Source organism: Aulostomus chinensis, chromosome 19 (genome assembly GCF_037954235.1).
Source record: "Aulostomus chinensis isolate RoL2024-O1b breed Wild chromosome 19, RoL_Achi_v1.0, whole genome shotgun sequence".
Taxonomy (NCBI): Eukaryota; Metazoa; Chordata; class Actinopteri; order Syngnathiformes; family Aulostomidae; genus Aulostomus; species Aulostomus chinensis.
In genome coordinates this window covers 14,441,588-14,729,945 of record NC_141338.1, presented here as the reverse complement: position 1 = coordinate 14,729,945, position 288,358 = coordinate 14,441,588, and the positions used below count along the sequence as shown (strand labels likewise).

The following is a 288,358-nucleotide window of genomic DNA, read 5'->3' as shown; positions in this document are numbered from 1 at the left end:
TGTCCACTTGTCATGTGAGGGAATGACTAATAGTGAGATCACACATTTGAACTCTTTTGGTTTCAATTTTCTCATCACGTGTGATTTACTGGGTAGATAAGGTTGACATCCTAAACAGAGTCTGATAAACAGACTGACAATGGACAATAGACCGTGTAACTATATGGGCATAGGCAGGACTCCCGTCAATCACGAGGCAGCCCCGCCCTAAATCATATCTTTTGTTCTACATAGGACGATAATGCATGCACAAGCTGTGATTGAGATCCGCTACTCTGTTAAGGTATAAATCAGAAGTAGGGTCATTTTTGCCATCTTTTGCCATCAGTGCAGTTGCCCCTTGCCATTAGAGAGAAAACCCCGGAGGTTCTGACTGTCCACATCTTCTACACAGTCTGAGAGTGAACCATAAATTCATGTAACTGTTTTTCAAAGCAAACACAAGGCGTAGGTGCTCTTGGATTCCTTTCAGCTGTGTATCTATATAAAGTGCCCACTCCGCTGCCTCCCAGTCCACCCAATAAAGTGTTAAACCCAGTAGAAGTCTGGAGTGGGATGTGAGCTGCCCCCGCATTTACTAAAAACAAATCTTAAGATACATCTGGGAGCAAATGCAGCCTGCAAATGTTTTGATTTACTACTGTAATTTCACTGCAGCTCCGGTGGTTTTACTGTAAACCACTCCTACACCGTCTGCAGATGTGGCACTGGGTTTAGTCTAGAGGAGTGTGTGTGTGTGTGTGTGTGTGTGTGTGTGTGTGTGTGTGTGTATTAGTCCACGCAACTGGTGCGGTTCCTCCTGTTAATTGGTTGTCTGTGCAGACATAATTAGTCCTGTCTGATAGAAGGCAGCCAGACTGGAGTATTTTCTTATGTCCTGGTTGCTGGATTGATTGATCCTCAAGTGCAACATCCCCCCTGGGGAACCTGCAGGGGCACAGATGCAGATGATGACTCAACATGATGGAGGAGGCATGTGTCAGTCCGCGGTGCTCACAAACCAGCAGAGGGGGAGTCGCAGTGACCAGGGCATCTTGGAAGGGGGAATTAGCAATGAGGGGAGGGCCAAAAAAAAACAAAACCATGTGTTGCTGTAGTACATTTTTAACAGTTTCACTGAAAAAGTGAAAACATTTTAGGTTAATTCATACAGCTTTTGTCCAAAAGTGCCTTCAAAATCTGCTGTCATTGTCCAATTGTCACTCACACACACACCGACGGCTGAGAGCTACACGGTGTTTACAGACACTTGGAGCTGGTAATGGGACCACCAGCCCCTCTGAGAGGCTGACCCACCTCCTCTATAGTCACAGCAGCTACACGACAAGCCAGAAGCTGTCAGTCACCGCAGTGATGGAGGATTCAGCTGCTGGGGAGCATGAATGTGCAACATGTCAAAGTAATTTCCAAAAAAAATGGATGTTTATTACCATTCACCTGATGATTTTTGCATGTTCCGCATTGTGGATGATTCCAACAGATGTGAAAGTCTTTGTTCTTTTGACCGCGTCCATCACCGTCGCCCAGCATCATCACATTACAACAAAAACAGCCATGCAGCTGAACCCTCACATTCTTCTCATTCCTCCACACAACAAGATGGATTTGATATTTCTAATAGTGACGACGTATAAACAGCCAGCACCAAAATGAGGCATTGTGGACCCTCTATTCCCTCTGTATTTATCTTTGAAAAACAAACGTGTTTTTCATCCAGCAGCTGCATTGTTCCTGCACACATGTTGTTGTGCCCAGTTTAGAGCGTTTGTGCTGGCCTTTAGGTGCAGGTGCACAATCAAGCCCAGCAAAGGAAATGGTGGGGAGGGGTTTGAAAGTGACACAAACAGGAAACATGCCTTGTGTTCCCTCTTGCTCAGCAGTGCAGGAGAATAGTCTATTCTAAATCCTCGCGCTCAAACACAATATGATTGCCATGCAGGGGCTTGCATAACAGGCACATGTGAAATATATTACCCTTTATAAATTTGAGCTCCTTCCTAGATCTCTCATTGATCAAATTTTTATCTCCAGCTTGACTTTTATGTGAGTGCAGACCAGAGATTAATGAGAGCTCTGGGAAAAATGCCATTGGAAGATCAGGACATGTGTCTGGAATATAAAAAAAAAGGGGGGGGGGGGCTGCAAAAAAAAAAACCAAGAACATGTTCCCTTTTTATTTTTTCAAGTATAGAATATCTGACTCAGTTTGAGTGGTCCAGGTCAGGAGAAGGAAAGTTGATCCCCCCCAGAAATGACAAATTCAGCTCATTTAAAAAACTGAATACGGTAAATGAAACTTTCTATGGAGAAACCAAGTAGTTATGTAAGACATGGATTGAGTTCTAATCCAGATGTAAGTTAACAGAGTGATTTAAAAAAAAGAAAGAAGGTTTTTTCAGTTTAAAGCCTGAAATAAGATCTGTGGGTCCTTCAAGCAGAAAATAAAATAAAATTTAAAAAAAATAGAATAAACAGCCCATTCCTGAATTTTAAAGGGTTAATGTGTCTTTAAAAACAGCAATAGCTAACAAGTGGTTAAGCTAGGCTACAAACATCATCACAGCAAAAGCAGAAGAAGAGAAGAGGTAGTTGCTGATGTTGCGGTAGTTCACATTAGCGTTGTACTTCTAACCCCCGCGTTTAAGCGTGAAAAATCCCTAGTGGTGTTCATGAATAGTATTCTGCTGGTAGAAATGTGAAAAATATCATAAACTTTCAGCAATGATTGAAAAATAATCCATCACTGCTGAATTTGAAGGAACCCATCAAGATGACAACTTCCTATTTGGCCTACAAAATAGGTCATCATGACGTCAGTCCACACTCCATAGATTCATGAGCCATAACCTGTCAGAGACGTAATCACAATTTTAAAGCAAACTGTGTTAGAAATGTTGATATTCCGGTCCCGTCGTTCACTCTTGAGTCGTTTGGCGAGCAGGTTTACAGGGAGCAGTCAGTGTTTTTCCTCATCTGAGGGATGTACTATACTGTGTGGGAACAGGTCCCAGCCCAGTACAGGAAAGACATTAGGAATAGTTGGGGGGGGGGGGGGGGGGCAAGGAGGAAAGGAAAAGAGAACTCTCTCGACTTTTCATTCTCAAAACAAAACCCCTCCCTCTGTCCCTTCCCCTCTCTCCCTCCCCTCCCTCAACAAGTGCAAAGCGTCCCTCCTCAACAATAAGTGCACAGCAGCGTAGCGCGACAACAAATAGTGCGTCACTAACGAGTCACGGCAAACATTCCTGCATGTCTGCATTTGGATGTTACCCAGCTCGATCCCACCACTCCATCCTGGACTGGACTGATGTGGGAGGGGTCCTGTGTGTGTGTGTGTGTGTGTGTGTGTGTGTGTGTGTGTGTGTGTGTGTGTGTGTGTGTGTGTGTGTGTGTGTGTGTGTGTGAGACTTGTTTGGCTTTAATTTTGTTGGAAATCAGTGTTTTGTTGCTTTGCAGACGTCTCCGTAATCTTTTGGAGAAACTGATACTTGAGACAATTTGTGGTTCAGGCAGTGGGAGGGATGAAATTGTAACAAACATTTAAGAAGTATTATTATGTTTACATATCATCCAAATTGGGGGGGGGGGGCATTACGCTCAGAAAAGTCTACAGTTGTCAAAAGAAATAAATCAGCCTTAATTCCATCCTGACTGCCAAGCATTACGGTTTTTATCCAACTTGATTTGAAAGTGTTTCGTAACATTGAAGAAGGCTTTCATGTAACAACATCCATTTGTGTGTTGAATCTGGGCCACAAACTGCTCTGCTGTAAACACTGCAGCCAAAAGGGAGGGAAGAGTTAGCTTGTTTTTAGAGTGAAGTGCCTCTTCAGCCTCTCTCGTGGGAGTGATTCATTCCTGGAGAGAGAGAGAGATAGAGAGAGAGAGAGAGAGAGAGAGAGAGAGAGCAGGGAAACCAAGTACTAGCTGCAGTTTCTACGAGGTATTTCCGAGCTGAAGCAAACTGGGGTTATGTAATAGTCAGATTTATTATTACTGGCTGTAATGACCTCAAGAAGCTAATAGACCAATAACAAATGAGAGGATAGTTTCCGTTGCTTACAGTCAATGTATGCCAGTAACGACATACAGTAGTAAGAAGTTAAAGATGATTCACTTAAAAATAAGATGCTTTTAGATGCTTCTTTGACGACTTCCATCTCCAACAGGAATAGAAGAGTGCAGAAATCACAAGACTGATGCAGGAATCACAAAAGCGGTGCGTTTGTGAAGATGATGTTGCAAAAACAAAATGCACAAATCTCATAATTTTCTATTAGCCACAGAGCTAATATTTATATATTAGAATATCTGTTATGATCCAAAGCCTGATGTAAAAATTCCGTAAGCTTTTGTTTGAGGGAACTCATGGCCACGCTACCTTCCATATTGGACTACAAAAATATACCATCGCTTTTCCAGACTCAGGAGCAGAAACAGGAAGTTTGACACTGAGACAACATTGTCATCCTCTTGACCACTGCTGAAGTGACTCTCTTGTGCAGCTTTAGAAGAACACAACAGTCCAAATCATTAGCGGCACAGCATATGAGCAGGAAGCGTGTCGACCCTAATGTGCAGAGAGAAACAAGGAAACGGTGAAGGGAGGTTGAGGAGATGGTCTCAAATTCACAGCTCAAGCATTTTATATTCCAGACTTCACTGGACTGAGGGGTTGTGTGTGTGTGTGTGTGTGTGTGTGTGTGTGTGTGTGTGTGTGTGTGTGTGTGTGTGTGTGTGTGTGTGTGTGTTTGTCTGTGTCTGTGTGTCTGTGTGTCTGTGTGTGTCTGTGTGTGTCGGGGGGAGGGAGGCGCCAGGTGAAGAGCTCTAACATCCAGAGAGAAGTCAGCCTTGGTTTCTCTCTGCTGTTTTGCTACTTTGAACAATTGTTTTTTCAAATGGAAACGTTACTGTATGTTTCTGTCCACTTCTCTTTTGAGGCAGAGCAGAGATTTACTGTGGGGGCCTTGGTTTGATGTTGTTACTCAAGGACTATCTTGAGTTAACACTTTAAAACCCACCAACCACTTGTTTAATATTTAGCCCTCACATTAAATAAAAGCACAAATAAATTCTTTGTGTGTTCGTGTCACTTTCACCAAAGACACGTCAGTCTCCCAAGAAGGTGTGGACTCTTCTCTGAATGATGGAGCTGTTTGTTTTTTTATCCAATTTCCATTAACCTTTCCTACTGCGATACAAAATACATTTAAGACTCAGCTTGTGACTCCCATCATTACTTGAGCTAGCAAACAAGCTCGTGTGGATTCCTACACGACACTTGAGGCTATTTTAGCTGCTGGTTCTGGTCGGCCTCTCGGTGTTGCTGAGTGCCAGCAGCTCCCTCTAATTTAAAACTGTTGGCAGCTGTAGTCGCCACCATGCCAAATGTTCAGTGACAAGTGGCAGAAGACAGTCGGCCGTCCAGCACATCAATGAAACAAGTTGTAAATTGTTCTCAGAGTTTTCTGAAACAGGGTGGAATGAGGTTTAGAGACTTTCTGCTGGCGTCTGGGTAAAAATAATCTCTATAAACAGACTCTACGTATGATTGGATCAAGCTCAGGACCTCAAGATTTCCGAGCTTCCCGCTTTGTAGTCCAAGAAGTAGAGTCCAAGAGTGAGTATTATCACATTTGATTCCATGCAGGTAAACAGAGCTGAGCTGAAATGTGTTCTCACAACCTTCCTGCATCACTTAGCTTTTTAGCCAATCAGAATTCATATTTCTAATAACTTCCGTCACAGTAAATCCAGTGATTCAGTATGAACTCCATTCTCGCTTCTCAATAAACGACAAATGGAAGGGGAAGTTACAGTTATGGGCCAGCTGCACCAGAGGCCTTGAGACGCTAATGGCTTCTGAGATAAGAAAGACAATGATGAGACACAGCTAACAATTAGCTTTTATGAAAGAATCTTACACACAAGCAATGTTTTGTTCTTTACTTGTTGATTTCTTTGTTCTTTTTTTTAAATGCAACATCCACAAAAGAAATTGCCTTGAATCAACTAATTTGAAGTCCTCCGTAGGCTGCAGGCTTCACTATAGCAACTGTCATCCCAGCATGCCAGAAGAGTGTCAACAATGGCCGATTCTCATCGAACTCGCTCAATCATCAGGTTGCAGTTTGACCCTCTGACCCCAGTTTGTGTCTGCAGCTCGTAATTAGTTCACATTACAAGCGATTCTTTCATATTCCTCAAACCATTACCATGCTCACTGTTGTTGTTGATGTTTAAAAAGACAAGATGACATACTTGTTGTACTAGTTGTTCTAGTTTAGCTGGGAGGGAAGGAACAGAATGGGTGGAACTCTTTGAATACATTAGATGTTCAGTCACAGATGCAAAAGGTCACCAAATAATCTATTTGTTTATGTATTTATTTGGACTGATTTAGCTGTCCAACATTTGATTTCGGTATTTCACATCACATCATTGTCTTCTTGTTATGTAACTGTGATTTTATATATTGGATTTAAAGAAAGAATTTTTTTTTAAACATCCTTGATGTCTAATTTAGGTTTATTCAGTGTTCCAAGGGATTTTCCACTCAGTGTGTCCATTCAAGCTTTGACTGAGCATTTTATCTGGGTGCTGTTTTTGTCCCACCACTGCCACACACGCGCACACGCACAAACACACACAACAAAACAGCCTTTGGCGAGCAAATCGTTCACTGGAAATCGTACCACCAGAGATAATCCGGTTAGATGTTGCGTGGGGAAAGACCCCAGACCGATTCCCTGTATCGGTCTGGGCTGTGATATTTAAAGCACTTCCTGTTTCTAAACTGACCAAAGTTTCAGGCTAGAAAGAAGTTGTGACAGCACGTTACCGTCCTGCGCATGTTGCTCATCACGTCAAAGAACTCATAAGTGCAACAAGTGAAAAGAAGCACGTCTGTTGTTTCTTTATCGGCACTTGTTGTTGTGACTACGACAGAAGCGGTGACTCAGACCGTGTTTGGCTTGGAAGTCTTTAACCATGTTAAATAATCTGCGGGGTCAAATGATCCGGTGGTGAGTCAGGCCAGCAGCTGTGGGCCGCCATTGTGTTTAAGGACTGACCTTTGTCACACTGATGGAGGGGAAGCAGAGGAACCAGAGCAAAACAGTCCTAGATGAAAGTGTCACATTGTGTCAACGGAGCAGCAGAGAACGAGGCGCAGAACGTGTGCTGGAGAATAAATACTGGATCCCCTGATCGATGGCAACTTTTCAGAACTTCGATTGTTATCAGCAACGAGACTTGGTTTAGCTTTCACTTTTTTTTTTTTACTTTTATTTCTTTATACATATCAAAATATAGTATACAACCTCAAATGTGCTGGAGAGGTGAAAAAAAAGACCTCTACGGCGCTCGATGGGGTCACTCTCCAAGAACCATAGATAAAAATGACAGAAAAGGAAGAGGGAGAGTAAACAACACCAACAACAGATGACAGGAAACTGGTGCATATGATGAAATACTCGTTTTACATGTTTTTATAATTGGGGAAATTTATTTTCAAATGAAACACATTTTTGGAGCTGCATAATAAAACCCACTCAAACCTTACTGACCGGTACTGCTCAGCCTACGACTTGAACTCTTTCGAGTCCCAAAATTTCATCGTGCGCCTCCAATTTTTTCTGTTCGTATACACAGAATCTGTTCATAGAGTTCACGTGAATACCTGCACACGTGCATGTATTTCTTTTTTATTTTTTTATGTATATGGCTCGTACACTTCTAATACTCCCTCTAGTATCTTGATACTGAACTGAATCAAAGATGCAATGAGTTTTTAAGCGGTTCTGGCAGACAGCCACAACTCTTGTCTGTTATATCGCTGACATGGGAAAAAAAGACAGCATTGAAAAACGAGACCTCCTGACTTGTGACTAAGCCTTCTTCCATTTCATCAACTTTCTTTCCATGTTGTAGAAAACAGAAGACAACCACAGGTCGTTTCCTCTCAGCCCTTCTCATCTGTCCCTCCTGTGCTTTCTCTTCCCGTCACTCCTCACTGGGAACACTGATCCTGCACATTTTGACCATCTTTGTTTTCTCAGAGTTGTCAGCATTTTATAGGTTACTGAGGAAGAGGAGGAGAAGGAGGAGGAGGAGGAGGAGTGGAGGGAAATGGAAGTTATTGTTTGGGTTAGAGACTAGGAATATTATTACATCCTGCATTGGTGCAATGCCATGGAAAACATTTGCGTTATTTTAAAGGTATTTTTTTTGGATATCAGCGTTGGGGCAGGAGAATTCTGTGTGTAATTAATAACAAGAGTTCAGCCAATCATTTGTTTTGTGCATCAGTTGGTCACTTCAACTGAGATGAGTCATCATTTGTATTCTTCTTCCACCTGAGGTCTGTTAACATGCATGTGCGCACACACACACACATGCACCACATACACACATAAACACGCATCATTTGGTGTTGAACTGTGCAAATACAAACAATTGTTTCTTTTTTTATATCTCCATGCTAAGCTATGTATTCTGAACTTCTCTCTCCAACTGTATATTTCCTTCTCTTCCTGCAGCAAATGACCAGTTGCAAGAAACTAGATTGAGACACCAATTTCGTTTTTTTTTATTTTTATGTTCCCAAATAAAGCAAAAATGATCCTGTAGTGTGGAAACATGTTGGATTTTGAGCACTGCAATTACATCAGTGCAATTTAGAACAAAAGAATCTTTAATTGTTTTTACTTTGATTGATATTGACATAACACTGGAAAAACAATAGCTAAACTCATAACAGTGGGGGGGCACGCTGGTGCAGTGGTCAGCACTGTCCCCTCACATCAAGAAGGTTCCTGGTTCCAGACCCGGCTCCACCACAGGATCTTTCTGTGTGGAGTCTCCATGTTCTCCTGTTCCTGTGTGGGTTCTCTCTGGTACTCCAGCTTCCTCCCACAGTCCAAAGACATCAAGAGGGGACGAGGCTGATTGATACTCTAAATTGACTGTAGGTGTGACTGTGAGTGTGAATGGTTGTCTGTCTCTGTGTGTTGGTCCTGTGATGGACTGGTGACCTGTCCAGGGTGAACCCTGCCTCTCACCTGAAGGCTGCTGGGATAGGCTCCAGCCCCCTACAACCCTTAACAGGATAAGAGGTAGAGAATGGATGGATGGATGGATGGATGGATGAATGGATGGATGGATAATAGTGGGTTTTGTCTGTGAATCTGTGTCAAACAAAGTTAATCTCCATCTTTGCAGTACCACACTATTAATTTAAGGTAATTTTAAACTAGCTTTCAATAAATACCAGGCCTTCCCATGTGTAAGAGCAGATTACGAAGCAATGGCTGTTGTTTGGTTTCACTTTCACTGTGTTTCCGAGAGGAAGGGGGAAACAGTTTTTGACTGCACCTATGTTATGACATGCTATGCTACACCGTGCTGATGTATGTCTGTAATTTGGTGAGAACAGAACTGCGTGAGTGTCAAATAAATGGATCTTGTGCACCGCAAAACCAATTGAAGTGGACTTTAATTCATCTGGCGCCTGGCATGTGCAAAAAGTAAGCGCGTCGAGTAGGTTTCCTGTCGAGAGGCACCTCAGTGGCTTAAAGTGTTGGCTTAGCCTCTCAATTAATTTTGATTCATTGTGCATCAGTTGCAGGGACCTGCAATAGTCGATGAGTCCCATCTGAAGGGGAAGCAGTGGCAAATGGCTGGTGTGTTAGCGTAGCAGTAGCTAACACTGGCTCCGTAAAACTTGATTTCCAGCTTGCCGACAGCTCATGCCGCCAAATGTGTCAATCACACAGGTTTTTTTCAACGACGTCGTTCCTACATTCACCAAATGTGTGCAGCTGCATCTTGACCGAATTGTTAAATCTGTCTTCACGTGTGTGGTCCTTCAGATTTTGAAGATTTAAAGCCATCGACCTCTGTAGGGATCATTTTATAGTGGAAAGAAACGAGAGCAGGAGATGGCTGTGAATACACAGAGCTCATCAATATCTGGATATTGGTGAACCATGTGAGGGTGAGGCAAGCAACTACACATGTGGGAAGCAAAGACAGGAAGTAAAAACTGAGAATGATACACTTGGGTAAGTGTAAGTTAAAAATAAAACACTCAAGTCCAAAACAGAAACAGCCAAAGTCCAGACAAGAACCAGGACAGCGTTCTTCCACTAAATTTGATGGATTCAGATAATTGTTGTCTCAGTTTATCATACATATCCTACAATGGAAAACAAGGCCTGGCTTAGAAAATACCAGAAATATTCTTTAATGTGTTTTTGGTCTGTTGTCAGTCAGACTTTTCCCATGCGTGTCTGAGATCCAGTGGGCTGAGAAGAGTCTGCGTTCTGGTAGTCAGACCTCATCTCCGCCGTATTCTTCCTGATCTGATATTGTCTTACATGTCAGACACAGACACTGTCTTTTGTCCTTGTCGTCAATATTTTCTCTTCTCTTCTTTCTTCCGTCTCTTATTATGTCTTCTCTCTCAACAAGTGAGCTAAATAAAGTGGCTGACGCAAAGTGACTCACAACTCTATCACATCCCTGTGCGTGTGGGTGTGCTTACTGGATTGCTTTCCTACACTTGTGTGGACCTTCATCGACATAAAACACTCTGTAGCCCTTCACCCTCACCTGGCTTGCCTCAAAATCTGGTAACAAGTTTTAACCCTCCAGTAGCTTTTTGGAAGATTGAGCTCCTACGGGAAACTAAGGTTGTTCCTTTCACGCACAGAATTCAACACGAGTGCCCAAACTCCTAACAAAGACTGGAAGGTGTCCTCAAGCAAAGGTTGCAGCTGGTAGCAGCATCACGTTGCATGTTTTAGAAGAGAAATATCAAATATCTGAAAAGTTCCCCAAAACACATAAAGAGGTGCCTCACACAGAACAAGGGTCTCTCTGTGTGTTTGCGTGTGTGTGTGTGTGTGTGTGTGTGTTTTATTGGAAACCATTTCTAGCCATAAACACTAACATTATCAGATCCTTAGCGATGTCCTGATGCAGGAAAACGTTTCCTGTTTTAGGTTAGAGTCAAAGTGTGAAGGGTGAGGTTAGGGCTTATTATTATTATTATTATTATTATTATTATTATTATTATTATTATTATTGTTATTATTATTATTATTATTGTTGTTGTTGTTGTTGTTGTTATTAAGTAGTAATTAGTTAGGGTTAGGATTAGGATTAGGATTAGGATTAGGGTTTGGGTTAAAATGTTCACATGAATGGAAGTCAATGGAATGTCCTACTAAGGATAGCTGCACAAACCTGTGTGTGTGTGGGGGGGGGGGGGGAGAGAAAGATAGACAGTGAGACAGACAGACAGCGAGACAGACAAACAGACAGACAGACAGACAGACAGACAGACAGACAGACTTAAACCACTTTCAGGACTTGTTAATTGGGGACAGCAAGTCTTGAAATTGGTTGCCAGTTCCGTGGTAAAACACAGATTTTTGGGTCAGTGGTGAGGGTCAGTGTTAGGAGAGTTCTGGTAAATACCCTAAAAGCCACTAGACTAAATATGCATGTGTGTTTGTTTGTGTCTATCTTCTGCATCTCTTTCCCTTTTTCAGTAACTCTGGCCTTTTCTTTTTTTGTCTCTTTTTTGTTCTTATGCAACAGCTCATAAATAGAAAATGGATGTGTCACTCAATTACTGTATTTATACTGGAAATGGACCGAAGGCGCGGGCCAAGGCCTGTACCCGAGCCCACACAGGGTTTTAATCCTTCTTCCATTAGAGAACTATTTTTTCCTCCAGTGACTCATTCATCTCTGCTGCACAAGTGGATAATGTGGTGGGATGCGTGTTCTTTTTTTAATAGTTTGTTGAGCAAAAAAAAAAAAAAAATCAATGAATCTGTATCAAACTCTTCATGGAAACTGGAGCCTTAGCGTGGCCAAATGGGCCAACTCAAGGAGGGAGGGAAGGCTGGGAAACAGGGAGTGGAAACAATCCATTATTTTTCCAAGGGAGCAGCAGATTTAGGTTTTTGTTGTCTGTTCTTTGCATGTTCATTTGAACACGCATCAATGTGTTAAGGGCACGGTAAGAAGCAAAAACCTGTTTGAGGCTCGTCCGTCCAGCTGTGTGATGTGTTTTTGTTGTTTTAGCTGCTGCTGGATCTTACAGTGGTCCCAATCCTCCATCTCTTCCTGGTCTACGCTGTTTGCTTTACCCTCGGTCCAGGTGGTTCCTGTGTTCCTGCCAACACGATCTCACAGAAATACTTCATATGTGCTGGTGGCAGGACGTCTGTTAAAATGACGTGTCAGCATCAAACAATCCCACTATGAAGTCAATTAGGCACAAAAGCTCTTGTTCAACAGCTCAGCGTTAAGGGAGGTGGTTTGTTGTTTGGAGAACTCATTGTAAGCTTCTTGAGATGAAATTCACTGATGGATAATGTTTTATGATGCGTCAAATGTTTGGTTGGGTTTAGGCACGAAACCAATTCAGGTTAAGGTCGGTTGCAGGGTTGGTTCTTGGTTCTGTGGGGGTCTGCTTGGGGCCCAGTTTATAACAAAGATATGCAAAAAACAACATGTGCATTGTGAGCAGTAAGAATGAACTAGTTCTGCTGAGAAACTTTGGCTCTGCAGCATTGTTGTGAAACCTGCCAGTTCACACCACCGCGACTGGACAAGGCAGTGTATCGTTTCCATGGTAACAGTCCCCTGCACTTCCACTCTAACCATAAGCTTTTCAGGGTTTATTTATAGGTCGATAGTTCACAGCGTCTTGCATATTGAGTTATTTGCTACAGCTTCAGTTCCGCAAGGCTGCAGGTGAAAACAAAAACAAAAAGAAGAGATGAGAATTTGGAGCCGTCCGTGGACGCAACACAGTTCCCCAAAGTTTATGCGTATTGACTCAGTGGACTTGACAAAGGAGCTCCGCCCTCGTTGTTAATTTCTCAGGTCTATTCCTAGAACAGGAACGTCATAAAGAGAAGCAGGAATACATAGCACTTCACCAGCTGAACAGCTGAGGATGAGTCTGATGAGTCTTGAGGTTCTAAAAGCAGCTTCTGCAAATGCCTCCATGACGCAGAACTTTTCAGACATACGGTACAACTTTTCCAGCTCCTCTTTCATGCAGGTGTGAACTGGCCTTTAGATTCTCCTGTTCAAGGCCAATAATACAAATTCAGTGGGTTCTCTGCTGTCATTTCTATGGGCTCATACCTAACTGGGGAGGGTGGCTCCAGCTTTAGGCCTCAGGCAATCGCCTGGTGTGCTTCTCCTGTTGCAATGCCCCTGGTTAGGAACATATTGTGGTTTGGGTTAAAGTTGTGAAACTTTGTGTTATAAACATGACTCTAAAAGTTGTCGACTGCAGCAAAGTCCAAAGTCGATACCAACCACCACACAAACCAACTTGTGTTTTAAGAAGGCAAACCACTGCGTGACGTTGCTGGTCTGGTGAATCTGTGTGCCCACTTCGGAAAAAAAATTCCAGTTGATTTACGTTGGCATTGTCTTCGCGATGCCATCACCGTGTAATGCGGTATTAAGAGGTCATGGTAAATGATTTCTGTGTGATCGGCCTGCTTTTACAGCTTTTGTTGCTCGTAGATCCTAACCCACGCATTTCACAGGAACCAGGAAAAAAAAAGTTGCAGCAACAGTTGTTCGTTTAAAAGAGAAAATCTAAATGATGGCAAACATTTTCACTGTCTTGCAAATTTATAAAAGTAAATTAAAATAAAACAAACTTGTCTGTCCATAGATACTCACCCAGAATGGTTTAAAGCTGAAATGTTACTCAAAACATCTTCCCTTGACAACGAGGATCATTTTATAGCCATTACAGCCTTTTTCTTTTCAACTCTTTGTTGAGGATACAGACGCACAGTTTATGGTATCATGAGTGATACACTCATATAAAGCATTTCTAGGAATGAGTGAATGAATGAGAACTCAGCAGGAACATTGTTGTAGCCTATTGTCTGCGAGTTCAGCTTTAAATGTGTTTCCAGCTTTAAAGGAGAAGACGTTAATCCTCTCAGTGTGGGATCCAGGCTCATTAAAACACACCAGCACTCTCGTCATGAGAGGACCCGTCACCGGCTGAACTGTGACCCATTTTGGGTGTGACCTCTCCATTTAAGAAACCAGGCTGCAGAGTCTATTATTCAACATCATGGGAACTAAATGTAAAATAAGGCACTCCTCTGGTGTGTGTGTGTGCGTGTGTGTGTGCGTGCGTGTGAGGTGAGCAGCGTGTGAATCAGTAGCTAAAGAAAAGTCCTTATGTGTTCTAGTAAAGTTTTTTAAGGGACTCAACTCTCTCAGGCTGCAGCTTTTCAACACAATTGTGTGCGTGTGTGCGTGTGCGGGTGTGTGTGTGCTGGGTTGGAGGGTGGAGGGGTTCAGGATACAGAAAAGGGTGTGTGTCCTGCTGTTTGAACAATCACACCCAAACTTCCACTTCACCTTCATCAGCCACTGGCTATTTCCCTTCTTTAACCTCTTGCTCCCATTTACTTCCTCTTCTCTCTCTCTCTCTCTCTCTCTCTCTCTCTCTCTCTCTCCCCCCCCTCTGGTTAATACACTTAACACTCACTTTTCCCTTCCATCCTTCATCATTTCATCTTCCGTATCTCTCTCTGCACTTCCATTTCTGTCTGTAAATGCAATCGAGCCGCTTTGTAAATGATGTTTTGACAACCCTCTAGAATCCTTTGACTGATTTTTGAAGGTTGCTGTGAGGACGAAGCTGACGCGTCCTGGTGTAGGTAAGAACGGGAGGATGCAGATGCGGAGGGAAACATCTCGCTCTTTAGCAGCTCCATGCTGAACTACAGTGTGTTCACTAGCTAACTGTGTCTGTTTGGTGCTGAGAGGCAGTCGAACAGTTATTTTCTCTGAAGCGGCCAAAATCAACATTAACACATTTATCAGGCCAGCTAGCAAAACAATATGCTGAAACTTGCTATAAAGCTTATTTGTGATAATAAAAAAGGCCTGCTGTTTACAAAGGCCGCTACAGTATTTGGACATGTTAGAATTTGCACCCCCTAGTGGTACTATGAAGCATTACCAGCACAAATAGAAACACAATAACTACTCCTGATCCTGACCTCCTCACAACTGAGCGAGTGTCAGCCTGCGTTCACGCGTCTCCTGGCACAACACAACCTCATCTCAGTCCATACATCTCTACATTTACTGTACCTTTGCAGGTTGGTGGATGGCTGGAGCCTTTTCCCACAACAGCCATCCAGCACAGACCAATACAAGATTTAGATGAGTAGTTTAATGCCCAGAAGTACTACTCTCTCAGGCCACTTTATTAGTCAAAGGCATTTCCAATAACAAAGTGTCTACTGCGTGTTCCTTGTGTGCTCAACCTCTACGGTCAATAATGAAATTAAGGCAGAATTTTTTTAAAGTAAAAAAAACAAGAATTGCACACATTTGAATAAACATGCCTCTCAATATATTTACAGCAGGGTCAACTGTTATAGTGTCTTCTGAGTTAATACTGGACATATTCCACCTACTCTCACTTGAAGCCAAACAAGAACAACCCCCTTGCCATTCAAGACTCTTTCTCTGAGCTGTATGTGCTATGACATCTCCCCCTTGTGTTCATGTGTGGTACTGGACCCTTGAGGAGTCGATCAGTGGGTGGAGCCCCTCCTCCTCCTCTTCCTCCTCCTCCTCCCCCTGGCTGTGTTCGGTAAATCCAGGTACACCACAAAACCTGCAAAGCCAGTAGAGACGATGTCAGTGGCGGTAATGACAAACCAGCGCTGCGCAGTAGAGAGAGCATGAATGACGCCATCAAGGTGGCAGTTGTTGCTCTGAAATGAATGCAGGTTCTACTTGAGGGGTTTTACTAACAATGGGAAGTTCAGTAGCTGATCTGCTTTTGCTACTGCTGATCACCACAGGGCAGGTATACGGAGGTAAGCTACTCACTTCCTAACTTTTGATGAAAAAGTCAAATTGAATATACATGCATTATTAGGAATGTTGCATTCCTGTAATAGATGGTTTAAAGTTGTGATAAGGGGGGGGGGGGGTTCTCCTGTAAAGGTGAATGAAAATAATGTGTATTTTTCATGCTGGATGGTGCAAATGTGTCATGATCACACTGAAGTTGTTGCTCTGAGGTAAATTCCATGTCTTTCATGTGATCAGAGACAGGAAATAATGATAAGGTTGTGCAATAGTAAATCCTTGTTCAAGCAACGTTTAAGTAAGTTTTGACAGCTTGCACTTTCATTGCCAATCTAACGCAGACGCGGAGAAACACTCGATTGCATTTTTATCGGATGCTTACAGCTTTTTGTGCAATATTTTACTCAGAAACATTTGCAGTTTCTTTATCCAGCCACATCACTCTTTATGTTATATTGCACTGCTAAACAGTGCCTGAAACAATTTCGAACATCAGAATAAAATTCATGCAGGACCAAAAAAAAAAAAAAAAAAAATCATCATCACTGTTTCACAAAGTTTCTTCTCCGTTACTGTAGACACACATGAAAGCCCTGGATTCACTGGAAGTGTGTCTGCAAGTGTGGGGAGATTATTAATAATCCAGTGTTCAATGGTATCATAGAAGCAGATTAGCAATAGACGGACAGACAGGAGTTATTCTGACTGTGAGCTTATAGGCTTTATGCAGAGTGGCATGCTGGGCCGGCCTGCTGACTGAGGACTTCTCTTTGTCTCCATAACACATAATAATAATAATAGTCTTAATGATACATCTTGTTTTTTGCTGGCACCACATTTCCAAACTTGTCTCAAAATATGTGAACAATATCAGACATTACAGTCAAGCAATAATGACAAATGATACCAATTGTAGTTGAAAAATTGACATAGAAAAACATAATAATACATAAAAAATGTTGGAGTCCTACAGAAATGTAAGCAAAATTTTAAAAAAAATTATTTGTTTATTTTGTGTTTTATTTGTATTCGTGTGGCCAAGAAAAGAACGCCAAAATAAAACCAAATAAGTCTCACTGCCATTATAGTTATTTACTGTATTTATCCAGTGGTTTTTGATTCAATGCCACACACACACACTCACACACACGCACACACACACACACACACACACACACTGACCTGTATTCACTGTGTCCACAAATAGACGGACATTTGTCAGAGTGCTTTAATATGGCTGCTTTTTTTTCCAGGTCAAATCGATGTTAATTCAAGACTGCTTTACCGTCTACATATGAAGTGGGAACACTGGCCACTCTGCTGAATAATACAGTTGCCTTCCATGTTAAAAGTATTTTAAATGTTGCAGTGCAGTACACAGTTAATATGTTTTTATTCATGTGTTTAATGCCAAGTTCAAACGAGCCTTATATCTGAGGAGGGTGACATGAGGGTAAATAATGACATGGTTTGGTTGATAGTTTTCATTTACACCTGTTCATGTCTACGTGCACCTCTGGTTCTCTGCTCCAGCCGCATGTGCTGCTGCTGCTGCTGCCCTCCGAGCGTCAACCCAGCTAATGACACAATTAATGCTTCCAGCGCTGGTCCACCCCTCAGAAACATCCGTACTGCTAAAAGTCCAATCTGCGTCATTTGGGTCAATGCTGAAGTTTAATTAGCATCAGAATTTTTTTGGATGACCCTCCCTAGAGTGCATTAGCTGCCATTAATTGAATTCGGATAGCAGGTATAAAGTGCAGAACAGACACCACATTGACATCCCAGTCGATACAGGAATGTGCCTGAGCTGGGTGAAGCTCAGTGCTCCCTGCTTTTAGACAGCTAACCAAGGATAAACAGATGGTAAAGTATGTCAGAATTCACAATTCAGTTTTACCTTACATATCATGTGAGACAGTGCTTTGTCAAGTCTGCAAGAGAAACTAGACCCTTTTGTTTAGAATAAACCAGAAAACCAAAATAAAAGTTCTTAAAGTAAGACTCTAAGACTATAAGGCAATAGAGTTTTATATACAATTCAAATGGATCTGAAGGGCTTTGCAGATTAAAAAAAAAACAACAATATAGGAAAAAAGCATGGAAAATGAGATGATGAGACTGAGATGAAAATCCAGTGAACTCAAAAAACTGAGCTCGATTTCTTGTTTGTGTTCTTCTGTACTGTTGCAGTCTCGTTCTACGGCGATGGCTTCATCCACCTGCGGACAACGGGGGCGTCCACTCAGATGCTGCTCCATGTACGATTTCGAACCTCCAGCCAGAACGGGCTGCTCTTCCTGGCTGTGGGGCACAGGGACTTCCTGCTGCTGGAGCTGATATCTGGGAGCCTGCAGGTGAGTAAACTTGCCAAAAGTGTTGAAGGGAAATCTGTCTAGAGGCTCTCTCATAAATATGCTTCATACCTTTAAAACATGAGGAAATATTTATCCCTTGGGCCATTTTAGCGCCTATGAATTGGATTTTACTATCCTGAGAGGAGCCAACGAGAAGACAGAATGCACTCGGTTTGGTGTCAGATTGCTTGCAAAGGAAAAAACAAAACAAAACAACCCCTCTGGCGCTGACTACATTTCCGAACAAGTTTCTTCATGACCGATGAGAGGTGACCTCTATAGTTTAATGAAGGCAAAGAGGCTGCTGTGTCTTGACTCTGGTTTGAATACATTTAGGTGTTTTCTTTTATAGAAATGAGAAAAGAACTCAGTTTTTCTAAAATCTTCCCACTCTTGCCTCTACTGCCCCCCCAGGTACGTCTGGACCTTGGCTCAGGTGAGAGTTCACTGCGCTCAGAAGAAGGAGTCTATTTTAATGACCTGGCATGGCACTCCGTGGAGGTCACCCACTATCGCCATAATGTCACCATGACTGTGGATCGAAACTCCCACACCAGCCTCCATACGCCAGGACCAGACCTGGAGCTCAGTGTAGATAGTGTTTTTGTTGGCGGGGCAGCAGGGTTGAACCATCCTTACCTTCTCAACATCTCTTCTGGGTTTAGAGGTTGCTTAGATGAAGCTGTTTTCAATGAACATAATCTGTTGTCCAACCTAAGGCCCTATTCTGGATACAAGAGTGTCTATGAGGTGTCTCTAGGTTGTAACCCACAGTTCTCTGCTACAGAAGAAGATTCTATCAGTTTTTTTAGCTCGAAATCCTTCATCTCTCTACCCACGTGGGAGGTGCCACAGGAGGGGGTGTTTGAATGTCAACTGCACCCCTCCATGAGAGAGTATGGTATAGTTCTGTACAGTTCCAGCAACCAGGGAGGTTTTGTTGCTATTGAGATCAGAGATGCTCATCTGGTGGCGATGGTTGTAAATGGAGAAGGGAAGAAGACTGAGTTGCACTCCATAACAAATCTCCATGCCAACTTCACCTGGTATCCCATCCAGCTGCACCTGCTAGCCTACAGCATCAAGCTGAAAGTGGGCCAGGAAGTGGTGAAGGCCAACCTGGGTCCGGGGATGAAGGGTATCCAGCTCAAAGGGCCACTCTTTCTGGGAGGGCTAGACGAGCAACTGCAGGCTGAGCTGAAGCAAGCCGGGCTTTTATCAGGTGTGACGCAGGGGTCATTTAAAGGTTGCCTCAGAGAGATTAGGGTAAACACTCAAAGAACTGGCCTCCCACATGTAGTCATCAGCAAAGACATTACCGTGGGCTGCAGGACAAGGCAAGCTCCAGATGCTGTGACCACCACCAGTCCAACATATCTTCCTGATATTACAACCACACAACAGATTAACAGCGATAGAAAAAACTCCAACTTCCTATTGCTGAGGAAGTTAGAAGTAGCAGAGGGAAGTCGGGCACCACTGGAGCCCAAACACATGAAGGTAGGACCAGTGTCTTCTCTTGATCTACAAGCTTTCAGTTGTAGTGTTCAGTCTCTGTCAGCAAATGTTTGCACTCTTCCAGGTTAACCTCGATTTACAAAAGTTGGGCATGAATCCATCCCAGTTCATGTTCCACATTGAGGAGCAGCCTGTTCACGGCCAACTTCGGCTTGACCTGAGCCCAGAGCCTGAAGGGAGGGCGATCACAACGGAAGTAGAGGAGAAGGACTGGACTTTCAGTATGCTGGATATATGGCAGGGCCGGGTGATGTACGTTCACAGTGGATCAGAGGAACAGCAGGACTTCTTCATGTTTTCCGTCTTCTCCAGCAATAAGAAGGAGCTTCCTGTGTTTCTGAAGATGAAACGTATGCATCGCTTTGATATCAGCATCAGTCCTGTTAATGACGCACCTGTGCTCAGTCTGCCGGAGGGACACTTCTTCACTCTGCTTGAGAAGTCTAAACGACAGGTAGGTCCCGCAGAGCGTCTGGAGGGTATGAGTTTAATTAGGCGTACGATCATACAAATGAATACTACTGCAATTTCTACAGCTGACGTCTGATATGCTGAGAGTGTCGGACCCTGACAGTAGCGCTGCAGACCTGGTGTTCAGCTCCCTTGGAAACCTCAACACGGAAGGCGGATACCTGGAGCACCAGGACTACCCCGGCAGGTCAGTGCGATGCTTGTGAGGGTTTAGAAGTGCTTTGCTTCTTACAACCACGGAGGGCTACTATACAAGTGGTGGTTTAAGGCTACTGTAAAAGACAGCCCATCAGATGTAGAGAATAATAGAATTAATACGAATCAGAGTAATTGTCATAATGATGCTGTTTATGTTTTGTGAGGTAGAAAATGCACTTTGTACATTTTGGATGTCTGATGATTCATTATTTCTTCATAATTGCAGTTAGGCGTGAGTGACATGAGAACAAAATAAAGAGGTACTTAGACAAGAGGCACTTCAGCAGCACAGTACAAGTTTGCTTTTGCTTCTTAGCCCAGTATTTAGTTGGAGTTTTGGCCCACCAAAGCAAAAATTTTGAGTATCCTAGATCTAGACAGAGACGGAATCAATGGAGCTGCCAAGGTCCAGGTTGACCTACAAAAGTACATTGTTGCAGCGGTCTACATAGGTTTGCACTGTCAGACAAAAGAGTTAAATGAACAGTCTTGTGTCTATGTTCCAGGGCCATTAACTTATTCTCCCTGTACGATCTGGAGGGAGGTAAGATCAGCTTTGTCCACACGGGGGTCCCCACCTCCAGGCTGGCACTCAGGGTCAGCGATGGGCAGAAGGTAAGCTTTTATTCAGGAATAGACTCAGAACAGAAAAAAGCTATTTTGGGAGGGGGCGTGTTTCAATACACCAACATGGAGGCAGTGCAATGGAAAAAAAATGGGAGTAATTTGTGTGTGGTTTATTACACAAACAGCAAGAAGGAAAGTGTCAGAGAACTAATGAAGTTATTTCCTAATAAACCCTTGAAAAATGTCAGTGGTGAAATTTATAACTACTTCTAATAGTATGTGTATAAGTATGTGCAGAATATGTGCATGTACACAATATACTGCATACAGTAGGTGTACACAGACAGAGATGTATAAGTTTTGTAATGTTCAAATTGAGGTATTAACATATAACCTGTGACTAATGGGGATAAAGCAAATGGAACTAAAATGCAAATTTACAAGATTCCTGCAGAAGCACACAGAGAGTACATGTGTTGTAGTGTCTGGGCTCTTCTGAATTGTTTTACTGCAACAGATATTTGTTCTTCTTTGTTCTTTCCTTCTCTGCAGTTTAGCAACACAGTGGTTTTGAGGATTAGGGCTGTAGAGCTCCAACACAAACTGGTCAATAACACTGGACTGGAGGTGAACCAAGGCGGTTCATCAGTCATCTCCACCGATCATCTCGCAGTACAAGTTAACGTGGTAGATCAGGCAGTAGAAATCCGCTACGACGTCATTGAGTCGCCACAATACGGCGAAATCCAACGGTTGCACTCAAGTGGCGAATGGAAACCAGTAACCTTCTTCTCGCAAAAACTTCTAGAAAAAGAACGTATCCGATATCTCAGCACTTACCAACGCCTTCAGACTCAGGGCAACATTACTGACCGGTTCAGATGTAAAGTCAGCATTGGTTCCCTGTCAACTGAGGAAGTTGTCGTCCCTGTTGTGGTACGCTGCATCCAATTCAAGGTCACGAGAAGCAAGATAGAAGTCAACAGTGTTCAGAAAGTAGTAATCACTCCAGAGGATCTCCATGTGATTACCAAGGGTGTCCAAGTCAATGATAGTGATCTCTACTTCAGGCTCCTTACAGTTCCTAAGAAAGGTAATCTCTTACTCATCGATAAAGTTCTGCAAAGAAACTCAACCTTCAGCCGGAAGAATATCACAGATGGATCGGTGAAGTACGAACTGCTTAACCGGCCTAACGATGACACCAGAGACACTTTCAGCTTCCAGGTGTTTACAGCACGCGTCAACTCCACAACTTACGACTTCAGAATCAACATCAAATCCGAGTTGACAGCCATCACGTTAGTAAACAAAGGCCTGTCAGTGGTGGAAGGCGGTAGTAAAGTCATTACCAAAGATATCCTGTTCACTCACACCTCATCTAACCGGCAGGTCCAGTACATCGTTACTGTGAGTCCAAAGTATGGTCAGATACGCAGGATCAACCTCTCCAACTCAACCTCCATCAACGACAACATTGTGACATTCACAAACCAGGATATCATGGAAGAACGGATCATGTACGTTCACGATGACAGCGAGAGCAAGCAAGATTCCTTTACTTTTCAAATTGTGGTTCATAAACCAAACAAACCCTCTAGCAAGAAGGAAGAGAGAAACTCAGCTGAACACACCTTGAATATCTCCATCCAGCTCCTCAACGATCAGAGACCAGTCAGGGTTGTAGATAAAGTTTTCCACGTGGCTCGTGATGGCCAGAGACTGGTGACTTTGAATGATCTTTGCTACCGAGATGATGACTCAGACTTTGAAGACGACTGGTTGGTGTACACACGGAGGGGGATTCCCATGGGAGAACTGGTGCTGGCCAGTGATACCAGTCATAAACTGTATGAGTTCACACAGCGGGACCTTCAGCAGGTGAGCACAGTCTTCAGTTTAGTTTAGTTCATTCTTAATAATTTTTTTTTTTTTTTCCTGATATGTCATCCTCTCCTCTCATTTCCTCTCAGAAAAAGGTGTTGTTTATCCACAGAGGAGTCAGTTTTGGGCGTTTTGTGCTCTTCGTGTCGGATGGGAAACACTATGTTTCAACACTGCTGGAGGTAATATCTCAAAGCTTGAGGTGTTGCGACGGTGCAAGAACCCTGCTGCTATAAAGAATTACTCTCTTTGTTTAACTGTGTGATGCAGGTGTTGGCCCAGGATCCTTACCTGCAGGTTGAGAATAACACTGGCCTCATGGTCCAGAGAGGTGGAATCACGACCCTGACCTCTGCTAACCTTAGCGTCTACAGCAACCTCGACATCCGAGAGCCTCAGGAAGTGACTTATGAAGTCTTCCGTCCACCCAAACATGGTTTCCTCTGCTTCAGTGATGGAAATCGTGACACTGTAACAGAAGCAGATGCCATCTCAGTGTTCACACAGCAAGATTTAGTAGCGGGGCGGCTGGTTTTTCGACATGATGGAAGCCAGGAGCTGTCAGATGGCTTCGATGTGACAGCCAGAGCAACGGAGAGGAGCACGGAGAGGCGATTGGGAAAAGCGAGGAGGGAGGTACACTTGGACATTGGAGTGCTGGTAAAAATCTTGCTGGAGAGTCACCAGAGGCCTCCGACAGTCATAAACAACCGTCCGGTGGTGGTGGCGGAGGGGCAGAATGTCTCTATTGGCAGGGACCTTTTAGAGGTAAATCTGTTGGGTCTGAAATCACCAGATAGGTCCTAGCATACCATGGATTATTGATTATCCCTGTGATTGTATTGTATTGTATTGTGAGCATACTTTGGCATCTTTATCTAGTCTTACTAAACCAGATAACCGCATGAGTCTGCTTCTGCAGGTGGTTCACGATGACAGCCAGCCCTCAGAGATCATTTTCACTGTCCGAAGTCCTCCGACCCTGGGCTTCATCCAGAGGGTACCCCCTGAGAAAAAGCATCCTAACTATTATGGAGAACAGCGCTATCTCAGCCAGGTACTGCAAACCTTACAACTGTCATCCCAACTTTATTTTTTTGAGGTATGAAATTGACAAAGTAAAGCAGTTTGGTGCTGTGCAGGTAGCATGTGTTCTATTTGATTTATTTTATTGTTATGCAGCTGAGACAAAGTCAGGGTTTGGCATGTATAACATAAATCATTACTTAAAGCATTTAATATAAAAGAAGCAGCTTTACTGTGTCAAATGAGTCACAGTTAAAGTTTTTCCTACTCCGTTCTGCTCTCCAGGGCCTCAGGAAGACAGTAACCTCCTTCACTCAGGAGGACCTGAACCAGGGACTGATCAGCTACCATCAGCAGGCTGCAGCAAGCACCAATGACTCCGTTCTGCTGGAGGCCACCAATGGGGTCACTAAGGTCGGACCTATCAGGCTGGAGATTGATATCATACCCACCCTGCTGCCCCTCCAGGTACGGACTGTTACTGGATCTCCAAAAGGAAGGAGAGAAATCGACAGTGAGGTGACACCGCTGAACCACCAACATTTGATCCTTCGGTACTTTCTTTGGTGCAGGTGTCTGACTTGACCTTGGATGAGGGGTCATCCCTGCCGCTGACCTCTGACATCATCAAGGTGGCCAATCATCACTTCTCAGGAATGAATTTCCTGTATCAGATCATCGGTCCTCCCAGGCACGGACATTTGGAGCACAGTCGTATCCCTGGGATGCCCATCACTGCTTTCACACACACTGAGGTTGGATACACACACACAAACACATTGTATTCTTGTTCTTTTCAAGGGGCTAATTAGATGAAGGACTACTCCCGTGTTTGGACATAATCGTATTAAGGTTAAATGATTGTTTTAATATTCATGATTTATGGGGCAAAAGCAAATGTGATTTAGAGGAAACACATCTGAAAATTCTCACCCTTGAACAGTTTCAGAAAATGTTTCAGGGAACTTTAATTATTTGAAAATCACACACAACATCACCCAGTAATAGAACTATTTCCCTCATGCACTCTCTCTCCTATTTTCAGTTGGAACGTGAGTACATCTCCTACATCCACGACGGCAGTGATACGCTGGCAGACAACTTCACCATCATGGCCAATCAGACAGAAATCAGGAAGCATAGTCCTCCCTGCACCGTACGCATCAATGTCACGCCTGTTAACGATGAGACTCCTGTTGTGACCGCCAACCAGGGTCTGAAGGTGTGTGGTCAAAACATCCACCCACAGAAGAACCCATACCAGCCCCGACGGTTATTTTCAGTTTAAGTTCACTGTCCTCCTCTGTCAGGTTTGGGTTGATTCGATGACAGAAATCTCTGTGGATGATCTCAGCGCTGAAGACTCAGACACTCCGCCTGAGGGGCTGGAGTTCATTGTCACACCACCCAGCAATGGCTACCTGGCTCTGAAGAGCGCCCCCTCCAGGCACATCCTGAACTTCACCCAGAATCACATACAAACCGGGCAGCTGGTATTTGTGCACAACGGTGAGACTCACACAGGAAAGACAGAAGCGTGCAAATTTTGCAAAATAATTGTGGAAAAAGGAGGGATCCTCTGTTTTCTTGATGCTGGTTCTCCTCTTTTGTAGGCGCATTGTCCGGTGGCTTTCACTTCCAGGTGAATGATGGTGTGAACTTTGCACCTCGGCAGATCTTCAGCACCACGGCTCACTCTTTGGTTCTCACCCTGCAGAGAAACCACCCCATGGAGGTCTACCCAGGTAGGACAACATCTCCTCCACAATCCCTCAAGTCCATAATTCCATCCATCCATCCATTATTCCTGTTAAGGTTTGCAGGGGGGGGGGGGGGGTGGAGCCTATCCCAGCAGCTACGAATGAGAGGCAGGGATCACCCTGGACGGGTCGCCAGTCCATCGCAGGGCCAACACATATAGACAGACAACTGTTCACACTACGGTCAATTTAGAGTATCAATCAGCCTCGTCCCCTCTTGATGTCTTTGGACTGTGGGAGGAAGCTGGAGAACCAGAGAGAACCCACACAGGAACAGGGAGAACACAGAGACTCACACAGAAAGACCCTGTGCCTGAGCCGGGACTCGAACTTGGAACCTTTTTGCTATGAGGCGACAGCGCTGACCACTGCACCACCGTGCCGCCCGAAGTCCATAATTATTTGACAATCATTTATTTTTTCACATCACACAGAATGATTGTATTATACGGGCTAATTCGGGCTAATTTTAATGTGCGCGGGTTAGGGTAACCCTAACCCTTTTCCCCTGTCTCACTGAGTCTTTCTGTATTTAAAGGATCAGTGACACCGATCTCTAAGCAGGAGCTTCAGGTGGTGACAAACGACATCAGCAACATCAAGAAAAACCACTCGGTGGTGTTTGCCGTGACGGCTCCTCCTGAGTTCGGCCGCCTGGTGCGACGTATGCCCGACAACTCTACACGTAACATTTCTACGTTTACACAGAACATGGTAGGAACACGTGTGTGTGTGTGTGTGTGTGTGTGTGTGTGTGTGTGTGTGTGTGTGGTAACAAGTGATACTGATGTCAGATTTGATTCTATCAGTCTTCAAATGCGGTTTCCTTCACTTTGTTCCTTCGTCAGGTGAATGCTGGAGTTGTCCTTTATGACCAGAACAAGCCGGAGTCAGTGGGATGGTCGGCTGCAGACTCTTTCTCTTTCACCGTGTCGTCTCCTCCTGCTTTTCTTCCTCCACACACCTTCACCATCCTCATCTCCTACCAGGCAAACGAACATCACGACAACCCTCAACATAGGACCCAACTCCTAAACAATGCAGGTACTGTGTGATTTCAATGTTGTTTGTTTTTTTGGGGGGTTGGACTCATTCCTTGGTTTGTGTCTGTCTCTCAGGAGCTGTAGTAGCAGAGGGGGGCCGGGTGACCATCGACAGATCCAAACTTGATGCCTCCAATCTCCTGGCTAAACTTCCTGAGCCTCATCGCAAAGACCACAGAATCCTTTACCGCGTGGTCTCTCCACCACGCCACGGGACGTTGTCAGTACGAGGACACAACCTCACCAGGTCCTTCTATCAGTGTTCTCATGCAGATTCAAGTCACAACTAGTGACACAATACTGAACCAAGATAGGGTTAGATTAAAGTTAAAGATATACTTTCTTATCTCTACTTAGGGATCTACCAGATTTCTCCCAGATCACCCTGAACAAGTTTGGCATCACTTACATCCACGATGACTCTGAGACAACGAGTGACAACTTCACTTTCCGGGCTTGGGTGGCTCCTTTGGACCATACCTCGTCGTCCTCCTTGTCTTCCTTACCTGCTTTATCCTTTGATTCCTCCTTCTCTCCTCTCTATTCTGCTTCGTCGTCCCCTCTTTCATCATTAGACACGGTATCTCACCGACATGTCAAGAACAGTCTGGCGGTGACGGAGATGTTTAATATCACAGTGACACCAGTCAACGACCAGCCACCACTGATCAGGAACAGAGCCCCGGGTATGAAGGTGGTAGTCGGAGAGAGAGTCGTCCTTGGGCCAGAGTGTCTTCAGGTGGGTCAGTGCTAGTCTATCAATCACCAGGTGACCAAACTATCATGAAGTTGTCTCCCATGCTTCCTTTTGATTATGTTAAATTTTTAGATTCCTAATCAGTATCAATCCACATAAGCAGGTTGAAGATCACGACACGCCTCCAGAGGAGCTGCACTACATGGTCATCAGCAGACCTAACAATGGCTACCTGACGCTGGGTGAGAGACCCGAACCAGTGACGTCTTTCACTCAGTACGACGTCAACCATGGCCGGCTGCACTTTATACAACAGGTGTGTGTGTGTGTGTGCGTGCGTGTGTATGTGTGTGTGTGTGTGTGTGTGTGTGTTTGATGGATATCGTTTAAGGAATGATGTAAAATGTATGCAATTTTGCCACAAGGGGTCACCAAAGACAGATATTTCTGATCCAAGTTGGGGGATTTAGAAATGTTTCTTTACATTCTCTCCAGAAGTTTGGATTACATTGACATGAAGATTAGCTCTGCAATTTATGTTTCTGCTGCGTGATATTGCAGTGGCGAAAAGGAGTTGTTTCGAATCTATCTTTATATCGTTCTGTTTAAGTTATTTTTTTTATAAATTTAAGTTATTTTCTCTGTCCTCCTCCCTGCTCCATCAGGGCGAGCCCTCAACGGGAGTTTTCTACTTCAATGTAACTGATGGTCATCACCGTCCACTCTACAAACTGTTCAGTCTGGAGGTGATAAAGCCATCCGTCTCCATGGTCAACAACACTGGTCTGTCATTCGTTCAAGGGAGGACAGCTGTTGTTCTATCAACCAATCAGCTGGCAGCTCAAACTAACAGCCGAAGTCAAGCCAACATCACCTACACGGTCACCACGCACCCTCGCCACGGACGCATCGCTATTAACGACCAGGAGGTCACGACCTTCTGCCATGAGGACCTTCAATCTGGTCGGGTTGTCTATCACATGACTGATCTCAGCGAATCAGAGGATAGCTTCCAGGTCTCAGCGTCAGCCTCGGCGCCCGGTGTTGATTATGGAAATGTAACTGCTCAGACAGTACTGGTAACGGTGCGGCCTCTGGTCTACCTGAGGGAGCCGGTCAGAGTCCCCAGCGGCATCGCTGTCAAACTGGGGAAAGCCATGATCGACGCATCCGAGCTGGCACGGATCAGCAGAGCCAACCCGGTCTTTGAGGTTCTGTCTCCACCCAAACATGGCAAACTGGTCAAGGTAAAGCTGTTAAAAGCATGTGACAAAGATTTCATATCATGTGACTTTCAACTCAAGTCTTGCCTGCTGTTAGCTGGTCAGTAACATATGGAAAAAATAAGAAAAACCTTTTGAAATAGATCAACGGAAATGAGAAGTGTGCGTTATTGACAGGTAAACACTTTCTGATCCTTCAGGAACAGATGCCACGGTCGTAAGGATCTCACTAAATATTGGAACAACTGACATAATTTTTCCGTTCGAAAAATACTGGAATTTCCTTGTAAAGAGCATACCTCACAACTTTACCCAGAGAGACATTAAACACTAAATTCCAGCCTGATATTAAGAGATTTTCCAAAGAAATGAAGATTTAAAACAGGTGAGATGCTGTTATTTACTAACTGACTCACTTTCTGTTAACGGCAAACGTGTGTCTGGTCGTAAACTCAGACTTGCTTCATCCAAGCCCCCCCCAGTGATGTCATGATATATTGAAACATTCTACATTAGCAAAAACACAGCAAACGGCAAAGCACAGCAAAGACAGAGAAGTTAAACCATTAGTGGTCTGATAAAACTCTCATGTTACATTAGCATTTATTATTGATGCTTAATAAAAGGTTAGACATGCTCAAATCAATCCACATGCAGAAGCAATCAGCCTGCTGGGTGCTTCTCAGACGAGGGAAGGGCCGTTCTGGTTAGGCCATAAACTTCAGATGACGTGACCAAAGTAGCGCCGGAGCACATAGATCCGGGCAGGAACGGCTTTATTTGAGGTCTAATATTTCAGAGTGTGCTTATGACTCTGATGAAGACACAATTAGACCGCTACATCAGTCTGATTGTCGCTCTCTCTCCCGCTGTGTGTGCACATGTGCAGATAACCTACGACCCAAACCGAGCGTCAGATGTCCTGAAGTCGTTTACGTTCCGGGACGTGGTCCAAGGACGGGTCGCCATCGAAGAGACTCTCAGTGACAACGACAGCCAACTCCCTAATAACAAATCAGTACTCACAACAGCTCTAGGCCACACCCCCGCCACCCCTCTCAACGATTCTTTTGTCTTCCTGGTGAAGGCCGGAAACGTCCAACCAGCAAAGGGCGAGCTTCACTTCACCATCTTACCCCACCACCAGATGCATCATGGTCCGAGCAGTTTAAACAAAGCAGAAGTTGCAAGTCGTGAGCACACTACAGCTCAAACCCACAACAAGACGACTGCCGGACCGGGAAGAGGCAGGGGACAAAGGGGTTCAATGGTGCAGAGTGGGGTGGAAGCAGGTTTGCACCCTCACATTTTGTTGCATAAGAACCACAACAGGACCCAACACAAGGTGAGGCCTCACAGCCGCTGGGGGAACCACACACGCAGCCATGGAGGGAGGTCAGGTAGCAGTGCGGAGGGAGGTGGCTGGGGTCACAATCACGCCACCCAGCCCCGTCCTCCCTCTGCACCAGAACATGGTCCAGCCATCCTCACTGACACCCACCCGGTTCACGTGGAGGTCCTCCCTCGCCCCGCCTCTGACCCTCTCCTCATTATCCTGCCTTTGCTTGCCTGTTTGTTCCTCATTGTCATCCTCATCGTTCTGATTCTGGTGTTCCGCCACCGCAAAGAGAAACAGGCTCGGATGCGTCTCTTTCAGGAGCTCGCCGCCATGCCATTAGCTACTGAGGGCAGCCCTTACCTGGGCCGGCCTGAGCGGAGCGTGGCTATGCCCTCTGTGGTGGTCACCCCGCTTGTCACTGCAAGCTGCCCCACCTCACCGAGGGTACCCTTGAGTCCCAGGAGGAGGAGTCTGGCCCCTGGGATGACCTTCTGGGGGCCGTTTGATGCTGATGACACAATCAGAGATGTAAATATTAGAGGAAGTGATGAAACTAGCAGTGATGCTCATCCAGCCGTCGCTGCAGGGTTCAAGACCTCCCGCAGATCCCGGTGCTCCACCCCATCTCTCAAAGGCAACCAGTACTGGGTTTGATGGAAGTCACTGAAAGACAGACTGTGCCTTAGAGGTGTATTGTTGTGTGAAGGGTGTAAATGTCATATGGAGTCCAGGGCACATCGATGAGGTCATCGTCAACACGCCGACAAATATATGCACATTCGTTACAGAAAATGCCTGATGGCCAATCATATTCACACAATTTTCTTGATGCTACTTGAACTGAACAGACAATTACACATTTAATGAGCTAAACACAATCTGTTACTACAACTTGAACAACCGTTTTAATTGTCCTTTCAAGGTATTTCTAATATTTATTTTAGTAGTGTAACATAGGCTAACCACCAAAGGTTCTTTCATGCAAAAATATAATTTTATAACAGGAGTGATTCTTCAAACAACTGGATTTAACTTCAATAGCAGTGAATAATTGAGGATTATATTTTGGAAGATGGAGGTATTTTTGGATTCAGCTGAGTTTTTAAATAGCTCGAATGTCAGTTAGTAATATCGGTAGTACTGTAAGAACCCTCACAAATATTAGCTGTACAGACTAAATATGATAATTGTTCAAAATGTACTGCAGTATTTCAGTCGGTAGATTTCCGTTTGTCATCCATGTGACTAAAAAGGTACTGTAAGCTTCCTTTTTTTCCCCTTGTCTGATTGATTGACAGCTCAAGGTCGTCCAGCGACCGTCATATAGTATTGAGATGCATAGCAAACATGTCAACACAGCCTCTGCGCTAACATCCTAACACACTTCCTCAGCTTTCAAATGTCTTCTGACGTATGTCACTTGAACCTTTTTAAGCCTGTATTTGTTTACCATACACTGTGAAAGATTTATTTTTAATAAAGATATTTCTTAAAGACTTTTGTAGCTTTTACCTGTAATCGACACCATCCGAGGAGATGCGGGTTCATGTGCTGTGACTCAAAGTTAGTGAGCAGCGTTTTTGTTAATCAACAACAGAGATGCATTTTTTAAAAGCTGAAACAGACATGTGTGACAGTTACATAAATTTCCTTTAGCTGTTATGCAACTTGCAAAGGTAGAACTCAGCTAGTGGAGCTATTCAATAGAAAAGACCCTGGGCCTCATTCATGAAATGATCCCCTGCACCACTTGGTTCTTATACACTATAGGACATTTTAACCCTCGGTTTAGTCTTACAGACTGGAAGCAAAGCCTGATGGCTGCCAGTATCTCCTTGATTGAAAGTTACAAGAGGAACAGAATAGATGTCAGGAGAAATTCCTGCATAATTTCTGTTCTTGAGGTCAACAATGAGGTCAATACGTGAAAGACTTTGCAGCATGCTGACATGATCATAAACAGGTTATCAAGTTAGGAACATCTAAAGTCTTTTCACTTACCAATATTATGTAAATGATTGGAATGACACTGCTGAACTGAGCAGACCAAAACCAGGCCATCCCGTCTGCGTCGTACCACCTCGTGGATACGAGGCAGCGTCCAAAGAGCAAGAGAGATGCGTGGTTTGTAAAACGAGGAAGAACATCTGTTTGAGGGGAAAGAATACATGTTCTGAGGACTATACATAAGCAATTAAATGATTATTAAACACATTAAATTAGAGGATGAAAACAATGTGGAGAAAGAGGCAGGTGTGAATAATAAAGGACCAGAGGCTGCAGTAACCTGACCTGCAGTCTGTGACTTGTGGTGTCAGATATCAGAGAACCAAATGCTGCACAGCAAACAAGTGATAAGATCTCCTCTGTGGGGAGAAGAGGATACACAAAACATGCAGATAATTGTTTGTTTAAATGAAAAAAAAGTGTTTTTTCCTACAAAAAGGCAAACGAAAGAATAAGTGGAAATAAGTTGACGTTCTCCTTTGCAGAGTGATATGGTGTTTTCTCGAAAACAAACTGTTAAAACAAACTTTTAACGCTATTTGTATTTCTAAATTTCAAGTTAAAGACTGTATAAAAACGACTGGCATAAAAAACGTGTAGTTAGTCATTTACTTCATTTAGATGAGAGTCCATTACGTTTGATCTCTTGCCGAGCTAAATGCTCATTAAGCTAATCACAAGCAGCCTGATCTGTCTGTATTTCACACGATGCCATCCGTGTCTCCACTGTAGCAACATTCTCAGTCTGCTAGCCCTCTGCTAGCTTCAATGTGGATGAATGATTTAACTGTGGTGCTCTAAAACAGCTCTATTTTACAGCCGAAACAATAAAAAAGACGGCTAACAGTAGCGGCCATTACCTAACCTTCTTCTATCACTTAACAGACCAGTAATTGTGATAGTGTTTTGTTTACAACCATCAAGTGTAATGTAACAGATGAGAGCTTTTAATATTCTGAAGTTGAAGAACATATAAATTAAAAAAAAAACAACACAAAACACATGTAGTGAAACTTTAAGTTATATTTATGAACAGTGAAGTTTGAACATAGCCATTACTGAAATACATCTTGTTTTTCTTACTGAAATCCTCTTCTATTGTGTTACATAAAGGGTTAAACAATGATATAACAGTGTATCACGTGTTTCTGAGCTCAACAATAACCCTGCCTCCTTTTATGATCTACACTGAGTAAACTCCCAGTAAAGGATGTGAAGATTTAGAAGAAACGGAAGAGATGAGAGAATGAAACTGGCAACGCTAAAAACTGCAAATCTGTCATTGTCATGCACTTAATTATCTCAATTAAATACGGACTCACAAGGAACTTTCAGCAATAGCAACATTTCCGACTTTGGCGCAGCTCAAGCTAACATGATCAGAGCTGATCTGACAACACCCAGTTTACACGATGTTTATCAAAACCCCACTACCCTCAGAAGAATAATATCTTATATTGTATATAGAAGGTCTAACACATTCAAAACTGTAATGAGGTGCTCTACCCTGAGCCTGACCTTTGACCTCACTGGACTGAAGGAAAGCAAAAAAAACAAACAACAACAACAACAAAAGATGTCTGCCTCAGGTTTAAAAAAAAAAAAGAAAAAAAGAAAAAGCTGTGGAGCTGCTTCTCATAAAAAGCAGCCAGTCAGTGAAAAACTAAAATCAGTCTCAGCCCAGTTCACTTTAGGTCACAAGAAACAGTACAGTAAAAAGATTTAAATGGGAATATAATATGAAAACATCTGAGCTGTGTGTCAGCGATGTGAAACAGGCAAATGGAGAAGATCGGGCTCTCCTTGTTTCTTTCTATATTCACAAAAAAATCGCATGCATGCCATGCCACATCGAGACAATACTGAGCAGGTCGTTCAAGTAAAAAGTGTAAGAACAAATGTAATTAAGTTCATTCATCCAGTCCGTCAATCATCAAAGCTTCCAGTTTAAATGTAAGGATCTCTGTGTTTCAGGAAGGGTTAACGAGTGAGGCGGTTCACATGAATTTGGAGACGAAATAAGGCCCCGTCATTTTAAGAGCAGCTGTTTTTAATATCGCTTGCAGTCTCACTGAGTTGCATGATTCGCCTGGAGTGTCAGCAAATTCCCTATTACTGCTACATTCATCTAACCACATAATCCAAGAAGCTGTCATTCCACAATCCAGCAGCCTATATATTTATTTACAGAGTGGTCATTTTCATCCTTGCGTCACGCCCAGGATCAATCCCATTACAGGTCTCAAAGGTTTTGTATGGATGATGATATCGACTCCATTACTGGCAGATGAGACCATCAACCATCCAGTCTACGGCCCACTTTAACTTTCTCCGTTATGTTCCTACTTCTCCGCCTCGTTTTCTACTGGTCGTCATCGTATCTCTGGAGCGCATCCTCTAGTTTGGCGGTGATCTTCTGGAAGAAGCCGATCTGCTGACGGAGGTGGTGCTGCATCTGTGAGCGGAAGTCTCGTACACGCGTGCGATGGAAATGCTGGATCTCCGCCAGCGTAGCGCAGGAGATGATGTTGCAGCGATCGTGGAGGTCACCTTCCTGCTTTGGACAGTCTTTCACCTTGGTCAGTGCACCTGGGTGAAGGTGGAGGCTAAAGGTTAGCAAGTCAATCTAAAGTCAGAAATCATATATAATCACATGAGCATTTATTATAAAAAATATTGAAAAAAATCCAACCTAACATCTTTGCTAAAGAAGGTCATGTTTACTTATTTTGGCTAAACGGGTAATATAGCATTACTGTACAGTATACACTGCAGATGTATGTAATTCATGCAATATCTGATATTTTAGCACACTTTAAATGATTTTTGGGGCGATATTTGCCACCCCACCCAGGTCCAGACAAGATAATAAAAACCTCTCCCCCAGAGATCTGCTGACCACAAGTTAGCTTTGCACAAGGAAAACTATTGGGTGGGAAGTGTTTGTGTACCCATCAAAAGTTATCAAATACTTTTCTCTAAAATAGTCCTTGTCTGCATGAATATAACTAGTGCTGAGCATAACCATTGGGATTATATGACGATTTAAAATTACAAGATGTAGTTCTAGAATTAGCCACATGGCCAAAACTACTTCCTTGCCAACGTCTAGAGCAGGAGTGGGCAGCCTTAAACGCTCAAGGAGCCATCTGGACCTGATGACCATTGGAAAGAAAAAGTCAGGAGCCACAAAACTGTGTTGAGATCTCAAAGATAATCATCAAGATAACCCCGCATATGTATGGTTTTTGTTACCGTTATGAAATCAATGAACCGCTACGGAGAAAACAAAATCAAAAACGTTTCATCAGAAACTTTTCTCTTCTTGGATTAATCCATGGTTGGGCTACCGGGGATCGAAAAGTTCAATAAACCGTGTGCTGGCGGGTGTTGCACATCTGCAAATGTAACGAGTATTTTGAGCTTCAAGAAATTGAAAATGTTTTATTTTGATGCTCCAAGATCACCATAATCTCCAAATTTAGATTTACCTTAATAAAACGGATGAATTAAAATACAATTATTTTAAATCAAATACTCATTTACTTTCAAAAACCACAGGGAGCCTCAGCAGAGGGTTGAAAGAGCCGCATGCGCCTCCGGAGCCACACGTTGCAGACCCCTGGTCTAGAGTGATTACTTCTAATCATGGCCGAATGTATAATGAGTATATTTACTTCAAGACAAACCAAGATAATGAACCTTATCTATTTTTAGCAGAATACAAATTGCCAGGGGAAGCGCGGTGGTGCAGTGGTCAGCACTGTGGCCTCACACCAAGAAGGTTCTGGGTTTGAGTCACGGCTCCATCACAGGATCTTTCTGTGTGAGTCTCCATGTTCTCCCTGTTCCTGTGTGGGTTCTCTCTGGTACTCCAGCTTCCTCCCACAGTCCAAAGACATCAAGAGGGGACGAGGCTGATTGATACTCTAAATTGACCGTAGTGTGAATGGTTGTCTGTCTCTATGTGTTGGCCCTGCGATGGACTGGTGACCTGTCCAGGGTAGAAAATGGATGGATGGATGGATGGATGGAAGGATGGATGGATGGATGGATGGATGGATGGATGGAATAGTCGGATCTACAGGAGTTGGAAGCTGATTGAGCACCCACCACTATTCACTGTGCTAAGCTAACTAGCAGTTGGTGTCTCTGGGTCTCAGCTCCCTAAACTCGGTTTCAGCAAGGCAAGAAGAGAATCTAACTCAAGGAACTTTGTGAAGTATTACTGTCTTTTTTATATCACTCACATGTCTTGTCAGTAAATATTTAGCTTGAGCTATGACTCTGTTACCTTTTAGCTTTTGAAGATTCAATACGTGAAATCCGACCCATGCAGACACATCTTTATGTTCAGATGTATTTGTCAGATTCTACGTTCTACTGTATGTTTGACTTCATTTATTCTAAAATTTGCTCAGTAAACCCTAACTTTTTTTTCTTTTCAGAAAGGCTCCAAATGAATCCTTAAATAAGCGTGCATTCAGCTTTGGAAGAAAAGCAGCTGGTCGTGGTAGCTGTCCATAAAGACAGGAGGAAATTAAAGACTTCACCGTTTCTTTCAAAACTGCAGCAATGATTGCCTAATTTTCCACGTTTCCTTAAGTTCCCCGGTGCTGAGTCATGACTCAGAATGTGTAGTGACTAAATCTTTGGTGGGGCAGACATGGAAAACAGAAGTGGAACTTGAGTGAAGTGCCTCCACAGGAGAAGTGGGAGAAACCAGGAGCTACAGGAGCTAGCTAGTAGCACTCATTACCTCTTTGACCCTGTTGACCTCATCTTGAAAAGGCAAAGACTGGATTTATTTATCTATCTTTCACACTCACCTTACCCATGCAGGTACACAAACAAACTCATGTGAATATGGACTTTGCTCTCCTCGCTCCCAAGGCGATTACTGAGCTGTAATCTCTGCTGTGTTCTGTGGGCTGGTGGGAAATGTCTGTAGCTGTCAGCGCACACACACACACACACACACCCTCCCACACACCCCTCCCCTCTCCTTCTTCTCTTCAACACACTCTACGACCAGGAGAAAGGAGGAAATGGGGAGAAGAAAAGAGGAGGAGGGGAAAACTAATCCTGAGACTGCTCCATTTTACATTCCTGCAGTCCCAGGGCAACACAGGACAAGAGGCCCAAGAATCTCTGCTCATTCAAATCAGATGTCGCCTTTAGACCTCACAGACACAACCAGAGACGTTGATGATGCTGTTATGATGACATCTAAGTCAGCAAAGTTAGTTCATTGCACAACAGAATTTTTTCCATGCAGTGTTTTTATATTGTGGTCATTACTGGAGAGATATTCAGCGTTCAGTGACATAAGAGGAAATGTCAACGTCATCGAAAACGTAAACTGTCGAGTCTGATTTTCTTTTGACAAATCAGATGTTACACAAACTGACGTCCATCTTTACTTCTTAGTTAGAAGTGAAAACTTTGTATTAAGTCCACACAGATTTTCTCAAAATCACACAGTCTGTAAATGGACCAAAGAGGTTACTCATGTTTGTCTCTGGTTATATTTTTGGCCATAGATTTAATCCACACACTATGGTCATATATATATATATACACACACAACACATATCTACTCTCATTTCTAGGGGTTAAAATAACTTTAAACTAAGATTAAATTAAGTTAAATGAGATTACTTTTTACATGTGACACAAATATGATTCACATTTTGGAAAAAGATGTTCTCTGGCTCTAAAAGGACCTTTTAAAGTTGGAGAAATCAGTTTATCCCATTAGCTCCCAAATTAGTTGCATTTTGCGGAAATGTATGATCCAGTGTTTTTGGAGCTTGACTCAGACAAGAGACCAAAAGTCTGGACATTCCACCCTCTGCTGCAGAGTTTGTCATCCTCTTGTCTTCATTTTTCTGTCTCATGTGGTAACATCTTTGTAGAAGATGGGCAGGAATGAGTCCCTAAACCCAGAAATGAGTTTGGATCGCGGAACGTCTGTTTCCCTCGTCTCAAAGTCACTGGGTTTTTGGTGAAAAGCATTGAAACAAGGTCTGTTGTTCACATTGTTAGCATAATTGCTAATAATTTTACTTGCACTTCAGAAAATCCAAAGAGTGGTGTTCACATTATCTTGCAATGCTAACAGTCACATTGGACTATAAAAATGTCAGCACACTGAGTGTGTCCTATTCTGAAGTACCTTTCATTTCTTTAATTCAGTTCATGAAAACCTTTCCTAGTCTTAAACTTTCATAGATTGTGGTTGATGGAACGTATTTCTCCACACATGTAAGCACAGACATCCCATGAGATGTGGCAAACCGAATTTCTAAAACCCTTTTTAAAATTGTTTCTCAAAATCTAAGAGGAACAGTGTAACTTTCAGTGAAGCAGACAAATGTTGGAGGTTTGAGCTCTTTGGGGGATACAAAACAATGTGTCATTTGTCTTTGAGAAAGTAGGTGAAAACCTGTCAGTGACAGAGACTGTTGGCATTCAGGCAGTGTTTCCATAGTTGGGAACTGTGATTGTATCTAGAGAACAGAGCTCAGCGGACTATAGAAACTGTGCCTCTAGGTTTGGCAGACGTCAGGAATTTGCGTGCCAGGAGCGACTCCCTCCTCCCAACCTGTAGGGAACTAACAAGCTAACTCCCCTGCAAGTCCTTTGTACATGTGTGTGTGTTTTTCTGTAGTACCCAGAGTAAAACAATGGACTGGACTGAGTTTCAGGTTTCGACCCACATTGACATTCAGTAAGTGAAGACACATGTTGGTTCGGAGACACTCAGAGTCTTTGTAGGATGTCTGCCTGCAAATTGTCAAAATTACAGTAATAGATGTTGCAAGCCTGCTGGCGTCGAGAAGCGCCGTTCCTTCTTTTATAAATTGAGCAACGTGAACTTGTGAGTCTCATAATCTAAGAGACATCACAGTCTGCAACATAGAAACGGAGAAACCTGTTGTTTCTATGGTTTGCCAAAGTGTCTAACCCAGAGTCCCCTTTGACCTCTGACCTGCTGGAGAGAGGTATGCTAGGTTCCTGCAAGCATGTTGCAAGTGTTTGTGGTAATAAATATAAGAATCACATTAAGATGATGAAGATAATTTGGCAGATCTTGCCATCATCTGGACAAATTTATTCATGCTGTTTGCCTGTAGTCTTGAATTCAGACCCAACAAAACAAACCCCTCACCTTTCTGCACATGGATGATGTCAGGAAAATTGGCCAAGTGTCCTCTGTAGAGGTCTAGCAGATCAGAAATGGGATCCAGGTCCTGGCGTGGCTGCTCAGCGAAATACTCTCCTATAACCTCGTAAGCCTCGCCTGTGTAGGCGATGGCCTTGTTCAGACCCCCTGAGTAGGCCTGCTGGTCCAGCTCGAATGCCTGACCCAGGAGTTTGAAGGACTGTCCCACTTTCTGGTACTCCTTCTTAAAACCTGCCATCTGTTTTCTGGCAAACTCGTTGATGGTGGTGTTCACGACTACAATGTTCTCATCCATCCTCTTGGTAAAGGTTTTGAAGCCTTCAATTTTGCTCTCGACTTCCTGAAGGTCCAGTGGGACAGCAGGAGGGCTGATGGGAGGACAGACAGATTCAGCAGTGAGACAAGATTATCGTCCTTCAGGTGACATTGAAGATTTTGCAGCTTTCAAGTATTACATCATCTTTACTGCAGATTGTGCACAAACATGCAAGGGCAGATTATTCGTCTGCTGGGTTTATCTCAATCTCGCTATCAGGCCCTCCCTATGAGGAAAGCCACATTGCAGTAGAGTGACACAAGGAAAATACACCAAAGCTCCTTGCTAAAGGACAAATTCTAGAACTGATTTTATAAGAGCGAATAAATTAATAGTAACACCCGAAACAAAGCGATATAATCCGTGTATTTGTGTATATTATCTTCAAAAATATTGATTGCAAAGTCTGGAATATTATACGAAGAGCTGGGCTTTATTGCTCTGGTACACCTCCTTCTCAGCCTGTCACAGCTTTTCCTCGTGATCCAAAAAAAGATAGTGACTTCATTCACCATAACGCCTTTAAAAATCTCCGGGAAAAGTGTGGCAAAGGCAAAAACCCAAACATAAATTCCCTCGTCTAATCTTTTCATGGCTTTCCATTAATTCAATTATTGCCTGAAACAAAAGCGAGCAATTTACACTTGGATGAGATTTTTTCTGTCCTCCAAATAAAATTCCGTCAATAAAAAACGCACTTTTGAATTTTAAGGAGTTTATGTGTCTGATATTAAATGTCAAAAAAAAAAAAGAAGAAGAAATCAACAAATATCATCAGGCCGAAATCAGAGGAAACGCAAAGATGGTTGTGGTGATACTGAAGTCCTGCGTCCGCAGTGTTCTGATTCAGCTTTGTACTTCCAGCGATTGCATTCATGCTCATAAAACCATAAAAGTAGTTTTCATTTGTGGAGATGAACTTGCTGAACAAAATGTCCCATAAACCTTGTTTATCAACGCTTATTTTGAGCAACAGTCCAAAATCCAGGGTAAAAATCCCATCAATTTTGGGTCAAGTGTACCAATGAGGATACTAACTTCCTGATAGGCCTCCCAAAAATATGTCATCTCTGTCGTACTCGACGGGCTTTGCTTAACACCAAACTCGCCCAAAACCTTTCCATTAACGACCTCCTACCTGATAGTGAGGAAGAAATTGGCCCCGACCAGCTCGTCCCTCTCTGCCTTCCTCTTGCCTTGTTTCCAGGCTTTCTCATCCGCTCCACATGTTAGGAAGTGTTGGAAGACATCGCAGCGCGCCAGCACAGGATGGCTGGTCATGTGGTTCATCCACCAGATCAGACCTTTCCTTCTCTTGGAGATGAAGTCCTCCTCGAAGCGGCCGGTGGCCTGCTTCTCCGGCAGATGTGGCACAGAGATGACAGGGAAACGTTCCACCAGCCGAGCATAAAGCCAGTCGAAGTGTTTGTACCTGTTGGGAACAAGGAAGAGGAATACGGGTAACATTTGGGAAGAGGGAAGGGTGGAGGAGAAAAAAAAAACAGGTTGGGATAAGAACTGGGCCAAGTGGAAATGCAAGGGAGTGCATGTTTGTTTGAAAAGGCAGATCTACTGACAAAGAATCAGTGAAAAGGGCCGAAGACTGAGCGAGGAGCGGGGAGATTCCAGAGGGCAAAAGGCCAGCATCAGCTCTGTTTTTACCATTTTGTGGGAACGTTGACAGCAAGAGAAGCCACAGAAACATTTATTTTGGGACTATGAGAGCCAGGTGACAAAGAAGGGAATCCGTTATGGAGACCGCAGACAGAGATGAAGAGAAGACAGAGGGGTGTTTGTACCTGCGGTTGACTTGAACATTGGTGTGCGTCGGGGTCAGGCCGTAGGACATGTAGCTCTTCATGCCTTTGAATTTAGTCTGCTTGGTGGGATCGTCAATGGTGCACGTGAACGGGTACGGGTCTTCCTGCCACTCGGGACCGTGCTTCCCCATCACCACGCAGATCCTGTCCCCATCCTTCACAAAAGCGGACGCCTCCCCCAGCAGGAAGGCCTCCCCTCCAGACTTGACGAAAGTGGAGAACCTGTTGAGGTTCCTCCCAACTGTGGCTGAGCTCTTCGCCTGTGGCTGCTGGGAGCTCCCGCGGCGCCCAGGTAGGGAGGTGGTGACAGGGTACAAGGGGGGTGCAGTGCCCATACCCTGGGGTGCATCTGTTGCCGGGGAGCTGTCATCCCAGTCATCATCCCAGTCGTCATCACTTCCCTGACTGGTGGGGAAGCTTCCTCCACCGCTAGTGAACCCTCTCTGAGACTGGGAGCCAGAGGAGGTGTGGGAGGTATGGGTGGGCGTCCCAGACTTGGGAGAGGAAAAGCCATTGTTGGGAGTGATGTGGTCCCTTATGATCTCCACATAGGAGGCTGGGAAGAGTCCAGCCTGTCCTTTGCTGTTCTCCCCCTCCAGCCAGCCCTCCAGCTCCTCCTCACTGAACAGAGTCACCACCTCATTCTCCGCAATGGAGATCTCTCCTGGGTTCTCAGAGTGGAAGTCGTACAGAACTCTGGCCTTCAACGCCATTGTGACAGTATTTGAACTACTTTCTCTGTTCCAACCTGGTTTTCACTGCAAAGCTGACTCAAATGAAGCGTTCATTCCCAACCTGGAAGATCTCTCTTAAACTTTAATGACATTTACAAACACGCAGCAGATCTACTTTTTAACTAATGTCTAATAAATAAAACAGGATCGAGCTCCATGCATTGAAAACCAGAACACACACTGTTGTGCCCGACACCCACCTCCACCACCTCTCTCTCTGTCCTCTTATCTGCTGGTTCAAATAACATTAGTTTCCATACAGAACTTAATCCGGAAAACACAGTGCAACCTGCATTAACATGATATATCCGAGAGCAGATTCCGATTGCCGCTGACAGATGACAGCCAGGATGGCGGTGGAGTTGCGTTATTCCTGCGGATAACTGAAGCGGTAAAAGTCCCCCTTTTTTTCTCCTCTTCTCGCCGAGATGCTTGTTCAGTTAAAGGCAGCAGTCCTAACACGTAGTGAGACGGGCTGACTAACGGAGGGTGGAGCCAGCAGCAAGTTTGGTCAAGTCACCGAATCAGACATGGAAAAAAAACACCACCACCCTGCATGTACTCGTACTAAAAGGAACATCTCAGGTTCCTGCGTCCTCGATCCTCCTCTGCGAACCCAACACACCACTCACTTTCATCCAACTTCATTAAATACATAAAACGATCATCTCTGGTGTTTATTACTGTCACCCCCGCCACACGGATCCATTTTGTTTGTGTATTTTTTTTCTCTAGATATCACGCGATTTACTCGCTGGCGTGTTTTACCCACACGGAGAAGAGCGTCTGTAACGGCGCAAGAGCCGTGCGAGGTACGGGCTTCTCTCTGCAGGCTGTCGCACCAAGAGTCGCTTAGCCGTGCGCGATTTCATGGCTCCACAGCTGGTTTGGACGTCATTCATGGTAAAGAATGCGTGTACGCACACGCACGGAGGACGGACTTGAGTAGAAGTAGGACATAACTTTGGGTTCGCAGTTCAACTTTAAACAAGATCGTGCGGAGAAAGAAAAACCCTGGCCTGGTAAAGTAAAACCCTAGTCGCCATCAGACAAGAACTACCGTTCTGTGCCGAGTAGTTTTGTGTCTTACAAAATACATAAAAAGCAACTTTTCCAGCACTGCTGCCTTAATTATTTTGTCACAACGTGTCCAAAGAATGATGGAGATACAAGATTGGTACTACTTTTTGTAAAACATGAAAATTAATACATTTTTAAGTTAGAATAGAATTATATAGTATAATTAAAATAATATAATCCTAGCCGCTAGAGGTCAGTATAGCATCACACTCTAAGACGAAAACACAATTCCTCTTCCTGTCCAGCTAGTGTTTTTTGAAGTGTTTGTGAGTGTGTGTGTGTGTGTTTTGATTTACAAGTCTTCTACTTCATGATGGTGAACACGTTTGAATGTAATACATTGTGTTTTTTGCTCATTGCAACATCTTCACTATCAATTTGAACGAAGTATTTAGGATAAGAAATTCACAAAGTTATCTTCTACTCCTCCTGGCGCATGTTGTAAAGCAACATCTCCTCCTCCCCCTCCCATTCTTCAGTGCTCCCACCTAGGAAAAGCAATGAAGAAGTTATTAGTCATGTAAATTTGCACTAAATATTAATATCGGTATTCATTAAAGTGAAACAAAACGAACAATTTGTTTTGACATTTCTTGTCATGGACAAGAGGGATGTGTGACTACTGTTAAAAGCAGGGAAAATGACTCATTATAATTCATTCCACGCTAAAATTTCCATAAAATCATTGTGATGTCATTCAACAAACACATGGGATTTACCCTCTTTTTTTTTTGTTTAAAAAAAAAAATATACACAGAAAACTTCATTGTAAGTCATCAAGCTTTTCCAGGCTGGGTCATGATTCATCTGTCTGGCAGAGGGAATTTTAGGGCCTGACACACTTCAGAAGACATGGCTGAATCAGTTCAATTAATTTTCCAAATACCGTTACTAAAATTGACAAGATGATTCACTTTTAAAAACCAACTGCTCACAAAATGGCATATAAATTTAAATTGATGTCATCAGCAGAGCATGACGGCGTTAAAATAATAAAGCTTCACCGAGTGATTCATGTCTGTGTGGCAGCAAACACTTGAGAGACCCTGAACATAAGCTAAGTGGTTCTTACGCACCCACAGCTCTGGATCTGTTCTCCTCTCTGCCTCAGGTTCCCATCATGTCTGAGGTGGGTCAGACCAGCTGGGTTGAACTCGTTATTCAGTCCAGTGGATTGCTCTCACACCTGTCGTTCCTATGGTAACGAGCTGACACTTGAACCTTGCCCCCGGGGTAGCAACGTCACCGGCTGAGTAGCAACAGCTGCACAGGCTCAGCAACCACCTGCAGGACCAGAACTGATGTGGAGTCCTCAGGTCACATGACCTGGAAACTATGGGGAAAAGGAAATTAGCGTTTTGTAGTATGTGTAAAAAGAAAATTTGATTTTTTTTAATGAAAAGAGATTAAAAAAATGAACACTAAAATAATTATTTAGAATATTACATGCAGTATAATAAAACAAGAAAGTGTGTCCTATATTTCCTGTCTGTTATCTGGTTCTGGTTTTATGTTCCTTTAATTTGCAAGCTATTAAAAAAAGAAAATACAGGTAGGTTTTTTTGTTGTTGTGTTTTTTTGCTCTACTGGTAAATGATATTAAAACTTCGCCCGAATATATAGATTTAAAATAACAGACGGTAAAAAAAATTAAATAGAATAGAAGCGTGTCCTGTGTTCCTCGTTCATACAATGTGGAGGCTATAGAAAAAGAATACGCTGCATTTTGCTGCATAAGAAATAAAATAGAGGTAAATGATGTACATTAAGTATAGGATGCATTAAATGAAATGAAAAGAAGTTGAACCATTATTTCTGGTCAATAACTAATCTCTTACTTAGGCTCCCTCGATCACATTACTTGGGAGCCGATGGACGAAAGAAAATGCTGCGTGTAGGAAATTTTCTTTTTTTTTTGGTCAACAGTATTTATATAAAATACGAGAAAAACTAAGATGAAACATAAGTCTTTGTCTTCTGTAACTGCTAAATGGTGAATTAATTCGTGGGGTCGCTCAGCTCTGTTACACATGATTCAAACAATAAGAAGAAGAAAATGTGGCGCAGTCGACCAAACTGCAATGAAACGCCCTTTGAAAACTCAAATTTGAAGCCGTTTGCGTCACCGCGTTCATTAGAAACAACGAAAGGTTTGTCAGAATAAATACTGAGCTTGCGTGGTGCAGTTTTCACCTGTGAACACGAGGCTTCCAGTAGAAAGCACAATCAAAATTCTTTTTTATGTAGATACAGATTTTATTTAACATTTTTGTGTACAAACAGGCTGCAAATGCCTTCCAAACATGTTCGCCCTCATACAGTATTCCTTTTTACAGTTCTACAAGCAGAACACTGAGTAAAGAACAGGAACAAGAGTCGAAAAATTGAGGACTACTAAAAAAACAAAAAAAAAAACAAAAAACAAAGTTATTGGTTAGCCAGCAAGTCTCACCTCAGCTTTTGAGGGTCAATAAAACAAAACCAGCATTTTCTCAAACTGAATGTGAGAGTGATGTCAGAGAAGGCGCAGCGGAGTGTCACTTTGAAAAAGTAGAAAAGTATTAACATGGAATTGTGACAATTAGTAGGGTCATAGACAGTAAACGAAGAGATACTTTTCATTTGCGAGAATTACGTTCCATCTTCCGCCTGTTCCACGGAACACGGGAACGTTTCCATTTCTTTTTCTCATGTACAGAACATAGCGATTATGGAGGGAACTGTCTTATGGAGGGTACATGCAGTTACACTGACAATTGACAGACCAAGAACAATGTGGACGACTCCTCTTCCTCTACCACAGAACTGACAGTTTGGGCTTTTCAAAGAGACTAGAGGGGCACCGGCCGGATCGATATCCCTAATGATCAAATATCAGTGGATGCCACAATAAATTAAACAGAAACCAAATTATTTTCTCTCTAGTATCATACATATTATACAACTTTTATGGAAAAGTAAGGGAAGTTTTTTTTTAGTAACTCATAGAACCTTCTAAACGGACCTATTATTCCATCTCAGGAAATCAGATTGCTGAACAATCACAGTGGCCAGTCTGTTGTACGACACAAAGAACGACCAGGATATGAGCTAATGATGTCCAGAAGCTTGCACACGGTGGTTCTGGGACAAAATAGAGACAAACCTGCCAAACAGACCACACAAGCCTTTGATATTACATTATAAATAAATAGATCTAGTCGAACTTCCTTCACCAAACTAGAACAAACATAAATAAATACCAAAAAAAAAAAGGCATGAAAGGAGCTAAAATTTTAAAGTTGAAATAAGGACATGGGCAAGAAAAAATGGTATTATTTTACACAGTTTGATTTACAGCATCTCAGTAGGATGAAGGTGGCAAGTCAAGAAAGGGCATGTACAGTTTATGAGCTAAGACCGTGCTTAAGTTTAAGGTCCTGTCTTAGTTTAGTTAAGAAGAGATGATGAAGATGTGTGGCTGTCTTCAGCAAAAGGCAACAGGAGACTGAACGTTTCCATTACAGAATACCACAGGCGCTAAACAAAAGCTGTGTTGAGGCACAATAGGGTCGAGTCGTGTAGGCAATCAGGACTTAGTTGTAAAAGGGTGATGGAGAAATGAATGAATGAACGAATGAGTGAGTGGAGTCTGTGCATTCTCTGTCTCACATCCTAATTTATAGATGTGTGCATGCTACAGTAGGCAAAAAATAGTGGTAGTAAACAAGTAACATAAAAAAAAAGTGTGACAGAAGGTAGTTTGCTGAATTAAATTCTGACAGTACTGTGATTTATTCTTTCATCGAAAGCCTAAAGTTGACACCAGGCAATGCAAATATCAATGAAGTTTGTTTTTTTTTCTTCTTCTTGCAAGCACTAAATAATGTGCAAATGTATTAATACATTTAATTCAAAGAAATGAAATGAAAGAGATTTCACCTGAACCTTACGAAAGATAAAAAGGAAATAATGTGTTATGAGTTTCACTTCCTGCGTCATTACCAGATATGACCAGACTCCCTCGCTACCTGGGCACATACGAGCATCAGCTTCCTCCCAAACACTCACGATGTTCCGCCTCATAACTTGGCCAAGAAAGGGACATATTATAATCATGTAATCTAGATCCTCAAACCTATATTTTACAAAAAAATAAAGACAGCAAGAAACAAACTTCCAAAAAAAACCCCAAAGAAATAAACATGCCTGCATGTTAAATCAGGGATGCAGAAATATGTCATTTTAAAGCTGACAAAGTAAAGAGTTTCTCACTAACTTGAGGCTACGTGGAACAAAGAATTACCAGGCCAAGTTGCCGTGTGCATTAAGGGAAAGGAAAACAACATATTCCTTCGTGAGAAGAAGCAAGGTTTTTTTTTGCTTGTTTTTTTGGAATGAACAGAAATGCTGAGTGCTCAGGTCACTTGAATACAGTAGATTTACCGTTGCACGTGTGCTCTCCTGCAGCCACGTAAATGGTGCAATAAGAACAATGTCATACGTGTGTGTCTGTGTGTCTGTGCTGTTTTATGACATTGCACAGTGTCTCCACCAGACAGGCGATGTGGGACAGACTGTTGAGGGGACATCCAGCAGCTATAAAGAGCTTGTGCCTTTTTCACAGCAGCATACAGTCTAAAACTGTTACTGTCTTAAAGCGATACTTCACTCACAAACTGTATTTTGCCTTCCAAGTTCTCAAAAATAAATGTTTTGAGCACATAAGATTTTTCATTACTCCATTGCAGCCATCCATCTGCTATATCTCTTATCCTGTTAAGGGTTGCGGGGGGGGGGGGTGGTGGAGCCTATCCAGCAACTTTCGAACGAGAGGCAGGGTTCACCCTGGACAGGTCACCAGTCTATCACAGGACCAACACATAGAGACAGACAACCATTCACACTCACAGTCACACCTACAGTCAATTTAGAGTATCAATCAGCCTCGTCCCCTCTTGATGTCTTTGGACTGTGGGAGGAAGCTGGAGTACCAGAGAGAACCCACACAGGAACAGGAGAACATGGAGACTCACACAGAAAGATCCTGTGCTGGAGCCGGGACTTGAACCTGGAACCTTCTTGCGGTGAGGCCACAGTGCTGACCACTGCACCACCGTGCAGCCTTCCTTACTTCATTGAATTTACAGTTATTTACATTATTTATTTTCCTCTTTTTCTGAGCTCAATTGCAATCATCATTTGCGATCCTAGCTGCTGTTAGGAGTCGGTCTCCATTAGCTTCATGTGAAATATATGTGGCTGGTTCTTTCTGCATTCTGGAGTCACAAAGAAGTGATGAAGGTGGAAAAAAAGCACATCTCCGTGAGCTCCAGATCTGTGAGTATTTGAAAGGCAAAAAACGTAGTAGTGATGTATCGCTTTAATATCTAAATGAATTTTGATAGGCTGGACAGAAAACATGAGTAGCTTCTATAAGATCAAGGCTAAATCCTGCTTATTTACTGCAAGACTTGAAGTCAAGGCTAACACCTACCACTTTTTTTTTCAACTGAACATAGAAAAACAAAATCCTTTTCTCCCCCAGTACCCCAAAATAAATTACAATAATAGTACTGTTAAACAAAAATGAAAAAAAAACCAAACAAACTATAAGATTATGTACATACTGTATCTGTCAATACAACCGTGTCTTTTTCTCCTACAAACAAACAATGCATTAATTTGGCAAAGATGTCCTATGTTACAAGAAGAACATTTTGTCAGCAAAGATATGAACAAAGACAATTCCTATGATAGAAAATATATTGCTTCCTGGATATTTAAGCCAAAGACTAACTTGAGACACAAACAACACAGATTGGCTTTTGTGGTCAAATTACAGTCTATTACTAATCGTCAGGTTCCTCTTCAAATGTTTTTGTTTTCATCCAGTCCTTCAAACCGTAGCACTTGTCTCCAACCTGGGTTTGTTTACGTTGTAAACACTTTATCATACAGGTGTTGGGTTCCTGTGGCTTTCATGATACAGAAAAGAAAAAAAATCCAGTCCCATGGCAGCTCTGGATAGTCATCAACTCCCACAGACAGCGCAAACGTGTCCTCTCATCTTCCAAAAAAACAAAAAAAACAAAACAAAACTATGTGCTGAAATGATGTAAGATACGGTTAAGTTTCCCCGTCGGGACGTGAAGTTTGAGATGGATTTCATAGGGGTTTGACTGATGATTGTCCAAAATAAGCACAAATAGAAATCAATGCCCAAACACAAACGGTACATGGAAATTCTGATTAGTTTGGTGTCCTAAATTCCATGAAACAAGAAATTTGTTCTCTTGTGGGCCGACTTTGACAACTAAGTCTAATAAAGAGCAGAGAAATGCAGATGACAGCATCACCGAAGGTGACAGGAATCACTAAATATCATGAGTGACACACAGTAGTGAGAGATATATATGAACCCGGAGGACCTTCCATCCTCTGAGCTTTAAAGGCCCAATGGCGCCCTCTTATGTTTGAGAGGGGGTGTGACAGGTGTCGCTAGAAACAATCCCTTCCAGCTGCAGGAGCTTAATGGAATCTAGCCAGTCAATTCAAAACATACTACTAGAGGCTCACTTTGAGCCAAGGTCCTTCTGTTTTTCAGTCCCTCGTGGTCTCAGAGATGATTTTCACTCTATACTTCAGTGGAGAACAGAATGCTCTGTCGTTTACTGTCTGGCGTGGGGATGGTCTCCAGCTGCAGGAAATACAGCAACACCTGGACCTGCAGGGAGAGAGAGTTATTCAACCTTGCACTGCATCATTTTTTCAGGGGGTCTTTGTAAATGAGTCTCACCTGTGCCATAACTTCCAAGGACCAGCTGTCCCCCATACTGATGGGCTGTGTGGGGTTAGCAGGGATCTTGCTGTCCTTCTCCGCTGGCCTCAGCAAGGTCGGGCCGAACACCGTCGCCAGGTTATGGAGGGACATCTTATTGATGCTCTCCTTCTCCGCCACCCTGGGAAGAGGACGAAGACTCACTTAATCAATTAGGACGAGACCGTATGAGGGCGATTTGTGGGAGGGAGACCTGTCAGTCCACTGTCAGACAGCATGGGGACATGTTGGTAGAGGTTGTGTTCAGTTCCTGAGTGACAATTATGAACTCGTGTGTGTTTTCAATAGTTCCTTACCTCTTCAGATGGTCCAGAAGGAAAAGGAATGTGACCAGGTTGGGTTCTGGTAGTGAGAGCAGTAAGTTCAACATGCAGCTCTCTTTGGCAACGCTGTCGGACAGGGCTGAACAAGAGAAGAACCCGTGTGTGAGCAGACACGTAGAGGATGCATCGTCTAGATACTTGAATAATATCCACCCATCCACTCACTGATGCCGCCTGCAAAGTTGGGGTAGAGCTCATCAGTGAACAGCGGTTCTGGCAGCTCTCTGAAGTACAGCTTCAAGGTCCCCGCGATGGCGTTGACGTCCATCTCGCTCATCATCACTGACACGTCTTTATTATCTGCAGGAGAGAGAGATGAGAATATCACAGAGGCAACAGGAAGTCTGCGAGGATGAAGCAGATGGCAAAGCATCAAACAGGAAGTAGCCATGCGTCTCATCTTAAGTTAGCCACGCCGCACAATAATGCCACACAAACAGTGCAACACACTACAGAAGTAAGAGCAATGTATTTCTGAGAAATACGGTCTGTTACTGACGGGGTTTCTCTGTACATTCATAACACATGAAGTATTAATGCCAGTGCAGTGTGCTGTCAAAGGCACGTGTCCTCAGTGGAACAAAGCTGGACCAACGTCACCGCTGTCGAGCCGAGGCGACAGCAGCAAACCTGTAGCATAGTCATTGCTGTTGAACTGATCGATATAAAATGAAAATATCCCACTGCTTCCCAACAACAGGGGGAGATATAACAGTTATCAGTATCATGATTTGCAGAAATTCAAACAATTTTAAAACAAACCTGCCAAACACTGCACGCTCAATTCAAACGCACGTTCGTCTATGAATTAGTCTGAAAGAGGTTAATCATGTCACACCAGGGAAAATGGATCAGCTTGAAGAACTCACAGACGAAGCCAGAGCTTTGATAATGATCACCTGACAGACTGAGAGAACAGATTTCCTCAGGTGGGAGGTCAATATTTATCCTTCTAAATTTGGAGTTAATCCATAGAAAATGAACCGAAGAGACAGAGATAAAGCATTTGACTTCAGTTGAATTACATGTACAATAACTGGATGAAACATGTTTTGGAGGCTGTACTCACTGGTATCGAAGGCGGTCTTCAGGGCCTGAATATCAGTGGCCACTCCTGAGACTCGGTAGATGCCCACCTCCTCCATCCCCCTCCTCTCTATCTCCTCTAGGCACTGCCGAACAATGTATGGCACCTTGGAGCGCTCTCGTCTGGGGAGTGAAGGACACAGAGAGGTGTTTTCAGTGACACTTGCAGGCAAATCTTTTTATACTTTTCACTTTGGAACATTTTCATCCTTTCATTTTCTTCCTCCTTTAACCAGAGAAATTCAGGCATTGAAGAACTGAATCAGAGCTGGCCACTATATCAATATTACATCGATATCATGGTATGAGGCATTTTTGTGCATTTTTATGTCATTTTCTCAACTTACTGGGGTGTTATAGCTTTGTTCGCCCTGCTTAGCCTTTATGTCCTCATTACTGACAAGCATTCATCAAAGTCTCATAGTGTTAAATTTTTTGAAAGCACTGATAATCGCCATATCAAAAATTTTGGTCAAAAACATTGTGATGTTTGGTTTTGTCAAGAGAGAGTCTGTAAATTGCTTCTCATAGAACAAGGAAATACATGCAAATCCCAATTTATCAATCCATCATTTGACCTCTTTTATAATGTTGGGACTATGAAATAAAAGCTATTAAAGTAAAATCTAAACCAGCTAAATCAGAGTCTTCTCCAGTCTTGATGTGCATTGACATGCCGGATGACTTCAAGAGAAGTATAGAGTCCTCAACACGTACACACACACACACACACACACACACACACACACACACACACACACACACACACACACACACACACACACACACACACACACACACACACTATGTGTATGAACACTTTAAATGAGCAGATGAACACTCTGTGACTCAGTGTCTCCAAACTCACTTGGTGACCGTGGAGATCTTGACTCCGAACACACCCATAGGTTTCCGCGAGGGCATTCTCTTCAGGCTGAACTCTCGGCTGGTGAACTTCATGGATAGTTTGACTTCAATCTGACACAGGAAAACAGGGCTTAATGTTAAGTCGGTATACAGAGCAGGAAGCTGGTCTCCCGAGCCTGGAGCCTGTGATATATTCTCACGGTGAAACCAGATGTAGAGACTGTTGAGACAAGTCAACATTCGCAGACCGAGAAAGGCAGAAAATGAAAAATGTAAGAAAAATAAAAAGTGTATGGATGTGATTCACGCACCCCGTTCATGGGAATGACTGTTCTCTGCCAGTCTTTGCCTTGAAGAGTCTGGGGGTCCAGCTGAGCCGCGGGAACAGAAAAGTAAAATATATTAGCTGACATTTTAATGTTCAGATTTCTAAAACAGTCGTTGAGATAGTCAAAGAATGAGTTATCATGACTCAGCAAGAGAATCTTTTTGAAATGTGACTTGTGCATTTTGACTTTTCAAGCTCAAACTTTAGTCTGGTTGTCAACAGAAGTAAAGGAGGGTTTTTTTTTTATTCATATTGGATGGATTGCTTATTATCTGTAATTTATGTTGAAAAAATAGATCAAAATCTAGATCCAAGTTGATCAACTCATGTTCAAAATAATTTCTTTAAATAACATTAGCAGTATTTTCTAATGTACCGATGTTGTCCTCTGCAGACATGTTTGAAAAGATAAAAAACATCCAGCTTTGAATGAATTTGTTTCTTATGAGATTCGGTACGAGCTCAAGTCCCTGTTAAAATCTATACAATAAAATTTTCTCCCTTATTGAAAAAAACTCCAGCATCTATTAATATGAAAATAATATTCACTTCACATGACCATTTGCCTCATAGAATATATATATATATATATATATATATATATATATATATATATACACAGTATATACACCCCGCTGCACATGTTTCAGCAAACATCCTCCAACATCCGAACACATAACAGCAAACAAATGCTTGTATGAGTAGGAGACCTTCAGGCGATACTTCACCCAACTAGAGTATTTTGTCTTTCGTGTACTCCAAAATCTGAAGCTCATGAATGTGCTTTTCCACTCCTGCACATCTCTGTGACTCAAGAATCCAGAGAGAGCCAGCCACGTATATTGAGCTTGATGCTAACGGTGGCCAACGGTGGTTAAAATTGTTGAAAGACAAGCTAAGGTAACTGAAGTGCATCACCTGATTTAATCCATGACTTCGTTATTCAGCTGTATGGTCAGCAATACACAAACCCTTTGATTTGAGCTAAAAACAAATTAACGCTAACTTTATTTAGTTAAAGCTTCTCACAGTAGCGCAGATCTAGACGTGTTTGACTTTAGCTCATACCAAAGCGTTTGTGGATAACTGAGCGTACAGCCAGATAAAAAGACGACGATGACGACGTATAGCCGATGATGCACTTGAGAATTTGTTAACTGAAACTTTTGGACAATTACTTTTTTTTCAGGCATCAGTCCTTGTTAGCTACTAGCTTAATATACGTAGTTGGTGCTTTCTGCATTCTGAGGTCACAAACCAGTGATGCAGCAGAGGAAAAAATACATCTTCCTGAACTCAAAACACATATTTGTGAGTACTTGAAAGGTAAAACACTTAACAATATTAGTTTTCTTCATGCACTCCTGTCCTACATATCTATTGTCTCATCATGGCGTCTGTTTAAAATGCATCAAAGGTGCAAATCTTCTGTCTCATCATAGAATGTTTTTTATTGGAACATCATAAACATTTATCATGTGTTTTAACGAGACTAACATCACAACCAAACATGCAGATTTAGATCTGACAGAGCCATGCCATCTGGGGCAATAAAAACTGGCTATACACACACGTCTAGTAAACACACACACACACACACACACACACACACACACACACACACACAGCACACCGTATAGTTTTTCGTTCTATGTTTAACTAGGCTACCCATATGTTAGCATCCATAGCTGAATCATGCTTCTCATAACTTTTACTCCTTCACTGCTGTTTGATTTTTGAGCTCTTTCTCCAGAATGAATTACGTTCCACTTCAAAACAGTGACGTCACAGCACGTACAAATGTTTTAACAGCTCCACTTATTTGGCCAACAAATACAATTTTATATTCTCCAGCATTAAGCGGCTGAAGTTTTAGACAGAATTGCGCTTCTTAACACACAATTTCCCTGTAAATCACAGATCCGTAGAACTATTAAAAGAAGAAGCCAGGCTATAAGTAAGGGCAGGGACGGTTTACAACACTGCATAAAACGATATTACCGCAAATAAGTGATTTATCCTTTACAGCTAAAAATACCCCACCAGCTTAAAGCCTCCAGTAAGATCTAAGAAGAGGGTGGCTGTTAAAGAAACAGCAGGGGGGGGGGAACAAATAAATCTAAGGAGCAAATGTTTAACTTTGCAAGTTTAAAAAAGGATTCAGGAAAAGAACAATAAATACTGTGTTTGCACCGCTAACTTTTAATGACAGATGCATTTGAGAGCAAATAAAGAGAGCCAAGCGCTATCAGCGCCAGTCAATGACATCTTTTTTGTGCTGAGCTGCTCTATTTTATATTTTAATTGTACTTTTGTGGGATGTAATTGCCTTTCTATTGTTATGCATCAGTCTTTGTGTAACTATTTACTGACTAAAATGGATTCATTTTCATATCCCTGCATTCGGAAGTAAGCATTTTACATAAAGCCTGGATTATAATTTACTGTTTTACAGATTTGGAGCAGCAGTAAACAGAGGAAGACACTGGTGTGAAGGCATGCTTGGGTAAAACAGCAAAACTGAGCAGTAATCTGGGGGATTAATCAGCCGCTGTAGTTTGTGCAGCATTTTCTCGCCTTGGATTTATGAAAATCCTGCTGAGTGACTTTCTCACCACTCTGGGCGGTTTTGTATTGAATGACATCATCGACCAAGACGTGATCATGTCACAGGATTATCTAGGGGACCACTAGATGGAGCCTGCCAACGTAAATCACACATCAAGTAAGACAGGGATTTATGCTGGGGAAGGGAAGCTGGCTGGTTTGTGTTTTGTTACTTGAAAATGAGCCTGAAAGAGACACTCTGGTATATTTATGTGTGTTCTCCTGGCTGTATCATCTTTCTCTCTCCGCCTGAATGAAAGTTGGCATTATCCTGCAGGTTGGCGTTGTCTTGGCAACCACATCACCTGCTTTCTAATTCCCCTATCAACCTTGGCTCAGTCAATCTCATGGCCGGGCCATCGTCTGCGTTTTTTATGCATTTCTACCGACAGAGCGCTTGATGTCATTTCCACCTGTGCAGAATTGCATTGCTGTAACTCAATAACTATCAAGGAGCCAGAACCGTGATGAATGTTTTAACCAGCTGAACCTGGCAGCTCTGTGATTGGACTGTGGAAATCAAAACCTTTTGTCACTCTGTTGGAAATGCTGTTCATTCTCTCGCTTCATTCTATAGCCAAACTGAGCGCAGGAGCATTTTATGACGCTTAAATTACCCTCACCGACATGTACCGAACAGCACTTTCTCTCGGTTTAACCAACCCATCCATTGCACATTAGGATAAATCATCTAATAAGCCAATTGCAACATCATTCTCCATTTAAGTCATTCATTGGGCAATTATATGGATTTCATGCTTTGTGCAGATAACTGCCTATCAGCAATGAGTCATGGAGGGTCTGCTGAAAGACGGTGACGTAATGTCATACCGGGATCTGTCCTTTCCCCATGATGCGGTCTGTGCTCTCTCCATCCTCTTTGTTCTGCTTAGTCTTGTTGTAACTCTTCTCGTAGCAGAGCAGCCTCAGGGTCTGAGAGCCCTCCAGCTCAATCTCAAACTCCTGAGGAAAAGGGAAAAAAAAAATCCATGTTTTAATCCATACATCCTGCCACAGCCGACCAACCTTCCCTATAATTATGTACGGTTCGCGCATCATTCAGGGGCTCACATTGTGTTGGTTCACTTAACATTTGGACAGATGTGAGTCATCACCAGCAGTTCCTCATTAGATGATATTATTTCCACTTCGCTGAGCAAAGTCCTCAGAGAGATTTCGGGTCCGTGTTGTTCTGCAGATGAGCCGACCTGCTCTCCTTCCCGTGTAGCGCTAACCTCTCACGTCCAGCTGTATCATTAATGTATACATGTTTCTGTCCGCAGGCCTGCTGGCGTTCATACGTGTATTTGTATATCCGCTGTATGTTTGCGGGGGCTGCAGATGCCATAGCTGACCTCTTTAACTCCTACCATCACAACTCAAAGGGGACCAGATACCTGTACATGGCAGGCAGCTGAAACCAAGGACATGCAGTTTTCCAATAAGGATGTTTATCTATAGAATGGTGTAAGAACAGTATAAAGCTCCTGTTATTGTGAAGAATGATAAATGTTGTATATTTCAGTTATTACAGATTTTTCAGAAAAAGTGTATCTTGCTCTCAAATTCTCACAAGCAGGCATTTTACTCTCACATTAAAATGTTTCTCTTCCTTCATCACTTCGTTTTGACCCAGAATGCAGAACGAGCCAGCAAAATAATATATTTAGCTCAAAGCTAATGGAGACCGTCGGCAAACAACAGCTACAGTAACAAAACAACAAAACAGCACAAAACCCTCCATTAACAAACTGTCCAGCGGATCTTTTTTTCTTGTATAATCCACATCTTCTTTATCAAGCTGTATATTCAGTAATCCACAAACATTTGAGCTAAAAACAGGCGAGCTGTAACCCTTCCTGTTGCTTGCGCCTTCACGGTAGCACTCGTTTATATTAGCATTGAACAAGAAGCTTTGAGAAAGCTGGATAAACAAAAAGATGTGGGTTAAACTGCACCCTGCCTATGGGAGTTCATACAGTCAATGATTTTTGTACAGTTTTGCTGTTGTTGGCTGTCAGTCACAATCATCTTATATGCAGATGGCTCTTTCTACATATTGGAGTAACAAGGAAGTAAGGCAAGAGGGAAAAACCACATTTGTTAGCTCAAGACACCTATTGTGACTATTTGAAAGGCAAAATACCAGAACACTAAATACTCTGTAGAATGTACAACATGAGCGTGTACTGAGCCTGTCTGTTACCTCGTTCCATTTGGGTTCAGTGGTGTATCGATACACTCTCGTCTTGGCTTTATTTGAGAAGAAGCCGAAAGAGTCCACCTCCAATGTGCAGTAGAGATCTGACAGACAAAGAAATTGTTGAAAGGACAGTCATAAATCGATGTAAAACAGTCTCGTTCTGCGGAAAGTGAAAATAAATGAAGTGTTTGTTCAGGAATTACTGCCTTCATTCTCATTTTACCATTACAACCTTGTCTATCAATCTCCATCAGTTTAGATTTCTATCTTGTGTAAAAACTTTGCGTTTCAGCAAACTCCGTGTGTTTTGTGGCTCGCATAGAGGGTGAAAATCAGTGACTCACTCAAGCTCTGTTTGAGGCCGGAGGCAGAGTGGACGATTACATTCAGGAACCCGTAGAGACCGGGGGTTTCATCCTCTGGAAAAACAGTCAGAGAGCAGAGAAAAAAACAAGACAGCGAGGAAGGATTAGACAAGCATGCCAATCTCTGTTTGTTTTGGAGCTGAACAAGACATGGAATGAAAAGGGATAAAAACAGTACTGCAGAGTACTGAACATTTGGATCAACCCCTCTTTTACTTTATATCCTCATCTTATGCACAATTATGAATCAAAATCAGGGGGTTTCTTTCCAGGAATGTTCCATGTTTGACTTTTAATGGTTTACAACAAATCTGCCACCCAAGAAATCATCTCCAGCAAGAAATCAAGGATGTATGAAAGTGTACCTAAACTTCTGCCATATGCACACGCGCACACACACACACACGCACACACACGCGCACGCACGCACGCACTTATGCACGCATACGCGCACAGACAGCCTCTGGTGCTTTGCAATGTGATTTTATTTTTAAAAAGCACAAAATGTACAAGTTTATTTTGGCTAACAGCACCTGTGTGAGTGCACCCATCTAAATGAACACTTGAAAAAAATCATTAGTTTACCTTCTTTATTGACACTAAGTGGAATGTGGTGGACGGTCTGCAGTTTGACACAAGAGCTGGTCAACATCTGAAGCTCCATGGAAGTTAAGGAGGATGTTTTAAAACCTTGAGAAAGAGACAAAAAATATTAGAGTGCTACCAAAAATCAATGATCAGACATTAGCATATGCATGTGATGAATAATTGCAGTTGCACATCTTCTATTTCCCTTCCAGAAAAGCTAAGTATCCAAAAGTAGAAATACATCATGGTTTGGTGAGGAGACCACTAGGATTCTTACATTTCTTCTGCTGTTCCTTGATTATCTCCTTCCACTCTGCCCGTTCATAGTCAGATGAAATCAGAAAACTGTAACTCTAAAACACACACACACAAAACACAGCAGTTATTTTAACAAATATGCATGCAGGCAGAGGCAGAACAGAAAAGTGGAACATAGCACTTGTTTCACATTGGTTCCATACTAAGGCTAAGTCTGAGACGGATCGAGGAGCATTAATCTTAAGGAAAATCAGTGAGGGGATATTGAGTCAGGAATGAGGAGAGAAAAGCTGTAAAGCGAGGGGAACACATGAGATAGGGAGACGACGAGGGGTGTACAGGGAGGGGCGGGGGGGTGACAAATAAGCATGGAGAGTGTTACCACCTTGCCACTCTTGTTGTAGACTCTGAGGGGCATGCTGGGAGATGTTAAGAGCAGCAGAGACTCCTGCTCAGACAGCTTCTTCCTGAGACGGTCTATGACTTTGGAGCCCTTGTTGGCCCTCTGAAAGCACAGCGGTGACAACATGATTTAAAAGCCTCCATGTGGGTTTGCGTATTTTCATGTGTTTCTTAATAGATGATGTATCCAGGCTACCTTCTCTCTCTGGATCTCACTGCGCAGGTGTGAGATCTTGACCTTCATGGCATCCAGCTCTTCATCTGGGACCTGGGGGATTGTAAGCGGTTCGGTCTCCTCGGGCCCCTGGAAGGTCATCTCAGTCAGCGGGATGTACCACTTACTGTCGTACTGCTGGTTTTTACTGCGGAAGAGAGGGATGGGTTGTTGAAAGGGGAGTGAAGAACAAGGGATGTGAAGGAGGTATAGAAGAGGGAGGTGACAGAGTGCCAGAGTTGTGTAATACAGAGTGAAAACAGACACTGCACTATTAGGTTAATTGGATCATGTTCTGCAGACGCAGTAGCATTTTTAGTGGGTTTAAAGAGAAAAAAAAGCATTTCATGGCCACAAGATATAACTTGTTCCATCAAGTTAGTTATTTTGGAGGTCATGCAATGTAAGCGGATCCTTTTCATTAACTTGAGGCCACAAAATATACCTTGTTCCCTCAAGCTACTTATTTTGAGACAGCAAGAAACAACTTGTTCCCTCAGATAAATAGCAATTTTAAAAAGATACTTCTTTAGAAATATGAAAATAAATAAATTGAAGGAACAAGTGATATCTTGTGGCCTCAAAATAACAATATTGAGGGAATATGTTTTATCTCACGGCCATGAATGCATTAAGTTGAGGGAACAACTCACATCCCGTGGTGTCCAAGTGCACTTTTTTTCTTTCCACGCTAACAAAAAAGCTTCTCTTTCTCTTTAGTAAATTTAAACATCATTTAAATGGTTCTTACCCTCCGATCTGTTTCTTCAGTTTGGCGCAGAGCAGCAGGTCGGTGAAGAGGAAGACGTGCCGCAGCTTCCTGGCTCCCTCCACCAACTCCACCATGAAACTGTCCTTCAACAGCTGGCGATTCTGTAAGACAACAACGCCGGGTCGTTCTAGTAGCTATAGATCTTTACAGCCTGCCAGAAAAGCTGTTGGTGTCTCTGGTTCTGCCTTTTTTTGGAGGGGGGGGGGGGGGGTAGGCAATGGAATGTATTTCACCAGTGAAGCTGGAAATTGTAACAAATACTGCAACGCACACTTCAACACTTGATGAGGAAAGAAGGAGAGGAGCAAGTATCAAGTTTATTTAACCTGCTTCCAGATAATCACACAAAGTGCAACTTGTAGTCACACAAAGGTTTAAATGCTGCCTCACATCCTGATGTCGGTTACATAACCTGAATCCCTGATAAATATTCTAGGAATGCTTCATGGCAATTTCCAGGTCACTGAGGAGTGAATGAGCTATATTTGCTGCTCTGGGGCTTCTTACTGATGTCAGACTGTATAATGAGGATGCAATACTGCCATTCGCCAAAAGGGGGCAGTGATGTAATTGTCAAAATAGACACCTTTACCAGCATGGGCAAAAACAAATGTCAAACCATAACTCCACGCTTTTAACTTGGTTTCACTTGTGCTATGAAACGCTTAAAGAGGAAGAATTAATTCCATCAAATTCTGTATCCAAACTCAAAAAGAGTAAAACATTACAATATCTTATTTTGATCATCTTTAGGCCGTAATGTTGGTTCTTTTGTTTGAACACGTCTGCTTGATTTATCATCTCAGTTACTCAGATCGGTTAATTCATCACTAATCATGATTGGATGAACGAGCTCTGTTTGTGTCAGAACATGTGCATCACTGCTCACCTTCTGGCAGAGACACATCTGCTCAGGCCACATCTGGAATCTCCCCAAACTCATCGTCCCTCGTAGCTAAATTAAACAAGACTGTGGTGTCAAATGTTTTTTGTTTTTTTTCACTGCTGTTGAGAAAATGTTCTAAATGGCATCGTGGGATGTGATGATATTCTGTTTTAATTGCAAATATATTTAGCGGAATCAAACCTTGGATGTGTACGTCCATCCATGTATCCATCCATTTTCTATTCAGCTTATCTGTTAAGGGTCGCAGGGGGCTGGAGCCTATTCCAGCTGACGTTGGGTGAGAGGCGGGGTTCACCCTGGATGGGTCACCAGTCTGTCGCAGGGCCATCAGGAGCAGTTAGGGGCTCAGTGTTTTGCTCATGGACATTTTGACATGTTTACCAGGGGAAGTGAGGATCAAACCAGCGACCCTGATGGTTGCTAGACAGCCACCCGACCTCTGAGCCAAGCCGCCCCTTGGATGTGTATGTGGGATTTTTAATATGAAACACTGACAAAAGATTTCATGTACAGACCCAGTACAGCCTTGAATGATGACATCATACTACACCCTCCCCTACCCTTCCATTATGAACACACTGTTACTCTCAGGAGAAGAACATAGTAAAGAGGAGCGGATGCAAATATGTGTGTGTGTGTGTGTGTGTGTGTGTGTGTGTGCGTGCGTGCGTGCGTGCGTGCGTGCTTGTAAAACCTGACTGGACGTCTGCTGTTAAAGAGGAACACTCAATGTCGCCCAGCATTCACCACCTACGTATGATGAAGAGGGCGACGAGAGGGTGACAAAGACGGAGAGAGAAATAAGAGCAGGGTGAAAGAGAGACGGCAAGACAGGCTGGGGAGTTTAGACGGGAACGTAAATGTCAAAGGAGAGAAGAAGACACACGTGTGCCAAACCTCGTGACGTAGATCTCACAAGGACACGTGGTTACTAAAGCATCTGCAAAAGAAGAATCTAATGGAAGACCGAGCCCCAGCGGTAGATGTAGTTATTAGTTTCCAGCTTCAAGATACTTATTAGCTGTTGCTACATTACTGTTTTTTTCCTTCCTACTCTGGTTTGTGCTGCTCAGCATCTCTCGTCATTTACACGCTCATCTCTCAGACTTGCAGGTATCTGGATCGCCTCTTGAGTGACACATCTATGATCATTCACATGTATTAGAATCCCTCAAGGATGTTTTCCAACTGGAATATACAACTAAGATCCAGTTGGCTGGTGCATCTGTCAGTTTAAATACTGTCAGTCTGTGTTGAGAATGTTTGCATTAGCAGGAGGGACATTTGTCACACTGCTGCTCATGATGTATGGAGTTGGGGACTGTCTGAGCTTTACATTAAGGAGTTTTCACGGATTGGAACAGGCAGATGATGTAATATATCTGTGGATTTGAGGCTCACGAGGAATCTAATATAGAACCAGTTATTACCATAAAGTAAGTTCTGTAAATAAAACCGATGCATAAGCAACTTTTCTTGGCCATGGTATCTTTTCTTCTGTCACTTATCAAGAGAGGAACATAAAAATGAGAGGACATCACCCGCTTCCAAGCACACTATTAATAAACCTTGAACGTTTGGTTTTTTGTCCCTTCCGCGATTTTACACTAGAGATTCTACTGTCAAGCCCGTCTTTTGTTTGCATTAACCTCTTCGAGCATTCTGCCGGTTACTTATTCAGTCTTTTTTTTCTCCACAGCTGACAATAAGAGAGGAGTGACAATTTTAGGGTGCTATTTTGACTCTGCAGCAGCTATTTTAATACAATATCTGTTGAGAATTCATGCGCCTTCAGCAAAAAGGGGTGGATAAAGTGGAATATAGATGAATGCTGTGTATTTTTTTTCTGCATTCACCCTTGTTTCTTTCTACACACACTGTTTGCAGCTGCTTATAGTTGGAGAATTACCTGAAGTAATTTCTGGCAGCAGAACACGTGCTAGTTAGCCTTCCTCACTGCTAGCAAGCTGCCACAGCTCTGTGCTTTCTTGGGTTTTTGTGATAATGGCCATCAGTTACATTCATTTCCTTATCAGCTTCAGTTAAAATCAACAGTTGCACGGCTCGTGTTAAATGTCACCCTCATCCAGAGAGACCGCCAAACCGTAATTTCGGACCTTCAAATCCTGGAGCACCACCGTGAAAATATACAGACCTTGGAAGTCAGAGTTCCATTTCTTTTGCTCCACTTTTTTACAAGTGCAACAGAAATCTACTTGCCCAAAGTCCATTTTGACATGCAATCCAAACACCTTTTCCCCTCTCCAGCGTGCTTGTGCAGCTGAGGAGGAAATGAGACGATTCACTTCTGAACTACTTTATCATCAGCTCCAGAAAAAATGACTTTTTTAAAAAAAATGAATGTGTTTTATCATTTTCCTGCACACAAAGCCAGTTAATGGATTTATAAACCTAACATGGCTCTTTACTTGCTCCAGGTGCACTTAATCCTTATTGTTGGACGCTTCCATCAGCTTCTGTGACCATCATGGACGACTACTGACCTGGTGATCAACATCAACAGATTAGATTAGAATTACCCCTTAACTACAGATTAAAATAAAAGGTCACCTTACTTGACTTGAAATGACCCACAAAGGAACTACACTGCCCATCATCCCTCAGTGTGACACCCCCCACTGATCTCATGATAAAGAGATGAGATAAAAGGAGGGATAACAGCTAGATTAGGGATTTACAGGCTTATAAAATTGTGTGAGTGAAAGGGAATCATGTGGAGGGATAAAGCAAGACTTGTACAAAAGCATCTATTTAACCTGCAAATTCAAGTCTAGAAATATTTAAAGGTATAAACATCCAGTTCTAGATTATTCAAGAAAGGTTTTATCTTTGGAAACAGACATGCATTCCAGTTCCAAGATTAATGAAAAAGTATTCATGATGCTGCTTTTTTCTTTGCTACTGTGGAAATATCCAACCAACTGTCCCGGGATGTCAGCTGACATCTTCAGAACATCTGACACTTCCAGTAGGAGAAATCCTCTCCTTCTCGCCGTGGCTGACTGGGACATGAGCAGCAGCGATGTAGAGAGAGCACGATGAGAGCGCAGATTAAATATTGACCATCTCCTGGAGAAGCCTCGCTGAGAGCGGGTACGCCAGTAATCGCACGAATTTACAAAATCCATGTTTATTTTTAGAGTACAGAACACGCTTAAAGGGGCATCTCGGCGCTTTCGTGTTTCCTGTTGTGTTTGTGCAAAGCAGTGCGAAAGAATCAGGCAAGATAAAAGTTGTGTGGATGTGTGTGTGCATTTCTGCTTGAAATACTGCACACACAAACTCACACACACACACACACACACACACACACACACACTACATCAGTAGCATATCTCTCCCAAAGGCAAACAAAGAAGAGCGAGGAGGAGAATTAAGATATAGGCGACACCATCATTTGCATTTTAATTAAGCAGCTACTGTTTGTTACCAGGAATCTCAACACCCCCCCACCCCCCCCGAAGCCGGGGCCTCTGGGGGCCACTTCGACTTCTGCATGCCTCTACTAAATAAACCACAGGTTTCCAGCTTATGCGTGTGTGTGGGTTTTGTGTGTGCCTGTGTATGAGCAAGTGGAAAGTTGCAATGCTCCCCTAATGCTCAGCAGCTCATAAACCCAGGAGCTGCAGGAAAACTTGAAATTTAAACTTTTCATCCATGTCAGGTAGCAGTGACGATACACGAACAGTTTTTGTTTGAAGAGCTACTACAAGGCTCCATGTACAGCCGACAAACAACCCCTCATCTCCAAAAACAGCCTGACTGATTACAATTCTATACAAAATACACACGGGTAAAATTGTGAAGCGTAAAGGGGGAGTTGTTAGCGCTGCCGTGGCCAAATTTTACTTTCATAGTTTCATCATCACTTCATGATGTGGACATGAAAAGTAACAAAACAAGAAGAAAAAAACATCCTCAACAAATTACAGCAAAACACAAAGCAGTGAGATGGAAATGAATAAATCTGAATGAATAAATATCGTCACTACAGCATTTTCCTGTCATTTATGGTCACAAGTGCCTCGAATCTTTTTTCTCAGAATGATGGAGATGATGAGCCATTCGTAAGCGTGTGTGTGTGTGTGTGTGTGTGTGTGTGTGTGTGTGTGTGTGATGGATTGTATTGGAGTAACACGCCATTGTAACAGGTTCACAGACAGACTTTGTTTTTTTTTCTCTGGAGTCCTGTCCTCCTCGCTGGATTCAAAACATCCATCTTCCATTTCTCTTCTTCTTCTTTTCTTTTTTGTTGTTTGATGTCTCATATATGTGGGGGGGGGGGGGGCTCAGCCATATCAAATAGTCTTTCTATAGTGAAGTGCAATATAATGAGGCCCATTGATTTCCATGTGCTGCTTTCATGTACCCATCATAAATATTTGATTACTGGTGTGGTGGTCTGGACAGACTGGGATGAAACTGGGGCCTGCAGGGATGGAGACGGGAAGTGTGTATATGTGTGTGCGCTGAAGGCAAACAAGAGCAGGATCAGCAAAGAGTGTTGGAGTGTATGTCTTTGCAAAGGGTGGAGTAATGACCCTCCATGTGTGTGTGTGTGTGTGTGTGTGTGTGTGTGTGTGCGTGTGTGTGTGTAGCCAGAGAGCCTTTTTATTCGCTGGCTCCCACCTTCCATTTATGAATAATTAACTGCCCGTCAGAGCGGACTGGTGGCTCGTTACAGGGGCATTATGTACGGCGGTGTCACACACGCTATCAATCAAGAGGCTTCCATTCATGTGCGTCAAAGTCATCTCCAGGGATGACAGAGACAGCGGGGGGCAGGTTGTGGGCGAGTATGTGTGTACATTTAGGGGGGGGATAGAGAAACGGTGATGGTGGTGGGGGCCCACAACTGAGACACAGAGCAACCAGCCAACCACGGTATGACCATATAAGGGTATGAGCTCTGCTTAAGGCTGCAGATTGGTGGCAACCGTACAGAGCCCTGTACAATCATTTCACAGTGGCTTGAAGGTTATTTAGAGGGTGGGGTCATGACATCATCACGCAGAGCACAGCGCACAACAGCTATCGAGAGCAAATCCCAGGACCTTTTGTGATTATAATCGGCTAAAATAAAAGAGATCAAGAGAGAACACGCGTCCATATGTCCTATTCATTTCCTGCTGTAATAAAAGTGAAACGGATATGACACAGATGCTGTTTGAGAGAAGCAATAAAATAAACAATAATTTACACCAGAACTTCACAATAAAAGGTAAATTCCTTACCTCTCCCTTTTTGACAGTCATCGATTGGCGCCGGGGTGTTGACTCCTCATTGATGCTGGACAGAAAGTTCTGGGAAATTCTCAAGGCGTCCTGTAGAAGCGTGTGGTCTGGGTGGCTTGTGGGTGTGTGTTTGAGTAAGTCCTAAGAGATAGATGCAGGAATATATGATATTATATTACAATTTCAAATGCAAATCCAGGCAGATGATTAACAAAGTCACAGACCATGAGCAGAATGAGCTATTAATCACTCAAGTAAGCGTGAATTCAAAAATCTAAATTTAACTCCAGACGGTCCAATTCTCAAATCAAACGCCTTTCTTCTTATCTTACGTGGCGCCGTCTGAGGTTCATTAGAGGTGATAAGCGGAAAGACAACTAATATCTGGGATTCTGCTCCAGCACTCAGTCTTACTTACATGAAGTACCAGCGTGCTACGTGTCACTCTGTCCACTGGTTTATACAGCAAAGCTATAAATGAGAGAAATCACAATTAGTTTTAGGATTGAATAATTATATTAGTGTAACTCTAGGTGTCTTTATTTAACAAATGGAGGTAGCTGACCCTCAAGAGAATTCTTGGCTGTCTGGTCCTTACAGTCCTTCGGGCTCCTGACCTTCAGGTTCTGTTAGGAGACACAAAGCAGTGTCAGTATAAAAATAAGTATAAAGGAAGTTTTGAGGCCTTTAGAGCCCAGTTCAGCCCAGTTCAGCCCAGTTCAGCGACACATACAAGGGTTATTATTCCTGCTCCAGCATTCAGGTCATCCACTTCCAAATTAATTATCCTTAGCTGCACCGCCCCCCCAACTTGCCGTGATGGGTCAGAGTCATGCATCATGACTGGGCCATTAACAAGCCTCAATTGTGACCCTCCCACCCCCCACCCGAAGTGCTAAGGGTCTCACTCTTCACCCATCATATTTTAAGGAAATTTAAAAGAGGAACTATGATGAAGTATATTGGTTGAAGTGTACAATTAGTGTGTTTGATACGTTTTCTTAATTTCTGCTTTGAATAATATTTCAACTTCATATTTTCTTCCTTTCCCCCCTCTGTTAATCATCATATTAGTATCATAAACCCGAGATGACCTCACCTGCAAATCCACTTCAATGACAAAAAAATGCATTTGTCATACAAATAAATGAAAATAAATTAATTCATATTTAAATGTACTATGATGAACAACTGTGATGATGCAGATTAAAACCTGCCACACGCTTTGAAAAATACAGACTCACATACAGAGCTATGAAACTGCTAATGCTAAAGAATGCTAATCAAGCAAGGGACTTTCTCTGCTTTTAAAATTCAAACAAGTTACCTGCTTATTTTATACTCAGAATCCATTTATTACACACGCAGAATAACAAAGGAAGTGTCTCTCAACAGTTTCCATGTGAGAAAGTGCGTAAACACCACATGTGCAGGATGAGGAGATCACTTTGTGCGCAGGAGTTCAAACAAACAATGTAGTACAAGGTTGGTGAGAATTCTTTCCTGTGATTAATGTTCAACTGGACATGAACTCTCACTTATTTTTTAATGTGATTCGGTGTTGCGCCACACATCGGAGGAACAAAGGAGCAAGTTCAGCAACTCAATTGGATAATTTGCTGGTATGCGGAGGTCAAGTGTGCGACTGGCCTGGTAAAATGATCCTATAACTCACACATCGACGCTAAACTGAACGAGTAACTAATGGTTTTTGGCAAGGAGTACTACAAAACCTACTGCGCTGATTGAGTATCAGAACGGCTGGGCTGTAAATCTGGAGTTGTACATGAACACAAATCTCATATGACGGCTTTGTTGGCCTTCTCTTGTTTTCCTTGAAGCACCAGAAAAGCCCCCCGGCTGTGTAGAATTGATGCAGTGATGATTAATGCCGCCCGTCTGTGCCACCACTCTGGGTGTCTATAACAGGAAGTGAGTCTTCGCAGTTTACTAATATGTCTATTAATAATAATAACACTTTCTCTGTGCAGCTCCAACATTGAGAAACAGATACACCATCTCATTTTGTATTTTTGGATATTCAAGTCTTGACTGGGTCTTGCCGTATATTTAGCATCGAGATTATTGCGGCAACTAACTCTGCTAAAACGAAAAGGGATGATCTCAACCTTCACTTCCCGGCCTTGCTGTACTTTTTTTGACATCTGACATCACCGTATTTTTTTCCCACATTGCAGTCGCCGTTTGGCATCTGCTCCTCTCCTCCTTCTTCTACCTACCTCAGAGATTTCAGCAAACTGCGTGTTAGCTTGGCAGCACTTCTCCGCTGTCTCTACAGCCAGCTCATAGTTGTCCACAAACGCTCTGTAAACTCCTAACTGGCTGGCCTGGTGGAGAGAGCGAGAAAAACAAAAACACGGAGAGGATGTGAAGTTCAGATGAGATATATTTAGATTGTCCAGCCGCTCAATCCCCCGCTGAAAAACACAAAACCATCTTTCAAGCATATCAAATTGTGACAATTTAAATGATATTGCAAGCGTGATATGATTCACTAGATGGAATTAAATTCTTTCGTCATTATTCAAGTTGATAGAAACATTTCTGGAAATGATAACAGTGGGATTTCTCCCTGGTCAGTACCAAACAAAGACGTAAGTCTGTGGAATGCTATGATATCACTGCAGTAGCACAATACTTGAGGAGTATTTTGACTCACATCTACCCAGTGTGGATCCTGCACTATGTCATATTGTGATTTAGATGAAATTATGATTAATTGTTGAGCCCAACAGTACATTAAACCAACTGTGCAACTCTGCAGACAGAAGTTTACATCTTGACTTGGAGAAATTATGAAAAAGCAGCAGTGAAATGTAAAATTCTAGAAATTTCAGGTGTGAGACACTGTGTACGACTGGCAGACATGTAACAACAACCACATGTAACCCCACGTTGCCATAGCAACCACTCAGACTGACTCAGTACGGTGCTGGGGAATTAATGATTGCTTTAACGGAGGCAATGAAAGCACGTTTAGGAAGCTGGATGGCCGAAGAAAACTCCAGCAAACGTTGCCTGCCAGTGACGTAATCCATCTGGTCGGCCGACAAAAGCACAATCAATTCTCCTGAACAAAAGCAAAGGATGAGAGAGTGCAGGGCAGACAAGCTCTGTATGCCTCACACACACACACACACACACACACACACACACACACACACACACACACACACACACACACAAAATAAATCAGCAGAAACTCTTATCTGATCCAGCGTGAATCCTGACCTTCAAAAGTCAAAGGGTATTTGTAACTTATTCGGCCAATATTGTGTCCGTTTGCCACGAAAGATGTTTGACTGGACAAGCAATGGGTGTAAGGATGTAAAAGCGCAAAAAAAAACCTGCACAACAATGACAAGTTCAGCAGGTCACAGTAAAATCAACTTACAGTTTTACTGCATTTGCTTGTGCAAGTCCAGTTTTTCGCTGCATTCTCTGATTGTAGCAGTTAACTCTACCAACTGAGCAAACCAAAAAGGCTCAAGACGTAGAAAAACACACCAGCTACAGCTGCATCAACTGTATGTATTGTAGAGTTTCATTATGGACCTCCAATAAACAGATTTCACTAACATTTGCAAAATTAAAAAAGAAAGATTGAAGTTGTGTTTTTAAAACTGGCTGGTAAAAAAATCCTGCACACCAGGAGGAAGAAACGTAAAAGAAGGCGAGGAGTAAAGCAATTTACACAATCCTGCAATCCCGTGTCCTGCCCTGGGCCACACAATCTGCACCACGGCAGAGGCCATTCAGAGCGTGACAGTTTCACTGCGGAGAGAAAAGAGAGGCTGAGAGTCTGCCAGCCACATCCACAATGAGGAGGAGGCTTACTGAGTGTACGGCTGCAGCTACGGTATCATGGCAGAAAAATGGCTTTGGGTTATGAAAGAATCTGCTTGGGAGTTTGGATTTCTCAGTTTGGGATTTGTCCCGCGTGCGCGTGTGTGTGTGTGTAAAATCCACAGCAGAAAACAACATTAAGAAAGCAACCTCATGACAGACTACGGCCATTATGGAAGAAAGCTGGATTGATCCGGTTGCTTTGTGCAGTAATTTCAACACACTGAGTCATTGATGACATAGTAATATGAACTTACTTCATGTGTGGGTGAAATAACAAAAATCTTAAAATCTTATTAACCCCCACGTGGTCTGAAAACATTGACTGAAGGTTGCAACGATGAAAAATAAAATATGGTCTCTCAACTATCAAAACATTAGCAGATTAATTTTCAGATTGGGATTTGATCAAATGGGGGGAGCATGACTCAGCGGTAGAGTGGCCGTCTAGCAACTGAAAGGTCGCTGGTTCGATCCTCACGTCCCCCGGTGACCATGTCCAAGTACCCTGAAGCAAGATACTGAACCCCTGATTGCTCTTGATGGCCCTGCGATGGACTGGTGAACCCTGCCTCTCACCCAATGTCAGCTGGAGCTCCAATTTCAATACTGATTTTGGAAAGAAATTTTATGTTGGCTGGAAATGTGGGAACATATCTAGAAGTCCGTGCACTAATAGGATACCACAAAATTTGGACAACAAGCCCTCAACGGGTCATCAATTCTTCTTCACCTCTCTAAAAAAGCAGCTCACACAGGAAAATCTGCAGTACTTCCTTCAACAAAACTCGTTCATAGTTAAAGAACTGATAAAATACCTTCAAAAGGGCAAAAAGAAGAAATGATTCGCAGCACTTTTGTGTTAGCCTGAATGTCATCAGTTAATGATTACTGGATATTTTAGGTAAGTGTTTACGTTCTGTTAACTATCCATTAACTACAAGCTAACTATGCAATACTAACAATTAACTAAGCATTAAGTAGCAGCTAACTGATCATTACTAACAGTTAATTCATCATTAAGTCCAGTTAAGTGAGCATTGCCAAGAGTTAACCAAGCATTAACTAACTGTATTACTGAGGCCTTATTGTAAAGTGTCAGCAGGTATACATAGCTGTTTATTCATCTCACAATCGGTATCTGAACATCTCTAATTAGGTGCCTGTCATCCCTGACCAAGTCAAAAGGAACTTGTTAGATTCTGTTGTAGTGGAATTTGACTGTTCGAAGGAGAACGTTCGTCTTGTCTGTCTTCATGAGGTTTCTGTCTCAGCAGTGACAAGAACTTCAGTCAGAGATAAAACACAAATCTTTGCAGTAGAGGGGTAATTCATCTTCCTATCGTCTGATATTCATTCACTGCAGTCAGGAAACAAACCCTTATACCGGGTGTAAGACGAAGAGTCTTGCTTGGATTGATCCTCCGTTTCTGCAGGGAAACATTCAAAGCCAGTTTATCAGTTTAATCGTCAAAGAACTTGTCTGTCTTCACAGGGTAAAACCTCCACTTTGCTGCAGAGTGTGAAGAGTGTATTACAGAGGAGCAGAGGTGACGGAGTGATTTAGCCCCATTTTCAACCTTCAAACACCTCTTTCTGACACTCGTGCTCATAACCTGTCACTGATGCTTTGCCTCTTCCTCTTTTCTCTCCATCTCTCGCCTTGTTCCGAGGTTTCATGATTCCCGAGCCTGTCTGCTCCCCACACAGATTTGAGAGCAACTGTGAGACAGCTCTATCAGAGTCACAGCAGCCTAAATCTACTCTCCACCCTAACTCATCTTCCATCCCCTCAATCCATCCCTGGTCTTTACCATCCCCCCCCCCCCCATACTCTCATCTCCCTCCACCCATCTAATGGGTTGTATGTAAGCTGAGCCCCTTCTCTTCACTTACAGTCTTAAGGGAGCAGAATGTGCCTCTAACCTGTCACAGAAACACCATGTACAAGACTGTGTACAGTATAAACAAGCGTGTGTACGTGTACATCTCAGAGTGGAGGACGATTGTGCAGGATGATAGAAAAGCACTGTCAGGCTGATGTCATGGTTGAGATCAGACAAAGAAAACAGATAAAGGTGCAGTCACACTTACACCAATCTTTGTAAATATGTACTGCATCACCCGGCTGGAGCCTGCAACACTGAGAACTTCAAGAATGTGCCTTTGGTTGACTTGCCTCCAGATGTGCATAGGTTGCAGAGCACGTTGTAAACAGCCACTTGGCCGTTCTGCAGGAAGGGCATGCTGTGCCTTTGCCTTTTCACTTTACATGGAACGTACTAAATCTGTAGCTGGTTGCATAATCAGCGCACGTCACTACCCTCTAACCATAATTTGCTGCGCCCACAAAATCATTCAATCAGAGCGCAGATGAACGGAATCATGGAAATGCTGATTGACAGTAGAAGAATTCAAAAGTATTGCCATCGGGAAAAAAGATTTATACATATATAGTATATATGCCAATTAGATGCCAAAAAAACAGTAATTATACACTAGTACAAAAATACACAGCAAGCACTTCAAGCGGTTACCGACTTTTTCCCAATCAAGGTCACCCCTTGATGTCATCGTACCCACTCAGATTCAGCGGCAAGTATATCTGTCTGTCTTTTTTTCCCACATAAAGGTCACATTGGCATTTCAGCAGAGGAAATGTATGAGGGCTCGGGGTTCATAAGGCCATGAAAATGTGGGAAAGTCACGCAATTTGAAAATAGCAATTTCCAAGCCAGGAAACCTTTTTAAACATTTAATACATCCACAGATGTCAAGACAAGTCCCGCAAACTTGCTTCACATATAATAATATGGTTCAGTTACAATCGACTGGGTAAAAATCTCTTTTGGTTAATATTGATACCTTAAAACATCTTAATATTACACCAAACCACATGACGGATCATAAATTTTATGCTGGTACATTTTAAAACTGACTTTTGTTTATATTTCATGTGTGAAGAAGTAGCAGAATGGTCGAGTCAGTGAGGAGTAAAAGAAACGAGTGAATGAGGTGGAAAAAGACAGGAAGGCATCGATGTCAAGTTTAACAGTACAAGTGAACAAGACGTGTTTGGAAACACGAAAAACCCCACCTACAATTACTGCTTCCACTCAAACTCACACATCTAATCAAACTTGCCGTTCTGTGGCTCCTGTTGTGGGTTGAATGCAGCAGCCTTGTGCGGTCGGCTTCAATCTACCATGACGTGTCTTCAGGCACAAACTGTGACAAAATTACACCTGAGCAGATGCTAGTGTGCCGGCATATTTGCATCTGAGAGTTCTCCTGCAGAAATAATTGCTTTAGCGGTGTGTCATTGCTTTGTTTGGTACAATGATATTTGACTGAACTACTGTAACAACAGCGCTCACACACGGTTAGCAGCTACTGTCTACGTACGTGCAGGGCACTATCATTGAACTGGAAGCTTATATTACAATTACTTGAGGAATTCTCTAAAATATAAGTGTGTGTGTGTGTGTGTGTGTGTGTGTGTGTGTGTGTGTGTGTGTGTGTGTGTGTGTGTGAGAGAGAGAGAGAGAGAGAAAGAGAGAGAGAGAGAAAGAGAGAGAGAGGCTCCTATTTATAGCAGCTTCTTCGAGACACAAAGCCCACAGAGCAGTGATGGCCTCAGCTGCCTGAGGCAGAAAGGCGGCATTGTGAAACACGGCTGCACCTCCCTGTGTGTGTGCGTGCATCTGTAAACACGTATGTGTGCTCGAGCATGAGAGTCTGAGGGTGAGAGACAGAGAGAGGGGGAGGGAGAGGGAGGGGGGGCATTGAGTGAAGAGCAGCATTTTTGGAGAGAATTAACAACTGATTCATTGTGGGTTAATTGACCCATTGTGAAAATAATTAAGGAGACCGTGTACATTTGGCCCCGACATCCTTGGCGGGAACTGCTGCGGGGGTGTGTGTGAGTGTGTGTGTGTGTGGGGGGGGTGAGCAGTTGCAGTTGTTAAGGGAAAAATCTATGAAAACAAATTCAAAATGATGAAGAGAATGATGACAACAAATCTATATTATGGAGTTCAGAGGGATTCTGCTTTTGAAAGCATCAAAATCCAAAATACAATATTACAGCGAGTAACAGCTTACAGTTGGCTACAGTGGTTCTGCTTACACGCAGGACAGGACTAAGAACCCCCCCCCCCCCTCTTAAAAACAGAAACAAATTTAAATTAAAAAACCTTTTCTTATGTTAAAAGAATAAATAATGTTTGAACAGTGAAAAAGTGCAGACCAGGCAGTAAAAACCAGCCCAAACTCCTGTACTTTTTTTTTTCTTTTTGCTCACCAGTTTCTGGAAAAGATCTCCAACTCTCTGGTGGTGGCTCCACTGTTGGACTCGGGGCAAAAGTCCATCATAGAACTCCTTGTGGATCTCATAGAGCTCAGGCACTTTGAAGAAGATGGTTTCAATCTGGGCCACAGTGAGGACAGGCTGGGATGTCGTAGCTGCAGCCTTCAAGGGCTTCATGGGCTGCGATGGATGGAAAAGAAGGCAGAAAAAAGTTTGATTTACTGACACAAAAATAGCGATTTCTACCTGTAAAGCACATGCAGGCTGAGACATCTTGTGACCCGAGTTTTCATTTCCAATTGAAACTGAACTTTTATCCAGCACCGAGTGGAGCATCTTCCTAGTATTGAAGTGAGTTCTGGTGCTGGCTGGACTGTAAGATCACTAAGAATAAAACATTAGCTCCACAACTGCTTATTAAAATGCAGAAAATGTGATTGTGTGAGAAATCTGACTGCTAAAGTCTGCAGTGTTCAGAGACGTCTGGTCTCAGGTTTCCTCCAGCATGGTGAAGCTGGGTGATTCCATCAAAACTCAATGAGCACCACCAACCTGATCCACCAGAATCAGAGGATTTATTTTTCTTTCTGGCCTGATAGCTTAAGTATATTTAATGTAATTGCATCCTGTTGTACAGGAGCCGTTTGAAATTGTGCATCTCTTGTATACCTGACTCAATATCATGGGAAAATACCATAGCGTCAATAGAGACACTGCATCAATCTTGGTTCGAGTTTTGTATCGCCATGTTAGACAGGTGGTTCTTCAAAAGGGGTTATGAAAGGTAGGTGTTTGTATGTGTGTGTGTGTGTGTGTGTGTGTGTGTGTGTGTGTGTGTGTGTGTGTGTGTGTGTGTGTGTGTGTGTGCTCTCACCAGAAGCAGTGCCTCCAGGTGACTTAGATATGTTTCCTCGCTGGCCAAAATCCCAGACAGGACCCACTTCCTCATCTCCAGACCTTTTTCCAAGTCACATTCCGTCTGTAAACAATCATGACATTTTTATAAATCAAGAGCAATAACATAAAAATAATGCTCAAAGATAAATCCACGAATGCCTGTCTTTCCTTTTTTTGTCTATCTGAAGTATTGAACGTTCAGTGTCAGCTGGTTAAAGGATCTGCGAGGAGGTTTAGAAAGTCAAACATCAACACATCTTTGAGAAATCCTCCCTGGTTGTATCCCCCGCAACCCACTAAGCCCCCCCAGTCCAGTTTAAGCTCACTGAGGAGTGCGAGCGTGAAAGAAAACAGAGAGAATCCCCGGGCTGTCTTGTTTAACCATGAACTCTGAAATAACTCAAACAGGCAGGGTATCCCTGGGGAGAAAGGTTGGTGTAAAAATATGTGTGTGTGTGTGTGTGTGTGAGAGAGAGAGAGAGAGAGAGAGAGAGAGAGAGAAAGAGAGAGAGAAAGAGAGAGAGAGAGAATGCAAAAGTGTTGAGTGTTCACACACTGGTTTGGGATGTGGATGCATCCTGTTCCTTCAGGCTTCGAGGAGGTGAAAAGAGAGAGGGAAAGAAAGAGGGAAGGTGAGAGAGGATGAAAACAATGACACGGAGAGCAGAACCAGACGGATGACAAAGAGAGGAGAAAGAGGATGGACAGAATTTGTCCATCCTCTAAACACTTATCAAGAACATCCAGTACCCACTGATGTTATAATATTTATTTACCCAGCAGCCATATGAGCTGCAGGTGTGAACAAGGAGACAGGAGGTCAAGACTCCATGGATGAGGATTGTAAAGTGATCAGGAGAAATGTAAAACCAGGGTTTGTTGCCGTGACTTCAGGTGAACCAGCCTGCCATACTGAAGTAACCTGCCTTCACGGACCACTGGGAAACAGTAAAATGTGTGTGTGTGTGTGTGTGTGCGTGCGTGCGTGTGTGTGTGTGTGTACTTGCGATTGCTAGTGTGTGTTGAAACAGAGATGCAGAAAATCCATCTAGTTGTCAGGATAAATTCCAGAAAGTCTTGTTTATATGAAAGACTCATTCTGAACTAACAAATTCTTAGTTTAAGGTAATTAAACTTTAAAGAAAGTTTTTGGGTAACACTTCACAATAAGGGTGAACTGAAGCGATACTTCACCTAAAAAGGTATCTGGAGCTCAGAAAGACATTTTTTTTCTCCTTCTGCATCACTTTTTATTGACTCCAGAATGAAGAAATATTAAACCACGTATATTTAGCCTGAAGCTACTGGAACCTGACAGCTAGTGACGGCAAAACTGTTGAAAAAATGTTTCATTTGCAAACTCTCAAGAGCTTCATCGGATATGATCCACATTATATTTATTCAGCTGTGTGCTCAGTAATCCACAAACACTTTGATTTGAGTTAAAAACCAACTATAACCCTTCCTGTTTGGTGCTCATTCACGGTAGCGCAGAGTGTGACCAGCTGGTGCATTCAGCTGAACCAACAAACGTGTTTTAGTTTGTTTGGTTTTAGCTCACATCAAAGTGTTTATGGATAATTAAGCCCACGACTTGGTAAACATGGCCTGCATTAGACCGGATAATGTGCTTGATAGTTTGTAAATGGGCAAGGGGTTTTTTTTTGTGGTAGTTTTGCTGCTGTTTGCCATCAGTCACCCATCCATCCATCACTCTATCCATTCATCCATTTTCTACCTCTTATCCTGTTAAGGGTTGCGGGGGGGTGGGGGGTGGGGGGTGGAGCCTATCCCAGTAGCCTTCAGGTGAGAGGCGGGGTTCACCCTGGACAGGTCACCAGTCCATCAGGGCCAACACATAGAGACAGACAACCATTCACACTCACAGTCACACCTACGGTCAATTTAGAGCAGTGGTCCGTATCCGGCCCGGTTTGGGGAACAATACCAGAGACAATACCAGAGACGCATTTTGATTGTTTTTCCCATGTATGTGTATTTGTATTTGATAATAAAATTGATAGCTGGCTATGAACTATTTTCATGATCAACTATTAAGGTGTGTTCACACCAAACGCGCCGCGAATTTTCACGTCGCTTTATTCGTGCGAATTTGATCGCTGGATCAACATGTTTATATTCACGTCATTCGTGAATAAAGCGACGCGAAAATTCGCATTGCCGTTTGGTGTGAATACACAGTCAGTTAGTAACTATTTCATACACGCATAGAACGTGACATTCTCTTCCACCCTTCTGCAGGCTGTGCCCCTATCATGCAACCCCCAGAGAAAAATCCTAGACCCGAACCCAGAGAGGGTTATTTAGTTGTGTGGCTTTCTGGAAAACAATGCATTTTTACGTTTAGGCGCCCCTGCGATCGTCACACTTTTTCTGTTACAAACTGACCCTGGCCCCCCATTAGAGAAGGGAAAAGTCATGTGTCCCTCACAGAAAAAAGTTTGGGGACCCCTGATTTAGAGTATCAATCAGCCTCGTCCTCTCTTGATGTCTTTGGACTGTGGGAGGAAGCTGGAGTACCAGAGAGAACCCACACAGGAACAGGGAGAACATGGAGACTCACACAGAAAGACCCCGTGCCAGGACTCAAACCCGGAACCTTCTTGCTGTGAGGCAACAGTGCTGACCACTGCACCACCGTGCCGCCCCGATCAGTCACCATTAGCTTCAAACTAAATAGATGTAGATTTCTCTTTCTGCATTCTGGAGTCACAAAAAGTGATGCAGGACACATGACAAATGCTTTTGAGTACTTGAAAAGACAAAATACACTTATCATGGGAACGTTACCTGTCTTTACAAACGTCAGTGACACAATGAAATGTGTGTGTTTCTCTAAATGAGTGTGTCTTGGTGCAGCAATGCCCAAAATCCATGTCAGGATAACCAAGAGGACAGTCTGTGAGTCCATGTGGATATGAAAGGTTCATTCGAAGCTAACAAATTCAGAGATTTAACCACTAATGAAAACATATTTGTGAATATTGCATTCCTTTCTTAGTCCCCTTAAATCTCAATTATGCATATGGTCCTTTAAATGAAAGGTAAAGGGATGGATTCTTATTGACATGTATTATGCATCACACAGACAGAGTTGTGCAGATACAGGTCCTGTACAACAACACCCTCACTCTAATCACCCATTACGTACAGACTCAACTAAAGTAGCGCAAAGCAGCTAAAACCCTTTCCTTGGAAACAACTTGCTCCTAAAAGTTTACTGCCTTATAGGGGCTTTACATCTGTTTGTCTATACTAAGGGAAAGTCTGAGGTGGCAATAAAGTCCCCTGAATGTTTGTGAATTCATGACAAATGAAGGTAAAGCCTTGCTGAACTACATTACCAGCATGACCTATGTGAAATTACCCTCACAGTCTTGTGTGCCCACTGGTAAAAGAACACGAGGCTCCATTTGAAGCAACAAGAACATTCAAGGAACATCAGAGGGAGGCAAACTCCAGCCATTGGGTTACTGAACTAACACAGGCGGGAGCCATAAAGTGTTTATTCATCGTTTCAGACCCCAGACACCTCCCCTAGGATACACCACATCTCCAGACATATCATCTTTTATTCATCGACCAGAGCAGCTAATGAGCCCATCTCTGGGTTCAGACTAAAGGGGTGTCTGGCTACATTTCTGGTCATCAAAAAACTCAAGAATAAAATATAAGGAATACACACACACACACACACACACACACACACACACACACACACACACACACACACACACACACACACACACACACCCAGATTGGGGTATATTTAGTTTTTTGTATCTATGTCTATCTTGTCCATTAAGCTAACATTTTACCTTTAAACCACCCATTTTCTTTCAGCTCACACCCCTCAGTGTTGGCTCTACCTAACATGATTTAGGAATTATTATTTGCTTGTGATGTGTTTATGCACTGATAGTGTTCATGGGAGATGCAGTGCAATCAATACATACAGTTTTTATTTGACAAGCGTGTAGCTCAGGAGACGCAGATAGACAGAGTAATAACATTTCTCTCCATCGCTGTCCCTCTTACAGGAGAGCAGTCAGCTCATATATACACTCAAGACACTCAAAAGTATAACACACGCCCTGTTCCACACTTTATTAACCCCTCTAAATTTTCATTTCTTGTAATCTGTTTAGGATCCTGCTCTGCCATTCCTCGCCGTGCCAGATGCCTAATAACATTGCTTCCTATCTCCATGTGCCTGTGTAATGGCGCTATCTCAGAACCATCATGCACTTGCTGAAATGCAGCATTTCTTCTGGTTAATTTAACGTTGCTGTTTGCCAGTGTATTCTGGGTAAGAACAGTGCAACGCTGTATCAAACTATGACTGTAATATTATTGCAGGAAAACAAGCCCTACAGGCAGTGAATGTTCCTGTAATCAGAGATACAATGTTCTTTAATTCCTTTTTTACCCCAAAACAGATGTGGACGCGAAACAACTGTAGACTATGGAGTCCCTGCACGGCCATAGAGAATTTTTACTTAAAATTTGCAAGGCCATGAAATCCATTTTGTTTACTCAGTTGGGTTATTTGAAGTCACAGGAACTAACTTGTTACTTCAATTTACTTATTTGAGGCCATGACATACAGTGTAATTTGTTTCCTCAATTTAGTTATTAACTTTTTTTTAATTTAAGGTTCCACATAGCATCAAAATGAATATTTTCATTATTTTCCCACTGAAAAAAATTGTCTCTCATTTGACACCTTAAGGCTCCATGGTAGTTCCTGTGAATGGGAACGAAGATTGCATAGGCAACAATTTGAAGAAAAACATGTCTCTGTGTCGTCACCAACCTCAGGAGCTCAGGGGCTGCCAGGTGTTGGGTTAACCAGAGAAATGGCTGAGAAACACTAGTGTTCATTCATTATCCGTCTCAAATACTGTCGGACCAACAAAGGAGCGAGACGAGGGTCAACACTGGTTCAGCATTTCTACGATGGTCTAAGCTGAGAGACCAAAAGGGGCTGAAAAGCCAAGCTGAGGTCACCACTGTTCTGCTGGACACTTAAGCTAACGTTGGCTAACTAACATTCGCAGTTGCTCAAGTTAGCAACTTTATCCTCTCACAGCTTCATGTTGTTATAGTCAGTGTATGACATCATCACCAAATGCATTGCAAAATCCAAAAGATAGACATGAATCATCTGTTTTAGCTGTGTCAACCTGGTAACCAATAGATGAGATTAGTGCAGCAAGTGATGGTGACACCTATTGACCAGGAGGAGTAAATGATGTCCATTACGCCTTCAACATTTATACTTTCAAGGGTTGACATTCACCACGAGTTCAGAGGATCGGTGTGTAATTCACAGTCTAGAAATGATCAGACATAAAAAAAACCCCACAGGTCTGAAGACAGATCCAATGTGATGGTAATTGTATGTGAACAGTTTAAAAAGAAGCCCCCAGGCAGAAATCTACCTTAAACAGCTTCTCTGATGATTGACACGCTTGTGGGTTTTGAAACATATTCAACAGCGTCTGTATATATTCATTCACTCATTAATACATCTTCAAGCGTACGGGCAGTTGCTGCCCCTTGCCTTGCTCAACAAATTACACACCCTCGATGACAAAATTTATATCATGTTCACCTTTGTGTGCACTCATGGAAAATATAAAACCTTTCAATGAGGATCTAGATCCACTGAAGTTGGCTCATTAAAGCGTCACTGCTAAATAGCAAAAATAAATTAACTTTGCTTCAAGTCATGGTCTTGGGTGCGTGATGTTAGACAAGACGAGGGGGCCAAGAATGTAAGGAGTGGGAATACAGTTGGAGCAGAGGAAAGAGTTGATGATTTAAGACAAATTCACAGGGTTTCCACTGACCAGCGCAATTAAATCAGGAGCTGCAAGGTTTGAATCCTGTCAAGGACCTTTACTGCATGCCACCCTTCGACTGTCAGCTGGGGTTTCATATGGTAAATGGATCAGCCTTGACTTTTAATGGTTTCTTCCTCGCCCCGAGCTACACCCCTCTGCAGGGCTCAGTGAAAAAAAGGCTGATAGTAATTGCAAAACCTACCAAACGACGCAGGATGAAGACATAACTTAGATGGGAGTAATAACTGAATTCAGCATGGTTTTCTGCACGGGGGGTAGGGGTAGGGGTAGGTGGGGCACTGGACTCTGCTGGCTGTCCAGTTGCTACCCTTCTTAATCAGCTGACTTCCTATCAGTGACCCTTCTCTTTTTCCTCTTAAGTGCAGGCAGGAGTCAGATTATGAGAAAGCATGTTGAAATTAAATCAGCAGTATTTCTGATGCTGATGACTCATCACAGTGACATCACAACCCCCCCCCCCCCCCCAGCACCCACAGAGCCAATCAGAGCTGATATGGACTCTGACTCATCAGATGTTTGAGGTTGGGGGGATGGAGAAGGGGCTGTCCAAGGGCAAATCAAGGATGACGGTAACTCCATTTTTATGACACTTACTGACAGCTCCTCTGGCTTATTTTGAATCTGTTGCTGTATAATTGTTGAATGGCTGCATAATATATTTACCTAACCATCCACAAATTTCTTCTGCTCAGTCAGCTCTGAGACCAAATAGAGAGTGTGTATGCTTAACTGCAGACACACACACACACACACGTACATGTATAAATGAAAACGAGAGTACCAAACTCATGGGTCAAAGGTTGGATGCAGTCAGGGGACTCATCATTTATTGGCAGATCCGAGCCATCAATCAGATTGACAAGCACTCGCTGGCCAGCTCAGACAGTCAGGAAAGGCTGGGGGGGGGGGGGGGGGGGTCGCTGATATTGCTTCATGACCACTGATGCGATTACTTCCTCCAAGGGCACACTGGAGAGCATCAGTAGTAGCCTATTACATTCTCCCATGATAGCCCCTCTCTATCCTAATGGACGCCATGGCTATTGCATGTTTGTCAACTGGCTACAAATCCTCGGGTGTTGTCGCCTGGCAGATTACTTTGAATAAGAAATTAATATAAAAATAAACATAAAAAGGACTCATTTGCAGCATCTGTGACCATTTGCATGTTTGCTGACTCTGCCTGCATGTGTGTACCCTCTCCACGTTAACCTCTAAAGACCACCAGACGCCATAGATGACCAGTTTTGTCCCAACAGACGAGACAGAGGGAGGGTAAGAGGATGAGGGAAGCGATGGGGGTGATGGAGGCGATAGGTAATTCTGCCTTTTGCCCTGGTTGAGTAAAGACTCTTAAGAGGGATGACTTTCTTCATCGGATGACTGCCTCCGAGGCTGAGTCAGGCGATATCGTCCTTTATCAATCCTTTCAATTGGCAGATTTAATTTCTCCTCAATATAAAGCTTTTTGATGAAGCTGGATTGCTGTAAGAATAGATTAGCCCACTTCCTGCTTTGTATTGAGGTCAAATGAAGTATTAGCCTTTATTGTAAGTGAAGTCCCGAGTCTCTAGAAGTGTGTAGTCATACGGTGTTAATCTTTATCTCACACCAGGACAGTTTTTCTACACAATGGCTGTTGCATCATTAGAAGGAAGAATGACTAAAAGGTGGATGCGGTGAATGATGACTGACCGACTTGGAGGATTCCAAAGATCCCGAGGAGAGCGTGTCACGACTGCTGCGGCTCTTGGAGCTGAGGTGCGGTGAAGATGATGGCGAGTCATCGATGTATGGAAGGATGTCATGGTGCCTTCGCTGCTCCTCTGCACGGTCTGCGTCATACCCATACGAAGGAGGAGTCCCAGTGTAATGGCCATCTGTGACAGAAGAGAACCTCAAGTTAATATTGTTTATATTCTTCTACGTTTTTGAGTTGGAAGCGGTAGCCAACTAGTCAGACAACCTATTGCAACATTTTGATTAAAAGTACAGATTGCTGCATCGCAGAGTTAGAAGGCAGGTCCCATTGTGGTAAATGGACTCAGTTTTATATAGCGCTTTTCTACCTTAGCGGCACTCAAAGCGCTTTACAGTTTCATCTCATTCACCCATTCTCTCACACACACACACACACACACACTGATAGTGAAGGCTGCCATGCAAGGCGCCAACCTACTCATCAGGAGCAATTAGGGCTTCACTATCTTGCTCAAGGACACTTCGATAAGGTCACCAGCGGTGAGGATCGAATCAGCGATGGCCACTCTAACTCTGAGCCACGCCGCCCATTGTGACAGCATCCAGCAAACCTACTGAAACGTATCTGGCAAGGACAGCAGAAGCTAATAATTCGTCAAGCTTTTTCACGTTATCCTTCACTCAACTTTGCCCGCTTTGACAGAGACTGTTGTTGGTGCCTATGAGGAGAAGTGTGTCATACTGATTACCACAGAGGATTCAAGTTAGGGGTTTGCTTTGGCCCCACCACTCCTTTGAAGAAACAGACCTTTCAATTCCCACCCTAACGGGAATCACATCCAGCTGGATCGTTGCCTGAGTTATTGGACCCAATTGCAATGGATCATCCGCAGTCGAAGAGCCTAGAACAATGCAAAAATGTGCCCAATCTTACCTATGATGAGGAGGCAGCGCTGGAGCGACCCCCCATGGGTCTATCCATGAGGCCCATCAACAACTGAAGGACATAACCTCTGAATTTTAAGATCTCTATTTCTTTTGTGTTCCAAAACTCAACATAATGCTTACTATGAAGCTTGTTGGGAGGGGTAGAGCAATTTGATCCTGCCAAACAGTCTCCCAACACTACATCTGCTGACTGGACTAGTAGGTCATGTTTTGCAGAGTTAATTTCCAACACTAATTAGGGAAGCTCCAGAAACTGGGACAAACAAAATGAGTTTCCCCTGCATCTTTGTTCGCATACACATAGAAAACCTCAAACTCTTGTAGGAGACACTTGAAAAGCCCGAACTGGGTCAAGGTTCAGATAACTTAAACACCAAGTGCAGCATCTCAAGGGACATTTTCATCAACCTGCCTCTCAATTGCCTCAATGGAGGGCAGCATCACTTTCTTTGTGGGAAAAGAAACCACCACTAAGTGTCTGAGATTATGCGTGCTGCCCTTTACAAAAAGAGGTGGGAGAGGAGAAACACAAAGAACAAGCAAAAAAAAAAAGGTCAGTGAGCTGGATGCAAAACAAGACACAATCTGAATGTCTTGTTTAAAAGCTCAGTGAGGTTTCACTGTAGCTCCAGTTGCCGCTTTGTATGGTCCTACTAAAACACTCAGGGTTAAAAGACTCATCTTTTCAGGGAATCTGGTGTGTAACAGCTGAAAGGGGAGACGTCATGCATCTGACTGTTACAGAAGACATTCTGCTCATCTCCTCCCACTCCTCTACATCCAACAAAGACCCACTTCTCAAACAGCTGGCCAGGCCTCTGCCGTACTGACTCAGACCAATAACACGAAAGCTGCTCTCAAAACACATTTATGTGACATCTTGAGGCAATTTCCTTTGCCTCTCTTGCGTTCCATTTCATTTAAAAATTTGAGAGTCGCTTTTTATCCAAAAGTGATGTACAAGTGAGGTATAATTCATGCATAGAAGATCACAATAAAAGCTATGTTTCCCTGCTTGCTCTAGCACGTACACATACATTCTCTCATGATGTCACATGACCAGGTATTTGGTGGTCGGCATCAGTACCATAAATGTAGCACCAGCTCACGTGAGCGCAGGCCATGTTTCAAGGCTAAATACATTCACATGAAGCGGTTGGCAGGACAATCACAGGAACGTAGCTTGGTTCTTGATGAAATCAGGCACTTATTCACCATGAACATTGGGGTGGCTCAGAGGTAGAGTGGTAGTCTAGTAAGCGAAGGGTCGCTGGTTTGAGCCTCGCTTTCCCTAGTGACCCTGTCAAAGTGTCCTTGAGCAAGATACTGAACCTGTTGAGTATGTGAGTGTGTGAACAGTGAGTGAGATGACATTGTAAAGCGCTTTGAGAAGCGGGAAAGTAAAAAAAACAAAACAAAACACTATATAAATACAGTCCATTTACCATGAAGCCAAGTTTAGATCACAATCCTGCGATATCAGCCAACGATAAGTGGTTCCAAGCCAGCTCGTTTTAGCTGCTGGCCCGGTTATCTCCTTCCACAACATCAACATCAGTCAAGGAGCCTCATTTAAGCTGCTTCAGTCTGTCTACTCCTGCTTCTTGAATGCTGTCTCGCAACCCACCTCTCCTAAATCCTCCCTTACATGGATTATCTGAACTGATAACATCCCCTCTGTTGTCATTGTTGCTGGTCACCCTGCCTTTGGCTTTGCATGTGTACTCTTGGAAGGGCAGCAAGATCTCAGAACAAAACCATATCTCCAGATTCAATTTACTGCAATAACGGCTGTGTCACTTACTGATTCTTAGTAGTTTTATTTGCAGCAGAAAACGGCTATACCCGAGTATCAGAAACACTCGCTCCAAAATAAAGCCTGTAGTCTCCGTAGTCTCAATGTGTTTCCATAAATTATCCTACAGAATTGTTGACCATTCCATATTTTGTTTTTGGCTATCATTCCCGCTAACCTTCATTCCATTCCATACCATAAAAAAACATCACATTTTCAGAATTTTGACATCAACTTGATAAGGGAATATCAGCTCTTGCAACAACCTTCATATGGTGTAGAGGTAAAATATAACGAAATGTAGAAGAGATTATTCTGATTTACTTATCTATCACAATGGTACTTAGAGTACTTTACGACGCTGCTTCTCATTCACACTCATTTACACAGTGATGTCATGCAAGGTGCCTGCCCACTGGGATCAATTCAAGGTTCAGGGTCTTGCTTAAGGACGCTTTGACCCGCAGAAAGGAGGAGTCGAGGATCAAACTACCCAGAGAGCAGTGGATGACCCTCTCAACCTCCTGAGCTACAACAGCCGCCCAAAAGAGATAGCAAGAACAATGCCAGTGTGTCCAGGGTCCATCTGACCTTCAGCCCACCCACAGCTTGCTCTGAGAACTCTCTGCAGCCTGTGGGTGGCTGCTGCCCACTGCGCCTGCTTCAACCAACGGCATCCTGCCAGGCACAAGCAACAGAGAAACTGTGTGTGTCTGTGTGCAAACAGCCTCTTCCCACAATGCCAAACCTTGCCGCAAACCAAACGGAGTGGTGAACTGCTCATTCTTCATTCAGTTTTTTTGTGTCATGCACTGCCGCTGCTGCAAATCCTGCATTTACACTCTGGTGCTCATAACTTCTAGTTACAGTCTTCTTCCCTCTTTTCTTGGTTAGATCTTCTTACAACGGGCAATGCAATGGTTAAAATCTGCTGCTGTATAATTCAGATTAAATTACAAATACATTTATTCGCCTTATGGCAGGGAGCGGCTAACTATGTCTGTTATAATGACTCATTACCTGATTTTATCCTTTCACAGTTTTGCAACAACTAAACCTTCCCTGTATACCTCAGAGGAGAACATGCCTACTTTCAGGACTGATTCACCACTTCTTTAAAAATACAGGCTGTGGATGGTAAAAACAAAATGAGTGAGCACCATATTTTTTTTTTTTAGCTGTTTCTCCGGAACATATTTTAATATTCCCATCACCAAGCTTTGGAAAAATGCTGTGACTAAAATCACACTACTGAGGGTTTGTGTGTTTGGGTGAGGAATCCCTTCAGTGCCGGCTCAAAACCTGAGAATTAAGCATCAAGACAACATTTTTATGCAGTAAAAAAAACAGCAACGACAACAACAACAACTGCTGGTTTCAGAGAGGCGCAGTCACAAATCTAAAACCGCAAACATGAATAATCATATTTAAATAAACTGAAGTGTCTCCAGAAAGAAAAATATCTCTAATAGCGAAACCTTTGACAAATCTGCCTTCCGCGAATAAAAAAATGACAATTGAACTTAAAAAAAAAAAAAAAATCAGGAAAAATATAAAGTGCAATCATTCTGGATATACATCAAATTTGTTTAGATGATGACGAGGGACATAATTCGGCTAATCAAAGTACCAGACAAGCTTAGTAATGCAGAGTATGTTTGTGTGTGTACAACCTGTACTTTCCAATGGAGGATGGAACAAGCTTACCAAGTCTGTTACTGGGTCACTGTAGCCTGTGGTGGTCAAACACTAGCATGTCCATGTCTGAGCTCATCTTGGCCCAGATGCTGCCTCTACAGTCGCCTCCAGTCAGTTGACTGTCTCTCATGCTCTTTTATCTGGACGCCCCTGCCTCTCTACACTCATCAAACCACCTCTTTATTTATTTTTCTCTGGCTCTTCTTTTTCTCCTTCTTGTGAACAAATCGCTTGTGTTTCCTCTCAACAGCTGGCCTCTTCATCCTCATGCGGCTCACAGATCTTCATCTTCCTGCTCGGCACAACCTCATATCCCCCCTCCTCTCGCTTCCAAAGCCACACACAACCCCTCAGGAAAGAGAATAAACTGGGAATATGATTGAAAAGACCCAAGCAAAGAAAACACACACACACACACACACACACACACACACGCGCACGCTTTGTTTTTTTGAAACACCCACCCCCAAAAAACAAAAATCCATCCACACATTGATTTCTTCCTGGAGCTATTGGCAAAATAAACCAACAAACCACAGAAACGAAACAGAAAAATGTACATGCACACCCACATTCTTCTTGTAAAAATGTTTACATGGAAACGGTGTTTGGGAGGGGAACAGGTCTTTTTCCTGCTGCAGGTGGAAAAATCCCACTAGGGAATAGCTGGTGCTCTGCTGCCATGGCAACATATAGGTCTTTCCAAAACAATATCCCAAGTAGGACCAGGGTATCAGGGTATCAGGGTATCAGGGTATCGTGTGATACTCATCTGCTGATGGGATGTCCTGTACAATAGAAGACTCGCACTTCAAATACTTTAAATGCTACTGTTAAAACATTATAACTGACACATGTTGACTAAAGAGCGTGTTATTGTGTGTGTGTGTGTGTGTGTGTGTGTGTGTGTGTGTGTGTGTGTGTATGTGCAGCTCTTTCCTAATCCTAAGAAGATTTGAGCATCTGAATACATTTAATAAATTTGGCTAGCACTGAACATCTAGTTAGATTCATAATCGTCTTTGTTTTGTTAGGAACCTTAATTTTGAGCTGTGCCTAACCTGTAACCTGTAACCTTTTTTATTTCATTGCTTCCTGTGTTGCCATATCATTCATTCATTAAATGATTAATGTTTTCAGAAATACACCCATTTACTTTCTTGCTGTGTGACGATCAATACCACTCTCATAGTATGAAGCGTTACCCTGGGGACGGTGAGCTTAGCTTAGCATATGGACTGGGGGAGGAGGTGAGCAGCTACCCTGGTTCTGGTTGGAATAAACCTGACATTTGGCTCTCACAGGAATTATCCAAGCCCTCATTTCTTTATATCATAACTCTTTATTAAGATACATTTTCCCCTCTCTTTTCAGCCATAATTAAAACGACAAATGTGTAACACAGCTAAAAAGGACTGTGCTAAATATCTATTAGCATCACTCATTCTCACGCATATAAGGCATTGAAGTAATGTTTTCATCATAAAGTGGATTTTTTGCATATACTCAAAATGTTTCTTGAGCTCAAGAAGATGTTTTTTTCCCTCTTTTATTACATCTCTGTGACTCCAGAATGCAGTTTGGGCAGTTTTGCTGTTATAATTTGCTGCAGCCTGTTGTTAGCCATTGGTGCTCATTAGCTTCAAGCTAAATATATGTTGCTAGCTCTTTGGCCTTTTGGAGTCAGACAGAACTGGGGTAGGATGGAAAGCATGTCTTAAGGAGCACGTTACGCATTTCTGAGTACTTCAAGGACAAAAAAACCCCACATTTTTTGGGGTGAAGTTTCCCTTTATATTATGAATTAAACTGAGCTAAAGAGAGCTGCCACCTCCAGACAGTGGAAACCCAATTGTTGACCAAAGGTCTCAAGCCTCGGTGTTGTGTTGGAGGAAAAAAAGGGGTGAAGGTAAACAGAAGAAGACACAAATCAATGTTAAGACAGAAATGATGGTGAAGACTAATAAGAAAGGAAATGATAAATAATAATGAGGAAAGAAACAAGAGCGACAGCCTGAGAGCCATGAAATTGGAGAGAGGGAGTGACTCTCAAAGGGGGCGTAAGCTCTCAATAGTGAGCGCTGCCTCTCCATCCCCCAATCAAGCTCTACACTCAGCATGGCTGCCATAAATCTGCACCGGCTGCTGAAGCCTTTATTGGACCCTGGGAGGAAACCTGTCCTGCCATCACAGCCAATCCAGCCCCACCTCTCTCTTTAACATGGGGAAATGCATTCACACGCTTACCTTAATGCCCCACCTGGCCTCATAGGATCCTAATGTTACACGACAACATTAAAGCTCTTTCTTCATGCTATTTGGTGATAGACAAGAATGTAATCAGAGATTGTATGGTGTTTTAATGGCTTCCTCCATCCTCCCCCCCGTAAAGCTGATATGTACAGTGTGCCAGTGGGGCTAAGCTTATTGAAGAGGCCAGGTCTGGATTCTGGAGATAAAAAAGATGTCTGGAATTTACCAGCTACAATACTGCTGCAATTCTCACTCCTGCCCCTGTAAAATGGTGTCATATTTATATATGTGTGTGTGTGTATATATATATATATATATATATATATATATATATATATATATATATATATATATATATGCGGTACCCTACAGTAAACTCTAATGGAGATGGAACGGAGGCGAGCGTGGATGTATGGAGGGGTATAAGTGGGAGAGATGACACCCCTCTCTCTGTATTCCTCTATCTCCTAAATATCCAATTTAAAGACAATCTAGCAGAGAAAAGAGGGGGCTGGTAGACGGGTGAAAGTGGAAAGCTGTGGAAATTAAAGTGAAGCCTCCGCTACAGCATCGCTGGGAGGGACAGACATCAAGATGTCAAATGAACTCGAACGCAGTGTTTCTATGGTAATCCCCCCACACAACTGCACAGGCACTTGGCAGCAGTTAATTTGATAAATGTCGGTATCTTGTCATTAAGGGCAGACGTAGTGGCATAAATTGCATGGGTGGCTCTATTCTTAAACTCCTGAGTATCTGCATCCTGGGGAGGAAAATCTCAGAGGGCCTGCTCTAGACAAAAGCCCTGTTTCCATTGCAGGGTGCTGGATCCTCTCTTTTGGTTTTCCATACAACCTAGTACAAAATAGTTTCAGATCACCTGCGTTGGGGTTTCAATCAACCTGAGATACTACAAGGTGATCCGCCAATACCGCAGAGTATCGATCAAAGAGGGGATGTTCAACTCAATAGGGATAAAGTTGCAATGTCAAATTTCCTTTAACAAACAATTTAATCATCATGGGTGATCATTTTAGAAGATGAATCAAAATATTTTCTGAAAACTTGAAGAAGGATGTGACTTTCGTGACTTGTCTTGACATCTTTTTTCCAAAGCGAGACAGATCTGCACTGAGAGATGCTAATTTGCAGGGGAAACAGTGGCAGAGACGATGACAGCAGCTGCTGAAGGGATAGCAGGCGTTTTTGGCTGGGGGGGGGGGGGGGGGCAAGATGGCTGTCCTCAGACACTGCTAGAAAGTTACTGTGCTAAACTGAACGGTAACAAGGGAAGGAAATGAGGATAAAAAAAACTAAACCAGCACAAGACACAGGTTGATATGAGCTGGAAAACAAAGGCTATAAATGTCCTCTCCCCCACCTACACTTGTGATGTCACTGCAGCTTTTTCAGCCAAAATCACAATAAAGACATTCTAAGACACATATTTGTCAGTTTCTGTAGTAGGACATCAGAAGGAGTAACATGATGAAACATGAACATGGTTCAGTTTATTAGCGCTGCATGTTAACTCATTAGCTTACACTTGCACCTGTAACTGCTGAAGCTCTCAATTTAGCAGCTACAACGGCTCCTTGCAAATCCACCACATGCACGACTGGCCTGTGATTTCAGCTGCATTCAAGAGTCAGATGGTCTCTCAGAGCTACGCAGGATCTTCCTGAAGAGCTCCTCGCGTCTGTGACGCTTCAACGTCATCAGAATCTGGCTTCCTCAGATTGAATTAACGTTACATGTCATGAATACTGATAGTGTTTGTCAGGGAGCTTATTGGTACTTCAACACTGATCCAATCATGTACCGGTACCAATCATGAAGGCTACGAATTCTAAGTAACAAGCAAAGAATACTACATAAAACACCCTGTATGCAGAAGCAATACGTCCCTGGAAACATCTTTTAATGTTATGAATTTATTTCAACGAGTCCTTAGAGAGGGACATGAGTGCCATTGAGGACCCCCCCCCCCCCCCACACACACACACACACACCCTTTGTAAAGACTACAGCCTCCCCATCTCCATTTTCATTTTTACTCTATTCATTATAAAAAAAAAATTCACTGATAAAACCCAAAAATTAAAGCCGCCTGATGACTATCTGCTGTTGAATTCCTTATTCCCAGAATTATTAACATTATTGCCATTGTGAAATCCAATCGTTCTTTCCCTTCTACCCGGAGGTAATCCCTTAGCCTCAGTGTCAATCATCTCTGAAAGCAAACCAAGAAGCAGCAGGCGCTTTCAGTTAGAAAGCTGAGACGATGAAGCCAGCGACACTGTTTCTTTAAAAACAAAAAAGTGCCCCCTGCGGTGATGTAATCATCCCTTTGTCTCTTGATGGAGGGATGAGAGTCAGAACTGGGATGAAAGGGGGAAAAAGGACAACAGAAGAGAGAGAGTGTAGCCTGCAATCATAGCGGAGGAAGAAGAGAAGGGAGCAGAGCAACCAGAATATTTGCCGCGCTTTGTTTACCGAGCAGTGCTCAGTGCTGCAGATGGTGTTATGAGCTGTTCTTACACATCTAATTTTTTTTTTTTATATATATATTTACTCACGGGAAGACATTTTACATGTCTTAAATAGCAGTTTTAACAAATTGTGAACACATGGTTCCACCTGCAGAATCGTCTCTGGCTGTTTTGCATTTCAGTTTGTCTGCAGCTGACAGGCAACAGCAAAGGTTAATCAAAGCAAACTGAAATGTTAAATTACTTAAATTTTGCAGGACACTGACATTTTACTACAATGAATACAGGGACAATCATGTTTCTTACCCTTTAATTGCGATTCATCTTCGAAAAAAGTCTTCTATAATTCTATAATGCCCTTAATTCTCATATCAATTATATTAATAGAACATTTCAATTTATAAAATTAGTGCTTGGACAGCAGAGAAGATATCTTTAAATCTTGCATCCGACTCATGTTTTGACACAAATTTCTACTTCTGCGTGTACAAAATGCAAGAAAATTTGTTTTTAAAACAATAAAAGGTCACACTTTATTTATACTTAGGATAACTTATTTGACTTGAAAGAACAAACACATTTTAGAGTTACGCTGCATTACACTCACTGAAAATGATCAAATCCAAAACCAGCTGCGAAAGCAAGCACTTGAAAAGTCGTCTGCTTGTTGGTAAATTATGGGGCAAAGTAGAGATAGATTACTGCTGCAGATTAGCATAGATTATTTCAGTTACGGTTGACAAGGGCAAGGAAAGGAGCATCGGGTCTTTAGAACATGGAAGTTCATCAGACAAAGTGCACCTTCAGTATACAAGATCCAGGGTGGGTTGGTGACCCCTGCTCTGGGGGTGTGAGATATTACTGGTGTTTTCTCGAGCCTCCTCCTGATGGTATTAAAGGGCTGCTGGGATATAAAGTGCTGCGTTTCTGCTGGAAATATACAAAGAGCGAAACAAGGAACAAAAGAGAAAATGATTTAGAGAGCAAAGCTGACAGGCTGGTGGTATATAGAGTACCTACAGCCAGAAACAAACAGACAGTGCCGTTATTATACAATATTTACACAGGCAATCACACAGACAGTCATAAGGTTTGTCAGACAGAATGACAAATAGTCGTGTTTGTGTGTGTTTGCCAACTTCCTTTGGGTTCCGTGTTTGCATCTGTTTCAGTATAAATCTTTCTCTCTCGTTCTCTCCTTCCTGCTGCAGCTTCCTTTGATCACATAAGACTTGGGAGAGCGTTCTCTTGTCTCAGTGGACACACACACACACACACACACACACACACACACACACACACACACACACACACACACAGCCAGACAAACCTTTGATTCCATAAGCGCTTGTCGTGTCTTCGCTGTCAACTGCTAAAGTCATTAGGAAAAAGACTCATTACCCTGAACCCTGAAGCATTATGGGGGGAAGTAAGCGTTCAAATTGCCTCGGAATCACACAGAGACTCTGATTAATAATACAGCATGCTAAATTACCAGCCCTCACTGCTCTGGAACATGGACGCCACTCATTAAACTGCAGTTTCAACAGGAAAAAGATGGTGAAAAGTGGACGCTTTGCTTTTACGGCAAGTTGGCAAATAGTGGAACAATTTTAGCATCAAGGGCACCTGGTTTTTCTCTTTGCATCTGATGAAACTAATTACAATAATAACACACTCTTATCTCCTCTTCACTCTGCTCCCACACTCACATTTAACATCCAAGTCTTCCAACAGGAATCTTTTGTTGTGCTTGTCTCTCTCATTCGCTTTCTACGTTGCTCTCTTTGCAGGAGCCAGCCTGCGATGGCACGGTGGCAGTAAATCTTAAGGGCAGAGCTCAGCTCTCTGACACTCTCTTTAATGCATCATGAGCACCGCAACGATTGCGTGTGTTGCTGTGTGGGCGGTTAGCTGCCTCATTAATTTATCTACAGTGAAGCTGGCACTTAAATCTCCACGGTGATCTGCGGAACACTCTGCGGCTCATCATAAGTAATGTGTGGGTTTTTAAAAATGTGCTCGGTAAAAAATAGAATGGATGTAAAGTGGCACAAACACTAATTACATGTTTGATCGTGATGGGGAACTTGTTGGCATCCATTTATCAATCAACAGGTTTGAAAATCCTCGTGTGTGGTCTGGATAGAGACATCAGAACACAGGCAGATAACAGTGGTTGCCAATACACGGCAATAAAAAAAAAGCCTTTTGTACAGTAAAATAAAATATTGTCCCACAATAGGTGTTAAGTGTTTCCAGGCGTCTGTTGCTGGAGGCACTCCAAGGACCAAAGGGGCAAAGGTCAGAGGTTTGAGGTCAACGCACTGGAGGATGGGGACAAAGGTCACATTGGTTTTGTGTTACTGTGTGCCTTCATGCTGTGAGGTTGTGTCCATGTATGCCTGGATGGGGGGCGGGGGGGGGGGGGTGAAATCCAATTACAGTAATACTACTTCAATCGATGAAACCAGACGCTATAAAATGCACCTCAGCACTTAACGGCTGCAAGCACACAAACTTCCCCTTGAAAATGTTTTCATACACTCAAATGGACCAACACAGTTTAAAAATCGCTACTAAATGAGTCTATGAACAGGTTTCATCCAGATGCTTCGTTTGCTGCCTTCAAGAGCAGTTTTGTTTGCTCATGTGTTTATAATATGGGATAATTATAAGATTTACTGTATAATGATATATCCTATTAAAGTGATACTTCATCCAGACAGTGTATTTTGCCTTTCGAGGGATCACAAATTGGTTTGTTGAGCTCAGGGATCTGTTTAGTACTTGTTTGTGACTCCAGAGTGCAGACAAAGCTAGCTCAATATGTTTAGAATATATTAAACTAACGGAGACTGATTGACAACAACAGCAAAAACTGTCAAAAATGACAGTTTACAAAACAATTAAGCGCAATGTCCAGCATAATCAGCGTTGTCTAAATCCAGCTGCTCACGAGTCCACAAAAACTTTGATTCTAGCTAAAAACAAACTATAACTCATGAGCAAGCAGGCCGGTTCAACTGGACGAGCTAGCTACACGTTCATTCCCATGCTAGCGCTAGTTTGTTTTAAGCTTAAATTTTGCTGTTTGTGGATAACTGAGTGTACGGCTGGATAAAGAAGAAGTAGATTTTATGGGGTGATGCTCGTGAGAGTTTGTAAACATTTTTTTTTTTTAAGTTTTGGTAATTTTTTTCACTCTAGCCGTTGTTAGCTGTCAGCTACTATTAGCTTCAAACTAAATACACGTAGCTGGCTCTTTCTACATTCAGAACTCACAAAGAAGTGATGCACGATGGATAAAAAACATCTTTTTGAGTCCAAGGTGTCTATTTGTGAATACCTGAAAGGCAAAATACCCTTTTTTTGGTGAGGTGTCATTTTGAAGTGGTATAAGCTGCAATTGTCTTGACAGCAAAGCAGAAGCAAAGCTATAGTTGATTTTGAGGTGGCAGTCACATACGGTGTAGAACAGTGTGTTTGCCTAAATGTCAAGCACACAACGAATGACTCATTCATCCATTTGTGAGGAGCAAACTACCACAGCACCCTTCTGTACGACGTGTTTCTCTCCAGCGCTACATTAAGCAATAAAGTCCTTGTCAAAGAAGTTATAAAGAAAGAGTGCAAATGGCTCATTCGTTCTTCCACACAAGCTGTTTGTTGAAACTACATCATTTTTATGTGTTTCAGTCAGGGGGATTGACAGTCAGCGTGTTCTTGACATTGCTCCAACACTAAGGAGCATCACATCTTCCCTTTACTAATCCCCAGCGACCTGTAAGGCAGGTTATACTGCCCTACTACAGCCGCCGCCGCTGAGCTCGTCTCTAAGAAACTAAATCAAAACCTCACACCCTCACCAGGCAGCACTTGGACATTTCTGCTGTATCGGAACTCTATGATAGCAAGTCTGATAGGAGCTGATGAATCAAATTTAAACGCTGGTTCAAGCAGGTCACTATTCAGGGCTCTTCCCCAGGATTATTGCCACTTCAAAGTTGGATTTCCAACGCTACTTTTCCTTATTAATACTTTCATACATGTAATATTGCACGGTAATGATGTGGGGAAAGTCACATAAAAGTGCTGACCCCTGAGTTATGAGCTTGGCAGAGAGGGTTTTTTTTTGGATGAATGCATTCAACGTACGGTGACAGTAAGAAAATACACTCAGCGATGACACACTGATGATGAGAGAACGACACCGGGGGACGTCTGTCCTTGCAGATCGTGATTATTATGACCAACTTCAGCTGCTACACTGGGTTTCTGATCTTTATTCTGAGGATTTATTTCTTATCTGTAGAAGCAACAACACAGTCCTACATGTTTATAAAATTCAGGATGCACCATATCTGATCATTTTTCCCCCCCCCCAGGTATCTGAAATTTTTCAACTGATCACATATAAAGAAGTTAACATTTTTCTTTATGTCCAAAACATTTGTAAAAGCTGATCGCTCACTTTATCGTAAACGCCAATGAGCAAAAATGAAGAAACTAAACTTTATTTGCTGGGCTAATCTTCAAATTGGCAATCGGACCAAAACTCATATATTTAAAAAAAAAAAAAAAAATCGCTAACATACGTAGATATCAATTGTGCTGCATTACCATTGTTCAAAAACAAGAGAGAAATGGCATAGAAAGATGTACAGCACAACTATGATCTGCTCGGAAATAATTGCAGTCAACACCTTATGGCAGGAAGGTCAGTGTTTTAAATGGATTCATCCAATCAGTGTGTATCGATGATGCTGTAGTGAAAATGATCTCACAATCAAGAGGGTGTCTTGTTTAAACTCTCCTTAGAAAAGCTGGCTGTTGTCCAGCTGGAGCCGGTGCAGCAGGTAAAGAGACCCACTCCACTCAGCTGATACCTCCTCCATACTCCATCCATCCATCCGTCCATCCATCCATTTTCTTCCGCTTATCCTGTTAAGGTCATGGGGGGCTGGAGCCTATCCCAGCAGCTTTTGGGTGAGGGGCAGGGTTCACCCTGGACAGGTCACCAGTCCATCACAGGACCAACACATAGAGACAGACAACTTCCTACATACTCGTATTTATATTTTCTGGGATTTAAATTTCATCAGGTGGATGTTACTGAAAGAAAAGAGGAGAATATGCTCTAGATGCAGCTTTAAAATGCAACAACATCAGAACAGGGACCCTGACTCCCTGTCCCCCTATCCTTCTGTCCTCTTGTCCAGCAGCAGCACTTATCACCGACAAACAGCAGAACCAGCACAAAGAGCACCAATCTGCCTAATCTCTGGTCAAACACAAGCCGCCGCATCATCGTCGCTCAGGGCAATAAACTGCTGCTTTATGTCGAAGCTGTTTTCAAGGGACACGAATTAGGAATTTGCTAAACAGACCATAGAGATTTGCCAAAGCTTGTCTCTAGGGGGACTGTTGCCTGGGTTACCGCAGCCAACAGGAAGAGCATTTCATCTCTGATTAGGTAACCTGTCAGGCTACAGAACAGACTTTTATTCATGCTACTTAGAGAATATAAGCAGATAAGATAACTATCCCAGGTGAATATCTAATAAAGTTATTTTTGCTTCAGATTAGCCGTCGACCTGAAAGACGATGATATTTATACATGAACTTTTCTCACTAAGCAGCTCCACCTTTGAAACAAAAGAGCTAAACTATCTCCCACCATAAGGTAGGCTGTCATTTTAACAGCCTTTTAGTGTATTTCTCACCCCATCTAGTTGCCATGGATTTTCTGTGGCTTATACAGTATATATATCTGTTCTTGGTCTAATCTTCTCCTCCTCCTCCTCCTCCTCACCCCTCTGTGCGCTGGCACTGGGCCAGTCTGACTGTCTGCCAGTTTGAAACGTTCCAGCATCAATTACCTGAACCCAGCAGCACTCACAGACTCCCATAATGGCTCTAAAAAATCTACACACACTCACACACACACACACACACACACACACACAGAGACACAATTACAACACACACGCCTCACTCCCACACAATGCTTGATCAAATACACACTCATATCTATCATAAATCCAGCCTCTCTCACTTTTGCATGTCGACACACATTTTCACAAAATGAGGACATAGAATAATTAGGAGGATGAAAGAGAGAGAGAGAGAGAGAGAGAGAGAGAGAGAGAGAGAGAGAGAGAGAGAGAGGAGTCGGTGCCTACGCAGACAGTCATTTTAATACTCTCTATTCTTCTGGCTGTCTGGCTGCTGTCTCGTGAAGGTGAGGGGGCTCAGCTCAGCCCAGTCTCCTCTGGGACTTTAAGTCATGAAGAGATTTGATTCTCCTCCAAGCTGGAACACATCACCATCCTAAAGAGCTGCTAAAGCTGTCAGAAAATACTGATACGTCTTCAAAAAATACTCAGCTAACAATACACAAACATTCATGAGGAATTCTACTGAGGATTCCACAGGATACATGTGGTGCTCAGACCAACAATGGCGAGCGGCCAAGCTAACCGCATGGCGTTCTACTCTCTTTACGGCTGCATTGTGATATGATAAACGGTGAATGAAGCAACCGCCTCCCCCTCTCCACCCCTACTCCCTCTCCTATATCCTCTCAGGTATTTATTGGATGCATTCATCCCGGGCTCCATCACCTTGGCAACAGGACCTAGCAGAGAGTGAGAGTGTGAGAGAGAGAGAGAGAGAGAGAGAGAGAGAGAGAGAGAGAGAGAGAGAGAGAGAGAGAGGGGGGAAGCTCGGGGTAGACCCGTGTGTGTTTGTGTGTGTGTATGTGTGTGTGTGTGTGTGTGTGTGTGTGTGTGTGTGTGTATGTGTGTGTGCTCTTTATCTGGTTCCTTCTGGAAACACACATCCAGGCCCACCGTCCTCCATTGCTCTGCTGCAAGGACACAACTCATAACAGCTAACACAGGCTAACAAGGGAGGCATATTAAAAAAATAAATGAGGCAAAGCAGAAGTAGCTCATTACTGCAACTGCATTTATGTGCAAAGTCAAGTATGAGGCTACTTCCACTGATAATATACTAAAATAGAGGAGTAAATGTAGTAAAAGCCTGGATACAAAAAGGCCACACACGCAAACGTGGAAAAAAAAATCACTCTCATCTATGTCAGCTAATCAAACCATCAGAAGCATCACTCAACATTTTCACAACACAGATAAATGATTATATCAGCATTTCATTTCTCCTGGTTACACATTTGAACTGTAGAGGCGCCATGGGAACACTTAGTTACATCACACAGCAAATGAGCTAAATAAATGCACTTAGCATTCCTATTTCAGTGAAAGGATGATGTGGAGCAGGAAAGGTAGACCCAGACCAACACCAGCCAGGTGCTGAACTGGTAGTGAGGGAACCCATGAAACAAAATCAGGAACAAACAGGTAACACACGCCGGTTTGTTCGCTGCACCGGCATGCCAGCAATGTTGCAAGCGCTCCTGCATGATCAGATGCGTCACAATGACAGATGTCGCTGGGCAATAAAACTGTGGCTGAAATCAATGGGATTTTCATTTTAATTAGAGATACGTAAATGTGATCAGGAATAACAGAATCAGGTGACACCACTGGCTTCAGTCACGATATCGGAATGATGGAAGGACAAGCATGAGGAACGTCTCCGATCCATAGATACAGATCAAATACTGTACATCAATTTCGTGTCCATCTCATTTAATACATTTGCGTGTCCTTTTTTTTGCTGTTGTTGCTATTTAATGAAGAAAACGTGCAGGTTGGTTACAACTGTCACACGATGTATACTAAATTAAAACGCTAACAACAACAATAATAGTGATAATGATAAAGAAAAATCTCTGGTGTCAGGATCAGAACTGGTGAATGTGTGTCTGATCAGATCAGTGATCAACTTTTAATTCGTCTGAATATTTTGAGTCAGACGTTATCATTAAACTTGGATAACATTAAAAAAAAGTTCCTTCATAAATTATGCCTAAATAAAATGAACCACATTTTTCAGTAAAATTTATAAGAACTCAACTCTGTGCACGACACCATCTTAGGGCAGGTGCCATGATGAAGTGACATCAGAGAACTTCTACATATATACAGGAAAACAAAATGTTGTGCTGCTGCCTTTAGCAAACATGGTCGACACTGTTGGACGTGTAGTAGTAGAAGAAGAAGAAGAAGAAGACTAAATCTGCCGTTGGAGAGCAAGAGAAGTCGTGACAGAGATGATGTTAAGTCATGAAGGTCTTGCAGTCACACTGACACACAATGGTTGTAGTACTCAGACAAAGCAGAAGGAAATCTACTGTTAGCATGATAAAACGCTCTAAAAATAGAAATCAGCCATTCAGGTTGGAGCTGAAGTGTATTGTGCGCCGCTTTAGAAGTCCAACTTCTCAACCTAAACTGAGACAGAAAAAGTGACAAGCAGAAACAGAGGGAGGATTGACAGAAAGTTAGCACGAGATGAGAAGTGATAGGAGCCTCTCGGAAGCATTAACTACTTAGAGGGAGACATGAGGGAGGCATGAATTACTCTTTCTTCCACAGCGCCTTGAGGGGAGAACGATATATATTCAATTGGGTTAAAAGAATTTGTCTAGAAAGGAAACACTCCAGTCCGTGCCTGGAGTGCACGCAAGATACAGATTGGAGGATTAATGCCTTTTCTGTGTTTCTCCGCTGGATGGTAATTGAGAGATTCAGCAGAGGAGCTTTTACTGAGCCTGATCAAGGCTACGAGCTGTCACTAGAAACTACAAACATGGCCACGAGGGCAGCTGACAGACACACGGAACTGTAAAAATGGCAGCTTAAAACATCATTCGTATATTCCACTCTCTCTCTCTCTACCAACTCCTTCTCTTTTTCTACCTTTTTAATCTTCTCTCTGCTCCACCTTTCATCGCTCCCCTCTTTCACTCAGGGAGGAGGAGGTTGCTAGCAGTAACATTAGCCTGCTTATGTAACAAGACACTACAGATAGGTGAGAGCAGGTTGTAGAGGCGCTCATATATGCATGCAGGGTGAACACCCACGGGTGTCATTTAACTATAGTGCATTATGAGAGCATTCAAGCATACAAGTACTTTTACATCTGCCATTTCTACCAGGAGGCTAATATTAGTGTGGCCTTACTTGACCTTCTGATGAAAACAATACAAGCAGACACTTTGTGCACGATGCTGCTTTGGTTCTGTGTGTTAGGAGGAAGCGGAGAGTTTAGAATAATAGAATTATGAAAAAAATATTGCATTTAAGTCTGTTTTAGCAGCATTGAACAGTTTATTACACGCTCAGGAATGAAACAGGCCAAGTGAGTTCAGCCGACATCATTAGACAAAGTGATGATGCACACGCGAATGATCTGATTCTTTTTTAAAAAGACTCTCAAGTGTAAACGAATGAATTTCAATCATCAGGTTCCCATGAGCATATTTTGAGGCTAATAAAGAAAAGTTTGAGGGAACCAGGAAATTCATAAAAACACCATTTTTTCTCCTCTTCACTCGCTTGAGGTGGTTTTAAATTAGCGGGTAATGGGCACCCTGTTTTTTTCTCCATAAGCTCTGATCGATTCATAAACTCAAATACTCCGCTACACGATTCTTTTATTTATACTTGAATAGGATATTAAGTTTCAACACTTTATTCAATACAACTTCCTCAGTGTGCTCACAACAAATCAACAATCGAACAAAATACAGGAACAAATAACGTCTGACCTCGGCTTGTGACCCATGACATGCATCCATGGATGTAAGATGTCACATGAAAAGGAGCAGTGAAGCACACATACGATCAGACCTCATCCCAAGTAGAAACAGCGTGTCAGGTACATGACTGAAAACAGTTATTTTTCAGTGGAACTGGTGCCTTTGTGTCTCTCTTTGAAATGTTCCCTAAATGATTACATTAAGTTAGAGCAGTGAGTGAAAATAGGTCTGAAATGTCATCAGACATCAAGAACGCTGTTCGAACCCGGGAGCCTGACTGAATGTCTGCTGACCAACCAAGGGAAATTAAGTAATGCTTGGAGCGTGAGACAGAAACCTCTAACAAGAAAAACAACTAATGCCCGAGTTGAAGTTAAATTACATACAACTGCAGTACATCAGGAGTATTTCAGGAGTGTGTGAACCCTGGTGGAAGCACATCATCTCCCTTGTACTCAGTCAGACAAAAAGCAGATTTCCCCATGGAGTGTAGGTGTCCTTAAACTCTATGAAATGACCTCCTTTAATGTGTGTGTGTGTGTGTGTGTGTATGTGTGTGTGTGTGTGTGTGTGTGTGTGTGTGTGTGTGTGTGTGTGTGTGGGTGGGTGGGTGGGTGGAAGGGTAAAGCAGGTGGGGGGTGGGGCCGCTTCTGTTGGAAATGGTGCAATGCATTGCTCGTTCTCTCGACCACCAGGCAGATGTGCAGAGAGCCGCAGCCCCACATGCTTATTACATACCAAGGGCGAAGGCAGGCAGGCGCACACGCAAGCGGGCGCACACACATGCACGCTAAGCTGACCTCATGTCGACTAGACTGCACAAGGACATATGAATGCTGGTTTGTGGAAGTGTATTTGCGTGCGACTGTATTCCACAAGCACACACCACAGCATGCACCCCCCAAAAAAAGATTTCAAGTGTCTCATCAAAACACACACACACACACACACACACACACACACACACACACACACACACACACGGAAACATTAAACTCCACATGACCCAAAAGGAAGACAGACAGAGGAGGAACTACAGCGGAAGAACAAAGTAGTCATCATCCCTGTGAGGCGTGTGTGTGTGTGAGTGTTTGTGTATGCGTGTGTGTGTGTGTGTGTGTGTGTGAGCGACACAATGAATCAGACCCGTTTAACCACTGTTTGTGTGTGTGTGTGTGTGTGTTTTCATGTGTGTGTGTGTGTGTTTTCATGTGCATGTGTTGTGTGGAAGAGCAAAGCAGTGGAGCAAACTGAACATTCTTAACTAAATCCCTGACGTCCCGCTGCTGTTGAATCCAAATAAACCAGAAAACGACTGATTCAACTTCAACACCAAAAAACAAAACAAAACACAGAACAACTTGGAAACACAAACCAGATTATTCATTCCAGGATTGTTTTATTCCACTGCTTTTATTTCTGACCTACTAAACTGGTGACTGAATATATTTCGTATATGTTCTCAGGAGGTGTCATCCAGATGCTGATATACAGTCATTCACATAAACACACATGGTTTACATTCATCTCTGGATGAATCAGGATGGGAGCCTGTTCACAATGTGAACCAGACCTGCTCCTGAGGTGATCTGGCACACAGTGTCGCCAACTATTTTTTCAATGGAAAGTAGCTTAAACCCGCTGGAAAAGACTCCAAATGTTACTAGCATTCCGCCAAATATCCTGGTGGCTTCCCTCCTCCTCTGTATTCACTTCTGCTGTCCGAGTTCCAAGTAAAAATGTTGTCATTTTTATATTTTCCTGTTTCATTGTCATGCAGGAGTAGGTGGAGTAGGAAATGTTAGCAGGGAGTCACTTCATTTGTCTCCCTTGTGTTTTCCTTTAATGTCAGTGTTTGTTTTTTGTTAGTTCCCTGCTTTTACTTAAAAATCTTTGCCCTCTTGTGTCCTGTTGTCTTATTTTCCCTCGTGTTTGTAGTGGAGGTCGATGCTTCAGGTTTTAGGGGATTGGTGCCGTCTAGTCTCCGAGGTCAGTAACAGTCCAGAACTGAGTCCCTAACAAGAACAGGAACACTGAGCTGAAAAGCAACAGGACTGTGAGAAGTGGGTTTCTTTGTCTCTCCACGACGGCTCTGATATTTCTGCTTGGATATGTACGACTCATTCTCATTAGCGGAACATCTTAAGGGAATTTCTTCAAATTTGGCACAAAAAGACCACTGGGACTGAAGACGGGGAACTGGGAAGATGTTGGTGGTCAGAGGTCAATTTGATACACGCACGGAGCCAGACGACTCTCTTTCTAGTTGATATGGATGGTGATGAAACTGCCTCACACGTGAGCGCATCATGTGAGCTACATTTTGTCCCCTTCAGGTCAATACTCATAACATTATGCTAGGTGGGAGAGCTGATGAACACACACATTTAGCATGTGTAGGCAAACATGTAACACGCTTGTGTAGCTGACACAAGCAGATGCATAGAGCTAAGCAAACAAGAAATGCAAACAAACACACCAACACCCGCACACACACACACACACACACACATATTTTCTGTGTATCAGCCGACAAGTAAAACATGTGTCTGATTCATCATTCGTTCGTTTTACTTTGCTGAATTCAGGATTAATTCTTAAAATCCTACTTTTAATCTTAATTTGGAAGTTGAGAAGTCTTATTCATCAAAACTTTTGTTCAACATTGACATTTTGGCCTTTCAGCTGCTGTCACAGCTCCCTCAGCTCATGGGTGCGGTTCCACAAACAGGCACAACCCGTCTGACAACAGCGACGCTGACAGCTTTTTAGACATAAAACACAAAGAGGCAATTTTTTTTTACATACAAATCCCTTTTTTCAGAATATTCTTCAAAACAATAGGCCTTCTCAAACGAGTCAGAATTTTCCAACTATACAAGTAGATAAGTCAAAAAAATTGATGTTTATTTCCAATTACCATTTGTTTAATTGTTTTTAGCCGACTCCCAGCTTCAGTCACGCAAGCAAAACAAGTCAGGACGCCTATCTGCAAACAGCAGAGTGCAGACGAGCAAAATAAATCATGAATCGGCTGAAAATAGAGCCATGGCCTCAAGAACAAAAATCAAATTAAAGCGTGAGACTCCCAGAGGTTCTCAAATCAACTCAGTACAGCCACAACTGCAGCTATTCCCTCGTGGGTGTTGTGTGCTCCACTAATCGGCCTGATGGAGCATCTGAATGATGGAGGGAGGAGGGTAGAATGTAGATCCCGGCACTCTGTCTGTATACGCTGGTTCTAGTATCAGTATCCCACACCCATCCTGGGTACTGAACTGTATTTCTACATTGTTCTTGATACCAGAAGATAACAAGCAACCGCTCGCATTAATACCAGGAGCAATGGATTACGCAAACAATTTGACAGAGGTATCAACCAGTTTCCTTAAATTCATAAAGAAATTAGATTAAAAGAAGCCGACGCATAAGAGGCGATACAGGTTTGGCCTTAAAATATGTGTTTAGGCTGATAGAGCATTGAATCATCAGAAGAAATGAATTTTAAGGAGGAAAGGAGGACGGAGGAGGATTTGCCCTTTAAAATCTATAAACCAACAGCAACAAGAAGGCATGCTGTTAACCTCTGCTGCAACAAATAAGATAAACCCTCACCAGACAGATACAATGAGTCACAAGATGTGCCCCCCCAACACACACACACACACACACACACACACACACACACACACACACACACAGAGTCAAAGAAGAACCATAAGTCCAGTATCATAAACAGTCCTGATGAAATTTTTGAGTTCTTTCTCAGTAGCTCGTCATAGTCTGGTTTCAGTTTTACAACATGGGGAGTCGTTTGTGTGTGTGTGTGTGTGTGTGTGTGTGTGTGTGTGTGTGTGTGTGTGTGTGTGTGTGTGTGTGTGTGTGTGTGTGGCTTCTTAATACTTGAATGTGGTGAATCAGCATTTCTTAACCATAATCAACCGTTTATTAATGCCAGTTATCGTAAACCGTGCTAACCTTCCATCTATATTTGCACTGTCTCATTCACTTAAAAGAAAACCATATGAAGATAACTAGGCACATTAGTTAACTGCTAACGAATGATTAAGTAAGCATTAACTACCTATTATCAATGTAACCTCACTGTAAAATGTTAATGTTGGCATTTTAAGGTCTGCGTGGGGATGACGCCACCATTACCATCAATGTGGACGAGGTCTACTGTGCAGAGACATAGGATATCTGACAAAGAGAGACACACATGAAGACTGATGACACACGCGTTATTCACCAGACACAACGTCACTAAATCAAATCGACTTCGGTGGCCTCCTCGTCATTAAAAAGGGCACGACAGACAGATGGCTGGAAAGGCCTACCCACTGTCTCTGATCCGTATGAATATTTCATGATGAGAAGCCTGAAAACAAAAGGTTTTCTACGCTTGCAGGTGTAAGTATTCATCCAGAAAACACTACTTAATGACTGGTTCTTTACTTGCATGTTTGAGTGTGTGTGTGTGTGTGTGTGTGTGTGTGTGTGTTCTGCTATGGTATTTACCTCCTATCAGCTAAGAAAAGTAACCTTCAAATAGCACTCCGAGACACCCGGCTCACTGACAATAAGCAGAAAAAGATAGCAGTTCGCTACCGTGGTGATAACCAGAGTCTGAGAGAGGAGGCGGTCTGACCCAAATCCAGCTCACACACACACACTCTCTCACACACACACACACACACACACACACACACACACACACACACACACACACACACACACACACACACACTCTCTCTCTCTCACACACACACACGGGGTGGAGAGGAGAGGAAGAGTCTGAATGGAAACAATTAACCCAAATTAGTTTTAGAAGTGTAAGGACATGCAATATTTATCCAGAGGTTTTGTGAGTCACTACTCCAGAGCAGGAACGCACGGTTGAACACATAATAAATCATTTCTTGAGAGCAGCTCCTCAGACAGGCACCCAGTTCCTGTTGTTTTTATGGTCTAAAAAGCCTTTGAAGATCTTCTGTCTGTGAATGAGAGCCGTTTTTTTTATCTGTGCGTTATTAAATCAACAACACGCAGTATTCCCGTGTGTAGGCAGACATCTTACAGGACATTATTTCATAATTCTGAATTAAATCTGAGTTATTACTCTAACTTTGTTTTCTAATCACTAAACTGTCATAACTGAGGTCCAGACTGACATGTGGTTCAGACATTAGAATATTATCAAAGTTTTCACAAAAAGAAAATATCTATGTGTTTGTCTTCTGTTAGCTCTGCCTAGGAGATGATGCTCTTCAGTGCCACTCGTCTGTCTGTCCGTCACTTGAACTACACAAAAAGTAGAAGGCTGATGTTTATGAAACTTGGTGAAGGGGCAGAGCCGATTTGACATTTTGGTACGGCTCCAATTACTGTTTCAACTTTAGCGAAAAATGTCATTAACATTTTCCAGAGTATGCGCAGATGTATTTTTGACACCTTTGGAGAAAAATCCAGCTTTTAGTCGAAAACTGGATTATTTTCTAATCTCCTGATATATTATCATACAAAATATGAAGCTACATTAGCTCTAGCAAGCTGAGGTGCAGTTTATATAAAAATAAGAGGTAACTGTGTTTACAGAGTTATACTTTAGTTTTAAGATTAATTTAATAAATGTGAAATATAATCTGGATATTCAGTCACCTCAAACTTTGCTGCAATTCTTCAGTATCAAATCCTCCATCTTTCCTCTATTTGGCAGGAAAAACTGAAATGTGAATTAAAAAAAAGTCTAATCAACACACAGGGCCAGTCTGAATGATGTCACGTTCTTCACCTGCACCGTCCTGAGTAAGGAACTTTTTTAGCATCGAACTGTGAACTCTTGGCAATGAGCCCGAAGCAACACCAAGTCAACCGGTGGTCAAGGACGGACAGAGAGAGACAAGAGGAGACAGAGGGAGAGAGAAGGAAACCATTATCCATTGAGAAGGGACACAAAGAGCAGCGGGGCCTCGCCACACTCGACTGAGAACAAATAATAGCTTTAAAAAAAAATGGGACAAGACCCTTGAGTGACCCACTTTTCACTACTAGTGGACCAGGGACATTCGGGCTGTCGACTGGAAACATCTGGATTGATCAGCAAGTCTCCCATAACTGTGGGAGGTTGTTGGGGGGGGGGGGGGGGATGGAGGAGCGTGGGAAAGCTGCATGTGCTTCAGATCATCTTCACCTCTCTGTATCTCCCTATCGCCCTCAGCTGTCCTTTCCCCTCTTCTACCTCGAATCTTTGCAGCCTCCGCCATCGTAAATGTTCTGCAGCTGCGACTAATGAAGATTTTCATGATGGAGAACTCATTTAAGTAACACGGTGGGAAATCAGCATTGTTGCTGATTCATTCGCCGTCTTAATTATTGCAGCACAAAAACAAAAGCCGGACAAACATGGCGTGCGTCTCACTCGTGGGGCACATTTCATCGTCAGGATCCAGAGATCATGTGTGCAAAGTTTTGTGCTGACTGGACAAAGCACCACCTAGTGGCCAAACGGAGCCTCAACAGGACATGAGGACACAATCTGACCTGAGTCTGTTGCAAGTAACGTAGCTTGGTTCAGAGCCACATTCATGTTTGGACTGCAAGCTCAGAGGATATTGCTTTCATGTTCGCATTTTCAGCATGATAACAAATCTTTAGTTGTTGTTTTTTTTAATCACAAGCGTTCATAGATTCTAAGTTTATTACAGATTGAACATGCTGCCGGAGAATTTTGAAAAAGTTGCATTTTGCTGCGAAGTGAATGAAGTAGGCGTGGCCAATGTTCAAACATTCAGGTCGATCCAGGGCGCGTGGCTGTTGAACGTGCCTCGTACAAACTGGGAGTTACAGAACAAAACATGCAAACATCGGCAGTGGACATCACGCAAACGTTTTGTTGAAAAACGTTGAAAAAATGTGATTTATTCGGTCAAACAAGAAAATGCGGTAGCAGCATTCTTTCTACTGGCCAGCAGGGGGCGACTTCAGTCGCTGCCAAATCCAGTCAGATTTTGTGAAGCTCCTTCTTACTTGCTACCGCAGTAGATGTTTTCCTAATGAGGTTAGGCTTTCGGTACTGTTCATTTTGTAAATAATAGCCAGCGCATTTCTCAGTCAAATCTGCCCCTCGCTCACCTCCAGCTCCACCACCTCGCCCAAATACGGTCGCGCTCGGTGGCAAAAAAGCAAAAACGAAAGTAGTTAAATTTGAGACCTGAACACAGGGGTCCACTAATCGACAGGTGACATCACACTCGCTACGTCGTACATAGGGTTAGGTTACAATGAGACTTTCAAACTGCACTTAAAATAGCACCTTCACCAAAAGATCCCCTCCAGTCACATCCAGGCTGGTTCAGCTGCACCTTCAGCACCAGCTTCATACATCTGCGCGCCCTGAGAGGAACCTACCAACATCTCCTGTGAAACAAATACAGTGTCGAGGGGTACATGATTAACGGGTGGGACGGAGTCAGCTCCCCTGCCCGATTCAGTCTCGAATTGAAGTCATCAATAACACAACATACAGGTCTCAGTAGCATATCAGGAGAGCTGTCACGCCATCTGTGGTCTTGAAATTCTCTTTTATCACACGCTCAGACTAAAAAAAACCACACATACACACAAGGATACACACATGCTCTCAATGTAGTAAAGGGTTGTCGACTCTTTGGTAACATTGCTGTCGTCTAAGGTCAGTTATTATCAGCTGCGTTTCAGTCTTTAAATCAAACATGGAGGACGGTTCTGTCAGTTTGGCTTTTGAATGTAAGGATTTATCAAAGTTACCGGTATTTCATTTAGCTTTGGACAATAAAGCCCTCTAGAACCTCTGATTTTGCCAGAATTGACAAATAAAACAGAATTTACAGAGACATGTTGAGATTAAGGCGGCACGGTGGTGCAGTGGTCAGCACTGTGGCCTCACAGCAAGAAGGTTCCAGGTTTGAGCCCCGGCTCCATCACAGGATCTTTCTGTGTGAGTCTGCATGTTCTCCCTGTTCCTGTGTGGGTTCTCTCTGGTACTCCAGCTTCCTCCCACAGTCCAAAGACATCAAGAGGGGACGAGGCTGATTGATACTCTAAATTGACCGTAGGTGTGACTGTGAGTGTGACTGTGAGTGTGAATGGTTGTCTGTCTCTATGTGTTGGTCCTGTGATGGACTGGTGACCTGTCCAGGGTGAACCTGCCTCTCACCTGAAGGCTACTGGGATAGGCTCCAGCCCCCCTGCAACCCTTAACAGGATAAGTGGAAGAAAATGGATGGATGGATGGATGGATGGATGTTCAGATTTAATTTCCAAGCGAGAATAAAAAGGTCCGCTAACGTGTGTGACTGAGAAGCAAATTAGTACCTGCATTATTCAGATGTTTTATTTTTAACAACCATATGGGACACGGGCTGCTTTCTGTTTTACAAAAGGCACTTGTCTTAAAATATGCTTGAACAGGCATTTTCCTTCAGCAAAATTAACTCTTCTAACAATGTGTACCATTCTGAAAATAGCACTTGTTCTCATGGCAGACGTTTCTTACGGCTGCAAGCGTTTTACAGCCCTTTCCTCATTACTCATCCAATGTGTTTATGTCGAATTCTGTTTGGCTCTCTTTGTCGGCTGATGTTCCACGCCTTCAAATTACACTGCAGGCATGAAAGCATACAAGTGTATGTATGTGATGTCCCACCCCTGTTGTCCCTCAGTCAAATGTTCCGCCTGAGATTCATGAATCAGCCTCACACAGACGAGAGGAGTGACTGTGACATCAGTGGCTAAATGTAGCCGCGCCACCTATTTCAAACTTAAACACATAAACACAAGCGTTTCTGCTGCTGCTCAGCCACATATGACCACCCCTATAAAAAAACAACCTCACTTACGCACAAAGTAAACACGTGCATTAAAGTCAAATTATATGAGTGAGGTCATCGTCGTTTTGTTTTGGGAACTGAGGTCTATTCTCCAGAATGTGGCCATCATGACAACTCACCACCTTGGTTTGATGGTGACCCAAATTATGCTTTTCCTTCCTTTTCCTGTTGTGTATTATGTTACAATGTCACAAATTCATTTGAAACACAGACAAGTTTTTGAATAATGAGGTAAACGTACATAAAAGTAAGTTTCAGGCTGCTCTGAATACATCACCAGTGATGCTTCTTCCCTTTGATCAGTTCAGGCTGTTCTCAGGATGACTTCTGAGTAATTATAACACCAACAACAACAAAAAATAAACAGTCTAATTTATATGAACGCATCTTTACACAGACCAAATAAAGTGCAACATGGCTGCTTGGTCAAAACAATCAAACTAGGCAGTGCTACACACTTCAAAATATATCCAGAAACCTACCGTACTGTTTGGTAGCAAATGAGACTGTTAGCATGAACTGGCATGTTGGAAATAACCAAAGCACTGCCCTGTTGTGTACTGTTCATTCACTTTTCATAAGAAATCCTTTTCGTGTTAAAAACATAAACAAAAACTTATCCCACAAGCTAATTCAGCTTCTATCGCGCTAGCCACAGGCCTGCTAGCGTTAGCCTTAGCTGCTACTGCGGACTTGGAATTGCAGCTACAGCTTCTATGTATATGTTTTGGTTTCGACCAGGTGCTTCCTAGGGTTATATATTAGCGAATACAGCTAACTAAAATCTACTTAGACAAGCCAACTAAACAAAATGATTGTTTGAAAGCTAACAAGCTAGCAAACCACCTCTATAAAACACATTAATACCTTTCAGCTCTTCAAGTCATTATTGCATTTTTCAGCTCATTGCTTTGTCTTTCACCTTCATTGCTTATTCCGCTCTTTCACCAAGAACACACTTATCAATTTCTGTTTTCCCTCTTCCTTCAGACCCTTTCCTGTTTCCCATTTAAAGTTGGTTAAAAATAAGCTGAAGCAGTGAGATGGCACTTTGTGCTTTACAGAGGGAAAAGGAGATAATGGCTTTTTACTGGCAGATAGCTGGTTTTCTCAGGAGGTCTGGCCTTGGGACAAAAATGGCAACAGAAAATGGCCCACAGTCAATGCAAATCTACGCACCCGAATAGGATAAAACCATTTTCCAGAACACGTTTCCTGTTTCATTCAATTTAACCTTGGATGCGTGAAAATATAAAGGCCGGTAAGCATGCATGATCGATTAATGTTTCAATCATGCTATTGTTAGAAATGCTGCACACACACATACACACACACACACACACGCACACACACTTTACTGATAGCACCTTGGTGGGCTGATGTATGTTGACACTCGCGTGTTTGTGTTCCACATCTCACCCTAAACAATGGGTATTAATCTGCTGCTAAAATCACTTCCACTCCTCCAAAGAGGAGTTCCACGACATTTTGTACCCTAGCTGCTGGGATTTTCTGCCATTTAGCCACAAGAGAATTAGAGAAGTCAGGCAGTGACGTGGGATGATAAGGCTGGGCTCATGGTTGTTGTTTATATTCATCCCAAAGGCAATGGGAGGGGTTGAGGTCAGGGCTCTGTGCAGGCCAGTCAAGGTACTCTGAAAGCAAATCCTCTTCCATCAAGCTCCACTTTGTGCTTGAGGGCTTTTTCATGTTGGAACAGAAAAATGCATTTCCCACACTGTTGACAAAACAGTGGGCACACAATTGTTTCACCCCACGATCCATTAAATCTACCAGCAAAAAAAAAAAAAAGGAAAAAGAAAAGGCCAAGATTAGACCTACAATGAAACCCAACAGAAACTGTAAAAACTAAAATAACCACCGGGTTTTCGACTCCAGCTGTCCTCAAATGCATCTGTGGGCTTCACTTTGACAACATAACATAACAAGTTTGAAAAAAATGTGATATTTTAATCAGAATCACTTTAGTTTTGTTTAAAATATTAAAACAAAGCAGCAGCAGAGACCAATTTTCTCATATAAGAGCCTTTAAACATCAGAATTCTCAGCTCCTCAACACATCCATGACTGATGCATCTGCAGTCGTGATAAAAATTATGTGAAAAATGGGCTGAACTTCCTGTACATCTGTAAAAATCAATAATGGTAACAGTATGGACACTTGGAAAAATAATACATATTATACTGATTCTATGTCGCTATTGAAAGAAATGCAACTGCTTTTGCTTGGTATTTCTCCTTTTCCTTATGATTTATAACCGTATAAATACGACCAAAATTTACAACTAGAAATGCCGCGTCACAGTTGTAAACCAGATAAAACAGTTTTACAGTACAATCTGTCATCCATCCATCATCTATACTGCTTATCCTGTACAGGGTCATGGGTGTGAGAGGCGGGTTCACCCTGGACAGCTCACCAGTCCGTCAGAGACGGACAAACGCTGACACTTGGTTTAGAACCTCAAATCACCTAACTTGCATGTTTTTAGCATGTGGCAGGAAAAGATCTCATGTAAACACAAGGAAAACACACAAACTACATAAAATGAATGCCATTGTGAAGTTAAGTATAATAACATTTCCTGCAATACAACCTTCATGGTCTCAAGGTTACAGTGACCTTGACCTTCCACCAACAAAACCATTTCAGATCATCCTTGAGTTTGCGATAGATATAAATTCCCTCAGGGCGTTCCTGACATATGGCGTTAACGATGACAGAGCGGATGATCATCCACAAAGCTGCATGGACAACTTGAAAACATCACACACTAAAGATACATGGACACCAGGAACACCTAACGTATCATCGATTTTTAGACTTTCATACTTGGGTTGGGGGGGAGGGAGCTGATTCACAAGAGCGAAAAACAGATTCATGGCAGAATAAGCTGCACTTGGCTTCATGTTTAAATCTTCCTCCTCAGCTGGAGAGAAATCACATAAGCCAACTAGGCTCTGATTGCCAACACAGCACATGAAAAATAAAACGCTACACTGCCCGCTAATTCACTTACATAAGAGCCTCAAGTGAGACATGAATCTAAAAGTGGAGTGACAGAGAGGAACACAATGAAGCATCCTGGGAGGAGACAGTAATGTTCATCTGCTGCACGCCTGTGTGCACTATAAAAGAGTCTTTTGTATTTCAGCTATGAAATTAACATGACATAAAAAAAGATATACACTGCAATTATTCGAATATGTACTCCATGCATTTGGAACATCCGTTTTCTCACAGTGTTCTCAGACGCCCTGTGAAGCTTTTCCCCACCAATCATCTTGCAGTTAGAGTCTTTAACACACAGAGAGACAGTGACAGGCAGCGGAGATTTAGTAACTATGATCAACACTGGAGCCGACGGGGAAGGGCTGTAATTCTCTTCCAGTATTTCTGGAAACACGCCACTTTAGTTCTAATCTAAAGCCGAGACAGGCTGTTTTGGACTTCCTCTTTACATATCCAAGGCAGACACATCACAATTGTTTCCAGTTAGAGTGCATGTGTTCTGAGTCTCACTGGGGAACTGAACAGATACACGTTCATTCTGTCTTTGGTAAACTCAATCCGTCTTCGGTGACTGACAGTCGATGCGTCTGTACTGCTTTTCTCTGACCGGCCAATTACCGGACCGACTGACTGACAGGCCCGGCGAGAGGACGAGTAAACATCCTACTGAAGGGCAAGAGATACTAATCAGAGCTAACAAGAGCCTTCCCCATCACTGGAGGCAGAGAGAGCTCTCTGCCTCCAGTGGCTTCACTGTCTTTGATGGGTCCGTCGAGGTGAGAACCAGCTGATCCTGAAGGAGTTCATAGTTGAGACTGATATAAAACATTACTGGAACAAATATGAAACATAACTGCACGTTGACCGAGAGGAACAACCAGCTCCATCAACATGAGTCAGAGTCTGGGCCATCACACACATAACCAGCCATCATGACGCTAACTAGCCACGGCTAATATTTGCACACGTGAGGTATTTGTCGTGTTTACACACACAAACAGAGAGGCAGGTAAATAGAATCATTGACTGGTAAATTGATTTCACTTTTATGTAGCGCCTTTGCATTTCATGATCTCAAAGCACTTGACACACATGGATGGTGCAGGACGCCACGCAAACACCAGCCTTTTCATCAGGAACAACTCGGGGTTCAGTATGTTGCTCAACAACACTTTGGCTTGGCCAACAGGAGAAACGAGGATCAAACCTCCTGGTGCCGGACAGCCACTCCACTTCTGAGCCGCTGCCTAACAACTATGCAGAATTTGACCTCTAGGTGGCTCTGGGGGTTAATTTCACGCAAGAGCATTCCAAACTATGTTAAAGTTGACATCAACATTCGGAAGATGTTGGTTTTTGGTCAAACAACAAAACAATTTCAAATTTGCATCCAACATCATCCTGAAATTAGACTTTGATTTTGAAACATGTAAAAAAGTAATGGCTTTAAGATTCATGAGTGTGCCGGCCAAGTATAAACTAGAAATACATCATTAGGGTTGTACGCCTCCATGATGTGTCCCTGTCACATGACCTTTTACCTCAACCACCAAAATCTTTGCAGTTCATCCACGAGTCCCAGTGAATGTTTGAGCCAAATATGATGAAATTCTCTTCAGGTCGTTGTAAGATATCACATTAATGGGAATGGGTCAGATTGCATTTACGTGTTAGATGACAGTGACCTTTGACCCCGAAAATCTTTTCAGTTCATCCACGAGTCCCAGTGGACGTTTGAACCAAATCTGAAGCGATTCTTCAAGACGTTCCTTAGATGTCACATGAAAGAGAATGGGAAAAATATCATGGAAATGTGAGGGGACAAGGATCTTGACCTTTGACCACCCAAATCTTTTACTTCATTCTTGAGTCTCGCTAGAGATTTTTGCCTAATCTGACGGGGGGGGGGGGGGGGGGATTAACCAGAATGGGATTGAGAGACGGACAAGAAGACATAACACCTCTGACCTACGGCTGTTGCCGTAGCGAAGACATAAAAGGTCTTCCTGTGTCAAGACGTTCACCTAAAGATTTCATGACATTCAGCCTTCCATCACATCTAAAAAAAAAAACAGATTTCCTTCGCTTTTCATTTTTCCGCTTCCTCCTGCGTATTTTATGAATTTCTTCTCTGCTGCAGCTCGTCTCCACTGCAGGGAACATCAGGGGAAAAATCTGTCATGTAAGTATAGACATTCTCCCTAACAGGTCCAGGGCAGATGTCTCCCTCCCTCAAGGCTTCACCCATCTTTTGCTGATGGATTTACAGAGGTCTTCTGATGGGTGCCCCCAGACTGGATTCAATTAAGTGATCAATAGAGTTATGAATATATTGGAGTGATGTTGCAGTAATAAAATTAAACCACTCTCCTCTCTCCTGGAGAGCAGACGCTGGGCACCGCGGGTCATCGCTGATCCCTCTCTGTGTTCAATACAAGGTCACTCTTGAGGTAACAATAGAAGAACGATGTCTGCAGCAAATTTACACACGTCAGGGAGCCGCGTCCCTCCGCGGCCAATCGAACAGAAGAGAAGACACAGCATTTCCAGCGAGGTGTGTTGTTTATCTTAACGGTGTATAAGTACCAGGGAGCGTAGCAACGTCTAATTTCATTGGGACTGAGCCAGGATCCCAGGAGAAGGCCCCAAGCAGAGGGAAGTCTACAGTCAGAGTTTCAGCTGTGAGCATTATGTATGTGTGTGTGTGTGTGTGTGTGTGTGTGTGTGTGTGTGTGTGTGTGTGTATTCTCTGGTGACACAATCTTCCTTGATAGACCTTGTCCCCTTGCCATCAAAGGGGCGCGGAGGACGGCATGTCAATCATTTGTCACAGCGCCGTGGCGACTCCTCATTCTTCTGTGGACGGATCCTTCATTTGTTCTCTGTGGCTACCAGATAAGTAAGAAATGAGAAAATATATATACTCCAACATCAAAGACTAAACTTGAGCATTCGCAACACTGATGGATTTATTTAGAAAATCTACAAAACCGACTCTGTTTTACAGTAGACTGTTTTTTGAGACAGATTGGAGTCATGTGACCACACCTACAGCCCAAGGGTGTTGTTTACTCCCTTCATCATCGGCTCCTACGTGACAACGGCACCAGAACAGTAGAGCGGTGCTACTGTCTATAATACAGCAGTGTCCCCGCTGATGTCATGGTATTTGAACGTTACACTGTAGTGGGAAAACCAGGCTGTGCACGATACGTCAGACAGGTATTACTGCTGGTGTGAGTCATGCAGCAGGACTCTGCTCTCGAGCTGCTCTGCTGGGGCTCAGCTCCTAGTCCTTCTTGCTCAGCAGTAGTAGATGTGGGATTCCTCAGACCCCACAGGAAGAGCCCTTAGTCTTGTCTGGAAACATGTTGTCATTACGACATTCCATTTGGACACCAATGACACTGATTTCTTGTTGATCTCAGTGCTACTTTGTATTTGAGGTTTCATTGTGTTATTATTTACGGTTGTGTTCATTTCTGCTTTCAAATCTGTTTTCCGAACCACAGGTGAAAACGCAGACCCAAAGACACCACTGGACAACTGCAGCAAGTGGAAAATCTGGTTTTGTGGCTTGAATTTTGCAATATGAGGCGACAAAACCGAAATTCTCAGGAATTCAGTTCATTGACCTTCAAGATGTCAGAGATTCTTCTCCAAATTCAAAGAGGAGAACAGCTAAACAAGTGGGTGTCTTGTCCTGTTGAAAATATATGATGCTAGCGAAGTAAGAGTTAAACACAATGAGGTCGAAACCTACTGCTGTATAGAACTAAATCAGGGGTCTGAAGTCAAAGTGTGGCTGGTCCGTGCAAGTGAAATCTTCTGTGGTGGTTCACAGGTCAACGCAAATATATATATATATACACATAAAAAACGCCAAAAAACCCACTTTGTCCTTCAACAACAGCTACTAGATCAGCCCGCCACTGACAAATTGATCAGTGGGAGGCGAATGGTGCAGCCTGGACCTGCAGTTCAACCATCAGGTAGAAGAGCTCCACTGCACTGCGCAAATGGGTTTCTAGTCCTGGCCAATGAGAGAAACCTCATCCATTCATCATTTGTACCTAGAACCGGGTATAACGGCGTATTACGAGTTCATCTACACCTGCTGCGGAACCGTTCTTGGAAATGGAAGGTGAACGAAGGTTGATGCTTGATGTCCTGTTTCTGCTGCAAGTTCGGACCGTGTATCAGTAGCTCAAGTCATTTATGTCTTGTTACTTACCGACAGTGCTATAGAGATCATGCAACTGCATGAAGTTACACTACTTGTACTTGAAAGTGGGTGTGCTCATAGGCTCCTGTGTTAATGAGAGTTAGGAGGAATATGTGTCAGGTTTTGGTTTTGCAACAGTGGCATCAATAATGGAGGACAGACATTAGAGAGGGATGGTGGGTGTGTACTCATTTTGGGTAAGTTTGTTCCTAAATATCCATATTTGCATTTTTGTGTATTCATGTGAGGGAGGCAGGGGAGGGAAACGAGGAGACGCTACTTAGAAATGTTAACTTGGAGGAAATGTCTCCGTTATAAAAATGGGTAAGTGTCAGCCAAGAAGCTGCTACAGTCTGAGGTTATATGTCTAATATCCTCAGGATTTATACTGTTAAGACAGTCCACACACACACACACACACACACACACACACACACACACACACACACACACACACACACACACACACAAACTGACGCTACTGTACATTCTCCTCACAGATGTTTAACATCGCCAAGCCCTGAGCGCGCTCTGCCTTTTCTAGGTCTATAAAGTGGGCCAAATGAGCAGCAGTGACAATGACACAGGAAGATCTGTAGAACTGGAGCACTCAGAGAGACGAAACAAGGAACTGACAAAGAAGGACAGAAAGAAGCAAAATGAAGAAGAGAGGGGGGAAAAGACAGTTTTGACCATGTGGATGCAACACAGGAAGCTCCAAATCCCACAACAAAGCAGCACATGCCGGACCACTTCATACTCCCACATTCATCAACGGCTCGCTTGGTTTTTGTTCTCAGAAATCCACCCAGAAGCTCCAGAAGCGATCTAAGTTTGGTTCACATGGTCTGAGTTTTCAAGTATCAATAGCAAAAGAATGGGGTTCAGCTTGAGTCAGCATCAACATCACCCCCCCCACACACACACACACACACACAACCCCCCCACCCCCTGTATGACCTGGTTATCAGGGGTATTTGCTTAAGCTTTCTGTTGAAGACTTAGAGGTAACCAGAACATTGCATAAGTGAGAGAAACACTGTGACATCAGGCAAGTTAAGCAGGTTAGTTACCTCCGCCTTACGGGGTTGATGATGTCATCGCCGTTTGTTTGTCCGCAGCAGGATTCAGCTAAAACGCCGGTTTTCATGAAGGTGCAGGGATGGGGGGAGTCCGGATTATTTCTTTACTTTCCAAAATCTCTCTGATAATAAGTAAAAGGTTTCAGAAATAAATCCAGACTTTTAATTTTTTTTTGTTTAGCTATGATAATAAAAAAGGCTGATCCTGGCCTTAGAAATAACAATGATCTTTATGTGTATGAAACCTTTCAAACAAATAAAACTGTAACTCAAAGTGCGGATAGAGAAAAACATTAGAAAAAAACATGTTAAAAGAACGTCAAAATCACATATGAGAATATCATAATGAGAATAAGAAACCAGAATGTGTATCCTAAGATGGAAAATATAATTAAATGGCAATAAAAAACATTAAAAAGAGTACAAATACTGCACATTTTGAGTTGTTTCATTTAACGCCAACCATTACTTGGTAGTACCGTCACAATCTGGTATCGGTACCTTTAGAAGTATTGTTGAGTGCCCAACGCCACTCCTGTGGGTGGGGGACTTTATCCTTGTAGTTTTTAACAGTGTTGAATTTCGGCATTTAAAAGTTAATATCAGTTCATTTTCAACTTGATTACCGTAAATTCCGGACGATAGAGCGCACCGTTATATAAGCCGCAGATGCTTATTTTAGGGAAAAAATCAACTTTGTACACGTATAAGCCGCACCGGTAAATAAGCCGCGGTGCACGGCGGAAACACCTCGGCCACCCGTTCTCGCGTGTTGACCCAGTCTTCCAGAGCGTTTTCAAGTTCGGGCCATCTGCTATTATGACCTCTGAAAGCTTTTGTCGTCTTTTTGCATTGGGTCAGTTCGTCATGTTGCCGCCTCCACCATCGATTCGTTTATGCCAAACTTACGTGCTGCAGCTCTATTTCCATCTTTAACCGCCAGATTGATTGCCTTTAACTTGAAAGCTGCATCATAAACGTTCCTTCTTCTGCTCTCCATCTTGAGGGTGAGTACAAATAACTGAAAATATCGTGTGATGCTCTTTTTACACTGCACCGCAGCATGGACTGGACGCTCCAAGTACAGCACTTAGAGAAATTACCATAACATTTGGCTAGGAATTTCCCGAAGTACGGTACTTGGAGCTACCATCAGGAACAACAGGGAATTACTGCCCGCTGCCGCTGCCCGCCACACCCCAGGGTGAAGGTAAAATCCTCGTATAAGACGCACCGGAGTATAAGCCGCGGGGCATGGAGCATCGAAAAAAAGTCGCGGCTTATAGTCCAGAATTTACGGTACTTGTTTTTTTTATAAATCTTTTTCTTGTTAAACTGCTAAAGTCAACGGTTTGAACTTGTCCCCTCTGTTTCGCTGATGGGGGAGCGGGCAGCGCGTAGGAGGAGAAGGAGGCCGTCAGAGGAGGTGAGGGCTGACAAAGGAGGGAGGGAGGCGGAGCGGGGAGGCGCCGTACCCTCGCCGACTACAGGCTTTTAAAGCACTTCCTGTCCAGCACAAGACGGCAGCATTTAATCATAGATCATCACTGATTTCCAGGTAGATTCCCACAAACCTGCATGGAGATGAGAGACGTAGCAGAACCGACCCTGAGCTGTGATGTGACTCTGAAGTACAGGGTTCCCTCCAACCTGAGCGCCAGTTGTCATGGTCAAATTGAGCTCAAAATCTGCCTTTTTGTTTCCTCTCTTTTTTACTTTAAATTGTGCAGTGAGCTCCGGGCTAAAAGCGCTGAGTGAAAGCAGCAGACAGACACACAAAAACGGTCAGTGGGAGGGGGTGGGGGGGTTTAGAGAAAGGGATATTAAGTGACATAAAAGAGATATCACAGAAGGAGGGTTGTGACCGAAGGGCAGTGAGAGAAGAGATGGAGGGGGAGACGCGAGGGAGGGAGATCGCAACGTGAAATCTGATCTCCCCCAGGAGCCCGCACTTATCCAGTGTCTCTGCAACTAGCAGCTCAACAAATAACGCACAATGAAGTCAGTCAGACTCATAGAAAGCATAATGAAACTTCTTTTGTCAGCGTCTCTCCGACCAGGAATTCTGTTCTCACTCATCATCTAAGAGGCCACCACCTCTCCTGACTCCATGTTGGCTCTGCTGGAGGGGTTTGCTCCCCTCGACTTCTCCTCCTCGGATGGTGTCTGCTCTCCAGATTTCACAGGAAATGTACGAAGCTCCATCATAATCATTTTCACAGACCCTCAGAAGTCAGTTGGACACACATCTGCGCCTCTGACAATGTCTCCTGTGTTCTTGCGTGCGCGCACAGAAAAAAAAAATAGAGAAGTGTTGACTCATCAGCTGAAAAGCGATTTAAAAAAAAACATTCTGGACAAATGCAGGGACTGAAATATCGTTCTCTTCAATCACTTTTTACAGCTGTTTTTCCAGCCTGGGTGTCTAAGGAAAAACAACCACTTTACACATCAGCTTACAGTGCAGCTTCTTTATTCTCCTCTCTCTCTCTCTCTCTCTCTCTCTCTCTCTCTCACAGACACACATGCACACACGCACATACACACACCCCGTCGGCTACCTCAAACACACCTCCACCTCCTATAGCCCCAGCAGCTCTTAACAACTGCCATTTATTGAACAAACCCCTCCAGCTGCCCAATGCAAACACACAACCCAGACACAGAGCCAGGGGTGAGAGAGAGAGAGAGAGGGAGAGAGAGCGAGAGAGAGCAAGAGAGAGAGCGAGAGAGAGAGAGAGAGAGAGAGAGAGAGAGAGCCAGGAGCCACAAACACAAGCAGGAGTGAAGTTGGATGAGGGACCTAATGACTTCTGTGTTTGTGTGTGTGTGTGTGTGTGTGTGTGTGTGTGTGTGTGTGTGTGTGTGTGTGTGTGTGTGTGTCAGAGAGAGAGAGAGAGAGAGAGAGAGAATGCTAAAAGGTGGCTAAATTCTCCCAACACTAAAATTAGACTCTCTCTCTTTTTCTTTTTTTTTTACTAGCAAAGACTCATTCACAAACTAGAAAGCACTCAGAAAGCGGATCCCGCCGCCAAGGAGCAAAAACACCGCTAATAGCAACTGTATCCTGCCAATAGCCTCCAAGTCCTCAGGAGTTCTTGGAATAGCCTATTACCCATATTTCCACCAGATTTCATCATAAATTCTCCATTTGTTTTTTGACATCAAAACTGCTAAACAAACATCAAAAAGGGATCCTGCCTTGGCTCCTGACCCATCCGTCAATAGTTTTTTTGGCGTAAAAGACACCATTCATTGGTGAGCTGCTCCAAACGCATATTATCCTCCTTTCATGTGTAGCCTAAATGAACTTACGTAACCTAGAGCAGGTCTGCCCACGCTCCTCTTTAAGAGATCTTTAAGAGATTTTGCATCACCCTGATCGAGGCTCTCTGCACACAGGATGTTGCAACATGTACAGGCTGACTGATGACTTGCTGAGAGATTAAAATTAAACATCCTCCTTAAAATCATTTAAAGGGAAAAAACAAAACAAAAAAAGGTCATCAGCACACTGTGGAACACCGCTTTGTCATCCGTGTGTTTTCGCAGTTGAGCATTCAAGTCTTGATTCTCCCACTTATGCTTTTCATATTTCATTTATAACCGCAGGATGAATCAGGGATTCCAACATTCTGGCCATGAAACTCATGACAACTATGCAGCACCTGTTATTTCAGTGAGTCACATGCGTATTTATTCAACCTCTGCTGCTAAAAGCTGGAGCCGCGCCACATTAATGTTTAACTCCAAATGCTGATCAGTGCTAGATACATGTAAGCAACAAGCCTGAAGAGAGAATAACCGCTTGTGAGCGTGTGTGAGAGCGTGTGTGTGACAGCGTGTGCGTTGTCTAACAGAGGGGAGGAGCCTCATCCTGTTGCTCTTCATCATCCGCAGTTAAAAAAAAGCTAATTAGCGCTGAAGTGCTTCCTCTCTCTCCTCCAGCTTCACTTTGAAAACCACTTCAGGCCTTTTTTTTTTTTTTGTCAAAGCAGGAACTTTTCTTCTGGATATTAAAACCACCTAAATATTTAACGAAGCAATGTGTCAACCATCAAGGTCAGGAAATTTTCATGCATCTGCAGCCGCATAAACTCCCCTCTGACAGCGGGGTGCATTCAGAGGCCAAGGAAGAGGGGGTTTTGCTGAGTGAAAGCAAGGTTTTCAAGGTCGTTCAAGAGCGCAGAACTGAACCCTCTGAGAGCCCAAATCCTGCAGCTGAGCTTAACTCCAGTTCACACTCATTTTCTGACGCTCTTTTTAAGTGTCTCTCTACACAAGACTGAATATTATGAGACAGAAACCCAGACATGAAGGCAGAGAGAAACAGCTGCAAGTAAAAAAAAAAAAAAAAAGTCTGCAGACATCGAGGGACTGGAGACACGGCGGTCTGAAGGAGGCCTGCTGCTGCTGACATTTGGCATCGATTGTGTTGTTTTATAGGCATTCGTCAGTTAAACCCCTATTGGACAATTACAGTGAGAGCCTGTACGCTCCTGTAAGGGGGAGGGGGGGGTTGCTACTTTGATCTCCCCCTCGACTAGAAGAGAACAGGAGGAAACAAAGGCGCGAGGGTGATGATGCACCTCTAATTGGCTCCGAGCAGACTCGATCGGAGAATAGATGGAGGGAGCATCCGGATGGAGAGGTGTAACGAAGAGGAGGGAAGAAATGAAGAGGGAACAGAGAGAGAGAAAACACGCACGCCATGCAACACCAGCAGTGTGAGGTAATCCCGTTTAAATATATAGGACATCATCTCCATTAGTGGTGTAATGAGTGTCCTCCAGTGTGTTACACCGGAATGAAAAGCCCCTCAAGGTAATCTGATTGTTAGCTTCTAATTCTCAGACTACAGAATCCAGATTAGAGCTTCAGCGTTGGCCTGACTTCGCCAGTTTCTGAAGCACTTCGGTCACTTCCAGCTTTCACCTCTACACGCGGGCTGTTCAGAACCAGTTATACTTATTTTATTTTGATAACCTCTGTCTTACCATGCAGGAAGAACAGTTACAAAGACAGACCAGCACACTGGAAAGTGTATACAGACACATTTGACCAACTGCAGGGCACTAAGACAGAACATAGCTCCACCAAGACAAACTCAACCAAACTCAGTGTAAAAAATAAAGATGTTTTTCACTACGTGAACTGGATCCGCCCCAAACTGTGATGGGTTCATTCTTGAGTCATGTTATACCCCTCCACCAATTTTAGTGAAATTCAGCTGCATAGTTTTTGCATAATCCTTCAAACAGCCACCAAATATATGACCTCAGCTGGTCACGTGATCACAGCGGTGGATGTACAAAATGGAGTAAAGTTCTTAGATGTTTGCAGCGATGTATTTGTGGAGGAAAATGAAACAGGAAAATCTCTAACATTTACAAACTACAGGAAGATATTCTGATTTGTTGCTACCTAATAAGGGTTGAGATATCCACATTTCCCATGATGCTTTGACCCCCTTAACAATCCCCCATCCTCATTATACAATTAAACTAGACTTGACGAAGCTCCCGAGCCACAGACGACATTACAACTGTTTTCACAAGCTTGTGTGGTTCAGCCTGCGGGTAGTAAATTAAAACAGTAAAGCTTGTTTAGTGCTGAGCACCAGTAAATCTGCAGAAATAAAACGTTACGCAGCTCATCGGAATATCAATTTTCATAACACCATTTTACCTCGTGGCCATAAATAAAGGCCTGTTCGTGTTTAATGACCCATGCATCTTACCTAGGATACACAGAAAACACACACACACAGACACACACACAAAGCACTTAGACTAGAAAGCCAAAGGCCTGTGGTGAGCAGTTAGCTCTGGACGCTAACTTGTGGCCAATCCAGATAACAAGCTCAGCAACTGTGACGACGCAGGCCAACATGGATGCTGTTCAAAAGGGCAGGCAGTTCCACATGGGGGGAAACAACTTACCAGAATTTATGTAAGGGATTTTCCGAGTTTTTTTTTTTTTTTTTTTTTAAATTTGTGGAGATGGTTGGTTACTAGAGGAAAGATTGGCTGGCTGCTTGGCATCGGAAATATAAAAGGCCGAAACACACAAAAAGAAGAAATAAACAGAAGCAGAGAAGAGTAATTACTGTTTGGATGGCTGGGAGTGTGTGTGTGTGTGTGTGTGTGTGTGTGTGTGTAGTGTGTGTGTGTGTGTGTGCGCGCGCCCGCGTGCGTGTCTGTCTGTCTGCAGAGTCCACTGACAATCGTTAATCACTGGAGCTTGCTTGTCTGATATTCTCTCTCAGTCTTAAGGACACTGGACACACACCGATCATTATAAACGTTTTTTTCCAAACACATCAAAAACACACACACACACACACACACACACACACACACACACACACACACACACACACACACACACACACACACACTGAGGTCTGTGGTTGAGTGCTGCATTGAAACTGGAGCCCAACAAAGCCAAGCCAGGCAATGGGGAGGTTCTGGAGCTGCTTCACCCTTCTGCATGCTGCCAACCCAACAACTGAGACTTTGTGTGTGTGTGTGTGTGTGTGTGTGTGTGTGTGCGTGCGTGCGTGCGTGCGCGCGCGCATGCAAGCTGGACAAGCATGTGATGCAGCACCAGACAAACAGGAACTAGGTCCTACCGAGGATTTAAAACCCAACAGTTAGAAAAAAGAAACAACAAAAAAACCCTGCTCAATATGCAACCAAAAGAAACATTTGAACACAATCTTCAGCACCACAAGGAAAAAAAAGTTATATCAAATTATGTGGGGTTTCTAAGTGTGTAGTGTGTGTGTGTGCGTGCGCAAGTTGTCTGCTTATGTGAATGTAGACACAGATCTATATGTACTGTACATATACAGATAACTCTTTTGAGGACACCTTTCTCCTTTTAATATTTATAATCATAACAAATATATTGATATTATAATATATATTATAATATTGATGCATATGAAACGGTCAATCTATGTGTGATGCATGGCTGCCAAACAAACCAAAGGATTATAAACAAATGCACTCTCCATTTTTTCTTTGTTTCCTTATAAAAAAAATTCTTGAAAAATGACATTTGACCTTGAATTTCAATAACCACATAAATGTGGGGAAAATCACAATCAAATATAAATCTCAAAATTAATCCACTGGCCTCCTAATATTTCGGTTGTTGTCCAGTCTACAGTTTACAGCGTAAGTCAGACTAATGACTGAATACACACATTCCTCCTGGAATTAGACCTCGGCCATGTGCATCAGTCACATTGCAGACAGGCAAACTCAGTTTTCAACCTTCGCTTTTTCTCGTAACACTCTTTGTCCTCCATGAGGGGAACAAAGAGGGAGCTATAGTCTGAACAGGTTGCACCAGCACAAGCGTGAGCTGAGCACCCAGCTGGTGAGGTAAGTAGAGCTCTCTCTCTCTCTCTCTCTCTCTCTCTCTCACACACACACACACACACACACACACACACACACACACACACTGGACTCTGATTTCCTAGGAAAGAACAGAGAGTTTATATCCTGACTTTAAGCAGACAAAGTACTCAGAAACACACTTGGAATCCAGGATAAATCTGCAAAGGTCACTCAGGGACACAAAGCTCTTCCCTCTCAAGCTTTCTTTCATACTTCATACTTCATACTTCATACGTGTTGTCCATTAAGGTTCATTTGGTCATATGCAGGTCAAATATGTACAGTGGGGCTCCTGTGAACGCTGGCGTTAGTCTGCAAGCACGACGAACCAAAATCTAGCTGATTTTCACTAAACATAATGGAGCGGTGTAGCATGGGAGTAGGAAGAACCCGTTCAATTCTGGGAGCAGATCCATTTAACACAGCCAGAAATTGCATTTCTGTTACATTAGATTTGGCTGAGACATGTCGTCGACACGCCTGTCTGTCAGCAAGGCACCTGAGCAGAAACGTGTTTCCGAGTCCCCTCGACCTCCAACAGCAAGTGAAGCAGGATAATTCCTGAAGTTCTTAGAACCTTCCAGATGAGCTGGATAAGTCAGGGTGCATTAAAAGTGTCTGATCTAGTATTGACTTGAGCCATGTATAAATTTGTTAATAAGAAAGATCTGTCACACTATTTAAGCAAGCAATCCACTTAGTAAAAAGTAAGTCATGCAAGCTGCAGCAGAACTCCCAAAAATAACAGTTTCATAAGGGGCGAAGCAACTGCAGCCTCAAGTGAGTAAGAAATATCAGGTTATGCTTTCAGACATTATTAGGTCCATTAGGAACATTATTTGTCATTTTGGTAAATGGAGAAACCCACAACTGTGTTCACAGGACAGCTGAAAGCAGATTGACAGGGTGCGGACAGTAAGACAACCAGCGAAGCTCCCTCAGGTCCGTCCTTGTTTAGCACACAAAGCTGCAGGTAGCCACTTGTTTACAGGCAGATTAGCCTTCAAATGAACGTCTGGGAACAGAATGGAGGTTTAATAGTGTTTTCTGTTCCTGCTAGTTTCATTACAGAAGTCTGACAAATGACGTCAGCCTTTATTCAATAGAGCAGGATCACTAAAGCTTAAAGAAATACACCTGGGGTTGTCTAATAGATTTGGAAGGGCACTGTGAGCAGGCCTGCTAACACTTTTAACATCTTGTTTTTATTAGCGTACGTTCTTGAGCCTGACAGAAACGCCACAGTTCATTCATTCCCTATAGAATCCTGGGAAATTTTGCTGGTTATTTGAGATGGACAGCATGCTAGCAAAAACAAGCTAACGGGCTACGAGCGAGCAAACAGGTTACTGCTAGTTCTGCGCTTGCCTCTGTCCTGCTGCATGTAAAAAAAAAAGACAAAATCACACACCTCCACATACATACATGGAATGTTTGGTGAGGAAAAACTCAATTTTGATTGTTCTATTAGTTTCATTTGAATAATTTGATTAAATTTCTGACCAGAAACAGAACTTTCGCTCCCTTTTGCTATTGATTTATCACATCCCACGAGGTTTGGGACATGCGACATATAAATGCTGCTGGTAAGAAAAGCTACAGCAGTGAAAATGAAGGAGAATCTGTGTCTGTATTTCAGTCTTACTTGAAAGAGATGAAAAATGAGGATGTGCAACTTGCGAGTCTTCAAACTCAATTTTGATGATCAAATGCGCCTTGCAACGCTGCTGCGTGCGCTGTTTGTTCAGTACACTTCAAAAATGAAAGGATGTCAGCTAAAGTTTTTGCCTCCAAGCGTGTTTTGCTACTTTAAGTGGCGTAGCTGTAGCTCGCCAGCCGTCTCCCACTGAGTGACACTACGGGAAGGTATCTTTTTTTAAACTTCTTTTTCACATCATCGTCACCTGCTCATCTCTGCTCTGCGCGCGCAGACCTTCCATCCTTGAAAATCCTCCTACACTAAATCAACTGAACGCACTGTGGAGCGCTGTCACAGAGAGGAAGCTGGCGACCCCGTCGCAACCTCCAACATACATGCACACCTACTGCTGAGGGTAAATCAGCCTTAAGGTATACGGGTAAACATCCAGCGTGTTTGTGTGTCTTTCTGTTACGCAACGGGAGAGTTCTTCCCATCTGTGCCTCACTGCAACCCCCACGCTGACCAATGAAGCGAGAAACGACAGCTCTGCCTTTCACTCTGCCTCTTCCTCACATCTCTGTCTCTCTCTCTCTCTCTCTCTCTCTCTCTATTGGATACCAGCCGCTCACTAATAATAAAAACGCTCTTCTTCCCTTCCTGTTGACAATAAAAACACAACACACCAGAGGCTGAAACAATGCAATATTCATCATCATCCTCTTCACTGTCTGCCCTCAGCTTACACCCCAAATAGAAAGCAGGACCGCTCTGCAGGGTGTCTAACCAGCGTTTTACTTCTCGTGCACAAAGTCCAGATTATCCCACTAAATGCATCGTTGTCTGCAACACATCCCCCCACCCTCCCATCTTCATCCCTGCTCTTCCGGCTCCTCTAACTCCCCACAGGGCTCATTGTTGTGGAAAAGATGTTAAAACAAAGAGAGCAGACAGTGCAGCGATAATCCGAAACATAGCAGCTGGGGAATTAGCTAGCCATTTGCTGGGGATGGCTGCTAACTCTTAATGGTTGTTTGAATGTTTTGATGGTGCAAATACTGTCAGAGATGCTTTTCCATACAGGATGTGACCACCACTTGTTTCCTGTCTCGGAAAAGAAAACAAAAAGAATCCATTCTAGCTGATCCCACCAGGGCCACCATCTCACTGCTTCCATGCTATGAATTATAAATGTGCAGGGACCCCGTCGTCCATCGCCGACATTCAGCCGATGAGGTGTATCCGGTTTCAGACAGTAACTCCAGCCAGAATGACGTCATCAGTACTGAACCACATTTTACAACATTAATGACGTTACGTAAAACTTTACAGTGCGTGTGCAGGTGGCAGCTCTCATCCATTAAAGAAAACGATTACCGCCTTCACCATTTCTCTTCATATGTTTTATCACTTTCACTTTCCACCCATCCATCCACCGCCCGTTCATCTCCCAGTTCATTCTGGCACCGGGATGGTCAGATGAAGCCAGCACCCTGTAGCCTGTCTGGTCCAGCAGGGCGCCAGAACCAAATCTGTCACAATACCACGGACGCCAAGAACCAGAGAGAGACGACAAGGAGGCTAACGGTTCATCTGCTGATTCATTTCACAATGAATCCATAACATACAGAAGCTTATTACATTCACCTGAGAGAGGAAACAAGAAGACATAAATATCTCACTAATTCAACAAACAAAGGAACTGGTTTTCTCTTTCTTGAAGTTTTTCAACAAGAAGACTTCAAGAAATTTTGAAAAATGTTATTCACGACCTCCCAGAGCTTGAAGTGACAGTTCTGATCGCTTCTTTTGTCCATCAGTCTGTCCAAAACTGAAATATTTTTCATTTATTGCCAAAAAAAACAAAAAAAAACAGGCAGCAAATCTTTACTTTTCAGTGTCTGGAGTAAGCAAATATTTGATATCTTAGCTTGAAAAAACAACTGGGACGATTCAACCATTTGTCAAAAGTGATGGAAATAACTTCCCTTCGATTATTTTCACAAGTAATCAATGAACTGTTACGTACGGAGGCGTGTTTAGATTCACCTGAGGAAAAAAAAAGAACGCCTAATTATTTTCTTTAATTCAGAAAAAATGGGCCAGAATTTCTTTTTTCCAATAAAAAAAAAAAATCTCATTTGTTTCTCAGGTAAAACGAAAAAACATCTGTAGTCTGTGAGACGTCAAGAAAATGGGACAAAGAGATGTGATGAAACCCCCTCGTTCACCCGGCCAACAGTTCAAAACTCAAACACTCATCGATTTCTTTCCTAAATGACGAAGAAAACCAGTAAATCTTTAATTTCCATGAGTCCGGGACCTGCTTATCATTGACCTTTGTGCTTGAAAAATTTTGATGATGTGTGTTTTGTTGTAGCTCTACAAGTAACACACCAAAATGTGCACAATTGCTGCTGACACCCTGGGTAAACAAACGTTTGAAGTGCTGCTGCAAACGCGTCTGTGGAAGACTACTAAAGTACAAGCTCTTGTTTAGTTGGCAGCCTTCTGAGCCAACTCCCTTAGATTTAGGCTACTCATCCATATCCTTTATACTTTTAAAAGAATTCTGCACTGAAAGTTGGCTTAAACTTTTGTTTTTGACCCGTTTCGGGGGGGGGGGGGCAGCTGACACCTGTGACAGGAATCCCGGATCCTCAGGAGCCTGAGACAGCCGGACCTGCAGCTTCCACCCAGACTGACCGCTTTTGTTGTTCACCCACCCGACTGACATTCCAGGAATGAGCAGAGGTGGATCTTTCATCCATCTCCCCACACACAAGGCCATCCAAAGGACACACAGCCCCACGTGTTTATACACACACATGCGCACGCACGCACACACACACACACACACGCTTAGAGGACGAGTCTAAAAATGCACACATTATCCAGGGCGATTAATAAATTACACTCATTCAGGCTTCCGTTCATTTTCCCTTCCTGAAAACCAGACCAGGCGTTCTCGCTTTCTGTTTCTTTGTGTTCCACCTGTTTTCACAATAAAGATGAGACACTCACCTAGGTGGTCACCATGGAAACTGTTGTCATGTGATGTTCTGCCGTGGGGCATGAGGTCATGATGAGCAGCAGGTGGCCAGATTTGACCAGTCTTGCGTACACTCACAATAGTGGCCTCAGACATGACCACATGGCCTCCCTGCTGCCGATGGTGACGCTTCTGGGATTGTGGGGTCGGAGGGCTGCTGCTGTCGAAGGAGTGCTGGGAATTCTGGGAGTTTTGGGAAGGCGATCGGCTTTTCTCTCTAAAGGGCCGGCGGAAGGCCGTGGTAGGGCTGGGTGACACGTGGCTGGACTGGCCTGAGGAGAAGTCCTCCTCGCTGGATGTCAGGTTCTCGTTGGAGCTGCAGTCTGGGGTGTAGCCACCACCTCCACCGACATCCTCAAAGCTCCCCGGTGAGTAGGAGCGGCGTGGCCAGGTCAGGAGGTGGTCATCGCCTCCCCCATGGTCTCTCATGGTGACTCCGCTGCCACCTCCACCACTGCCACCGCCTCTCCCATCTCCACCGCCACCTTCACCCATCATCACGCCACCAACATAGACGCTGGAGTATGCCTGGAAGTCTGAGGGCTGCCAAGGCGGTGGTGGAGGTTTGCTGCCGTTGGCCCTCCCTGAATGTCTCTGGTTGGGTTCTCCGTCTTCGTACTCTGCATCATAGCCGCAGGTGCTCTCTGTGGAGCGACCTCTATAGACCGGCCTGGCACGCAGCTCCCCTGCCACCGTTGCTAGGTTACCCGGGAGGGAATGCAGGGACCTCTTTCGCTCCATCTGCATGGCCTGGCTGCCCAGGGTGCTGATCTTGTCAGAGACGTCACGGTCGTTGACCCTCACCAGACCCCTGTCATGGTGGAATTCCATGTTGGTGTAGAAAGGTGGCGGTGGCAGTGGCTGTTGCTTCTCCTGGCCTTTAGCTACATCGCCCGCTGAGTGTGAGTTGGCGCGCTTGATCCTCTCAAAGTTGGACCTCAGAGCCGCCACGCCGAGTCCCATTCCCAGCTTGTCCTTGGGGTCAGAGGGCAGTTCTTTGTCCGGGGGAGGAAGAGTGGGCCTGCGAGGGGACACGGCGATGCCCCCTCTCTGCTTGGATGGCGAGAGGCCGTCTAGGTTGTCGCAGGACGTCGACTCAGCTTGCTGGGGGACCTCAAAGGCTGACTCCAGACCATCTCCGTGGGAGGCTGACTTCCTGGCTGGTGGTGGTCTTGGTTTGGACCTGCCGGTTCCATCTCCCAAAGGCTGGAAACGGCTCCTGTCCACACCAGCACCATACCCCCCGCCGCTGCCACATCCTCCTACTCCTACTCCTCCAGTCTCCTGCATGTGTGGCTGCTGAGACAGGGACTCTGCACCCTGAGGGGCTGCGGGGTCCACCCCCTCATTCAGCGGTGTTTTCCTGAAGCCCCACCGCTGCTTGTCGTAGCTCTTCCTCTCCTTGGCAAGCAGCGTCTGCAGATAGATCATGCGGAAGCGCTCCTTGTTCACCTCTTGCTCCAGGCGTCTGATGGACGCTTTACACTTTTCCAGTTCCTGCTCGATGCCCCCGACAGATCGCAGCTCCATCTTGGGGGGTTCCGACTCCGGAAATTGTGCCTTCCACGCCTCGATGAATCCCACCGGCTCCACCATATTGTGCCTGATGTATTTCTGCACCAACCCTGGTTCACACGCAGGGGGGATGATGCCGAGGGCGCACCGTTAGTCCCTCTCCGCTCCAAGTCTCGTTCTCACCAACAATGGGCACCTACACCTCGATACAGTTCTACAGACCTTTAGGTGACCCGCTCAAAAACTGCTGGCTCTTCTTCTTATAGGGCGCGCAGTGGCAACAATACATCTTATTCTGAACTAGACACAAGCGAGAAAAGAAAATGCCGTGTTGTTCCTCATACATCATTCCAAAAAATGTCACTTTTGGAGAAGAAATCTCAGCCTGGGTACGATGTCAGCATCTGGAAGGGGGTCTGGCTCCCATGGAGGCAGAGGAAAGTCTTCTAATCCCGCCTCGGGTCGGCTCACTGTCTGTGTGACCCGGTCCAGGCTCGGAGGTGAAAGCGAACCCGTTCATACGGCAACAATCTCAGGTGCTGCTGCTCCGGACCAGGCGTCTTTGTGCCAGCGAGGAGAACGAATCAGAAGCGACATCGAGAGTCGCTCAAAGACGCGATCGAGCGGTGAGATCCGGGTTACTGCTTCACTCCGTTAGCCCATTTTTTGACCTCCACGGCGCCGATGTGCTATTGTCATTTTGTGCTCTTTTCCAGATTTCTGCCGTGCGTCGGGCCGTGATGGTGCGGCTGTGTGCGCTCCCATCTCAGGTCAGTGAGACTGGAGGGCTGCGGGACTGGGCGGGGCCATAGTGACAGCCAGCCTGCTGGTTAAAGAGACAGAGCTGAGGCTACACGCTGGTTCAAATCTCTCTGTTCCATTATTTTATTATTGAAATGTCTTTAATGCAAGAGAAAATAAAGCTATTTTATAGATCTGTCATGCCTGGTCGGCTCTTGTCCTTGAACTCTTAGACTGTCTGTCTTAGACTTGACAACAACAAAAACAACACCAACACCACCATCAACAACAACAAAGCTTTCAGAGCGGACATATTCTTCCAACTGCCTCCAGATAAAAACCGTCTTACAGTTACTCACAGCGGTACCGGCTCGACCTGTTAGACAGGTGCTGTACAGCTTTAACACAACGCTGCCACCTATTGGAGAAATATTATAGCGCACCTAATTCAGTGTAGTGAGTCTGAGATGGGGGGGAGGGGGGGGGAGCAGCACAGTGGTGCAGTGGTCAGCACTGTGGCCTCACAGCAAGAAGGTTCCAGGTTCGAGTCCCGGCTCCAGCACAGGATCTTTCTGTGTGAGTCTCCATGTTCTCCCTGTTCCTGTGTGGGTTCTCTCTGGTACTCCAGCTTCCTCCCACAGTCCAAAGACATCAAGAGGGGACGAGGCTGATTGATACTCTAAATTGACTGTAGGTGTGACTGTGAGTGTGAATGGTTGTCTGTCTCTATGTGTTGGTCCTGTGATGGACTGGTGACCTGTCCAGGGTGAACCTGCCTCTCACCCGAAGGCTGCTGGGATAGACTCCAGCCCTTAACAGGATAAGCGGAAGAAAATGGATGGATGGAGTCTGAGATGGTGGGGTGGGAATTACGAAGTATAAATACTGCATTATAGTACTTGTATTTTTTTTCAGGTGTCTGTACTTGATGTAACGACTCCCTGTCCCATAAAAATGGAAGGGGAAACCGCTGTGTGTTGCCTCATGTCACACGAGTTAAACTCTTCCTCAGACGCTGCCTCATGAGCAGATTTAAAGGCATTAAATCACTGGTTTGCACCATAGAGTCGCTTCCTTCCCCTTTTATTGTTAGTCAGACTTTTGTCTATTCAGAGAACAAAACCTCCTGTTCATTAGCCTGGTAGTTTTAACTCCTATCCCAAGTTTCTACTCCTCACGTCTTGTTTCGTGTTTTTCAAAAAAGTTTGTTCCTTTGATTCTTAGTTCAGGAGCAACACCACAACACAGGAAGAGAAACAGACGAAGCCAGCCTGTATGACTCAGCCGCACTGCAGAGTTCTGTGCTTTAGATAAGAATAAATAGTTTTATTGAGAAGCTCGCACGCTGTATCAAATCTTAGTTGCATGCTGGACACTTTATTTTGAACATTGTTTTGTCATGTTCTATTTTCCTGTTATTTTCTTGAAGATGCACTGCTTCTACATTAGTGGTCATATATATAACTGTGTTCTATGTCATACTTCTGCTTCTCTCCATTTATCTGTGGAGAAACACTACCTTTTACTTTGTATTTTACATTCAAGAGCTTGGAACCTTTACAATTTTTTTTAGTGAATAGGTTGAGTCACTACTTCTATTTGTAGCGTTTATTTTCTTTTAACAAAACTATGAGTGAGTGAGTGTGTGTGTGTGTGTGTGTGAGTTTGACAGAGAGAGAGAGAGAGAGAGAGAGAGAGAGAGAGAGAGAGAGAGAGACCATCACAACTCTATTTTAGCACCACTGGCTCCCAGTTAAGTTTAAATACTATTTCACTACATTAAGTGGTTTTCTTTGCAACGTTAGGAACGAGGCATCAGACGAGACATTACGTGACACGTGTTTTACAATCAAGCCCCCCCCATCCCCAAAAAATGAAAGTACTAAAACATGCTAAAAGTAGCCCATTCAGGTCCCACTGATCAGGATATAAAAGACAAATGGCAATTAAAAAAACACCGGAATAAAGATGGTTTTATTAATAATTACTTTGAAGGCCGTCTCTGGATTTGTGCCACTGTTCATTTCAGACCTTGTAATTAACGGTTTTATTTACTTACTTCATCATCCTCACTTTTATTACTGTTGTATTCAATTTCATGTTTTTTCTCTCCTGCTGCTGCCTCCATTTCTCTCAGGATGCAGCGTAGTCTCCTTAAAACGTCTTTGAACCGTTTTTACCTTGTTTATTAAGTCTTATAATCACCTAATACCGCTAATGAGGAAAGAGCTGTTGAGTTTATTGCAGCTCAACCAGCGGTACATTTTGTTTCCAATCCTATAAAAAAAAGTTGCCGCGCAGAGGAAACTGAACTTCTATAAAATGTCACAGACACAGACGCAGGTCAAATACTAGTTTTTTTTTATTTACCTGAAACCACAACCTCTGTAATGCATGTACAATCATTAAATAATGATCGCCTTTTTACACATGGTTAATATATATTTCTCAACCAGGTTTCATGGGGGGGGGGGGGGGGGGGCTGCACAGGCCCTCCCTCACATTAGATCACAGTTTTACAGCAGTTGATAAAGATACATGATAATAATAATAATGATGCAGAGGCAATAAGAAGAGAACACTGTAGTATTGCAAGAATATCAGTAGAGAGTCCTTGTAAAGGAGAAATAAATCAAAGTTAATAGATCATTTCTTGGCCTAATGGTGGAAATTAAGTTTAAAAATTGAACTCAAGTAGCGCACAGTCAGGTTCAGTCATTTCTCCATGTCTAAAATTGTGCAAATTACTCAAACCATTACGATAAAAACAGTGATTTTAAATTATTTTTTTTTACCCCCATAGTCTACAATATATCCATCTTAAAACCGTCATGTTATTTGAGTATTATACATTAGAATCTATAAATACAAACTGCAAAGCCTACATACAGCCGGGACGCATGCATGATGTCTGTACACGGATGGAGAGCAGTCGACCCCTTTAGAAAGTCTCTCTAGCTACCATGGAAGTAGGAAACAAGTTGGTCATGCAGGAGGGGAATGTTGGTGGGGTGGGGGGTTGAACTTCCCTGCACACATAAATGGACTTGGGTCTTGTTGATTTAGCATTCACACACAGAGGTATCAGTGTGTTGTGTGTGTGTGTGTGTGTGTGTATGTGTGTGGTGCAAGCCCAGCCAAAACAGCTTTTCATGTAACCCTTGATGTATTTGGTCTGGAGTGTATCCGTGCTGGTCATGGAGGAGTCTGAATTTGTGTGTGCGCATGTGTGTAGGACATAGTGAGTGAACACACATGCACAAACACAAACGCTGGATTGGTGGCGGCTGCGGCGGCGGTGGGGTGACTCCAGCTTCTAATCCCACACTTAACATTTGCAAAGTTTATAAAAGCCAACCTAGAAGGGAGACAAAGGCTTCATTAGAACAGAAATTGATAAAACATTTAGTTTGTTTTTACATCATACTGTCAAATTCAGGTATTTATTTTGTGGTTATAAGCACACGTTGGCGGTGAAAGGAAGAGCACACAGTGACGCTCATGGCAGGTGCTCAAGGTTTCTATAACCTGTAATCACTGTTGTAGGCCCCTGAGGGAGATTTGGCATCTTCCTGCATATAACCTGGATGTTATTTCTCAGAATACGCCACAATTTAAAAAGGTACCAATTGTAAGAATTCGCCCTCTCCGCCTCATCTTGACGGCACTACTTGCTGGCTTCGTCGAAATGGGAACGTACGGAAGCTGAGAGGCCATCTTTGCAGTGACTTCAGTGCTGCCATCATGAATTCACAGCTTGAATTCCACATTAACTTGAGATGATGCTAGTTTAATTGTTAAGTTAATTTATCTCAAGAGGACTAAAGACTGTTTCCTCTAGTTCTCAGGAAAATGTTGATTTCTGTACATTTTCGCAGATTAATATTACGTTTAATATTTCAACTTGCACCTGTAGATGGTGTGTTTAAGTGAGGTTTGTTGATTTGGGGTTGACATATTTGTCAATACTGCACTCCGCTGTATCATTGCCTTTATTACTCAACTGTGTAATACACTCACATTCTGCTATTAACACCAATTTCCCCATGAAACACATCAATAGGTATCTCATCTTTCTGAAGTGAAGGGTAAGAGAATGGATGAGGAGGTGGCAGGATGGGGCAGTACCCTCATAAGCTTTTGGTAGCAGCTGATAGAATGGGAAGTGCAGTGACTCACTATCGCCCCCTGAGGTAGAAATTGGTGGCATTACAAGACAGCGCAGACCTTTGCTAGCAGACAAAGGAACTCTGCAAAGCAGCAAACAGCCCCTAAAAACGAACCTTTAGGCATGTGGTTTGATTTTTGTATTGTTTTGAATCTTGCAAACAGCACCTTTAATTGTGACGCATCCCCCAGGTTTGACTCTACTGTGGTGAAAAGTGTGAAAACAATCATGGATACTCACTCTAGCGACAGGGGAGCCAACGGAAGGCATTGAGGAAGAAAGCACACACAGCTGTTTAGGTGGAACACACAGTGTGAGCAAACCCAGGATTCTATTCCAAAAGCATGCTGGGGGGGGGGGGGGTTTCCATTCAGAATGATTAGTGCAAAAAACATGTATACACTCCAAGTATGATAGATGACACAACTAAAGCCTGTCAGATGAGCCGTGACCATCTTCTGTCCGCCACGTCGTGTCAAGAAAGCTGAAGCATTCATGTCTGAAATGATTTCTATTCAAGTATTGGATGCATACAGAAAAACACTGGATATGAATGTTACCTGCTGGCCTCCATTGGTGTTAAATAAAGACAGAAAACACTTTGATTCAAAGGGTTCATGTGTGTATTTTTCCTTTCAGTAAAAAAAAAAAAAAACCCAAAAAAACCAACAACAATTGGGGTGTTTATTTGCAATCCAAGTTCATTTGGAGTACTTTGTTTTATTAGTATTTTCTAGTAAGATTTTAATATTACTGTCCTTTGAATCAAACACCATGGAGATGGTAAATATACATCCCCCCGCCAAGTTCCGCCTCCAAAGCAACACAAATAAAGTTAATGTCAAAAAAAATCACACGCAAAATATGTCCTTAAAAGTTGTTTGATTTTGTTCTCTTTTTTTTCTGCACAAGCAAATAGGGGCACACCTCAGATGTTAAGCGTTAACAAGACTTGAGTGTAGAAAAGCATGTCGAGATGAGCGGGGTGGGGGTGGGGGGGGTGGGGTCTTTTTTTTTTTGTCATTATTGAGGTAGCTGTGCTCTGCCCAGTGCAGAAAAAACTGGCTTATTTCAAATCATTAACAGTTAAAACAAAACAAAAACCAAAACCATCCACGGAGTTAATTTATACTCTGACACGGGGGGCATAAACAATTAAATTAGAAATGAGAAAACACATACACTTCATGCTTGGTCACAGGACATGCAGATTTAGCTGAATTATCATTATTTGTTTTGTTGTCCAATTTTCTTTAATGTTTAATCACCCCCCCCTCCCCCAATCTTCTTCTGCCGCACGTTGCTTGTCCTCTGAAAAAAGTTTGGAGTTGATACTGAAGACACAGTGGTAAACATTAGAAAATAAATGGGTATGTCTAAGCCACGCTGGTCAAACCATTTACAAAGCCATAAAAAAAATTGCATAAAATAGTGTTCAATCTCTGTACAGACCAATGGGAGTCTTCAATTACTTTCATGAGGGGGGATGCTCAACAAAACAGTGTTGACTGTAGTGACATGAGACCAATGATTTTCCTTAAGTAATTTAAAAAGAGAAGCTTTTAAGACAATATTCACACAAAAAAAAGAAAAAATGGCAACAGTATAACTTTCTTTCAAACCAAGTCCACATCTATGGGAGTGACGTCTTCTCACACACATTTAAAGCCTCACCCCAACTCAAAATCTTTTCCATGTTAACATTATTTTTTTAATAGTATTTGTTATGCTTCAATCTATTGGTCCTTCTCATACACACACACACACACACACACACACACACGGAAGCCACACACAAGCACACTCACTAACTCTACAAACGTGCACGCACACTAGCTATGCACATGTAGGAAGGCAGAGAGGGAAGAGGGAGCGAAGAACAGGGAAGTGATGGTGGTGGTGGTGGGGGTGGGGGTGGGGGGGATGGGAAAAGTCGAGGTTGTGCTCAAGTCAGTCAGGACCAGAACATGTCGGCCATGTTAGTGTCGGTACTGTAGATCCAGAGGACCAAGGGGAGGGAAATGGCCACGAAGGGCCAGGAGATGCCCTCCATACATGCAGACAGGAAGCAGCCTTTGGAGCTGGCAGGCTTCTCCAGGTCTTTACCAGGCTCCAGGTAGTTCCTGGCTGCAAACTTGAGCAGCTCGTCCAGTAGGATTACTGGGAGCGAGATCTTGAGCACCATCAGCCACTGGGTCAGATTCAGAGGGGTGATCTGGAAGATGATCTGGAAGATAGGGGAGGGGGGGGGGAGAGAGAGAGAGAGAGAGAGAGAGAGAGAGAGAGAGAGAGAGAGAGAGAGAGAGAGAGAGAGAGAGAGACGCACGCAAAACTTAAATCACTGCTAACGCCACGGGGAAGATCGTTGCATCATCTCAATGTACGAGAATAAACTGCATCATGACAACAGTCGCTATAGTAACCTAAAGGACAGTTCTTACTGGAAGAGGCTCCACGTAGAGGATGAGGAAGTGGAGGGACATGGAGAGACAGATGGCTCCCAGCAGCCACACATTCTCCCAAGGAGGCATACGCAGCAGGGACTGGTTCTCTGACACGCTGATGATGCCCCCAAGACAAATGCACACATTTAGTCAAATCCATCCAGAGTAGAAAAAAACTTGCTTCGCACTCATTACACCAAACACAGCATCGATGAATGAAGCCTAACCATGTACAGACCATGTCTGTGAGTCATGTCTCTCGCGTGTGACCCCTCCCACACCAGCTTTGCTGGATACATACTGGTAAAGGGAAATAAATGCCTGTCTCTGTAGACAAGTGACCACAAATTTAACTTGGACTCAAACTTTGTCTCCTAGAACACAACAAAAACCTACCTGGTGTGTGAGAAGGACACAAGCTTTGGGAGTTTACTCTTTACTTCCTGCCTCATGTTCTGTCATCACCAACATTGTGTTTTCTTGGAGCCAAATTCATTATACAGTTATTCTCATTTGCATATTATTCCTTTTCATTCGATACAAGTACACATGTTGATGAGCTGCTGAGCACCACAGAAAATCATTATTTTACCATCACATCAGACCAGGAAATCTAACACAGCAGTGACATCAAACTGACCTGTTGAGGGCGTTGCACATCTCAATGGTGACCAGCACCGACAGGGCCATGGTCATAGGATAGGGAGACTCAAACACCTTACAGTCCAGACCCTGGTAGTCTGGATTCTCAAGACCGCACTGCAGGAAGTGGCTCTAAAAAAAAAATATACAAGGCAATTAACGTGGTCAGAGTGGTTTCAGTTAGGACATGGTATATATTTGAAAACACTTTAGCAGTTGCTAGCCATCAGTCACTGTTAGCTTCAAGCTAAATTTATGCGACTGGCTCTTTCTGCATTTAGGGGCGACAAAGAAGTGATGCAGGAAGGTAAATGTCTTCATTAACCAATCTATTTCTGAGTAGTTGAAACAACACTTTTAGGATGAAGTTTGACTTGAAGTTGCTGGAGTGACTAGACATGCTAGAGGTGGTCTGCCTGTAGTTCCTACCAGCTGGTAAAAGGTAATCCTGGGTCCATCTTCAGCAGCAACAAACCACCAAGCAGCAGCACCAACAGTAGCAGCACCAACATAACCTGCAGAAACAAGCCAGGAACATCACACACGGAAGCGCTAGAGGCACAACAACACATTCAACACCAATCTGGAAACATCTCTTACATCCAATGGCAAGATATCTGAAGAAGAGCCATCCTGAGATGAGGGGCTCGCGAGCATTGCGTGGAGGCTTGTTCATAATGTCCAGGTCTGGTGGGTTGAAGCCCAACGCGGTGGCAGGCAAACCATCGGTGACCAGGTTGACCCAGAGCAGCTGAACGGGGATGAGAGCTTCAGGGAAGCCCAGGGCTGCTGTCAGGAAGATGCTACACACACACACAAACACACACACACGATGAGAGCCAAAGAATATTCAGAGGGAAGGAAGAGCATGTTTGTGTAAATCAGCCAGCCTTACCAGACTACTTCGCCCACATTGGAGGAGATGAGGTATCTAATGAACTGTTTCATGTTGTTATAAATGGCTCGGCCTTCCTCCACCGCAGCCACAATGGTGGCAAAGTTGTCATCAGCCAGTACCATCTCAGAGGCCGTCTTAGCCACAGCTGTGCCTGAGCCCATGGCAATGCCAATTTCAGCCTTCTTTAGAGCAGGAGCATCATTTACTCCATCACCAGTCTAAGAGGTGGGCGAGAAAACAGCCAACACAGGAAATGAGGACTAACACTGACATGAACACTAACAAAAGACCAGAAATGGTTTTCTATAATAAAACGGATCATCCGTGGGGTGGAAACACATTTTCAAGAGAATTATGCTCAAAAGACAGTATTTTAGTAACTTCTTTCAGATGGCCAGATTTCCTGAAAATAACTTCTAGTTAAGTCCTCCAGGCTTCTCCTCTCACCATAGCAGTAATCTCATCGTAGGACTGCAGATATTCTACAATCTTGGATTTATGGGAGGGCTCAACTCGAGCGAAGCAGCGAGCTTTGACCACAGCTTCCCTTTGCGCAGCAGGTGACAGATCATCAAACTCACGGCCAGTATAAGCCATGCTGGACACGTCATCGTCCTCTCCAAAAATACCGATGCGCCTGCAGATAGCTACTGCCGTTCCTGGAGGGAAGCATGATATTTACAAGTTAGGACCTGCGGGAAAGAGAGTACTACACCTTGCAAATTTAGCAGGTCAATGAGTGAGGTGCACCACACTGGCCACGCAATACATCCTCCCTTAAAGCAGATTATAGTGGGGAAGAAATCATAAAGCGTGCCAGAGCAAACGACTCTACATACCCTTATTGTCTCCAGTGATCATAATTACTCTGATGCCTGCCAGACGGCAGAGCCTAATCGAGGCAGCCACCTCTGCTCTGGGAGGGTCCAGCATGCCCACGCAGCCCACAAATGTCAGATCAGTCTGGGTTGTAAAAACAGAATTATTTTCTTGTCGTCAACAATATTTCATTTCATTTCTATTGATCTGAACCACCAGCTGAAAAAAGCAAGAAAAGAAAGCATTTAATTTGTTTGAGCTTCCAGTGGTCACATGACTGACTTCCATCAGTCTCTCACCTCATACTCAATGAAGCGAGCCGAGTCCTCCAGCGCCAGCTCCTCCTTGTTCATGGGGTTGTCTCTGGTGGCCAGAGCAAGACAACGCAGGGTGTCCCTGCCAGTTCCATATTCACGGATCACTGACATTAGTTTGTCTTTGATGCCGGGGGTCAAGGGCACCTTGTTGCTGCCAACACGAATGTGAGTGCACCTGTCAATCACTCCCTCGGGGGCACCCTGAAATCAGAAGTGAAAACTTAGATGCAGACTGGCACGCAGAAGAGCAGAATGCAAAAGAGCTCAAATGAGTAGGGGTGGGGGGAAAAAACAAAGATTCACAGATGCATCACTTTTCTCTGTTGAATAACTGATACATGAATGCAGAAAGCATAACAACCAGTTAATTAAGATAATGTATTATTCTCAAGGGACTGCCACTTTATGTCCTCAGAAAACAAATCCAACAGTCAGTTGTCATCGACGTGTACACAAATGTCATCAAGACCATTGGTAGTCACAACCAATGTTAACATCTCGTTACTAAAATGCCTTTGACAAATAATGCTGAGCAAGCAGAACAATCGAGCCAGGGAAAACTGAATTGACTCGACTGTATTCATGTTATTGACCGAGGGAACACAAGATAGTACAGGATGACTGGATAATGCAAAACTTGGCACATAATGAGACACATCAATAATGAATTATTAATTGATGTCTGGCTCTCAACGGTGACTGAATCAGTCGTCTGAACCCATCAAATACTGTGAAAGTCAACCGACTTGGCAGAGCTCACACAGAATGCGTTGTTTTATGGGAGAGTCGCACGTTTTACTTCAGCGAACCACTCGAGACAATCGCCTTTGTCATTAGCTGCCCACGCCAAGACAAATGTTTTACTTTACCGAGGACAGGCTCCCTCCATGGAAATCATCGTGTGGGTAATTTACAGAGACTTAATCACATCTGCGACAGCAAAACAGCAGCAATAATAATATGTCTCACCTTTACAAACATCTTGCCAACAGAGGAACGGGCTTTGTTAGGGGTGCAGTACACAGACATGGACTTCCTGTCTCTGGAAAATTCCAGAGTGAACTCTTTCTTCATCAGCTGCTTGATCACCTAAATATGACAAACACACACGTGGTTAAAACTGTTTCACAAAGTTAGCCAGAGTGCTGTTTGGGTCGAGGGAGGTTCCATACAGAATTACAAGCGTTGGCTCTCTCAATCTTGGACAGGCCTTTCACGTCGGTATCGAACACATTCATCTTCTCCACCAGGCATGTGAGCGCCGTCTCGGTGGCCTCACCCACCTTCTCATACACACCCTTGGTCTGGACATAAAATCATACAACCGGTCAGTATTCATATGAAAAATTATCACACAGCATTTGCCATCACAGTTTGCCGGAAAGCAAGACTGCCTTCTGACCTCGTTATAGTCCAAAGAGGAATCATTACAGAGAGCACAGATAGAGGCCAGCTCCACCAGGGCGTCGTACTGGGAACATTTGACTTGCTTGCCATCATGGAACCTAAACGATACACAAGGTTAGCCAGAGCCCAGTAGCTGTGTCGAAGGCATTAAAAACAGGGTGAGAACATGTCAGCACCTACATGGTCTGGTCTAGCTTTTAAAGTGTGTTTAGCATTTTTATTTGATACTACTCAAGCTTAAAACACGGAATACTCACACTTCTCCATCTGGGGCGTATGTGGAGCCAGTAACAGTGAATTCCTTCAAGGAGCAGTGATCGCCCTCGGCTCGGTCAATGATAAACATCTAGAAAACATTGCAAAAGATCAACTGTTAGTGCCTCACACTCACAATACACCTATTCAACTACAGTACCCGCTCTGTCATAAATTTAAAGAGGACAATGCTGCACAGGAAGTAGCTGACAGCATCCAGCAGGTGGCAGCAGCACACCAGAATTCCCAGGACAGAAACCTTGGTATCATGAGTCAGATAGTGAGGTACAATATTGAAGTGCTGATCCCAAGCATACAATGAGCCCTCTGGTGGGAGGGTGGGGACGCCCATAAAAGTCATCTTACAGCAAAGCAGACAATATGTGAACACACCCTGGCAAAGTGATTCATTGTCAAGGTGGAGCTAGTTTGACCTTGAGACTGCTAGCAATGTCTGGGTTACTCACAATATACATCAGATTTTACATTTTGTTAAAAAGACTATCGACAGAAAGTAATTTAAACACAAAAGGCGAGCATATTTTCACTTTCCCCATCCAACTGTAAGAGGCTGCTCAATTTTCCAAATCAGCAACATATGGATTTCCATACCACAACTGTTTGGGGTAATACTCATTCAGTATTCATTCATATTACTTCTAAAGAACGTAGAATTTGCAGAGAATTGACAGCAACGTGAGAGAGATGAACGAGACATAAAATGTAAACAATTCAGTGCTGGAATAAAAGCCGTGGCATTCTAGAGTACCAGCGAAGACTGAAAAGAAACCAATGAGAAAACTGCACTCAGGGCAACAAATTCAAGTAGTGCTCTATTTGGAAAGGGGAGGCTGGGATGCTGCAGATGCGTCAGGCGCATGTTTCCCAACCCGACAGACACCATCAAACAGCCAGGAATAGCATCCTAATGGGCTCTAATATGAGGCGCTTCACAATTGTGCAGGATGAGCAAAGAAAAGAGAGAAAGACAGAATCTCTCAACACAAGGTCAGTTATGCAACTCTGGTTCTGCTGCAAGTGACTAACTACTGCATACTGATCAGCGCGCTGTCTGGCCAAGTTGGGGGGGGGGGGGGGGGCAACAGCGGAAGAAGATAAAGGACGGTGGAAAAGAAGGACAGAGAAGGATGGAGGAATTACCACACAGGTCTGAAAAGCTTGATGGGAGGTTGAGGAGGCAACATGCACATCCTACACATATACTTAAAACTAGATAAGAGGGTATTAGTACAACAACTGTTTCTTAAGAGTGGGGAAATACAGTAAAGGTCATTTTACATGGACTTTAATCCAAATACATTTATTTAAACACATTTAACACTGGTGAATATCAAATGTGTCTTAGTTAAGTCATTATTATGATTTATTTAAGTGCTGGAAATGAGACCAAAGCATTTTTGTTTTGGTTTATTATTGTCACCAAGGCAACCAAGCCACAGCGTTTCTCTGACCCGGTCCAAGTGGGTGGAGGGGTATGTGGAGTGGGGTGGAGGGTGGGGAGGACTGCCCAATTTTCTGTCACTTATCCAGACAGCAACCATAGTGTTGTCACATTAGGAAACATCACTGTAGGTTCTATCAGAAAAACCTGAATGTCTTCCTTTGCACAAACCCTAATTAATATCAACAGGATGGTTGAAAAGATTGGAACAGCTCTAGGAACAATTAGATAGCCATATATTACATGATCGACACGAAAAATGGATTTGATAAAAACTGAAGATTATAATCCTCATAAAGGGAGGCTATGTTACTGAGCAATTTCAGTATCTAAAAAACTTTCAGGGGAGAATGCAACACTCACTTGTGAGTGTTACTTCATCTCAGCCCGTGTATACCTGAACCCTCATTATCCCTTATTAGCCATTGCACGTCAGCAGTGCTCCATTAATCTCTAATGTCAGCAAAAGGCTGTCAGGCTAACTTTATTGCTCCGTGAAAAGTTTACACTTGAAAAGTTCTCAGATGTAAGGAAAGTAGCCAAGCCTCACTCGATCCATGTATGGTGATGGTTTTTCACATCCTATTTATTTTTGTTCTTTTCTTCCATTTGTCTTCTTTGAAATGATTAGCTGCCCTGCACTCAAGTCCATGTCACGATCAACTGTATTCCTGCCTCAGGAAACAGTAGACCACCAAACAGCCTCGATGACACCGTGTAGATTCACATTATATGTTTTATGTAACATAGCTTCTCTTATCTTACTGTAAAGGCACAAAATGAATACTAATGCCACTGTGATTCCATATTTGGCATCTACATTCCATGGACTCATCAAAGAGGGACATTGAGCACGTCATCAACTGCTCATTCATTATTCTTCGCTGGCAGGCATCTCACTGCTATTCTTTAGGAATGGAGTGATTTCAAGTTGCACACTGTCTTCATGCTGTTTTTACTTTGTTTGTCAACCTGACCTGAGCTGCAGTGACATGCATCCAACTAAAATAACTCCAGTTAGAATGGAAGTGTGGTCTTCATCACGAGTGATACGTTTTATAGAATAAATGATCATCTTGAAATCAAGTATTGTTAGAATAATTTGAACATAGTTCAAAATTAGAATAAGATTAATATAATGGAATCATTCGAATAACAAACTTAAAACATTCTTAAGTACACGATAAACATTGTGTTTTCTCCACAAGCTGCCCAGTGACATTAACAGTTACTATGAAACAAAAGTAAGAGATTAGAAAAACAATTGGAGGAAGAGATCTCCCCAACAATCTTCCAATAAAACATCAGATAGATTTTAACAATTTAACACAGGAAACAAGTTTTTTTTTAATCTTAACATGCCAAGTTTCAGTCTTATTACGTGGAAATGTCGATATTATTTCCATTCATCAGCGGTGATAAACTGCTTAATGTCAAATTCTATTTCTGAGCAGTGTCATTCATGCAAAGCCAGCAGGCCATGTTGGACCCCGGGGAACCCTCTTTCTACAGATATGAAATATCTTTTAAGTGCTGGTGTGTTGATATTAGAGGTGTGAATAAATATATGAAATCTACGACTTTTTACTTACCCTGCATACAGACATCTGATTGGTGGTCAGCGTGCCGGTCTTGTCAGAGCAGATGACCGATGTGCAGCCGAGGGTCTCCACCGAAGGTAAACTGCGGACAATGGCATTCTTCTTGGCCATGCGGCGTGTTCCTAACGCCAGGCAAGTAGTGATGACAGCGGGCAGACCTGGAGAGAAACACAACCACAGACTTAAAGCCAAGCTAATGAGGGGTTACACAGAATAATGGAGACAAACATTAGCAAACCACAGTTTTCCTTTCATATTATTTTACTCACATGACTGATATATTATCCTTGAATACTGAAATACAGAAGTATCAGTATTTCCTCTGTGGTCTGAATGATGAGGAGCAGCAGACCCCTTCAGAGACTCAAGGGGGTCAAGGTCTCCAGCTTACCTTCAGGAATGGCAGCCACCGCCAGAGCCACAGCGATCTTGAAGTAGTAGACAGCCCCCCGAATCCAGGAGCCTCCATGAACCGGGTCGTTGAAATGTCCGATATTGATGATCCACACAGCGATGCAGATCAGTGAAATAACCTTGAGGGGAACAATTGTGTGAATTTATACCTCATATCTTACGAAGACTAACTAACATAACATAACATAACTAACAAAGACAAATTTCACAGAAAAAAACCTAACAAGTTACTTTAGATAGCTGCTGTCCGAATTCATCCAGCTTCTGCTGCAGCGGTGTGCGCTCCTGCTCCGTTGAGGCCATCTCATCCCTGATTTTGCCGATCTCTGTGTTGCCTCCGGTGGCCACGACCACACCAACAGCTTTACCAGCTGCTATGTTAGTGCCCTGGAGAGGACAAGCAAAAAACACAAATTAATTATGTAGTAATTGGCTTCAGGGTGTTAGATGTGTCTGATCATCTTGACAGCACATCAATTTGGTTTCATGTGCCGTTATTGTATGCATTCTTCCACATGTGACACAGACATAGAATTTGATGTTTTCCTACAGCACTTTAAAATATAAAAATGGTTAACGAGGGACAGCTGGAGGAAAACAAAAGGACAAGAAATTTCTGCCATTACAGGCACAGCCAGTCACACTAAGGATGACTATTTTTTCGAAGTGTAAACCACAGGCAGTTTAAACTGGTCTTCTGAATGACTCACAGAGAAGAGCATGTTCTTCTTGTCCTGGTTGACAGCGCGTGGGTCAGGCACTGGGTCAGTGTGTTTGATCACAGACACAGACTCTCCTGCAGAAGACAAAACAATCAAAAAGAAAAAGAAAAAAATCAGAAGGAGCGATGCAATGAGAGCTTTCACACAGCGGAGCGAAGTGGTGATGCTTGGTTGACACTTTCGGCTGCTATGTGTGGAAAAGGCTCTGCAGCTGACTGAGCAGGCCTGACAATTACCAAACGCTGCACCGCCACTACATTTCAAGCCCCATATCTGATGATGCGCTTGCACTGTGTGTGTGTGTGTGTGTGTGTGTGTGTTTAATCAACTGTGCAAGGTCTGCACAGTTCTGATAGACTAAGGCAGGGAGCATTTGACAGGCAGTCTGGCCATGAATGGGGAAGACACGAGAGGAGAAAAATAGCTGAAACCCTAAAAATATCTCTCAGCATTTGCTACCAACTAAGGCAGTTGAGCAAGTCAAGAGATTTAAGGACTTGATTCACATAAACCTCTTCTCTCGTGCATTAAGCATCCCTCAATAGTCTCCCCTCCTGATATTTTCCATCTGTCTTGCTGTCCAATCATCCACCTGCAGATTCATCCATTTGCCTGTTCCCTTTCATCATTTCCACTTCTTTCTGGTTTTATTGGCCGAGCAGCCGTGACCACAGGGTATGATCAGGCTTCTCAGGGAGGTGGAGATTGTTTACAACTGCAGAAAAATGAGTCTACATGCAGCGGCTATACAGTGAAGTGCTTAATTCAGGTAAAAAAAAAAAAAAAAAAAAGTACATTGCTAAAGAGAGAAAACAGACGAGCTTTCACTAACAGAAGCTCTCCCAGACAAACAGCTCACGAGGAGTCAGAAATGCTGTTACCTGTAAGAATTGATTGGTCTACCCTCAGCGTGGTTGACTTGATGGAGGTCAGTCTGATGTCTGCAGGCACTTTATCGCCCACTGTGGGTGGAAACAACAAACAAAAGGAGACACGTAAGAACCATTTCAGAATTTAAAAGCATCTGAATGACACTGCCTACAGTAGAACACTGCATGCAATTGGATTACTTTAAAAGTATATAACACAACTGATAAATGAAGAAGATGAACTGAAGAGTACTTATAGAAAAAGGTTGGCACATACACACTTAGGTATTGGTTAAAAAATACAGCTTCCATGCTCCTTGGGAGAAGTAGACTAAATCAATTATGTACTTGAGAGCACATCATACTTTCAACTATTAATAATGCTTAATTCACAGGACATAAATAGATTGCCTTCTCATTCTTTCCAATAACAAGGCTTTAGCGATCCCTGTAAATCAAATGTAAATAAACATTGAATTCCAAAGTGTTTCCTCTGCAGAAAGTGGTTCGGTAACATTAAAGCAATGACATTTATTAGCTTTGACTCCTCCGCATTTATGGGCAGTTTGGGTCTGATGGGAAGATCTAATGTGCTGATAAAGAACCATTCAGCTCAGTAGTTTGTTTGGTGGACAGAAAAAAAGCCATTGCTTTCACGTGTTACAGCAGATCTAAAAGGGATAACGTGAGTTAACAATTAAATAATTACAATGGGGTGGGATTGGAAATACAAACATGCAATACATCATGTCTTGAAGAGAAGGTCAAACCATGATACAAATACAGGACCTTTAAGATCCCACTAATGCAAAATCTGTACTTTACAGTGCTGTTATGGTCACACAAACCCTGTCGCAGCCAGAACAGAATGATCTTTTAATTAAAGCATTATGGAAACTGCCACTATTTTGTACTAATGTGAAAAAATTTGTGACCCCAGAGCCTTGAGGGAAGCTCTTGCGGACAGTGGAAAGTGGTGACAGATGTAACCAACCCTTGGGCCTCTGAAGTGCCCTTCATAGTAGAGGGGAAGAGAAAAGGGAAGGAGGAGGAGGGCAGAAATGGGAAGGGGGATTAGAAGAGTCTTGCAAAACACACATCCAAAAATGGGAAAACTATTTTGATCAGTTGCAAACATGTGCTGCTGGATTTGAGAAAGAGGGGATGATTACAAAAAAAAACAACTTTTGGTTTTAAGCAAGGAAACCCGCTCTACGTCATCTGGATTGAAATAGAAACAGAGTGACGCACTCTTGTTCCGGTTCATTTATTCCCACCGTCCTCATGACTTTGTGTCATTTAAGCCATTACTCCCGAGGCTGCAGTGAAGCAATTCCAATGAATAAATAAAAAGCCAATAACACTATACCTTTATTTGAGTGTTACTGTAACATGTGGTAATAGGGAGTTCATGCAGAGTGATAATGCTCCCAGACTGTACCGGCTGCACTACCAAATTTGGTCCTCTGCTTGACTAGAGGCTGTCAAACCACTTCATCATCACCTGCCCGCCTTCAAACTAGATCTCCCTTAACAGACGAGGGACTGGGAAAAGATGACCAAAGATGAGGAAGGACAAAAAGTTCACTTCATGCTTGATTATTTAGCTACATTTACTTGGAACTCCCATATAAACAGAAAGAACTCTCCCTCATCTTGGATTGGTAAATACAGGACTAAAACAGAGAAGCTGATGGCCCGAGTGGTACAGTTTCACTGCACTAACTAGACGCACCAAAGAGTGCATAAGTCAATGTAGTGCCCCCTAAAATGACCTGTGTGTCAATCTGTGACACAGACAAGAGCACTCATAAACTATGGCTGGTTCATTGTCCAGTGCAGGATATGGAAATGAATCTGGATTGGTATGTGGATAGGCATCATTCCAAAGTCTGATCTGAGAACAACATCTGGATCAGCATCCAAAAACACAGCAGGCAGAGACTCTACAATGGTTAGCCTTCCAACTACAGAGACACTACCTACGTAGATGCGCTACATCTAAAAGTTGTACTTACAAAGGTAAATGTTAACATTTTTGGAGAACTTCGCTTGTGCAATGCAAAATAATGGTGGACAAATATGACACATATACAGTCATATCGCACAATACTGATACTAAGTAAATATTGGTTGATAATGAGAACTTGAGTATAAGACGCAACTATGAAAGTCTCTGACATGGCAGAACATGCTCTTTTAGCTGAACTTATTCTGGGAAACTGTGGACAGCCAAAAGGATGGGGGCCACTTCCCTCCCATGTGTACAAAGGGCTTTATCTGCCTTATCTGCTCCCAGAGTGAGGGACAAATGTCAGGCTATGTACACTTGAGTGAAACACTCCATTGGCTTGTAAAGTCATTTTGAGTTTCTCAAATCAGTTTTACATCATTTCCCAGATCAGCCTCCTTTTCTCCTTCTATCTCGACAATAATCCAAAACCCTACTCTGCAACTGAGTATCGGGAAAAATGAACTGCAGAAAATTGTTGCTCTAATATAGTATTTCAGACTGCGGTCAACTCACGATCACAACATAGACTAACACACTGTTACTCAGATAACAGTTATACAGCACCCAACTATGCATCATGGGGGGTCCAGTGAAACTTTTAGCGGTCCTACGAGGGTTATGTATATATAGTTGCTGTTTATTTTCTCGCCCTGTGAGTGACGCTTCCTTGTGTGCTAGCACGTAGGCTTACAGCTTACAGGGACCCTTCATGCGTTCCTCCAGCCCTCAAGGGGCTCTTCCACTCTCATGAATGGAAATATCACAAGACCAAACCTTAAAATACACCAACACACAACAGTGTGCATTCCATATACTTCAAATGTTCTTCAAACGGAGCAGTACCTTAAACAAATGAGCTGAGCGAAAAATAAAAAAGTGTGGAGAATGAAAGCGTGGAACAGACGGGCAGCAGGTGACGTGCACAGACAAATAACACTGCAGATGACAATAGGCAGACTGTCCTACACTCTTCACTCAAGAGAGCAAAAGAGGAAGGAGTGGCCATATGGAGCCCAAATTATTTATCTTGTTGTATCTGTACCATTTCAAAATGTTACATCCCGTCTTGCTGCCTCCTCCTCTGGAGCAGAACTTTAATGGTGGCCCCTGAATGACACTGCCCTCAGACAGTAACGGTCTTCGTGATTGCACTCTCCAATACTTCACTTGCTTATGTAGAAAGTACAACATGAAAATAGGTATGCAGTATAATGCAGTATAATATATACGTGGAGTAAATACTTCCATCATCCCATTAAAACAAATAATAGGCACAACTGCTAACACAGTGGATAAATAAGACTACAGAGGTTGTCACGGATATTAAATGTACCTCACTGAAGATAGAAGAGCACTAAGCTAGTCTTATTGATGCTCAAGTTGTGCATCTGCGGTGTGGCTCATTCATAGAGCACGGTAATTTTTGTACTTCACTAACCATAAAGTGGTGTTAATTTGTTGAGATTATCTTACCCAACAACTTGTGCAAGTCTCCTCATTTTTTTTTTATTGGCCACAGAGCTTATATTCTGCATAAATCAAAAACCCAACATAAAACCCTCACTGGCATTTGGGTCAAAGGGAGCCATGCCAACTTCCAGGTTAGCCTACAAAAATACCTCACCCATGTAGCACTATTGCAGGGCTGGTAAAGAACCATGCACTAGCTTTATCTAGGCAACTTGTACATCTACATAACATACATACCAGTGTGTAAATAAGCAGAAACAAAGAAGAAAAGGGGAAATGCTTTTTTATTATTAAAACCTGGGATTTTATGAGGGTCAAGGCGACTAAAGTATCTCATGGGTGATGGAGAATAACAAGGTAGCACAGAGATAAGACGACAGACGCCAAGGAACAAACAATCGTCACAGTCACCTCTGTAGAATGTTGCAAGTAAATACAACAAGAGGACTCACCGAGGATTCTAATGAAAACTTGCAATGCTCAAGAGACCAAACGATGCATGAATGATGACAGTGACTCATTAGAATGTGGGTGACATAAGCCAGAAACTGAAAAGTATAACCGAGGATAAACAAAAATGCTAGCACTTGAAGGATTATGTTTGGTCTGACAGGACTCTTCAGTCTGGCATTGCACTGTATAGTAGACCTTCACACAGCAATCCACTGCCTGGTTTGCTGGCTACATGGTCACATTTATTTATTTTCATATATATATACGTGTGTGTGTGTGTGTGTGTGTGTGTGTGTGTATATCCAGAAGGTTTGGGATGAGATGGACCGCAGAGTGAAGGCAAAAGGACCAACAAGAGCTCAGCATGGGAACTCTTTCAAGACTGTTGGAGAACCATTTCAGGTGACGACCTCATGAAGCTCATGCAGAGAAAGCCAAGGGTGAGCAAAGCAGTAATCAAAGCAAAGGGGATGCTATGTTGAAGAATCTAAAGTATAAAACAGGTGTTGAGTTGTTTCACACTTTTGTTTACTACATAATTCCATATGTGTTCATTCATAGTTTTGATGCATTCAGTGAGAATCTACAATGTAAATAGGCATGAAAATAAAGAAAAACTATTAATGAGAAGGTGAGTCCAAACTTTTGACTGGTAGTGTATGTAAACACACACCTCTATTTATCCATCCAAACACATATACACACACATACACACTGAAATCCAGGCAGCTGAAACAGCCACATACTTAATTATTATATTCAACATGTAATCTGTACATCATCCAAAAAAGCATTCAGGAGACTTGGGTAATGTTGGTCATTCTTATCTAACGTGCTCCAATTACAGCATGGGATCTAGCAGGTATAGAAAACACACTGACTCAAGTTGCATTAGTCCATGACTTATTTCCATATATTTCCATTTTGTCCCTGTTCTTCACATTTGTTTGTACTTAAACTGAAAGTACTTACATAATGTGGAATATTGGGTAGGATTAATAGAACTGGAAATTACAAAACAAAGTGACGTAGACAGCAACAAAATCTGATCACAGGTGGTAAGCCGGACAAATTTGGAGATTAGTGAGAGACAGGTGTTAACGGCAATGTGTCTCTCTGTCCCTCTTGCCATTTGATCACCAAAACAAAAAACCAAAACCAAAACAGACTTTAAATCAAGTGCAAATGATGTTTCACTGCAGCAACCTACAGTTTTGTAGCATCTACTGATTAAAAGAGGAAAATGTTTTCAACACCGCTTCATTTACGTTTGCACAGCTTTCTGTGTTCGTTTCACCGAGGGCGGGGTTACACTTGTTTGCAGCAGCCTACAGGAAGGGTTGCATTGGACGCAGTAAGCAAGGTCAAGTCAAAGACAAAGTTTTACTTTCAGTCAACAACTGGACATTCCATACTAATTGTGCAAAAGAAGCTTATGGTAACAAGAACAGGTACAACAGAAGTAATTGATGAAACCTGCTGTTCACATTTGAACAGCTTCACCTGTAGCAAATAGCTATAATTATGAAATTACAAAGTGAGAATTTCAGACAATATAAAAGAAAATCACAGCACTGTAGTTTTGGTGAAATATGAAATTGCTCTCTCTGTGCTGCAATAAAAAGCTTCTTTCTCCACAAGTGGTGGCAAAATCAAGGAATTATGGAGGTGCTGATCTTGGTTCTGTGTCACTGATGCTAGATGAATATTATGAGAATTAAGATCAATTCTAGCTAACTCATGTTCAATCATTTAAATAAAATACTTTATTACCTTATAGCACCGACAGATAAAACCCAGCCTGAACGAACACACACACACACACACACACACACAAAAAAAACCTTTTAGCTTCTGACAACATTATACACAAACACTAAAGAAATCTTTTTCCGTGCCACTGCTCCTCTGATCTTTACTTTGGAAAAAGAAATTAAGCCCTTTAAGGGAAGCTATTTAAACAAATGGAACAAATAAAAGAATGACCAGAAGTATAAAACAAGAAGATGCAAAAAAAAAACTGATCAGTAGGAAAACACTGAACAACCAAGGAGAAAGAAGAGTGAGCCAAAAGGCAACATGTGGCCATGTCCAACTTGAGGTTAGCCAAGAAAAGATGATGTTCTATTGCATAATGGTGTGTGTGTGTGAGTGAGAGAGACAGAAATTGTATAAAAAGTACATCCTACCACAATGTTATCCATTCATCTCTTACGGTCTCCACGGTAACACATATCCCACTGAACAGATTACATTTTGCAAGAGCTTGCATCTGATTTAAAAAGACACACCAGCTGTACACAGACATGCTGCGTGTCAGTAAGCGATCAGATGAAATACCTTGGAAATTGTGCTATATTAAAGCCAGCTAAGCTTACCCAAGGAGACAACAAAATCTATGGATGCTTACTCAATGATAGCGCTTTGGACAACATTTTTCTTTATGCAACATATTCTCGTACTAAACTTGTTAATATTTGCACACAAAAAAAAGTTCAAAGGTTCCAAAGAATGGTGAATTCAACTGTCTGAACAGATGTGACAAACAATTCTCTTGTCATTATAAATGACGAGCAAGCCAGAACATTGCAGGTGCTCTCTTAGGGCACGCCGTTAAGTTTTCATCTTACCTGCCACCTCCACAATGTCCCCAGGCACTATGTCCCTGGCTTTGATTCTCTGGACACTCTTCCTATCCTGGCGGTACACCTTCCCCATCTCTGGCTCATACTCCTTGAGGGCTTCAATAGCATTTTCTGCATTTCGTTCCTGAATGGTGGATAAATGATGGGTAAACAGCGAGCATTACACATGGAGATAATGAAAGGAAAGATGCAATAATGTATCTCTGACATAATATTATTAGACTTGTGGTACATTTATTCAAAAGAGACACAGGCGTACTTTAGCCTAATTATTACATAAGGTTCAAAGTTTAGGTTTGTGATGAATACACAATGATCCAGCAAATTCAGGTGCAGAATTACCTAATTGACACTGAACATGGTAGAAATTGAGAATGTCGTAGAATCTTTGTCTTTGTGTAAACAAACAAAAGACACAGGGATAGAACCTGCATACGTTTAGCATCATGAGATAGAACAACCACACCGTGCCTCCCGCAGTGTCTCTGAAATTCTCCCTTCTCTCCTCAGCTACACAGTTGCTTCCTAATCATTCTTCTCTCACGCCTTTGTATCAGCGCTGACTTTATCGTGTTTGACTGATAGCTCTTAGATTGGACAGTTTAACGGCAGCTCCCAGCTTGGCAGGCAGGCAGGCAAGCAACACTCAGTAAGACATGGCAAAACGAGACACACAACCCCGGACATTATGGTCTTTTGTATGGGATAGTGAAGGAAGGCGTGCAGCTGTTAAAACAGCGGCCACTAAACAGGACAATTTACATATCTAAAGTGTAAAAGAAAACATATGTTGCTTTGTGTTCAACACATAACATTATTTGTTTCTACAATTAACTGTGGTAGACGGTAGTAATGCACGAGTATCAATAGCTAATTCACTCCCTAAACAATAGCCTGATTAACCGCATTAAGTGATCAATCAGTCGGGGGTACAACAGCAACACAAGCTTCATCACTGAAATGAGGAGTTTGCTTCTCAAATCCAACTTTCTTCCATTCATGCAGTTGTCGAGCAAAACACATCCACCAATCGCTTAACTCTCCATTTACACAAGACTGTGGAGGCCTTTCAAAGAGAATTTAATTAACAAGATAATCCAGCTGAGCCCACAGCAAACTATCAAGTAAACTGCTCTTCTTGGGCCCTGTTCAGACCTGGCGGATACCATTGTAACTGAATGTCTTGAAGTAGAGGTGTGTGATATTGCTTCTACAAAATTTGGTAAAACTAAATAAACTTGGGTGAGTTAAATGGCCTGGAAAGCACAAAGTAGTACAACCAATCTGTACTGTTTTGATGTGTTTCTTCTCCACTAGTGAAGTACAGCAAGACATCTGGTCTTTGTAAATGTCAATGATGCAGGTGTTAATCTGCTTTACGAGACAAAAGTGACACCCAAATACAAGCGGCCTCTGAAGACAGGTAGTTCTTACACATTCACGGTTAGAGCAGCCTGACTGTGATTGGGTCAGAAGACACGTTAAGTCTGTGTCGGAACAGGACCTTCGAGTGATCCTTGAACCCTGGCCTCAGGGGAGAGATGATCTCAGTTGCAGATGTTATCAACAAACTATCATTCTGTCATTTTAGCGTTGCTCTTACATGAACTCAACAGGACACCAATACACCACAGCAACAAATAACATCAGATATCATGTACAGATGGAACTGATAAGGTCGCTTAAAAATGGTTTGATTCATTTGCTTGTCACAACTATCTTTAAAGCCAATAACCTCCATATTCATTGATGCAAAAACATAATTTAATGAAGCTATCTTGCTGTAAATCAAAACACCTATCTCATTGTTTCCATTATTCTTTCTCTACACTGTTGGAATGTTCCTCTTAATAGTATTACAATCAAAACTGCCAAGGACTGTTAGACCACATAGAAGGACAAAAGAATTTATCCACCTCTCCACTATGATCGACTCTACAGCAACGTGCTGTTTTGGGGTACATTCTGAATTTGAGTAGAGGAAGAGGGTGTCAATGAAAAGGGGTAATTGTTTTTTCTGTGTGTTCGAATGAGTGCCTTCATCCAGGACGGGTGCTGCCTTTGCTTCCTGCCTATAATTAAGGTGTACGATGCCAAATCAATACTGCCTCTCAAAGAAACTGACCCAATAAATCCTGAGGGAAGCCAGGACTTGTCACACACATAAACATAGAGGCATAAAAATATCTCATCACAAGCACTATTCTAAAAAGCTGCGTTTGTAATCTCCCTTAAAGACTAGATGTTGAACTGCTTAGTAAATTAAAAGATGAGAAGTCATGGATTGCATTAGCGGTCTCTTTCTGCAGGACTTTAATTGCCAATAGTAGTGTAACGTTTATCAAAATGAAGAAGAAGAAAAAAAGCCTCCTAGAACAAACTGCATTACTCCCCATCTTTTCAGCGTTTAAGCAAAACCACCTGCCATCATAATTTTTGAGGAGATTAAACAGACATCACGATACCTCTGATAGCAAAGTTATGACCTTAGCAAAGCTCACCTAATCCCCCACTGTTGAAAAGTTCCTTCCTTTTTCCTCTGTTTATAGTAAGTATTCTAAACAGTGCTTGAACTTAAATAGAGGTCAATAAAAGTGTGATGTACCTGGATAAGATACAATAGATACAAAACATGCTTTGGTTTTACTTTTTTCCCCACATACCTGCCAGACTCCTACAATGGCATTTGCTATGAGAATAAGTAGGATAACAAAAGGCTCCACGAAGGCTGTAACAGTTTCTTCTCCCTCCTCAAACCAGGCCAGCACCTACAAACAAGCAGAAACAAAAAAAAAGGACAGAGTTATTCATAAAATACACTTCAAATATCAATACTTGATTGTGAGACATTGTGAGCGGTGCAATCCTGACTTGGCCAACATTGGATGGTCCCACAATGATCAACCTACATATCAAATATATCCTGCGTGGATAACCACACCACGCAGGATATATTTAAACCTCTATGATCCTCAGGAGGGCAAGCAGTGACAGGTCCGACTAATTGTTCCTTTTCCCAGGAACCTGATATTCTAGACACTCAAGAACTGCACTACTACACACGATATGCCACTAAAATCCATCTAGGAATTGGATTCAATATAACTGTATTGATATAAACTCTACTTATTGGTCCGACTGTTTGGTTGCCTTGTCGATTCCTGATCAGTTGTTACGGTTGGACATATGACATCACCGTCCTACTAAGAGCAACTGTCAACTTTCTGTTGGAATTTCTCATCAACATCCCTCCCTCCCTCCATTTGATGATAACCTAGCATCACCCTCCCTTTTACATCCTCCATATGAAGTGACCAACATGTGGTAGAGAGTCAAATTGTCAATTTCAGGGTTTGAGATTAATTGCTCTCCAAGAATAGTTGAATTCAAACCATGACAACTATTTTCCTCAACAATTAAACCCTTTTATCCAAGGAAGAGCACAACGTAACTGTTAAGTGCAGTTCTGTGCGACGACACTAAATGAGGACCCGGCTTTTCTGATGGAGCCTTGTGTACCAGTTAGGAACTGGCATTTTCTCTGTGACTCACTAACTAGACCAAGATCATTTTCTTCCTTCATAAAATCAAGTCAGCTTCTGCCAGTATTGTAGAAACTGGGCCAAGTGTGTTAGAAAGTCATTTCAGCGAGGCTGGGAGGACAGGAACCACTTTCTCCTCCCTTAGATTCAGTGCCAGGAGTTAAGTATGTCAAGGCAAAAGCCAACAGCCCTCCATCCTCTACTACAACCTATTTAAACACAGATAATCAAACATCAAATTCAATTCAACATGGCCATCATGCTGTCACTAATGCTGTAACTGCCACTTCCTTAGTTCACTTAATAGAAGTATTGAAAACTAAAGCTGCAGCAATTCATTAATTACTGGACCACTGAACTCACCTGCAACTGCTTTGACAATGGTTTGATCAAAATAATTTGATACCAGCTTCTCAAATGTGAATATTTAGTGGGGTTTTTTTTCTCCAGTTTGCCATCTTTGCTTAAAATTCTTCTGCTACATTTCGAAAAAACTAAATATCTTCAGGTTGTGGACTGTTGGTCTGCTGGAAAAACAAGACATATGAGGATGCAATCTCAGGCTTTGGTAGACAGTGATTGACTTCTTTTTTTTAAACAATTTTTTAGATCAAAAAGCTTAATTGACGGATTAACTGATGATTATCATAACAGTTACCTGCAGCCCTACTAAAAAATACTTGTCAAATTGAAGTGTGGCTGCATGTGCCCGGGTGATTGAGGGTGCATGGTATGCTACTGCCAGTGATTTACAAGCTTAGCAACCATAGCTGGCTGTCATTGCAATGCCTTGGTGACTGATGATATTCTCAGGCCGAGGGCTGACGGCCAATCCTAGAGTAGAAACAGGGCCACAGGATAGTGAACCCAAGACTAGGTCACACATTAAACTCTCCTGGGGCTCGTCACTCACTGGTGTCAAGAACCCAAGCTGAGTTCTAAACATTGCGAGTGTGTAGCTGGCACATTAACACTTGGACAACATCATCATCCCAGAGACATGAGGACTTCTCAGGTGTCTGTTGCCTTGCAATCGTCAAATCCAAAGCACGCTGCTTATTTTAACAACATACCACATGATCTTCAAACATGTTAGCGAGATAAATCTCTGCTCCCTCATTAACACAGCCTTTTTTCTTTTTAAGAGGAGCTATTGACTACTGCTGTGTGAAACAATACAAGCTCAACGAAGCCACAAAGACTTGTGATTAGCTCCCACAGAAAAGGCATTTAAGTCCTGATATACTTGAATTACCTTAAGGCCGATTTATGAAAACACGTTCATCTGAATTATGTCACCAGACAACTTCCAGGCGCTTATCATCCCCACTTCGAACATGCATAGCCATGATGTGCACTGCACCAATCAAACTGAGAAGCACCACATATACTTAACAGGAAATGAAAGGGGCTAAAGATACTGGTAGAGACGAACACAATGTTCAACTGGAAAAATTCCAAGTGTTAAGTTCCCCTTGAATATGTGATCATGGTGGAAATAAGAGGGCTCTTGTATTTATAGTTACTGGTAATTAATCTATCCACTCTTCTTTTCGATCCAGCTCTTTACATTTGTTTTTTAATTTGTGCACAAAGAACAAACCCAAAAAAAACAGACAAACCGATTGATACACTGGAAATACAACTAAATCTCAAAATATTGCAAAAGATGTTGATGGAGATGGAAAGGTTGTTAAATCTTTAAAAGATAAATGTAAATGGACCAAAACTTTGTTATTAAGGCTTGTGATCATCATAGCTGTACATATCTACTATTAATTGTTCAAAATTTGAATTATTCGACTGTCTGCCAATCAGTTTTAATTCAAACCCACTGTCTAATTTCCTTCATTAGTGGGACTTTGAGGTTTGGCTGGCGCTCTTTTGGTTTCATCATCTCGCAGCAACGTCTTCTTCTACAGCAGTAGATGGGAGAATAGGTGCCACCTAGTGCTCATCTCAGTGAAGAAACTCCCTCATAATTCACATCGAAGTAGAGGATGGCAACAGTGTGTGAATTTGAATTTTTTCTGCACAATATCTGGAAATGTGGTTCAAACTTGCAATCTATTTTGAATGGAAACCTTTAAACAATGGCCATTGGGAGATGCGAGAGGAATGCAGCCCCTTGTACATGCATAACTCATTCAAAGGGTTTGACTTAAACAAATCTCAATAATGTAGTCAAAGTAAAGATGGTATCAGTTCATTTGGTTTTACCAACGCGCCAACTCCCTCTTTTCCATATTGGCTCAATGACCCTTGAGCAATTGGCCTGTACAAATAAAACATTCAAATGACACTTACAAAGGATATGCAGGCGGCGAGTAGAAGGATCCTCACGAGCAAATCTTCAAACTGTTCAACCACCAGTTCCCAAAGCGATTTACCTTAAAAATCACGTGACATTGAAAATAAATCACACCAAAAATGTCCCTTTAGTTGAGAAAAATAAGGGATTCCAAACAAATTTCAGTAATTTGTAACCAATTGTTTACTCACCCTCCTCAGCTGGCAGTTCTGGAGATCGTTTCAAACAGAAGGCAGAGAAATGAGATGGACACGAAATTGGGTCAACGTTCGTGAGCAATATACAATAATAGCATGCTGCTGCGGTGGAGGCAAAGTACACACATGGACGATAGTGTGACGTCAGCTAGTAGCGTCACAAAAGTGATGATTTCCAGTATTTCAACATTCAGACACCAGTGACGTCAACAACCTTCCTTTTTGTTCAGTCCGTCGTTACAAACCGGCAGCCATGGGCTCAACAATTACGTTACATGACACAGGGTACACTACTTTTAAAAAGAGCTCCTTACCGTTGGGTCCGTATCGTTCCCGTTGTTTCTTCACCTGCTCCAAACTCAAACCTGTGCTTTCGTTGACGTTAAAAAAGCTGTAAACTTCTTCGACCGTCTTCGTGTGTGCGTTGTCCATGGTGTTCGGCCAATGAGGACACCGCTTGGCTTCGCTGTGCTGGGTCCCAAACTCAACCTGTCACGGTTCTTTCCGGCTTTGGCGTCACCAAGGGCTTTAATATAAAACTACTTAAAAATAGAGAAACCCACGTCGTTGAGTGTAACAACCCTATTACCTAACGCAGAGGACCAAGCGGCGTGCAGGTGCCTGGCAAGACGTATTAGCGGCTCCTGAGCTAACGGATGGCTAATAGGCTAAAGCTAAGCTAACAAGCGGGCTCCTTCGGCTCTGCTTGGTTTCGCCGGCTGTGCTCTGGTGGCTTTCCCGAAAAACTCTAAACGAAAAATTCATATCAACATCACAGTATACAGTTTACGGTTTTAAATTTTCCCTCCTCATGTAAAAAAACGAAATATAGAATAACCAAATAGATGATTTACACATGTGGTTGAGTTGCAGTTCTGCCAGTGTATTATTGCGGAATCATCAGCGTCCTCTTCGGCACCAATCGCGTTAGTCCGCTGCAGCTCTCCTGTGCGTCGAATGCGGTGTTCAGTGTCCGCATGTGGAATCACCTCATTGGTCGGAGACACCGGAAGTCCTACTCGCTCTCACTCTCTCTCTCCACCGGTGCTTACGTATGTGAGTGTATGGTGTCATAACCGCGACGGAATTCTACATTACGTTGATCCTTTTATAAATTGTACACACTTTAGATACATTAAAAAATCTCATCTCCCAAAACAAATTTTGATACGTTTTTTTTAATGAAACTTGAAGTTACTGCAGAGATACTGCAGTCTCCATTTTGAGTACGCTACTGTGCAATGTAATGTAGTGCAAAATGTTGATTTAATACACTTTAAAAATCCACATCCACAAAGATAGTATTCGAATTTCACTTTTATACGTATTCATAAACGTAAAGATTTATAAATTTATTTATAAATGTTACAAAATAGTACATAAAATAATCCCAAATGTGTTATTATTTATTTATTTGTTTATTCCCTGTTGTTATCCCTGTTTGTAAATTCAGTGCCTTATTTTTCATATTACATTTTAGCTTATGAGCTCAGTGACTGGTGACTTGAGTTAATGGGCTGCATTTGACCTAAATTAATTATAAATTATTAGATTTTGCACCTCCTATTCACACAAAAGAACATGTTCTCTTATATCCCTAAAGAAACGCTACCAGCATGACAAAACTATACATATCCATATTATTATCTCCTGGCAGTGTTATAAGAGTTGTCAATGAAGAATCCCAAGACTGTCAGAGGAACAGTGTTAGAGACACAACCCAGCCAGCCTTATCATTTACTCTCAAGCATTTTATCAGAATGTCAGAAAGGGTTTATCTTTCAAAGTAGACCTATAAGTTGACTCTGAAATCACACCGGAACCAAATGACGTGTAGGTTTCTGTTTTTGTTTCACACAGCCGCATTACCTTGTTTGACAAGAAACTGATATTAAACTTATTTTAGTTGCTGCAGAGGCTCATTAATTGACTTTCATACTTAGCTTATGGGGAATTCGATGAATCATTTAAGCAGCTATAATCCCTGTGAGATGACTCCTATCTTCCTCAGCCTACAGTATCTGCTATCTGTTTGAGAAACAAGTTATTTTTAGAGTCTTTGATTAATGCATGCTGCCACTGTCAGACTCCTGTTCATTGACAAGGAAAGACTAAATCTGTGCTGCTACAGTGACAGCAGGGAGCAGCTGATACTGGGAAAGCCTAAGGGGGGGGGGGGGGGGACAACAACTTCATAACAGGATGAGATGACAATAAAGAAGCGCAATGAATAATATGCCTGCGTGGGTGAATGTTCACCTTACAATACTTTGAAGCGATAAAACTATTTCAAAAGGACTTTCGCCCTTAAGGAACATATACAATTTTCATGTTGTATATCATGGACTGTATCCAAACCAGAACTTTCCAGTTCCATTGAAATTGTTGCATAAATCGACTGCATAAACTATTTTTTGGTGACACGGGACTAACATCCTTAGGTATGCTTCATTAACTGGACGAGACTATAATACTGATAACAAAAATTTTACCTCTAAGATGTCTGGCAATTTTTCAGAACTGTTGCAGGTCTTAAAGTAGAGCTGCAGTGCCCTTTAGGTGATGACAGCAGCATGATCAAACCTCAGCAACGAAACCTTTGTGAATATTATCAACATGGATCAGTTTTTGAGAGCAAAGTTTTGTTCCATTAAATTTTCCATTAGTGCTGAACTAATTGCAGTGTCTAAAATAGGAGTGAGACGGGCAATTATCGCTGCTGTTCTAACTGAGAGTTGTGCGTGTGTTAAAATATTTGATGATCATTTAGGACTGTTGGAGCCTGGCTGTGTTTAATGTTTGTTTGTTTGTTTGTTTGCTTTTGCAAGGGCATTTAGTTTTTATTATTATTATTATAATTACTATTAGTATTTACAATATATTTTGTATCATTACTTTCCTTTTATGTTTTTGCTGCGACATTTTTATATCTATCATGCTGTTTTCTGTGAAAAAGGGAAAATGTTTGCTTTTTCTGAGAACTGCCTTGTCAATTAACTGTATGTAAATACCTTCTCATGCAATTAGTGAGTATGAAAAAAAATCTTGAAGTCCTCTCTTGCTGAAACGATTCAGTAAAATGTAGTATTGTTGACTGACGTCGAAACAGAGAAAATGTTCTTAAGTTATAGACAAACGCTTTATTTGCATCCACAACATTCATCATTTGCTCACTCGCAAATAAAGGCGCTTCATTGCATTTTCTTTTTTGAAAAATATGTGATGTTTGCTGTGTTCCATAACTTATATAATCAGCAGTGCGGTTTAACAGCTGTGGATTTCTCTGCTGACAATGAGGTTATTTTTTCAAATATATTAACTATTTATGTCATATGTGGAGGCAGTACAGAAACAAAACCTTGATCTAGTCTGATCAAGGTTGTTCTGCTGCTGAGTGTTACAGATGTGATTTGACACCTTCATTTGGTGGCTGCATCATTGTGTTTGAAGCCTGGAGAAATCCCTCTCTGCTGTTAGATTGGTGATGCTCATTTTCTCTGAGACGTCTCTGAGCGTGGACGATAATAACAGTGCTGGCTTTGTTGATGTGTGCTTCCAGGGGTGAGATTAAAGACGTAATTATCAAGTCACGTAAGGTTTTCTCTGAAAACAGAACAATGCCTGTTACCTTCTAAAAAAGAAAATTGATTATAATCTACAAAGTTGAGAGACTTTTTCATCATTTGATCCTCATAGGGCTTATTTGAGAAAAACATCAATTTACATATTTGTTAACTGAATAATATTCACACGTGCTTGTTATTTCTAGGTATAAGTGGTGTAAATAGCTGGCATGATCATTTCATTAAACATATTGAACCAGATTTTGTCATCCAGTTAGACATGACAAGCTGCATTTTGAGGACAAGGACCAACAGATCACGGTAGATCTTCACCTGCTGAATGAGAATTGGAATTGTGGTGACGTGGACTGTTTCACCACATCGTGCCTATGTTGTCAAAGGTTGCCTCTTGGCAACCAGAATCCCTTTCCCAGGGCTGAGTCAGACATAGACACCTCTATAGATATGCTAATTTGACTTTGTACACCCGTATGCATGACAACCACGCACTGTAATGAGGCAAGATAACATGGAGAGACTTATGTAGAATAGCATCCTGTCAGTGATTTATACAACAAACCTGACTTTTTCTTACAGTATGTATAGTGTTAATGCTACCAGTGAGTAGCGCAGTCATTTTTGATACATGCAGGCAGCCAAGATATTGGCAAATTCATTCTACCTCACTGAGACAGCTGAGAAATGTTTCACTAGAGCTGCCGTTGTAGTATACAGTAATCAATTTCCTTCAACAAAATTTACAAAGTCATACAAAGTTTCAAGTTATAACCTGAAATGAACAATTGATGCCATTAGATTTTTGACAATTTTTGACAGAAAGAGTCCAATATTTGTTTGCTTTTACTGCACTCTGGTGGACAAAAATATAACCAAAAATGGTCTTTTTCCTCTTACAATTTTGTAAATGGCTTTAATTCACTGTTAGTCTTCAAACATAAACACAGCAGATCTGTTTCTTCACTTGTATTTATTTATAATAATAAAAAATCAAACTGAACAATAAAGTGTGTGGAGATTTGGATTGATGGTGCATTTTCATTTAAATTATATAAAAAATACATTACACTTCAGCCTTTTTTAAACTAACTGGCATTTGATTATATTTTATTTTGTTATTCTCTATTTCACTTTTTTATTTTTAAATTAAACATCAGCGATAACAAAACAGTTAGGTAAATGTGTCAGTAGACCAAGTTAATGTTTCGGGTCATTAGTAAGGATTGGTTATTCAAATAAGACATATACCAACTGATAAATGAATACATAAGAAATAAATAATGGAGAAAAAGAAACATGCAAATACAATTCAGACCAAAAAGCGGGGGGCATGTAATTGTTTCTGTTTTTTTCAGACAACCGCTATGACGCAGAAAAGACGAGATTTGAAAAACCACGCGATATTTACTTTAGGGTCAGAGTCGACATTAGCCATATGTTAAGAGAGCTTGCCGGAGAGTTCGGTACATCTCCAGTTTGCGCATTACTTGTAATGTTTTCTGTGAAAAGTCATTCATTTTTTTGTTAAAATGCAGATGTTACGTAGTCGACAGAGTTAATATTTTCTCCACAGTCTTTTCATTTGTTTTTATCCTGATATTTCCTGTGCTGCTCCTCGTTAGCTTCGCGTTTAGCTGAGATGCTAGTTTGAATACTTGAGCGTCTGAAGTCTTTTCTACATTTCTGATTCGATATGTTAAAAAGCCGTTCGATACTAAGTGCCTTAGTAAGGAACAGCAGACTGACAGTAGGAAAGATCTGTAAGCCAACAGTACAAATGAGTTTGCATCTGTTCTCTTGCTAATATTCAACTTTTTTTTTTTTAGATTATGAAGCTTGCTGCAAAATATCCTTGTGTCATATAAAGGCTTACTAAACATTATGTAATGTTACTGGAGGCTCATGTAAGTGTAACAGGAAACATGTTCAATCATCCTCACAGGTGGCCCTCAGAAATACTCCTACACAATGAGTGAAAGATCCAATGAGGAGCAGACAGCCAAGAAAAGAGCCAACGAGGAGAACCAAGACTCCCCTGAGGCCACAAAGAGAGTTAAAACCGAGGGAGTTCACACTGAAGATGAAAGGAGGTATCCGAAAAAGAAAGTGGTCCTGCTCATAGCATACTCTGGAAAGGGATACTACGGCATGCAGGTAGGCTGTGATTCTAGCATTCCTATTTAGGTTCCAAGCTCTTACCACTAACTATACTCACCTGATGTTAATGTTTCCTGTGTTTTAGAGAAACATTGGAAACACTCAGTTCAGGACGATTGAGGAAGACCTTGTCACAGCTCTTGTTAAATCTGGCTGCATCCCTGAAAACCACAGCGACAACATGAAGAAGATGTCTTTTCAAAGATGTGCCAGAACAGATAAGGTAAGGGCTGGTAAAGGTCGTACATAAGTCATAATACTGGATTTATCTGCAGATCATTTGGAAGTGACAAGTAATCCAAAAATTTTGGTTGTTTCATCATCAGTAATGATGAGCAAAGAAAAAAAGGGAATGAAACGGGATCATCGGATGGAAATATGTAAGAAAACAACAACAAAAAAATCTCAAGATTAAAAACCTGAAACTATTTGGAAATAGAAAAAAAATCAATATCCAAGCCTAGAAAAATCTTTAGACCGGGTTTGCCTTTTCTTTCTTCTATATTGTCATGTTACCATCTCCCGAACTCTGCTGCCTAGCTATGAAGACTAGTCTAACCTGTATGCTGGTGTGTATTTGGGATCATTTAGGGCGTGTCTGCGGCAGGTCAGGTGGTGTCTCTAAAGCTGTGGCTGATCGAAGAAATCGTAAAGAAAATCAATGAGCATCTGCCACCGCAGATCAGAGTGCTGGGTGAGTCATTCAGTCAAATTCTTTTATATTTGATCCATTATTCAATAACTGTGTGTTAAAAACATAACGAGAGGACAAGGGGCATCTTGGTATTTGGTTATTCGTCTTTATCTTTGCGCCTGCAGGTCTTAAAAGGGTGACCGGTGGTTTCAACTCCAAAAACAGCTGTGACGCTCGTACCTACTCTTACATGCTTCCCTCAGTGGCCTTCTCTCATAAAGACTATGATACCACAGATATAGCGTCCTTTCGCCTGGATCCAGAGACGCTTCAAACGGTGAACCGTCTCTTTTCGCTCTATAAAGGCACCCATAATTTCCACAACTTCACCTCTCAGAAGAGTCACAATGACCCCAGCGCCCACCGCTACATCATTGAGATGTCCTGTGGCCAGCCTTTCATCCGCCGCAACACTGAGTTCTCAGTGATCACCATACGAGGGCAGAGCTTCATGCAGCACCAGATTCGCAAGATGATCGGTCTGGTGATAGCGGTTACTAAGGGATACGCCAAGGAAGATGTGATGGAGAGGAGCTGGGGACAAGAGAAGGTAGATGTGCCTAAAGTCCCAGGTCTCGGGTTGGTGCTGGAAAGGGTTCACTTTGACAGGTACAACAAACGCTTCGGAGGGGACGGGCTGCACGAGCGCCTGGAATGGGACGGCGAGGAGGAGGCCATCCAGGCCTTCAAGGAGGCGCACATCTACCCTACCATAGTTGAGACGGAGTGTCAGGAGGGTTCCATGGTCAGCTGGATGACCACACTCCACTGCCACTGCTTCGAAGGCACAGCCAACGAAAGACAAGCCCAGGAGGACCAGAAGCAGGTACCTGGGAGGTCGATATAATATCATTAAAATACTGACATTAAAAATCACATTTTTTATTTACTGTTGATAATTTTCTCTCTCAGGAAAATGCAGATGAAGGAGGTGACTCTGATTAGCCTGTTCAAAGAAGAGACTTGTGTTTTTCTTTAATTTCTCTTTCTTTTTTCTGAAGTTTGCCATTTTTGGGGTTTCTCCCAGTGCGAGTAAATTGTTTCTCATATCCAGATGTTACAATGCACATAACCAAATAATAAAATCCTCTTTTCATTATATCAGTGTCATATTGATTATTCACACACTAATTTCATTGTGGAAGTGTAGGAAAGGGGGAAAGTCACTGAAGCACACTGAGGGTTAATCACATTATTTAAGGTACAAACAAGAGGGACAAATGTTTAGATGTCGAGTCAGATTTCATACAAACCATTATCATTTTTTAATCTATGAAATTAAATCTAAGTTAAGTGCATCAATTTTTATTTTTGAGGCATGAACTCCAGTGGAACCCCTCGTAAGTGAAATATCCTGACTGGGGGAGGTCATCAGAACCTGCACTTGATTTGGTGTGTGTGACGTATGGGACATTCATACACTCATAGAAACAACAAAAGTAGTCATTAGCTTCTTTGGGCTAGACTCATGTTTTCTGCCTATTCAAATGCGTTCTAGAAATGACCTCTGGAGGGCAGCAGCAGACCTTCGCTGCGGTGAATCGGCGAACTTAATCGGAGAAGAAGAATGGGTCAACAGCGCATGCTCATAAACTATGGCGCCGGCCAAGAAACGCAACGTGAGCCTGGTGAAAACAACAGAACAAAGCGTTAAAACCGCTAAAATCGACCTGAACAGTAAAGTGGAAAAGATACTTGAGAGCAGAAAGCATGCTAATGACGTTTTTGATATCTTCGAGTTCGTTCAGGTAAATAAAGGCACCGTCATTCAGCTAACTAAAGCAAACGAGCTGTGCCTCTTCTAACTTCACCTTCATGTATCCCTCACGTATTTTCGCAGTCGGAGAAAGAGAAGGATGTTGTCAGTGCTGTCAGTGCGTGCAGCACTTTGTTCTGCACTCTATTGGAGAGAAAGGAGCTGTTTATAGGGAAACTGCCCGCTGAGGAGGAGACTTTGAGGGGTGAGTACATGTTACATCTCACCCTCGCAGCACTGATGTGCTTACTTTAAAAATGTACCCTGTCGCCATTAATTTAATAAACACAGATTACACCTCTCCCTGAGTAAGGAACCTTGCCTTCACGCTGTTTGTCATCCTCCCCGGTTCAGGTGAAACCAGTGCTGAGGAGAAGTATCACATGTTCATGCGACACCGGTACAACAACTGTGTTGAGATGCTGCTTGAAAACCTCAGCCATGAATGCTATGGAGCCCAGGTGAGCTGGCTGCAGACGTGAATGGAAAGAGGGTGTTGGAGCAGGTCCTGCAGTGTGGATGTGTTGTGTTTGGGAAATACAAGTGTATGCTGTGTGTGTGTACTTGTGATCATTTTGTGTTGCACAGATGAACAGAGAAGACTTGTTTGGAGTTTAGTATTTTCCTCCAAAAAACCTGGTTATTCTATAGGAACCAGCGATCAAACCAGGATCTTCTCAGTCACTCGATCACCTGCTCCACCTCCTGAGACACATGTGACTTGTGATAAACTATAACAAGTGAAACCATCATATTGTCGAAATAAAAATGTTATGACCCCAGTGAACATTTATTTTCTCAATGTTAAATTGTAATTATTTAAGATGTAACTACTAAAAGCATCAGAATAACTGTTGTTCATTTATCACCAACTCCTCTCTTTCTACTACGACTACATTTGAACCTACTAATACTTCTGCTTCTCCTGGGTTGCAGTTAGTCAGCAATGTGTTCACAAAACAGTGTGAAGTGGATTGTTTACATGCTGTCAAGTCAGGTGACTCGTAAGGAATCATGTGATAAGCTCTTTATTACTACGGCTCACCTTAAGTTCCACTGATGGTAATTAATGCGTATCTGCCATCTTTCTTGTGTTGTAATTTTGATCCTAGCAGCTATTAACCGTGACATAGAGAAAGTAAATGAAGTTGGCTGTTTTCAAAAGCAGCTGTCTGAATACAGGAGAGTGCCTTGTGCTGCCTGATGAAGTTCGCTGCAGGAGAAGGACAACACCCCCTGGAGGACTTGGACTGGAGCGAACACTACAACTTCCCCAGGAGACTCATCCAGGTAGGACCTCCGTGTCAGTGGAAGAAATAATATCATTTATCCGATCTGTTGTGGAACTAAAGACCTTCTGACATTTCTGGGTTACTTCTGATCAGGCAGTGGTGGAGAGACTGCTGTCCAAAACTACCGACAACTCCCTCCTGATCTCCAGGTACCAGGAGTTTCTGGAGAAGGAGGACGTTCGCTATTATGTCATGAGCTCCATCCGTGAGAACGTGGGCAGGGTCATGGACAAAAGCAAAGGGGTAGGAGGCTGTTACTGCCTGGTCATTGCTTTCATTGTCATCCCCTCCTACTTGATGGGCTGAATCATCATAATTTGTCTGGTTCGTCTCAGGCGGTGATGCCCGTCTATCAGAACAACGTTTTCACCCTCATGTCCAACATCAGTGTACCCAGTAAGGAGTCCGAGCTCTCGGACTTTCTGGTCAAACAGGAAGGTGAGACTTCCTTCATCATTTTGGCAGATCTTTTACACACGTAGTTAAATTTTCTGTCCCTAATAAAAAAGTTGTTTCCTCCCAGCTAAACACGAGGACTGGAAAGCTGCTAAACTGGGCGTAAGTAGAACCCGTTTAATAACGTCATCCCGTCAATGCTCCCATCGTTATTGTTTCTGAGCGAGACGGTCGTGTTCTCCTTCATCACAGGAACACAAGCGGGCCTTTGAGAGGATGTGGCTCGGGTTTCTCAAGTATAAGGTACCGTAAAATTGCACTAACATATGACCCCAGTCAGAGCTGTTCACAATTCTAGTCTTTAAAATGCATCTTGAGTGACCGCTTGTGATCCGAGCTCACTCCCCCCACTCTGAATGCACATGAAACCCCATTGTTTCATTTTGCAATGATTTCACCTGCGGTTTGTTTTGAGCGACGCACTCAGGTATACGACTCAAAATGTGCATAAAGGAAACACGGATTTAAGCTTGCCTTTAACTTTAGCTAGATTTTGATGGATTTCTTTGTTTTTTTTATCTGTGTTTACAGATATTTCAAAGCATGTATGGTAATAAAAGATGTCCTCGAAGGCAGGAAAAAGTCATGGAAATTTGTCAATAAAATGTCGAAAAAATTCCGTTTAAGGAAATATCTTGTTTTGGAAGAGCTGTGAGGTTATTTATTTATTTCAGTTAAAAGCTGAAGACGGAGCTGGGTCTGTTTCCTGGTGTGTTCCTGACAAACCAAACCAGCCAGAATATTTGATGCACTCCTAATGAATCTCTTAAAAATGATCAGGCTTAAGATGCAGCTCTCAGTCGCTTGACATTGCTGCTTAAACAGAGGACGTCAGCTGGTGAGGCGGCCCGTCAACGTGGCCCACATCGCCTCTGAAATTGGTCACAGTCATCAGATCTCAGTGTTCACACCTGTACTTGGAGTCATACGCCTGTGACCGCCTCATTCAGGACTCATCGTACCGCCAGGTCTGGCGCTGGTGTGCTGCCATGACTATGTCTCATTAATGTCTCCTCTCTCCTGTAGTTGCCAAGCAGTATGTATAAAAAGGTTTTGGTAATCCTCCACGACTCCATCTTACCCCACATGAGCAAACCCACACTGATGATCGACTTCTTGACTGCCGCCTATGGAGTTGGTGAGTTGGAGACGTGGTTCGGTTGCGACAGCAAACTGTTTGTCTTTTCAAATGAACCACGGAGGCATTTCCTACGTCTAGTCTCTGCGGTGTAAAACTGAAGGCGATGGTGTTCATGATGTTCTGTTTTTATTGACCAGGCGGGGCCATCAGCCTGTTGGCCCTCAATGGACTTTTTGTCCTCATACATCAACACAACCTGTAAGTATTATGTGCAACCTACACAACATTTTTATCATTGGATTCAAAAACAACAATATATGTAGAGAAAACATGAACGGAAAATTAGCCTGTCCTGAAGCTACTTGAAAGATCCCTTGTATATATATTATTTCCTAATTGCCACTCAGGGATAAATAAAGTTGTTTTTTTTAATCTGCTTTGTAGTTTAATGTTTTGTGTGTGTGTGTGTGTGTGTGTGTGTGTGTGTGTGTGTGTGTGTGTGTGTGTGTGTGTGTGTGTGTGTCAGAGATTACCCGGATTTCTACAAGAAGCTGTATAATCTTCTTGAGCCATCTATTTTCCATGTCAAGTACAGAGCACGGTTCTTCCACCTGGCTAACATCTTCCTCAGCTCCAGGTATGACCACTCCCAGTCTAGCCAGCCTCTCTCCACACAGTATCTAACATAGTTAAAACTAAAGTAATGCATTTATACGTGTGTGTGTGTGTGTGTGTGTGTGTGTGTGTGTGTCTCTCTCTCTCCTGCAGTCATTTACCTGTGTACCTTGTGGCAGCTTTTGCCAAACGTCTGGGTCGCCTGGCTCTCACTGCACCACCCACAGCTCTCCTCATCGTGCTTCCCTTCATCTACAACCTGATCCGCCGCCACCCATCCAGCCGAGTCCTCATCCACAAGCCCAGCACAGAAGATGGTTGGAGTTTCAAAGCAGTGGGCCGATATTCTGTTTCCTCTTTGGGAGTGTAAACATTTGTTTTTCTTCATAATGCCAGAGCCGTTAGAGGACCCGTATCTAATGGATGAAGATGATCCCGCTCATTGCCGTGCTGTGGAGAGCAGCCTGTGGGAAATCAAGGTGTGTTACACTGCCTTCTACTAAACTAGGACTTGTCTCAGTCAAATTTATTCCCCTTGTTGATCGCAAACCTGCTGCATAATCTAACTCTGCGGACACCGACACTGAGTTTAAGTTCACGTTCTCATGCTTCTCCGCAGACGCTGCAGAAGCATTTCCATCCAGATGTGGCCAAAGCTGCCATGCTGATCAACAGCCCCTTGAAACAAAAGGAGGATGACATCAGTGAGGTGCTGGAGATGACAACATATGAGGTGAACGTCTTAGCTTTCATGTGAACTTTTTGGATTGATCCAAAATTGGAACTGAAGCTTCCTTTAGGTTCTACGTGAAGCTGTTTTCAGGCCTGGTACACAGGTTTACTCCCCTGCATTAACCCGTGAAACTGGAGACGCACTGATGGGACATTCTGGGTTGCCACCAGTGTTAAAGACCAGGCCTGGCAGCTGCCCTCAACTGAGGTGCTCATCCTGACACTAAAACTCAACCACATCGCCCCACTGTCCAATTAAACAATTATTCATCTCGCAAGTGTTGCACACAATCCTGTTGATCAAAATATGTGGTCTTTCCATCACGGCATATAAAAGAGATGAAAAATTGTTTAAAAAATTGCTAATCCAATATGCCAAAGTGGTTAAAAACAATAGAAATCCATCTTAGACCATATTGGAGAAAAAAAGAAACATTGAATGATTTGGTTATTTGGTTATTGAATTTGCCTCTGGGATCAATAAAGTATCTATCAATCTGTCTCTCTATCTATCTGTCAAAAAGTGCTTCTATTACAGTGGCAACAAAAGATAGTATCCATGAAATCCATTTCCAAAGTCCCCCATGTTATTAATACAAAATATCTTTTACCAGCTGGATAACAACATGACTGTAGGATATTGATCAGATTATGGGCTTTACCTCTTGTTTTCTGCTAGGCTCGACATGTATCTAACTTAATCCTCATAGCAACGTGAGGAACAGCATTAATGCTTTATTCTGTCTCATTCCTAGGTGATGGAGAGAGACCTGAAGCAGAGCCAGCTCAAGAGCATCCCTCTAGAGTTTGAACCCGCCTCACAGTTGCTAAAAGTAGGACAAGATGTGATTGGACAGCACTTCTGCCTGGATTAGCGCCGTATTCACAGCGGGGTGGTAATGTCAGCGACCAGTTCATCTGTCCAGGTGCATCAGGACTGCTTTTCACATGGTACAAACCAGTTAGAACCAAATCACATTCATCATTAAGTCTGCCTGACTGTCGATGTCTTGAAAGTGAGTTTTATCCATCAGTAAAAACATTTTAACATTTTGCTCATGATGAATAAACCTCTTTTCTTCAATTAGTCATGCTTCTATTAGTTCAAGTCCCTTGAATTGCCAGTTTACTGTGTGGTTATGCATCACGACTGAAATGTCTTTTCATGATTAAAACCATATTTTTTATGCGTATGGTACGAAGGTGTTCTCTGAATGTATGTTCCCTCTATTTTCACTGTTCTACCTCTTTTTCTCTACTACATGTATAAAGTCCTGTAGAGCAGCCAATTTGCATTTTTGTGCATATAGTCAGTCTCCACCTGCCAAGAAGTACAAAAAAAACATCTCCCTGAATGTCAGGATGGGTGAATTAGACCTTAAATGGCACAGATAAACCAATTTGATGGCAGCCAATTTGTAATTTCATCGCAGGTGAAACACTCGTTGTAATAATGGCCGTGGTCCATCCTGGTGGGAGAGGACCGTAGTGTGTACTGGCTCAAAAAATGGAAATGGACCATATTTCGGTTCTCCAAATTAGGTCATACTTGTTTTTCCTCTGCTATTCAATAACAAAACAGATTACGGGGAAAGAGCCTTTATCCTGCTGTGTCAAAGAGAGTAGAAGCACAAGAAGAGGACGTTGTTGACAACAGCGCTGCCGCCATTTTGGTGTGAATACCTGAATGGAAACGGCGCAGAAGGAACGTCTGCAGAGTGACGGAAAAAATGGCCAAGAAGAATAAGAGGTTAAAAGTGGCATCAATTGTTTCTTGATGACTTTTGGAACATAATGTTTTTCGGTCCCAAGTGGTGCAGGACGCCCATGCCGCGATTTATCAACCAATGAGCTTTCACCTGTCGCTGTTACAGTCGTGTACATCCAGCCTTAGCTTGTAGCTTGCTGTTTGTTGCTACAGGTGTTCAGTGGCACTGCTTGTGTTTTATCTAACCTTTTAAAATCTAAAAAAAAATTAAAACTACACACATAGTATTATAGTTTAATGTTCTCAGGTGTCTGCTACATGCTAACACTTTGGCTAAAATAGGTTTAGGAGTCAAATTTGTCTGTAACGCCACCTTAAAGTATTTAATTCTTAGAAATCAAGTGGTATGAGCCTGCACTGCGGGCCTTAGCCTAAATACCTAAATATATAAAGGTAATATTTGGCCAACAAGTATCCTTTCATTTTCCTGATAAGGTGATTTTGCAATTCTCCTTCTCCATCTTCTCTTCATATTTCATCCTTATAAGTATGCCATATGGCCACCCAGCGGGCAGCCGTGTGTACAAGAACGCTGTGAGAGAAAATTCCGACTTGTGTTTCAAAAGAGCAAGTCATATCAGGGAGAAGCTGCTATCTCTGCTGAGATTTGCTATGCTATTGTTATGGAGGATTACAAGGAGAGAACATGCTGGCTCCTGAAGATGCTGAGATCCTGACGGTGGGATGCAGGAAAAACGGAGGCTCACAGTCAGGAGGATGAAAGGAAGTGAACAACCCCTTGGAAGGTAACAGTCTCTCTATGTTCATGAGAGTGTATTGCACTGTGTATTCAACATTTAAACTGTTGCAGTTTTTCACATACATGTAAATACTTCTACCTCTTGGACAATGTACAATCTGAAGCTTTACCTAGTTTTTCTTCAGTGGAGTCTTCAAAAAGTGCACAGAGCCAAATAAAATCATTCAGTTGTAAATAAAAAGGACGATTTTTCTTTTGTAATGGATCGGTGAATGATACAGCTATTACTTATATTCAATGTGTAATACTATGAAAACAAGGATTAGCTGTTTGATGTGAATCAAGCTGAGCAGAAAACATGTCACAGGAGTCGTGCGTGCAGCTGTGAATGAACTTTATAAGGGGAGATCACACACACTGAAATTAATCTTTGCAATAGCTTGATAGATGAATTAATTGGTATGAGACACCCCATTGAGGCTTGGAAAATAACTGCTCCCTGCTCTCACTTTGATAAATCTTCTAGAGATATGCCCTGGCAGCGTCTCTATAACTCCCATGGAGGACTTGGCAGGATGGGACAGTTCTGCATAAATCTACAGGACCCCTGAGCTTTTTTGTGTTGTTGCTGTTGTGTCTGTCCCGCTTCTCCACACTCCCCCTGCAAGCAAGCAGAAGCTGTCCGAGGTGAGTCAGCACAGACAAGCTGTTGGAGCATTTGGCGGCACATCTTAGAGAGTCAGGTGAAGAAACCTGTGGAAAAATTCCTGTTTTCTTCTATTGTGTTTAAAGATAACGTACCTAGATTACCACCTCATTTTTATATTTTGATGGGGGCTGGAAAAGTTATATTTTCAGTCTGTCCATGCATCTGTAGGCACCAATCTCATTAATGCAGTACCTCAGGAACACTTTGAACAATTTCAACAATTGCTAACCGTAATTACGACAAAATTTCACAAAAAATATCGAAAAGAATAAAACGATGACATTTTCTATTTAAAAGGTCAAAGGTCAACTTCCTGGGGGAAAAAAAAAAAAAGCATTTTCAGTGTCATCATTCCTCCATGTCCCTGAGATTGGTTGTTATTATCTGCCTTCTTTCCCAGTCTGGTTAATGCAAAATCTCAGGCAAGCGTTCAAATTTAACTTCTTTTTTTTTTTTTCAAATTTAGCACAAATGTCTGCTGGCACTTAAGGATGAACAGAAGATTTTGGAGGTTACACATGAAGGTTAAATTCCCAGTGGCACTCAAGCACAATGTGGCATTTCTAGGTTACTTATTTATGTTTTAAATGCTATTAGAGCCTTAACTGTATACAGTATCTTATCAGTTAATGCAAATTGCAACTGGACTGGTTGGGGAAGCCGTACCATTGAGGTGGTAACTAGTTACTATAACCACTTTGTTGTTGGTTCATTGCTTTTGTCACAAAGTTGAAAAAGTTACTTGAGAAGCAAAACAACAAAAAAAAGAACATGTATCTTTTCCTGCAGTTATTTTTTACACAAAATGGATTTTCAGGAGGTGAAAAAAAACTGCAACTGAAATATACTGTGGGAGTATTTAGATGAATCAAATCTCCTGAGATCCAAGCAACGTGAACCGTGTTGTTCTGTGTTCCAGCAGCTGTGCATAAGCTTTTCTTGGGAGTGTGTTTGCGTGCACGAGTTGTGTGCAAAGGTACGAAGCAGGACAACCTAGATTTGAATTTAGCATCAACTGATAATAGCACCATCACCACCACCACACACACACACACACACACACACACACACACACACACACACACCCTCCTCCTCCCTATATTGTGCTGCAGGGTTACAGTAATCCTCTCTTATGTAACTGAGTGGAGCTCAACCTCTCACCGAACACACTCACACACATCACCCAACACATGCATCTATCAATCACTCTACACTCCTACAAATACACACAGATGAACTGATGCAGAGGCAGCAAGGTTAAATTGGGGGTGTGTGACAGTGCAGTATATGGCTGATTTGGATGTCAGAGATTGAATATGTACCCAACTGACAGTTACAAGCAAGTTATGATCTTAATGAAAGAAGATGAAGGAATTTTACAGTAAGTGCCAAAGGCTCAGTAACGTGTGTGACTTGAATATGTAATCCTTGTTCTTTCATTGCAGCAATGTTTTTTTCTAAATGCAGTTACACATTGTTTGCACTAAAAATGGATTTGTTTCAGGTATTAATATCATAAAGCTCAACCTGTTTAGCTGTAATAACCACCTGCTGTTGCATGAAATGATGTTGCTCTTTGGTAGTGGTAAGCTTTTGTGCTGCTGGTTCAGATTGTTGTGTGTGTCAGAGAAAGAAATGAAGTTAAAAGCACAAACTAACAGAAAAAAAAAACATGTTAAAATGCAATGTAAAATTTGACAATGTCAAGGTTCTGCGTTCAGAAATTGAATTGAAGATACACGTTCCAATTATTAAACAGACACTGTACTCACTTGAAATATTTCATATCTGTTTGTTTTGCATTTTATTTTAAAAAGTAAAAGTGCTGCGAATTTTGACAAAAGAAAGTACACTCAAATATGGTTAGAGTTTAGTATTTGAACCTCTCGAACTGGTAGCATTATTAAGTACAGTGAGTAAGTAAGTTGTGTATTTGGGTGTAACAGACATTCCTAAACTTACTCCTAAATTTTCTCCAGTTTTTATTATGAAAGTTCCAATATCAACACAATATATTTAAACAGAAATATTATATAGTAATTTTGAAAGTAATTACAAATGTTTTAAAGATGTGTTTATTACGCATTATTATTGCATATTTTGTTTTTGTTTCAGTTGTGTAGGTGTGAGGACAGCTTTGCCAGCTTGTGTGTGTGTGTGTGTGTGTGTGTGTGTGTGTGTGTAGGTAATTTATAGTTGTGTGGGTTTTGCAGGTGATAATGCGGGATCACACGTCCAGCGTTAATGTGGAGGAGCTTCTGAGGCGGTCTCAGATGGAGTTGCAGTGGATCCAGAGACAGCTGGCCATGATAGCTGCCAGAAACACACACCATCACCACCTGCACACCAAGGGCAAGGTACTGTTGGCCTGCTGGGGCTCTACCCCTGACATTGCTGCTGCAGCTACAGCTCACGAAGGGGGAATTAGTCGGTATTGTTGGTACATTTGGCTCCACAAAAAACTCCTCTGTAACTAGACATGCAATTAAAATTAGGACTGATTGTTTTCAAAAATACCTAATTACTTCTTTGTTGTTTTAGCTGGTTGCTATGGCAATTGTGTTATTATAAAGAAAGATCAACATTGTGTTGTTATTCATGTTTTGATAGAAAAACATACTAGAGGTCTGGATGAGACAAAGTTGTTTTCCTTCGCCATTTTGGATTTTTGCACGTTCATATCCCATAAAATCTAGATTGACCGTTCATTCCCATTTAAATCACTTGTATTTGTGGTTGTTGAAATTTATTTGAATAAGAAAGAATGACCACAATATGTATAATTTCTCATCTTTCAAAAGAAAAAAACAGAACAACGCAATTGGGTACAAATATGAAAGATTGATGAATTGATACCGTGCATGTATTGTAACTGTCAGTATGTTAACCTCACAGTTTCTCAGTAACATTTAGAATGTTGCTCCTCAACAATATTCTTTCCAATAACCCTATCAGCTGAGTTCAAATTGACCTTTCCTGCTTTTGTCATTTGGAAAACCATGAAAAAGGTCAAAGCACCACAGTTAATGACCTCCCTTTAGAAAACAAGGAACATCTGCTCATCCAAATGTAAAAAAAAAACAAAACCCAAACCCTTCATTATAGGTTATTAGATTTCAGTTTTTGAGTAAGTTCTCATCCACCCTCATCTCTCACCTGTGTGAGTTTCTGTTGCTTTCTTACAACACAGAGATTGGGCTGTGTAGGGCCGTCAAATGCGATGTTCACCTTTGAACAAATCAAATGAATGTACAATTTGTTATAGAGAACTTTCAACTGTAGGGCAGTTAATTGCCTGCATCTAAACCCTTAAATGCTTTTGTTGTTTGCTTTTGGCACAAGTGAGAGTTACATTTGAATATTTTACTGCCGTTAGTCTCGCTTTGCCGTATTTCCTGCACTATCCTGTGCAAACAGAGTCCTGTAGCAATTTCAATATAGTGGTTTGTTTTCCAGCTCTGATGTGCATATACATGTCCTCCACTCTTAACATTTAACAAGGGAGGTAGTTTTATGTTTATGACCATAAATCCTCTCTTTGACCTCAAATGTGTCCAACAAATGTAAATGTCTGTTGCTGATTGTACACAAGTCATTGGAGCTTAGATATCAACTGGCACAGTTTCCCCCGATTTTAGAACTCTGAATTTAAAATATAGGGTAAACAAGTTAGTTTTATTTATTTATTCATCTAATGTCTGATAAGGCACAAAGGTCTTTTTTCATCTCAAAGTACAACCCCAGATCATTGTTTATTGTTTGCAAATATTTCGTGACAATCCTTCTACAAATATATCCAGAAGAGGACAGAATGCTTCTGTGTTTCAGTTTTACAGATCCAGGTTTATAGAGGGCGCAGGGCAGTTGACATTTTTAAAAGAGTCATCAGACATATTTCTGCCCAATTCCATCTGTTCCTGAACGCCAGTCTCTCAAGGCTCCGTGTCATGCCTGAAAACCAATTCTCACCGAGAGTAATGTGTCTACGGCAAGGATGGGAGCAGGCGGTGAGCAAGTGTTGCTAGGCAACAGAGTGGAACAGAGCGTACATTCTGCTTTCTCTTCTCACTCACGCACACTTAGTGTCTCTTTCCTTCTGTCCTCTCCTCCGTCCTGTCTCTCCTTCTCGGCGTTGCAGTCAAGAACGGCTAATGACAGAGTACATTCGAGTGCCTGCTGCTGATATAAACTCACTAAAACCACCATGCTGATTGAATTTGAGTCTTCTGGTCTGGGATTTATAAGAGGTGGAGGGAGCAAAAGGGACGCTTGTACAGAGGATCTGTCCAGGAAGTTGACAATCTGATTTGCTCCTGGAAAAAAAAAGACAAGCACTAATACCAAGAACATTTGTGAGAAGCCCTTTGGCTCAGTGAGACACAAAATAAGATATTTTATATACTGTGTATATATATGTGTGTGTGTGTGTGTGTTATAGATATGAACAGGAGCGATGCGGATCGCTGTCAGCTGCGACATCTCATCTAGTCTTTTTAGGAAGTAAGAAAAATACTGGAGGAAATACAAACATGCTCACCCACAGAATATTCATGCTTGTGATGTTTTTGGGCGTGCACATGTCTACATATGAGCTAGACAGAGAGTGAAATGGAGGGAGGGGGGATCTTTAAAGCAGAGGACGGTGGAGAGAGCGTTAACACATGCAGAGATGGCACCGAGGGAGTGTCTGTGTGTGAGAATGCCATGAAGCTGCTGACTTGTAGCCAGCTGTGGCTGCGTACAGACCCGGCAAGCTGTTAAAGCTGCAGATTGGAATCGCTCATTGCACACACAGACCTCCATCCACTGGCTTACATGTGTACACACACACACACACACACACACACACACACACACACACACACACACACACACATACACACACACGGACACACGGACGCGTCAACTCTGCCTTCACTGCCAGATTGTGATGTGACGGAAAGGGAAGAGAGTCATTTTGGGACAAAGGGGGCACTGCCTTAAAGGTAGGGACATTATCTGCATCAGCAAAACCATACTAGCATTGCTGCACCACTCCCCCCACCTCTTTAGATCCTGTTGATTTCTTTTAAATCTCAAAACACACAATTCATGCACTGGATGCTACTGTTGCTAATAGCAGGAGCAGGGATTGTGAGAAGGAAGGAATTATGTTAGGCTGCAGAAACAAAAATGTGTGATTCACATATGAGTTATGTGAGCAGCTCTGTTGATTAAAAAAATAATGGAATGTCTACGCTAATATCTGTTCATCCAACTGCACCAAGCAGCGAAGTTGCAGGTGTTTCACTCACACACCAGATGGCGATATCTATTTAGTCAAAGTAAGATTAACTCGGGGTACCCTGGTGGCTCAGTCAGCAGAGCACAGACACCTCTAACCACGATGCCCTTGGTTCAAATCCAGCCGGCTTCCCTTATAAATCCCGCTGTTCCCCTCCACTTTAAATCATCCAACAAAGGAGTGCTTAAGTGAGCCACTGAATGAATGCCTACGTAAAGTATATGTCTCGTGGCGAATAAAAATCAGTAGCTATTAATTACTGTAGAAGTGGAGGGCTGCAGCCAATGAAAAGTATGAAAAATGCTGCCATTACATAATTATATGCTGTAACATCTTAATAACTACCCGCATGATCTGCTTTGCTTTATAAACATGCCAACCCAGCTCATCAGTTTTAACCCGTAGATTCATTCACAGCATGAAATCTTTTCAACAGTGTAAAGTCAGCAATTTACAGAGGGAAGGTCCAGATATGTTTTTTTTCTTACTAGCGATTCACCGCAGTTCAACAGCTGATGTTGCTTTTTTTTTAATTTGTGATTTTCAGTATTTAATTTTCTCATTTCAGAGGGTTGTGTTGTATAAGAAACCGAAAAAAAATGTGTTTGTGTGTGTGTGTGTGTGTGAGAGAGAGAGAGAGAGAGAAAGAGAGAGACAGTGCTTTATGATTCAGCATCTTGCACCGAAATCCACAATCAAACATCAACCCAGGAGATTCACCCAGCATCTTGAAATGTGACCAGACTGTTAAACAAAATCAAGTTCATAAGTAGCTGCCCAGCTGTTCTTGTGGAAATTTTTTTTATCACGGCTGCAGAAATACTCAGAGTTGCTACTTAAGGCTTAATAACCATAGAGTTGAGAGGAGATGTTTCACACTGAGCTTGAAATCCACCTTCTATAAGAATTCAGTTTGCACATCGCTTTAATCAGTTTCATCTAAATCTTAATTTTAAGGTGAAGTAGTCGATATTTTCCTGTGACTAGTGATTTTAAAGCTTCAACTACACTATTCGTACTTCTTATGTATTACATATGGACAAAGACATGGGATCAATAAACTGCCTGGTGACACCAGAACCCAGCAACTCATGAAAACAAAATACGACAAGCAATTAGAAATTATTTTTATTTTTGTGAACTGGTCGAACTATGATAATTAGAAGAGGAGAGAGAAAAATGTTCCATTATACACACACAGAGTTCGATGCTGAAATTCTGAAGGTTGCTGCAGAGTCTCACCTGTGTTCTCCACTAATGGATGATGCCTGCACGCTCTCTGCTTATTCTAATTTTTGGCATCTCTTCCATCTGAGGGTCACTTACTGTGGTGAAGCTGTGCCAAGGTTGTGACCCTTGTTAGCCATTATCATGAAAATTGAAATAACAGGCCAGTTTGTGACAGCGTGCAGGTGAGTCGTCCAGAATGTTTCGCTGTACCTTTCACTGTGACCCTTTTAGACACCAACCCCCCAACACACGCGTTTTTGCACGTGCACACACTCACGTGCGTGCGCACACACACACACACACACACACACACACACACACACACACACGCACATACAGCAGGAGGTTGTCAGAGTGAACGAACACGTCATGTTGCCTAACTCTGGCGCAGCTGCTGTCAGGGCAGCTTTGGTGTATCCCTCCGTCAGTGTGATGTTTCCCCAGTGGATGGAACAGTCAGGGGCTCCCTCAGATGGGGCTGGTTGTAGTCATGCCCTCTGATGTCTGCATTCACCCGATTTGTCATCCTGACCGGATATGGGGATGAACTCATCATACCCCACGTAGACGAGCTGCTCATTAGAGCTGATGTGGAGGCTACACAGAGGAATGGCTTCCTCACTAGCGACTGCAGACTTTGCCCCAGTGTCAATCAGACCCTCTTATTCATTGTATTGTTTTTGTATTTTATATGGACTAACCTGTGGCCTTAATTAAAAAAAAAAAAAAAATTCAGTCTAAATTTCACTGCTTTATTTTATAGTCTGTATCTCAATAGTACATATATCTAGATGTAAGAATAAGTTTAAATTCTCACAGTGTATGTGCAATCGCTACAGTTACAGCAGTGGTCAGGAGGAATAATGCACAGCCTTGTGTGTATTATTACCCTGACACCAAAATTAACAACAAAACAAAAATTATATATTAAGGCCAGTAACAACTGGGCCACAAGCACATTATCTAGCCAATGTTCAATGTGCTAGCTAAAGTGAGCTAATGTTTTATATAGTGGCGTTACCGTGACTGATTGACTTAAAATGATACTTCAACCAAAAGTGTATTTTGTTTTACAAATACACATAAATAGTTGTTGTTTTTTTCAACCCTCCATCACTTCTTGGTGACCCCAGAATGCAGGAAGAGCCAGCTATGTACAATGAGCTTTAAGATAATGGCGCTGCATGGCATCAACAACAAACAGCAGCGAAACTGTTCAACAGTATCCATTTGTAAACTGTCCAGTTATATGCTCAGTAATGCACAACCACTAAAGCTAAAACAAACAAACTATGACCAGTCCGCCGTGATGCTAATGTGGACAAGTATGAGCGAGCTGGTTCAACTGACTATGCCAGCTGGTCACTCTGCACTGCCATGAATAAATATTCCGTATGATTTGCTTGAGAGTTTCTAAAAGATGTCTTTGTGGATATTTTTGTTGTTGTTTGTAGTTGGTGGCTATGGGGCGCCATTAGCTAAAAGCTAAGTGTTAATTGTTGGTTGTATAGACCTGTAAAAAAATGTTTTTCTAGTAAATAGTGGACTAAAACTGTTCTGTTATGCTTGGTTGGAGCTACTTTTGCATGTGTAGTATTCTGACCTTACTTGTAAATCACATCTTAAATGGATGGAGACTCTATATATGTATATGTCAATGCGCAGATGTCCATATGGCCTAATTTCTTGCTCTGAATAGCTTGAGTAAATGCGTTGTCTGTCTGTTGGCAGGACTAGCGCTGTATTAGCTGGCGAGTGTGTAGCTTGTCTGGTTGGCAGGTCTTCTGTGTTTAGCAGGTGGATCTGGCTGTCTGTCCATCTGCTTGGCAGGGCTCATCATGGTAGCTTTGGCAATCTGAGCAAACTGACAGGCCTGCAACTTTGTTTTTAGCATTTGTTTTATGAAAAATGGTAGTCTGAGTTGCAGTCAGGACATCTGGTTGTTGTTTATATGAGAAATCTTTTGTGTGGCCGACAAGATATCAAATGGTCTGCTAACATGTTAATTAGAATCATACAAACTGATGTTAGAACCATCTGTTGCTCTCAGGGGTTACTAGAGAAAAAAATTGCTCAGAGGGACATTTTAATTTCTTCCTTAATTTTGCTCCAAATGGAAAAGGGTAATTTTGAGTGAGAGCAGAGATAGAGGGGTGAAAAGAGAGCGGTTTTCTTTTGAGTGCGGCGATGATGCTTTATGATTGCGGTGATGTCGGAGTGGCTGACCTGGCTTCGTGGGCTTTGTTTTCAGCCGGCAAATGAGAAAACTACACTGCATTTGAGATTTCATGTTGTGGCAGAAAGAGTGGAGCATCAAATCCATATTTCACCTATGTTGTCTGACAGAAAACAATGTAATGTGTATCTTCATGTATGCCCATTTGGAAGGCGTCTAATTCAAGAAGGTGGAGATATTGTGTATTCCTCCTAAATCAGCTTCCCCTTAGCTCAGCCGCACTGCCACTCAGCTCCTCCACTATCTGCATCCTCTCTGGTGGCCTTAAAGCAACTGGAAAATGGGAAAAGTAGATTGGCAGCAAAGCAGCTCTTTTCAGAAACAGGTCAACTGCAAAGTCAGAAATGTGGCATTAAATTGTGCAAACTGATGTCTGGCATTAGCTAACTAAGAAATAAGAACTCAGCAGAAGCGTTCAGGCTGCCTAATACAGATATTCTGTACATTTCCATGGAGAATTCAGGCGTCAGAGGCTTCAGAACTGAAAATTGTGTTTCAAAGGCTATTTTGCCCCATCAAGAAAAAAAAAAAACACACACACACACACACACACACACACACACAGTTTGACAAATCCTGCTGAAGCTCAAAACCTGTTGCAGTCGCGGCTTCATTTTCAGGCTTGTTAATCCTTCTCCTTTGACTGACCTCGTGGGACGGAGCTAATGCCTGAGTACATCGCTGTAAGCACAGTAGCCCTAAGTCTGTCTCTCATAAATAATACGAACCGAGGGTTTGTTCCGCCATATTTATTATTTTAATATGGACAGGTCAGTCGGTCTGTTGTTCAGCCTGTCAGATGGACAACCAATTTTACAGACACAGACTGAGATGGTAAATACATCAGACTGTTCATGTAGCTGATAGGTTCCATGATTAGCGTTTAGGTTGCATAATATTGGATCATAATGTCTGTATCCAATATGGTGTATCATACAACTACTGAAGCCTATAGCCTACAGATACATACTGATGTGTGTAAATACCAGTTTCCAGTAACATTTTATTTACTCAAAAATGCACATAAACAAGCTGGATATGAAGGAGTAACAGTTTTCTTTATTTCAAAGGCCTTTGGAAAAGCCCACGGCTTCTTGTTGCTTCATCATCAACAAAAACGTGCAAAAATGAAGGAACTAATCTTGATGGGCGAGGCAGATATTATCTGCCATCAGGCCGAGACCGATACACAAGGCATTGGTGTGCATCACTAATCAATGTGTGAATCTGAAGCTAACAACCCTGATATTCCACGATTTGAGTTTAACACAAAACTGCATGTGCAAGGGGAAAGTCACCATCATGGAAAGTTACTTCCTCCTTTTTGGTGAAAGAAATTGTTTTAGTCTCTCAGAGCCGCCAGCATGGTTGTGTAGTATTCCTTGGGTAACATGGACCATGGATGAGCAACAGCTCATCAGTGCTTCTGTTGTCATTTTTTTTTATCAACTTCATAGGAGATTTGCCTGTTAGCATGGATATATAAATATACCTACAGTGGTTATATTCTACATGGTATAGAGCTAATGACAACAAACAAAATCTCTCATACGGGTAATTCTGTATTATATTTACACGTTTTGTCTTTCAGTCAAGGTATGAGGTTTCATCTCAACAAGGTCCAGGCCACTCTGCTCACAGTGCCAACCGATTTCAACTTCTAGAGGAGAGAAACCGAGCTCTGAGGCTTGAAGTAGCGACACTACGCCAAGAGAAACAGCAGTATAGGAAACTGGTAAACCCTAAGCACACTACATTTTGTTTCTTTGTCACACACACACACGCGCACACACACACTACGTGAAGACCTCACTGTCTTCCTCACACTCTCCGAGATGCAAATAGCAGAATATAATGTCAGTGCACAGGCAATGTGCTCATAAGTGTAGCTTTTTCTTCTGATATTAAAATTGTAATGGCAATTGTTGTTGCATGCCTATAGAGTCAGTGATTGCATGGCACGCTGTAGTCACTGCACCAGCTTTTCTTCTTCAAGGACATGGTTGTGCGACTAGCATGGTCAAATGCACAGATACTCCCTCTCTCTGCTTTGTCTTATTTATGCAGCTGTAAACATGTATAATGTAGCATAAAACAGACAAGACAGGGCATGTGCTTTACCTCGTGTATAGGAGTCTGGGTGTGTGTATCACTGTTTGTGCTATATGCTCATGCATGCATTTGTGAATTTAGTGAACTTGTCCTTTGGAGGCCTCTCCCAGGTGGTCTCAGATGGCAAGGCGTGTGAACCGTTGTCTTGGCAACACGCCCATTTGCAGGAGTGTGGACAGACTGGCAGAGGGGAACTGACAGAGCATAATGGCTGCTTCTGTTACAAGCCTCCGTGGCTTGAAATTAGGTTCAGTATAGTGGAGTGGGGCTTGCATCAGTCTGCATTTAACAGTTTATGGATGGTGTCTCATTTGGGCTGTGATTGAGAGCGCTGTCACCTACTCATCGACGTGGTGAAGGAGTGTATGGATCGAGTCATGCTTGCACAGACCACATGGCTAATTCGTCAGTCAGCAAGTCATGGATAACTGTAACATTACCAGCAATGTTTATTACCTCCTTGATAAGGCTCTATTATCCCCTCTATTTATGTTAGTTATTTGATCACATATCAGTAGTGTGAGATGTACTGTAGAGGTCTAATCCAAAATTAACTTGTGGTAAAGGAATATACACACATGGGCACATCAGCACTGGGTGCTGGGTCAAAGCAAGAGTTTGACTCTTTAGGAAAGAACTGCCGCAGCAAGCTGAAGACATTTCATTTATTTAAAAAGATCACACAACGTTTCAAATTCCTAATTGATCGACATTTGGAACCATGGTTCAGCAACATATATTTGAATTAACTCACGGTATTGCAGAATGGCATCTTTCCTGGCTTTTTGATGTAAGTGTACATTTTTGTGAGTGAAAGGGACATCATGGCTTGGATTAACTGTCCTCCATTGTGCCATACACGGTATCACCACTGGATGGTGCTAGAGAAACTTTCACATCACATATTCTTTTAAATTGACCAGATTTAGTTGTTTTTTTCTTTCTTTCTAATGGATAGCATGACTCCATTTGAAAGCAGTCTCTCATGGTAGCAAAATACGGATTAGGTGACTCACATCACTCCCAGCAGAGCCTCATACACCATTCAACATTTTCATTTGACTTTTAATATTGGACTCATGCCCATCAGGTGGTCATAAACACAACATTTAGTTCACTGATAACACGTTATCAATTTAAACTCCATTCTACAGTGTTCCACCCCACCATGTTTCCTGTTTTCCTTCGAGATATTAATCTAAAACCGAAGGGTCTCACAAAGCGGAGACTTGATTTTTATTTATTTTTTTTTACAAAGCAAATCAAATCTCGCAAGCAACAAGCTTTTCCTGTAAAGTCTCCTGAGTTTGTTGGTCAAGACATCGGGCATCAAATGTCATCACTGCTCCCAAAACTCCCTGCAGACAGGCCAACTCAAAGTTGTGCCAAACAAAGTTGTGCCAACTAATTATCTTTGGTTTAGATAATTTATCTTTTATAATTAGAAGGACTTGAGAGTAGAATTCCAAATAAGTTAATTGATTGGCAAAGAGTTTGCTATTTGGATTTGTAAACTCAAAATTGGAGGGTTTTACAAATATTAAAGATTTATTGCTCAAGTAAAGATAATTATTTGGCACAGCGGCTGGTGATTTCCTTGAAAATTTATAAATTTGTTTTGGCCTAAAAAATGAAGTCCAGTTAGTTCCTTTAAGTTATCGCTGCTTTTCATTTTTATATTATGCTGTCAATTAAAGAAATCAATATACCCTTCCACCCGTATAGGACTACTAGCTTTTCCTTTGAAAGGAAAAATAAGATTGTTATTTAGTAGTCCTGAGGAACAGACGCGTTATTATAATCAAAGGTAAATATATATTCCTCATTTATGTAAAAAAAATTGTATTTTAAAAACAACAAAGAGACGGCTTTTGCTGTTGAAGAAGTTGTGTTCCTGAGAGGAGCCTTTCTGTTGTAAAAGAAAGTACGAAAAGATGAGAGTTATTGTGTCGTATGTGAAAGAGGGTCCAGGGAGCCAGTTTATCATCTACGAAACAAAATATAGACCCCTTTTCCCAACCCCCTCTCATAAACCTTGTTTAAGACTTACTCATATGAAACTTTTATTTCCACACGACATGCCTCCATGGTGCAGTTTCAGTGAGCTTTCTTGTTGCTGTTTGGTATCTTTTGTCTTCATTTTAAGGATAAAGAATGATTGCTAATTCATTTCCAGAATCACTGCATTTTGATTCCTGTGTCTTTGCTTGTTCTTTGATTTCCTGAATTATTTTGTTATCTAAACGGTAAAAAAACAATACTGAGAAAGCTGACTGCTTTCTAGAAAGAAAAAAAAAAAAGCCTCTGACTGGTTGCTTAGGAACAATCAGTGATGGACAGTTGGGGAAAGGTACCCTAGGTGAGAGATGACCTTCTGTGTACTGTGTAGCTGCTGCTAAAAGGCCACAGCTGTCTCCCTGGATACCATCCCTATGGCAACGATTGTGTACTGCTAGCAGCTGGCCTACTGAGATGATAGTCCTCATGATGATGTAGGCTGTTCCCAGTGCGAAGAAAGAATAACGTCTGATCAATAATCACTAATAGCTGTGTTGTCTCTCTCCGTTGACCCAGTAATCTCTGTTTTAACTCCCTCTAATCACAGATGCTCAGACAAAACAGGGTTAATAACAGTTCACTGTAATGTAACACGATTTAGCTGCAACAATACTACCACCCACAGGATATTCAGAAAATTCACATTGTTTTGACTCACGAGGCTGTGTTAACAAATCATGTTAGACAGGCTGCGTTTTAGGCTGAGGATTCTTTTCTTTCCTTAATTTATTGCAGGCAGTTGTTTCAAGTTGTTTCTATTTAACTCGATTATTCTCCCCTCAGTCCTGCCAAGCTGTAGAATGCTAAAGGAAAGAACAATAATCTTTAGAAGAAATGTTATGAATGTCTTTTTTATTGTTAAGCTCAAAAAAGCCATATTGAACCTCTTGCTATATATAATGTGAACAAAGCTGTGAAACAAATGCCCTGTAAATGCATGGTGTCACTCGTCGCCCTATCAGTAAACCTCTCTCATTCTTTTTCAAAATATTTCTCTCAGTTTCCTTTTCACCCTTCATGTCTCTTCACTCAGTCTCCCATATATTATTCCAAGCCCTTTACCTCTCGTCACTGTCTATTTGTTCTCCCCTCCATCTCCATTTTTCTCCCCCCCCCCCCTCGTACTTCCTGTCCCAACCTCCTCCGCTCCCACACCCAGACAGAGAGGGGTCGACTGAGGCCGCGGTCTGGTCTGCCTGTGGAGCTTCATGCCTGCAATAACCTAAGCAGATCTGATGTATATCAGAGAGGGCCATGCCATCCGGAAATCAAATTTCCGACATTTTCTGGATGTTCATTCCAGATAGAAATTCTCAAATGAGTTATACTCTGTTCCTGGTAGGGAATGATCATACTTCAATACCAGCGTAATTTAAGTTTAGTCAAGTTATTACCCAGGAAACAAATAAAGCCACAGCCTTGCTCAGAAGCTGTTATTTTAAAAAAAAAGACTTCATCTGTGTTGGAAGGAGACTATTTCCATACAATTACATGCACACTGACTTTTGCCCTGATGAATTTGAACAAGCCAATGCTCAGGATGCATTTGTATTTAAAGATGTCAACATGGAGAATTTCTATAAAGCTTGCATCTCATAGCCTACACTCCAAAACTATTGAGGGCAACATACTGTCAGAGAGATATCATATCCACCTCCATAAGAAAAAAATAAACGCTAACTTCCTCATGAACTGGTAGGGGAGGCTTTCAGTTAGCTAGCTGAGTTCCATTCAAATCCTCATGGCCACATGCTTTGATTGGAGACTGGAAGAATCTGTTTGCAGATGAAAGTGGATGGAAATTGATTGTGGATAAAAGCAGCAAAAATAATGCCCTATAGGGTGCCAAAGATAATGGCCCTCTTCTATGCATGGCTGTAGAGCAGAAGCTGGGGAGGTGAGTGGGGCTACAGGCTAAGCTAAAAGTATAAACTACTGTTCCTTTCCGTCCCTCTCACAAACATACACTCTCTTTCCAAAGAGACAGATGAATTAAGAGATGAGTTTCATCTGACTGAAACATGGCTCAACTGCAGTGTTCCCAATCTTGGAGCTAGCTGCCCGCTAACTGCACCAAGCAGACACTGGCAACGGATGCTGGGAGATGGCAAATGCACAAAACTGCAATCTTAGAAGACACTCCGGCCCAAGCATCAGCTATATATCATAGTCCATTTGGTTTGAATTTGCATTCCTCAAAAATGAGGGAAAAAAATAAATGTTTTTGCTTCAGAAGGAAATGTGCTAAAAATATGACTATTCAAAAAAATAAAAAAAAAATAGGGCCCTCCTGGATTAAACACACGTTTCCTTAACTAGATTAAATCCTTCAGCACCCAGCAGTTGCATACCCACACTCATACTAACAAATGTCTCCACACGCACGAGCCCCCCACACATAAGCCGATGTCAATATGATATAATTAGTCATTGTGACAAGGCGGCGTAGGCAGTGTGATTGCAAGTGTGCTCTGTGTTGTAGTAAATGGCTACAAGCTGTAAAACTGTGAGGATTAACATTGGAACAGTAAGAAACAGAAATATTTAGCCACATGGAGGGATTCACTTGATGTATCACTGTCAGTAGTATAACACGCCCTCTTCACTGGAACAACTCTGGCATGTCATTGCAGGGTAAAGACAGGTAATTAATAACATAAGTTAATGGCCCTGTTCCATTTAGGTGTCCATACCGGCTCGCAGGAGTAGCTGGGATGTTCTAAACACAGCAGGAATCATTATTTTTATCAATATCGCCTGTGTTTACTCTGCAATGACGTGCCAAAATGGCTGCTTCTTTCTTTTTAAAATCAAAAGTCAGATCAGAAGAAAGTAAAGATAATTCGATAAGATAATAAAATGGCAAAAAAAAATAATTAAAGACTAAATCTAGGAAACTGCAATAAGGCAATGAAGATGGAAATTACAAAGAGCTTATAACAGTATTATTAATTTTGCATATACAGATGTATTGTCAGGAAAATGACCTACTGACAACTGCATAGATATCTGTGGTCTCTAGAGTTAAAATTGAAGGTTCTCAGATGATGGATCCTCATGCCTCTAGTGCCACCTCCAGGCCAGAGTTCCCAGTTCAGCCTATCACAGATTCCAGTCAAGAAACCTTACTTAATGATTTAACTGATCTCCAGACTTTTCCTCGTACCATTCATCAGACACCAGGCAGACAGGGACAGTAGTAGTTGTCATGATATATGCATACAAATGGAGCAAGCAGGCGTGATGGGCTGCTGGAACAGGAAGACGTGTATTGACAATCATGACAGCAATAGTGAAAGGTCAGGCACACGTCTCACTTTATTTTACTCCTCAGTGTAACTAATAGAAATATAAATGCAACTACCACTAAGTACAGGAAAGAACCCTGCGATATATATGCCCCTGTGAGGATTTAATGTTCACTTTTTTATTGAATCTCTTTAAAACAGATGTTTTATTAGGGTTGATATAATACCTGAATATAATTAGCTCTAAGGTAAAGCAAAGAATCTCTCTAAAGACCTCATTGGATCACACTTGTGTGACAATGTAAAAGCAACGAGTAATACACAAATACTGGGCCTCATTTAAGAAATGCTCTCATGCACAAATTAGTTCTCCCACTTTTTTTTAACCCTCAATTTAGCCTTACAGACAGGGAGAGAACTGATAGCTTTTGGAATCTTAAAACTTCCATACTTTAGCATATAAGGAAGCTTTGTGTGTAACAACACTTCATGAATCGGACCTGTTCTCCCTATATTTTCCCCCATTCTCCAATCTGACGCCCGGCCGTTGCACAGTGACTGATATGAAAACCTACCAGCTGAAGCTATATCCTCCTAATTAAAACCACAAACATCAGCTGTGTTTATGTAAGTAATAAAGCAAACGTGGCATCAATCAAGACTGTGTTCAATTAGTGTCATGGTTGGGGACTTGAATTAAGGAGCAGTGCCGGTCCCTCCAGCAGCTGCGGGAAGGTCCAGTCCTCCAATAAACCATTCTTATTTGTATCTCTGACTCCTAGATGTCTGTTATATATATAGCCACTAACACCTCACGTCTGAACAGCAGTTTACTGATGTAGCTGATGGTTGTAGCAGTGGAGCTGGCTGATTAATTCAACAGAGTGAATTTCCGCAGCTCGCTGCACAGGCGTGAGGGGGAGAGAGGGAGACATTGAGCAGAGGAAAAGAGAGAGAGAGAGAAAGCGGAAGAGTAAAGGAGAAAATGATGGAGGAAGGGTGTTAAGGAGGAGGGTCTTCGGGGGTGGGGAGAGAGTGCGAGGAAAGGGAGAGTGTGTGGAGGGGGCGGAGGAAAGAGGGAAAGAAGGAGAGAGAGAGAGAGATACACACAGGCCCCGGCGCTGGTACTGATGCTGCTGCTGCAGCCGTTTGACAATTCCCCACCCAGAGAGGAGGGAAGAAGGGAGGAGAACAGAGGAAGGAGGAAGAAGCAGTGAGCGGCAGCACCTCAGTCAAGATGCGCCCGTGTTAGCCAACACACACGGTAAATATCCATCCTTTTCTCCTCATTCTATGTCTTCTTTTCTTGCTGTGTTTCTCTGTTTCTGCATCATTGCTTCAAGTGTGTGTTTGATGGAGCTCTGTGGAGTCCTATATATAGTGCACCGGGGTTAGCCTAGCCATGCAGCTGGGGAAAACCTGCCTGTGCAGCTGCTGGAGGAGAAGAGACAGACAGCCACAGAAAGACAGAAATTCAGAGGATTTAACATTGTGTGTGTGTGTGTGTGTGTGTGTGTGTGTGTGTGTGTGTGTGTGTGTGTGTGTGTGTGTGTGTTGTGGCTTCTGTGTTTCTTGACTGAAGCAGAGCCACCTGTTTGGGGATGTGTGTGTATGTGTGTGTGTGTGTGTGTGTGTGTGTGTGTGTGTGTGTGTGTGTGTGTGTGTGTGAGTGAGAGTGTGTGAGAGTGTGAGAGAGAGAGAGAGAAGGGCTGGGGGTGGGGTTACGGTGTGGGGAGGTTTAATGTGGCAAGGAAAGGTTAGTATGTGCATGAGAGAGTAGTAGGACGCTTCTGCCTTTTGACCAAATGATGGTCATTTTCATTTATGCGTGCAGAGATCATTTGTAAAATAGCATATGGACACATGTTCACATGAGGGCTTAGACACACCGGGGGAAAGACAAACATGTGGTGCTTTGTCAAACAAATTGATTTAGTGTGTGCTTTGACATTATGTGGCTCTGGTAACTTGAGCTTTTCCTGGTTCCTGCCTGCTGAGGGGTTGCCAGGTGTTGATGAATATTAACCCACTGGTGCCTGACAGGCTCTTCATCGTGTGTTTTCCATCATGTGGGAAAATCTCTCGAAAATGTGTATCTGTGTATAGCATTGGGCATTATGTTCACACTCACAGTGGCCACTTTATTAGGCACGCTTGTAGTAAAGCTGATGCAGTGTCGTACATCACTGGTAATAGGCCCTATCTTTAGGATTTGCTGTTGTCGACTTGCTGTGAATTGTTTGTGTTATGCTGAAAGCTATTATATTCCTACGTAATATCAGAAAGTAAATATTCACCTCAAACATCTACAACACAATTTCCCTTGTTTGCACAAGCTAAACCCAACATTACTTGATCAGTAAGAAGCCATCCTCCATTGCTGAAGCCATGTTCTTTACTGCTTTTGCCTTATTTTAAATTAAAATTTGGCCTCTTGTCAGGCAGATGTTTTTCATAGTTGTACACCAGGTATTTTGAACCAAAAGCCTGTAAAACCTCAGGAGAGCTGAGAATTTTGTATCAGTGAATGTATTTGTTTTTGTTGTTTTTTAAAGTTTCGGTGCTGTGAAAGCAAGTAAAAGTTTGTGGGTGGCAGGGCTTCTCTGTTAAACATTTTAGGCCTTGACATGTCTTCAAATGTCATCAACTTTAATTCCAACATGGAACAAACACAATGCAGCCTGGTCATGTCATGAAACCACATGGTTACATCGTCTTCCTCCCAAATTAAGAAAACAAAAATGACAATAAGAACTCAAAAAGCAAATGCAGAGGAACAACATAATAAAAAGTTCTTGAAATAATAACAACAATGGCAAATAAACCCAGGGTATACACTGAAAGAAACAATTAACACAATGAATCAAGAAAGGTACAAAGCTAAAAAACTGTTGGGTTTTTTTACACAGGGTTTTTTACGGAATATGTGTACACCACCCAATTTGAGGGGACTGGTTTGTTGAGATCATTTTTTATTTCTTCCTTTTACATAAATATTTTACTTTCCCTCACTTATTATACTATCTATCTATACTACCATTATACTTATATTAATTATCTCTGTTTTACTTTTCCTGGTTTCACATATAAATTCCTTAATTTTTTTCCAGTTGGAAAATAAATGGACGTAACCAGACCGACAGTTCAGAACCAATAGAGAGAAGTGACGTGCTACTGAGGCAGAAACAGGTTTGAACCAGAGTTAATTTTCTTCCCGTCTGTAAAATGCAATTTTACAGTCAGAATGTTTGGAAGATATGTGGTGAAAAATGGGCCAATATTTACCTCAGTGACTCTGGGGCAAAGGAATTGGGCACAATCCATACTAGCAGGCCTCTCTTGAGAATGAGACCCCGTGATTTCTTTATAAATAAAAGTTAAATTAAAAATATATATAAAAAAAAAAAAATCCAGTTGTCTCATTAGACTGAGAAGACTCAGAACTGGCGGCTCGTCTATGAAAAGGGCGGGGCTGTGTTGATACCTGCCTGACCCCCATCGGTGGGCTTTTCTAGTTTCTGAATCATTTCTGTTGTTGCTTTGTGATAAGTGGACAAATATGGTGTTCTCTCATTCAGAAAAGCTACTTTAAAAGGATTTTTTTAAACTTTCTGCAAAGTTTTACATCACCATTTTTTTAACCTTATTTCCAAACTCTCCTACTCATTGCTCTGCCCCTGTACCCCCCCGGGGAGCATCATGGACAGCCACGTGCTTGTGTTATTGTCTGCTGTACCTTTTCACCTAATGATGAGGAGCTTGACCAGGGGGATGTAGTGAGTGGGAGGCTCATGCTGTTCCACAGCAGACTGTGTCTGTGTGGCTGCCCTATACTATAGACCCCTTTATCTAGTGCCTATGGTTTGAGGGGGCGGGGCCACGATGTTGTCACAGAATATTAAAACTATCTAAAATACAGATATTTATCTCTTCTGATACTTTCACAAGGTGACCTAAGAGAAAAAAAATACTATAATACCAGCAAATGTTAAGCAAACTGTGGGTATGTTGCAAATAGGAAATGTGTACTAGCTGTGTCTGCATCTTCTCCTTTGGAACAAATGTAATAGGTTCTTGTACACAGGCCTGCCAGAAGGTTGTGGTACAGGCAGCATTGCACATGGCTGCAACAGTTGAAGAAAATCAGCAGGAAAAAAATGACAAATCTTGGGGATTTTCCTTCTTTTTCTTCAGTTGTAATTCTTAAGTACCAGTCAGTTTAGGCCATTTTTGCCGTATGTCCTGGGGAGAAAGACAGAGTTTGGGAATATGATGACCATAAGATGATCATGGTGATGTGATGTGAATTTAAGATTTTCCACATCTGAGCTGATTTGAGAAAGCTGTTTTCCTCTCAGTGTTTTTGCACATTTCACCTTTTATTTGGTGGGAAAATCACAAAAACTACCTCGTGAGTTTAAAACCCTTTTCCCATTTCTCCATTTGTATCAAGCCTTCCTTATGCATCACTTCAAACTCAGCATCAAAATACGCTAATGGAAGCCTGACCGCACAAAAGTTACCTTGCTTTATAGCTAGATGATCTTAGAAATGTGAACTAATAACAGCTCTTGTCAACAAAAATATGATAATGCTAGCCCTTTGTTTGCATTGTGAATAAATGGGCCACTTCTTGCATATAGGACCTTTAACTTTGTCATAAAAGTCAGTGATTCATATATAACTTGTCCTGCAGACACCTTGGCATGATGAACATTCTGATTTGTTATGGAAAAGAAAACAAATGAAAAACCTCACCAGCATTTATCCTCTTTTGAATGTTTTCATGGTCATGAAATTTAAGCGTTTGGGCGTGACAAATGGGGATACTTGAACTTGTTCCTCTTGGCAAAAGCAAAAGCGATTGCTGCACTGCTTACTGGATGTGGGTGAGTTATATGTTTCATACGTGTGTTAGAGTAACAGTTCAGATGCCTGTGCTGTGCATATGCCTGAATACGCGGCTGTGTGGGTGGGTGAGAGGCCAAACGAGAAACATGGCAGAGAAACGAGAAAGAATGGCTGCACACACGGCTCCTGACGCTGATGTCTCCGTTTGCAGTATTTTTGCTTTGTATGAGCAGTGTCACTTTGTCATTTTACAAAGTCTCTCTTAATACTGCTGCTCCTCTACCAGTCCTCCCTGTTTCTTCTTCATCTCCACGCTGGTTGACTGTGCCAGCAGTTGGATGCCAGAAGGAGGCAAGATAGATAGATAGAGGAAATGAAACTTGTGTTTCCAGTCTCATGGCTGATTTCTTTGCTTCCCTCTTGAGATCATCAGCGAGTCTGGCAGCCAAAAGACGGACCCCTTGACAAATCAAAATGTTCCTGAGGATGCAATAATCCCTGAGCAGACTCATAGGGGTGTGGTGCCACATACATGAATTTATATGTGTGTACACAAATTGATACTGGTGGAGCTGAGTGAGCACGTTTGCTTCAGATTACACGCCATCATGCACACTACTCGCTGTAGTATTAACAGTCTGTACATCCATGCATGCTCACTCTCACTATGCATCTCTGCTGCACATCCATGTGCTCCACGTGAATATCCGATACACCAACTTTTCATTCATCTGCAGGGTATGAAGGCAAATAAGTAAGACGGCTTTTGTTTGCACTATTCGGCCTCACATTCAGGCAACTCGAAGGCATCGGACATGTTGAATGTGATAGTTCATTGCTACTTTTTTTTTTTAGCATCCCGACACTCCATACCTGAAAGAGCACAGTTTCTATAGCAACACTATCATCCCCTCGCCTCAACCCTACCTCACGCATGTATGTGTGCAACATGTGGAGCTACCAAGTGTGAGCGAATGCCTGAATATGAGCGAGAGCTGTATTGATTGCCAGCATACACGCCGTAAGTGTCGATGTCATTTAGCCGGCGGGGGGAGCAGAGAGAGAAACAATAAAGGAACATTTCCTCCTCACATTTCCTGGCAGCGTTTCAAGATACACAGAAGTTATATTAAAGGAAAGACGGAGCACTGCGGAGGGGGAGAGCAACGGGAGGAGAGGGTGGGGCAAAGATGGAAAGTGAAAGACGAGGAGTGTCGGCTGTGATTGAGGTCTAAATACAAACACGGTTTAATAAAAAACTAACATCAGCTCTGCTTAATAAGTCCCGTCATTCAGGTGATGTACTTGCCTCTTCAAATTATTTTCCATCTCATGAATTAGAGGGGTTTAGAGGCACTCATTACCCGAGCCATTTCACATCCGAGCACCAATGAGTTTGCTCTGGTAAATATTAGATAATATGTAATGTTTTATATAGGACAAATGCATTTTTTACATATTGAGTAGAGAGCAGATGGCTTTCTTCTTCATCTGCCATCTCATCATCTTACTGAGTATCAATTATGAGCAGGCGTCTGTTGGACGATGTCCCTAAAAGCCTCTATGACCCTGAAGTTATACGATCTTGTTTATAGTCTTGGCATAACATAGCAGCTCAAAGTGTCCTCCCACAAACTTGTCTTGGCCTATTTGGTTTTGTATCGCTACATAATCTCACCATGGCTCTGCCGAGCTAGATGAAGCCTTCAGCACAGAAACATGCTGATAGAAGGCCTGTTAATTCCACATCACTAATTGCCTCCCACTGTTGGCTGTAATTTCTAGGTTGTCTTCTCCTCTTTCTTTTCTCCTTTTTGTCCTTCTCTCGGCTCCTTTCTCTCGTTATCACACTTTTCCCTCGTAGTCTGTTCCTCTTGATTACGTTCTATTACCTGTCTTGTACTTCCGTCTTCTGTCCATCAGCCCTTTCATTATTCTTCCTTTTCGTTCCCCGGTGTTTTCTGTCTGGGAGGGCTTGAATGATTAAACATAGACTGGACTGAGCACCGAGGGCAATGATGGAAGGAGGGGAGGGGAGGGGAGGGGTACATAGTGTCAGACAGACCAGCCTGTTTCTCAGACAGATGACATGACAGGACTTGTTCTCCTGTAACTGTCACCTATTGCTCTGTGCCACTGAGTCTTGCTCACTTGAGTCATTTGCAGCTGTGCTGCAGTGTTACTGAAAGGTTTCTATCACTGAGTTTCAAGCATAAAGGGGATGCAGGATATATAAACGGATGTGTTGTTGTGCGCAGTGAAACTACATCTGGGAGAAGCTTTTTCTGTACCCAAACAGAAAACTAGGCTATTCTCTCTGAGTAGCAATTTTTCTTTTTTCAATTCGGGGGTCATGTGAGGAGAAAAGTACATGAGAAATTAAACTCATTTCATGCAAAGGCTAAATATATTCTCTAGTGTAATGTCAGTGTTTGTCTGTCCACGAGAGAACCACTCAGCAGCTTGTGTTCAGTCAGTCGTCCTCCATTGAGATGTCTGGCTAAACCAGTTATCATTCCGCTGTAATAGAGTTTGTATTTCTGTGAACCAGTAGAGACAGAGGGCAGCATTGCATCATACTCCGAAAACCACACCCACAGGAGGGGAAAACAATCAGCGCAACGATATGCAACCAAGAGCTGAAATGCTGAATGCCACAAAATAACGCTCTAAAGCTTAGATTTCACTATGTCATCAGATCATTATGGTTAGTAGCTCTTAAGCTAAATAAAGTGGGTTAATATAGCAATTTTGCATCTTAATAACAACAGGCTTCAGAATGTCAGTGTATTGAGTGTCAGACTGCCACAGTATCACAGTAATGTCCTGCCAGTGCTTCCCATCAACATATGTATCCACCAGTTTTCTGTCAGTCTCAGGTTTTGCAGTGCAGCAGCTTTTAAAAACTTATTTCTAGGTTTTTTTGTTTTTGTTTTTTAGAGTGTTGAAAGTTCAGTCCACCACACAGCAGCTTTTAGGCATTCTCCATTTCTTAGCTAGCACACAGACTTGACTTCAAGAGATCACCATGCAATAAAAAGTCAATGGAGAGCTTAATTGTGCTCTGTCTCAATCATAATTATGGCGTTAAGCCCAGGATTCGACCACTCTGCCGTTGAGAAATAACATTTAGGGCAAACTCGTACATCTTTAAAACGATTCACCAAAAGAACCATATGGCATGAATAAATATCTATTTAGTTTTTTAAGAAAAAAATGTGAAAATTGCTTCACAATAGACACATTTTACACTCACACAGGCAGGATAGTAGCAAACATCAATAAGATTGAACTAGGGCACTAAGCGTGTGCATACCATCACCGAGCTGACCTCAGCTAAACCCAGTATTGAAAAAAATGATATATTTTTTTGCAGTACAGTATATAAATGTTCCCTCCTAAAACTGAATAGGCCTCATAGTTGTACGATCCTGCAGACACACACAGACAAACAGCACTGAAAACATTACCTCCTTGGCAGCAGAAGGTAATAACAAAACTAATATCATCAACAGGGCAACCCTGAGAAAACAGAGGCAACATAGGTGTGTGTGATGCTCAGAGATAAACAGTTTGGGGGCACATGCTCCATCTCTCTTTATAAGCTGGGCTCTGGATTCATTTTCTAGTGCCGGAACTGAAGATTAAAATGATATAAGCATTCATAAACTGCACTAGCAGACAGTGGAAAGGGCCAAACACTGGAGTATTGTGATCCCTGTGCTTTGTGTTTGTGAGGAGATGGTTTGCAGCACTTAGAAGCAACTGCTGATGAGTTTAAAATGCATGTTTGCACTATTTACTCTGACAGAATCGGCTTGTTTTGTCCTTGTATGGCCCCTATACCTGATACCCATAGAGGTGCTTTTCCACATATAGTGTAATCTGCCATAGAAACCAGTGAAGAAAGGCTCTTGTGATTCTAACACACTGTACATTTTAGCAACTGTGCAATGGGGTCAGATGTAAATTATTTAGCACTTGAGCGGTATGTTTTGCTGCAGATTGGGGTCACGTGAGTGTGCATTGGTGGGTAGTGTCTATTCATACAGAAGGAGGTTTATGGATTTATATGCAGTCTTGTGCGTGTGTGTGTGTGTGTGTGTGTGTGCGCGCACTTGTGTATTCTGAGCATGAAGGTCCATCCAAGCATTATGTGAGCATGAAGGTCCATCCAAGCACATGTAATCCCTAACCAGCTCTTGGGCTCCTCATTAACATTACACTGATCTTCCTCAGAACTTACTTCCCAGCCCTCTGGTATTGGCTGTGTGGCTCCAGGGAACAATAGGTCCTGTTCACATCAAAAGTGTTATGTCATCAATGTGACTGGAAGCTTTGCTGCCCACGTCATGGCAGCCCTGTTTCACTCCAGCCGCTTGCTCCCGCAGTATGTACACACAGCACACACAGACTTCACTGTGCACACTCCTGTGCCCTAATATTCCTTGTGGGGCATGGTATTCTCAAGGGAGGCCGATATTTTCCCTGCAGGGTCCAAATACAGTACAGCTGCAACCTCCACGCATCACATGTAGAACACAGACTAAGTTGATATGCACACATGGGTTTTCTCTCTCTGTCTCTCCCCCTCTCTGTCTCTCTGTCTCTCCCTCTCTCTGTCTGTCTGTCTGTCTCTCTCTCTCTCTCTCTCTTGCCCTGTTCAGAGCTGTCTCAGATTGAATCTAGATCCCAGATTGCAGCTCACATCTGGCATCATGGTGTGAGTTAAATGAATACATTTCTTTTAACTGTAGGAAACAGTGACGTCTGCCGCTGCTACTGCTGCTGCCGACATTAAAGGCGTCTTAACTCTGTGATTTCGGGCTGTCCCAGATGAGCAATGACAATTAGACGCCTTCAGTCCATCTTTGATCGTCTTCAATCCACGACCGTCAAAAATAGATGTCTTGAATTGTAATATGAGACACGTCTGCTGATTTTGGTGGTAAAGCAAGACAATGTGATGTGACAGTTACTCCAGCAGAGTGTAACGTGATATGTGGAATGCTCTCATCATACATTCAGAGGCAGATTGCTATCAGTCAGAAATGTTGCCACGGACACAAGCTTCAAATTCCGTGAAGTCAGAGAGATTTACCAGGAAGATGAGCTCAATGAGTTTTGTGTGAGCTCATTCAGTAGGGCCTTGAATGTTCAGTTATACGGCAGCTTTAAATAACAATGATTAAAAAAGATCTTAAAAAAAAAAACAATCACATGGTCACAATGAGATGTGCACAAGCAGAAACTGTGGAGGAGATGAAGCTGAGCCGGGATGAGTAACAGGAGAAGCGACAGAGGAGTGAGGTAAATGAGGATGTGTGTTACGTGGTGGAGACGTTAATCTCTCCTGACGGCAGTGCCGGCCTCTCCCTGCCACTCCTCTGGCTTCTCTCCTCCATAAAACTCTGGATTGTCCCCTGCTCTACAAGAGGCAGAGCCAGTAGACTTCTCACACACACACACACACACACACGCACACACACACACACACACACAACAGGATGTAGAGAAACCAGGGCATTTAAGCAAAGCACAGCTGTTTTTTTTGTTGTGGTTTTTTTCATAATCTGGGAGAGAAAGGTGTGCAAAAAAATGTCATGTCCCAAAGGCGCCACAGATTTTAATATTCAAGTCAACCCCAAATCTTTGCTGTAGCTCACTACCTTTTGGGTTCATATAAAAATGTTCTCTGCAACTTTGACCTGTTTTGAGGTCTTGTGGGCTTGAGACATGTGACTGCATCTTTCATGTTCTTATCTCATTCAGGGGTGGTGCCTCAAATTATTAGAGTTTGATACATTGTGAGGACTCAGTTTTCAATCATTAGAGAGAGAGAGAGACAGACAGGCAGACAGACAGACAGAGTTTGTGTGTGTGCGTGTGTGTGTTTATTTCATGAAATAATGGTTGCCACATGAATGATTTTTAGGGATTTGGAATCTTGGGGATTTAGATGAGAGGTCTGGAACAGAGTGGGCACACAAAAGCTTAAAGCTAATATATGCTAGTTATACAACTCATTCATGCTTGCACACACACACACACACACACACACACACACACACACACACACACACACACACACACACACACAAACACAAACACTCACTCCAAGTCACGCTTCACTATATCGGCATTACCCATCGCCATCTGCGTCCACTGCCTCCAATTCGCCTCAAATGTCTTGAGGCTGTGACAAACTTACGTGTGTGTTCACATATAAATATAAATAAGTGCACGCACATGCACGCACTGCCATCAAACCTGGATTAGCTGCTCATTTATATTTTATGGATGAGGCACCTGTAGAGGCGTATTAGTGGCATAGGTCAGAGGAAGAGCATTATTGATGAATATCAAATGATTACATCATAGAAGCAGCTTCTGTCTTCACTGATTGACAGTATTAACTTATTCCTTATGCCAAGCATTAAAAAGAGGATTTTTCCAATTAAATCATGCATCAGGACAGGATAAATCCATGGTTTTTAATGTATGGCTACTAGATGGCAAATCAGGGGTTCAGGCGTCATACCATTGAAAATGATTGAACCAAAAAAACCCAAACTGGATGCACAAGAAAGGAACGAGTGTCTGGCTCAAGATCCTAGCAGGACTACAGTCCCTCATTTCTCTGATGAGACACCCTTCAGAGGACAAACATTTGATCTTTTTTGCTCCGGTGAACACCTTCCTAATGCTACACAAAAAAATCTGCACAATGTGGCTCAATTTCAAAACCCAGCCAAGGGGATGCCAAGTGCCAGTATGTACGAGAAACTTAAATTAGCGCCAACCTTGAGTGTATCTTCTTCTGAATGCATTATCTTGATAACTGGCTGATAATCTTGACTCATCTTGTCATTTTGCATTTTGTTCCTTTTATCCAACCATTTTCTTCCAGTTTTGGCTTTTAAGAGCAATTCTCCACCCAGTGATCCCTTGGTTTCTTTCCATTTGGTTCATGAAATGTGCCGTAGGTGGGCGATCCTTCACTGTCAGTGCTAGCGACTCAACTTCTAGTCTACATTTGCACTCGACCATATTTTAGAGGGCGATATGGCCACATTTACAGATATATAACTAATTCTGAAATGCAACAAATCTCGTTACAATGACAATTAGCCCAGACATGGATGTTAGAGCCGTTAGTGCCATAACTGAGCCATAAATGTCCCAGATTAGGCCCAGAAGTGCTGTCAGGGATTGTTTAAAATGAGATGAGTGATTAGAGATTAGAGATTATTGCTTCTGTGAGAGTCTCACAGAAAAACACATTTCAGATATCTGATATGTTAACAACTCATTCAAATAGTGAATGTTTTCTTCCTCTAAATATGGCTTGGAAAAACATGCAAAAAAGATTTTGCTATCAGAATATCGTTTCTTTCTCTGGTTCTCTACATCGAATCCTCAGAATCATCTGAAATTCCTGTGTATAAGACTACATACTGTAGTCATCCAACACATTCATCTCCTAACTTATATTACAATACCAGCCTCATGATTGTAATACAGCACTTCCAGGTATATTGTGTTATGTGATGCAGGACTGAAGAGTATTTTTATGCCGCTGTATCAGTGCCTATCTCCAGTACCTGGAGCCTCTCCCAGCTGACATTGGGTGAGAGGTGGGGTTCACCCTGGATGGGTCCCCAGTCCATTGCAGGGCCATCAGGAGGAATTAGGGGTTCAGGATCTGTCTCAAGGGTACTTGGACATGGTCACTGGGGAAGTGAGGATTGAACCAGCAACTCTTCGGTTGCTAGATGGCCACACTACCTCTGAGCATGCATGCCAGTCCTTTTTTTTTAATAAAATAATTTAATGAAGAAACCTTTTTAAATGGCCGTTTCATAATGTCGCAAAAAGGTTGCCCTGTAAACTGTTTGAATTTAAGCTATAAGCCCAGGCATTTTTATGTCCAGTTGTCCAGCGCAGTCAGTGGTTCAGTGGAGCTGTCCATGGTCCTGACTGCTCCAGACGTTAGACAGGACCTGACGTTGAAATGGTTATTAGTGGTGGGACACACAAGCTGTGGCTCCAACTCCATTTGCTCCCACTACACCCACCCAAGTGCAGTACAAACACACACACACACACGCACACACACACACGCACACACACACACACACACACGCACGCACGCACGCACGCACGCACGCACGCACGCACACACACACACACACACACTCTTTTTGGGTACTAAGATAGACTTGCAACCATTTCCTGGAGACTTACCCTAACTGCAACTCTATGACCCTAACTTTAACCACAGACGCACCCACACATGCTCACAAATACAAAAACGTACCCCACAAAATAGCACACAATGGCGTTGTTTTTTTTTATTATACTGCAGTATTTCACCATGGTTTTAATAGTACGATTCAGTTGGGTATAGAGTGCCCTTTGTTCAGTTTTTAACAGTCTGACTGTAAAAAAAAATTTACATCGGAGAAAAGAGGGATCATGATGCTTTATTTCTGGGTAAACAGTGTGTCCACAAAAATAAATCAGCCTCATATGATCTCACTAAAATGTCACACCCAATATTATCAATCACTAAGAAGAGATACACAAGAAACGTGGTGCATCCTCATGTGTCTGTGTCACCTCACCAGTGTTCCCACTGTCTTCTCAATCATTCCTAAGTGGAACAAAGTATTTCCACTGTGACATCTGATTAATGACACTCCTCCTGGGGTTCAGAGGTGAGCGCCAGCAATTCACGAGCATCTCATTCAGAGCGAGCAGCACACATCGAAGAAATATCTGCATGATTTCACACTCCATCTGTTCTTCATTACAACTGCAGCAGCTGCTTATTCTTAATCAAATATTGTATTCCAGACTGTTACATTTACACGAGGAGGCAAAATGTGTATTTCCAAATTAAGCTAATCTGAGATCCTATTTGCAACAGGCCACTTTTAAATGTGACAATTAATTCCCATTCGTCACAGTTTTACTCTCAAGTTCCACAATTGAAGCGAATTAATGTTTTCTTACATCACTATAAAATCCAGCTTGTCAAGATTTAATTCTTTGCTGCCAACTACGCCTACGATTCAGCAAACCTACATGTGCTCTGTAATGAAGAGAGGGAATTATTATACCATTCTGCTCATTCATATTTAACCCAAGATCAGTAGCCTATGACTTCATGTAGATTCATACAAATTATGGAAATCATTTTTGAGCAGTTGCAATGTAATTCTGCATCATTAGGTCAAATTAACCTAGTTGGAAGTTCTAGATATATAAATAAATAAGTTTAGATGACAGAAAACATGACACAGCTTTTTACAGAGTCTGTGACGCATGATAACCAGAAGCCCTGCCTAAATCTGATATGTCGTAATTCCATTATTTGTGGTACAACGGCGCAGCCCCCAGTGATTGCATTAAGAAATCTGGGTTACACAAATATGGTTTCATCATGGCCTGATCACAGTTTCCTTTCTTTAACAAGTTATGAAGGTTTTTGCAAATCAAGTGTTGCTCCCCGTTTTAAGAACAGAATTTAAAGTGATACTTACAGCAAAAAGTGCTGTGTCCCTCTGGAGTACTCACAGTTAGGCGTTTTGATCGCAGACATTTCCCCCTGCAGTACTTCATGGTATCAGAAAACACTAGCTATATATTGTTATCTTGGAGTTAACAGAGATTGACGACTAACAACAGCAAAACCGTCCAAAATATCTGCTTATGAACGCAGTATAATCCAAGGCGTCTTCGTCCACGAACAAGTGTGAACTCGATGTGCTGTTCAAGCTCATTTATGCGCACTCCTGCAAAAACAGAAGCACCCCACTTTGTGTGGTTTTAACTCAAGTAAATTTGTGTGTGTGTGTGCAGTCCTGAGCATAAAGAACGCATAGAATCCAACAAAGATAAATGCCATAATGAATGAGCATTGACAGCTGCATCGCAGCGTGTACCAGGACCTGCAGAAACAAACACAAACATTGATAGCGTAGCAAATTCTTCAAAACAGTTGAAATGATAGAGTTAAATTTATGACGATCATTGCGCAATAAGAATAAATTTGCAGTGTATTGCAATCGAAATCTGGATTTTTGGATGAGCCTATTGAAACCGTGATAAAATAAATTGCTTCATGACAAAATAAATTTATGTTAAAAGATATTTTAATTGGAAGAATTTTATTTAGAAATCCAACAACTGAGATGTTTGGCCTGTTTGTGATTTAAGCAATAAAAAAAAGCATCTGTCATATATATATGAGTGTGAACAGCCAGCAGCCCTACAATGGCTACACTATGTGGAACAAAGTGTTTAAGAATGTTGTAGGCCGCGCATTAGGAGGGACCCACATCCTCTTTTACACACTCATCTGCAGATGGATTCCATGATGGAGGAGTTCATCTCTCCAACAGGAACGCATATAGGAACGTCTGCTATTTTAAACATCAGGTCACTGTGTCATTTTCAACTCCCATGATTCACTGTGATACTGTGGTCGATATGTTGTATAGGGGTAGGACAGTAACAGTTCAGTTATACGTTACAATTCCAGCGCCAACAATACAAAAAAAATTTAACACAATTTCTTTTGGATATTCTCTCAAAAATGAAGGGCTGCAATGGTCAACTGATTAGTTAGTGGACTTACAGGACTGAATTCACCAACTTTTTGGATTCATCATTGCAGTCTTTTTTCAAGCAGCAAAACAAAACGAAAAAAAAAAAAAATCAAACATTTTCTGGCTCCAGACTTAAATATCAACATTTAGAACCCATCACATTGGGCTCTGGGGAAAGTATGTAACACATTTTTGTGTGTTTTCTTTTTTTGTTGTTTAGACAGTATGACTAATCGTGAAAATATACGGCATAATTTATGATAGAAGTAATTGTAGTAAAAGTTGCAGACTTATGAAATTGGCATTCATATGGATGGAAACTCGACTGTTTCTCGAGGAATGAATCAGGTCAACTGAATACAGTTATATATGTATGTGCTAGGCTGCTCAGTCACTTGGATGAGGGGCGAAACGCCTTCCAGACACATAACTTTCCAGTTGACCTGATACATTCCTTGAGATACCTATGACCTGGACCAAAGAGAATATGCACAGACAAACCCGACTGTTGTGACTAAAGTCCATGTAGTTGTGGGACATCACCGCCAAAGAAATAATCAACACAGTGATGAGGTTAGATAATTGCTGGACCTAAATTTTTGGGAAACCCTATGATTGTCAGGTTATTGATTTGTTCATTAAGAAAAACAATTTTGCACACATGTCGCACATATGGATCTGCAGTTGACTTTTTATGAACTCAGCGAGAGGCTGGCTGCGCTGAACGCAGCAGATTTAGGGCCAGAAGCTAAATTAGTGGGTTGGTGCTGGAGCAATCATCACTGTGGTGATGGAAGGGAAAGTCTCTGTGTGTGTGTGTGTGTGTGTGTGTGTGTGTGTGTGTGTGTGTGTGTGTGTGTGTGTGTGTGTGAGAGAGAGAGACAGAGACAGAGACAGAGACAGAGACAGAGATGGAGAGAAAAGACAGAAGAGGAAAGAAGAAGGAAGTTGTCAAAATGAATTAGTCATTTGCAGTTTTGAGGTCTCCCCCCCCCCCCCCCGGCCAGTCCACTCTCTCTCTCTCTGCACTCACATATGGATCTCAAATTTCACAACCACGCACACAGACTCACACATATAGGTACGCACGCACATGCCACACTACATCTCAAACCAGAGTCCACACAGATGTCCTTGGAGGACTTTTAATTCCCTGGTAAAGTGTTTATTTCCCTTAAGAACAGATGTAATTATCATACCCGTTTCATCTCGAAACCAGATTTTTCTGTTTATTTGTGCATATTGACGCTTTAAACAGGCATAGAAATGTATGTGTGTGTGTGTGTCTCCTTTGCTTTGCAGTACGGCGTTGTGTTTACAAGTTGCAATGAAGTGTTAATCAGAGTTGTGAATGTGTGATTCAATGAAGAAGAAGAGGCAGAAGAAGAGGCAGAGGTCCATAAAAGAATCATTCTGCTCGCTCCGTCTCCTCATCTTTGTCTGCTAACTTTCATCCATATAACTTCATCTTTACACCATCCTGCGACTGTCCACCTCAAGGCCATGTCCTGGGGTGTGAGCACGAGGACCATTGCAGCTGGCACCTCATGATGTGTCATATCTCCCTAATTAAATGCAGGGGAACAAGACCATTTGTGTCTGCTACTGAGGAGCGAGGTGTGGTTCGGCGCGCTGCACTCAAGTCTGCAGCGATGTGATGTGGAGACGACATTACACAATAAAGAGCAGCGAGTGAACCCGCACAGCACTCTATGTGTCTTCCTGTCCTTGTCGCTTCTTTCTCTGTGTCTCGGTTTGTTTGCGTCCTCCACTGACAGCCATGGCTGAGATGGATGAACCTGGCTGGCCCCTCACTCCCTCTCCTTCTCTCTTGGGTTCATTGAGTTCAGGAATTTGCGCTCTGACTTTCTTGGTGCAGAAGCTGGGAAACGTAGTTTATATTCTTGTTTATATTTCCTGCATATACTGTCGGGAAGAGGTTAGAAATTTACAGACATTATTCACTCAAACCTCATAGAATTTTCCGGAATCCGTAATTCTGTTTAATATATGGATAATGCCCCCTGGTGTTCACACAAAGAGATGTATTTTTCAGTGTTCAAACAGTCATGAAACCCTGGAAAGTCCTGGAAATTTGGGTTGCAAATGCCTGAATATTCAAGCATATTTAGGCTAGTTGAGTCCCCTTCTGGTCGATATTGAATGTTTTGTATCAAACTACATAGCTTGTCATTAGTTTTAGTTAAATGTACTTACTTGGTTAACTTTCCAAGAATTTCACGCTCTCATAGTTTTCCTGACAGGTGTGGAAAGTTCATGGAAGAATGTTTGTTAATTTCGCTTTATGAATCCATCTAACTGGCCTTGGATGAGAGGTTTATTTTGTCTGATTTTCACCACGTACTCATACCTACAGAGATAGATGCTGAGACAGCAATAGCCTGTTCCCTACTGTCTCTCTGAATCCATGGCAAAATGTACTTTTCAGAACTTGAGGTAAGACTTTGAAAAAGTACAAGTACTGATTTAACTTCTTTACTCACAGAATAAAAGGAAAAAAAACTCCAGTTTTTTTAAAAAATGTGTTAAAAGTAGTTAAGTAAAAAGTAGCCTTCTGATTTCTAAAGGCTTTTTTTTGTGCAAAGCTAACCTTCCATCATACTACCATGAGAGGCCCTTTTCACAGCAAATATACATGTAATTACAGGGTAAATGAAGGTGTAATTAAGGTTCCATTCAGGTTGGCCAGGGTCCTGGTGCTGTGCTGTTGGTGCACTGGAATGGTTGTGACACACTAGAAGCTCATTTTTAAAATGAAAATGTCACAGACAGAATTGTTTGCTAGTTAGATTATTTATCAGTAGCACAGAAATCTAAATTTCCTTGTAGTTTTCATGTCAACTTTTTCGTATTTGGAGGCTCCTCCTGCTGCAGAATTGTATTCGTTTAAAGGTCAATAAACCAAAAGGGATGAGAGAATCAGAGGTGGGAGCCAGTTTCCCCAGCATGAAGTGGTATTATGTGTCAGGATATGAGCGGTCACGGTGGAGCTCTGATAGGAGGAGAGCTTTGCCCTAGTTTGAGTCCTGCGTAATTATGTAATGCTTGAGTACCTGCAGCACCAGCGGCATGACGACTTCTGAATATGAATCTTGGCAGCGGAGAGTGCAGACAGAAACTACCTCTAACTTAATTTCATCTCCGTCACCGTCTGTATCCCATCCTTTCTACTCCTCAGCTGTTTATTTTAAATTTTTCTCACTCAAAGACTTACACATTTCCCAATCCTCCTCCCATGTTCTCCATCCCTCCTCCCCTTCCTTTTTATCATGCCACATACCAAACGGTGAGTGACAGTGTGCAGCTGTGGGTTTTATCATCAAGACAGCATCTTGGAGAAAAGCTTAGCCACACGCGCAAGCGCACACACACACACACACATGCATTCGCATTCAAACGGAGGGGATTGGCACTAACCTGAGTCTTTCATCTGTCGCTTATATAATAGTTTAAAGATAAGGTTACACTGTGTGGCTAGCAAACATGATGCAGGCATTAAAGGCTTTGTGACAAGGAAGATGCGTTGTCTTACCTTGAGAGGCGGTTGGTTTTGCAAGATTATGACATCTCAAGATCTCGAGAAAGACCGCGTTGTCAGACTTTAAGTTCTGTGTTTGTTTTCGAACCACAGTGGGTGGGACAACAGGTCTTTAGTTGTCCAAAAATGTCATGAGTGAAACTCAATGGTTTACGTAGTTACGAACCAGATAGTTCATAATTTAGAAAAGGAGACCCAGACCTGGCCAGAGCTAAGAAATGCTAGCCCCTAAGTGACACAGACCTTATTTCAAAATTGCTTGCTATTGTTAATTTTAATAAGATGCTTATTAATATTTTTTTTTTAATGTTTTTTCAGGGTTGCCAATCCCCTCAGTGTTTAGCATAGACGTTGCTGTAGCGTGAGTGACTTTAGAATTGGAAAGAATTTCTTCTTCTGGGGAGTAGCAAAGAACAGCTCTGAAGGCTTTTCTCTGGCAACCTTTTTTTTCTTCTCGTTGATCTGATTGGTTGAAGTTGATAGACAATAATAAACGGATTGTTTTCCATTCATCTGTCAAATATCAACCCTTTTTTAAACAGTTTCCATAGGTGACTTCTTATTTTCAGGTGGCTCTGTGAGACAAGCCATCAGTCATAATACGTCACAGCACAGTTTCTAAACCAACTGAAGTATTTTTTTTCTGTTTGTGTCCTTTAGAAAGCAAAGCTCCATGCCGCTTTGCAGGAGAAAAATCGCCTGAACCTTGAACTGGTCAGCCATCACCTGAAGGCATCAAAGTATGACCAGGTGGGCCCTGTGCAGTGTACAAAGATGTATGACAGGAGCACACACACGTTCACTGGTCAACTGGATGGAAATGAGTGTTAAAAGCTACTCTGCTCTGAGATGAGTGCTTAACTTCACATGCATCATCTCTTGTAATTGCGATCTATGAAACATCTCTACAGATCAAAACAGCTGCAGTTCTTATCATCATATGTTATACTGTATGCTGTCACATGTTGCTCCTTCACATACGTGTGGTATTACTTCATGTCATGTCTGGTGTTGTTAGAGTTTAATCTCCAATGTGATGTCAAAGGTTCATCTGGTACATGCATGCTGTTGCTCAGTCTCTAGTATACACACATGCATGCATGAACACACACTCACGCACACACACACACACACACACACACACACACACACACACACACACACTGGCCCAGACAAAGAGTGTAACCGTCTGTGATGGGCTGCGATTAGTTACTCTGGCACTAATAGTGACTTTCACAGAGGGGTCAGATTTGACACGTGTCCAGGGACTCAGCTTGGAGTACAAAAAGATGCCATCTGTGCGAGGTGGGCACTCAGATGAGAAGAAAGCAGGGCCCCATTCCCGCCAGACATACAGTATGAATGAGCATGTAAGGGGCAATCACAGCAAATACACAGGCAGAATGTATTGGACTGTGTACAGAGACAGACAGAGAGAGAGAGGATGAGGTATGAAGAGAGAAGTGGCAGAAGCTGGAAGAGAGAATGAAAATAGAGCGATAACAATACATTGTTTTGTCAGAGCTCAACTCATAGCTGTAAATTTAAGATGAACATGTGTTATAAATCTTTCCAAAACACTCCTTTATTATTGTGGAAGTAGTACATTTAAGGGACATTATACTTTTTAAATAGTCCCCCTGAAAAAATAATTATTCTTATGCAGCTGGTCCCCTGTGATCGAGTTCAAATTGGACTTGGGAGCATCTGAGTCCAGCTACAGAAATTCCTCTGTATGAATCAACTCATTTTCTTTGCGGCCATCGAGTTTTTTGCAGGTTGAGTACGCAATGTTATCTTTTGTAAGCTCATGTGTTTTGCTAATTAACGGGATGATTGGTGCACGGCTGAGGGACGGTTCCGCTCGATCCTGTGAGGCCACCTTTACAGGAACCGGCTTAGCTTAAGGCCTCTGACTGATGAAGAAACCAGATGCATAACGCTCATGTCAGCAGCTCTGTCTCATCTAGGCTAAATGGAAATGTGCTGATGAATTTCTCCTTTGACTGTGAACTCTCAATCAGCCCCCCAGCCAAAAATGAACGCTGCCTATATTCCTAAATGTAAAAAGTAGGTCTTCTGCAAGGACGGAAGTGAAATTAAAGCTCATTTTGCTGAGTTTTTTTTTTTTCCTCCTCTGCAGCAGCATGTGTGCTAATTTATTCATGGTCTTTTATGTCCATGTCTTTATTCTCATATAGGTGCGGTCAGACTATGCCCAGCTGAAACAGACCTTTGCTGTCGTGAGCCAGGAGAGAGACGTGGCCCTGCAGCAGAGGAGACATCTTCAAGGCAGAGTGGAGAACCTGGAAGAGGTTCTTAAGGTGGGTTTTCCTCCCATGAACCCCCAAACATTCCTGTCACATCAGGATTCCTTTCATGTTAGATGGCATTTCTTCACTTTTTCCCTCCATAAAAAGATTTGATGCTCTTGACAACTTAAATTCCCTGTCCTGCTTTCAAGTGTTGTGGAGGGTTTACTGGTTTGGCAAAGTGGAACCAGCTTACCAGTGTTGTGGTAGACCTTGTTGCAGGTTCCACAATGCTTAGCAGAGACGCTATCAAGTCTTTTCACGCAAGTCTCGAGTCAAGTCTCCAGTTTTTGGTATCAAGTCCAAGTCAACCCTTAAGTCCCTCACCTCCAACCCAACTTCCTCAAATGCAGTGTGTCTATGCTTCCACTTATGTCGTTCTCTCAGTTTAATCTTGGCCAGGCATGGCAGGAGGTAACATCATTCAGCTCGTCAGATAGTTCCTTTAATTTAATACCAAGTCTCAAGTCTCGTGTTTGTGCCACTTCGGGGCACCTCCAGTCCTCAACGATCCCTAGTTTTAACAACAAAACTCTTGGACTAGCATTTTTTTAGATACCCCCACAAAATAAATCTCTCCTCTCTACCAGCAATTTTCTCATACAAGAGATGCGATTGTCCCCTTTGTTGCTCATTATATTGGAATGCATGTATCGGAAGCTAAATTGATCTCAGAAATGGATTGAGTAAATGGAAGATCCTTTCTTCTTCTTGACTTGTGCTTTTTCAGTGGAGGCAACCACAAATTCAAACAAACTTTGTGAATGTTTGTGACTCAGCTCTTCATATATGTGATCAGACAAAATATTTGCAGTTGAAACATTTCCCATCTCCCACGTGTTTGTTTTCTAAGAGGACTTTTGGAAGGAAAGTGAGGTGGAGCGCGAGGTGAAGTGTCACTGGTTTCATGGAGAGGCTTTTTCACAGAGTTGCAGTCAGCCAATATTCATCAGAAGCAGACTCACTGCGCCGTGAGAGCCACTCTCATTACAAATTCCAGCCTCCCTGCATCTTCTATTGATTGCCTGTTTGTCAGGTTATTTGAGACGGCCGTCTACCAAAAAACAGACTTGCTCCAAAATATAGCAAAGAAAGCCTTGTCGCTTTTTCATTTTGCATTGATTATGAAGACAAATTTTGAGATGTTTTGAGTGGAGCAAGCACAACACTAATGAAAGAAAAAAAATCCCAAACTGTTGATTTCTTTTCAAAAGGCTCTCTAGCCACAGACAGTGAGATGCAACTGGGACAGTTAGGGTTTTATACAATAATGCAACAAAAGGTTTATTGTCACATATTGTATGGGTGGATCGAGACATCAGTCAGCATGATTTCATCTTATCCTTGGTGTTTCTGTCACACCAGGAAGTAAACAGAGCAATCGAGACGATTGGAAAACAGCTCTTAAACACAACAAACTGTTGCAGCTGTTACTGAAGAGCCATCTAACCAGGCGGCTCCATTTTTGTCAAGTGTTTCTCTCTCAACTGTCTACTGGTCATTCCAACCGACTGACTCCATGTCAGTCAAACACTGGCTCGCCCCTTCAGTTGCTGAAACAAAAGAGGACTGTTTCCAAAAAAAAAACATTATTGTTTAGGGGAGCAAATGTGAAAAGTGTAAATACTGTCAGAAGGCTAGACTAGTTGCATCTCCACGTCCTAGTTAGCACTGAGAGCACTAAACACCACCTAAGAAAAAAAACACCACTTATATCTATATCCTGCTAATGACCTAGAACACTCTTTAGGATCCAGGATCTGCGAATTTGGTCCAGAACCCCTCCAAAAGTAGTCAGTCATTCCTTAACTTTACAAAGGAATTTCATCAAAATTCATCCATTACTTTTTTGAGATATCCTGTGCACACACTTTAGGGGTGCATTCCGGGTCCAAGGTAATGTAACGAGTTGAATGGGTTCTTCCTCGGCCCGTGCTGCACAACTCCAGCGTGTTAATCTGATCACCAGCTCCCAAGCAAGTCTTTGGTTGGTGCCTACCATTGAAGTTGTTATGTCACCACCCACAACTTAAGAAGTTAAAATGGGGACCTGCACGGAAAAACATGCATTGATGTCAATTTCAAGTCATGGACTTTGTGACTAAAACATGACTCGTGTCTCCTGCTATGCACACATTTGAGCTTTAAGTAGTCCTTATAGAATAGCGCACACCACAAACAGCCCCCTTTCCTCTCTCTCTGCTTGCCTTGATGGTTTAGTGATAGAAAAGCTCGGCAGTACTCTCAAGGCGAGGACTGTTGCTAAAAAAAGCATCGGAAGCTGAATCGGTGAACAAAACACCTGGCCCTGCCCAGGACTGTTTTTGAACGAGCCCTCCCTGAATATCCAAGGGTTAAAAAGAATAGAGTTTTCTCTCAGGCTCTAGTGACAGCCCTTCAGCCAGCCCAGTCCTCTGCAGCTTAGAGCTTCTCCATGATTATGCAAAGCAGTGGCTGCTTGCTCAGGACACCTCAAAGCCACTACGGGAGGTAAAGAGGCTTTTCTTTTCTTTTTTTTTTTTCCAAGGCAGAGAGAACACAGAGAGAAAAATGATGAATGTCAGAAGCTTTCTAAGCTGTCTTTTCTTCTTAAGCTGGCAGAAACATCTTATGGCCTTAACTCTTTTTCTGCTAGATGTGGCAGCTGGTCTAGAGTCTGTGGTTAGATACTGTATAGTCATGACTCGGCTAATTTGGGTAAGGCTAGATTTGGGCTCAGCGTGGATGACCAAGCGTTACATTTGTATCTGAGTCAGTTTGGAGCATAGAGTAGGCTGGATCTGTGATTTATTACTCATGTGTAGCCACTTATTCTGCATTACACCAAAATGATGTGACTTAAAAAAAAAAAAAGGTCTGAGCATTTGTTAAAGCAATACTTCATCCAAAAAGTGCATCTTGCCTTTCAAGTCCTCCCAAATAGTTGTCTCAGCTGCACCATAGAGTACAATGGACTTCTTCTTTACCCAGCGCTAAAGAATGCTAAGAAAACCACTTTGATTGAGCTAAAAACAAACCAACTATAATAGGGTTTGTTAAATGGCGTATAAGAGTTTGTTGGGTTTTGATTACTAAGCATTACTGAGGCTTGATAAAGAAGCTCTTGATTATACTGGATGATGTGCTTGAGAGCCAGGAAACACAAACACAGAAACAACATTTTTTTCTATCTTGGGTACCCTGGAAGCCAAATGTGGTTCTTCACTTCTAACTGAAGTGATACTTCACCCAAATAGTATTTTCTTTGCCTTGTAATTATTCACAAATAGTGTCCCTTACTCCTGTGTGATTCCAGAATGAGCTAGCCATGTATATGTAGCTTGTGCTCATGGCTGATGGCTAACAACAGCTACAGCAACAAAACAATGGCAAAACAGAACAAAATTGTCTGTTTGAAACTCTCAGGTACATCACCTGATATTATCAATATCTTCTTTTTCTACATATACGCTAAGTCATCCACAATTGGATGTTTTTGGACAGTCATACTCTTGTTAGCTGTCAGTCGCCGCTAGGTTTAAGCTAAATATATGTAGCTAGCGCTTTCTGCATTCTGGAGTCACAAAGAAGGGATGCAAAGTGGTCAAAATGTCTTTGTGACCTCGGGGCACGTATTTCTGTCCACTTAAAAATCAAAATACACCTTTTGGGTGAAGTATCACTTTGAGTTGGATTTCAAGATTATTGCCCGTTTTTGTGAAAAATATGTTTTTTTACTTTAAGTGTGATATTTGACTTAAAGTTTATGCAACTTATAAAGTTATTCATTTGGCTTCGTTTTGACCATCTTGTTCAATGAAAATATGTGTATTTTTCCCAGCATCATAATGCAGTTGCTTGCAGCTAATTGCCATTCAGTTGGATTGGGTTCAGGTCTTCAAAGGATCGAAATGATAGCCAGACCACTGTAGAATACACCTTCCTTTCAGAGCTATATTCTAGTTAAGAGGTCCCTACGGGAGCACGTACCTATGCCAGAGCCACTGCTGCCAAAACCATTGTTGAAAAAAATCTTTTTTTTTTGTACTATGGTGAATTGATCTGCCTCACAATATAATGAGTTCTTCCTTGGTCCATGCTACACCCCTCCACCCGGTTTGGTGAAAGTCAGCCCCATTGTTTTTACTTAATCCTACTAACAGACGGAGAAACTACCCTCACCGATCACAATACCTCTTTGGCGGACATAACAATCCTGCAGACCTCTAGCCATATAAGGCAAGACTGCACTAATTTGCTTGCGATACTGTCAAAAGTAACATCCACATGTCTTTTGTCTTTTTCTCCACAGCATATGCATGAACCGAGAGGGCTGAAGCAGCAGCTGCAGCTAGAGCATGAGCACGCCTTGTTGGCCCTTCACACCAAGCAGACGGAGATCAATCAACTGCAAAAGGTATGAACATGTGATTAAAAAAAAATTCAGCATTTAACAGTTATTTTTCAGACATTTCTCATAGAACCTTCCTGGTTTTTATTGATTTTTTGATGGGAACAACGTTTCCATGCCAATACTCAAAGTTCAGTTATGGACTTGCTGCTTATGCTGAAAGGCTGGCTATTATATCAGAACATAAAAAGACAGAAATCAGCAGATTCCATTAGAAATGCAGTTTCAACACCTTTTGTACTGTTTGATAGTAAGATCAAGAGCTGGATGCTGAAAATGTCATCTTATCTAGTTTGTTGATAAATTTATACACCTCAGAAACACCCTTCAGTCTACAGACAGTTACCCTTGTTGTTTTTTTCCAATGTTGTCATCTGTGACATCTTTTAAGATTGGGATACTTACTCTGCCGAGAAAGTACAGTAGTTTTAAACTTCAAATATCACAAGAGATGCTTCAACGGAGGTTGTTCACATGTCTGGGATGTTAAATCATCTGCCAAGCCTGGCCTGGATATGGATGCTGAATCTGTTTGTGTGTTTTAAAAGAATGTTGATTATACACTCAGATATCCCAATGAAGCTTTACATTTTATCTTCTGGTGGCTGTTACTGAAAGCCCAAAAAGCCCTTTCAAAATTGTATTTAATGACTGAACTATAAGTGTTCTTGATCAGACAGCTCAGGCTTTGATATGGTTATAAAAGAGCGGAAGAGTGACTCATTTGTCCCCACATATTGTTCTGTTGTTGCATTGGTTCAAAGATAGCTGTTAAGAGGCAAACACACAAATAAACAGAGGGATTTTTAGTATTCAAACCTCAGCTTTCTCTTCTGCTGCTAGCGCTACAATATGTCGACACCACTGTTATTGGTCATTAGAGCAGTGCCATCAGAGGCAGCCACCAGTGCTGTGATCAACCAGTGAGCTCTGCTAGGGTATGGGGGTTGACAGCATGTCAGGCGCGTGCTGTCTTTTCTAGCTCATGAACCGTGATCACAGTGTCAGCTGTCACTGTGTGTTTCTCTGTGTTCCTCTGGCAGGCTCGGGTTCAAGCTGACCAAGACCATGAGCAAGCGGTACACCTGTTAGAGGTACACGAACACAAGCAAACACAGACAGCAGGGCTTTTAATGTACAGCAAGTGTAGTACGAGGCAAATATGGGAACAAATTATATTCCTGACTGACTGCCTGAGCAATTTATTGGCCTGCAATAACTAATTTATCGGCTATTTGGGGGGCAGTAGAAACATAAAAACAAACTTATCACTGATATTTCATATGTTTAGCAGAAAAATCCTGTGTAAAGTTATTAGGGATGGGCACAGTTAATTGAGATGTGGTGTAATCACATTATGTTGGAGCAGTGGCATATCTTTCCATCAGGGTTGATGTTTAATGAGCTGTAGAGGACTGAAGGGACGAAAATACCCCGATCCCTCCTGGCTGCTGTTGCTAATGTAAATGTGAAGAAGTGCAGGCAAAGTTTGATGCGGGACTACACATGTCGAACAAATGACCCAGTTCATTGTAAACACAGCAAAACGGTATACAAGTGCAACACGAAAAAAACCCAAACGACGTACCGCTTGAACAACGCACACCCACCCCACCCATCGATGCTCCTGATCTGAACCTAGCATCACCTCAGTATTAGCAAAGAGGAGCTGCAGTGCTAAACAGGCAGAGAAAATGCAAATTTATTGAGACAGATATGCTGTTCGTAAATATTGTTGAGAGCAAAGGTGTATGAGATCTATGGCATTTAGCATATAGCATTCCATCACGATTCACCATTACCAGACTCCTTGAGACTCACTGTGAATAATGGAGTAAGGAGCAGTTAAAAAAGGTGAGAAGGTGGCGCTAACCACAGACAGCTGGAGAGTTTTGACAGCTGAGAGCTACCTCACCGCCACCTGGGACTACACAACACAATATATATGATAGAATATAGAGCAGAAACCTCCAGCTAGAGTAATCTGACTTTGAAGTATCACAAACTGGATGTTAACATACTTTAGCTTGTAGCAGGTAGCATTTATTTTTAGACCAATAATAAAACTTTAAAAACATTTCCAGCTCAACTCCAGCTTGTTTTGCAGGGCTCATTGTGTCTTCTCAACTATCTTTGCCCTCTTTTTCTTTCTCACATTTGATCATGCAAGTTTTTCTGTTTTAAGAAGAATCCTTGCATCATGATTGAATTTTGTGTGTGTGTGTGTGTGTGTGTGTGTGTGTGAGTTCCCTTATTCAGTGGAATTAAAAAAAACTGTTTAAATCTCTCAGTATAACTCTCTGACATTTTGTGAAAATTTGAAAATCCTTCAGTGTGCATCAGAGCATTACAATCCCCAAAACAAAGTTAGTATGCGAGACTAGCAGTACTTTGCTTAGAGCAGCTGTCAATCATGAAATCACACCCTCTTTTTATATCATGGAATAACACGTTAAACCAAATCCATCCATCCATTCTCTTCTGCTTATCCTGTTAAGGGTCGTGGGGGGGGGGGGGGGGCTGGAGCCTATCCCAGCAGTCCTCGGGCGAGAGGCGGGGTTCACTCTGGACAGGTCACCAGTCCATCACAGGACCAACACATAGAGACAGACAACCATTCACACTCACAGTCACACCTACGGTCAATTTAGAGTATCAATCAGCCTCGTCCCCTCTTGATGTCTTTGGACTGTGGGAGGAAGCTGGAGTACCAGAGAGAACCCACACAGGAACAGGGAGAACATGGAGACTCACACAGAAAGATCCTGTGCTGGAGCCGGGACTCGAACCTGGAACCTTCTTGCTGTGAGACCACAGTGCTGACCACTGCACCACTGTGCAGCCTAAAAACAAATTTATAAGAGAAAATAACAAACATCAGACTGATATGATGACCTGTAACGACAGTGTTTGATGAGTACTTTTAGTGTGGCCAATTGGGGTGGGACATGTACTGGGTAGGACCCATACAGGAACCAGCCACTAGGAGGCAATCACAATCTGTTGCTGTCCCTTTTGCAGACTTGTCATTATTTATAATATCTGAAACAGGTGGCATTAAATTTGAGCGCTATGAAGTCACCCCAATGCCATCTGGTATTTTCTTAAAATATAGTAACAAATTAGGTAGCTATTTTGACAACAGCATCATAATTACATCTAAAAAATTAACAATAGTACTGGTATATTTAAAACAAAAGATTCCTTGGCTTTTGTGTTTGTTTCATTCTGACCTATTCCTGAAGGTGTCTAAGCGTTTTTCGTAAAATATCACCCCAACATTCTGCTCCCAGGCCGACCTTCAGTGCTTCTACATGTGCGTGTAATCAAATTACTGACCTGCTGTGTTTCATCATCGTCTTTAGCATACTGGTCGCTGGCTCATCTCCTGGAAATTATTTTCTCATTTCAGTCTAAATCCTTTTGTCATGACAATGGGGTGTTAGACTTGTATGAGTGCAGTTCAAGTCAGGTCATGTTATTATCCATCCCAGGCACTTTAATACGATTTTACTGAGCAAGTAGCCTCAGAAAAACATTACGAGTTCAGAAAGAGGAATGGAAACTCTGCTGGCAAAGAGTTATTTCTCTTCATTCAAATGCACTCATACACACACACACACACACACACACACACGTACACGCGCACACACACTTACACACACAATGCACACTTCACCACTAACAACAACAAAAACCCAAGTCTGTCAGTGAGAACACTGCTGGTTCAGTCTCCAGCTTGGTTTGACATCTGCTTAGACACAACTAGCTATGTCTGCAGGTGGGAGGCCAGATTGGGGTGCCTGTTTGAGTCGCCCCCCTATGCTGTGTACCTACGGCGAATCCCCTCGCCGACACGTCATAGCGAGAATGGTAAAAAAACAAAACAAAACAAAGACATTTAAAAAAAAACAATTGTCACCCATTGTTTTGCCCCCCCCAACCCCACCCCTTTCTGAATACAAAAGTATTCATCAGTGTTATGTGTTTTTTCCTTTAATTTTTCTTCTTTCTTTACTTTTTGTTTCCCCCCTTTTTTGTCTGAGCAGAATAATACGGACAGAATGTTTCAGGTATTTATTTTCCTCTGTGATTTGTTTCATCTCCTCTCCTTTGCTGTATTTCTTTCTCCAAACTCACCCTACATCCCTCATGCCTCTCTGATAGCATGTCTATGATGTGATGTGTTTAATGTCTATAGGTCATTCTAAGCCTCTTATCGTTCTGCTCTGTTCAGGGTTTGTTATCAAATCATGTTACATATCAGCGGCGATGCAGCCGACTCCACACGTTTATATGCTTTGATTAGACTGCTGTAGTTTCAGTACAATATGCTGCTATAAGCTCGACAGTGACTCTTCAGGGATTCTTTAATAATTGCTGCTGTGTTCGATCAGAATTAGCAGATAAAAGAACTGCTGCTCTTCAAAGGGCTTGTATCAGTAAAGTTACATGTGATCCAAGTACATCTTACTTATTGTAGTATGTTTCCTCCCTTTTGCTTCGCCCTCTATTTCCTGCTCTTGGCCATTGACGACCTCTCTGTACTTTCTGTTCTCTATCAAAGGTCAAGATTTGTGACCTGGAGCAGAAATGCAGGTCACAGAGTGAACACTTTCACCAGCCATCCAGAGAGCTGCTGAATTTCTGTTTACAATCAGATCCAGTGGAAATCCTTCAAATTAATCCCAACTCCAAAGCTGAGATCCTGTTTTCACCAGAGAGGAAAATCCCACAAGTAGTCATTGGATTTGAGACCCAGCCAGAGATAGGTAAGTCAGTCGTGTCAGCTCACACCCAATTAATTTTTAGTTTTGAAGACAAGCTGAAAGGTTCTGAGTTTCTAACTGTTGTATCCTCTCCAAAGCTCACATGCCATTTATTTACTACATTGTTTCCTCAAGATGACAAAGAAGAGAAAACAGGGCCGATATGGTTGAGATATAAAACAAAAATCTAATCATACTAATGACGTGCCAATAATTGTATGCATCCCTGCTAATAGCATTGTAAGGAGTTTGATTGGATCGCTGAGAAGGGGGCGTATCCAGGCTTGGATGGTACACCTTGGTGGGATAGCATTGTTCCTCAGGGAGAGAGATGAAGCCCATCTTGTGCTCCATATAGCTGCTGAAGCAGTTTGCTGTAAAATACCTTGATCACACAACCTGCAGCTGTCACAAATCCAACTTTCCTCAGAATTAATAAATTCAACGCAAATAAGTCCATCACCTGGTATAATGGGAATAAAAAGGGTATCGTGAACTGCTACAGGCACACCGTTGTGTCTCACTGTTTCTGCTAGCTGGCTAAGAATGACTCTCAGGTCACAGACATAAATCTGATAGCAGAAGACTGTCAGGATACTGGATGAAATTGATTGGTACATGCTGATGGAAGCACACATCATATTTTGCTTTATGAAGAAAAAGAAATTGGATTTTGATTGATTTTTTTTGAGAGCCTGATTTGGGGTGGTTTTTTTTGTTGTTGTTGTTTTTTTACATATTGAAGTGATGAACAATGTGACAAGAAATCTCAACTAAAAGGTTTAAAAAGGTATTTCAAATTTCGGCTGGACCTTTTCTATTTCTCGTTATCAATTTGATTATAAAAAGCCATTTGAATTATGGTTGTTGATGGTTTATTAATGATGATTTTATATTTTTAATTCAGCAGAAGAAACTGGTCCTGAGATTGTGAGGGTTAGATGACTGGGTTATTATCTATTTATTTAAAAAATACATGCAATCTAAACACTCTGGAGAAAATCATGCTCCGAATTACATGCAATCAAAAAGTCTATGAACAGAATAAAATGAGGATAATCAAATCCTCAGACAGCTCACATAACAGCTGGATCAGCTCGCTCATGACCGGGGATGAACACCATTAATGCTTATTCATGATCGATGTCGACTCCTAATTGATTACAGGCCTGACGTATGATGTGAATGTGCTTTAACACATTAGTATTCTAACAACACGTAGCACATCCTGCAGAGCCAGCAGACACGGACGTATCAGCGATGTAGATTTATACAGTCTGGCACAGCCCTAAGGTCTTTGAAGTTCTGGAAACCCTGTTTTATCTTTGGCTTTACTTGAAACAGAGGGGGACGCGATGGTTTAGTGGGAAGGCATAATGTTATTCAGACATGAGCCACAAGAACCCAGTGATACACTGAATCCATATTGTTGATTAATTCAGCGAGGAATTCAACCATTTCCCACTGTAGTTTTGTGTTTCCTTCTGTTTTTTTTAAACCCCTAGGACGTCGATGGTATTCAAGCACAAATGCACTGCAGACACATGTTGACAGGGTGGAGTAGCCTTTGCCATGAGCAGTGTTTGCTGCACACTCGCTTGAACAGGAGATCAATAGCTGTGCAATGAGAGGCAAATGGTTGCAGAAAGAATGACAGTTGCTCTTTAATTGTTATGGAAATCAATTTCTCCCAGGCAATGATAGCACGGCAAGCACACCACTGCTGATCTCCCAGTTCTTACCCTGCCCGTCGCAGACTGGAGACAGAGAGAGACCAGAACTGCTTTCTGTCAAATCCAGCACCGTGAAAACGGCCCGCCCCAGCAGCCCTCGACAGCCGACCCCATCAGAGGTGACAACCACTCCCCACACGTCATCACATTAGAGGTCATACGGTTGATCACATCATCAGGAGAGTTATAAGTATTTGCTGCTGTCACTCTGTAGATGGAGGATGAGGCAAGCCCATCACCCAGGTCCAAGCCTCGCTACACAGGCCAGGTCCGCCTTTGCACTGCCCGATACAGGTGAGGAAGCGTAGCCTCAGGAGCCCAGCTTCTGCATTTGGCATGAATGAAGGAAGCTGCATAGTGTATATCAAAAATGGATCTTTCTTCCCGTAGTTATAATCCTTACGATGGACCAAACGAACATCCTGAAGCAGAGCTTCCCCTTGTGGCTGGAAAGTATTTGTACGTGTATGGCAACATGGATGATGATGGCTTCTACGAAGGTGAGACATAAACAATAATTGGCCTTGAGGCTGAGATGACATGGATATAGCATGACCCTGAGAGCAACAGTATTTGACCTTAAAATAAAAGTAAATAAATGTGATGATACATTGGCTTGTAACCCAGAGACAGCGCTGCTTTTATTCAAACTCATACTTTAACATCTGTTCTTGCACAAAGGTTTCAATGTCTGAAATGCACAAGCGACTCGTCATCTTCCTCTAAACACAAATAAATGTTATTTCTGCCCAAAACTCACATGATATTTTTCAACAGTGATTTAAAGGCACTCTGGCTGCCCAATCATCTCATCCCTCATATGAAATCATCACACCACTCTTCTGTCTGTTTCCCTTCAAATTAACCTTTCCTCCTTTTAGAAAATATGCAGAACCCTTGCAGCTCAGAAAGCATCAGTGTAGAAGAATGAATCTGTGTTTGATCTGATTGATTCATATATCCGGATTAACTCAAGGGCTGAATTATAGGGTTTCACTTTTCCTAGTTTTTGATATCGCCGTCGTTCAGCTCCAAAGTATTTAGAACACAAGCCACAGTCCAAAACATTTTAAACATTCAAGAACCTGCGCCAGCTTGGTAGAGGAAGTGCCTGCCATCCTAGACCAAATGCTAAGAATGTGTTTGATCACATTCTATTGGTGTTGTTTCGTACTCTGAAGCAAACGTTGTCTAGATATGCAGCCTTGTATATGTACAATGAAATGTCTTACCCATCCTTCTACGTGACAATACAAAATGAGTCTTGTCAGTTTAGTTGAATGACAGTTTCAGCATCTCTCAACCTAAAGATATCATTTTCCTGTTAATTTTCATCTCTTCCTTTGTTATGCCAGTCTGTTACCATGACTTGCTGAACTGCTCCCACCCTCTTGGATATCAGAAGTTTTTTTGGAATAATTTACTTGTGTTTTTGGTGCAGTTTATTGTGTCATCATTGACGTTTATTTGTCAAATGCTGCTATTAACACTGACTAATATGTTGGTTGTCAGTGATTTTTAATTGAAATCAGGATTCAGGTGATTACATTCGTCTACCCCTGTTAACCGCAACTCTGTTCACCCAAAAAAAAAAATCCTTGACATTTTTTACAAGTGACTGGAGTGACTTTCTGTCTAATCTCTTTTTGAATAATAATGATGGATCCTTCGTCAGACCCGTCGCAACCTTAATCCTACAAGCTAGCAATTCTGCAGGCAGCAGACGCACTAGTACCCAGCTGTGGTGACTCATTAGCTGTGGGCGGTGAGATTGCATGGCTTTGAGGAGAATTCATGTGTTTACCATGAAGGAGGGAGACTCAGGCTTCAGACCAAGCTGTTGTCAAGATGGGACCTTGGTCCCTCTTAGCTTGATGACTAATCCAGCTGGGCTAAGCTTAATCAGCACACACACACACACACACACACACACACACACACACACACACACACACACACACACACACACACACACACATATGCAGACACACAGATGGCTTTAAGGGCCTCTGTAGAGAAAGGGATTTAGGGGCAAGATGATAGGTTTTTTTTTTCAAAACAAACTTTTCCCTTTGAGAAAAAAATACAGTGAACATCTACAATTTTTTGCTCAAGGGGGTTCCTTGAAATGTTTAAAGCAGTCAACGGAAGTTCAAGTTCCTGAAATGTTGAAAAAGAGGTGTTGGGGTTTACTGGAGAGAGTTTCCACTGTAGCATCCTGGTACCAGTGGCAAATATTAGATCTTCACGAATAGCACATTCTGTATGTTTATATATCTCCCACCTCTCATTCTGTGACTCATTCAGCCCACAAGGAAAATAACTCTCATGGGTGATTATGGAGAATTTCCTCCTTTCTTTGTTTTGTAAGGATCCATTAGTGATGGCTAATTTTAACACTTGCAGTAAGCATCACAGTGGGACGGCATCCTACGGAGACAGGTGCTGTAGGGGAGTAGATTCAGGTGGAAAACCTTTTGTTCATAGATCTGATGAATCAGGCTCTCTTCGTCCTTTTGTGTCCCAGGGGAGCTGCTGGATGGCCAGCGAGGACTTGTCCCCTCCAATTTTGTGGAGTTTGTCCAGGACAAGGAAAAACTGGCAATTCAGGCTGGAGAGGGAGGAGAAGACCTGGGCTCACTAGACCACAACCCTCTAGCCGTGATGGCAGTAGATGGAGGTGCTGCCCAGGATGGCCTCCTGGGCTCATCCAACGCCTTGGTTCCCTGTAGCAATGGGACAGTAGGGCCCCTGGACCCTGAGGACCTGGCTGAAGATGTTGTGCCTTATCCTCGAAAGATCACCTTGATCAAGCAGCTGGCACGGAGCGTCATTGTGGCCTGGGAGCCTCCGCTAGTGCCTTTGGGCTGGGGGAACATCTCTGGCTACAATGTGTTAGTAGACGGCGAGCTTCGTGCCAGTATACAGTATGGTGGCCGCACCAAATGTTTGCTAGAGAAGCTGGACCTGGACGGCTGCGTTCACCGCGTGTCGGTGCAGTGTGTCACTGACAGGGGCTTGTCAGATGAGCTGCGCTGCACTTTGCTGGTGGGAGCTAACGTAGTGGTGGCACCGTGTGGTTTACGAGTGGATGACATCCAGCGAGACACAGCCGAGCTTTCATGGCTGCCTAGCAACAGTAACTATGGTCACACTGTGTTCTTGGATGGAGTAGAGCACGCAGTGATAAAACCAGGAAGGTATAGACTACGCTTCTTCAACCTAAAGCCACTGACGGTGTACAAAGTGACGGTGGTTGCACAGCCGCACCAGGTACCATGGCAACTACCGCTGGAGCAGAGAGAGAGGAAAGAGTCGGGCGTGGAGTTCTGCACTCAGGCGGCAGGTCAGTACAGCTCATACTGTACATCTCATACCTATAGATACAATATTAATAATATATGTGTGGCTTCATAGCAGAGGATGGATTTGTCAATATTATTATCAGTGTTTAGAAATGCTTGTACTTAAAACTACAGACTGCTTCTACTCTGTATATTTCTGTCTATTGTCATAAAATCTTTTATGTATCTACTGTAATCAGCTTTGAGGTCATAGTACTGTGCAGTAGAGGAGTATAGTCCAGCTTTGCCTTACTCTGCCATTGTTGTGTATTGTATCTTGTCTAGGTCCAACACCATATTGCAGAACAGGTCAGAATGAAACATCAGTCCTGCAATGGGTTTCCCCCATTATTTTCACCACTAAATGATCTTCCTCTATTTGGGCACAAAATTTTTGTAAAACAGATGTAGTCATGAGCATAAGAATGATCGTCACATATTGTTCACTGTGAGCAATCACCTCAAGGATCTGGACAAAATGGCATTTTGTTATGTTGCTCCGATTGAAACATGGTGTTTTTTGTTTGTTTTTTTTTGTTTTTTTAAATCTGCATATATCAGTATCCATTTGTCTACTCAAATTGAAACACTCTTAATTTGTAACCTTATGCAATTTTGCCCAAGTCTTTCTTCATCACTAATTAGTGCACAATCAAACACCTCAGGCTATGATCAGTTATAATTCTGGTGAGTCATTTCCTCAGCCTATAGTGTAGCCAGGAATAACCAACGCTATATAAAGCAGTGCCCCTCCACTGCTCACTGAAATGACCATTTTGTATCAGTGTGCATTTGTTCTGCTTGAATGCAGTTGTGCATGTTTTATCCAGTGATCCAGGAGAGTGGAAGACAAAAAGGGGCTGTTAGTTAGTCTGTCTGGATTGTGTCCTGCATGCAAAAACAACACTTTTTTTCCCCTCTTGGGTGCACTAGAGGCCCCTATTGTTTCATTTTGTCTTAAAATCATCTCCTTAAAGTGATACTTCACACAAAATGTGTTTTTGCCTGTCGGTTACTCTCATATAAATGTCTTTAGTTCATTACCTCTTTATGATTGCAGAATGTAGAAACAATGCCATGTATATTTAGCTTGAGCTAATTGCTAACTAATGGTGACTGATGGCTACCAACAGCCTTAACAGCAAAACAACAGCAAAACTTCCCTTAAATGTATGTTTACACACTCTAAAGCACATCACCCACTACAATCCCCATCTACTTTATCCACTTGTATGCTTGGTGATCCATAAACGGACATTTTTGAGCAGTTTTGCTGCTGTAGTCGTCGTTAGCTACTCTTAACTCCTAGCTAGATATACGCGACTGGCTCCGTCTGCATTCTGGAGTGACAAAGAAGCAAGGCAGGAGGGAACAAATGTCTTTGTGGACTCAAGGCAATTATTTGTTCATACTTAAAAGTCAGAACACCCATTTTGTGTTAGGTATTGGTTTAAGAGTAGTATGAGGTTATGTTACATGGAAGAATATACAAAGAAATGCAATGTAAGTGTGTTAAATTAGCACTATCACTTCTAGTGTCATCATGCCTATACGTTATAAACACAGTGCACATCTTGTCAACATCTACCTCACAAGTATATACCCATAAATAGTATCTCTACAGAATATTTGAATTTAAACATGCAGTACAAATTATAAATGTTCACTGCTCCCTGATTCCCACCACCACTTCACCCCTCCCTCTTCGATGTGCGGGCATTTCTCTGCATGGTTGTGTGTGCCTGCATTAGATGGATGCTTCACTCCCTTTCCTTTGTCAGTGATATTACAACAATAAATTATTAGACTGTGCTGTTTAGTCTTACACCTGTTTTCTTACCACCCAGGTCCTCCCCTTCCTCCCCAAGATGTACAGGTGCTCTGCGGGCAGGGTCCAGGGGTCCTTCAGGTCCGCTGGAAGCCTCCTATCCTCTCTCCCACAGGCACATCCAATGGAGCAAATGTCATTGGCTACGCGGTGTGCACTAAAGGGCAGAGGGTGAGTAAACAACTGTGTGAGTGAATCATTATTTTATCTCACTCTAGCAAGGAGTCTCTCCACGGATAAAGCTGTCATGATAATCATAATAAGAAGGAAATCAAGTGCTTGTGCAGCATCAAGCGGAGTAGAGTTTATAGAGAATGCACAGCTGATCCATATTTAAAGGTCTATTAACTCTGTATGAATGGTTTGATCATACACCACAGATGGGATGCCTCTGTCATTATGTTATCAGAGTCCTCAGTGCACACATCAGTGCCACCTATTTGTGATTCAGTAGTGGTGCAAGTCTCTGCGTGTGGGGATTGTGAATGCCTTGGAAAGGTTTCTCACACCCTCTGGTGACTGTAAAAGTAAATCAACACACTATTTGAAAAAGTAAATCAACACTGAACCACACAGGGCAGAAAACGCCCTCCATGCTGCTGTCTGTAGACTGAATCTTACCATTCACCAGCTGCAGAGCCAAATACCATCAACCCTTCCACTGTCTTGATTGTGGAAATATAAATGACAACTCCTGTCTGTCTGTCGGGGTTTATCTCACCCAAGTCTGATAGGTTTCAGTGTTGGAGTGAGAGAAGTAATGGTGGAATAAACCTTTAAATGATTTGAACAGAAATTACAAACAGGGTAATGTACTCCCTTGATGGCACTTGTTTGGCAGTCATCCAGTTCTGTCATGAAGGTTCTAGAAAGGCAGGTTTATAGCTCGGGTTCTGAACCAGCAGCCTACAGGTCTGCAGACACATAGTAATGGAATTTGTAGCAGATCTTAACAAGTTAATTCTTCATATTTGACACTCCAAATCAAAAGGGGGCAGCATTAAACATGAAAATGGATGTACTCTCCCGTTATAAGAAACAAGGAAATGCTAATTTATGGTAATATGTGCAGCCAAAATGAGTTTCTTCTGTAATTCCTCCGCCGCTTCCTCACAAAGCTACGTCATGGAACCCACCACAGCTTGTGGATCATTCTAATTTCCCTGCTGCGTCTGGATGAAATGCTTTGGAAAGTGATTCCATGAGTAAAAATGCAGCTCCCATGCGCCTACAGTGCCTATCTAGAGAGACATCAGAGTAGAGAGTTAAATCTTTGAAGCTACAGCGTCTCACTGTCGCTTCTGGAGGAACAACATGGTACTACAAGTCAAGATATACAACCTCTAGCTTATTGAGGACAAATCCATCCCCTCACAAACTGTACCTTTAATCTTTTTTATTTTGACTTTTTAAATCTAGATAGCTGAGGTGCTGTTCCCAATGGCAGACTATGTTACCATAGAGCTGACGAGGATTCAGTGCCTGGAGGCCCGGGAAGTCATTGTCAGGACGCTGTCTGCACAGGGAGAATCCCAAGACTCCCAAGTCGCCGTCATTCCAAATAACCTGCTCGTGCCTCTACCTCCACTTCCCCTGCCACCGCCAATGCACCCACATGCAGGCCCTCACCCACCTCACCCTCATGCTCAACCTCACCTTCAATCTCCTCATGTCCCTCATGCCACACCCCAGCTCCCTGCTCCCCCCCAAGCACACGGACAACCCCTACCGCCCCATCCCCACCCTCCACACCCACAACCCCATCCCAGACTTCCTCACCCAGGCGGACCCCAGCAACCCCAGGTTAGACCCCCACATCCTCACCCCCAGGCCCTACATCTCCAGCCTCATCAAGGTCCCAGGCCCCAGCACCAACTGCCTCTGCTACCCCACCCTCAACCCCACCCTATACCTCAGAGACCAGTAAGTGCCAGAGACCTGGATGCCAAAGAGCAGGCGGCCCACCACGGGGCAGCTATTCCTCCTGGCCAGCCGGGCTGGGACCCAACACGTTCCCCCTCCGCTCAGCCCCCTTTACCCATGCAGGGCCATACTCTTGAAGCCCCTCCCTCTGCCAATCCACGTTCGCCCTCCCCCCAGAGAATTCTTCCACAGCCCAGGGGCACACTCATCCCAGACACTGTGGCCAAAGCCATCGCCCGGGAAGCAGCGCAGAGGGTGGCAGCGGAGAGCGGCAAGGTCTGACGTGAAGAACACTGTAAAGATTGTATTCAGGCTGACATGGAAACCCGGCATCATCCCTCTGTCTGTGTCACTGGTTTTCAGGGAGACAGGAGGCATGCCAGGTATGGAGAGCAGTGTCAAACATTTCACCAGCATCACTCTGATGAGGAAGAGGAAGATGAGGAAGGGTTTGCACGCAGCCGCCGGAGAGGACCGTCAGTTGATGAGTTCCTCAGAGGCTCTGAACTGGGGAGGCCGGTAAGAACAAGTTGAAGGGTGATAAAGCTTCTTAACAACATCAGTCTGAATGTCTCCAGTGCAGAAAAAAACTTCTTACACATTTGGGGTGTGTGTGTGTATGTGTGTGTCCATGCATGTCTGGCTGGTTGCATGTACACACTACTGTTATGTGTGTATGTGTGTGTGTTTGTGCGCGCGTATGTGTGTGTTCATGTGCGTATGTTTGTTCATCCATGTATGTTTGATGTGTGCATGTACGTATGTGGACTTAAACAACTGCGTCTGTGTGTTTGTGTGTGTGACTGCCAAAAGCCTCACTATAGTCACAATGAAGATTATCACAGCGAAAGCAGCCGGGGCTCTGACCTGTCTGACATCATGGAAGAGGATGAGGAGGAGCTGTACTCTGAGATGCAGCTGGAAGAGGGACGCCGACGCAACTCGCACAACACACCCAAGGTGCAGTTCTTTGCGCTTATTATAAACCCAAGAGTCTTTAGAGCCCAAATTTATGATTATGTAGTGAACTGCACAGGCACAGATACTTCAGCTGAGACTGCTGCCTTGACTTGTATTTGCTTTGTGTTGTCAGTTTAATTCAAATAGAAAGAAAATGAGGGGAAAAAAAAATTGGTTTGAATGTTTTGGCTCGATTCTGAGGAAAACGTGGATCAAAATGGATTTAACCCCATGGTCCCACTCATGGACTCAAACACAGAAGACTCTCAGTAACAGAAATCCAGAACTGCTCCAGCTCAAAGCCCATTGCACAAATGTATGAACGGCTTTTACAACTTCCCCACTCCATAGAGCTCAACAGTGAGGTGCTAGAAGTGGAAACCCCAGTCATATTCTCCACAGAGGAGTTTGTTATTATGTTGAGTGAGCATGTTGTGAAGTGGTGCTCTCTAGAAATCTCAAGTCTTTAGGATATTAGGATATCAAGCTTGCGTTCTCAGTGTGAATTACTACATTCCCCACGATTCTAGGGTGTATCAGCGTCGTCTTGGATTACTAATGTTTACTGGATTCATCACTGTTGGCCTTTTGTTGTTCCTGCGATTGTTTGAGAAGAACCTTGCTGCAGAAACATGACTTCCCTTTCCGATGAGTAACATTGAATATTTTTAGCTAATATATGCATTGATGTGTAGATATGTAGTTGGTTGGTCATGAAATTTTGTGTTATTAAATGTTGGGTCAGGCCTGCTATATGGGGTGAGACGTTTTTAAACTCTTAGGATAATGACATACAAAGTCTTGCACTTGTCCTCTTTCCCTTGCTTTTCTGTTATTTCTATCATTTTATGGTCATGATTTTTCTTTATTCTTTACAAGATTTATTTAAATGTCACTGGAAAAAATTCATGGGAAATTAACTCCGGAACGTGCTGAGCTCTGCACAACTATAAACACCCACGAGCTTTAGGTTTGTGCTTCTTTGAGTCAGTATGTGTGAACTGGGCGTGAACCAGCACCATAGAGGCTGGGTTCATTTCCCTACAGCGAGATCTACCGGGTTAGAGAGTTGTGGCACCACGGAGAGAAACAGACTGTATGTATTGGCAACATGGCTGAAGCAGGGAGGAAGAAAATGTGTCTGAATGTTTCAGCACCTTGGAGAGAGACTCAGGGTGCGAACAGTTAAGCAGCATGAAAGAAGACAACCCGCTGTGTTGTAACATAGAGCGGGCTTATTTATTTCACACGTTATTAGTATTGCTTAATTTTGGAGCAGTAGCATTTCTTGTGGGCTTGTGTGTGTGTGTTTGAGTGTGTGTCTATGTGTCTGTGTTTCAGTGTGCCTGCCTGCGAGTGCTGCATGAGTTTGTTTACATACAATTTGTATGTTGATGTACGTTTTTCTTTCACATACAGTTGGCGAGTATGCTTTATTGTCTGTGAGCAGAATGTGAATATTTAATGTATGTGAATTTTTTGTTTGTTTGTGTGTGTGTGTATGTTTATTTGCATTTCAGACAAACACTCCTGCTGGAGGCCGTCATGACCGGGAGACTGGGAGAAGAATCCATCATGGCGGCTCGCAGCCTCAGAGACGACCTCTAATGGTCCCTTCCATTGGTCAGTATGGGACAGGCAGCTTGAGAGAAAGCAAACGAAGGAAGGACGTTTTGTTTCTTAAAGGTTCTTTATATGACATTGGGAACCTAATTATAGCAGCAGACAACAATTTTCTATATGAAGATATGGTGGAGTTTGGCCCCCTCTGGTGTCAAATGAGATAATTGGAGCAGTCCAAATCTGTTTTTAAACTATGAGCTCAGATTCATAATCCACACACCGAGTGAATGGATTTGAAATCTGTGCCCAGGGTGTTGCTATCTGTGCCCCCAGTTTTGACATCTGTGGTCACAGATCTGCTAATTACACAGAAAACTACGATTTGAAATGTCTGATAGAAAACACAATAACAAATTAATTCTACACTTAGACTGACGTAAATCAGAATTATTTGGCGGGTGCGGTCACCATCCTTGTCTGAAGAAAGTAGTCCTTATATTGGACGTGTATGAACATTGTCGCTGACAGCAAATCCAAACGCGCACTTTTCAAAAATGTGGGCACAGATTACAATGACCTCTGCACAGCCAGCAAAGCTCCATGCATACTTTACAAATCCAGGTGTACTGATAATGAAGTGCAATAAACAGAGCACAGGGACTTATGCCTCTCTTTCATTTTTGTGGGGCAACAGCAAGGGAGCTACGTAGTGGACTCATGGTTCGCAGAGAATGAGATCACTCTCCCTGTATGTTGTCATGTGAGGTTATTGTTCTTACTATTGACAATTGGCCTGGAATATCCCCAAACATTCACATAAAACCTTCAAATGTTAGCTTCGCAAAGCACATTGTACTGGATGTTTCAGGGGCTAATCTTAGCATGCTAATAATCACATTAGATGGATTCTGGCTAATTAACAGAAAAAACAAAACAAACTTAGTTCCAGTTAGTGTTGTGTTTTACTTGACGATGCACTTAAGAGTTTAACTTACATTTTTTTTGCACATTTTTGCTGTTGTTAGCTTCAAGCTGCATTTATGTGGCTGGCTCTTTCTACACTCCTCAGTCACAGAGAGTGAGGTGGGAGGGGTGCTCAAGACACCTATTTTTGAGTACTTAAAAGACAAAGTACGCTGTTTGGCATACAGTAAGTATCACTTTAAGTTTTTGTAGGAAGATGAAAAACTTAGATGGCAAGAGGAAAAAAAAAAAAAAAAGCATCCACCACTGAAAACTCTCTTCAGATCTCTTCTGACATGCTGATAGCTGTTATATATAGAACCTTTAATCCTGGTCTTGTCTGTGGCGTAGCACAGAAGTGTTGCTGTGTTAAACCTGTCATGAGCGTCTCCTGATCATATCTGTCTATTAGCCATGATCATACCCAAGAACATATGTGAGCAAAAAAGAAAATGCTTTACCTTCATGCTTCCGTGTCAGTCCATGACAGTTTTGGCAATAAGGTTTGCATGTGTATTTGTCATTACATTTGTCTTAATACATAATAAGAAGCTGAATGTGGTTGCATTGATCTTTAGGTAACCTATCGGATGGGGTACGTTGAGCTATGCGTTGTAACCCTCCCCACCCTCTGATTGGTGTTTCCTGTAGAGGTAACCTCTGAGAATAACAGTGAGGGAAATCTCTCCCCCGTCACCGAGGATGTTTACTATGGCAGAGTAGCTCGGCACAGGACGTGGTCATCCCGCAGGCACAGGGGCGGCACCAGGTCTCCCCATGGTATGTGCTGCTGCCTGCGGTCCTGTTCTCACCACAACAGCACGGCAACAACAACCAAAAAAAAAAAAAAAAGCCACAAGCAACCGGCAACTGGCGAGAAGTAGCTGTTGACCACTTGCAACTGCCTGTTTCCCTGTCTTAAATAAGAATAGTTGCTTCCAGTTGAACAGCATGACTGCACTGCACTGACACCGTGGACCCACTGGACAGCCGTACTGTACCTGCCTGGGCTCCAGGATGATCCTATCCACAGATGCAGATGATAAATGATTGACTGCTCGGAGAATGCTTCACTCACTGCACTGAAATCCAGATGCCTGCTAAAACCCTCCCCCTTTGTTACACAACCACACCTACAACACGTACGGACACATTTGTGCATGGCATTTTAAGTTTCTTTGGACATTTGATGAATCTGACGGAAAACATCTACTAGGAATCGATGAATATAACATCTTTTTTTTTAAAATGTATCGCTAACTGGTGCATTTTCTCTCAAATGTGTTTCCTCAACAACTCTGCAGTCCTCTTGCGGCTACAAGGGTTTTGAAAGTACTGATTTTATACATAGATTTTCATGAAGCGGTGTATGTTTAGTCGCACCTTCATCTTTTGTGTACCATGCATGCCAGAGTTGTGTGTGTTTCCCTGATGTTGTGTCACGTCGTCCATGTCCCACATTCTGTCTCCGCCATGGTGTGTCTTGCTCTGCATACTCCTCTCACAGCACAACGGAAAGATTTAAGAGAAATACACACAGTGTGTTTGTGAATGTCAGTGCCCCAGTAAAAGATTTAAAGAGGTGATTGATCACTGATGACTTCCTGCATGCAGACGAGCATAAAATATAGCAATAATAGGAAATCAGATCATTCAGATGCAGAATTTCCTCTCACTGATGTTTTTTTTGGAGCATGGCTGAGATGCATCACTGTATCCACAAGCAGACCTGCTTACATTTGAATTGGTTTATATGTATTTGTATGTCCACAAATGATTTTTAAGATTTATTTCAGATTTTTCGTTCCCAGTTCTGAAATCTCTGGTTTACTGTGTCACATGATACGAGGTGATGTGATTCTTTCTTCTTTTTTTGTGTGTGTGTGTGTTTAAGATGGCTACAGGGATCGCCGTTCTCCCACCTACTACGATGAGTCAGAGCCAGAGGAGTCCTTCCGGATATTTGTGGCCCTCTTTGACTACGACCCTCTGTCCATGTCCCCCAACCCAGATGCCGCTGATGAGGAGCTGCCCTTTAAAGAGGGCCAAATTATAAGGGTGTGTGTTCACCTTAACTTTCAGATAATCAAGTATCAACTCTCTTATGATCCTCCAACTGGCCTGTAGTAAAAGTCTTCTTTTGGAAAAAATTTAATTTCTTTATGTCCAATACAGGGCTATAATGGAAGGTACACGCAGTTTATGTATTTTAAAATTAATGAAATAACATTTACTCACCTCTTTATGACTCTTTACACACTTTTCATAGTAATTATAGTAGAAATATGAGGGTTTTCCCATCCCATCATTGATTTTTTTTAGTGAATCTTCAAAATAAAATCAGAGCACATCGCTGTTTTGGGAGCAGTGGTGCCAGGTCCTGCTTCCCCTGAGCTCGCTCTGAGCTTTTACCCTCCAGTGACATCATCTGTACTTAATCTCAGATCTGAATACGTAAATGTTGAAGACTGACCATTGCTTTGTAAAATGTTGATCGTACAAAAAAAACAAGGCATTCAGGCGCACCTCAGAAGAGAGCTCCACTGGAATGGCCATGAATTTTATTGTTTTTTTTCGCATTTAGCTTTGTTAAATATATAAACATTTTATATATATATATATATATATATATATATATATTTTTTTTTTTTATGGATACAAAACGCACACAAGGACTGTCCAGCTTACCTGTGGCTGAAGACCATGTTGGAAGATCATCCGATGCACTTTGATATTAAGTCAAAAATCCTTTATTGAAACAGGGAGAAACACCCAACTGTCATTTCCAGAGGTGTTTGTTTTACATTCTTGAATACTTTCATTTGAACTGGAGCTCTAAACGTTGACTCTCTTGTGAACCAGGTGTACGGTGACAAAGACACTGATGGGTTTTACAGAGGAGAAGTGAGAGGCAGGATGGGGCTGATCCCATGTAACATGGTGTCAGAGATACGAGCCGAGGACGAGGAGACCATGGACCAACTCATCAAACAGGGCTTCCTGCCGCTCAGCACTCCTGTTGACAGAATAGGTGAGACACACAGGCTTACTCAAGCTCATAAACAAGTAAAATATAGTTTTGATTTGACAAAAATGCATTTTTGTGAACTTATTTATTCTCATTGTGTGAGTTTGCATGTGCTGGAATGGTATGTAGACGTCTTCTTGTGTTGTGGAGAAAAGATGATAAATTAACTGGCATTAAGATTAAATGTTAGAATACTGCAAAAATACCCAATTTTGTCGCTTCCAGAGCAGAACAGGAGAGGACTCCGTCGAGATCAGGCCTCCAGGAGGATGGTTGCGCTGTATGACTACGACCCCCGAGAGAGCTCGCCCAATGTTGATGTTGAGGTAACGAGCAGGACGCACTGATGAACGCATGCAGACAACAATACAGATAATAAATTCAATAATAAATTTGACAGACTGACATAAACGTTATAAACTTAAGAACGACTGAGCAGGAGCTGTCTTAAGTTATATTTCTCTCTAACGCACCTCTCACACACTCTGCTGTGCAGAAATCTTTTTCAAATCACAGTGAAATATAAAAATTGCAAGAGCAGCCAACATAAAGAATAACCAACTTAATACAAGTGTAAGTCTTAAAGGAAGTAAGCGAATCTTTATTGACCGTACAGAACCAAAACCAAAGGAGAGCCTCCATATTTCAGAATTGATGAACCTAACGAAACAAAAAGGGAAAAAGGTTATTCTGCATCTTCTTTTTGAACTCTGCATTGACTGACTAATCAATAGGATGAGGCAGAATGTTCTTTTCATCCCACACATCTGTTACACCTGTCTTCTGGTAGGCTGAGCTGACCTTCTGTGCCGGTGACATCATTGCTGTGTTTGGCGATATTGATGAAGACGGGTTTTACTACGTGAGTTCTGCATATCCATGTTTCGAATAATTTCTGAGTTATTTTATACCTTTTAGATGAGCCAGGTTAACTGTTTCTTTCTTTCTGTCTTTCTTGTGGTCCTGAATTGCTTGATTTGTGATTTAAAAAAAAAACTGTAGAAATTACAAAACGTGTGAGCTCCTCTCCTCTGCTCTTCTCTCCTAGGGTGAGATCAATGGCCACCGCGGTCTGGTTCCCTCTAATTTCCTGGAAGAAGTGCCTGATGACGTGGAGGTGTATCTGACTGATACCCCGTCCCACTACCCCCAGGAAGAGCCTGCCAGCCGGCCCCCTGTCAACTCTGCTGCCACTGTCTCAGAGGGCAAACGGGTACATCATCATCGCCGCTCTCAGCGCTAGACCCTGTGTTCATCCATCCTCCGTCCTCGCTCTCTCTCTCTCTCTCTCTCTCTCTCTCCCCCCCCCGTTTTCTTGCTTCCTCCACTTTGCCGTCTGTGTGCTGTTCATTGTGTGTGTTTGTCCATGTGGTGACCGTGGTGACTTTATACAAACTAACAACCCTCCCCCCTCCTCACCTTGTGGAAAAGGGGGACAAAAATCCAGTGTAACACCTTTCTGAGTCTCAGAGAAAGGAAGAAGCAAAGCCTGGACAAAGGGAGGATAAACTGTGGGGGGGGCTTTGCTGCGGGGGATTTATGCATGTAGCACTGGTTAAGGAGGACTTGAAAAAGGCTCGACTCATTCCTGACACAAGATAATTTGGTACCTCTTTGCACTGAAACACAAAAATCTAATTGTGGTTATTGTGTATAATGATAATAGTAATGACAAGTGCTTTATTAACACGTGAGAATTGCTACCCAGTGACACTGAAATACATGAATTGAGATCTTTAAAGAAAAGAGAAAAGCATGCCTTTTTCAAAATTGATACCTTTTCTAACTTTCTTGGCTCGACTGCTGTATTTGCTTAAAGAGGCTTTGTTTCTTTATGTATATTGCACACACATCAAATCTATTTTTCAGCTGTGTTGAACAGTGGATATGCCATGTTTGCTCTGAGCTCGAGAGACAAAACTAACTGCAGCACTGAGACATCCATACTGTATTGTTACAATGGAACAATAAAAAGACAAAAATTGGATATTAAAAACATTCTTTTGGCGCTCTGTGTTCATGTGTGTTGGTGTTGTTGTTGTTGTTGTTGTTTGTTGTGGCCGTTTTCAGTTTTCATAGTGGTGTGGGTTTTTTCCGACGGTGATCTTTGACGCTGCCACGTCTGATTTCTTTTTTTTTGTTTTTCCTCACCCGCTTGGCAAAACAAAACAAAACAAACAGAAGAAGATTGTTCATTTCACACCATAAATGGCTCTGTCTGCCTTGTACAGTAAGTCAGCAACTTGAGATACCAAACTGGAGGTTCTAATGCACACAGCTTTGGTCACAGCAAAAGCTTCTGAGGCCACATGGTGAGACACTTAAAGTTTTAAGGCTTATAAATACATTTATTTATTTATATTCATGAATAAAGTTTTTCTGTTGCTTTGCTTCAGTGGGACAGATCACATCAGTAAAAGCTCTCAGTTCTACAGGTGCACTTTTTTCACGTTTACTGAACAAAATCTAAAAAAAGTTCATGTCCTTTGATATTATTTGCGTGACGTGGAGGGAATAACATCAACAAGATGTTCACTTTAAATCAGAAACACCACAAATACTATCACCTAACCGTGTGTCCAGCTAACGCATTAGACGAAAAGCCTGGTATCTACAGTTGCGTCCATGGGTGTCGTACTTGATATGATTGTACTTCATGTTCCCTCATGGCCTACTGATGGTGGACGTCTCCGGCTGTGTGGTGTGCTTCTTCCTCAATGTTTCTTCTGCATATGTACAATGCTTTGTTTGTGTGTGTGTGTGTGTGTGTGTGTGTGTGTGTGTGTGTGTGTAAATATAATTAAACTTAAGAGCTAGTACGCACAAACTCAGCCAAATGTAATGTTAAAAAAATGCAGTTTTTGGCGGCGGCCACCGGATCTGAGTTCTTCCTTGAACAATGATTCAACCCTCCACCAAATTTGATGAAATTTAGCTTTCTTCTTTTTTTTTATTTATTTATTTTTTTGCATAAAACAGACAAACTCCACTGGAAACATCACCTCCTCAACTGAGACAATAACAGGCATTACCAACTACAACATGGTAGAAACACTTCAGTTTATTCTCAGAAGTCTTCACGTGGAAAAAATTAGTATGTAGCATTTCATCAGGTAGTAATAAAATGCTGCTTTGCATAAACATGCTTCTGCATTCAAGGATAAAATGTGAACTGGAAACAGTTCTGAGTTTAGCTGTTCTCTTCACAGCTCTGTTTATCTTACACTTAGCTGCACTAATTGAATTGATTATAAAACCTGTTTGAAGAGCGCTTGTTTTTGCCAAGGCTGCACAACTTTCTTCCAGTAAGCTCTTCTTTTATTCTTGGAAAGTGTTTAATCTGCATAAGGATGCAAATTATACTTGACACTTGTGGGCTTCAGCATTCGGCGATGTGAAGAAAGCTGGTCTACTATCAACACTTTGTAGAAGATAAAAAGTGAGCCGCTTCATGCTAATGTGAGATTCCATGCCAACTAAACATCCAAACAAATTACACTAATACACTAGAGGGCACTGGAGAGTGCAAACCTCAGCCAAACCCAGTGTGAAAAAATTACAGGTTTTTGTTGTTTTGGGTTTTTTTTGCCGTGTTTAAAGGATCATCCACAAAATTGTAGCGAGTTTTCCTTGGCCCATGCTACATCCCTCCACAAAGTTTGATGAATATCCGCTTCATAATTTTGACATAATCCTGCTGATAAGAAAACAAAAGGAATAACTTTCTTGCTGGACATAATTAGAAACAATTTGCACCACTTTACAGGAGATTCATCTGTCAAAGTAGCTGCAGCTGCATAGGAGCTGCCATTCAGACGTAGACACGTGCTCAGGCTTTCCTAGGTTTGTTGTGGCAGCGAGGCGAGGCCTAGCATGCTGTGTGAAAGCTTTGCTTTCGTTTATAATACGCTGCCCCATGCCTCCACACCTCCCCACGCCTCTCTCCCCAGGTCACCACAGAAACCACCAACATGGTCGAGGACAGCGCCACACCCGCACGAGCTCCGTCCCCGATCGTTCGTCCTCTCCTCCCGGGAACCATGAGACCCCTCAGTCCGACAAGGGGCCCCACTCTTCCTCTGGACCCCCGGGATCCTCAAGATCTGGCCAACAAGAAGAAGAAAGGACTACTTTCCAAGGGGAAGAAATTACTGAAGAGACTCTCCCCTGCAAAATAAAAAGAAGCAGCATTCATGTACAATAGGCGCTGGGCTCTGTAAATTGCATCCATACAATCACCAACACGTGACAGAGGAGGTGTGAGGACTGCATGAGCCGATATCAATATTCAAATCTACAGTTATGTACAGTGCAGTGCCAGAATCACAAGAGAAGTCACCTGCAGACACAAAAACATATTACTGTGATGTATTTTAAATCAAGCAATGATTAAAGAAGAACTAGGATTTTCATGACATTTTACTCTTCCTCCATCATTCGATACTTCAAGTGATACTTCACCTTTTAAGTGTATTTTACCTTTCAAGGAATGACAAATGGGTGTCTTGAGCACACAAACATATATTTTTCCTTCCTGTATTTACTTTTTTGCGACTCCATATTGTAGAAGGAGCCAGCCACGTTTATTGAAGCATGGCCACGTGCTCAGTAGCCCACAAATACTTAGCCATTTGAGCTAAATACAAAATGTAACTCTCCAGTTCAGCGCTTGCTCACGGTAGCCACGGTAGCCACAGTAGCCACGGTAGCGCTGAGCACAACCAGCTAGGACATTCAGTTGACTTGGGTTCGTTTGTTTGAGCTCAAATCACAGTGGATTTTTGGACTGGATGATGCTCCAGCGACACTTTATGGACAGTTTTGCTTGTTTTTGATGTGGCTGTTGTTAGCATCAGTAGCTGTTAGCTTCATCCTGCCCTCTGCACTCTGGAGTCACAAAGAAGTGATGCAAGAGGGAAAAGCTTTTTTGTGATCTCAAAACGCCAACTTGTGAGCACTTAAAAGCAAAAATACCCTTATTTTTAAGTTAAGTATCGCTTTAACTGGTACATTAATTTCAAGCAGGGTAGCTGTGAAAACAAAGCATCTGGTAACAGGCTTTTCTCAGCCGATTTTTTTTTTTAGCGGAGATGTGATGTCACAACTGAAATCTCACACTGTTATTGAGGCATTCTCTGAAGTAATGCTGGCTGCTAACACAAAAGGCTTTATTCCGTGCAATATCATACAGAGGAGGTAGCATCGGTGCGGTTCAGCAGCGAGGGGTGTTTCTGTGATAAAAGGAATAAAGAAAGAACTGGCAACAGGGCATTAATGCAACCAGAGCATCAGACGGCGAGCTCACTTGTTTCAGTGGCCTTGAAAACAACACGGCATTCCTCGTTTGATCACAAGGTTGATTTAACACCAGGGTTTTTGTTCGTAAATCCAATCAGAGCAGAAATGTTTGTTGTCCGCTGTCACACTGTCATGAAAGGCCTAGTTAAAGTTTTGTGTCTGTCTTCCTATTGCACAAAGATGGGGTGTTGTGTCTGACGGTGGGTAAGAAATACCTGTTCGGTGTGCTTGTGTGCGTGTTCGAGGCAGCATGTGATGCATTCATGTTTTGCACCTTTCTTCTTCACTGTTTTTTGTTTGTTTGTTGTTGTTTTCTGAAGGAGAGGCCATGTAATTATCGGTCTTGTGATCTAGTGATGTGCCGCTACTTCCATCGCACTGATTGGTTGTCTCATCACCTTTATACGGAGGGCCGCTTTGTTCTCTGGTACCGTGGTTTCTACTTAAAGTCTACTTTTACCACAGTACATTTACCGTGTGCTTTAAATGTACTGTAAACAAGGACTACATCATGTGGCACAGCGTAACTACTGTACTCTTAGATATCATACTGGGTCTTTACTGAAACAGTTTCTAAATCACTCAGTTTTTCCCATTCTAAGTTTAATTAAGTAATTTTTTAAATGTGATTAGTTCAAATGAGTGACTATCAATTCCTCTGGAACCACGAGTTCAATTGGAACTTAAAAAAAAAATGCAGTAGCGGAAACAACCAGGTCAACTGGATAAGCTGACAAATAAATTATAGAATTAGAAATCCAACAGCAACAAAAAAAAACAAACAATTAAAAAAAAAATTCTGTCCAGCCAAGGAGTGGCCATAGAGAGAGAAAAATAAAAAGTTGGGGTCTTAAGATGGAAGTTGTTGCCCTAATTAACGAATCTGTGGCCATGACATTCAACTTGCTCCTACTATTTGATTATGGTATATAGATAATTCTTGTTCCAACAATTTGATCAATCAGTTCTGAGGTGTTCCTTTATCAATACACTGTGGCCACAAAATAACTTTCTTTTTCTTGGATTCAAAGTTTGTGAATGAGTCGTAGCTGGTGGCCAATAAATATGCTTTTCCATATCTCTTGGGTTTGAGAAATAATTACCAAGTGATTATTTTCTCATTCCTGCTATTTAGAAATATTCCATGTTTCCATTCCAGTACCTGCTAAGCGCCCATCCTGCTAAACTGTACCCACGCGCCTCAGCCCGCCTCGTGTTTGACGGCAGTTTTTTGTCTGCAGTTTGACATTTATTGTACTATATTATATAAATCGTGGGGTTTTCATTTTGGAAGAAGAAGATGAATTTCTAACTGGAAACGCCCAGGTGCCCCACTGAGGTTTTGTGCGCCGTGGCGGTGACTTGAGCTGAAGGAGTCAGCGGGATAATTGGCTTCAACGTTTGACCACAGATTTCTCTGTTATCTTCTTCATGTTTATTCTATCATGTTTGTTGTCCTTTTTCTGTCAATTTGCACTGGAAAGATGAATAAGATTATGGGGTGAACTGTATATTTGACATAAAAGAAACAGGGTTCCACTCCTTGCTATTTAATATTATTATTATTGCTGATTAAATTAAACCAATGACAGGAGCGTGTTTGCCAAAATGGAACATAAGAAAAATTCATCTGGCAAACAGATTTACATGGAATTTATTTGTTCCAAAGCTGTAACTTTATAATTTAGGAAATAATTTGGTATCCTAACACCAAATCATTCATTTGTGAATGAGTGTCGTGTCTCGAAACGCTGTAGCTCTTTTGTACTTTGATCCATTTGTAGATAATTTATAAATGTTTCTACTTGATTTTACGACAGCCTTTTTTTTAGTGCACTGAGATTTCCTCTCCCTGTAAAAAACAAGCATAAAAAAGACGATTGCAAGCATTCTCCATAGTGTCCTTTGAAATCAGATGTATCAGTCCACCGTATGTGCTATCTTTGTGAATCAAAGTTGACAAAAAACAAACAAAAAAACAAAAAAGAGAAATTATTGGACAGTATTTATGGTGATTAATGATGTGTGGGTGTGCATGTGAAAAAAAACAAACAACTTTTATAACCAAATTAAATTTGATATTTTCAGAAAACTGATTGTTTACATTCATTTGTGCATGTTATCTGTGTTGGGTTGTGCAGATATAATGCTTATGATGATGTTTATGTGGGTGGGGACTCCCCGTAGCTAACAAGTTAGCTACCTGAGTTAGCTTAACCTGAGGGAACGCGGGCTGGAGCTGGTCATGTTCATGTACCGTAGCCCAGAATGGACAAAACAAACACTTTCTCATTTTTGTATTTCCATTTTGAAGTAACGGCTCAAATTTAGCAATGCAAATACACCAACGAAGAAGAAAGAAGGGGGGGAGTTGCCGGTGCTATTATGTATCGTGAGAAGTTTGAGAACCCGTATTTTGACAAATGAAGCATCATGGCAATAATTTATGAGGTGATAACGATATACAACATTAAACATCTGCGTGACCTGGAAACGCTGATGGGGGAGGGGCATTTTCAGAATTGCCTGCTTCTTCCAGGCAGGAAATTCATTGTTCAGCCCACGAAACCTCCTCCTACATGCTCATAAATGGGAGAAAACTTGGTTGCAATCTACAAATTCACTGCTAGATGTCACTAAATCCAACACACAGGTACATGAAGAGAATATGGGAGACGTAGACTTGTTTCGTCTGGCTACCGCAGGAAATATTACACTTTTTCCGACTCAGGAAACACACCAAAGAGTTTAGCAAACAATGCTGAAATCTCAAGAGCAGCTTCACCTCTGTCTTCTTTGAATCACAGTTCTTTGGCATCATCATGACAAGAGCTGATGACTTCATTCACTGGGTCTGCTGGCGGAGGCGGTAACTAAATTACGGATCATATTTTCATTTCTTAACTGAGCCGACGGATCCTGCGAGTTATCTTTCATTATCACAGTCTGACTCAAGAAAAAAAAAAAAATTCTGTTGTATGTGAAAGTATAGCTTTCAACTTCACCATGACAAAAATGGAGCTGCACATTGTAATCAACTGCATGTTTGTGCAGAGGAATCCGCTTCAGCAAAGGCCGTGATGCCTTATTACCACTAAATACTTCCCTTCTGAGAAAGATAAGTCATGACAAACGCACTAAAAATGTCAAGAGTTGGCAGTAAAATAAACATCACAATAAAAGTTATTTCTTAGCATTTTATTCAACAAGGGATGATTTATTACATGACTGAGTTCACGACCCCACGGATCATTTAATAAACCAAATTTCAGACACACAATTGATTTTCTCTTTACAAGGTCAATGTCAATGCAACAAAGACAACAGCAACGAGATCTGAATCCGAACACAATGCCCGAGGTGTTTGCTGAACCCTGGTGGCTCGCTCTCAGCTGCACAGTTTCAGTGAGGAGAATTAAACTGGTATTTGCAGTGGAGTATTAATATTTGGTTACGTAATGTATGCAAAAATATCTTTATGCTTTTTAGCTCAGAAGCAGTGTTTGTGACGGAGCCTCACGTTTGAGATGAAGGCAACAATCAAAGAAACATTAGATGAACTGGCCCTTTAAATGTGAGTTAAAGCTACAGCTCACCCCAAATTGTGGATTCACACTCAGCCATGTACTGTAAGTTGTGAAGTATTTCTGAAGTATTGTGCGTACAAAGAAGACTACAATTACAAAGGGACGACGCGTGTAAATCTGTCTCCATTAACTTCCAGTAATAAATATGTAGCTAAAATTTTCTGACTTCTAGTTTTACTCCAAAGAGAAAACTAACTCTTCATGGATTGAAAACATCTGACAGTGAGTGTTTGATGGGCAAATCATGACCATCTGCTGCATACAACTCTTCTTACATGGCAAAATAAAGTTTCATTCAATAATGTAATAATGCATCAGCGAGAATGGCATGAAAGGAGTTTTCTTAGGTTATATCTTTTAAAACAATATTGCTCTCAGTTTTGTGTATTTTGGATTTTTGCAGATTTTATGAGTCTCAAAGACAAGTAGAGGTTTTTTTTTTTCACTGAAGGAGCTCTCCATTGACAGGGGCATGAAACTGCTTTTGATATTCTTTCAAATTAAATGCATAACAGATGATGATATATTTATTCAAGTTGCTTTCTGCTTCTCAAGTCACTCAGGCGTCTGCTGCTGTTACCCTGCCTTCCATAGGAGGGCAGCAGTGACCTTCAGTCGGGCAGCTTGAGGACTGTGAGGGAGCTCGTGCAGTAGGAGAGGTCTCCATGATGTATTCAGGTGTCTCATTAAAACGTGCAGGGTAATAATATTCATCCTTTTTAGATGTTGAACCAAACAGGACAAAGATTGAGGAGGATGTGAAAAAGCTACAGGCTGCAGCACAGATTCTGTTCTCCACGAGTGAGAAAGAGTAAGTAAATCAGTGCATCTTTGCTTTGTTGCTGCTTTCACCACATTTCCCCTCCTCTCTTCCTCCTCTCGTTCTCCTCTCCTGCCCTTACTCTCCTCCCTCTCCTCTGTATTGAGCTGTAAGACCCTGACGTCCCCAGAGGGCCGATGGATGTTTAAAATTCTTGCCAGTTGTAACCTCTCTATCACTCACATGCTTGCCACGCCACAAGAGGGGGGCATAAGGAGAAATCCATCTTCTACTGGCCTTTCTGAATATTTCATAAAACCTCAGAGTGCTAGTTAAACACTCATCCTCCGCTGGAGCCTGCCGTGCCCCCATATCACAGCAGGGATCTCCCAGGTAAAATATTCTAATTTGACTTCGATATGCCTGAGAGACCTTTTGTCACCCGGCAAGTTGGAGATTTCTTTTGAAGTCTCTGAGCTCCAACACTTTTTTAAAGCTTGACTAATTTCACACAGTAAGTGTGTGTGTGTGTGTGTGTGTGTGTGTGTGTATGTGTGTGTGTGTGTGTATGTGTGTGTGTGTGTGTATGTGTGTGCGTAAGAAGGGTTTGGGGGCAATGCTGTGCACATGTCTGACTCTGGGGTGCTTAATTGGTGGAGCTGATGTTTGTTATTATGAGGTCTTCCACAGCCATAAAGATCTGACTTGCTTTGCATATTTTAATGGCTGTTTGCTTTATATATATATATTATTTATTATTTATTTATTATTTCATATATATTTTTAAAAACACACACACACACGTTAATGTTTCACACGCCATTTTGTTTACTGGATGTTACTGTGTCACTTTGATCCAGATGTTTCAAGTATATTTGCTCCCCATTTTATAATATTTCATGCCAGTCTGGGATTTTTATAACTCGTATTTATAACTTGATCAAAGTGCTTGTAACACAGTTATTTAATTAACATACGTTGAGTCCTCCAGCACGGGATCTTTCTGAGTGGAGTCTCCATGTTCTCCCTGTTCCTGTGTGGGTTCTCTCTGGTACTCCAGCTTCCTCCCACAGTCCAAAGACATCAAGAGGGGACGAGCCTGATTGATTCTCTAAATTGACTGTAGGTGTGACTGTGAGTGTGAATGGTTGTCTGTCTCTATGTGTTGGTCCTGTGATGGACTGGTGACCTGTCCAGGGTGAACCCTGCCTCTCGCCTGAAGGCTGCTGGGATAGGCTCCAGCACCCCCACCCCCCCACAACACTTAACAGGATAAGAGGTAGAAAATGGATGGATGAATGGAATAAGATAAGCTAAATATAACCCTAGTTATAAAGTTTATAGAAATATTAAAACAATACGTTGTCAGTTCTATAATATCCATCTACAAACTTCAAATCACCAGTTTCACAGGCTCACTTGGTCAAGCTAACATTGGGCTGTGGTGAGACGATTGATACAAAAGTTCCTGAAGCAAAACACTCCTGAAAGAAAACAAACAGAAAATAGATTATTGAAACTCACCCCAAATATTCAATTTTAGCATTGATTTCTTTTTGTCTTTATTTGGTCAGGAACACTTACTGTAGGTTCCCTGTCATTAATTGTCTTCTTTTTGCCAAACAAATCTGAACTTATTTGATCCATCGCCCCCCGAGGGTCAGCAGCCTCCAGGCACTTTACCAGCTCTTCTACATAATAATCCAGGCTTCTACATCTTAGCATATAGAAGATGACAGTTATGAACTTCACTCCACCTGTGAGGAGACATTCTGGCCTGCGGCTGTGTATGCTAACTTTCATTTAATTCCGTTTTCAGTTCAGGTCAGAAAAAAAAACCCCCCTCTCCACTCTTCCACTGGTGTGTGCATCCATCCGCTCCAACGTTAATGTATTTCCCAACAGGGGGTTGGAGGCAACCCTCTCACATGTCCATCATGCGCTCTGAGACAGCCCATTGGTGGGAGGATTCACCACCTGGCTCATAACTCTTCTGTGGCATCCCGCAGGCCTGGAGAAGTGATGTTTGTGGCGGACACGCTGCAGAGGAGCAGCCATTGGTCATCGAAGCGAGAGCGTGAGCTGACGTCAGCTGGACGACATTCATCTCAGGATGCCCCGTGGCTGGCCGGAGAGCAAAGTGTTATTACACGGGTGTGGAGCCAGCCCAGTTCTCCCGGGGGGCCGAGTACAGGAGCCCCCATTTATCAGGATACGGTCTACCATCACCCGAGCATCCTTGCGATAACACTGAGCTTCATGATTGTTTTTATTGGTATTGACTTTATGATTCTTAATCAAATCACAGATATATATGACATGATGTCCTTAAAATATCTATCAGTCACATGTGTTCGTTGTGTTTTTGTTCTGGTGGAGTCTCTGTTAGCTGTTGAGTCTGATCTCACTCTCGCCACTGGAGTATTCAATTTCACCTTCGTATGAGTATTGATATCCATCCATCCATCCGTCCATCCATCCATCCATCCGTCCATCCATCCATCCGTCCATCATCAGGGCCTTGTAGTTGTGGAATTTGTGTTTTGGACTCTCTAATTCGTAGTATTGAATGTTCAGTTGTGTGTTTCTAGTTAGTTCCTCTTTTATTTTTAAATATACTTATGTTTATTCCTCTGTTACTTCCTGTCTTTGTTTGTTTGTCTTTAAAGTGACCCAGCTGCATCTGCTCACTTCGTTAGTCTTCATCAGTTGTCTTCCCCCACCTGTTTCTTTTTGTGTTGATTGTGTTTCAGTTCAGTTCCTCGTGTCCGTCTTCCTCTCGTCTATCCACTTATCTAGTTTGTTTAGTTTGCTTTGTCCAGTTTGTATTGTTTGTCAGGGAAAGGAAAACAATCAAATAATGCGATGTAAACACAAACAGTTCCCAAATCCCATTCACTCTTCCCCTTTAAAGCCAGAAATCAATTTGCAAAGAGCATAATATAAAAAATAAAAACCAAAACAAAAGAAGAAGTGGGCTCAAAAGATTTCCTTTCTCTCTTCACCACAACCTGATGCCGCACCGCGAAGCCCTGGGGACCCCAGAGGGCTGACAGCCCCCTGCAGTTTTCTAATTTGCCTGGAAAATCTAATAAAATTGGAGTTTTGCCGTCTCTGCCTTATGCTTGACACCAGCAGGACCACCCCTGTGTCATCTCTACTGCCTCTGACTAGCAGCAGCAGGTTTCATATAGACAGCAGAGATCTGGAGACGCTCCCAGAGTTAATAGTGGTTGGCCTCTGCCACTGTCAGCTTTAATCATCAAATGCAGCCAGAAACACAAACAGCCCACTAATACAAGGCACGTTAATAGTGCAGCACTGTAAACACGCAACGGTGAAATCAGGTTCCTCCACCGAGATCGACGCTCCAATTGTTCGTCAAAGTTTTATTGGCATTTAGAGACTCTGGACCGTTCCTCCAAGGCACATATTTATTTTAATCAGCCTCCGCTGTCAAAGGAAGAACTGTTTATTCACCAATGATGCCTGCATGCATAATGCCGCCTGCCACCTTGGCTCTTGGCACCTCGCAATAAAACAGGCCCTGAAGCAGTGGGCACAGAGGCTTTAGTTGGCAGACAGGCTGTGTCAGTAAAGCAGATTTGTTTTAGAGAGCAGGTATTTAGGAGGATGTCTGAGAGGAGAGAAGTGGAGACAAGTCCGACTCATCAGCCCACTCGGTGTCCTCTGCAGTAAATCAGTGACAACGCTGTGTCCAATGTCTTCATGTGGAACTCGTGGACGGATGCCACCATGTCTGATACCCCCCCGGCACACACAGCTCACCGTGGTTGAGGGCCACGATGCCGAGCTATTTAAGTTTGAGCGCTGGAGCTCATTATGATGAACCTATAGAACTGTCGGTCAAGGCAGATGAGACGAGAGATACAAAAACCCAGAGTATGAAGAGATAAATGGGTCCAGCAGACCTTCAGCAGACCCATGATGGAGACACATGAAGGAAAATCTAGAATTATCAGCCAACAGCGTCATACTTAATGATAATAGAAGTGAAGTGTTTTTCCTCCCTTTTTCCTGGTAAAACCAACTCACTCAGGTACAGAAGTAAGACAAAAGTATTGTGTTCAGTTGAAGGGGAACCTAAAAAAAACACAAATATAACAGGAAAAAATAATAAAATTGAATATATAGAGGCCGGCGCGGTGCTGCAGTGGTCAGCGCTGTAGCCTCACAGCAAGAAGGTCCGAGCCCCGGCTCCATCACAGGATCTTTCTGTGTGAGTCTCCATGTTCTCCCTGTTCCTGTGTGGGTTCTCTCTGGTACTCCAGCTTCCTCCCACAGTCCAAAGACATCAAGAGAGGACGAGGCTGATTGATACTCTAAATTGACCGTAGGTGTGACTGTGAGTGTGAATGGTTGTCTGTCTCTATGTGTTGGTCCTGTGATGGACTGGTGACCTGTGCTCCAGCACTGTATATGAAGTTACCAATTTGCATCCCTTAGGACAAAAACTGAAACAATTTTCACTTAAATAATTATCAAAATACTTTGTACCTCTACTTCTACTCCTTCCAATGAAAGAACAGAACATGCTCGTCACTTTAAAGGGAAAAAAAATCTATGTTAAAGGTGTGATAACCACACTACTTTACCGTTTTTGTTCTCAGAACCGGACACCTTATTAGATTTATTTTACAGAATTCATTTGTAAGTCTTGTTTTTGTCTGTTTTTATTTGTGTGTTTTTCATGATCAATACTCAAAGAGAAAGAAGAGAATCAATATTTTTTTTTTACTTTGTACTTTTCAGAACATTTTGGAGCCACTTTCACTTGAGTAAAAAGCTTAAATTGCTTTTTCTTCTTTCATAACAGTATCCTTTACACATCAGTGGCTGCACTTCTATTTGGTGGTGTTTACTGCTGCAACCTCTGGATAAAGTACAGATACCTGAAAAAAACACGTAAATACAGTAACAATATGAACATTGTTACTCCCTGTCACTGCTAAAAGTGAACTGAAGTAATTTCATGTTCAAAATTTGATGGAAAATCTTTGTTAGAACCAACAAAACAGGGAAAAAACAAAGCTCTTACCTTTTCCATTGCTCAGAGAGGTATTATAGTAATGACAATAATAATAATAATAATGACCGTTATGATGTCTCCCTCTATATGAATTCAACCTTTAGCCTCCTGTTCTTCTCATAATGTGTTAAATCAACATTAAACTGACTGGAGGGGAAACCACTGATCCCTTTGACCTCATGTGCATTTAATTTGCCTGCAGCTCTTCCTCCACCGGCGATTACCCACGTAGCTCCAGTTAATCTGACAGACGGCACATGTCCACTGATTCCTGTCATGGGAATAACTGAGCCTGTTGCTGTCCTACTGTGCCAGCTAGAGCCGTGCCACCGGAGGCGAAACACCCCTCTCGTCATTTACAGAGCCAAACATCCCACGTGCAACAAGACCAGGCGTGGATGAGAGAGTAAAGTCAGGGTGGGAGAGGGTCTCTACTTGGACATGTGATGATTGGTTTCCAGCGTTTTCTCTCATCCGAGTGCAGACAGACACTAAAGCCCACCTGGAGCGAGCAAATTCACTGACACGATGCTCAACTTTGCCCTGATGGTTGCACTTGCTCTTCTTGCAACTCTCACACAAGGTAAGATGAATCATTTTTTCTCTAATGATGGAAAGTTTTATATATAACCTAAAGCAGCTCAATATAAATGAAGAGAGGTCCATTAAAAGACAAGCTATAGATGATAAAATGATGACGTAGGGATTATGAAATCCCTATGTGCCTAAGAAATGATTTTGGAGGCTTTTCTGGTGACAATCTCATACCCTCTGTTCATTTTAGTCGTCCTTCCCTTCAAATGAAATCTGGATGCTACATCTGTGGGATTAAAGAGGCCCGAGGTTGCATAGCTGCTTCTCTGCTTGTTTTAAGATAACCTGCGTTTGGGGACTATGCAGTCACAGCAAGCCAACTGTCTCTCTGTGATACCAAGAATTCCTCTCTCGCAGATTGCCTGACTTTGTATCTGTGCAAGATACATGTGTGTGTGTGTGTGTGTGTGTGTGTGTGTGTGTGTGTGTGTGTGTGGGAGAGCTGTTCAGGACTCAGTTGTGCTATTAAGGCGTTTCTAAGTGATGGAGATCAGCCTCTGATATCTCCTCTGCTACAGATGCATGAATACAGCAGCTGTCTCATTGTCGCATGTGTGTGTGTGTGCGCGCGTGTGTGCGTGCGTGTGTGAGGTTAAACCTTCAATTAACCATTTTTATTTTTTGATATGTCATTTTTCTTGCAACGTCGCAGGTTAAAGGACACGAGAGGGTGAAATTTGAAATAAACAAATACTATGTTGTCATCCAGGTCAGAGCCTGAGGACAATTCAGTAAAAGTAAAAAAAAAAAAGAAAAAAGAAATTACTTTTTTTATCTGTTTGATTTTGCTCGACATGTTTTTTATCACCACTTGAAATCATATAAAATGCAATAAAACCAAAAACAGAGGGGTGAATTCATTATATTCCTGCTCGATTCCTGTTGTAGTGATCAAAGACTCTGGTGAAATACAGGTAACGATGGTAGAGAGGGTAAGATTGAAATATGCTGTGATAGATACGTCAAATCAAAGAACAGACTCTTCCATAAGGGGCGGTGAAGTATTATATATATAGAAATACATCAAAATAAATTCATATTTTTCAAGTAAAAATATTAATTATATATAACAGGGCCAGGTGGCATCCATTTTTTCAATGGTCAAAAGTGGTTATCATATACTGTCGTGTAACGTGTGTGAGCACACCCTCTCTGCACGTCAAATAATCCATGAGGTTTTTAAGCCTTAATTTAAAGGTTGGAGTTAGTTTTTCCCGCCACATAAGCGATATAAACCTTCACAACCAGAGAAGCGAAGGCGATCACATTTTCATTTTGCCGACACGTTTGTCAGTCGTGTTCGTCTCTCAGATTCTTTCTCCATCATTAATGGTCAGACATCGGCTAGACTTGAGCTCATTTGTTTTGTTTTGTCTTTATTCTGTTATTTATTTTCACCCACAGCATGAAGGCATGTAATTAGACAGGGTTTATGTGAGGATATGCTTTATTATGATGGATTTACCACCCTCAGCCAGTACAGCCTGCTCTATTATGTGTGGGGCGCTCTTTAAATAATCAACAGATGTCCTATTTTGTTCAATGAGAATAAAAATAACAAAAAAATTGTCTCTCTTGTGTTTCCTGGAGAGGAACGCTGATGATGAAATGAACAGAGATCACACGCGTCTGTCATAGAATTATTCTCCAACCTCTCGTTAAATCCAAACTGCTCTCACTTACAATTTACACAGACCGAATTACCAAAACCCTGTTGAAGGGTTTAATACACATATGTGGGGCTGAAAAGTTGATTTTTTTTCAGAAGGTGTGATTTATTGTTGTTATGATTGGTAATTTATTATTTCTAGGTTTGCAAGAGAATTTGATATCACAAGTTGTTTATAGATGATGATTAAAATTGTAAGGAGGGGGCAGGACAAGATGAGCTTTTGCTTCCTTCCGCCCCTTCTTGAATTAGCTGTTCGTACCTGGACATGGACGAGGTGATGTACTTGTGTGCAGAGACTTTTTTTTAAAGAATTGTATTGTATTATTATATGTTTGATTGTTGGAGATACATAAAGATCAAATCAAAATCAAAATCAAATCAAATAATAATTCATGATGATTAGGATTATTAATTGTCATTTGAAAAATTGCACCAAGGATGTTGAGCTCCCATTTCGTTGTGTGCTCCATCGTCGTCTTCCGCTTATTCCTTACTAGTAAGGGTCGCGGGGGGGCTGGAGCCTATCCCAGCATCTAGGGGCGAGAGGCGGGGTTCACCCTGGACAGGTCACCAGTCCATCGCAGGACCAACACATAGAGACAGACAACCATTCACACTCACAGTCACACCTACAGTCAATTTAGAGTATCAATCAGCCTCGTCCTCTCTTGATGTCTTTGGACTGTGGGAGGAAGCTGGAGTACCAGAGAGAACCCACACAGGAACAGGGAGAACATGGAGACTCACACAGAAAGATCCTGTGATGGAGCCGGGGCTCGAACCCGGAACCTTCTTGCTGTGAGGAGACAGTGCTGACCACTGCACCACCGTGCAGCTCGTTGTATGCTGTACAATCAAAATAAAGGCTTTTGATCGATTGACTTGATTTGATGGTGATGATGGTTACAAGCCAATAGTCGTCGAAGAGTCTGACCTAGATCATCACAAAAAAAATCAAATTATCTGATGATTGGCTTGAGGCCTAAACTGACCGAGGGCGCCCCAGTGAACAGATTTTAAAACGTCTGCTCAGAGATAAACAACGCAGCATTTATAACAGACCCTCATCGGTCAATGGTAGCATCACTGTTATTCAAACAGTCAGTCAAAAAAGTCGGGTTCTGATTGAGATGAGACGGGGTAAGATAATATAATATAATATAAAATAAGATAAGATAAATTAAGATAACACGAGGTGAGATTAATAAAATTTGTTAAAATAAAAGAAAACGAAGTGAGATTAAATGAGATAAGATAAGAAAAGATAAGATAAGATAATACCAGGTGAGATGAGAAGAGGTAAGATAAGATGAATGAGATCAGTTAAGATAGATACTACTCAGTGAGTCTTACTAATTCTTTACTGATCCATAAGACGAAGAAATCTAAAGTGTTACGGCAGCCAAAGGATAACCCAAAACTAACAGAAAGTAATAAATGGCAAATGAGAACATGCAACATAAAAGCAATACAGAAGTGAAGAAATACTAAAAATTATATAAAAAACATTAAAAATTTGATAGGTGACTGGATGTTTTTGGATTTCTAACTTCTATTTGGCCTTAAAAGTTGAAAAAAAACAAACAAACCCTCGAATAAATGATGCAAACCAGCACCAGAACTAGCATCAACGTGATCCATATTCATGAGACATATTTTGAAAATCAGAAACAGACGAGATTTGTAAAACTCTTGGAGGGAAAGGGATTCATCTTCACCCTTGTTTGGCTTTAGTTTTGTGATTCGAACGAGGTAGAAGCGGTCTAAATAACACCATTTTGGAGCACTTCAACCTGGAGGGTGGCAACTTACCAAGTGTCTTTGGCAGAAGGAGGTGGGAGCTGTCACATGCAGCCTCCTGGTGGGACAAGCAGGAAGTTGCAGGAGTCTTTGTACCACTCTGATGCTGCATTTTCTATTCCCTTTATCACATCACACGCTGGAGAAGTAGGGGAGCACAGAAGGGTTGCTTCTACTTTCTGAGGAAGGACTAAACTACAACATAGTGCAGCTACAGTAGTGACCATATGACATTTCTATGGACATTCTCGCTCTAGAAGGCCAACCCCCCCCCCCCCCCCACACACACACACACACACTCAGCTCATTTAATTTCCTGTCTCAAATTCTCTTAGATGTATGTGACCTCCATATTTCCTGTCTCTCACTTTTCTGCTTCTCTTTGCCTTTCTTTGCTCTCTCAGCGAGAGGAAATGTCACCTCAGCCTTTGCTTTGTTTCTTCCGATCCCTTTTTCAAACCCTTCAGTTCTTCTGCCTTCCTCCTCTTTAAGTTCTGCATTACAAGAATTGACCACAGATATAAACAAAAAGTACTCAAATTTTGGGGTCATACTTACATAAAATAAAATATCCAATCATCACCTGGAAAACAATCAAAGAAGTCTCCTTTGTAATGACACCTGCTGCAGTTTAATACTCCAGCAAGTAGGTCGACCCGTAGCAACGCCTTAGCAACCCAGACACGATCTAGTCCCTGTCTGTCAGCCTGATTAACTTATCCCATGTTTTTCTAGAGACTGTTTAATTTCCCAGTTTGAGATTCAAATGAAGACAAACTAGTTGACTTTGGTTGTGTGGAACAAAACCAAGGAGAATGATTAATTTCTATGTGTGTGATTCATCCAAGTGTCAGAATTTAGGAGCGTTTGTTTTGTTCATTGAGCTGCGATCAACAGCGGGATCATAAATAGTGATGAGGGCGTTCTTCTTTGGATCAAGGCTGCTGTTATGCTGATGTGAGCAAGATTTGACACCTGAAATTAAACGGTGAGTCTTCAATATTTCTTAGACTAACCTCTTTGTACATTTCCTCCCCTAGTTGCTGAGAGCCAGCCTGTAGTTGAAGACACTGGGATGCCCTCCAACCCCTCTCCTGTTTATCCCACGGTCAACTTTCAAGTCCTCAATGTGGGCCATGTATTTTTGAGGCAGCAAAGTCTGGAACCACCCGGGAACTCCAGCCTGAAGGCTCAGACCCAGACGTTCCTCATCACTGATCCAGGCGCTGGACTCCTTCAGCCAGCTGTCAACGCTTCATATGGCCCCCTCACTGTGGATGCTCCCATTCCACCAGACATGCTAATGAATGAGCGTAGGATCCTGCCGGTCATTTTAGTCCGCCAGGTTCGTTCCTCATCCCCTGCTGTCAAGATCCTCTTCCACATGCCTGCAGAAAGCAGCGGAGCCAAGACAAAAGACGGAACTCACTGTGTGACGGCTTACGCTTTCTGGGAGACGAGGGAGGTTCGTGGGGCGTGCTTGGTGAGTCCAGGTGGATTCTGTGTGGCGCAGCTGAAGCCAGAATCAGCCTGGTTCAGCTCAGCCAGCAGGTCGGGGAGCTCAAGTAGAGAAGCTGGAAGAGCCGAAGGAATTAAAGGGCTTCAAGGGAACCTTGTGGAGGTGTACTTCCAGAGTCGAAGGGATCAGATGGGTCAGTGTACGCCGCAGGATAGTCTGCAACGAGTAGGAGTGGGAAGAGGAGGGGGTCGCGAGGGTTCAGGGACGCCCATGAGGAGGATAGGAAGTGTCTATCTGCTCAGAACTCCACCAGGTAACCCCACCTTCTTTCGGCTGAGGCTGGGAGGTGCTGTTGTGGTCCAGACCTCATCCAAGCCCCTGAAGACGAAAGACGTGGCAACCTTCTACGTCTTCCTGGCTAGTACATCCACCCTGGAGAGTTTCACACTCAGGTAAGGGAGCTTAAGTAAAATTTACATCATCCAACAGGTGCACAATAAAGACAAAAAATGTTGAATCCAGTCAATATAAATCATTTCAGCACCGAGGCCTAATAATATAATAATAATATCCCATGTTAGAAAAAGTCTTATTTCAAAGTTTCTTAATGTGAGAGTTGACCAGGAGTTTTTGAGAGGAGAATTAAAATGTTTGAATGTGAAGGAAGTCAATTCTCAAAGCAATCAAGTGCTTCTGTATTCATGTCGAAATTCTTGACTTCCGCCATAATTTTAAATCCTTCTGGCATTCCAAACATGCCAGTATTGTTTCCTAGAGGTTGGAGCCGTTGTAAACGCATTTAGGCAACTATTTTGTATGCAGCGTTGAAGCCTGGTGCCCGCGTCTGACCTTTCAGTTGGAATCAACGTGTTACATTGAGTCAAAATGCCATGTAAGAGAGCCAAGCAGCATCTTATATTTGAATTAAGCAAAAGGGCAATGAGCTTTAAATCATGGAAGACTATTTCTAACAGTAAAATAAATGAAAAAAATAACTGAAATCAAATCAAATCAAATCAAATCAAATGAAGCAAAATAATTTAATATTCCAGTGGTAAGTCCGAATTTTGAGATAAGATGTCCAAATTATGGTGTGAACAGTCAGTATTATGAGATAAGAATCATAAAATTATGGTATGAAAAGTCATAGGTTTGTGATAAAAAGTTGTAATTATGTGAGAACTGTCAAAAAGAAGAACTCATCAAACTGATGACATTAAAATGTTACAATTATAAGATACAAAAGTCCTAATTACCAAAGTCATGATTGTGGTATAAAAGTAATAATTATGAGATAAACATCATCATAAAGAGCGTGAAAAGTCATAATTTTAAGACAAAATGCATAACACCATGATATAAAAGGTCACAATTATTATCCAAACGTCAAAATGATCCCCACGGGGATATTTTCATCATCACTGCAATTTATCATAAATTTTTGTCTTCATGTTTTTCTTTTTACGGCAGAAATTTGCTTCCATACAAAGTCTTATTGCCAGAAAATATATCATTTATTCAGCGACGCCGCTGGGTTGGCAGAAGGTGATTTGGGATGAGCTGAAGTGTCACTGAAACATGTGATGCAGAAAAGAAAGCAAGTTAATTCATCACGATGTACGATACATTTGAGCATCTTCGGGAAAGATAAGCTCCATGCATTTAAATGGTTACTTAAGGCTGTGGAATACTGATGGTGCTCGCCATTGAGGCCACTCAGTAAAATGCTTGAGCAGCAGCAGGACTTGTGTTGCCTGCCACTTTCACTGGCTTCATAAATTACTGACATGTTATATCCTGTCTACTTCAACTTCTCAGTTAGTGAGTGGGGGAGTTATGGAGAGCACTCTTCCATAAGCAGGGAAATAATTGGCAAATGATTCACTGGTTTTCATATCTCAACATCCCACTAACATTTGAGCAAGGTTCCCCGGGTATTTGACTTCATAAATAATGCATCTATTTCATGGAGCAGGAAAAACAAATAACCACCAGCATCTTCCTGACTCCTTTGGGAGAGTGGGGGTGGGGTGATGGGGAGGGGGGAGTTAATATAAACTCAGCCCTGTCATGCTGAAACACACGCTTCAATCTGATGTGAAACTTTTCCACATGCTGGTTCCTGATACACATCGCTGAGCGGAGTCAAATCATTTTTATCAGAACGCTTCAGATCAGTAGCGAGTGTTAGAATACGCCAGAGAGCTTCACATTTCCAGTCTTTGCTCAGCTTAATGGTTTTTGTTCGAAATGCAAGACAAATTTCTTCCTCCATAATCCCGTGATTTAGTGATATCATGCTCCAAACATACTGACATAATCTGCAGCCGGATGCAGGCAAAATGCAGAGAAACGTTAAGATATGTGTATTAATCCATAGGACACATAGTGGCTGTATCAATGCTCATCACAGATATCAGGCTGACTGAAAACACACACACACACACACACACACACACACACACACACACAGACCCAGTGACCTGAATGCAGCTCCGCTCCATTGCTGAAATTACGTGAATACGATTTGGTAGAGAGAGAGAGAGAGAGAGAGAGAGAGAGAGAGAGAGAGAGAGAGAGAGTGAGACAGACAGACAGACAGACACACACACACACACACACACACACACACACACACACACACACATACACAGGCTGACCTCCTCACATCTGCTCTTGTTTTGGACTATTTTGGAGGGATTTATCGCCTCTTCACCTGAAATTCAAACTCAGATTTACTGACTGTGTTGCTGAGGTTCTGTGTGACCTGCTGCCACGTCCGGAATGAGATTGGACGACAGGCTCAGTCCAAGTTAGGGCGATGCTCCGAGGAGCTTGGCAGAGTGAATGATTCCTCCTGGGAGAAATCCCTGCTCTACTTCGCTCTTTGGCCCAAGATTGAGTCCACTCCAGGAGGGTTAGGCTAGATAATCTGTGGCCTTGATTGAAAATGAATCAAGAGGTTAACCCTTTTGGGTAGAGATGATTTGTGCTGACTGTCAGGATTAACTACATCTCTGTGTGTGAGAGTTGAATGTGTGTGTGTGTGTGTCTTTTTTTAAGAGCTATCATACCCACTTGTTAAGCATGCAAGCAGCCTGTAAACACAACATTCATTATTAAAAATATCTATTTTCAAATTTGTCCTCAAGTGGAATACCAAACGCTTCATTTGATTGAATTGTTGAATGTTTGCTTTGCATGCACATTAGAAGAAATCCTCCTCCTCATCGTCATCAGACGACATACAGTATGAGAGAGACAATTCTAAATACCACATCTGTGTGGATTCATCCAGGCCAACTGGGTTTATACCTCTCGCTCTCATCCCAGTGGCTTCTTCAGTTCTGACGTTAAAACACCACAACAGCCCGTTTACAGACCCAAACTCCCCTTTCTTTAGCCTGAATAATCCAACAAGGCACCAGCACGGTTGGAGCTCTCGTGCCTGGAACAGTTTTAAACTGGAGAGGAAACCTGAGAGCACATGCAGGCGCTGTCGAACAGATCTCCACCAAGTTTTAGCAATTTGCTCTACCCCTCTCTTTCAAACTGACAGGGCTCTTTTTTACAAAATGGCAGAGAAGCAAAACTAAGATTTAGACTGAGTCTGGTAAAACAGTGGTGAAAAGTTGCTTGGTGTACAGGTCAATACCCATCCTCATCCCCACCTGCAGTCATGAACTTTGCTTAATGGAGAGAAGTGGCCGATGTTACTGTTCCCTGCAGGGGGGCTCATGTCTGCCTGTGGGGGAGAAATCCAGGATGATCCGTGAATCAAGAGACTGCTCTGACTCCAGCAGGCAGCTAGAAAATGGTGGTGGAGGTTTATTTCTCATATGTTCAATGAGTAGAAAAAAAATGTAGAAAAATAAACACTCAACACATTCGAAACATATTGACTTGGAAAAGAAGTCAAGAGCTGTCGCTTCTGATCACACAACCTCTTAAATGAAAGAAAGAACCTGAGAAAATAGCACTTTCCCCCCCTAATACTTTCCTACTCAGGTTGTACACCCCTGAGCATGATGGAGTGTGTGGCTGTTTGTAGCGTGAAAGGGAGGCGAAACCTGATGATATCTGGATTTTGCATGAAAGAGCAGACTGATGCTGGACTGTGGAGCAAATATCACTTCCTGTAACCACTAGGTGGTGCTATGACTATGACCTAAATTCAACTTGTTGTCTCAGGTTGGGACTCTCATACCTGTGAAGTTTGCAAAAGATTTGATCATGCGGTGTCCAGTTGGAATAGTTTTCTGTTCTGTGGTTAAATGGCAAATAAGCCGCCTTGTCACGATTACGGCATTTAACGAAACTCACAGTCTTTATGGTAACACAACACCAGGTTCTTGATGCCGCCGTTTCTACTTCCACCAGGTGGCAATGTGACTAATCTGCACCAGAAACATAATGTATTCAAATGTAATGCACATGAGTTTGAGAAAATCTCTCTTGTGTTTTTGTTTTTTTTTTTTAAATGAAAATGAAATGACCTCCATGTAAATAGGAGTGGCTCAGCTGTGACATTCGATATGTTTTACATGGTATTTACAGCGCGATCTGTTCGATACAGTCTTTTCGATGACGATGTAACGTGAAGGCTACTATACATCGATCCACTGACACCACTTGATTGTTTGCATACTGCATTCGGCCTGCGCTGACCTTGACCCTGATGCTGATTGATCCGTCTGGTTGCTGCTGTGTACTTTCCTGTTTACTACTCATGAAGACATGCATCTGAACCCTTATGATGAATATGAAAACAGTAAGTGTTTTTGCTGCGAGGTAAATAGAGATTGTTTTCTGTGTTGCACTATTACCGAACAACAAACCCAAGAATTAAATCTACAAATGTCTGTGTATTCTCTTAAGTAAAGGGATTATGATCTAAATCTGTTTTTACAGAAAGTTGGAAAAGCTGCTCCCAAAAATCAGTAGTTTCTGTCGATACATTTTCATTATATCTTCCTGTTCCCATCATTGTTGTTGTTTTTTTGGGAAATTATCCTTCATTACCGTCTTAGATGATATTTCCAGCATGTCACCAAAGTTGAGTGACAATCGCTGTTTGAAAACCCTAAAGCAAGATCCTTTTGAGGTTCTGGAAATTATTCTCAGGATGAACACAGGGATGAAAATCTGCAGCAGTTGAGTGGTACTCGTGTTCTGAATCTCCTCTCTATGAATCCTTGCCACCAGGAAATTGGCCTGTTCTGGAAACAAACTGGGCTCCCACCCTGTAGCGGGGTGTCTGTGTTAGCACAGATTAGCAAATCTTTGCATTTTAAATGTGGATCAGCAGCATTTCATATCCCTCAAATCACTTTTCAGCTCTATGATCCGTCCCAGTGGTACGTGTTGAAGCGAATGGACAGAAGGACCCAACTGTGCTAGTTTAGCTTGGACCTCACAACAGTCAGTTTATATTACTTATGATAAGCACGCCTTGTGTCATGTGTGTCGTGTGTGTGTGTGTGTGTGTCATGTGTGTGTGTGTGTGTGTGTGTATGTGTGTGTGTGTGTGTGTGTGTGTGTGTGTGTGTGTGTGTGTGTGTCAGACATCTGATTAAGCGATTCCCAGTAGTCCTGGGGCTAATGGGAATTAAACGCGCTTGCTAATTGTCAGTCTGCTGTGAGGCAGCGACTCATCTCGGTCTGTTGCTGACTCACCTCATTAGCCAAAACTTGATCGGCTAAACATGCAATGAATAAATAAATAAATAAATAAAAATGTATGGGGAGCAACATGCAAATACAGTGACAGTATTCACACACACACACACACACACACACACACACACACACAACACCAGCTTGTGTTAATGAGAGCCTTGTATCTGTGTGTAGAGTGACAGTGAAGACGGGCCTGTTGTTCAGCGCGGTGCGGCCCAGTGACTCGGCGCTGTGGGACGTGGAGGTGGAGCCAGGCAGAGGGGGGTCTCCCAGCGTCGTCTCTGTCACCTGCCAGAGGAAGGTCGCTGTCACAGCAAAGAGGTCAGTCCCCATGCAAAGATTCCCGTCCTGTCCCTTGAACCTGTACTCTGACATCATTTTGTGGGGTCCTGCATCAGGACTGAATCGAGGGCTTTGTGCATTTTTAGGATTATACATTTAAAATGCCCAGCTAATTGTGTTGTTGCCCACGTCTGGGGGCTTCCACATTTGTGCACCAGATGTGGTGACAGTTTAGTTGAAATCTTACCTACTGCAACTCAGCACCACAATATATGGTGCTGTAAATCTTTCACCTCCACAATCTCATCATTATGATATCGACAGAAAGAAAGGATATAGAGAAAAGGGAGGATAGACAAAACAAGGATGCATCCCCCTTCTAACATTTAAACAGCAGCTAGCTTGCTGAAGTGCTTCCAGACATATTTGCTATGTGGTTGGATATTCATTTTGCACCACAGTCCCATTCGTGTATCCTGATGCTGGAGGCACACACCAGCAACCACCTCTGCCCAGCAACCTCCCGCCCACACAGGCACACCACCCACCCACCACTGGCCGTCCGACCCACTTATCCGTAATCATCCATAATCACGGCTACGTTATCCAGGCTTAAGCGCTTGCACGTTCAGAGGAGGAGATTAGGAGGGAGAGATATTCCAAGTTGTGTCCCATGTACTGAGCTCCCATCAGGACAAACACACACACACACACACACACACACACACACACACACACACACACATACATACACATATACTCTCCCACCACTGTGCTTTGAAGTGATACGTCGGAGGGTTTAAAGTCCCCCCTAATAGATGGATTTCCAGGAAATAGGGGCATTAACCCCTTCTATGTTTCCCTGTCTGTCTCTCACGCACACTCTCGCTGTATTCTCAGTGTGAATAATTTCAGCGAATCTGCCTGAGTCCATTTGATTCAAGCGAATACAAGACCAGGAGCAGGGATTTTAATCAGAACTAGTTGTGAATGAATGAATCTGGAATGCAAATTGTAATTTTGGGTAGTTTTAAACCCCAGACAATACATTATCTTTGCACAAGTACTCCGTGTGTTGTAGATTTTGAGCAGAAAGCTCGGTACTGGTCTGATAAAATCAAAAACCTCAAGGCTGGTTTGATAATATCTGCCTTAGTTTACGTGTTTTCATGATTCCTCAGCAGAAATGCTCTATACGGCCTCAATAGTTTGTCGGGTCTATTTCACTACGTTGCCGCTGAAATTACCTGGCAAATGTTTTTCTTCATGAATCTTCCACCTGGTATCTCTGCTCGTATAGAGTCCGACCCCGGAGGTGGGAGGCAGACATTCCTCACCTGAATTGTTTTCAGGAGCCAAACTAAAAAAGTCAGATGGATACATTTTTTCCCTCGGCATCATATACAGATGCTCGGCTCTGGGATTGTTTTGCTTCTTTTTTTCATGTGCCTTTCCATCAGTCAGCATGATCACCTCATAATGCCCTCTTTCAGTGCTTTTATGATACAGTGCTCTTTGCTGCATGTTGATTAGTCCTTGACCCCCCCCCCCCTTTTTTATACCAGAGGTTTCTACTCATGTTTTTAAAGCGTATGTATTTGTTTTTGCCTTTGTTGCTGGCGAGTGTACAATGTCTGACCTTTTCAAATGAGTTCCAGCTATGTAGAGGCTTGTTATTTGGCTTTCAACCTGTTCTTATAAAAAAAAAGAAGTGAAATGCCCAACTCTTCTTAATATTGCATTACATGGCAACGACACAGCATCTGTTCCAATATGGAGCTTTTGTTGCCAGTAACATGGAAGCAATGGAAAGTCCTTTCACGCCAGACACAGGAAATTTCAAGTTAAAAAAACATTTTTACACCTCAGCACCTCAATGTGGGGTGAAAGGAAAATGCCAACTTCATGTTTATTTCAATTGTTGTCCATCCTCCCCAGCGCCAGAGAAGACGATAGACCCCCTTTCCTCCTCTGTGCTGGATTTGGGAGCTGAGAGCCACAGAGACCTGCTGACTGCTAGTTAGCTTAGCACAATGAATGGTTGTGGTTGGGCAAGTTAGCATACATGGCAAAAGTCATTAAATATACTGTTTGGCAAACCTAACTGCATTAATATAAAAAGATCTAGATTTGTGTTTGACACCTACATATATACAGTAACTTAATGATTATTTCATATCAAGATTATCACCAAAAATTTGTCACAGTTATCAATTTTACCACCTTTACCATGAAACCAGTAACCGTTACATCTCTAGAGACAATTGTGTTATGAAACAATTTAACATTACAGGACACTGTTACTTTGAGAGTCAGACGCTGTACGTAGTTGTAACTACTTTCTTTACAGAAGCACTGGGTGTATTGATTTCATTTTCATGGGGGAAAAGACAAACTGTTTGCTGACAACTAGAGACAAGAGCCCCTGCTGCTACTAATCATGGCCGACTCTGTAGGAGAGGATGAGGATGATTACCTCTGGACAAGCCAAGATCCTGAACCTGATCTATTTGAGTAGAATTCATCGCGCTAAGCTAACTAGCAGTCAGCCAGTTCTGGGTTTCACCTCCCTAATGCAGCTCAGACGACAGAGGAGTTATCTATCTATCTTGTCTCGCTCTAGGGGGAGGATGGCAAATATATCCCCAAAAGTTTCTTTCACAGGTCATGGTCATTTCACATATTCTCACCCTGTTTGCTTTATGTAGAGTTTCGCTTCACTTTACAAGTGGCCCTACTCTGTTCCATTCCCGCTGCATTTTCCCTTTGATCTATTCCTGCTGGCAAGTACGCGGACACACACACTCACACACGTGCGCGCGCGCACACACACACACACACACACACACACACACACACTCCACCATCACACAACATCACATGCAAGTTTTAACTTTGACCATCCTCTGGCCAGAATCATTCGCCGAGGTCGCTGCCAGCTCGCATAATTCCCCTTCCATGTTTGCACCTTCTTCTAAGGAGTGTATTGTGGGCATAAACTTTAAACAAAGTTTGTTTTGCACGCATTTCAGGAGCAGTCTTCACTGTTTATCCTTCATTTCCATGACAATGACTGTATTTTCAGCATGTCTGAGGGTGATAATGATGATGATGATGACTAAGGAAATACATAAATGAAATTTAAAAAAAAAATGGGTGTGTATTTTACTTACTGAAATTTGGACCTGGTGATGTTGCTGGAGGAAGAGTCATGAACACAGTTGCTGTAATCTGCCGTGTGAAGAAAGCTGAATGTTCGTGTTGCCATCAGTTTAGCAGAAACATGTTTTGATAAAGGATCATCAGCATAAAGTTCATTACATTTTTCAAACTGATATATTTTCAATACTTAATTTTCTTCATATTTACCTCATTTACATAAGGAACCCCACACAAATCCACCCAACATTCACTGTCTAAGAAAAGTCAAACCCAAATTTCACTGCAATCCATCAAAAAGCTGTCAAAATGTTTCACTGAAACGCAAAAACGTTGGCACAGGGAAGAAGTCCTGAGATCAGCAAGGTCACTAAGACTCATCCTCCATCAATGTCTGTTCCCATCACTGTCTGTACAACATTTCATTCATCAGTTCATCTTGTATTTGCTGAGATGTTGCTTTTACAGGCAGAATATTCAGCAGCACCTCTAGTAATTCAGCTGATTTATTGAGAGTGACAAGAACTAATTCCCACAGTATCAGTCTTTTACAGTGATGTTAGTGAAGATGTTAGCATCCTCACGGTCACCAACGTGACTGTCCAAGAGTTCTTTATCATGCTCAAACCTGAATTGTTGGAGGGCAGAGACTAATGAACAAGTAGCTTTATTGCTACACAATTAAACGCTTGACTGATATCCCATTTCATTCAGTGCAATTATTGGTTTTCCAACAACATATTGTATGGAGCCACAGTTTTTTTTTTCCATTTATAAGTTTGATTGAACACGAAGCTCTTGGTCCAAAATAATGCAACCAGGCTCTGTGCTTCAGTAGAGTGAGTTGAACAAAATATTTCATAATATTTCTTTGTGAGACTTGACACACAAACCAAGCACGCTGTATGATGCCGCTTTATCACCAAACAGGGGTCTTCTGGAAGTTTTACAACTGGACTTTGTGCCGAAAGACGTCACAGAGCAGGTTGAGAGTCAGACGATCTCTTGGCGACTGGAGTTGCCGGGGAACATCAAGGATGCGGGTGTAATGAAGATCTACACCACTCAGAGAGACTACGTGGGGCTGGCACCTCTGGTCATGGTAAGGCACAACCGATCCTGTTACATCCCCCATGTGGGCGGCCCTGAAGGTCACTGTGATCGCACAAAAAAACCCCAAAAACCCAACATATTTGTCCATAACTCAAGAATTCACGTAGTGACTTCGACCCAATTTTACACAAATATCTAATAGCACAAAATGATGAAGTGATGACATTTTATATCCTGAAGGTCAACTTTAGTCTGCAGAAACATTCGCTGGCAATTATTCAGCGGCATCTCAGTAAAACCTTGATGGAATAATAAATTGCAAGAAAGAAGCGGACGTATTTTAAAAAAAATTATAAACATGTAAATTGCAACTGGACTGGTTGACAGAGGCAAAGAATGACAAGAATGTATCCATGATCATTTTAGTCTGCGGCGTTGTTACTTGACGGATATGTATTCAGTTCTTTGCTATGTGTGCGACTGTGGGCTTGGTTAGCATGATCTCTCGCTTCTATTAAAAGCATTTACAGAACAACTTCACCTCAAATTCTTTTACATTATCACCTCTTACACACAAGCCTGCGGCGGCGGCGGCAGCGCAACCACACCAGGCCTGCGAGGAACAACAGAAGGTCTTGCTGAAGGACAATTGGACAGAAGGACAACTGGCTCTACCTCCTGAGTCACAGCTGCTCCCATACTAGCGCAATCAGTCTTGATCAAGTTGGCAGATGACAGTTTAATACAATAAACTCGCTGATGTCCTTGAACAAGATGGGAATTCATAATATAATGAATATGTGGGTTGTTTTGCAGTTTTATATTTACTCCCCTTCTGCAGTGCATAGTGGTCTTTAAAAACTTTTTCGGAACAACCACCAGAAATTAAAAGGTAGATCCATGATGGACAGTCGGCTATTTGGTGGTGCAAATGTGAACATCCATTGCATCCATTTTCTGCCGCTTATCCTGTAAAGGGTTGCGGGGGCTGGAGCCTATCCCAGCAGCTTTCAGGCGAGAGGCGGGGTTCACCCTGGACAGGTCACCAGTCCATCACAGGACCAACACATAGAGACAGACAACCATTCACACTCACAGTCACACCTACGGTCAATTTAGAGAATCAATCAGCCTCGTCCCCTCTTGATGTCTTTGGACTGTGGGAGGAAGCTGGAGTACCAGAGAGAACCCACACAGGAACAGGGAGAACATGGAGACTCACACAGAAAGATCCTGTGATGGAGCCAGGGCTCGGACCCTGGAACCTTCTTGCTGTGAGGAGGCAGTGCTGACCATTGCACCAGCAAATGTGAATAGAAATGACAACAAATTTTGGGGGTGAAAAATCAATGCTCTGAAACACGGAGGGCCAAGGTCCTGCAGACTGCTGCTGTCACACGGAGACATAAATAATCCAATCGAATAGGAACATCTTTGATTAGTTGGTAATTATCTGCAGTTAAATAAGTGGTGGGATGAAATAACTCTCTGCTTCCTCCGCGTCCAAAGACGAGTTCTTTATTTTAAAGAACAACAAGAAGAAAGCAGGAGGGGAATTAATTGGTTTGCTTTACACGTCAATAGATTTCACTAGAATGTGTTCAGTTATGACCATGATTGTTGAAAGAAAGTGAAGGAAATGCATTGTGGGTAGGTTGTTACCTGTTGATTTTCTGTATTCTTTTTTTCCCCTCTCGCCATATAAGTGTAGAATTTTCCTTGCATATCACCATATAAAAGATTCGCAGTGGGAATGAATGAATGAAAACACACTGCAGAGGATAAAAGGAAATGCTTTCCATGAAAAAAAAAAGAAGACAGAAACAAATAAGAGCTGAAACACTTGAGCTGAACTTGATCACAGCAAGTCAGATTACTGTCTAGCCTGCAGGAACATGAAGATCTCTCAGCATGGCGCTACCGACACCACACGGTGCTGATATTGCTTTCTGATTTTGTGCTACCCCAGATCCAATGGCTTATGTTTGGGTCAGTATCACAGTCTGAACTAGAGCATGTCCTTTTGAAATTGCGGTCAGCAGCTGTCAAGCCGACAGTTCAGATTGTGAAGCTGCCAGGGAACATCTGCCAAGCGCCGCCTGATGCTTTAGTTTTACAAGCATCAGGAGGAGAAAAAAAAACCCCACTGATCACCCCATAGCTTCTTACACGCCCACTACCAAGTACCTTTAATAGATTAAAAAGACGTTATCAGAGATCTTATGAACTGGAAAGCAGTTGTAAATCTGTGCTGAAGGAGGAGCTAAAGTATAAAAATAAAGCCACATCAGGCTTGATGACAACTTAAAGGATGTTAAAAGAGATAAGCTGCTGTTAAGCATTGCGATAGATGTCAAGTACAAGGTGGGAAAATGGGATGGAAGATTAGAAAAGGAATCAGGGACCTTAGTTTGAACTATCTAGCCTTTGAGATGGCCAAAATTGTAAGGTACTGGCAAACCTCCGGTGACAATGCGGCCTGGATTGAGGTGGAGAAAGAGATATGCTCGCCTTTCCAGCCCATAAAGGTGCTGTCTCAAAAAAGGTCGAACATCACGAATCCAACACTTTTGCACTCAAAGGTTTTATGGACCAGAGCGCATATAATGTTAAAAGTTACGCACACCCTACAGACATACTATTCTCTGTGGTATAACCTTGATGTCTCTACTGGAGGGAAATCAGTCTATTGGGAACAATGGCACTCAAAATGTTTAAACATGACTGGTGACCTTTCCAACCAGCTAAAGATGATTTGGCAGAGGGACCTTGGTGGGGAGATTGAAGATGAAAGATAGGCATTAATTGTGGCTGACTGTGGAAAATATGTTGGAGAAGCAAGAGGTAAACTTACGCAAGACAATGTTTTGCATAGATACGATTATACACCATCTCGACTGTACGCAATTAAACTTTTGAGTGATGATTTGTGTTGGAAATGCAAAAAAGAAACTGGAACTTCCTTCCGCTGTATGTGGGATTGTGTTTTGATCAGGCCTTTCTGGACTCAGATCTTGAACATTTTGAGTAATTGGTTCAGATCAGAAGTCTTCTTGAACCCGTAGATTTGCTTGCTGAGGGACAGATCCCGGCTGCCCACCGCGACCAAGAATGATTCCTCTGTTGTCTCGGTGGGTACGTCGACGGCACGCAGAGTGATCTTGAGACACTGGAAGGCACCAGAGGCTCCACCGGTGAGGGAGCGGATATATGCAATGACTGAGACGGCATCATATGAATGTACCTATGCTTGTTAGGCTGAGTGGAGAGAAGGAGGGAGGGCTGACCCCTTGGGGTACGTTTCGGGATTTCATGAAGGTCCATTGATATTTTGGTTTTCCTTTTCTATGTTTTGTTGAAGACAAGGATGCTTATACTTGGATGGGTGGGGTTATTGCTTCTTGTATCAAGTGTCTGTCTGTCACTTGTATTCTATCTGTTCATGTGTGGAGTAACTTGTTGAGATTGTCTTTTGCTAAGACTGTAAAAGTTCAATAAAAACTTGAGTTCGAGAGAGAGAGAGAGAGAGAGAGAGAGAGAGACAGAGAGAGAGTTGATCCCTGAATAGCACAAGTACAGGACTTCTATCCAGGTGTGTTTATGAGACACACTCACACAAACACACCCACGCTGATAGAATTTCTAGGTTGCTTTTTTCTGCAGATTTATCCAGTTTGTCTGAGATTGTTGCATCAGTGTGATTAAACTAAATCAAGTTTGACAGCTTGTGAGTGTTTTAATCCTTTTTAGTCTTGGTAACACCCACCCCCTGACTGTCATCCTCGCTCCCGTACAAACGGTGTTGATTGTATTGTCTTATGTGTTCGTGTGGCGGGATATTTAGACACATTTCACAAGGATTCTAAATGCAGCAAGGATGTAGCAAATCTGCCAAAAACCTGCCTCTTTAAAATGCTACACCGGGTCTCGTCTGGTGCAGCATAAGTAAACTTGTAACTGCTTGTTTATGTGTGGCAGTTTCAATGTCTACTGCAAGATAATGGTTCCGTTCCTGGATGTGTGCGGGCAGGTAGCAGCTCCTCTTACAGGAGGTGATGGAAGCCTTAATAATGCATTGATGACTCTACATTATTACTTTGAATGAGTCCTCTTTATCTTCTTGCTGTGCTGTGAGGACGTTGCTGATTAGAGGTTTGACAAGCATTTTATGTAAGTGCAATATACGCTCAAGTTAAAAGCAGCCCCTTCATCTTATTAAATGTTTGCTGCATTTCCCTAAGTTTCAGCTGAGCTGCTACTGACTACATGGACAAGAAATAAATCATTATTATGCCTAAATTATCTGCTATAACCTTCATCACAGCTTTACGCATCTTTCCTCTTCTACGTTGGTTTAATATCCTTGAAACCCCTGTCATCTTGCTAAGACACTAGTTAGCAACCATTTTTTCCAAGACAAATAAAAGCATTGAATATTTTCTGTCATTTTTTATGCCATTAAACCAAACATACATTGTTGCAAGCATGTGATTTTCCCGTGGGGACGCTCCGTGAAGTTTTGTTCTTGTTTGTGATGATTGTTATTATGGATTTTTATAAAGGATGATGACAGTAAACTTTGAACTATGAAAGTATCCATAACCAGATGATTGCATTCGAGATGAGGGAACCAAAAGTTCAACTCACTGCTTTTAATCTGCAGGTCAAAACCACCTGGGTTAGAAACTATACTAATCCACATGCACTAACCTGCTCCACATCTGTCCTTCCTCTTATACAGAATACTGACATCCTGAACACTGCAATGCTGACTGGTAAAATTGTGTCGGTGCCTGTGAAAACTCTGGCTGTGGAGGCCAACGGCTCCGTCACTGATGTTACAAGTTACACCAGCTGTAGATCTACAGAGGAGGAAATACTACAGGTAAATCGCAGATTAGATTAGATTTTACTGTCATTTTACAGTATGATGACATGCAGTTTGGCTCATCAGCAGAAGGGCCAAAATGCATCAAAGTGCGGTGAAATGTACTTAACTGTGAAGGGTATGTTTGAATATGTTTTGATGAATGCAGCATAAGAGTGAAATGACTACACCTACATACAGCATGTGCAGCAGCTACAGTAGGCAGGTGAAAGTGTTACAGTGTGGGTGTAAGAGGGAGGTGAGCTACATTCTCTATAAAATATGTCCAGTATATACAGGAGAGGGTGTGTTCAGTCCACGGGGGAGAAACATTCACTCATTGTGAGGGGGCGGAGGGCTTATCACACTGGCGCAGATTTTGGGGAACAGCTGAGGAGAAAAAGCTGTTCCTGAGAGCAGCACGACGTAACACCTCCCAGGGGGGACAGAATAAAGAGTCTTTAACCGGGGTGAGCGGTTTGCCAAACCATACTGGGGTATAGATGGTAAAATTTGATTGTTCAACTGTGAAATCTTACCAAAATCTGCGGAGTAAGATTGTCCTTCTTGACCTTGTTCTCATACATGTGGATACAGGTGGTGCATGGGGCACTATGCTGCCAGCTTCCTTCAAGTTCATTAAGAAGATAAAAAATAACAAGGTTTTTATTGGATACATCGATAGTAAATAGAACAATGTACAGGTATGCAGTTGTAGATGAAGTTAAACAAAAGGAGAGGACCCAGCACCAAGCCCTGTGGGATGCCCGTGCCTCAGGGTGAGGGTTTGAAGGTTAGAAAGTCCAGTGTCCAGCTGCTGAGGGAGGCATTGTTTACCAGGTCGCTGAACAATTTGGTCAAGATGACAAGCTGAGGTCAACAAACAAACAGCATTGACATAAACAGGTGTAATAATCGCTATGCATTTTGCACATTCATTTAAAAATGGAAATACACTCACTTAACAATTTATTGGAACACCTCTATAAAACAAATGCCATGCGATGTGATGCTTCTGCAATAAACCCCCAATTCATGAGGATTCATCAATTCATGATTACAACTGTTTGAGAGAGGAGTGAATTTATTTAAATACTATTGTACTGTACGGAATTATACTGTTTGATCACTGTGTATACAACCACTACACAATGAATTATCATTATATAATCCACTGAAGTAATTTTTTCATATGATAAAATAAATTTAAAAAATAAACATATGAAAAACATCTGTTTTTGAAAAAATAATTTTAGTGTTTGATACTGACATTGTCCATCAACAGGTCCCACTGCTGGATGTGTATGTGTTCTACTGTCGAGGGTAAAAGCAACTGCCACCATAAGGCATTAGAGTCTGAGCTCATCATCCCACCACTCAATCCATAAGCACTGTGGTTTGACCTTTGTGTAATGGATCCATGTTAGTAGGACATGATGAGCAGGGAGGGAGAGGGAGAGAAAGAGAGTCAGAGAAGAAAAAAAGGACTCATGTTGCTTTACATCTGATACCATGCCAGGTGCTGGCACTGTGAGAGTGAGTCAATGTGTTTAAGTGTAAAAGCTTAAGAGAGTGAGAATGAGGCAGAGAGAGGGTGGCAGTAATGATTTTCTGTATCAGCAGAGGAATATCATCCAGTTATTATAGTATTCTGAATGCTCTCATATGCTTTTTGAGGTTGCTACCCCCCATACAGCAACGCCACTGACAAAATGTTTACAACACTATTAGAATGTGTTGTTTTGCAAATAGCAATCCATCACTTTATTTGTGTATTTATTAGTTTTATAACTTGCAAGACTACAACGTGGAAGTGTCTCATTAAAATATGTAGGCAGATGCTTTGTCAAGTTAACTTGACATTTGCTCTGGGCAGAAACTGTGAATGCCACTCTGCCCTGAGATCTACACCTTCATTAACCACGCAAGATCAACATGCAATTAGACAAAATCATTATAATGCTGTTCATCTCCTTTAATTTAAGCTTTATTAATCATAGTGTGATGACTCTGACTGAGTGTGGTGCTGATCCTGCTGCTGTGTGCCTGAAGCTGTCAGCACAACATTGGCCATGACCACAAATAACAGAAAGACATGAACTCTCTCTCCCTCCCTCTCTGACACACACATACATCATTACTGGCTAAGGCAACAACACGCTAGGTGAATTCCTGTACTACCTGGTACTAGCTGAAGGGGGGGGGGGGGGGGTCATACCAAGGCAATGTATAATCATAACTCATGTCTGAGTTTTTAGTACCTGCCCTGTCACTCAGCGTGTCAGTGTCTTGTAAAACAGCCTTTTACTGCATCGGCGACATAATTTTTCCCAATTTTATCATTTAATGATGTACAATTAGCTCTTTCATGGGAAACACGTCGTAGAATGTGAAGTGACTCATTATTTGGCTTGAAAAGCCACATTTAAGTTGTACGCGCGACGACTGGACGATTGGTACACCCCATGCTTTGCTGAGCTGATTAGAGGGGAGGGAGCCAACTTAAACCCAGACATGTTTAATTTAAAGAGGTTATTCATTACTAGCAAGGTATTGCAATCACAACACGAGAGGCTGTTGGCGCTCTTCAATTTAACAGCATAACCAAAGTAGAGCTCTAAGAGGGAGAGAAATAGTGAACTAGCAAATGAAATAAAAGAGAGTAATCTTAATCAGGAAAACCTAAATAATAAATTGAAACCACAGCTCTGAGTTACTCCCAGTCCCTTTTACTTGTTAAGCACTAATAATACACAAGAAGAAACATTTTCTGACAAGCTTGTCAGACATTTAAGTCCCAAGTCAGGAAGTTGGATGAGTGTTAATACCTGGAACAAGAGAAACTTGAGACAGGCATAAAAAGGAACACTGCAAAGGGTTAAATTGGCAAGGAGAGGACGGCGGTCACCACAGTATGAAACATAAATGAATAAAAAGGCTGGTGCTGTAGATACAATTACTAAAACACAGTTGAATGATTTTCACAATGGTTAGCTGGAAGTATATGGTTCTTTTTTTGCTCCTACTGTACACATCTTTATTTTGCTCTACTTGAAACAAGCTTCATGCCGACAGACAGAGAGTAAAGTGCGAAATCTCTGCAGGGGAACATTGACAGTCTTGTATTGTTGTGATGGCTGGAACACACAGCAGAGCTGCACACATCTGCTGTTTAGTTCCATCCTCCAACCAGCGTTTCATGTCACATGTTCTGTATCCTGGTCTACACATTGAAAATAAAGTTGCAGAGGACTTCAGAGACTTTTGGTGTGAATAATCTGACACGATGTTGAGAAAAGCTCTTTACAGACCGGCTTCCACAGCATTTCCACTGGAGTTCAAGTCGACTTACCTTGAAAGTCATTCCTCCCTCGTTCTTTTTTCTCCCCTCTCTAACCTCCCTCTCTCTAGTGCTACACCCTATTCTCCAGTCTGCTGCTCTCCAATTACCTTTGTGGAGCCACTGGTTTGTTAAGATAAGTGCAGCAGCACTGGAGATAGGCCCCCAATCTTAAATAAAACACACCAACTGCTGTGTCTCACCTCATTGCTCTTAATGGTGGCAACTGCAATGTTCCCACCTACTGTAGTACGGCACTAAAGGAGCAGCCACAAGGCATAAGCTCATTTATATTCACTAACAGTTTCATAGAGAGCAGGGATGTGAATTTACATGACATCAACAGGAACATGGTGCAAGGCTCCGGTCAGACAGCTTGAGAGCTACAAGATGTTCCCGTCTCTGTGTGTTTAGCTTTTTATATCGCCGCCTGCTTCCTTGTTTCCACAAAATGTTCTTATGCTTCGGGAAAGAAATTAAGCTAATTTCAACTGTGAGAAATAATCACTGTTATGACAAGCTTTTGAATTAAACTTAAGAGACATTTATAAAATTATAGACTGGCAGAAAAAAGGGCGATTTTCTGTCTAATTTTCTGGGCTCTATTCAAACCCAAGGAAATTGACCTCTCTTTCTTTCTTTCTCTCTCTCTCTTTTTCTTCTGGGTTGTGTTCAGGTGTCAGAGAGATGCGATTACGTGTACGTAAATGGAACGGAGACAAGAGGGAAAAGCGGGGTGACGCTTAACTTTACTTATGGTTTCCTGAGTGCTCAGCTGGAGATGAATGTGTGGACGCCCCGTCTGCCATTGTTCATCGATGTGGCCGACCCGGAGCTCAGCCAGATTAAAGGCTGGAGGGTCCCCGTTACTACTAGCAACAAAAGGTAAAGTATAAAGTGTCACATCGCAATACATTATCAGCTTGGTGAAAAAAAGATATCTAAACTGCTTCTGGAAACACAGCGCAGGTACAGTTCATAATGTGGCCACTGGAGAGATTGCCTCTAAACTTTTACTGAGTTTTCAGGAGTCATTTCAGATTCCTGTTACTTTCTTTCTGCTGCAGGACTTTAGTGCAAGCACTAACTTTATTATCTGAATGAAATTTGAGTTTACATATGGTTGAGAGTGAAATATATAACAAGGCAACCTTGATGCAGCATTCCTTTTCTGTTGACAGCATCATTAACGGTAAGGTTTTTAAATTATCATTTTGGCACGTGCTGTCACATCCGCAGCTATTGAGCAAGTGGTGTTCTTCAGGCTGAAACAAGTTTGTCAAGGTTAGAAAGTTTGGTGAAACAGATTTTAAATTAATGAACAGAACTTGGACAAAAGTTGGGGATGAGAATAATCTTGCACAAAGCTCATTCTTCTCTTTAAAGTCCAGTTTTTGTCTTTAAGGAACGATGGCAGCACTGGTTTTAGACAATGCAGATCCCTTTTTGATTTTACAACGCAAAAATTAAGTTTTAAAGTGTGCTGTTTAATATTATGCTTGTTAAATTGACTATCTGAGGGAATGCTGAAACGATAGATGTAACAAATAATTTGAAAGCTGTCAGAAGCTGGCCTCAGTATCCTGTGTGTTGTTCCGTACTATAACTACTAGTCTGAAGTAGTTTGACTGAAACATTGAGTGTTTTTTTATACTTTTCCTGCCAGATTGATTCAAAGTTAACTAATTGTTTGAATATTAAACCAATATGCAATTGTTACTTTTTGGGAACAAAGACGACAAAGTAATTCCGACGGATCATTTCTGTAATAAACCAATACCTTTTTTTGGGTCCGTCAATTTCGAAAGGAGTGTAATTCATGACTCCCCCGCAAGTTATGTGACTTGTGTCTATACTCCAGTAAAAAAAAAGATTCTTTTGAGATTTAAAAGACTTCTTGAAATATTTGCGGCTGGTTAAATGTGTTTACGTAGCGTTTTCATATGGCAGTTAGTCACTTTGTAGATATTCACCATCAGAAAGTTTCAAAGGAGATGTAGGCTGAGATTTGCCTGCGAAAAAAAAAAAAAAAGAATCAGTTCAAAGTGACCAAGACATTTTGACTCACTTTTATGTTAATTCTAAATTCCGTAGCCATTGTAAAGTAGTTCTAATAGCTGTCGAAGCATGTCGTTCTATCATAAAACCAGCACATGTATGTTTGGTGCATTGGTTGTCAGGATGGTTCAGAGGAAACACAGTTGCCCTGGAGATAAAGGTTAGTGGAATTTCACTCAATGCAGTACAGTAAAGTCATTATGTTGCACTCAGCACCGATGATGATGGTCTGATGGCCTGTTAGTTCTCTCCGGGGTAAAAACTCTACGGGGCTTTCATTTCCCAAAAATATTCAATACCCAGCTGGAGACACAACCAGGTCAGAAATGTGAAATTGTGTGGTGTGATCGTAATGGGTACTTTCAGCTGCAGATGGAAAAAAAAAAAAAAAGCTCCTGGATTTTCTATGTTATTAAGCAAAAAAAATCAACATAAAGTTTCACTCTCCTGGAAATATCTGCATCAAATATTGTACAAAGTGCAATTAAACAAGTTCAATAACTCAAAATTGAATCGAATCCAACCCTCAAATCAGATAATCAAATCACATCCAATCAAATCGAGCAAGGCTGAGGGTGACATCATGTGTCATCATGGTTGCTTCATAGCACAACGACAGCTTTGACTTGCATTTTATGTTTGAAAAATCGTAAATCCTAAACAAAAACTAGATGAATACGACCCTAAGCGCTGCTCATTACATTCACACAGCTAACCTCATGATCCTGCAGATATGCTGGCTGAAGAACCTCCTGACATTCTAATTTGGTGTGAAAAACTTGTGTCCACTGCGTCTCGCCTCTGGAAAGATGAACACGTGTTCAGAAGGAACCTTGCAGAGTTTGTAATGAGCTGGTTCCCAATAGCCACATATTTAAACTGAAGAATGGTCAGGATTGATAAGTATGGAAGGGACAAATATTACAGAAAAATGTGTTCGTTGATCAAAACTAATGTTTGTGAACTTAACTGGATGTGACTTTTGTTTGGTCAGTGTTTTGTTTTAATACTATCATTGGTATATCTGAGAGTAATAGCAGGCCTTTGAGTTATTGGGAAAATCTAAACAAACTTTTGAAGGTGAAAAATCATAGAAGTGTTCATTGGAGATGTTCTCGCCAAACCAAATGTCTCATCAACTTTTATTTGCTGCAGATCCTTTTTTTCCAGCAATCATCCCATGTTAATCCCACTGAGATACTAACTTCTGGGTTCGCCACCAAAACCATCATCCCTGCGGCCCTCTGTTGAATCCGTACGCTTACATCTGCACCGGTGTGATCAGGTTTTGGAGTGAATCTGTTTGGGTGTTTATGCGGTAGATGGAAAATCAAAAACGATTCTAGTGACTTCTGTAATGATGACCGCCGTACTGACTCCATTAAGACTGTTTGGCATTACTGTAGCTTTCATCTGCTGAGGCCGGACAGCGTTCACTCAGACACTCGGTCAGTACTGAGATGTGTGTCATAGACAGCAGGGATGTGTAAAACATCTGTCGACTGGATCTTTAAACATGAATAAGCATGTTTACGGGTGTTGGTGTTGGTGTTGAGAATGAAAACTGAATATGCATTGAAACACACTGACCTCCGTGACAAACAGCTTAAGGAAAGAGTCAAAGCTATTTTGCTGTGTGCTGCTGAGTCACATTGCTTTATTTGAAGCAGCATCTCCATCACATATCAAGCTTTGGCCTCAGGCTACAGCATAATGATGTTTATTTGGACTGCAGCTCTTGACGGGAGATTCCTGCCTGCAGTGAGAAAGCATATCCATCAACCCTCTGGCACACCTGTGGCGGGATGTGTGGCAGACCAGCTGTGCTTATGATGATTATATGATCATCACTGAGAGGCTTGAGAATGGTTCGCAGCTTAACCTCTGTCACCTACAAATGCGCCAGTCAGCCGTGGGATCCTGGTTAATTTAACTTAAAGCCATTTAGAGGGAAAGGTCACTGAGCACGGTGGTGTGTCTCGACAGCGGCGGCGGCGGCAGCACAATCATACTTCTGGTCCACAACATAGCAGGAAACCCTATTTTATATCACAGATTAACTGCATGACATTTTACATTTTTTTTTTACCCTTCAGTGAAAAATATCTACAACTGCTGAGGTATGTGTGTGTGTTTGTGTGTGTGTGTGTGTGTGTGTGTGTGTGTGTGTGTGTGTCAGGCCAACATGGAACAGTGAGGAAGAGGAAGAGATGAGGAAGGGCAGGGGTTGTATGCTGCAGTATCAACACTCCACGCTGAGGGTACTCACACCCTTCGTAGCCCAGGCTGATTATGAGGCCCTTCCCGACTTGTTACCTGGAGCCAAACCTGATGAGTACTTCCTGAGTCCTGATTGGCAGGTAAAACATTCAACTGTTTGCTTGCGCCAAAGCTAAAGTTTCTGTGGAACATAATTTTTAGAAATAGTCCAATACTGCACTTCCCTATGCTGATACCTGATCTCAGCTGGTACTGAGTATTAATCTGACACCACAGTGTTCATGTGATAATTGGCATAAAACAGTCACATAATTTGTCACTTCTATCTTTTTTACTTAGAGGGCTTTCAGGGAGCACTTGGCTTCATCAAGACAACCTCATTTAAACCCAGTGTAAAATCAAATTTTTCACAACACTAAACAGACCTGCCCCCAAAATATAATGGGTTCTTCTTTGGCCCATGCTGCCCCCCTCCACAACGTTCAGTTAAAATTAGCATCATCGTTTTTCAGTAGCCCTTCAGACAGGCAGACAAACTGCACCAAGGCTGTGTTTGTTTTGTGAACTTCCTCCTTCGTTGCATATTGAATAGCATTGTCTCTTTTGATTGACAGGTGGATGTTACCAGACTTGTACGTCACTCTCTAAGGGTGGCAGACCCTGAGGTTGCTCGGGTGCAAGATGGAGTGGTGCTGCAGGGACGGGCCGTGGGTGCTACTACCGTACAGGTGAGCCATCATGTCTGCATAAGTGTTTGCTTTTTTTAGTTTGTATTTGTAGTTTGAATGAGTTTGTACTTGTTTCAGGTTCTGTCCCCTCTGACGTCATCGGTCCTGGCTGAGACGAGCATCAGGGTGGTGGACGATAAAGTCAGTGTGACGGAACTCGGGGTGCAGTTGGTCTCTGGGCTGTCTCTGTTCCTGCAGCTCATGCCGGGCAGCAACAGCGCAGTCGTTGCCATGGCAACCACTCGAGATATGATCACACAGCTCAAACAGGTAACCCGCCACAAAGCATAAAAAGTTTATGGCACGGAACATCTGTTTCTGAATGTTGTTTGTTGGGTACACAGCTGTGAAGGACTGTCCGGCAGAATGCAAAAACAATAAGCAAGACATAAACAATAACATTTTAAATGTCTTATTTTAAATTAAAAGGTCAGTGGTAGTTTTGAAAACTGGTGAAAGTGAGGTAGTTTTTTATGAAAAATTAGCAGATGGAAGAATAGGGAAGATGGCTTCAGATAATGTGCTTAAATTTGTTCTTTGATTCAGAAAACCTTAAGGTCGCTCTCCATTTCTCTTTGGAAACATTGATCCACTCTCACATGAGTGACTGTCAGATTTACTTAAGAGCACAAACACAAATATTGAGTTTATATTTGATTAAGTACCAAAGGTGAAAGTCCTCAAAGTGTTCTCCTTACTGTATTATGCAAGTAAGCTTTTTTCCCTCTGAGACAGCTGCAGCTGTTGCATTCATGCATTTTCCAAAGTCTTAAAAGATCAATTTTTCTTATTTCTTAATTGCACAGGCATTTAACAAACAAGCCCTTGACATTGATCAAAGGCTACCACTGCCAGTTCCCCGCCTTTTATCACAAACACCAGCCGCAAAACACTCATGGTTCGTCTAAAGGCGTTCAGAGAGCGCAGACCTCTGCCAAGTTTCATGTTAAAATATGCAGCTTTGCTATGTAAATTAATCTCATGAAATTCAGTGGTTCCTCCTTGGCCCATGCTCCACCTCTCCAGCAAGTTTCATGAAGATTTGGTCAGGTAGTTTATGCTCAATCCTGCTGTCAGAGTGCAATCGGCGCAGATACATAACCACCATGATGGAGGTAGTAACATCACCATCATCTCTGATCACAATCTTGCATTGCTAATATAACATAATACAACTGACCGGTCTTGTTTTTAATTTGCGGGTGTGCAAATTCAAAATTGTACATCTTTAGTACAGATTTGAATGTTAACTTTTAACCCTGGAAGTGAGACTAATTCCCTACACTGCTTGGCAGATTCCAACTTTCACTTGTCTCTTAATATTCATAATAAATATTCTAAGTCATATCATGTATCACCCTGTGCTTGGGGAGGACATTGTAAGGAATGCAGTATTGTATGAACAAGAGAATACATACCTCTGCCCTTCCTCACCTTTTGTGTTGAGAGGTTGTTGCCACCAAATACATTTTCTCTAGGAAATCAGAATATCTATAGGGAAAATGTGGTATTAATTATGTGTTATTATGTGTTTTATTGTGAAAAACATCTATGATGTTCCTTGTCAGTGTCTCTTGCAGCAAGTACAAAAGCCCACATTTCAAGGACCATAAGCTAAAAGCAGATAGAAGAAACATCTCATGCTACAATTACTATTGATTTAGGTTTTATCCAGAGGAATCAAGGACATGCGTCCGAAGGAGTATCACTGAAAACAGTTTTATTGTAACGTTCTATGATGAAATAATGTTTTATTAACTGGGATGTAAATTTGCAACAATGTTGTCCAGCAGTGACCTCAGGGATACAATAACATTCGCATTTTCACTTTGCCTCTCAGAGAGTGAACCCGTTGTTGTGCTGTTTTCACAGCCCCTACTATCATCGGCCGTTACCACACTGTGAGAGACAGCGGAAGAGGCAGACAGGGTGCCCAGCTGATCATTTTAAAAGCTCACTCACACATTTAGCCATGGCAGCTTGCCCATTTTCAACCAGCTCCCTACACAGGCACGGGGCAGCAATTAGACAGTCCATAGCAGTTGGAAAGACAGCTCACTTAACCTACAGTACACACAGTGTCACTGCAGCTGCTCTGGCCCTGTCAATAACAAACTATTAGAGTCATGCCAGCGCAAACAGCCAGCCAATTGTGTCTATGATGAAAAGCTGTTCTGCTCAAGGCGATTCATAATGTGCTCACTCACTAAATATAGGTTACGTCTGCGGCAACCCAGTGGTTCATATTGGCAACAGGAAATAGGTCATAGTCTGTTAATGTGATTGGATTGGCTAATTCTGCTCTTAACGTGACCCTGTCGCTGTGTATTTTGTTCCAGTTACTTCAATCATATTCTCTTTATCCATTTTGGCTAGATTATACTTTACACAATGCTTCATAGAACTATAATCTATGATACAATAGCACTCCACTGAGTGTAATCATAAAAAGATTACAACAGGCAATTTAGCAAGATGAAAAATCACTGGGATACGTCTCAGTGAAAGCAGGGGAGGTATTTATTTTCTACATGTGTTGTGAACTTTCCTACATATTTTTTGTCTTCTTACAGGAAGCAGTGGTCAGCTGCTGGGTGCACTTCAGCGACGGTGCCGTTGTCCCACTGGAAGTCTTCGATCGCAGCATCTACTCTTTAACCGTCTCTACCCCAGACGAAGGCGTGGCCACAGTACGGCGCACTCCACAGTCCACATATGTTGTAGTGCAAGGTGAAGGCGAAGGCCAGGGGGCGCTGGTAAGAGTGGAGCTGAGGATCTGTGAGGAATGCCAGAAGTCCAAGAGGAAGAGCAAGTTAGCAGTTGGCACGGGGCTCCTCAGGATCAGCGTCCAGGGAGCAGCAGGAGGAGGAGGGAGCGGTGGGGTCAGGAGTGAAGGGAACAGAGATTACAATGGGGGTCCATCAGGAGTGGTAGGAGAGGTCAAAACAACCGTGACATCACAGCGTGATCTGACAGATGTGGATAAATGGTTGCTCAGAAGGACAGTAAAGGACCAACGAGGGTCCACACTGACAGAGAAGACAACCGCATTTCTAACGAGAACGGTGCGGCCACATGTCGCGTGGATCGGTAGAACCCCTGCTCCTTCCACAAGTACCTCATATCCTGCCAATCCAAGTGCCACCACGACTATGAACAACCCCAGACCTGATGCAAAAGCTGGTGTAGCTAGTAAAGGAGAAGGGCAGAAGAGAAGCTATGGAAGCATGCTGGACAACCCTGACTCCCCTCCTAACAAAGGCCCTCCCAAAGCAGATCTGACACCCAAGAAAGAACCCCCTAAATCTAAAACCCCTAAGGTCATTGAGAGTGATCTTATTCGAACATTCAAAGCCATGTCGGACTTGGAAATAGGCATGTATGCTTTGGTGGGGGTGTTATGTATAGCTGTTTTGGGTTTTTTGCTCAATTGCGCTTCATATAAGATCTGTTTCCGGAATCACAAGACTCCTATACAGGCAGGCCCGGCACCCACCCGGGAGCCGAAGGCTCATAAACACGACTGGGTGTGGCTGGGGAGCAACAGTCACAGCACTTCAGCCCCACCTCAAGTGTCAACACTGAAACGGGAGTCCCACCACCCGCTGGAACCTCGTCATTCTATTGACTCAATGGGCCACCGCAGCATGGAGACCACCCTGCCCACTGTGAGCGTCCCGGCTCTCCCTGAAAGAACTGCCACCCTGGGCCGCAGCAGGACCAGCTCCCAGCAACATCTGCACACGAGAGTAATGGACCCCATGGCAAACCGTTCGGCCACCTTGCTGGCAAGGCCGCACCGCAGCGAGCCGCTTCATTCCCCTACCAGTAAAAGAAACCAGGTCCAGTTCACCACCTTTACCACACTGGACATCAAACACTTGGCAGCACTGAAGAAGAACGGTGTGGACTTTAACTGGACCAACCAGCAGACGCAGCAACAGCAGGGCCCTGCTGAGCAACACACGCCGTTACCGGACATGCCGTGGCCTGTTGTCAAACCTCTAGGAGAACCCCAGTGAGCTTCTTGGGTGAGTGCGAGAGCGAGAGATAAGACCAAAATGTATATATCTTGTCCTGGTACCCTGATATAGAATATTCAAAAGAAATGAAGCTGGTTTTCACTTTTCAATAAAAGATAAATCAGCCCAAAGGGTCATTTACTGAGATTACATGAAAGCTATTTTATTGTAAAAATTCATGCTCAATGCCGACTTGTAAATACCAACATGAAGGATACCATGTTCACGTCTCTGCGATTGATAAATGCAAGACTCTTGTACGTAACAAATGTACTCTATAGAGCGGGCTTTGTAAATACAAATATTTATACTAATTTCTACATTTCTAACTCAGACTCATTTTCTTCTTTTACTTTATTGCAAATCCCATAGGAAGATATTACTAGGTGTCAGGGTAAATGCAGTATGTGAAGGATTATTTCTTGTATTTCAGTGCTTTTCCAGCTTTTTGTACTTTTTTTTGTCATTGCCAGGATTCCTCCTGAGAGTACCTGGAGAGTTTGTGCAATTTGTCAGAGAATATGCTACATTTATCAAGTTATTTTCAGCAGTCTGTCACAGCAGTCCAAATATTTATGTAAATCAAATGCACACTATGCAAATAACAGTCTTTGCAGGGTTTGAAGTGGACATTGTTTCTGAATTTTTTTTAATAAACTTACCTTAGGCTTTTCGTCTTCTCCTGGCGGCCTGGTTATACAATTTGTTGAAATGTCTCATCGTGGTCTCTTGACAGAGGACTATACATATTCAACAGTAAAAAATTTTCATGTGTGAATGAAAAATGATGATGCCTTTTTCTTTTTAACATCCTCCTTAAACCAAAATGTAATGTGTATTTCCTCTGAGCTCCTACCAATAAAGAACAAATGGATACATTTGTCATCGATGGAAATCGGCTTCATTCAATCATTGTTTTTAAAGCCTTTAAACTCCAAAGTGTCATTCACAGGGAAAGCATGGTGAATGGTTTGGATTATAGGCTGAAGCTCAGCTATGAATCAGTAGGATTTAATTATGTTTAATCACTATTGAATGTGATTTAAGGCTGATGTCATAATTCAGCGGCATGTCAGATTTAAAGCATCGTACTTGATGTGCCTGCCAATACTGGGATCCACTGCTGCTGCTGCTGCTGCTGCTATGCTCCCACTCTTAGACGAAGAGGAAAAGGTGATCCTCTTCTTGTGTATTTTGTACTGTCAAGGTAGACTGACATGTCTATGCACAACTGACGCAAAAGCAAACCCTGAAGGAGGTCTAAGTTCCGTTGTTAAATAAAAAAAACTCAAACATGATTAG

General features: G+C 42.4%; 8 protein-coding genes across 25 annotated transcripts; 5 read left to right on the top strand and 3 right to left on the bottom strand.

Annotated features, from left to right (window-relative positions):
* Positions 1–15,695: 15,695 nt before the first annotated feature.
* Positions 15,696–31,464, top strand: LOC147244184 (chondroitin sulfate proteoglycan 4-like). 2 transcript variants are annotated; one of them, XM_086187278.1, is made up of 22 exons: positions 15,696–15,902; positions 18,091–18,254; positions 18,669–19,754; positions 19,837–20,226; positions 20,309–20,430; positions 20,948–21,056; positions 21,561–22,889; positions 22,982–23,074; positions 23,163–23,660; positions 23,815–23,949; positions 24,204–24,386; positions 24,491–24,673; positions 24,964–25,140; positions 25,229–25,427; positions 25,532–25,663; positions 26,217–26,392; positions 26,527–26,722; positions 26,797–26,968; positions 27,079–27,460; positions 27,582–27,734; positions 28,084–28,665; positions 29,531–31,464. In XM_086187278.1, the coding sequence occupies exons 1-22, from the start codon at positions 15,839–15,841 to the stop codon at positions 30,632–30,634; spliced, it is 7,629 nt and encodes a 2,542-aa protein (XP_086043404.1). In that variant the 5' UTR covers positions 15,696–15,838; the 3' UTR covers positions 30,635–31,464. The 2 variants fall into 2 exon arrangements, with proteins under 2 accessions (XP_086043404.1, XP_086043403.1); XM_086187277.1 differs by having other exon boundaries at positions 27,579–27,734.
* Positions 31,465–32,988: 1,524 nt separating this feature from the next.
* On the bottom strand, positions 32,989–44,434 carry LOC147244183 (sorting nexin-18-like). Its single transcript, XM_086187648.1, has 5 exons — positions 44,203–44,434; positions 41,292–43,614; positions 40,631–40,924; positions 39,162–39,544; positions 32,989–34,576 (listed from the first exon to the last, which is right to left on the bottom strand). The coding sequence occupies exons 2-5, from the start codon at positions 42,023–42,025 to the stop codon at positions 34,350–34,352; spliced, it is 1,638 nt and encodes a 545-aa protein (XP_086043774.1). The 5' UTR covers positions 42,026–43,614; positions 44,203–44,434; the 3' UTR covers positions 32,989–34,349.
* Positions 44,435–45,204: 770 nt separating this feature from the next.
* Positions 45,205–133,248, bottom strand: bcr (BCR activator of RhoGEF and GTPase). The gene is made up of 23 exons (XM_086186631.1): positions 130,947–133,248; positions 82,781–82,965; positions 75,172–75,276; positions 74,292–74,477; positions 68,362–68,469; positions 66,687–66,747; positions 66,540–66,592; positions 66,122–66,262; positions 59,939–60,060; positions 59,170–59,335; positions 58,957–59,076; positions 58,591–58,666; positions 58,311–58,415; positions 57,705–57,779; positions 57,364–57,461; positions 55,989–56,120; positions 52,534–52,593; positions 52,224–52,333; positions 51,339–51,478; positions 50,435–50,569; positions 50,243–50,348; positions 49,905–50,067; positions 45,205–49,832 (listed from the first exon to the last, which is right to left on the bottom strand). The coding sequence occupies exons 1-23, from the start codon at positions 132,568–132,570 to the stop codon at positions 49,743–49,745; spliced, it is 4,161 nt and encodes a 1,386-aa protein (XP_086042757.1). The 5' UTR covers positions 132,571–133,248; the 3' UTR covers positions 45,205–49,742.
* A 4,854-nt stretch (positions 133,249–138,102) lies between these two features.
* atp2a2b (ATPase sarcoplasmic/endoplasmic reticulum Ca2+ transporting 2b) lies at positions 138,103–162,875 on the bottom strand. Its single transcript, XM_086186454.1, has 23 exons — positions 162,195–162,875; positions 161,875–161,892; positions 161,680–161,762; positions 158,494–158,598; positions 155,816–155,954; positions 149,261–149,341; positions 148,368–148,453; positions 147,889–148,044; positions 147,635–147,776; positions 147,235–147,401; positions 144,183–144,271; positions 143,921–144,023; positions 143,691–143,822; positions 143,488–143,607; positions 142,501–142,719; positions 142,222–142,345; positions 141,830–142,041; positions 141,380–141,600; positions 141,085–141,287; positions 140,914–140,999; positions 140,483–140,616; positions 139,840–139,957; positions 138,103–139,625 (listed from the first exon to the last, which is right to left on the bottom strand). The coding sequence occupies exons 1-23, from the start codon at positions 162,310–162,312 to the stop codon at positions 139,353–139,355; spliced, it is 3,129 nt and encodes a 1,042-aa protein (XP_086042580.1). The 5' UTR covers positions 162,313–162,875; the 3' UTR covers positions 138,103–139,352.
* Positions 162,876–166,835: 3,960 nt separating this feature from the next.
* Positions 166,836–169,405, top strand: pus1 (pseudouridine synthase 1). 3 transcript variants are annotated; one of them, XM_086187216.1, is made up of 6 exons: positions 166,836–166,924; positions 167,404–167,615; positions 167,704–167,841; positions 168,210–168,312; positions 168,438–169,138; positions 169,225–169,405. In XM_086187216.1, exons 1-6 carry the CDS (start codon positions 166,897–166,899, stop codon positions 169,255–169,257), a joined length of 1,215 nt encoding a protein of 404 aa, XP_086043342.1. In that variant the 5' UTR covers positions 166,836–166,896; the 3' UTR covers positions 169,258–169,405. The 3 variants fall into 3 exon arrangements, with proteins under 3 accessions (XP_086043342.1, XP_086043341.1, XP_086043343.1); XM_086187215.1 differs by having other exon boundaries at positions 166,870–167,221; XM_086187217.1 differs by having other exon boundaries at positions 166,875–166,950.
* Positions 169,406–169,819: 414 nt separating this feature from the next.
* On the top strand, positions 169,820–175,331 carry noc4l (nucleolar complex associated 4 homolog). The gene is made up of 15 exons (XM_086188568.1): positions 169,820–170,060; positions 170,153–170,273; positions 170,423–170,529; positions 171,251–171,358; positions 171,454–171,603; positions 171,696–171,798; positions 171,884–171,918; positions 172,009–172,059; positions 172,843–172,954; positions 173,095–173,155; positions 173,424–173,534; positions 173,666–173,829; positions 173,909–173,991; positions 174,132–174,245; positions 175,000–175,331. The coding sequence occupies exons 1-15, from the start codon at positions 169,908–169,910 to the stop codon at positions 175,117–175,119; spliced, it is 1,593 nt and encodes a 530-aa protein (XP_086044694.1). The 5' UTR covers positions 169,820–169,907; the 3' UTR covers positions 175,120–175,331.
* A 1,208-nt stretch (positions 175,332–176,539) lies between these two features.
* Positions 176,540–246,782, top strand: LOC147244178 (RIMS-binding protein 2-like). Of its 15 annotated transcripts, XM_086188555.1 has the most exons (27): positions 176,540–176,758; positions 177,239–177,399; positions 179,635–179,778; positions 187,763–187,906; positions 213,276–213,365; positions 214,817–214,939; positions 219,219–219,323; positions 220,361–220,411; positions 223,367–223,390; positions 223,885–224,089; positions 225,781–225,938; positions 226,034–226,113; positions 226,210–226,319; positions 228,347–229,165; positions 229,449–229,472; positions 231,011–231,162; positions 232,411–233,190; positions 233,278–233,433; positions 233,728–233,874; positions 235,395–235,497; positions 237,052–237,180; positions 238,295–238,458; positions 239,263–239,431; positions 239,654–239,754; positions 240,219–240,290; positions 240,477–240,641; positions 243,379–246,782. In XM_086188555.1, exons 3-27 carry the CDS (start codon positions 179,641–179,643, stop codon positions 243,604–243,606), a joined length of 4,437 nt encoding a protein of 1,478 aa, XP_086044681.1. In that variant the 5' UTR covers positions 176,540–176,758; positions 177,239–177,399; positions 179,635–179,640; the 3' UTR covers positions 243,607–246,782. The 15 variants fall into 15 exon arrangements, with proteins under 15 accessions (XP_086044681.1, XP_086044679.1, XP_086044680.1 ...); XM_086188553.1 differs by lacking the exons at positions 176,540–176,758; positions 177,239–177,399 and adding an exon at positions 178,620–178,802; XM_086188554.1 differs by lacking the exons at positions 176,540–176,758; positions 177,239–177,399 and adding an exon at positions 178,620–178,802 and having other exon boundaries at positions 179,607–179,778.
* Positions 246,783–254,372: 7,590 nt separating this feature from the next.
* On the top strand, positions 254,373–287,843 carry LOC147244177 (transmembrane protein 132D). Its single transcript, XM_086186895.1, has 10 exons — positions 254,373–254,706; positions 259,230–260,100; positions 265,502–265,648; positions 269,699–269,870; positions 274,563–274,706; positions 278,705–278,913; positions 282,266–282,446; positions 282,921–283,034; positions 283,113–283,304; positions 285,608–287,843. Exons 1-10 carry the CDS (start codon positions 254,652–254,654, stop codon positions 287,054–287,056), a joined length of 3,534 nt encoding a protein of 1,177 aa, XP_086043021.1. The 5' UTR covers positions 254,373–254,651; the 3' UTR covers positions 287,057–287,843.
* The last annotated feature ends 515 nt before the right edge of the window (positions 287,844–288,358 follow it).

Bases quoted from the DNA above. Each gene is read 5' to 3' on its own strand.
- LOC147244178 (XM_086188555.1), top strand. From the start codon at position 179,641: ATGCGGGATCACACGTCCAGCGTTAATGTGGAGGAGCTTCTGAGGCGG. The intron at 224,090-225,780 runs GTAAGTCAGTCG...AATTTCTCCCAG, and splicing joins TGAGACCCAGCCAGAGATAG to GCAATGATAGCACGGCAAGC. The intron at 240,642-243,378 runs GTACATCATCAT...CTCTCTCCCCAG, and splicing joins CTGTCTCAGAGGGCAAACGG to GTCACCACAGAAACCACCAA.
- LOC147244177 (XM_086186895.1), top strand. From the start codon at position 254,652: ATGCTCAACTTTGCCCTGATGGTTGCACTTGCTCTTCTTGCAACTCTC. The intron at 269,871-274,562 runs GTAAGGCACAAC...CCTCTTATACAG, and splicing joins GGCTGGCACCTCTGGTCATG to AATACTGACATCCTGAACAC. The intron at 282,447-282,920 runs GTAAAACATTCA...TTTGATTGACAG, and splicing joins TCCTGAGTCCTGATTGGCAG to GTGGATGTTACCAGACTTGT.
- LOC147244184 (XM_086187277.1), top strand. From the start codon at position 15,839: ATGGGAAGTTCAGTAGCTGATCTGCTTTTGCTACTGCTGATCACCACA. The intron at 25,141-25,228 runs GTGTGTGGTCAA...CTCCTCTGTCAG, and splicing joins CCGCCAACCAGGGTCTGAAG to GTTTGGGTTGATTCGATGAC. The intron at 28,666-29,530 runs GTAAAGCTGTTA...GCACATGTGCAG, and splicing joins AACATGGCAAACTGGTCAAG to ATAACCTACGACCCAAACCG.
- noc4l (XM_086188568.1), top strand. From the start codon at position 169,908: ATGGCGCCGGCCAAGAAACGCAACGTGAGCCTGGTGAAAACAACAGAA. The intron at 170,530-171,250 runs GTGAGCTGGCTG...GTCTGAATACAG, and splicing joins ATGAATGCTATGGAGCCCAG to GAGAGTGCCTTGTGCTGCCT. The intron at 172,060-172,842 runs GTACCGTAAAAT...TCTCTCCTGTAG, and splicing joins TCGGGTTTCTCAAGTATAAG to TTGCCAAGCAGTATGTATAA.
- bcr (XM_086186631.1), bottom strand. From the start codon at position 132,570: ATGGTGGAGCCGGTGGGATTCATCGAGGCGTGGAAGGCACAATTTCCG. The intron at 57,462-57,704 runs GTGAGTCACTGA...TTTGTCTGTCAG, and splicing joins CGGCCTCAAACAGAGCTTGA to ATCTCTACTGCACATTGGAG. The intron at 50,570-51,338 runs GTGAGTACAGCC...TCTCTCCTGCAG, and splicing joins GAAGACCGCCTTCGATACCA to ATAATAAAGACGTGTCAGTG.
- atp2a2b (XM_086186454.1), bottom strand. From the start codon at position 162,312: ATGGACAACGCACACACGAAGACGGTCGAAGAAGTTTACAGCTTTTTT. The intron at 149,342-155,815 runs GTAAGATGAAAA...TTCCACCCACAG, and splicing joins GGACATTGTGGAGGTGGCAG to TGGGCGATAAAGTGCCTGCA. The intron at 141,601-141,829 runs GTGAGAGGAGAA...CCCACCTCTTAG, and splicing joins ACGATGAGATTACTGCTATG to ACTGGTGATGGAGTAAATGA.
- pus1 (XM_086187215.1), top strand. From the start codon at position 167,155: ATGTTAAAAAGCCGTTCGATACTAAGTGCCTTAGTAAGGAACAGCAGA. The intron at 167,842-168,209 runs GTAAGGGCTGGT...GGGATCATTTAG, and splicing joins GATGTGCCAGAACAGATAAG to GGCGTGTCTGCGGCAGGTCA. The intron at 169,139-169,224 runs GTACCTGGGAGG...TTTCTCTCTCAG, and splicing joins CCCAGGAGGACCAGAAGCAG to GAAAATGCAGATGAAGGAGG.
- LOC147244183 (XM_086187648.1), bottom strand. From the start codon at position 42,025: ATGGCGTTGAAGGCCAGAGTTCTGTACGACTTCCACTCTGAGAACCCA. The intron at 40,925-41,291 runs GTACAAACACCC...TGTTCCCAACAG, and splicing joins AATGTTCAAGTCAACCGCAG to GTACAAACACTTCGACTGGC. The intron at 34,577-39,161 runs GTGAGGGGTTTG...ACCTTCACCCAG, and splicing joins CATCATCCATGTGCAGAAAG to GTGCACTGACCAAGGTGAAA.